This window comes from Microtus oregoni, unplaced genomic scaffold (genome assembly GCF_018167655.1).
Source record: "Microtus oregoni isolate MIOR12 unplaced genomic scaffold, Mior012 000042F_ref0000377, whole genome shotgun sequence".
Taxonomy (NCBI): Eukaryota; Metazoa; Chordata; class Mammalia; order Rodentia; family Cricetidae; genus Microtus; species Microtus oregoni.
Genome location: NW_024543209.1, coordinates 1570051 through 1829065, shown reverse-complemented (window position 1 = coordinate 1829065; position 259015 = coordinate 1570051). Strand labels below are relative to the sequence as shown.

Genomic DNA, 259015 nt, shown 5'->3' with positions numbered 1-259015 from the left:
TCCCCAGGTTTGTGCTCTCCCCAGGGCTCTATATGTAAGACAGAACTGTTGGCCACAGCTTTCTTTGCATCCCATCAGAATCAAAGTTCCCAGCACAGGATGTCACCTGTTTCTTGGAAGGGAGAAACTGTGAAAAAAAGTCACATCAGACAAATCCTTGCACTCGGGAGATGAGAAGATTGTAGGCTGCGCACCAAGACCCTATCTCTCCCACTCTCAAAAAATATCTGGAAGGAATAAATAAATAAAGGAAAGGTTAGGCCAAAGAACTTGACCAAACTCAGACAAAATTTTAAAATAGGAGATTGGTAGAATTTGAGGAGACATGAAAAAGGCCACATCCCTAATAGGCTTGATCTCAGTGATTTAATTAACTTCCCAAGTATTTAATTAGGAAAAATTTAAAAGAACAACACCACAATACACTCAAATTTGTGTGATTGGTTCATTGCAGGCTGAACCAGGAAAACAATGTCTCCAAAGAAATCCACATTATACCTCCACTGGTTTTTAAAGCCAGAACAAACCATAGGTCCGGGGGCCATCTCAATTCATGAAAACTGAGTTACTGCCAGGGTCTCTCTCTGCCAACAGATAGGAAATTAACATTTGTTCTGTTTTCCCATTTAGCATGGTAACTGTTTGCCGATCACAAATCAGCAAATATGCTACTGACCTTTTTCTGAGAGATGAAGACGAGCAATTACAAGTGAAATACAGCTTTGTCTAAGCCCAACTTGGATTGAAGATTAGTCATTTATTTTTCAAAAGGCAAAAAACTCCATCCAATAGAATATTCAGAGATGGCAAATACAGGAAATTATGAAGTTTTTCAAAATTTATTTGCCCTCTAAACAATAAAATAAAATAAAATAAGGTCTGCCCTATCTCAACCCTCCCCCAAAAAAGGTCTGGACTATAATGTCTATTTATGCAAATAATTTTCATCAGATTATTGTTAGCTAGATCAGCATGATGGCCTGCATACAGCTTCATCTGATAATTATTACCAAGAATTTCATTAAATAGAAAGATAAAAAGAATCCCAATCTGGTGGTGCACAACTATAATTCCAGCATATAGGAGGTACAAGCAAAAGAAATAAGAATTTTAGGTCCAGCCTGGGCCACATAGTGAGGCCTTGTCTCAAAAAATAAACAAGCAAAAAGTCTAAAAAGCAGGAAAGAAAAGAAAGAAAAAAATGTGTGACTGGTTTAATCCTTTATGCACGAAGACTCAGAATGGTACAGTGGAACCCAGATTCTAGGAAGTTAATTGTGTATTTTGAGATGTGTGTGTATGTGTGTTTCCTGTGTTGGCTATTAGAAAGGCAATGGTGATGGGAAGGTAGTTAAAGTTATACATCATTATACTCTCATTAACTTACTAAGTTCTCTGCCTTTAGGGAATAAAATAATACTTAAGACTGAGTGAATTAACTAGACTATAGTCAAGTTTTAATTAATTATATCCACATCATGATTGCAAAATATCATGAAATTGTTCCTCTTGCCAACTCCATATATGATGTCTTCTAGGCTACAATAGATCACGAATTGAATAAACGTGCAAAGTGATGCATATTTTTATGGCAATGAATTGAACTAAAAAAAAATACCTTTTATAGTCTAAGAGGCTGGAACTCTTGTTGGACCTCACAGACGGAGTTAATAATGCACCTTGGGATCACTAAAGGCTTAAAACGGCTGCTCTTCTGTGTACTCAAACTGCTTAGTCCTCCTCTAGAATAACAATATTGCAACCAATCTAACTTGTCTTGAATTTCCCACGTAAACATCTTTACAACCTAAGCTAATACATAGCTGTAATCTTAAACCACGCCCCCTTACCCACAACAATGCACATGTATCATTTGCTGAGGGCTGCAAATTCAGGGGTTGAAAGCCATCTTCTAATAATGCATGTCCATTTATGGGTTTTGGCTGCTAAACAGTGATCTTTGTAATACCGTTTTTTATCTGGCTCAGGTGGGGTCTGTTGGAGTCAGTGACTTAATCCTTGTAAAAACTCTGTTAGAGATTTCTGTCAAGCATGCCATTCCTTCCCCATCCAGTGCTTCCTGTGCAGTTAGTTCAATGAGTACAGAGCAGAAGGCCTTCGTTAGGAGGGACGACCCAAGGAACAGGTAGTAGAGAATTCAAATCCGAATTTGCTCTTAGTTAAATGACTCCAAAATGAAGTATTTTTGTTTTTCCTTAATGTGACTCTGATCAATTATTGGTGACTTGGACTTAATGGCTAAGGTGTTTAATCCATGCCTATTTTAAATTTTTAATTAAGATTCAGTTTTAGTAGCTGAAACAATGACTAAATTTACAATACCAATTTTATTCTAATGTTTAAGGCAGGTTTTGAGTCACCATCTGAGAGGAAGACTATTTTTTTATTTATATTTATTGAGCTCTACATTTTTCTCTGCTCCCCTCCCTGCCTCTCCCCTCCCCTCTACAACCCTCCCCCATTTCCCCATGCTCCCATTTTACTCAGGAGATCTTGTCTTTTTCTACTTTCTACTTCCCATGTAGATTAGATCATGTAAGTCTCTCTTAGTGTCCTCATTGTTGTCTAAGTTCTCTGGGACTGTGGTTTGTAGGCTGGCTTTCTTTGCTTTATGTTTAAAAACCACCTGTGAGTGGGTGCATGTGATAATTGTCTTTCTGTGTCTGGGTTACCTCACTCAAAATAATGTTTTCTAGCTCCATCTGAGGAAGACTACTTTAAGTCATTAAATAGTCAATAAATAGTCTTTGCTTTTTTTGTTTGTTTGTTTTTGTTTTTGTTTTCCCCGAGACAGGGTTTCTCTGTAGCTTTAGAGCCTGTCCTGGAACTAGCTCTTATAGACCAGGCTGGCCTTGAACTCACAGAGATCCACCAACCTCTGCCTCCCAAGTGCTGGAATTAAAGGCATGTGCCACCACCGCCTGGCTAATAGTCTTCAATGATTATTTTAAGACTATTTTTTTGAGGCTGGAGTGACAGCTCAGGGCTTAAGAGTAGTTCTTACTCCTGCAGAGGACCCAGGTTTGATTCCCAGAACCCACACAGCTGTTTACAGCTACTAATTTCAGCTCCAGAGGACCCAATGCCCTCTTCTGACCCTTGTGGTTCCTTTGTGACACTTGAGATGCACATACATACATGTAGGCAAAGCACTCATAAAATAAAACAAATGAATTGGAAAAAAAAGAGTAGTTGAAAAAAGAAAACTATCTATTGAGAACCTATGGGGTTTTAGGCTTAGCATTTGGTATGCCTGTTCGTAAAGCTGTAAAACAACCTCTGTCCACAGAGTGCCTTGAAGTTTACCACTTGACAATTCTCTACAAGTTTAGTGTGAGATGCTCTGCCAACCACTAGCACTTAACACTAATCACCTATAAATGCTAACCCATGTGATGGATTCCATCCCAACAGACAAGCAGTCTACTGGTCAGCTCAATTTTACTGTTTATAAAATATTAATCATCAGCTATATTAGAACATCATTAGCAATAGGAGTGTAACTATGTATCATTTCCAATTTTGCTCTGTCAACATTAAGGTGCCAAGCTTCTTTATTTGGATGGGAGGGCACCTAGGCTAATTCCAGCATGTTAGGCAAGCAATCTACCATTAGCCGTCCTTGGAGACCTTGTTTAGAATGTTGACGTGTGTGTGTGTGTGTGTGTGTGTGTGTGTGTGTGTGTATAACAAAGGGAGGGTGTAGAAGGTACGGGCCCACTATAGTGTACATGCGGAGGTCAGAGAACAACTTTCTAAAGTCATCTCTCTCCTTCTACCTCTCTGTGGTTCTGGGATGAAACTCAAGTCATCAGGCTTGCTCATTTAGCTCCCCGGTCTAATCACTGCCTTTTGTGGTTGTTTCGTCTTACCTGTTTATTATTCATTTGTGGGGGCTGAGGGGCTGTGACTGTGACCAGAAGAAGGCATCAGATTGGAGTTAGAGTTACAGGACATTGTGAGTTGCCCAACGTAAGCACTGAGAACTGAATTTGGGTCCTTTGCAAAAGCAGCAAGTGCTCTTAACCACAGAGCCAACCACAACCTTCATTTTACTTTTTGAGACATTCGAATTCCCCACATATGCCGTGGCATGCATGTGCCCATGTACATACACACACTGCCACACACACGTAAACAAATATAATTTAAAAATTAAATATTCTTTCTACAACATGTCTACAGTTCTTGGGCTCTTCAATAGGGGAAACCTAAGAATGTATGAAATGCAAACAAAGAGAAAAAAATTTTACTAAAGGCCTCATATACATCTCTCCTTATTTAGATCAAGTATAAACATGTTTGTAACCAAACTTTCTTTAGACCATCAGCTCCTGAAAAATGACACAGAGACTATTAAGTATGAAATTTGGCCTTAGCTTAGTCATGTTCCCAACTAGCTCTTAAAACTTACATTAACCCATTTATATTAATCTACATTCTGACTCATTACCTCTCCTCCATACTGTATGTCCAATTTCCTTCCTGTCCTGGTGAATCCCCCCCCCACACACACACACCAGATTCTTTTTCCAAGTTCCTGTCTCTGCCTGCCTGGAAGTCCCGCCTATCCTCTCCTGCCTAGCTATTGGCCTTTCGTCTCTTTATTAAGCCAATCAGAAGGTGCCTTAGGCAGACAAAGTAAAACAGAGACATCTTCACACAGTGTGACCAAATTGCCCACGACATTTTTCTCTCTTTAAATAAAAGGGAAATGTTTTAACTCTAACACAGTAAAACTATATACAATAAGAACAATTATCAGGTAAGAGTTAGACTCACAATGTCCATTTGTATTTGACAACGTTGGAGAAAGTCCTTCTTATCTATCCTATCTTGGTGAGTCCAAAGTTTTATACCTAAATCACTTTCTATCATAATGTGCATTACCAACCTAAAAATGTCTTTTTACACATAAAACATTTTCTTAGATAAAGAGCTTAAGCTTTTATGTCTCTCAACCTTATAAATGTTACATTTCCTTTTCTGAATTTGATAACAAGGAAAACTGTGACTATAACTATCTAGTCTGCAACCCCATCAAAGACCTGAGAAGGATGAACTATTACCTGAGTAAACAAGAAGTGCAGAGCAAGCAACTTCAAAAACTATAGAGATGGCAGAAACAGCTGCCTGGAGAATCACACAGCCTACAGTACGTCCAACTACTTACAAGTCTGGCAAGCAAATCCTCCGTGACAGATTCTTTTTTCGAGTTCCCATCAAGAACTCCTGTCTAACTTCTCCTGCCTACCTATTGGTCATTCCACTGTTTATTAAACCAATCAGAAGGCGCCTTAGACAGGTGATGTAAAACAGAGACATCTTCACAGAGTGGAATCAAATATCCTGCAACAAGTTTGCTTATAAGAACACTTGGGAAAACTCTAACGTAAATGAGGTAACAAAAGTTTCCCAAAACAGTAGACTTAGGACTTTTGGCTTCTCATTAGCCTCTACTAACTAAGGAATATCAGGCAAACTGGAGGCCAGTAGTACATATATGTTATTTTTCCTCTTTACTTTTTATTTGTAAGTTTCTCCTTTGCATGGAGTGAGCAGAAATTGAACATTTATCAGTTATATTTTCATTGGCTTCTTTCTACAAAAGAAAATACATAATGGGCTAAGATGAAATTAGGGCCATTCTCTCTTATCATGGGTGGTACATTGTTTGACTACAGCAATCGTCCACAAATAATGGTCAATAGAGAGCATTTTAGGTCAACACTAATAATTCATGTATGTCCTTCGAACTTTACCACGGCTCAACTTCTTTGGGTCTATCCTAAAGTCAGAAGAGGATCACGAGCTACCAAAACTATGGTTCTTCAAAACCAAAGAGCAGACTACAGAAAGAACTTTCCAATAGTCTCCAAGGCAAAGTGGGGTGAAGTCCTATCATTCCGCACTCCGTGTTCAGCAGGCAAGATCAGCATTTCCAGGCAGACTAAAGGCAACAACAACCCCTGAGAAAAATCTATGTAAACACTCTGCCCCAGTTAGGGGGAGAGATTTCTAGACACCAAAGCAAAGGTCCCACCACAAACAAAAGGTAAAAAACATTGACACAGATGAGAGGCTCTGCCACACAAAAATACTTCCTACCAAAGGGAACTAGACCAAGCCCATACCTTAAATGCTTTAACATAAACAACTAGGTCTTGTTTTCACCTGCTTGGCTATGAAATGTTGCCTTCTCAGTGGCTTGCAAGGGTTCTTCAGGAGAAGGAAGCATGCAAGCACCTGTTGGAGGTTAACCCCTTTCAGCCCAAGCGCTGAAGGCAGTCGTTGATTTTAGCTTTGTGCTTGCTAATACCCGAGTGAATTGCGGTTCTCTCGCCGACTCCAGAGTCTAGGCTGAGCAGCACTGTTTCTCCCAGGTAGTGGTGGCCTGTCCCCAAGGAAGCAGGAGGTCACCAAGGCAGGGCCCCATCTTCTCTTCCTGCCTGCTGCGCTTCCTCAGACACCAGTCCTGCTCCTTCTCTTAAGGTTTGGTTTGGGCTTCCCCACCTCATTTTCTCCATCACTAGTTTTAGTAGGTCTTTTGAAGAAGTATTTAAAAATGAAACAGAGAGAAGAAAACTTTCCGTGCTGGCTTCAAACTAAAATAATACCAACAACACAGTGCTCAGAGCCACGCCAAAGAGGTTTGCTCATTTGATTAAGTGTCTGGCACCTTTGGCTAAAGTCATCTTCTATGTGCAAGCAATAAAGAAACACGGATGGAGCGGTGGAAGAGAACAGAGAGGAAGCCCAAGGTGAGAAAACTGAACTCTGACTGAGTCCCCATTAGCCATTTTGAAAACACAACTCCAAACAGTGCCCGGTCCACAGCCACCCTGACTCACCCTGTTGGTTGTTATTCCTCCATAAGTCAGTCCTGGCAGTTCAGGTTGGCAGCTTGGTGACCCAGATTCAAAAGCTGCAGAGCAAGCAAATGGAAGAGGAGTGAACTTTTGCAGAAATGGAGTTTCCAGAAGGCTGGGTGTCACTTACTAGCTTCATAAATAATAAAGGATTGATAAATAATCCATCGCAAAGAAAGGACTCTCCCTATTGTCGTCACTTCGTGTTTCCCAGCATTTTACATCCGTGGTGCCAGACAGAAACTGGATATGCTGAGGAATTAATTTTGTTTACATTTACTTATTTGGTGTGTGTGTGTGTGTGTGTGTGTGTGTACACAAATGGCAAAATACACATGTAGAAGCCAAAGAACAACTTGTCAAACTTGGGTCTTCCTTCTACTATAGTAGGTCCTGGGGATTGAACTCAGATGGTCAGGTTTGGCCACAAGCTCCTTCACCCACTGAGCCATCTCATAAAGTCCTGGCCATTACATGTTTATTGAATAGATGAGTCTATATTTTAAAAACGTGTTGTATTTGCTTATTTCCCTCATAAGTTTTATTTGTTCATTTCTTTTCTTTCTTTCTTTCTTTTTTTTTTTTTTGAGACAAAGTCTCACAGGGCTGGCCTGGAACTCATTGTGTAGCCCAGGCTAGTTTTCAAACATAACAAAACTCCTGCCTCAGCTCACAGCGTGCTGAGATTACTAACGTGAGCCACTATGCTCGGTGTCATAAGCTTTAGATGAAGCACTTTCCTGTGCTTTTTTTTTTATTTATTTAAATTTATTTATTTATTAAGGATTTCTGCCTCGTCCCCACAACCGCTTCCCATTTCCCTCCCCCTCCCCCGATCAAGTCCCCCTCCCTCATCTGCTCGAAGAGCAATCAGGGTTCCCTGACCTGTGGGAAGCCCAAGGACTGCCCACCTCTATCCAGGTCTCATAAGGTGAGCATCCAAACTGCCTAGGCTCCCACAAAGCCAGTACGTGCAGTAGGATCAAAAACCCACTGCAATTGTTCTTGAATTCTCAGTATTCCTCATTGTCCGCTATGTTCAGCTAGTCCGGATTTATCCCATTTCCTGTGCTTTTGGAAAGGTAATTCAAACTAAAAAGTGTTAATATGATCTTTTATTGTTAAGATATTTTAATGTTTTAATCCCTCTTACATACATGCCTATGCACAGGTGCACACACACATACACACACACACACACACTCACACACATGATGCTAGGGTTAACTTGCAGGTGGTGTACACACGAGGCAAATGTTATAGTACTGAGTTACATCCTCCTTGCCACCCTTTCCTCTTAAACACAATAGTCCCAGACTGTGTACTAATTGCTATGTTAGCGGCAAACACCCTTTTCTCTGGTAATCAAATCAACAATGCTTCCCTAGTGATTATACCACAGTGAGAACTCAACACCATAGTCACAATTATATGGACCGCCCTTTGGAAACTTAGTTTAGGGGAAATAACCTATTAGTAGTGCGCTTGCCTAGAACACTCCGGCCCCCAAGTTTAATTCTTCAGTGATGCATACACATAAGTTTAGTGCGAAATAGACTTTCAGAATAGCAGTTCACGGATAGTTACTATGGCCCAGCCCTGTGCTCCACATGCAAAAACACAGTGGTAACTTAGGTGTTCCTATTGATGTACTTTACTTTTTATTTTGATTAAATACTTATACACATAAATTCCTTGTGGAAATACATGTACATTCTCTATATTTATATTTTTAAAAGGACATTTAGTACTTATTTTTCCAGGATATCCCAGGGCTACATAGAGAGGCCCTGTCTCTCAAACGACAACAGTTTATTTTATTTTATATGTGTGAGTATTTTGTCTGTATTTATATTGTGTACCATGTATGTGCCTTATGCCAACAGAGGCTAGAAAAGGCCATCAGATACCTTGTAAATGAAGTCACAGAAAATTGTAAGACACCAGGTGGGTGCTAAGGGAGATGTCCATCTTTTTTTGTTGTTGCTGCTTTGGTTTTTTTTTAAATTTATATTTATATTTTATTTTATGTGTATGAATGTTTTGCTGGCACGTATGTATACCACATGCATGTACCACATGTGTGCCACGTGTGTGCCCACAGAAGTCAGAAAAGGGCATTAGATCTCCTAACACTAGAGTTACAGATGTTTGCAAGCTACCGTGTGGGTACTGGAAATTGAAACAGGATGCCTTGAAAGAGCAACCAGTGCTCTTAACCATTGAGCCTTCTCTTCAGTCCCTCTGCCTTGTGATTTGAGACAAAATATCTCACTGGATTGTGGCTCACAATTTGACTAAACTGACTGACCAGTAAGTCCCAAGAGTCTTGTTTCCACCTCCCCAGTGCCGATTACAAGTACTCGCCAACACGCTAGCTGTTTCCTTTCTTTCTTTCTTCCTCTCTCTCTCTCTCTCTCTCTCTCTCTCTCCCTCTCTCGGCTATTTGCTTACTCCCTTCCATCTTTCCTTCCTTCCTTCTTTTTTTTCTCCTTCTAATAAAGAGTTCACTGGCCTATAGCTGGGAAGGAGGGGGTTACGTGGGAAAACCAAACTAAGAGGATGCTGGGAGAAAGAAGGGCAGAGTCAGAAGAGTCTGGAGTTGCTAGCCAGATGCAGAGGGAACAGGAGATGAATGTGCCATGTTAATAAAGGTATCACACATGGCAGCGTGTAAATAAGGAATATAGGTTAACTTAAAATGTAAGAGCTAGTTAGTAATAAGCCTGATCTATTGGCCAAGCATTTAGAATTAATATAAAAGCCTCAGTATGTTTATTTGAGAGTGGCTGTGGGAAATGAAAACTCCACTTACATGTGTGTTTGTATGCAGCATATATGTGTGTGTATATTTGTATGTGTGGTTGCACAGGTGTGTACAGTTATCTTTCCCTATTGCTCCCTACCTTATTTTTTGAGACAGGGATTTTCACAGAATATGGATTCACTGATTCAGCAAGACTAGCTGGCCAGTGAGCCCCAGGCTCCATCCTGTCTATTTTTTCCCAGAGCTAAGATTATGGGCATATACACCTACTCCTGGCTTCTTACATAGTTGTTGGGGATCCAAACTCAGAGTTGTCTCCTCAACCCCCAACTCCTGTACTTTTTTGTTTTGTTTTGAGACAGACTCTCAGTGACTTGCTCAGGCTGCCCTTAGACTTGCTGCATAGCCCAGGGATAACCTGAACTTAACAATCAGCCTCCTACACCAATGGGAGTATAGTTAGGTGCCACCATGTCTGGCTTCCTGAGTCAAATATATTATCAATAACTAGCACACAAATAATATCTATGTCACATCTGAAAATATTCCCTAGAGACAGAAACATTGTTTCATTCTTAGGGAAAATTATCTGCACATATATATCCAATTTACTCCAGTTTTGGAAACACCTAAGGAGAAATTAGTCTAGCAAATAAAATCTGTCCCTAAAATAAGGGTGTTTTTAGATTACTTGTGTTCACTTGCTTGAATTTGTATTAGGCCTCCTCTTGGTTTGAGCCCACCCATCTCCTGAAACTCTAGCTAGGTCCGGTACACCAGGCTGGTCATGTCTCTCCTCCAGCCCCTGTTAGATTGGGAGATTGGGAATTCTGTGTTTCTTCGAAATCCACAGGAGTTCATCTAGACTGATGTGTGGGGATCAGGGTGGGGGGGGGGATGAGGGGGATACACTAACCAAAAACCATTCACAAGCCACGGCTGGGAAGACTCACCCCTGGGGAATGTTGTTGATATTGACAGAGACCAGTTATGTTTATTAACTTGACCCAGCAGCTCAGGTAGTGCTATTGTGACATCAGAATACTTTGCATTATTAAACAAAGTCAAGGGCCAAAGGGGGGTGGGCGTAGGCTGAGTGGGAGGTAGAGATGGAGAGGTAGGTTAATGTCTTCTTATTTTTGAAGGACTATTTGGCTTAAGCTTTTGGGAATGTATCTTTTCATTTAACACAGATAAACACCAGGGTCTCTTGCAGGTGGGTTGACTGGGAAGAGTCATAACTGAGCTGGCTGTCTACAGAGCTCTCCTCTGTCATGAATAAGGAAGAGCCTTCTTCTAAGCAGGATGGTATTTCTCTGAAAGGTTACTATAGAGATGAAGGTATCAAAGAAATCACAGACTTAACAAGTTGAAAGAACCGAGGAAGTTCTCTTAGGCCAGCCCCGTGCCTACATTGGAACCTCTTTGCTTCCCCTCCAAGCTTGTATGCTGTTTGGGCTTTATTCCCTCTGGAGACAGATCCATCCTAAAGGTCACACCAGACAGTTTGCTTTGGGCTACTACTCCCTGGTGAGCCTGGGGGCCACTCTAGGACTCAGCCACCAGGAATTTCCACTTCAGGGAGATTTTATCAGCAGATCTCACCACATGAGCCCTTGATTAAAAATTGAGCTGTTTTATAGACCTTTCTCTGTCTCTTTGTCTCTCTTCTGTGTCTGTCGTTCTTTGTGCCTGTCTGAATGTCTCTGTCTCTCTCTGTATACAGCCGAGTACAGCCTTGGGTGTTGTTCCTCTGCAGTCACCTGTCTTGTTCTTTGAGACAAGCTCTCTCACTGGCCTGAGAAACGGCCCACACTTTTTTTTTTTTTTTTTTTTAGGTGTGGATTTTGGGAACCAAACTCTGACTCTCATCCGACTACAGAAAACACTTTAGTCCTTGTTCTGGGCCTGGAGAGATGGCTCAGAGGTTAGAGCACAGGTTGTTATTTCCAGAGGACCCAGGTTTGGGTCCCTGCTTCCACATGTAGCTCACAGTTGTCTGTGACTCCAGTCCCAGGAGAGCTGACCCTTCACACAGACATACATGCAGGCAAAACACCCATTCACATAAAAATAAAATCCTTGTCCTTTGTGAGTGAGTTATCCAATTGGAAATCACTGTTTCCTGTTTCTTACTTACTAATTCATTTATTGAATCTATATTTAGTCAATATTTTGTCTTTTCATAGGAAATTAAGACCCAGAGATCTCAGGCTTTGTTCTCAAAGTCAAAATTTGGTGACTTGATCAATGGACTAAATTATCTGACTAAAATTCTAGCATTTTTAATTTTTTAAAAAAATAAAAAAAGCACACGTGCACATAGGATTTGTATGCAAAGGTCAAAAGAGGGCTTTGGATCCCCTGGAACTGCTTGACAGATGGTTTTGAGTTGTCATGAGGATGTTGGGAACCAAACAGGGGTCCCCTGGAAGAGTAGCAAGTACGCTCAACCTTTGAGCCCCCTCTCCAGCCCACAGGCTGTGTTTTTATTATGTTTGCTTTGAGCGGTTTCTAGAACTCTTATTATTTGGACTAGAAAGAGGGCTCAGCGTAATAGTGCCTCTCTGACAGAGGACCTGAGTTCAGATCCTGGCACACACGTTGGGCAGCTCACAGCTACCTTAAGTCCAGCTACCTTTAAGTCTAATATTTCTGGTTTATGAGGACACTGCGGTCAACTTCACAAATGTACACACAGACACAGAGAATTAAAAAAACAAGATGCCTAACTGATCGTGGAGTCTAGTGGCCCTTGCCTTTAATCCCAGCATGAGAAGGGAGCAAAGGCAGGCAGATCTCTGGGAGTTCTAGGCCATCCTGGTCTACATAAAGAGTTCCAGGACAGTCAGAGAGAGATACATACTGAAAGCCAGTCTTTAAAAAAAAAATCCTTTGTTTACCTTTAAAGAATATTTTATTTCCTGTGCACTGGTGTTTTGCCTGCACGTATGTCTGTGTGAAGATGTCAGATCCCCTGGGACTGGAGTTACAGGCGTGAGCTGCCATGTGAGTGCTAGGTCTTCTGGAAGAGCAGTCAGTGATCCTAATGGCTGAGCTATGTGCTATCTCTCCAGTGCCCCCTTTGTTTACTTTTTTTTTTTTTTTTTTTTTTTGTCTGAGACACGGTTTCTCTGTGTAGCTTTGGAGCCTGCCCTAGAGCCAGCTCTTGTAGACCAGGCTGGCCTTGAACTCACAGAGATTCTCCTGCCTCTGCTTCCCGAGTGCTAGGATTAAAGGCGTGCGCTACCACCGCCCAGCTTTGTTTAATTTTTAATGAAAAGATTTCCCTTTTTAAAGTACTAGCTCAAAGAGTTGTTTGAGTAGTCGGAGATCAAGAAAGAGTTCATTCTTCGTCTGAAAGTGTTCTTTTCACTTACCCTTGAAATTTCAGCTGACTAGGACCTGAAACGTAGGTGGATGCTCCACACTGACCTTTTCCTTCGGTATTTATTTGGTTATTAATATATCCATTCAGCTTGGGTATGAATTTTCATTTTCGGTTCTGTTTCGGGGTATGGCTTGGTGGCAGCTAAAAGCTAAGCCGTCCATGAAGAAAGGTTTGACATTTACAACCGAAAGTGGGAGATCACAGGACGCCATGCTTTGTAAGCAGGGCAGGTGTATCTGATTGACATCAGCAAGCACCGGCATTTGCACAGTATCTATTGACTCCGCCCAGGGAATTTCAGCTACATAGTCTTCAGATGTGGATACTGTCGTTAGTCCCACTTTGCAAGCAGGGAAACTGACTCTCAGGCTAAATGTTTGTCAACATCAGAGAAGAACATAGTGGGGAGAGTGGGGGTTTCAAAGAAGTCTGTCTTCATTAGAATGTTAGCTGCCCCCCTGCCATGAGATGGCTCTGCAGGGAGGGGTGCCAAGACTTAGGACCTGAGTTCAGTTTCTGAAACTCACATGGTAGTAGAGGGTCGACTCCTGCAAAGTCTAGAATTCTCTATGTAGACCAGGCTAGCCTTGAACTCATAGAGATCTCCGTGCCTCTGCCTTCCAAGTGCTGAGATTAAAGGTGCGCACCACCGCACCTGAGATTTTCTTACTGATATATCTGTTTTTGTCTTTCACGGGTGTGAGGCTTTCTTTTCCACCCTGGACTTCAAGAATGAAAGTCTGAAGAGTTGGACTCACCCACTCTATGGATTTGGTAGGCTTTGCTTTGCTCAGGTTTTCAGCTCCGTAACTTGGTTGATGGTAGCTTGCAAATGTCTACATGTTCTCCATCGTCTTCAGAAGGAAGAGTCCACTTACCTTACTCTTCGGAAGAGCCCGACATAAAGCACCTCACTTCTATTCCGGAGTGTCTTGGAAGTGCACCTTCTAGCATGAGGTTATGGAAAGTATCTTAGCTTTTTCCTGCTCTTGCAAGCCCCTCACTCTCTTCAGGGAAACCATCTCTGGCACGAGGACATCTAAGCATTATACAGAGGTCTGCCTGATGAGGAAGCACAGCTTGCCAGCTGTGTGGGTGGACCATCCTAAAAGTGGATCCTCCTCCTCCTCCACAACCCTTCAGAAAACTGAGGCTGATGGTAACTCCATGAGACTTGAGCCAGAACTCAGACTTATAAACCTTTGCCTTCTAGATCCACAGAAATTGTGTGAGATGGGGCTGGGCAGAGAGGTGTGCTCTCTTAGCATGCGTGACTCCTTGGGTTTGGTCCCCAGCACCACAAACCAGGAGGTAGTGGCACATATCCATAATTCTAACACTGGGGAGGTTGAGGCAGGAGGATCAGAGAGGTTCAAGACTGTCCTTGGCTACACAGTGAGTTTGGAGTCAGCCTAGGATACGTGACACATTGTTTCAAACACGAAATAAATTGTATAAGATTATGTTAATTGTTGCATTGAGCCAATAGCCCAAGTACAATCCACCACATGACTAATATACTGCCCTGGTTACAAACGTGTGACACAGCACACACAAGGAGCAGCATAAAATGCAGGTAAACTGCCATCTTTGTACTGAGGTAGCCGAGGGCAAGCGGTAGGGAAGTTAGCTTTCACATCCTCATTGTTGGGCAGTTTCTCTCACGCGACAGTTGTTGCGGCTTAATAGTCTAACTCTGGTGCTAACTCAGTAGGCCTGCCATATCTGTGGTTAACCACATGCTGCGTAGATTATGCTGAGTCGGTGAGGTAACCCTTTTTTAACCAGCCACACAGATATGTAACTTTATTTGCTCACTTTAAAAAAAAAGGTATTAAAAATTCAGAAAATTGGCCGGGCAGTGGTGGCGCACACCTTTAATCCTAGCACCAGGGAGGCAGGGACAGGGGGAATGTCTTGAGTTTGAGGCCAACCTGGTCTATGGAGTAAGCTCCAGGACAAGCAGGGCTACACAGAAACCCTATCTTAAAAAAAAGAATCCAGGAAATTGGATTTGTTGATCTTCAAACTTCCTGGACTAGTTAGATAGTGACATACAACCTCCCTTCCTGCCTTCTTCCCTCCTTCCCTCCCTCCCTCCCTCTCTCCTCCTGCACCACTCTGTGTTTTGTGACAGGGTTTCTCTATGTAGCCCTTCCTGATGGCCCTGGAATTTGCTCAGTGGATCAGACTGGCCTCAAACTCAGAGATCCTTCTGTCTCTGCCTCCCAAGTGCTGGGATAAAAGTCGTGGGCCACCACACCCAACTCATCAAGGTCTTACTCTGTAGCCCTAGCTTAACTGAACCTCCCATGTACCCCAAGCTGACTTACACATCATAACACTCTTCTACCCTAGTCTCTCAAATGGGAGCATCATAAACTTGAGTATCATGCCTGAAATAGAGAGAAATTTCAGAAAATCTCAGTGATGGAGGAAGGTCATTGGTTAATTATAATAAAGAAACTGCTTGGTTCTCATAGGTTAAAACATAGGTGGGTGGAGTAAACAGAAGAGAATGCTGGGAGGAAGAGGAAGTGAGCTCAAACTCGACAGCTCTCCTCTCGGGGGCAGACGCCTCAGAGAGACACCATGCTCCCTTCTCTCTGAGGCACACGCAATGAAACTCCGACCCAGGATGGACGTAGGCTAGAATCTCCCTGGTAAGCCACCTCGTGGGCTACATAGATTATAAGAAATGGGCTAGTCCAGGTGCGAGAGTTAGCTGAGAAGAGGCTAGATAGAAATGGGCCAAGCAGTGTTGAAAAGAATACAGTTTGTGTGTTGTTATTTCGGAGCATAAGCTAGCCAGGTGGCCGGGGTGCTGGGGATGCAGCCCCGTGCTCCTTTTACAACATCTCAGAAAAGTAAGCTGGCTCAATGGTTAAAGGTATTTGTTACCAAATTGAGGATATAAGTCTGAGCCCAGAATCCACGATAGGGAGAGAAATAACTTCCACAGATGTCCTCAGATTTCCACATACATGCTCTAACATACATGTACATATACATACACACAGATAAATAAATAAATACATAAATATAAAAATAAAAACAGCATCTTCATGATTTTGGCTTGGGCAGGAGTTTAGGACACAAAGCCCCAAATAACTGCTTCAGTTGTCATAGCTACCATTTCCAGGTGTTAAAATCTAAATAGCTTTGCCAGACACGCAGTACACACCTTTAATTCCGGGGAGACAGATGTAGGAGGATCTGTGAGTGCCAGGACTACATAGAGAGACCCTGTCTCAAAAAAAACCAAGTAAACAAAAATCTTAACAGCTCAAGGCATTAGGGGGTGCAGTGAGGTCGGTTAATATTATGACAAACCCAAAACAACTTTTTAATTGCCAAGTTAATCTAATATAGTTTCTAAGGAGCTCTTTCGAGACTCGCCTTTTTAAATATTACTTTTTCCAACTACGAATGAGAATTCCTAAAATGAAGCCGTCACTACAGAGACTGAGTGACTGATTAGAATTTCAGTATTGCGGAGAGATTGGAATGTTGAAGGTCCAAAGGCTGGTTACCTTATCTTGGGCTAGTTCCAGCCTTCTGGATCAGCCATTCCTTGCCCACCTCTGAGTCTGAGCTAACATCCTTTGACTAACAGATAAAAACGTTTTAGACATTTATTAACAGCCCACTAACTTCCACCAACCCCAAGTCTAAGAATGACACCAGACAGCATCTTGGGCCTACAGAAAAGCTTCCCCCATCCTGCTGTACCTGCCTCTCTGATGTACCCACCAATGTATTTTAAACTTGCCTTGATTTATGACCTTCTTTGTTCCATAAAACTTCACAAAACGACTTTCATGCTGGAACATGAAATTTGGGGTGACCTCAAAATGGCTCCAGAATAAACTATCTCTTATTCCCTTTAAGATGATAGCTGTCTTTTTGTTTTTTATTCTTTTTGCATCAACACAAGATCCATAGTCTTATCAATTAGTATCCCAACATCTTCAAGAACAAAGCCCACGAAGGAGTCCAGAATTCCTTTCTCTGCATGCAGAAAACTCCAAGAAAGCAGCAATTGCCTACAGACTCAGGTTCACGACTGAGACACAGCCTGTGTCTTCTCTAAGAGGGCAGTTTACAAGGATACAGGAACCCAAACAGCCTCCAGGCAGGAAAAAACTGTTTTATCAAGAATACACAGTGGTGAGAGAGCTGAGTGTCTCAGAACACATGGTGTTCATGCGTGCATTCATGCGTGCATGCCAGTATGGGTGCGTTTAAGAAGTTAGATTACACTGTACACATCTCATCCTGGAAGCAATGACAAACGGTTCTCAAACTTGTATCCTTTTCCCTCCCCTCAGAAGATTAGACAAATGACAAGCAGGTTAAGTTTAGACTTTGGGCTTTCATTTTCACTCATATCCAGACTCTGCAAAAGGGCAGATCTTGCCTCTTGCTCTCCGCGGCATCTTCTGGTTTCACCTCCCCATGGGAAATGGGGCAGAGAGCTTCAGGACTTCTGCTGAAGAGGCTGTTGCTGTTGGAACTGGCAGTCTCTCTTTAGGCTAGAGAAAACCTGACATGAATTGCAGCATATTACAAATTTAGTGGTTTTTTTTGTTGTTGCTATTATTATTATTTTATTTGAGATGTGGTCTTACTATGCAACCCAGACTCTGAACTTGCTGTGGTCCTCCTGCCTCTGCTTCTCAAGTGCTGGGATTATATGCATGTGTCACCATGCCTGTTTTTGCTTTTTTTATTTTTGGGTTTTGTTAAAAATATTTATTTATTATGTATACAATATTCTGTATGTGTGTATGCCCGCACACCAGAAGAGGGCACCAGATCTCATTATAGGTGGTTGTGAGCCACCATGTGGTTGCCGGGAATTGAACTCAGGACCTTTGGAAGAGCAGGCAATGCTCTTAACCACTGAGCCATCTCTCCAGCCCCTTATTTTTGGTTTTTAATCTAGGACACGAGCAGCACATTACAGAAAGACAAGTGTCGCTGATACTGTAGGAAGTTTGGGGTGAATGAATAAGAAAGCTTTCTATCCAACTGGGTCCCAACTCCTGCTGGTGTTTGCTCCAAACGACAGTAAGGACTCTTGTTCCACCACATCTTTCGAGATCCTTCCAGTACACAACTGAAAAGCTTGACTTTTCATTAATTTACTTAATGATTTTTTTTAATGTGCACTGGTATTTTACTTGTATGTATGTCTGTGTGAGGGTGTCAGATCACCCAGAACTGGAGTCACAGACAGTTGTGAGCTGCCTTGTGGGTGCTTAGAATTGAACCTAGATCCTCTGGAAGAGCAGTCAGTACTCTTAACCACTAAACTATCTCTCCAGCCCCTCAGCTTGACTTTTAAAATAAAGTTTAATCACATAAATAGGTAACTAGTTGTCTCCTCAGTGTTCTAAGGCTCAAATAGCATCTTTTAAAGTAAGTATTGCTTGGGAAGTATAATTTAGAGGATAATACCTGTCTGTCATTAATGAATCTTTTCCTAAATTTTATTTATTTATTATACATACAATGTGCTGCTACATGTATGCCTACAGGCCAGAAGAGGGCACCAGACCTCATTACAGATGGTTGTGAGCCACCATGTGGTTGCTGGGAATTGAACTCAGGACCTCTAGAAGAACAGTCAGAGTTCTTAACCATTGAACCATGTCTCTAGCCCCCTCTTAAAGGTATTTTTTATAAAACGGTTATTTTTCCCATAAGTCAATGCTGCTGTGCCTAACTTTTTTACAGGAACACTGGGGATCTGAACTCAGGCCTTCATACTTCAACACCACTCACGCACTTGCCCACGTGAGCCATCTCTCCAAGCCCCTAAACTGACTGAGTTATCACCGGTTACTAACAAATCACATGACTGCTTTCTCCCCTCAGCCTACTGTATTTCAATGAGTTTTCCGTTCCCTTGGACTGTTTTCTCCTGGAAGTCCACACAAGGCACTTGTTGGTGTAGAGAATGTTGTCTTCATTTCCTGGAAACGTCAAAAAACCTGCTTTCCTATAAAGACTCGGCAAGGGCATCGTTAGCGCTGGTCCACAGGTGGCCGGGCCTGCCATTTTTTTTTTTTTTTAAATTTTCTAGACAGGGTTTCTCTGAAGCTTTTTTTGGTTCCTGTCCTGGAACTAGCTCTTATAGACCAGGCTGGGCCTGCCATTTGTTGTCAGGATTTGTTCGGAGACAATTCATGCCCTACCTGCTCCAGAAGGCCCTGGAGTTGCTGGTCAGCCGGCAGCTGTCATATCATAGCACACACTGCTGTCTCCTGTAACTGCCCTCTTCAAGTTGAGCCCTTCCAGGTCATGCTATCATGCAGACCACAAAGGGAAGGGGGCAGCAGAAATGTGGCCTGAACCCCGGCTTTGCCACAACCCCATTGTCAACCACTCTGCCTTGGCTCGCCATTTACCCAACACTTTACAACTCTGGCGCCCATAGGTTCGGTGTTGTCAGGTGATCAAAATAAACATCAAATGTGCCTAGGACAGTATCTTGGTGACACTAAGCCCTCAATACATTAATAAATGTTAGCAGGCCCCTGACACCTTAGCGGTGTGGTGTGTATGCATGCAAATACAATAAATAAATAAATAAATAATGGCATGTGTGGGTAGATAGCCTAGGGGACAACCTTGGGGTCATCCTCAGACATTGTCCAACTTGCTTTGTGAGGCAGAATCTCTCACTGGTCTGGGATTCGCTGATTAGACCAAGCTGGGTGGTAGGTGAGCCCCAGGGACCCACCTATCTCTGCCTCCCCAGGACTGAGATTACAAGCATGCACTACCATGCTCAGCTTTTTTTCTTTAAAAATGTAGATTCTGGGTATTGAACTCAGGTCCCCACCCTTGCACAGGCAACACTTTATCCACAAACTCTGACCCCACCCCATGGCAATCTTATTAAGAACAGACACTCAGTGCTTTAAAATCTGAATTAGACAGTTTGTATTCTAAAACACACACAAATCTGTACCAATTAAATACAATAAACTTGAAAGGGAATATAAATTACAGCTTCTCTTTTTGTTTTTAACAGAAGATAGTGAAACACTACAGTCAGCTCACTATACACACAAAACAGCAGCTTTTCAATAAAATCTCCCGTATGGCCCTCACCAACGCTAAGGATTTAACAAAAGTACAGCAGGCCGCACACATGCCTCCCTTTCTCTCACAACACACATGTAGCTGTACATGGAGGTCCACTGCACAGGCATCTGCAGAATAAGTACATAAAATATTTTTGTAAAAATTTCCACACGCAATCCTACAATGTCTCTGCTTGCAGGAGAGTTTGAAAATGAAAAATATGACGACGGAGTGGTCCATATCCAATCCCCCTTCAATCGAGGTGACGTGCAAACCTATGAATTTGATAGCTCGGTCCGTCTCGTCATCATTTTCTGGAAGCAAGCAACATGGCAAAACCACACCACGATGGAATTTTCCAATCTGAAACAAAGTGATAATGAGAAGCCCTAAACCAAGACTCCTCCCTCAGCGCCCCTCCTCCACTCTTGGTACAGCTTTGGGTTTGCTTGTTGTAATACTGCCCTGTGCATTCCGCCTGCTTAGATGGGCTGAACAGGGTATAGGAAAGCTAGGCTAGAGCAGGAGCCCCAGCCATTGTCAATGGTCAATATCAAGTCAGCAGGTATCAGGCTAGGTGGAAGACCAAAGGTTATAGCTGTGAGATTTCTCAGTGTGCTTAGGAAATGGGACAGGGGACAGGGCAGCACATGGCTGGGTAGCCAAGGGTAGTATGGCACCAGACTGGAAGTGAGATTATATACTCACACAAAACAGAGTGACAGCAAAGACGTTCAGTCTCATAGGAGTTCTTTGGTTATAAAGAACAGCGCCGGCAACCGTCTCTATAAAGAGGGATTAAGAACCTCATTCTTAGATAATAAAATAGGTTTTTTTTTTTCATCTGCTCGTGTCAAAGCAGTCATCAGGTCGCTTTGTAACAAAGTCCAGTACCTTGTGATTTTTGACAAATCACTTATCTGCATTTCAATGTGCAGATATGTCTCTGAACAGACATACCATAGATACACAATTCACATACATAATATATATTATTTATAAAAAGACAAATCAGAGCATTGACTCCAAAGTCTGCAGTAAGAACTGATTAAAAATGTACAAGAATAAAGTTTGAGTCTGTGGAGGTCTTTACACAGTGGGGGCATGTAGGAAGTGCAAACGACAATACTGCCACACAGGTAAGCCGAGATTTCAGTTCTCTTCCTTTCTGGAAAGAGCAGAGGCTGTGATTCGCCATGGGACAAAGTGCTGCTTCTCCCACTGGGGAGGGGAGGTGCCAGGCTCCCCCAGTGCTGGTCTGAGGTTGTGCTGAGTCACAGCTGTCCCGTGCTGGGTCACACAGGGGGCGTGTACTGTCCCAGGGCAGGAGTGGGGAAGCTGCCGAGCTGTGGCCTGCAGATGCATGGCTGTCTCCTACCATGTGGCCGTGGTATCCTGGAATACAGAGGATGATGAGTCCAAGCTCCTTGTCCCCATTTCCCTACCCCAACACAGGGCCATCCTCTCAGGGGCTTTCTGACTGAATTTATTTATGGAATCTCAAAATCAGGTGAAGCATCTGTAGGAAGTGATCCATGTTCTTAGTAATTTCATCACTTAAACAACAACAAAAAATTTAGAAAAAAAAAAGGTTCCCAAATAGACTTTTGGTTTTCTTTTATATCACTTAAGTACTTGAGAGTTGATTTTTTTTTTCCTCCCAAGACAGGGTTTCTCTCTGTAACAGCCCTAGCTGTCCTGGAACTAGCTCTGTAGACCAGGCTGGCATCAAGCTCACAGAGATCCACCTGCCTCTGCCTCCCAATTACTAGGATTAAATACGTGTGCCGCCACCACGTAAGTACTTGGAGTTGAACCTAGGACCTCACGCATGCTCAGCAAACACTATGCCATCAAGCTACACTCTCGGCCTTTTAAACAGCTGTTGTTATATATGTGTATTTATGATATAACAGCTGTTGTTATATATGTGTATTTATGATACATGTGTACACACATGTGTACTTCATGTGCCTATGCATGATGAAGCCAGAAAATACCGAGTGTCTTATTCTATCACTCTGATTTATTCCTCCCCCGCCCCCGACAAGTCTTAACAGGTGAATCTGAAATCAATTCAGACAGGCCAACTAGCCAGCAACTCTAGGACCTGCGTGTCTCTGCCCCTCAATATTAGGATTATAGACATATACAGCCATGCCTAGCTTTTATATGGGTTCTGGGGACTCAAGCTCCAACACTTACGTTAGCATATCTAGTATTTTTTTTTTTTTGTACTCTCTTGAGCCATGTCTCCAGCTCTTCAATAGACTCATGTTGTCAAAACAACTTAGTAAGATTAGTATACAAACAGGGGTTGTAGCTCATGGGTAGAGCAGCTGCCAAGCATTCAAGAGGTTCTAGACCCAGGTCACACTGAAATCATAACCAACTCCAACATAGCAGAAACCCTAGTGTCAAATACTTTTTGTCTTTTGTGTGGTATTTGCACATGCACTTGTACACGGGTGTGTGTGGAGGCAAGAGTTCAGTGTCCGGTGTTCCTCAGTAGAATTTCACCCTATTTATTGAGACCTGGAACTCATTATGTAGACCCGGCTGGCCTCCAGTTCACAGGAGCGATGCTGCCTCTGTCTCCAGAGTGCTGGAATTACAGGTATGCTCCTCAGGTCCGACCTGGTAAGTAGGCACTGGGTTTCCAAAGTCAATTCCTTATGTGTATGCAGTAGGCATTTTTACCAGCTGAGCCATCTCCTCAGACACACAGAATTCTTTCTGAAGAAAAAGAATGGCCAGTCAAGTGTGGTAGAATGTACTTTTAATTCCAGAGCTTGGGAGCAGGAGAGGGTGGATCTCTTTGTGAGCTGGAGGCCAACCAGATCAATGTAGTGAGTTCCAAGACAGCTGGGAGAGAGACCCTATCGAGAGAGAGAGGAGGGGAGGGGAAGAGAGGGAGAGAGAGGAAGAGAGAGAGGTCTTCAGCAAGGATTCAATTTCTCAATTTTCAATTTTCTGGGATGTTTCACAATGAAATTCTTCCTTCTTGTTGTGTTCTGATCCATTGGGGCAATGAAACAGCAAAGACTACATCTCCTCTTTCCTTTTCAACAGCCCAGGCTTCTCACAATGGGACCTTGGACATCCAATCTCTTTGGATGTTACCCCTGGGGTCTGAGCAAACTTTATTCCCCTGCCCCATCCCTTACGAAGCAGAGCCTTGTGGGTGGAGCAGTTCCTGAGGGTTTCATCTGGCTTCTCCATAGTCCTCTAGTGAGTATTTAGGATTGAGAAGAAAACCCAATTCAGATCTAACAAACTGAGCAAAACAAACCAGGCTGGTGATGCAGCACAGCTGGTAGAGGGATCACCTAGCTCGCATAAAGCCCTGGGTTCCATCTCTAGCATAGCGTAAACGGTAGGTGGTCGTGCATGCCCGTAATCCCAGCATGGGACAGGTGGAGGCAGGATAATGAGAAGTGTGAGGTCATCTTTGCATCCAAGGAATTAAAGACCAGCCTGGGCTAGAGACCCTGTCTCAAAAACAGTACAAAACAAAACAAAGAAACACAACAACAACAAATGAAACCTAGAAGAAGAAAAAAAATCAGACGGGCTTTAAGATCAGTGTGAAGGACAGGAGGACTTGGTGCAGTCACACCGGCTAGCAGTAACAAAGATGAACAATGAACTTCTCCATCTATGTTCCCTGCTACTAGCATTCTTACACATGGGAAGACCTTTTTGGACTTTAACAGACTTCCCTTACCCAGGATAGGGTTTCTAGATTATACTCTAGCATTCTGGAGGCAGAGTCAGTCTCTGAACTTCAGGCCAGTAGGAGCAACAGAATTGCTGAGTGCACTGTTTGGAGCATTGCTCCAGAAGGCACAGAGAAAAGCACTGACAGGGACAGGGTCTCAGCAAAGCCAGGAGTGGCACCATGGGTGTGGCTGTCCTATCTTCCCTCACCAGGCATCGGTGCCTCTCTCCTGTCTGGCAATCTGTTTTGCTGAGCCTGTAGTTTTACACAGGCGTGGGATGAAAAAGGAAATGTGAGTGGGAAGAGTGTCCTTAGGAACAGAACGCTTAGCAGCTGAAAATCTATCGCTGTAATCTACTTTTCCTTAAGGAAAGCCAGTTAGCTCTAGTATGAAAATTAAACAATGCTGAAATCATCCAAAGCCCAAAGTTCAACTAACTGCTCTGGAAGCACTGCCTTTCCACCTAAGGGCATCAAGGTTTAAAAGGCCAGTTCCACTCTGAAAACTGGTGGGTTTTCATTCATATTGTAACATCTCTGAAAGTGTGTGTTTCTCGCAGTTACTGATAATGTTTTCTGGGACACAACTCAAAGTCTTGAACATCCCTGAACTATACTAATCCAGCCCACTGTTCTCTTGTGAGTGTGTGTGTGTGTGTGTGTGTGTGTGTGTGTTTGTTTGTGTATGTACATGCACACCAATGAATGCCACATGGAAGATGACGTCATGTGTCTTACTCTATCCCTACCCTTGACTCATTTTGTTTGCTGATGTGGGAGTGATTTCTTATTAATAAAGAAACTGCCTAGACCCATTTGATAGGCCAACCCTTAGGTAGGCGGAGTAAACAGAACGGAATGCTGGGAGAAAGAAGCTGAGTCAGGGAGTCGCCATGATTCTCCCACTCCAGACAGAAGCAGGTTAAGATCATTCCTGGTAAGCCAGCTCTTGGGCTACACAGATTAATAGAAATGGGTTAGATCAATATGTAAAAGCTGAAATAAGATCAGTTTCAATAAGAAACTGAAACTAATGGGTCAGGCAGTGTTTAAAAGAATACAGTTTCCGTGTAATTATTTCGGGTAAAGCTAGCCATGCGGGCGGCCGCGTGCCAGGGACGCAGCCCTGCCGCTTGTAACACAACAGAATGGCGCCCGACGTGATGGACTAAATCCACTTAAAAACCTGAGAAGGCTTAAAAATAAGGGAGAGAGACTTTAACACAGATTTTTGCTGTTTGTTGGTGGCGTGCTGTAGAGAGATTTCCTGATTCGGCAACAGCAACAGAAAAAAAAGCTGCGTCATTTTAAAGTGCGGCTTCTTGGGACTGTGCCGCCAGTGCAAACTCTGGCTTTAAAGCATTTCAATGGATTTTATGGGACTGGATGTTTGTGTTCCCGCTTGGGATCGGAAGGAGAGTGCTCTCAGTGCTCCCCGCCTGCACCTGGGCAGATGGCAGAATCAGGCTTAGGCAGGCGGAATAGCATGGTGAAAGAGACGTGTTTTCAGACTGCGCAGTGCTCTGCGTGTCAGATTTGGTTGTAACTTGGATAAAAAGAGTTTCTGTGCTGCATGCTCAGTCTCAAAATTAAACTACTGAGTGCGGCTCCAATGAGGACTTGCTGTGTGCCTGGAACTGTGCACAGCTCAGGGGCACCAAATGGATCTGAGGCAGGAGAGGCTGCTCCTTGCTGAACTGTGCTGGTCTCAGGCAGTAACTACCGTAATTACCATAAAAACAGTGCAGTTAAGGTTTCAACTGGGCAGGACACAGGGGGTACCGTATTACCTGTACATGGCACAACTTAAGTTTTTAACAACTGCTTAACATTTTAAGAAATGCTCCTGGATAGTAAAAAAAATGTTACAGATTCACAATAAAACAGATTCAGACATAAAAGACCACACTGTTGGATGAATGTACATAGGCTTCAGAGAGAAAAAAAAAAAAATAGAAAATAAACTTAATGGTTTAAAAAAAAAGAGGTAAAGTCTTTAAAGAGACAAAATACAGATAGTTAAGAGATTAAAACAAATAAAGAAAAATAAGCCACGTAAAAATGGAAAATTCACAGAAAGTCTGGATTATGTACATTGTGTTTTCTTTAAGATTTTTGACTATGAAGGAGCTAAGTACAGAGAGACATTTCATTCTATGGGCTGCCAAATGGAACCAAAACGGATATCATGAGGGTATGACTTCAGAATTTGGGTCTAAGGATATGATGCTTTGGAAAGGGTCTTCTTTTGTTTTCACAGAGGACCAGACCCTATGGATTGCATCTATCCTGATATGGTATGATAGACCACGACCTCCCGAAAAGTTGCTGTGAACATCTTCACAAAATTACTTCACTCAACTGCCAACTGAGATGAACCTGACACACAGGTTACACCCTAAACGATCTGATTAACAGCGCCCCCATTCAGCAGGAAGCAGTTTGGAGACAAAAAAACTGCGCCCATGTTCCCAAAATATTGTTTATAAATGTTCTTTTACATTTAAAGGGGGAAATGATATAGCTATGAGTAATTTGCATTGGTGTGGATTTTACAGTCAATTTTGTTATATGTATATGTATTTCTGATCTTGATTAAGGTATTATGATTGTGTAGTTCATTTAAAAATGTAATGTATAATTAAGAAATATAGGTTAATGGTTAATCATCGATAATAGTAAAGCTTGTAGTCATGTTAGTTAGATTTTCTAGATATATAGAGATACATTTCAGTTAGATAGACATTCTTCATATCTTTCAAAGACTGCAGAATATGGCATTTAATGTTTTAATAACTTAGGACTTTTCATGACAATGAGACATATCTGCTCCTGGTGGCACCAATCTACTTCGAGAGGAAGATGGGCATCGAAGAGGATCCTTATGGAGTTGGATATCCATTTGGGCAAGAAACTGCTCTTGCCTGGACTGTTGCATAAAATGGACACAGAGAACCCGCAGAGAGAGGACTGCTGAACTTGCCTAAAGGTGAGACGGTCTTTTGGGGTTCATGACTCATGAAAGAGTCTGCGAGACATTCTGCAGGACACAGCAGATAGTGACTAAACTGTCTTTGAAATTTCCTCCTTCATGGAAATGTCTGCTGGATACTATGGGCCTGAAGGCTGAAGATGGATGCCCCAACCATACAAAAGAACTTTGGGTGACTGTCCAGGCAGCAAGATGTCTCTGTCATTTCTAGAGTTTTCTTATTTCTTGTTTACTTAGGTAGTATTATATCCTTCTGGAGTCTTTGATGGAGTTGAAGAATGAATAGATAGTTATAGTTTTCCTTAGTTATGATAAAAGATAAAATAGATATAAATATTGTAACTGTAATTCTTGCTTGATAACTGTTTTGCTATATGTAATTTTACTATGTTAAAGTTAAAGCCTTTCTTTTTTGTTTAAACAGAAAAAGGGGAAATGATGTGGGAGTGATTTCTTATTAATAAAGAAACTGCCTAGACCCATTTGATAGGCCAACCCTTAGGTAGGCGGAGTAAACAGAACGGAATGCTGGGAGAAAGAAGCTGAGTCAGGGAGTCGCCATGATTCTCCCACTCCAGACAGAAGCAGGTTAAGATCATTCCTGGTAAGCCAGCTCTTGGGCTACACAGATTAATAGAAATGGGTTAGATCAATATGTAAAAGCTGAAATAAGATCAGTTTCAATAAGAAACTGAAACTAATGGGTCAGGCAGTGTTTAAAAGAATACAGTTTCCGTGTAATTATTTCGGGTAAAGCTAGCCATGCGGGCGGCCGCGTGCCAGGGACGCAGCCCTGCCGCTTGTAACACAACAGTTTGCTTGTTTTGTGACAGGATCTTATTGTGTAGCCTGGCTGTCCTGGAACTTCATATGTAAATCAGGCTGCCCTTGAATTTATGGAGTTCCACTTGTCTCTGCCTCCAGAGTGCTGAGATTATGACATGTAGCTAACCACCTTAATTTTTGAGACAGGACCTCAGTGAACTAGGAACTTGATGTTTTGACCAGCCAGCAAGACCCCATGGTCCATCTCTCTGTTCAACATCGCTGTGAAGAACTGGAGCTACAGAGGAAAACCACTCTGCTTGGCTTTCCCATGGGTGCTGCACACCTGAACTCAGGTCCTCAGGATCCAATACTAATGGAGACTGTGACAGCCAAAGGAATCACAGAAGTGATGAACTATTGTAGATGCTACCAGATTGTCTTGAGTTAACCAATAAGCACCCGAGGGACCAAACATGAAGATTACCTCTCGAGTCTGACACAGCCCATCCGCCAACCAACCATTTTCCAATTAAAAAACAACAGTAACAACAAAACCCAACAGCTATGGTTCTGCTTTGGTTCCCAAATCAGAGCTGTGGTCACACAGCAGGCGAGCAGGACAAGTTGGGAGCTTGCTCTGCAGTGGACCCATCTTCCGAATCACCGAGGTCAGATGAAGCTCTCCTGTGAATCTCACTGTGGTGGCCAGCTTTGGTGAGTTGGTGGCCAGTAAGCTGAGTTCACTGGGAACCCAAAGGGCCACCTCTGGGAATGGTTACCTGCTCTTTAACTATCTTGGAATGCAGCTGGTCAGCATCCGGGGGTCCATCTGGGACACTTTTATGGTCTGTTTCATCTGGTAGATCCGTTCTACCAGAGGGCTCTCCAACAGAGCAACCTGTCAAACCATCGAAGTCTCTGCCATCAGACACACCCATGAACTCTGTGAAGGAATGATCCTCTAGTATGTTTGTAGTGTGTTCTACAGTCACCTCTCCTGGGCAGAATTCTCTGGCTAGTTGGCCATTTTTGCTGGGGCCAGCATCCAGTTCTGAACATGAGGCAGTCCTGCATGGCATTCTGGAATTTATCTCAGGGATGCTCTGGGGTGATGCATTCCCCTTGGGTAAGGCACTGTTTTCCTCGCGTGGCACGGTGATTGTCTGATCCTTCCCCAAGCCTCTTTCTACTTCGGTAGGCTCTTTATTTGAAGCTGGTCTGAAGTCAGGCATAAGTGCTGGTCCAGAGTGCTCACTACACTCAGAATCCTTTGCAGAGATGGCTAGCTGGTCCGAGCTGTCGCTGGAAGGGACTGCCATGTCAGACAGAGTGGCATTGGAGGCACTATGGGAGAAGTAGCCACTGGTGAGGCTGCTGGTGGTTGGGCTCCGAGACACCGCTTTCTCCAAGACACTTGAGTCTGTCAGGCCCGCTTTAGAAGACCACTCCCTGTTCTCTAAGCTGGCGTTGTAAACACTGAAGTCAGCAAACTCCACGGGCACATAAGGCTGTGGGTGCATCAGCTTCCTGTTAATAGCTTCCAGCTCATTTTCCTCCTCTTCGGAGTCCTACAGAAAGGAAGCCAAAGCCAGTTGTTAGCTCCTTATAGCAACTGTCTGATTGAGACACACATTCCCATCCCCATGATCCTTCCCTCCCTCCCTTTATTCCATGTTTTTCATATCATTGAGACTGGCCTTGACTGCTCAATCCTCCTCCCTCAACCTCAGGGAGCAGAGAACTATGGGTATGGATCCCCCACCAGACCCAGCCTCTCATTCTTAAGTATAGTCAAATCTTGTCATCTATGGCCATAAGTATCTTATTCTCAGAGACTTGAGAATATAAACCCACTGTTGCCTAGCAGGAATATGCATTTATTTCTTCTGCGTCTACTCAATGCTCATCTGCCTCTGGTTTAAGGAAAGGAACTGGATGGAGGGCAAATGTTAGCTGTGTCATTTCCCCCTCTTAGTCAGTGAGCAGAGGCATAGTCTGCCTGGGCAGAGGAGTGAGCTCCTTTGTTTGGTCTGACAATCTTCAATCCAGGGATGCAGAGTGCAGGAGATTCAGGCCCTCTGGGGAAGTTTCTGAACTCAATTATGAGGTCTGTGCAAAGCTCAGAACCCTGCACTCAGTATTTCACTAAATGCTGTGACACAGAAACATGCTAACAGTTCAATTACTGATTTCCTGGGTCTGTGAGAAGCAGAGAGAGGCTTGGCTAGAAAGCAAGGGAGGCAGGGAGTGAATGCAAGAGAATTCTCCAGCATTGAGTAGTTTGGGAACTGGCAAAGATAGTCAGAACACAAAAGGGAGTACAACTCAGTCTCTGTCCAACAAATGATACATTTATTTTGTTTTAAAAATTCTGTAAGTATTTAGATTTGTTTGTCTATTTATTTTATATATGTGAGTGTTATGTATGTCTGCAAGTACATCCGTGTACCATGTGAGTGCCTGACGCCTGAGCAGGTCAGAAGAGGGCACTGAAGAACTATCCGGCAAGCTTCCCTTGCATGCCTTCTGCTGTCCTGAGGGTTGGGAACACAGATGCTGAGAAGGGACATGGTCCCTCCTTCAGTAAGGTATACCTGTGAGTCCTTATTCCAAGACTAGTCCTGAGCTCCACTAACTTAGAAATCACAGAAGCAGCTTTATTTTCCCCGTTACCCAAAACAACTGTAGAAACCCAGATGCAAACATCTGCCTTCCTCACTAAGGATGCATAGGGGGTGGGTATATTATTTAGATGAGAAAAAGGGGAGGTCACCAAAATGTGGTAGGTGGCTATTCAAATACAGATATAAATTTCATCTGTTGAATTTTATAGTAATATTTTCTTTTGTATCTCATAAACATATGAGATTTAAATACCCCCAAATATAGTTGATTAGGGCTGGGGGCATAGTTCAGCTGGTATCGTCCCTGCCTAGCATGTGTCTGATCTTCAGCACTGCATAAACCAGGTGTGGTGGCACAGGCTTAGACTCAAGCACTCAGAAGTTCGGAGCTGGAAGATCGGAAGTTAAAGGTCATCTTCAGCTACATAGTGACTCTGAGACCAGCCTGGGCTACACAGTGACTCTGAAAACAGTCTGGGCTATATAGTGACTTTGAGACCAGTCTGGGCTACTTAGTAACTTTGAGATCACCCTGGGCTACATAGTGACTCTGAAAACAGCCTGGGCTACTTGTGACTTTGGGACCAGTCTGGGCTATATAGTGACTTTGAGATCAGCCTGGGCTACATAGTGACTTTGAGACCAGCCCCGTCTAAATAGTGACATTGAGGCCAGCCTGGGCTACATAAGACTCTGGCTTAATTTTAAAAAAAAAAGTGTTTTTTTTTTTTGTCACTTCAACTTAAAAGTTAATTTTCAAAGTTTTAAACTGTTTAACTGAGAACTGAAGGCACATTTGTTGGCACATGATTAGGGCATGCAAGGTTCAATCCTTAGAACTCTTCCAAAGTGTGTGTGGGGGAGAGTATAAATTAGTTGAAGAAATCAGTAACCTTAATTCCTTGGCTACCAAAAGGTAAGTATCAAATACCAATGGGTGGTAAAGTTTTTGAAATTAACAAAACAAAATCCTTTGTATCTTTTGAGCCAGGTTTCCCTGTGCAGCCCTGGGTGGCTTGCAAGTTGCTACATAAACCAGGCTGGCCTTGACTCACAGACATCAGCCTGCCTCTACTTCCCCAGGGATGAGAGTAAAGGTATGTGCCATCAGGTTCAGTTAGGCTACAAGTGCTCTTGTATCCTAATCTCAAGATGCTTTTAAATTAACTAACTCTTGGGCTAGAGAGATGACTCAGAGGTTAAGAGAACTGACTGCTGTTCTGGAGGTCCTGAGTTCAATTCCCAGCAACCACATGATGGCTTACACCCATCTATAATGAGATCCGGTGCCCAGAATACAATAAAAAAAAGAAAGTTAAAAAAAATTAACTAAGGGGCTGGAGAGATGGCTCAGTGGTTAAGAGCACTGGCTGCTCTTCCAGAGGTTCTGAGTTCAATTCCCAGCAACCACAAGGCTCACAGTCAGCTGTAGTAAGATCTGGTGCCCTCTTCTGGCCTGCAGGCATACACACAGACAGAACATGGTATACATAATGAATAAATAAATATTTTTTTAAAAATTAACTAACTCTTTTCTTTTCAAGTAGGGTAGTGAGATAGCCCAGTGGGTAAAGGTGCTCACCACCAAGCTGGTGGACCCGAGTTCAATCCCCAGGACTCACAAGGTGAAAATAGATAACCAATTCCTACATGTTGTCCTCTAACCTCCACACAAGTGCTGTGGCGTGTGCACATCCACACATATGCATGCATGTACAACTAAATAAATGTAATAAAATTGTATTTTAAAAGCTGGGAGGGGGCAGTGCTGTAGTTTGAATGAGAATGGCTCCCAAAGGCTCCTATGATTGACTACTTGGTCCTCAGTTGGTGGAACTGCTTGGGAAGAGCTGTGGGTGTGGTTTTGTGGAGGAGGTGGGTCGCCAGGGGCCATCTTAGGGTCCGAGACTTAAGCTCTGAGCTCTTCCTGCCATTTCTCTTCACGCTGCCATCTCTCTAAAACTGCCAGCCCAGTTACATGCTTTCTTTCCTAGGTTGCTTTGGTCATGGCAAGAGAAAAGTAACTAAAAGTAACTAATGCAGCCTGGGAGGAATATAGCTCTCTTGGTAAAGGACTCGCCTGCACATGCAAGGCACTAACATTAGGAAAAGAAAGGGAAGGATCCCCACCCCCTGGCCAAATGGATGGGTTGGGATGGGATGGGATGTTCTTTCCTTGTGTGGTGGTCAAAGAACAGAGCCCGAACAGACTAATGGTCTTGTTTATTAGCCCTTTCCTGTATTTTTAGATTCTGGATTCATCATATTTAGACTGAAAATTGAATTTCAAGTTTTACTCTTCTTTGTTTAATTTAAGCTAGCAAAAATAATGCAATTCTCTAGGCCCAAGAGTAGCCAGTACAATTAGCCACTAACAAATGATTTATTGTGCAAGGAGAGGCAACCCTCAGCCAAGGATTAGCGGCTTGAGGACTTTCATCTTTCTGAAATACCGTTTGCTGGATGGCATAAGCAGCCATTATTTTAATGAGTAGAAATGTATCAAACTCATTAAGATAAGGATTATTCCTAAAGGATGAGAGTGACCCAGAGAAACCTGAGAATCCATGGACTCTAGGGGAAGAAGTTCAACTAGGAAACAGGCTAAAGACAGAAGAATTACATATGCCAGAAAACAAACCCAAAAACCTCAGTAGGGATTAAATGGTTTACAACATTTAAGAAAGATAGAAAGTTTGCTGAAGAATTGCTTTCAAGAAGGAAAAAGAAAAGAGTTTTCTGGCTTATAATGCATGTTGGGGTACTTTAGTTAGACGGGATATACCAAAGTGTCAGAATCATGAGGGACACTGAACTGGACCTGCCTACAAATAAATTAAAAGCAAAAGAGGTTACAACCCAACCTAAATGTGGAGCACGGAGTCCAAACTCTCAGACTTCTCTGTAGTTACTGCACTTGAGATTTGATATATTTCCCATTTAACTTGTAAAGGTGATTATTTCTCTATAGATAAAATGCTCTAATTAAAAATAAAGGAGGGAGGGGGACTAAGCCCATTATTGAAGCAGTGACTCTCAGTAGGGGGTGTCACTCACACAGTGGATGCAATTTCTGTTACCACTACAATCAGGTTATGGAGGTTTGTCAGAAATGGCTCAAGTTCAGGGCTGCCTGCCAGGGCTCCCAGCATGCCTATGAAGGTCCCAGGGCCTGAAGGCAGAGCACTGAACTTCACTCAGTTATGAAGACTGTAGGTCTGTGTCTTTAGTCTCGGTAACTGTGTGACTTGGGGCAAATTGCTCTCTCATTCCCGAACTCTGTTTCTTCAGTGAGATGAGAGGAAACCATATGTTGCCTGTGTAAAACCAGAGAGGGGTTTTGAGGATACAGGGGGAAGGGACTGACTTTCTTACTGTTATTCTCTGTGTGTTATGACATTAAAAAAAAGACAAGTTCGGGATGGAGAGATGGCTCAGTGGTTAAGATCACTGGCCGCTCTTTCAGAGGTCCTGAGTTCAATCTCCAGCAACCACATAGTGGCTCACAACCACCCATAATGAGATCTGGTGCCCTCTTCTGACCTGCAGGCATACATGGAGGCAGAACACTGCATACATAATAATAATAGTAATAGTAATAGTAATAATAATAATAATAATAGCTGGGCGGTGGTGGTGCACGCCTTTAATCCCAGCACTCGGGAGGCAGAGGCAGGCGGATCTCTGTGAGTTTGAGGCCAGCCTCGTCTACAAGAGCTAGTTCCAGGACAGGAACCAAAAGCTACGGAGAAACCCTGTCTCAAAAAATCCAAATAATAACAACAACAACAACAACAACAACAATAATAATAATAATAGACGACAAGTTCAAAGCTGGTCATACTGATGCACATGTCTTAACACAGCTACTTGGGAGGCTGAGGCAAGAGGATTGCAAATTAGAGGCCTTCCTGGGCTACACAGTGAGACCAAAGCCAGCCTGGAAAACTCAGCAAGACCTTATTTCAAAATAATAAAAAATAAAGGGCAGGGCCGGGCGATGGTGGCACATGCCTTTAATCCCAGCACTCGGGAGGCAGAGGCAGGCGGATCTCTGTGAGTTCGAGACCAGCCTGATCTACAGAGCTAGTTCCAGGACAAGCTCCAAAGCCACAGAGAAACCCTGTCTCGAAAAACCAAAAAATAAATAAATAAATAAATAAATAAAAAATAAAGGGCAGGGATATGATTCAGTAACAGACAGCTTGCCTGACACAAGCCCTGGGTCTGATACCCTGTACCACAATAAGGGATAAAAATAATGTGATGTTGTTTTCTTTAAATCTTATTTATACAGGTTGAGGCACACACCTGCATATCTTTCTATGTGATCAGACATCCAAGTTACAAGAGTCAGACATAGCCAGCTATGGTGGCACAAGCCTACAATCCTACACTCAAGGGGCCAAAGTAGGAGGATTGTGAGTTCAAGGTCATGGGCTCCATAGTGAGACCCTGTTTCAAAAAAACCAAAGAAACCAAACAAAACAACAGAGGAAGGAAATAGCTCGTGTCCATTCTAAGATGGGAAATAAAATGAAAATTTCCCAAAGAAAACAAAAACCTCAGCTCAAACAAGCAAGGCACTCAGACTTTACCAAAACACCCCAGAAAATTGGCAAACAGAACAAAGTAGTGGAACAGCCCAGAGACAGTGCATGCACAGCAGCTTCTCCACGGACAGCAGAGGCAGCTTTCTCAAGTCAGATCCCAGCAACAGAAAACCCTGCGCAGCATCCACACGTGATGCATTTGGTCACATGGAGATGAGGGCTGCTTGAGGTGTCTTGGGTCAAGAGAATCTGGGGCCACCCTCCACTCTGCCTGCTGGGATGGGCTTTCTTTTAAGTTGGTTAAAGGAAAGTCAGGGAAGTAACCATGGCAAGCTGTGTGAACCGCACATCTGCATGAACCACACATCTGTGGGAACCGCACATCTGCGGGAACCACACATCTGCATGAACCGCACATTTGTGGGAACTGCACCTCTATGTCCCAGGCAGTACCAGAAGGAGCACCTGGCAGTCTCTGGTGGGTGCTGGACCAAAATAAACACTTTTAATTTTATGTCTTTACAACCCAGGGGTGAGAGTCCTGTCAGCCCACAGACAGACCCAGGCAGACACACAGCCAGACAGCCTGAGGGTAAAGGCAGAGCCATCAGCTCTTTGAGTGCACCCAGCAGTTCTTAGTAAGACAGTGGACAGTGAGGTAAGTGGGGACGGCTCTTTGAGACCCATGGTGGTGAAGGAGCAGTCTCTGGCATGGACCCTCTGTGCCATCAGAAGCTGGGACAGATGAACAGAACTCAGAAGCGGGTGTGTAAGGAAGGGTATGCCTTTTCTTCCTCTCCTGTGTTAGCAGAGGAGGCACTGCTTTATGACCCAGGCAGCAGCTGAGCATGCAGATGAGAGGGCCGCCGTAGGACCTGCTGAAGATGCAGTTAGTGTTTGCACAGTGTGGCCACGGCTAATGGATCTTACACTGATGCACCCATGAAAGGGTCTGACCCTGCTTAGCTGGGAGACTCCTCGCACGGCTCAACATAGCAGCTTACAGGCAGCAGTGGACATCAAACAGCCTCCTGTTGCCCCAGGCTGGTGTCCCATCCAGTCCCCACCCCAGGCTAGGAAGCCACAGCTGAGCTAAAGCAGAGTTTCCAGGTTTACAAACCTTCAGGTTTTAAAAAAAAATATTGGTTTTAAATTGAGGTATAACTTATAATCAAAAGTACCAGGGATAATGGTACTTGAAAAATGACATTTCAAATGTTTTGTTTTTATTAATTTACTCGGAGACAGGAGCTGGCTCTACAGTCTAGGCTGGCCTTGAACTTTCCACCTCAGGTGTGAGCTGTCCCTTCCAGTCCTTTGAAAATCACTCTAAAAGTCAGGCTGAGAACAAGCAAGTTGGACTGTATTTTGCCAGGTAGGTAACAAAAGCTACGGGACCTGGAGCGATGAGGATGTGGCTGATGACGATGGCAACAGAGCGGCTACGAGCTACACAGTTATCTTGGAAGCAGCAACACAAGAAGCTTTCAAACACACCCACAGCTAAGTGCAGGATTACTTACGCCAAGTAAATGCAATTCCTCTAGGTAGATTAACTTCAGAATCTGGGCAGTACGCACAGACACATCGGAGAGATTTTTGGTATTAGTTCAACTGATTGTGTTACGCTTTCCTTTAAAATGACCAGAGCCCTCAAAGGTGCCTTCCCCCGTTAGCTAAGGAAACTTAACTGATGTAAAAACAAGCTAAAAAAACATTTAGAGGAAAATCACAGGTCAAGGTTACATTCATGCAAAACGTCATTTTCAAGAGTCACATTTCCTTGTAGAGGCAAGGCTCCACACATGTCTTAATTTCTTTGACAGCATTTGGAAGGCAGATTGCAAAAGGGTTTCCAACCCACCACCAGGCAATATGACGGAAACATTCCAGAACTTACAATCTTCTCCTCAGGTTTGCTATTGTGTTCTACTGGCATGCTGCTGCCATTGCTTCCTGGGGGTACAATGCAGCCAGGGTTATGTGCCTGAGATGGAGACATGCTCTGCAAAGGTTAAGACACACAGATGCATCACACACAAGAGATGATCACAGCCAAAATATCTACTAAGTACGTGCATGTTAGAAAGAGCAACGACACCACTGTCATTACGTGTGAGTAACGCGGCAGCCAATGTTACGGATCAGAGTTAAACTACTGGTGAAATAGGACCAGAACGCACATCTTCTGTGGCAAGACACGTCATTAGTTTTATCAACAAGTAAATACATAAAGGCCCGTTGAGTTGTCAAATATCTACCGGGCATCACTTTTCTCTCTTGAAAGATATAAAGGACTGAAACACCGTTGATGCAGAGAAGTAAAACTGTGGCAGTAATCACCAAAACCTCCTGCCACCACCCGGCATGCTTGAGAGAAAGGCTTCTGAGAATGGGCTCCACAGAGTGACGTAACCCATGCATGTCTGCATGCAGCGTCCAACACGTGACTGCAAACCACTTCTCTGAAGGCAGCACCGTTCTGTTCGGTTTGGCACAGGACAGAGAAGTCAAGCATTTACCTCTTGGCTTAGGAGAGGTCTCGCTTCAAGGGCTATCCTTTTCTTATGCTCCTCTTTTACAGGCATTAGGGGTTTGAAAAACTTTGGTGGCTGAGGAGAGAACGCTTTAAAAGGGCTGACTGTTAAGGCATGTGGATTCTCGGATGGATAACCTGAGGAATACAAAAAGGACAAGAATTTATAGATAGCTGAGCATGGTCAGAGGCGCACAGGAAGTCCCCAGCTCAAGGATGTATGGAGAAGTGATGGGATCACAATGGTGTCAGCCTCATCAAGGGAGATGCACACTGATGAGAACAGATGAATGGACCAAGCTCGAGGAAGTAGGGTTACAGGGTGGGGAGTGGGGTATGCCTCAGAAGGGCATGGTTTCTGGCTCCTAGTTTTTCTTCTCTCCCTTGTTTCTTAGAGTGAGAAGTAGCACCATCACAGACTACTGCTGCTCTGATGCTCTGCTCTTCCCTGCTTTAAAGCATGAAGCAAGGTGGTCCTGGAGCAAAACCTTCGAAACCATGAGCCCAAAGAAACCTTCTTTCCTTAAGTTAGTTTTTCTCAGGTAGCTTGTCACAGCAATGGAAAGTTAATACCCCCATCAGATATATATTCATATATATCTGATATAAAAGCAAAAATAATATGCCAGTACTTAGTCCAGCATTCCAATGGATGGAGGCAAGAACAGGGATAAATTAGGCTAGCGAGACAGCTCAGTAGTCAAAAGTGCTTGCCATTAAACCGCTCACCCAAATTCAATCCCTGGGACCCCCATGGTGGAAAGAGAGAGTTGATTCCCCCAAGCTTTCCTGTGATGCGTGTGCTACACTCCCACTCCCAACTCGTGCAATACAAGGATATAAATGTAATAACAGTAAAATAGAATAAAATTAAGTCTATGAAGTTACAAAAATTATTAAAGGGCTGATCAGTGAGAAAATGAGAAATAAAAAATTCAAACCTTTTCTTTTAAAAATCATCATTATTATTAATTATTATCGTTATTAGTTATTTTATACATACGGGTATTTTGTTTGCATGTATGTTTGTGAACCACAAGCATGCCTGGTGCCCAGGGAGGTCAGAAAAGGGCCTCAGATCCCCTAGGATTAGAGTTTCAAATGGCTTTAAGCAGCCATGTGGGTGCTGGGAATCAAACCCAGGTCTTCTGCAATAGAGCCAGTACTCTTTACCATGGAGCCATCTCTCCAGCCCCTTCACTCTTTTCAAGATCTGGCTTGAGTTCCACTTATTAGGCCAATTCTGGCTCCCCAAGGTCTCTGGTGTGTATTCTACTATCATTTATGAACCTGTGTTAGGTATTAGAGTTGGGTTTCCATAACATTTGAGGGCTACATAAAAGAATGAGAGGTAAATACTCTTTTGGTTAAGAAAACTGAATGAGAATTATGTGTGTCTCAAAACAAGGTCAGAATATGATGGATTGAAAAATGATTTAGAGAATTTGAAATTACAAAAAGGTATTCTCTTAGGCTGGAGAGTGCCTGCCGAGCATGCACGAGGTTCTTGGTTTGATCCCCAACACTGTGCATGCACAACTATTAGTTTGCTATATAGAACACACAGCAAAAAGAAACCCAGTAAGGGAATGTGGGACATTCTGGCTAAGAAGACGGGCTTTGAACATCTGCTTGAGGGGATAGTCACCGGAGGCAATGCTACCACTACCTTCTTTGCTCCTGCGAGGTGAGTCCCTGGGTAAAGTCCCATAGCATGCGACATCCTGGTAACTGGAGCTGTAGTCAGACACGTCTAACTGGTTCTCGGGCCAGCCCTGCAAAGTAAAGATATAGGTCACCTGCGATGAAGTCACTCTGGAAAAACGGAAAGGCAGCTGGTATTTCAGTTTCTGTTTCTTTTCTTTCTTTCTTCCCCTCTCCTGCTTACCCTCCTCATTTTTTGTTTTTTGAGACAGGGTCTGACTATGTAGACCTTGGTTGGTCTCAAACTCACAGAGATCCATATGCCTTTGCTTCCCAAGTGCCAGGATGAAAGGCGTGCACCACTATATCTAACGCTTGCCAGTTTTTATTTTTTTGTTTGGTTTTTTAAGACTGAGTTTCTCTGTGTATAGCCCTGGATATTCTGGAACTTGTTTTGTAGACCAGAGAGGCCTCAAATTCACAGAGATCTGTTTGTCTCTGCTTCCCAAGTGCTGGAATTAAAGGCTTGCACACACACACACACACACACACACACACACACACACACAAAATTAGTCTGGCTGTAATTTTTTAAAAAATAGTTTCAGTATGTGTTTTCACTTTTATTACAAAATATTTTAATCATATATGCTAATGATGGTTACAACATGATTAAAACAAATACCATCGAGTAAGCAAATGTCAGTATTCTTTTATATTTTAAGATTTAATAAAATTTTATATAATACAATGAAAAAAATTTAGGACATAGGCTCTCACTATGCAGCCCTGGCTGACCTCAAACTCACAGAGATCTGCCTGTATCTGCCTCTGGAGTGCTGGGATTAAAGCAGTGACCACCATGCCCTCCGTGAAACCACCTTTGAAATCCTCTGTAACCCCATCCACCTCCCTCCCTCCCCAGAGGCAATCACTTGTATTTATCTGAGCCCTTCTATTCATAATTCTGCCTGGATAGCAGCCCGAGCTGAGGCTGTCTGAGGTAACTAAAAGGTATGGTTATTTAACCTAAGCCTGAGATGATAAACTACGAACAGACACAGCTGCAGGCGGGCTAACGGGAAACTCACACATGGTAAGAGCTCATTTCACCTTAGGACTTGCTGCCTTTAAGGACTAAAGTTTATGCTTCTCAAATACGTAAACCAAACCTATACACACAGGCGCTGGAGAGATGGTTCAGTGGTTAAAAGCATTTCCTGTTCATCAGAGGACTTGGGTTCTGATCTCTGCACCCACAAGTGACTCACAACTATTTGTCTACCCAGGGCTAGGGAGCTCTAGTGCCCTCTTCTGGTCTCTGTGGGCACTGCATGCAAATAGTGCACTGACATAAGCGTAGGCAAACACATACATGAAAAAACCTTTAACACACACACACACACACACACACACACACACACGTCCACACATAGTATGTTCCCAAGAACTTAGGAGGTGTTGATAGTCTATCTCACTGTAATATACATACCTTATCATCTTCATCAAAGCCAGAGAGATCTGGCCGACTAGAGGAGACCTGTAAGAGATGGACATTTTCACCAATATGATTCATATATTTAATAGTCATCTTTTTTTGAGACAGGGTTTTATAATGGATCTTGCCAGCCTGGTACTTGCAGAGTTTTCTTGTCTCTGCTTCCTGAGTGCTGGGGTTACAGGCACGTACTCTTAATTTTCTTTTTATTTATAAATATATCTCCCACCAGGAATCATGACTTATTTTCACACATATTTCTATAATTACATGTACACATATGCTCATAAATAATAAATAGTATTGGCATATTTTACACTGTGCTAAGTGCTATATTACTAGGCATGGTGTTTTATAGTGATTTTTGGCCCCATTCTTCTACAGATGGTTACTTAGGCTGCTTCTAATAAATTTCTAATACTTAACATGGAAATTTATTATTTGTGTGTGACTCTGTGTGCCATGGCATGCACACACAAGCCAGAGGTCATATTTCAGGAGTGAGTTCTCTCCTTCCAGCCCCTGGGTCTTGGGATTGATCTTGGGTCACCAGGCTTGGTGGCAGGTGCCCTCATCTGATGTCCTGCTTTTTACTTAGCTTTTCATTTACAGAGTATGAAGTAGGTGAGGTGGTATGTACCTATAATCCTAGTGCTTAGGAGGGTTGAGGCAGGAGGATTATGAATCTGAGGCTAGCCTGGGTTACTCAGTGAGACTGATTCGAACCCCAAGCAAAGCATGCTGGCACAGACCTTCCACCGACTCTGTCCACTACAGCTGTGTTTTTATGACCTGGCTTCCGTACTCCTCACTTTCTCTTTGTTCTGTTGCTGTTTTATGGGACAGCGTCTCACTACGGGAGTCCAGGCTAGCCTCAAGATGCCAGCCTCCTGCCCTAACCATGTACCGTCACCATGGTTGGCTCAGTATCAGTTCTGCATACAGCGTGTCTGTGAGCATCTCCTCAACAGACTTCTGGAGCACAGACTCTGGGCTGCACCAATGAGGCATGCGAGATGCCAACTCCACTTTTCCAAAGGACAGTCTTATAAAATCATGTTGTTTGTTTGTTTGAAGTTCATTTGCTAGACTCTATGCCAGCTGCTTTTTCTGGTGACATTGTTCCTAATAAAGTTTCCCATATTTTGGACTTTTTAAACTGAATCTCTACATTCTCATTTATTATTATTATTGGTATTCTCTTTAAATATTATTATCTAAAGCTAGAGCCTTGATCAGATACAGAACCAACACTTTAATAAATAGCTTTACAAGTGTTTTTTTATTTTTTTACTTTAAGCTTTGAATAAATGTCATACCATTGATCAGGATGGCCCCTTCTCTTTTTTTCCCCCTTTAAGATTCTCCATAGCACTGGCTGGTTATGTGTGTGGTACAGGTGTGTGGTACAGGTGTTGGTACAGGTATGTGCCACTATATCCAGCTTGATTTTTAAACTCTTCTTAATATAAATTTCTTTTTCTTTTCTTTCCTTATTTTTTTATGTGTTTTTTTGTGATAGGGTTTCTATGTGTAACAGTTTTATGGCTGTCCTAGAACTCACTTTATAGACCAGGTTGGCCTCAAAGTCACAAAGATCTGTCCATCTCTGCCTCTGAGTGCTGGTATTAAAGGGGTACACCACCACTGCCTGACGAAAGTCATATAAATTTCTTAAAATTTTTACTACATTTACGTGTGTGTGTGTGTGTGTGTGTGTGCGTGTGTGTGTGTGTGTATATATCGGAACAGAAGACAATTAGCAGGAGTTGGTATTCTATTTTCACCATGTAGGTCCCAGGAATTGAACTCAGGTGGCTATTAGGTAGCAAGTGTTTTTTTCCTGCGGAGCCATCTCACAAGTCCTCGATACCTTCCATCCTTTCTTCCTTCCTTCCTTTTTTTTTTATGATTTACTTTTCTGTGTACTGGTACATGTGTGTCCATGTATGTTTCCAGATCCCCTGGAACTGGAGTTACAGACAGTTGTGAGCTGCCATGTGGATGCTGGGAATTGAACCTGGGTTCTCTGGAAGAGCAGCTAGTGCTCTTAACAATTGAGCCTTCTCTCTGATTCCTTCCTTCCTTCCTTCCTTCCTTCCTCCCTTCCTTCCTTCTTTTCTTTTTTGAGACAAGTTTTCTCTGTGTAACAGCTCTAGTTGTCCTGGAACTCACTTTGTAGACCAGGTTGGTCTCAAATTCACAGAGATCTGCCCATCTCTGCCTCCTGAGTGCTGGAATTATAGGCATGGGCTACCACTGCCCACCTCGCCCCTACATTTCTTAATAATAGTTCTTGTTCTTTCATTTTTCTGTCCTGTCTAGAATTCTTACTGGCAAGGGGTGAAGTAGGCATTTTAGGGCTCATGATTTCATTTAAGTACCACTTTACATTCCACAAGTACTAGTTTGTGAATGTTTTTATTATCAGTTAGTTCTATATGTTTTAGTTTGTATTATGACCTCTTTCTTGATAAATAAATTAACTAAGAGAGTGTCTTTTAAAATATTTAATTAGCTAGACACGGTGGTACACACCCTTAGTCCTAGTGCTTAGGTGGTAAAGGCAGGTGACCGCTGTGAGTTTGAGACCACCCAGGACTGATAATGGGACCCTATTTCAACACAAAACATCCAAAAGATAAAACTGTGTACACACACACACACACACACACACACACACACACACACACTTCCTCTTTTCTTCTTTTGTAGTAATGAGGATTGAATCTGGGACATTGGATCTGCTAGGCAAGTACTCTACCACTGACCTATATCCCCAGTCTAGGAGAGTGCTTTCAATCTGTAACTTGTGAGTCTCTCATTCTCTATTGGGTGTGCGCCTTTAAGTGTGGTGTGAATGTGTATGCACACGTGCGCCTGTCTATGCTCACACATGAAGCGGGCAGAGTCTGACTTCGGGTGTCTTTTTCTGTTGCTATCTACCTTATATTTTTGAGACAGGGTCTTGAATTCACAACTTGCCACTTTTGGCTAGCCTGGGGTCCGCACACTCCAGGGAATCAGGGTTCCGAGAGCACACCCCCATGCCTGGCTTTTATATGAATCCTAGAGATCCAAACTCAAGTCCTCATGCTCGTGTGGCAAGCACTCTCCTACAAAGGCAGCTCCCACCCTATTATCTATTTCTAATGATTGCACTGTGCTTGCAGTAACCTACACAGCAGTGAGTATGGATATTCGCTCTGTGGCCTATTCTAAGACAGTTGCTGAGATCAGGAAGGAGGAATCAGGTTTTCCGTGGAAATACTACAGCGCCTTCTGTTGCTGGGAAGCGACCACTTTGAAGCAGTCCTTACACTAACCTGCCCTTGCTTCCCTGCTGCTAGAAGCCGTCTGTCAAGGGGATTTTCTACACGAAATTGGTTGAGAGAGATGATCACTACAGGCAAATATCTATGGGATCCTGGCTGTCTGGTGTGCACCCTGGTATGGAAAGTCAGGCTCAGCACTGTTCCCACCATTTAAGCTCCAACCTTGTGTTGTCCCAGATCCTCCGTCCCCAAATCCCAGATTAAGTCTCATGAACATGAGTTCCCTGTAGGCACGTACTCACATTGTGAACGTTTGGTGTACTGAGGCTTCTCCGAATGTGCCGGGCTTTGGTGGAGAGCGCTTCCTTGACCGTGACGGCCTGTAGATACAGCACCACAAAGATAACAGTGAGGATTGCCTCGTCAGATTATAAACGGAGCACGTGTTTATTTTAGAAGACTCAGAAAACACAAGCGTAAAAACCACAGGTGTACACAAAAACAAATCAATACTTAGAAGGCTGGTACCCCAACTACACGTGTTTAAAGCAACAACAATAAAACCTGACCTATCAAAAATGTAAAAAACTTAAACCACAAACCACGAAAGCTGCTAAGTAGCGGACACGCTATGAACTGATGTAAGTGTGCAGAAAAACGAAACGAAGAAACCCAAGAGGAGATGCTGCGGGGTTCTGCTCGCGTCACAGAAAAGGGAGACTGCTTTGACAAACATGAATCCATCTCGTTGACGCATTTTGAGAGGTGCATGTGTCATCTCTGCCCACTGCTGGGGAAGGCTGGCGATGGCATCCTCAGGACTAGGTAGGCAGTCAGGTACCACCCACCTGCCGGAGCCGCTCCAGACTCAGAATGTTCTCAACTTGCAGCACCCCACGTGTGTACTTCTCGATATATGTCTCCCCATCTAAGGTGCCCTCGTTCTCACTCCGTGCTGCCAGGAGAGCCAGTGTTTCCCGGTCCTCAATCTCCTCCGTCGCCTAAAGGCACAGAAAGGAGGCGACTGTTTTTCTGTGAATGGCGTTTCCGTAAGTGTTGTAATGTGCTTTCAAAGCACAGTGAACCAACACTCCCCCTCCGCTCTTACGCGCCGACATCTGCAGAAGCAGCACGTGTTACCTTTGGTATGTTGGACACTATCTCATAGGTCACTCCACAAGAGTAAAATATATTTATCAGCGATATCCTTCTCTTGAGACTCTGGGTGAAACTCTGGTAGGGAAGGAAAGGAAGGCAGGATCAAACTGTGCAATGAATCTAAGACAAACCAATTTCTCATTTTCCAAACTGGAAAATTATTATAAACGATTCTAGTAGTACAGATATATTCAACAAAATAGAAAGGAAACAAAACAAAGGAGGTGGGTATGGTGTCTCACATCTAAAATCCCCATACTTGGGAGTCTGAGGCAGGAGGATTCCTTATTAGTTTCAAAGCCAGTCTGGGTAACACAGTGAATATAACAGGTTTGAGGCCAGTCTGAGCTACTGAATGAGACCTTGTCTCAAGCAACTAACCTAAATAAATAAATAAATAAACAAATCAAGAAAAGAGCAGAAAACAAAGCCTAAAAATCTTGTCTCTGATGGGCAAGATGGCTCTGTGAGTAAAGGCATTTGTCTCCACGCCTGAGGGCCCGAGCCTGATCCCCAGGACCCACATGAGGGAAAGCATATACTGACTCCTACAAGTTGTCCTCCAACCTCCACGCATACTTTGTTTTTTAGCATGCAAGCACACATACAATACACTAAGTAAATATACACATGCAATAAAACCTTCTTTTTTTGTTTTTACTTCTTTTTTATTTTATTCTATTTCCTTTTTTATTTATATATTTATTAAAGATTTCTGTCTCTTCCCCGCCACCGCCTCCCATTTCCCTCCCCTCCCCCAATCAAGTCCCCCTCCCTCTTCAGCCCAAAGAGCAATCAGGGTTCCCTGCCCTGTGGGAAGTCCAAGGACCACCCACCTCCATCCAGGTCTAGTAAGGTGAGCATCCAAATTGCCTAGGCTCCCACAAAGCCAGTACGTGCAGTAGGATAAAAAACCCATTGCCATTGTTCTTGAGTTCTCAGTAGTCCTCATTGTCCGCTATGTTCAGTGAGTCTGGTTTTATCCCAGGCTTTTTCAGACCCAGGCCAGCTGGCCTTGGTGAGTTCCCAATAGAACATCCCCATTGTCTCAGTGTGTGGGTGTACCCCTCGCGGTCCTGAGTTCCTTGCTCGTGCCAGCAATACCACTCTTGGGAATATACCCAAGAGAGGCCCTATCATACAACAAAAGTATATGCTCAACTATGTTCATAGCAGCATTGTTTGTAATAGCCAGAACCTGGAAACAACCTAGATGCCCTTCAATGGAAGAATGGATGAAGAAAGTGTGGAATATATACATATTAGAGTACTACTCAGCAGTAAAAAACAAGGACTTCTTGAATTTTGCATGCAAATGGATGGAAATAGAAAACACTATCCTGAGTGAGGTAAGCCAGACCCAAAAAGAGGAACATGGGATGTACTCACTCATATTTGGTTTCTAGCCATAAATAAAGGACATTGAGCCTATAATTAGTGATCCTAGAGAAGCTAAATAAGAAGGAGAACCCAAAGAAAAACATATAGGCATCCTCCTGAATATTAACCTTCATCGGGCGATGAAAGGAGACAGAGACAGAGACCCACATTGGAGCACTGGACAGAAATCTCAAGGTCCAAATCAGGAGCAGAAGGAGAGAATAAAACCCTCTTTCTGAAACTTCCTGTCTCAGTCTGGGATCTTTAATCCCAGCACTTAGGAGGCAGAGACAGATCGTTGTGAGCTCAAGGCTCTACATCTCTACGAGTCTGGTCTACACAGGTAGTTTCAACTGAAGCTACGAGCCTGGTCCACACAGGCAGTTCCAACCCAAGCTGCACAGCAAGACCATTAAGAGCTAAATGCAGCTGTGATTGGGGTCAGACTGGCAGAGGTGGGACATCCCTGGGGTTCTCATTTTCATTGTTCCCTTATGCTAACTTCCCTTCATCTCTCCAGGGGCTAGCCAGCCTTCCTAAAACAATCTGAAGAACCCTGGGGGTCAGTTTTGTTGACAGTACCTCTGACATGGGTTTTGGCAAAGCAGCAGAAGTCTGCTCTGTCCCAGTGTTGTCACTAATGTCAGGGCCTGCTGTGGAATAATCCTCTTGCACACTGCAAAGATTTGTCACTCGAATTGGTTTAATAAGAGGCCAATTGGCTGGTAGCCAGGCAGGGAGTATAAGTGGGGCCACCAAACTAAGAATGATGGGAAGGAGTCACCAGCTAGATGCAGGGGAAGGAGATGAATGTATCATGCTAATAAAGGACCCACCATGTGATAGAGCGTAAATAAGGAATATGGGTCAACTTAAAATATAAGAGCTAGTTAGTAAGCCTGAGCTATTGGCTGAGCATTTATAATTAATATAAGCCTCTATGTGGTAATTTGGGAAGTGGCTACTGGCTATTTGGGAACAGGTGGTGAGGACAGGAAACATCCTCCGGTCTCTGCTGCTGCAGAGACAGTGGCAGCTGCTGCCTGCAAACATTACAGGCTCTTCTTTTAAAGAAAAAGTTTATTTGTGTATGTGTGTATCTCTGTGTGTGGACACATGCACATGTGTGGGGGTGCCCAAGGAGAACAGAAGAGAGTGTCAGATCCCTTGGAGCGGGAGTTACAGTCAGATATCAGACACCTGACAAACTCAAATTCTCTAGATCGGCAAAAAGTGCTCCTAACTGCTGAGCCATAGCTTCAGTTCCAAAGATTACGGCTATCCTAACCAGTGAACATGGCAAAGTTAATGAGTCTGGCATTGACATTCCTTCTGAGGTCTTCACCTGGCCACCATGACTATGGGCTCCATAATGCCCACGCTGTTTACCGAGTGTTACAAAACAGGGTGTGACACAGAGGAGATCATTTTGCCCTTGTACATGCTACGGTAAGCCAGTTCTGTCACTACCTGTTTGTTATAAATATTGGCTGCAATCCGCTTCCGTAACACTAGCTCCATAGCTGCCGGGTGGCTGAGTTGAACTGTGGTCTTCACAATCAGGTAGATCCTTTCATTCTGCGGCGTGACCCGATTCAGGTGAACAGAATCGTGGACCGAGGAGTCCCAGGAAGCTGTGGCTGAAACCTGGGAGGAGCAGAATGTTGGGGGACAGACAAGACATCCCAGAGAAAGAAAATCAATTCTACTTGCTGTGACCAAGTAGACTTCTTCCTTCAACTACTCAGAATGGTGACCCGGATGGCATTTTGTTCAAAGCCCCCAGGGTCTCTACCAGGGTTTATCAGGCTGATAGGGCTTGTGTGCCTGTGAAGACCCCGAGAGAGCCCTGGGGTAAATTACCTCATCACCACTGTGCTTTATGATGGGCAGGTAGAAGAACTGACTGCCATGCTCCTTGGGTAGGATGGAGTTCACACCCGATGCGTGGGGACCCACCAGCTGCTCATTGGCACTAAGGTCATCCGCTGAGCAAGTTCGAGGGGCAAGATGAAAATAGAGCAAAGAAAGTCAGCTTTTAAACAAACACCAGCATTTTAAAATATGCCTTTAAAATTAATTTTTCCATTTTATACTTTTTTTTTTAAAGACAGGGTTTCTCTGCGTAGCTTTGGAACCTGTCCTGGAACTTGATTTATAGACCATGCTGGTCTTGAATTCACAGAGATCCACCTGCCTCTGCCTCCCAAGTGCTGGGATTAAGGCATGATCCATCATCTGACTTATTTTATACTTGTATTAATTAAAAAAAAAAAAACCAGCCTAAAAAGTCATGGGTTTCATGAGAGCATTTTCTCCTGCTGCCATGTTACATGAAATCTGTTACCTTCTCTTCCTTTCCCCACCTTAAGGGCTGAGGGCGGAGGGTACCAGTCAGAAATGCGGTTCCTCAGCCCTCGCCAAGCCTAACACAGAATCTCCAGGGGCCACGCCTTCTGCAGGTGATGTCAATCATTCATATCTCAGAGCACATGCTTTGGGTTCTTGTTTGCAGTTTGCAATGCCCTGAGTGCTTTGTGTGCGATTAGACCCCCGCAGCTCTTCTCCAGTGACCGGATGCCATGCTGATGCATGTGACCCGAGACCCGAGTCACACTGTCACCTCGTGTACCATATCAGTAATTACGGGAGTGATTTACGCACCCAAAAGAACACAAGGCTGAGGAGATGATGATCTTAGCTGCCATTTATAATCCCGAGATGGGTTAAGTACTTACTTACCATTCAGATCCAGGAAGAGAACCGGTATGTGTGTTTCCATTCCAGGAGGCGGGACCCTAAATTCAACAACAAAATTTAACTGTAAGAACAGGTGTGGTTTGTATTTTTAATTACGAAACACCGTAGAACCATGGAAACAGAAGGACCCACTGTGGGGTTGTGGCGTCTCGCCTACTCATGTCAAGCCATTGTATCTCTTTGTTATGTTTATCTTATTGTGTATGTGTCTCTCTGTGTGCGGGGGCACATGTGCCATGGCAGAGGACAACTTGCAGGAGTCCAGGGATTAAATCCAGGTTGTCAGGCTTGACAGCAAGCACACTAAGCCGTATCTCCAGACTCCACCATTTTTAATTTCTTAAAGTAAATTGCTATAAAGACACACCATTTTTTTGACTCCCATGTTGACACACGACAAGGCAATCACTGTGACATACAAATAAACTACCAGACACAGGCATGAGATGTGAGTAACTAAAACAAAGTTGATTTGAAGCCTTTCAAAAAACAGTTCCGGGGGCCAAAGAGATGGCTCAACGTTTCAGAGAACTTTCTCCTCTCTCAGAGGACTTGGGTTCAGTCCCCAGCACCCCACTGTGACTCACAGCCCTCTATAACTCTAGTTCTAGGGGACATGACACCCTCTCCTGGCCTCTTCAGGCACCAGGCACACATATGGTGTGTATAAAATACATACACAGGTAAAACATTCATACACCTAAGAATAAGAAATGAATGATATATTTTTGAAGAAAAGAAACAATTCCAGGCACAGGGACAAGGGACCAGGGTGCTATCAGATGGAAGGGGGTGGATCAGAACCTAGAGGAAGTAAACAAAAAGGACAGGAGCCCAGAAAACTCCAAAGGAGTGCGCGCAGCCTGTGCAAGGAGGTGGTGTGTACAGCACAGGCCAGGCAAGCACATTGCTCAAACTGGCCCACATTAGAATCACCTCAGAGGGCTCTTGGAGAGCTCTGGTCATACGTTTCCTCATCTGAAGCAGACCTAGGATGGGACCCAGGGTGACATTTTAGGAACACTCAAGATGATGTGGGGCTGGAAAACATCACATAAAAGAGGCGGAGGCGAGGACGTCTTACGAGGGAGGCTTTGAGGACCAGCAAAGTCGGCATGAGCTGACTCCTCGCAGGGAGCACCCTGCAGAGTCACTGCACACTACAGACAGGATCGCAACACACAGGCAGAGGCTGCGAGGGGAAGCAGCAGGCATAGCACTTCCTCAGGAAGACCATGAAGCTGATGCCACTTCCATGATCCAGAGAGATGGGAACATCACTAGCATGTCTATCTGTCCAGGGCAGATCTGGACATGTGTATGGTGTTCAAAGGGGATGCTGGGTTTTCTCCTAGCCACTTAGAACAGAGGCTGAGGATGTAGCTCAGGGGTAGAATAGAGGCCCTGAGTTTGATCCTAGCACTACAAAAACAAAACACTGATGGAGGAGGGTCATCTTTCTTTCTGTTGTTTTATTGGTTAAGCAATAAAGAAACTGCTTGGCCCTCTGATAGGGTAAAATTTTGATAGGCGGAGTAAACAAAACAGAATGCTGGGAGAAAGAAGCAGAGTCTAGGAGTCACCATGATTCTCCCACTCCAGACAGACGCAGGTTAAGATCTTCCCTGATAAGCCACCTCGTGGGCTACACAGATTATTAGAAATGGGTTAGATCAATATGTAGGAGCTAGCCAATAAGAAGTTGGAACTAATGGGCCAGGCAGTGTTTAAAAAAATACAGTTTCCATGTAATTATTTCTGGTAAAGCTAGCCGGGTGGCGGGAAGCAGCCCCGCTGCTCATTATTACAACAGAGTGGCACCCAACGTGGCCAATTAAATCCACTTAAAAACCTGAGAGGGCTTAAAAAGGAGAGAGAGAGAGTTTACCACAGCTTTTTGCTGTTTGCTAGGGCGTGCTGCAAAAAAAATTTCCCTGACTCAGCAGCCTAAGCAGGAAAAGAAAAGGCAGAACCCCCAAACAAGAAAACAACAACAACAAAAATCCAAACAAGAACAATGTATAAGTAAATTTCTAAGACATGGCTTTGTAGTGAGAATGAGAATTAGAATCAACAGTGCAGTTGGGCAGTGGTGGCGCATGCCTTTAATCCTGGCACTTGGGGAGGCAGAGGCAGGTGGATCTCTGTGAGTTTGAGGCCAGCCTGGTCTGCAGAGGGAGTTTCAGGACAGCCAGGGCCACACAGAGAAACCCAGTCTCTAAAAATATAAAAAAATTAAAAAAGCCAAAACAAAATGAAAAACAAAAAAGTCAAAGAGCTACCTTTAACTCAATATACACAAAAGGCATTTTATATACATAATACGCATTATAATAAATAAGCTACATTCAAATGAACAAGCCTCTTTTTATGTCTATAAGTCTTACAACAGAACTAAAAACACCATTCCACTCGCATATCAGGAATAAACGCAAGAAGTAGTTCAAGAAATACAACTGAGACTGTGGCTAAGTTGGCAGGAGTACTGGCCTAGCACACAGAAAGGCCTGGGTTCAGTGCCCAGCTCTGTATTAAAATGGGTGCGGTGGCACAGACCTATAACCCCAGCACTGGGAGGTGGAGGCAGGAGGATCAGACGTTTACAATTCATGAAAGCAGCAGAACCACAGTTATGAAGTGGCAGGAAAGACTTTTATGGTTGGGGTCACCACAACATAAGGAAATGTATTTAGGGTCACAACATTAGGAAGGTTGAGGACCACTGCTCTCTCCATTAATACCGGCCAAATTAAGCACGTGCCAGCGTCTTAATAGATCTATTTTCTGTGCTCTTTTAGTATATTCTGAAGCCACCTTCTAGCCCAGTACACTTTGAACCGGCCTTCTCAGTCTAGAGAGAGGAAACAGGATCCAAGTTGCTCATTTAGAGGAAGAGGGGAATGCAGCACTTACGCCCAGCCAGGTCCCCTCTGGAAGAAGCTGGCTCTGGTGGGGAAGTTACAGAGAAGATGGCATGCTGGAGTTGGGTGGCCCTTCCCTCCGCTGCAGCTAGCTAATACTGAAAGCTATCTGCACGGCGCTTGTCACAGGTCATGCCTGGCCTGCATAAAGGGTGGCCTTACCAATCAGCCGGTGCCCCGGGGATCCCACTGCCGGGGGCAGGCACCAGCACTGCGTTCCTCTCTTCCGTCAGCCCCACCCACTGCTCCACCAGCCTGGCTTCCCGCTCCATGTCGTCTTCTGTTTTCTCTGTGGAACATCAGGAGGACATGAGTGACAGTGAAAGAGAAGGGACAGCAGCTAAGGGTAACGCAACCAGTGTTTTCACTCCAGGACATCCAACATGGTTTATGTGGCTACCATACTCCAGAGAAGGAACTGTGGCCCTGAAGATCAAGCATGAACACCAGACAGAGGCAGGATATGGCGTCAGCTTCAGGTAGAAGCCAGACGAAGTAAACAGAGCCGGGAGAGTGGCCAAGAAGGGGTTTGTATTACTGGTGCAGCATCTGGGGGCAGGGGTTAGGAATATATGCCGTGTCTACTTTACACACTTGCTGGAATGAGCCAGTTTATTAATTGGTATGATGTGGTTTATAAACTGACAAGCCATGTTACAAAGGCAGGGTATTTAAAAGCATTGTATACCTCGCTCCACAAAACATTTTTCTTCAGGCTCATTGTGAAAAGGATTTTACTGGACAAATTTTTCTGTCTTCATGCTCCAAACTCAATTCTGGGCTTCCCTGACTATACTCACTGGGTAGACAAACCTACACCATCCACTTGGCTGAGATGGTTTACCAAGGTGAATTTTGTTGACACAAAATGGAGCAAAATCCACATGGACTAACAAAGCATTAAGTACCATGAGTCACTATGAAGTCAAGTTGAGAGCATAAGGTTATCCATCCATCCATCCATCCATCCATCCATCCATCCATCCATCATGTGAGACAGGGGTTCACTATGTAGCCCCGGCTGGTCTGGAATTCACTATGTAGATCACATTTGCCTTGAGCTCATAGAGATCCACCTGCCTCTGTCTCTCAAGAGCTGGGATTAAAGGTGTGGTTCACACAGATTAGTTGTTGTTGTTGTTGTTGTTATTACCACTGTACAATACTGAAAAGGCTACTCCTGGGAGAGTTTAATCCCATGTACTTTTTTTCACATTTATTTATTTTGTGTGTGGGATGGGGCAAGCGTGTCACAGTACATGTGGACACAGGAGGACAGCTTGTGAATGCCGGTTCTCTCCTATCATGAGGGCTCTGGGGACTGAACCTGCGTCGTCAGCCTTGGTGGCAAGTGCCTTTATCGGCTGAGCCATCTCCCGGACCCCACCACATACCTTTCTTATTGCTGACTTTTTTAATCTGTTCGTCTAAGTATTCCCGCCGTTTAATGAGCGCGTCTGACCATCTCTCTCTTACGCAGTTCAAGTCTTCTTCCTGACAACAAGAGAGGGAAGCTTTTTATTTCTCTATAGAATGTGCAGACAATGATTCCTTTTGTATGAAAAAGATATTTAAGTAGATTGGGGGAGCTCTTCATTAGGAAAGGCCATTGAAGGTCACGGTGATTAATTAATAGGTGAGAAAGCAGAGGTCACAGACTACTCCATGCTGACCAAGGATGCTGGTGCCCAGAAATCAGAGCCCTGGATCAGGACAGTCACACTAAAAGGCAACACAAGCTCGAATGATGCCAGAGCAGGATGATCTTTATGCTGCAAGGTGATTTTATGTTGCAGGTGTGCACCACATCTGTGCACATTTGCATTACAGCAGTTCACTAAAAGACGTGTGATCTCAAGCAGGAGGTACCAAAAGCCAAGCTCGAAGCACAGGACATCAAACGGTAGGGAGAATGACGATATTTATGTAGTTCAGAGTTCAATGGCCTTGCTATTAATTAATTAACACCAGACTTTTCTGAACTGCGAAGAATAGGTCAGCAGAAAGCTTCCTAAACTTGCTGCGAAGATTCAAACAGCCAACCGTCACCACAAGGATAACCAAACACCTCCCATGCAAAAACTCCACATGCAGTCAGCCATGCTAGAAGAACTCCCAGAAGCAGATGCTGGACTCCACTGTGCGCATGGCAGGAAGCACACCCAAAGCCACAAGACGTTAGTTGATGGCACAGCTGAGACCTGAGGGATTCCTGACCTCCTCCCGAGGTCTGTTCTGGTTCAGTTTCATCCTTTCTTAGTAGGGAAGGAAAAACCATCACTTCTACCCCAGACACTGCTGGGTCTAACTCTCCTAGCGATGATGACCTGATACTAAGAGTGGGAACCTGGAAGCTTCTCCTACAATGTCCCCACAACTGACATCCAGGAAAGCAGTACAAAGACTGGGAACTCATGCCTGAAACTTTCATCTTGGCTGACTACTCTGACCACGACCCCACCATCATCCGTGATTGTAAGGCTAGCCGAGGCTGACTGGGTATCTATGGCACATCCGCTCATCCCCTCTCCTCCATTTCCAACAAAAAGTGCTGCTATTTAAATTCTCAACACGATGAACTAAGCTTGACTCTAATGAGAGGGCCACTGGTTAAATAAAACAAAAGAAAGGTCTATGTTCAGTCTCTAAGCTTGTTGTCCAATAAAAATGGCACTTAGGGTGACAGAAATCTTCCGGAAGTGAGAGGCAAAGTGCAGTTTAGTAGGGGAAAGACAAGACTGGACCAATGAACTGAACGGAGAGCAGTGTGTTTTTTTGAGATCGTTCATCTTTTTACGGCCATCGTGGTCTCGCTCAGCAAGGCTTTGCTAGCTGGTCGCTGGAGCCGGCAGAGCAAACAGTGCAGTGTCTGGTTACAGATTTGGAATCAACAGGAAAATCGCGAGAACTAGTACTGTGACCTTTCTCACATACAAAGCAAACCAAAAGCAAGTGAGAAACTGCACATTCTCACTCCGTGGCCCTGTTTCCACCTCCCTGGGCCCTGCTTTGCGAAGGCTGGCGATTAGCGAGAGCTGTGCCCCATGCACAGGGTTGACAGTGGCAGCAATACCTGATAACTATCCATATCATCGCCATCCTCCTCATCTCTCTGGTGGGGAGAAAATAAACATAAAGGACATGCATTTCGTTTTCTCAAACAGCACACAGGGAAAGATAATTTAACACATGTTACAATGGACGCCTCGTACAACATTAGCACCGTAAAGCATTTCACCGAATCCCAAAAGGACAGGAAGGAAGGATTAAATTCATCTGTCTGCCTGTCTGTCTGTCTGTCTGTCTGTCTGTCTGTGTGTGTGTGGGGGGGCAACTTCTAAGAATCATTTTTCTTCTTCCTCATGTGGGTTCTGGGGTTGTCAGACTTGGAGGCAAGTGCCTTTCCCACTGAGTCATTTAATACCCCAAGAATTATTTTTTTAAGTAAGAAAATCAAATATTTTTCAAGAGAATTCTCTTAGATAAGGATTGAAAACAACATCCCTGGGCCAGGCCTTGTGCCACTGTCACGGATGGGTGATTGCATTCTGGTGGGCTGTCTGAAGTTTGGGATGATCTTAGCCGGACAGAAGGCTGACCTATGAAGGAGTTAGATTCTCTTCTCACAGAGACCCTAGAGGATGGAGAGTTAATCCAAGGTTCACCATCCAAGATGGCGGTTGCTCAGGACAGAAGCCGGACCTCCTGTCTCTATCCCCAGCAATCGTTCCTTGGAGAGCATCACTCAGAGGGGTGAAGTTGCCACAGGAATGCCTGGGGACCCAGGCTAAGGGCATGTAGGGGTCTATGCTGGCTACTGCAGGGGAAGCTGAGCCACTGGACTGCACCGGCTACCTGTGTTCTCTATGCATGGATCACAAGTACCCCAAAGGCATGGCTGCATTTTGCAATAGTTACACAAGGTAACAATGTTGGTTAAAAAAAACTTTAGGCAAGAGAAAGAATCAAGCTGAAAACAAGAGTTTAGGTAGAGACAATTTTCCTTAGAAATGAGACTACAGCCCCCTCCAGTCATCATTATCACAGCCATTATTGTCACTTTAGAGACAGGGTCTCACTCTGCAGTCCTGGTTGGTCTGGAACTCACTACGTAGACCAGGCTGTCCTTGAACCTACAGTGGTCCTCTTGCCTCTGTCTCCCGAATTCTAGGATTACAGGAATGTTCCACTATCCCCGGTGAATTCTTTTATTTAAACTTATAACAATCTTTTTTAATGACATGAGAGAATATTATAATCATTTTAATTTTGGACGTCACAACTTAAGCTACATGAACTCCATGTCTTATGCTGAAGATTGATTTTATCATATATCATAACATAGTTATATCATATATCATAACATAGTTTTATTCCAGAAAGAAACTGAGAATTGTTGCATCTATTTCATCATTTTAGAAAAGAAAGAATCCAGTATTTAAGTGAACCAGGAAATGAATGGGGAACCGGGGTCTCCTGTCTGTAAGTCTTGTGCTACCAAGTAACTCCTGTGGCCGCCCTGGAGGTTACTGGCTCACAAGGGCCTGGCCTGGAGTGAGGATATGCATTTTATTCTTCATTCACAGGCTAGAGAAGCACCCAGAACACGTGCCCAATCTCCTTGTCCTTTGCTCTTGTTCTCAAGGAAGCAAGCACACCCTGAGACACAGGGAAGTTTGGTCAGACCAGAGGAGGGTAGTGCCGGGCAAAGCCCAGAGCTCTGCATTCATCTCCAACTTTCAGAAAAGTCTGCGCCAACACCATGAAACCAAAGAGAAACTGTGGTAGAAGATGAACCGTTTCTCAGGATTGGCTGGGCTGATACCCAGACTCCTCAGAGAAATGGAGGGAAATATTTTCTCTCTGGCAAGGCAGAGAAATCCTCTCTACCACATCTGACAATAGGGGACCCTGGTTCAACTGTGTCCAGTCCCTTGAAACACATACGTTATTCCAAGCCACAGTAGGAGGACAGTTATTGAAGTTTATTCTCCTAGGGCACAGACTAGCTTTCTGTTCTGTCTGCCCTCCACAGTGTCTCATGTAGCCCAGGCTAGCCTCAAACTCACTATGTAGCTAAAGCTGAGGACGATCCTGAACTCCAATTCTCCTGCCTCCACATTCTAAGTGCTGGGCCGACAGACTTGTATTATCACAGCCAGCATCCTTTTATTTCTTAATGAGAACAATGGGCTTGGAGGATGGAGATTTAATGGATGAAATGATCAAGGGTATAGTTTTTATAATAACAAAAAAGAGCAGTACAGATTGGTTTAAAGTGATGGTATAGAAGAGCAATATTCTGATAACATTGCAAGTGGACTGGGGCAGCAGTCGCTGGCTATAAAATAAAAGCAGCCCAGAGCAGGCGACCACTAGCGCTTTAAGAAGTAAGCATTACTAAGTAACACTAAGCAAACACAGCATTTTATATTTAGAAGAAAGGCAACAGACGGGGATGTGACTTGGAAGAGATGCAGTTGGCAACTGTTGCTGAATTTCCAAGTAAGATTTCCACTGTACATCAATTTCCTTACTTACACAGTAACTGATTTTTAAATTTCTTCTTTTTAATGAAAATATCTCCTTTTAATCATGTGTGTGTGTATCTGAGTGTGGGTATGTGCACATGAGCACAGGTGCCCTCAGAGGCCAGAAGAGGTCACTGGATCCCCTGGAGATGGAGTTACAGGTGTTTTGAGCTCTCTCGCATGGGTGCTAGGAATTGCATTTGAGTTCTCTGTAAGAGCAGTATGCATTCTTAACTGATGAGCCAATTCTGCAATCCCTTGATCTTTTTAAAATTAAAATTAAAAAAAAAATTCTGAAGTTCTGGGTATTTCTGAGGAAGCTTGGTAAGTGTCCTCCAACCAAGCTACATCCCCAGTCCTTGGTACCTATGACCCCAGACCCATGTCTTACCTGGTAACTGTCCAGCCCTCTTTGCAGCTTGGTGGACCTTGCAGTCACGCAGCCAATGGATACCGACAGGATGGCTTCCACCATGAGTGGCAGCGTCCCTGAATGCTGCACAGGTTTTACTGTGACCTGCACTCTACGCGAGTGCCCCTGCGGAGGTGAAGGCAGTGAAGATGCCAGAAATGGGGATGGGGATGGGGGAGGAAACAGGAGAGATAATTTGAGAACAGAAACACAAAATAATTAGGGCATGCCTAGAAACTCTAAGAGTGGAGTAGGGAGGAGATGATAAGCAAACAAACGAAACCTTTCTACCTGTCTGAGTTGAAAGACGCCCCCAGTGTTGACGTCTTTCGCCTGGTGAAGTTCCACGGCGGCATATTCCCCCAGCTCATTCAGTTCCAATATGGAGACCCACATTTCTATTCTTCGAGTGACTTCATTCCACCTGTGAAAATCCCAACAAGCCAAGCATCAGCCAGGGCCACTGGTAGCAAACGGTAATAAACATCCATCTCTGAACACGTTCGGGCACTGTGCCAGCGGCGTCTCACAGGTTACCTCTTCAATGACCGCTCATACAACCCTGCGATATGGACTCGCAGGCTGTTTAACTGACCCACACCTTCCACTTAGAGGTGTACACAGAATTCCAGGGGGGTTGACAAACCCAAGTTAGCTCCGCCTGTTTTAAAATGTCATAAAAATGGAACCACGAGGCATGGACTCTTGAGTCATTTGGCACAATGGATGGATGATCCTTTCTTTCTCTGACAGGGTCTCTCTCTATAGCCCTAGATGACTTTGAACTCACAGAAACCCGTCTGCCTGTCTCCCAAGTGCTGGGATTTAAGGCATGTGTCACCACGCCTGGCCCCAGTGCTTTTAGATTTTAATGCTGACTAAGCTGCTCTTGGATGACTGACCCAGTAATCTGTTTATTCGCCTGCTGAAAATACCTGGGTTCATCGTGACACTGGTGTATTGGTAAAGCCGCCACGAACACTACTTGTGGACCTAATTTTTCATTTCTCTCAAGTAAGCCCCCGGGTATGGGGTTGCCAGGCCACAGAAGAGGCAAATGATCAACTTTATAAAAAATTGCCAATTTTAGGGCTGAAGCTGAATGGCAGAGTGCTTGCCTGGCAAGCGGAAAGATCTACGTTCTGTCTCTGGAAATGCTATAAAAAGAAAAAAAAAAAAGACATTAGGAACTTTCTCTTAGATCGCGGTTGCTTGGTTATTTTCATCGTTCTCTGCCTCCCCAGTGCCGGGATTAAAGGTGTGCGCCACCACCACCCGGCTGTTTGTTTATTTTCATCGTTATGCCTTTGATGCAGAATTAACTCCAACCTGGAAGTTTTCCCTCCTATGGTTATTGTGGCCTGAGGACCTGTGACCATGTCAAAGTTGTAAAGATGCTATCCCCCTCCAGGCAGCATGGAACAGACCAGTAAAACTAGCACTTGCTGAGGCAGGAGGATTGCGAATCTGAGGGCAGGTGAGCACTTGCTTACAACGATACCATCAACAACGACAATGACAAAAACTCAGGGCATGGTGGCTCACATCTGCAATTTCAACACTCGGGAGGTCAAGACAGGAGACTGCCACAAATATGAGGCCAGCCTAGTCAAAACCAAACCATATCTCAAAAACAAAACAAAAAAAACCCCTACAAAGCAATAAAAATTGGTAAAAAGATATCCTACCATTTTCTTCTACCAGATTTGTAGATTTTTCTTTGCATTTAAATTTATGATTTGGGCCAACAAGGTAGCCTAGTACGTAAAAGAGCTTGCCTTCAAACCAGATGACCTGAGTTCGATCCCTGGGAACCACGAAGTGGAAGTTGGTAACTGACTCCTGCAAGCTGTCCTCTGACCTCCCTCAGCATGCGCGCACACACATGTGCGCACACATACACACACACACTAATGTAATAAAGACTTTAAGAATAAACATAACTTTTGTGCTTGATGTTAAGTAAAACCAAGGATTTTTTTTTTCCCACATCAATACAGCAATTACTCCAGTCCCGCTGGTTTCAGTGACTCACTATCCACAGTGTGTTTCGATGTTGGTGGCTTCTTCTAGTACTACAAAGGAGGAAATGGACTCAAAGGCTGAGCAACTTCTTTGAAGCCCCAGGGTTTGAAGCCTCAATGCTGACTTAAGGTCATGAGCTGCTCCTGACCACTGCGTCTAATGCTTGCAGCAAGAACCAACCTGTCATGCAATGTTCTTGTCTTCGCATGGAGGGAGTCGACCTCCCAGATGGAGCTTCCGTTCCCAGCGCACCGGTGGCCCCACACTTCAATCGCCAGCGCGCCATCGGAAATGAACTCTAGGAACTCTTCTGTGACCGTCACCACAAAGTCCTGGGACAAGCAGAAGGCAGGAGAGCACACTGAAAGTCGGGCATAATGGCACCCAATTATCTGCTCTCAACCTTAAACCCCATCTCTTCTGTTCTGCAGGAAAGCATCCAGGTTCACAGGATGCCGTATCTGGAAGCGATCTAGGAGGTAACTCCATTCTAATGAACAAAGCCGAACTCAAAACTCTGACTTTAGGTGCAGAGCTGGCATCTGCATTCCCTTACTTTGGCTCATGGCCATCTCCAGTGAACCACTCTAACCTCCAGATGACCCTAGCTGCACTTGCAGACTTACCCCGTAAGGGACTTGAACTATCTGATTCCTTCCTGGCCTGGGCTCTTGCTCATGAGTGTGTCTCTCTTCAGTTCCTCACTCTAAAAGACAAGGCCACGACTGTGGAAATGTATAGAGTTCCCTGAGAACTGTGGCTGGTCACCTAGAACACTGAACAGGCTTAAAGCCAAGCCACTTTCCTTCCCATCAGCCTCCTCGGGAGCCTGAGCAGAGACTCAGAGGCAGTTATTCATTGACTCATTTCCAGAAACAGCTACTAAGTAGATTGAACCTTATTCTATCTACTTCCTATTTCATCTGGAGACAGACCCAGAAAGTTAGGAGGAAAAGAAACACAGTGGTCAGTGAGTCCAATCTATGTTCTTTAGAAGTGAAAAACGAAACAACAACAACAACAACCTCTAAAATCACACTGTGACCCCAGGGATTTTGGGATCCGTATGTATTTAAACATTTGTTAAACAGTACACACTGAAAATCCAGCCTTTGTCTTCCTGATATAAACCGTCCTGTGGATCCAAAGAAGGATGGAGAATATTTAGAAGACAATTAGAAAAACAGTAACAACAAGAACAACAAAATGGGGGAGGGAGGGATGCTACTTAGGAGGAGGAGAAGCCAGTGTGTGGGGAGGGGATGGGAGAGGACAGCAGCAGCAGCAGAAGATGAGTTAGAACAAGGCATAGAATTCATACGGATGAAAATGCCATAATAAGGCCATTGCTTTGCATGCTAACTTAAGTAATAAAAACTTAATATTGCAGGTAAAATAATGGTAACTAAGGATTTTAAGAATGTGGTTTAGTAAATGCGGGTCAAGAAACGTAGGCTCAGGGCTGTAGAGACAGCTTGGTATCTTAGAGCATTTGTTCTTCTTCTTGAGGACCCTGCTTTGATTCCCAGCACCCACCTGGCAGCTCACCAACCACCTGTAACACTAACACCAGAGGCTCTGACGCCCTCTTCTGGCCTCTGGGAGCACCAGCCATGTACATGGAACACATATAGAACACAGGCAAAACACTCATATACACTGAATAAATAAATAAGCAAATTCTTTTTTTGTTGTTGTTTTGGTTTTTGGAGACAGGGTTTCTCTGTATAGTCCATGCTGTCCTGGAACTCACTCTGTATACCCAAGATGGCCTTGAACTACAGAGATCTGCCTGCCTCTGCTCCCAAGTGTTGGGATTAAAGGTATGTGCCACCACTGTCTGGCTCTAAATAAACAAATCTTCTGGTCTACATTTTTTTTTTTGATTTTTTCGAGACAGGGTTTCTCCAGCTTTTGGTTCCTGTCCTGGAACTAGCTCTTGTAGACCAGGCTGGCCTCGAACTCACAGAGATCCGCCTGCCTCTGCCTCCCGAGTGCTGGGATTAAAGGCGTGCGCCACCACCGCCCGGCAATCTTCTGGTCTACAGAGCTAGTTCCAGGACAGGCTTCAAAGCCACAGAGAAACCCTGTCTCGAAAACAAAACAAAACAAAAAAAATCTTAAAGAAAAGAAAAAAAAAGAAAGAAGGAAGGAAAGAAAGAAGGTAGGTAAGTAGGGAGGGAGGACGGGAGGGAGGGAGGGAAGAAAGAAAAAAGAAATGTGGGCTATTGATTTTTTTCTTCAGCAGCAGCAGCAGCAGCAGCAGCAGCAGCAGCAGCAGGAGGAGGAGGAGGACCCAGCAGCCTTGCATATATGAAGTTTGACAGGTGGTAATAGGAATTCATTTTCTAAGCTAGAGTCAGACAGAAAAGACACAATCTACAGAGAAGCGGTCTCTAGGAGAAGCCTCCCCACAAAGGGCAGAGTCCATCTTAGAGAAAACATTAGGTGACGGTACCGAGAGAAAGCCAGAGAGGCAAGAAAGATAAGAACATAGACAATAGCTTACCAACATATGTGACAGCGCACAGGGACTACCCCTGATGGCCCAGCTGCTCAGGACAGGGAAAGTCTGGGAGTTCAAGGCCAGAATCAATCTTTCTTTCTTTCTTTCTTTCCTTATTTTTTAAAAACAGAAAACAAACTATCCTTTTTTTCATTTTACATACCAGCATATTTCTTTTGTTTTTAATTTTATTTATTTTTAATTTTATGTGCATTGGTATTTTGCCTGTATGTATGTCTGTGTGAGGTTGTCGGATCCCCTGAAACAGGATTTACAGACAGTTGTGAGCTGCTTTGTGGGTTCTAGGAATTGAACCCATGTCCTCTGGAAGAGCAGCCAGTGCTCTTAGCTACTGAGCCATCTCTCCAGCCCTACCAGCATATTCCTTAAAAAGAAACATGGCTATACTTTTGTAAACTAAGGCTCCAAGCGGAGACTGTTCAGATTTCACTTTATATATTTCCTAATTATTTGAATTTATAATGAGTACATTGGAGCTTTACAAAGTCCAATAAGATATTTTGTTCAATTAAAAAAAAAAAAAGAAAGAAAGAAACTTACAGGGAAAACTCTTCTGAGAGAGAATCTCCTGTCCTGGAACATGGGATCTTGCTGCTTCAGCCTCCTGTGTTCCAGGATTACAGGCATGTGCCACCACATATGGGGAGAACTTCTGAGTCATAAGCAGATTTTAGCCAGGCCTAGGAACTCCTGCCTGTAATCCCAGCACTTGGAAGGCGGATGCAGGAGGATGACCATGAACTGGAGGGCAGAATAGGACATATGAGTCCTAGACCTGCTTGAGCTACACAGCAGGACTCTTTTGTGATTTAATAGATTTGGGGAAGAGGGGTATCATTTTCTTTAGGGGTGTGGCCAACAGCAAGTTGCTGATATCCAGCCTATAACCTCGCTCCTATGCTTAGGCAAGAAACTCTTAACTCCACCAGTGACACAGGAAGAGGTAAAAGAAAGGAGGAGGTGACTCGTGGGAAGAAGAGGGTTTCAGTGTAGTAAGGAGATGAGAAAAGGGAACTGAGCATGAAAATGACTAAAATTCTAAAACTGCCAGCCAACAATAAAAACATTTAAAAAAAATTAATAAGGCGGGGCTGGAGAGATGGCTCAGCAGTTAAAAGCACTGAGTGCTCTTGCAGGGAACCCAAGTTCAATTCCCAGCACCCACATGGCGGCTCACAACTCTCTGTAACTCCAAGATCTGACATCCTCACACAGACATGCATGCAGGCAAACACCAATGCACATAAAATAAAAAGAAATAAATTATTTTAAAAAATTAATAAGGGAACCTTTGTCCTTAAAACAAGGAAGGAAGGAAGGAAGGAAGGAAGGAAGGAAGGAAGGAAGGAAAACAGAAGCTCCACACAGTTGGAAAGTATCCCGTTCCAAACACCAGAATTGTATGTAATGTTGCAGAATAAGTACTTGGCAATTTTAAAAGTGTGTGCCCAATTCCATTCCCCACCGTGCAGCTGATGCTCATTCTGTTGTGGCTGTTCTGCTGGCGGGAACTGACCCAGATCAAGCTCACACTTCACCACAGAGTGTCACCCTGGGCCTGGTACCACTTTGTAACTGCATCCGTACCTTGCGGTGAGAGAAGGTCACCGTGTACTGGGCATCCCTGGACTGCGGGGAAGGCACGTCTGGGTCCACCACCGGGGCTGCCACCGTGGACTCACACTGGTCCCAGAACGTATACTGACAGAAGACGAAATTTGAGAGGCTTAAGGGGAGCCCAGTTGCCTCTTTAATTATCACCTGAAGAGATTAAAAAAAAATAAATTATAGTTCTCAAAAAAGAAACACTAAAGAATATGTCCTTCCATAGTTCAGTTATCTCTAAGAGAGGATGAAATCATCTATTTGAGAATATTTAAGACCATTCATTGCGATCTATCTATCTATCTATCTATCTATCTATCTACTGATCGATCGATCTATCTATCACCCATCTATCCACCTATCTATCTCCTATCTTTAGCAGTGAATTTAGGGCCTCACACAGACCGAGCTATATTCCCAGTCCATCCTTTTATAAAGCTAGAAAGCATGGAAGTCTCAAACTCAGAGATCGGCCTGCTTCTGCTCCTAAGTGTTGGGATTAAAGACATGCACCATCATATCTAACACAGGGACTCATCTTCAAATTTTAAGAAAAATTATATTTACTTATTTGTGAGGAAAAAAAGGCACATTCCTGTATAATCTTACTCACGACTGAGTTTCTGATAAAGAAGTAACTCTTATTAGGAGAACACAATTCAATAATATATTCTCCATACTGCGACAGACATGGCCCTCTCTTTCTGCAGATTTGCCATCTGTGGTTTAGTCAATAGATCAGATATACTCCAGACACTAAATCATACAGACATGTGTAGACTTCATCTTGTCATTATTCTCTAAGCAACGGTCACACGTGGTGAAAACCATGACTATAACAGCAACTTAGGGGAGGAACAGGTTAATTTCAGTTTATAGGGCAAAGACCATCACTGAGGGCAGCCCAGGCAGGGATTTGAAGCAGAAACCATAGAAGAATGCTGCTTACTGGCTGGCTTGTGCTTACCTAGCTTTCTTATACAGCTCAGGACAACCTGCCAAGGGAATGGTGCCTCCCACGGTGGGCTGGACTGTCATATCAATTAACAACCAAGACAACCCCTCACAGACAGGCCAGGCCCATCAACAATTTCACCAATGCAATTCCTCTCTCAGGTGACTCTAGGCCGCGTCAAATAGAAAATTAAAGCCAACTAGTGCCAAGTGTGGCGGTGAGCAGTTTTAATTCTAGCACTCAGTGAGTTGGAGGCCAGCCTGGTCTACGAAGTGAATCCTAGAACATCCAGGGCTACATAATTGAGAGACCTTGCCTCAGAAAAGCAAATAAATAAAATAAATCTTTAAAAACGAGGCTAACTAGAACTGATATAACTACTACACATCATTTGCACTGCACTTCATGCTGTTTTATTGGCAGTTATTAAAAGTGTATAGAATGATGTGCATAGATTATATGCAAACACAGTGCACTGTTGGTGTGGGAAGTCCTTCAGTCTGTGTTTTGCTTTTATTGGTTAATGAATAAAGCTGTTTTCCCAGTGGCTTAGCAGAATAGGGCAAGGTGGGAGTTCCAAGCAGATAGAGGAGGAGGGGGTAGTGAAGTCAGGTAGAAGCCATGTAGTTGCTGCCAGAGACAGACTTCTCCGCTGGAGTCCACTGAAACTTTGCTAGTAGGCCACAACCTTGTGGTGATGCACAGATTAATGGAGATGGGTTAGTTTAGGATATAAGAGCTAGCTAGAAATATGCTTAAGCTATTGGCCAAATAGTGTTGCAAATAATATGGTTTCTGTGTGATTATTTCTGAACTAGCAGCCTCCGCCAACACACTGTGTGTAAGGGACTTGCATACATGTGGATTTGAGTCTGTGGAGGGCTTCACAAAACCAGTTTTGTGTAGACACTGAAGGTAGAGGGTACATGTTTGGGGAATTCCACACACTTGATCCGAGAGAATTGTTCTAGAAGTGCTGCCTACAGCTGTATCTCTCGTCAGACAGTTTAGCTTCTATCGTGCTGGATGGAAAACTCACAGCACTTTGTGCACACGGTTTGGCATTGCCACGGTCTACGTGAGCCCCCACCATGGTCCTCTCACCCGGCACGTCAGCTTCTTGACTCGGTGAATGACTTCGCCGCTGCTGTCCACGACTTCAAGACTTCCACTTTCACTAGAGTTCTCGGAAGAGTCATCCTCTGACACACGCTCCGGAACAGTCCCAGTGACACGCATGACCTCCACGTGGAGACGCCCGGCAACCTGGATCATGGGACAAGAGCATCTCAGAGCTCAAGGGCATACCCGGGCAACACTAGCCTGAGAAACAAGTTTACTCTCGGCCCCTGCTGACCATCTCTGGCAGTGCGAGACCCTCCCTCCCAAGCCATTCCCATGAGGGAGACCCAAAACCACCCTCCGAGAGCCAGCCGTGCCCTGCACCGTTCCTTTCTTACTCTGAGTCAAATTTGTCCCTTCACGACTTGTTTTCTAGAACTATCCTTAGGTATACCCATTTTCCTCAGCTCAGGCAAGGAACAGCTTCAAGGGAGCGATCATCGTCTACTGGAACCTTTGGTCTTGCAATTGTTTACATAGTTACATACGCATTTATTTGATCATGTACTTGGTTAACCTAGTCATTCCACAAAGACCTACTGGGAAGCCAAGAAAAGAAGTGGGCTCTGCTGCCAGTGAGCTCATGGCCAGAAAGCAGAGAAGGCAGAACCCAGGAACAACAGGATAAAGCGTCTGACACAGAGGTATTGGGTGTGTGTAGGGTAAATGTAAGCACGTGCATGTGGCAAGTGTTTACTGGGGGCAGGACTGTGCCGAGCACTGTGCTTCCAACACGACACCAGGCAGACCCGGCCCCTAGCTCAGGGAGGATGGGTGGTACAGGATATGGAGATGCATGAAAAAGTGGGGTGGTAGTGGGCTTTTACTCCAGGAATCACATGAACAAAGCCAGATGGGTATGGGAAGGCAGTTCTTCTGTTTGCTTGCTTTTGTAAGTAAGATTTTGATTTGTTGAGACAGGGCTCGCTACATAATCCAGGCTGACCTCACTCACTGCACAATCCTCCTGCTTCAGCCTCCTGAGTGCTTCAATGATAGGTGTGCAACCCCACTCTTAGCTCTAGGTAACAATTCTTTTGTTCCACCTACTTTACCTTTTAATTATGTATATGTGTGTGGGTCCATGCCCTTGAGTGCTGGTGTCCAAAGAGGTCAAGGGTATCGGATCTCCCTGGAGCTGGAGTCACAGGTAGGTTAGGAGCTATCTGATAGGAGAGCTGGGGCTTGAACTTGGGCTCTCTCCAAGAGCAGCAAGCCACTCTTAGCTGCTGAGTCATTCCTCCAACCTCTAAATAACTGTTCTTTTCAGGCCATTTTTTTATTAGAACATTTCTATTTCCGAGTGCGGAAGTGTTTTGCTGGAGTGGGTCCAGGTTGGCAGTATTCCATTCTCCTTTCTGAGATGGCTCAGGCTGCTCAAATCCTGCCTTGGCTTCTGAATGCTGGGACTACAGGGACGAGCCGCCACACCAGGCTAAGTAAGGAGGACGCCTAATGCTCAGATTCAATCTCCACATAGCATTGGCGCTGGAGACAAGGATCTGAGAGAAGTATCCGAAAAGTGAGACACACGGGAGGAGGGACCGAGGGAAAGAAGGGTGGAGACACAGCAGTGCAATGTGTCATATGATGTTTGTTTGGGAACTGAATGCACCTGCATTAATCTGTGCGTGCATGTGTGTGTGTGTGTGTGTGTGTGTGTGTGTGTGTGCATGCGCGCATGCAATAGCACACATGTCTCAGTCAGAGGAAAGCATTTGGAAGCCTTTTCTCTTCTTCCACTCTGAACTTGAACTCAGAGCATTTGGTTCGCATGGCAAGTGCTTGAGGGTTGAGCCTTGAGTGTGTTTTTAATATATGAGATACCCAGAGCCTGCCAGGGACTCGAGACTAAGAGACCCTGAGCAAGGGCCTCAGCCACTGGATCCACTGGCCACTTAAGTTGTATTTTTAGCATGGGGAGAAGCATTGGTGGTCACCAGAGCAGAATTATCCCAGGAAGGTACCAGATCCTACACACACACACACACACACACACACACACATGCACACAGAGCATCTTGATCTTCCTCAAGGCAGAGATTAACAAAATTTCACACCTGTCATTTTCTAGGGGCTGGTGTGTCCTTACCTCCCCCTGCTGGCTGATGATGGGTACTGCATATTGAAGTTTAACGTCACAGAAGAGACATTCCAAGAACACATTAGCCACTCCGATGAGGTTGTGATTCTCCTGAGCTTCGTAAAAAGGGTCGCCTCGCTTCCCATAGAGCCTCTTGGCCTGAGAAGCAGAACAGATCATTGGGGGGGGGGTCAGGAAACAAAGCATCAACTTAAATCATGTTATTTCGAACCAGCACTAAACATACTTTTAGAGGAAGCATTCACTGAAATAAACAAGAAGTAAAATCAGAATCATGCAGACAGATCAACCCAGCACATGAGTGGGGCATGTCTGCTGGGGGCTATCATGCAGAGGAGCCTCGCCTTCACTCATCCCACAACTACAGCCTGTTTCATGTCGTGCCCTGGAACTGGCACCAAATCTTTCTTTCTATTGCTAATATAAAATGTTAGAAACAAAACATTACATGCACTACAATTATGTTTAGAAATCTACCCAGCCGTGAGCACAGCTGGGGCACACGCAGCTAGGGGCACACACAGATAGGGGCACATGCAGATGGGGTACACACAACTAGGGGCACACACAACTAGGGGCACACACAGATGGGGCACACACGGATAGGGGCACACACAGATAGGGCACACACAGATAGGGGCACACACAGATAGGGCACACACAGATAGGGGCACACACAGATAGGGCACACACAGATAGGGGCACACACAGATGGGGCACACACAGCTAGGGACATACACAGATGGGGCGCACACAACTAGGGGCACACACAGATGGGGCACACACAGATAGGGCACACACGGATAGGGGCACACACAGATAGGGCACACACAGATAGGGGCACACACAGATGGGGATGAAGATGAAGTCCACACTGGCTCCAGCCGGCCTGGTTTACCAGGACACAGACCAGCAGCACAGAGAGACTTCTTTCCTCCTCCTTTCACATGAGAGGCAGTGAAGACAAAACAAGAGCCGCAGGGTGTCCCCTTCCACCTGTCTGAATTAAGTGCTCCTGGAGGATCACATTTATCTCCCTAGTGTAAACACCAGAGCATTTTATCTGCGGTTTTAATGCAGCCACATCTCCTTGTTCCTCTTACCTCAGGGATATTTTCTTTCCATTCTTGGTAAAGGTCTCTCATATCAATTAATTTATTCTCCAGCTTCTCGATGGTCCAAATCTGGGTGCTCTTTCCTTTTCTCCTCGTTTGAATGGCAGGCTCACTCACTATCGCCCCTCTCTGTATAATGAAGAGAAACCAGGCGGACATGGTTTTGACTTCCCTTCTGACAGTTAAAGATTGTCTACATTGGGGGCTGGAGAGATGGCTCAGAGGTTAAGAGCATTGTCTGCTCTTCCAAAGGTCCTGAGTTCAATTCCCAGCAACCACATGGTGGCTCACAACCATCTGTAATGGGGTCTGGCCTTCAGGCATACACACAGACAGAATATTATATACATAATAAATAAATATAAAAAAATAAGATTAAATAATTAAAAAAAAGATTGTCTACATTACAGTGAGTTTACACAAAATGGTCAAACATTACCACCTAGGAAATATTCTGGTCACTTTCTTCTAGATATTCCTGTGCACACACTTATATATTTTTTTTTTTTTTGGTTTTTCGAGACAGGGTTTCTCTGTGGCTTTGGAGCCTGTCCTGGAACTAGCTCTGTAGACCAGGCTGGTCTCGAACTCACAGAGATCCGCCTACCTCTGCCTCCCGAGTGTTGGGATTAAAGGCGTGCGCCACCATCGCCCGGCCACACACTTATATTTTAAATCACAAGCCCATGTAAACACATCATCACACATCCCAGTCTCTCTCCAGTTTTTACATCACGATCAATTCCTTTCATTGACTACTCTTTGCAAACTTGTTTCATAGTAGCATAGAAATTCATCATACAGATTTATCTCATTCCTAATTATTATTCAGTTGCAAGGGTACATGTTTTTGTTTTATAAAGGCCACTGTGAGGGCTGGGAGGTAGCTCAGTTGCTAGAATGCTTGTCTAGCCCTTAGTTATAGGTGGTAGTGCACGCCTATAATCCTAGCACTTGGGAGGCAGAGGCACACAGGTCTCTGTGAGTTCAAGGCCAACCTATCTACAAAAACAAGTCCCAGGAGAGTCAGGGGTCTTACACAGAGAAACCCTGTCTCAAAAAACAAACAACAAACAAACAAGCAAAAAGCCCCAGTGCCACCTAAAACAGCTGTGGTCAGTACACGCCTGTAATGACAGCATTCAGGAGGCAAAGACAGGTGCACGGTCATCCTTAGCTACAAATTGAATGTGAGGCCAGCATGGGATTATGAGACCCTGCCTTAATCAATCAATCAATCAATCAATCAATATTAGAGAATAAAAGTACTATCAGAGAACCCTTGTGCACAACCTGAAGGTATGTCCATGCCTATATCTGTGGACTTAGAACTCCAATAACCAATCAAATCCTCCCTAATTTGCTTTCTTAAATTTATGAAAAAAATTATTTTATGTATATGTGTGTTTTGCCCCCGTGCATGCATGTGTACCACGCATGTGCCTGGTGCCCCCAGAGGCAGAAGAGGATACTGCACGCAATGGAAGTAGAGTTACAGATAATTGCGAGCCACTGTGTGTGCTAGGAAGCAAACCCCGGTCCTCTGGCAGAGCAGCCAGTGGTTAACTGAGCGAACCCTCTCTCTATTCACCACACTCAATTTCCTTTCTAGCTGTTGGCCGAGTAGAGAAAAAAAAAAAAGATGAAAATTTGTTGTCTTCCAGGTTTCTCTCTTAGAGCAAAACTTTGTTAAGTTTAAGTGATAGGCGTCTTTCAGAAGGCTGCGAAGAGTTCCATACATGTAATAGTATAGGTTTCAAAGATATTTTCTCCTCAGAGAATTCACTCACAGAAAGGTTGTACAACTAGGCATACATATATACTCATTGCATCGGGGCATTTGTGTGAGGAGAAGCAGGCATAATTACCACCTGACCTTCTTCCATTCTCTCTAAGGACGCTGCTTACAGCGTATGCTCACCCAGGGGGTACAGACCAACTTGAAGGTGTCCAGAGTCAACACCTGGTTCCCCACAGGACCTGCTCACAGAGATGAGCTCTGGACTCCAGTCTGCAGGATCTACTAGCCTACATCCTGCTCTCCCAACCCCTAGGGCCGTGCCTACCTTCCTGTTGGCACTGAGGTTGGCCGCGGGGATCTGAAGAGTCACTTGGTAGTCGGTGAGCTTGTTCATTTCCTCAGCTAGGAAGTTGGCTTCCCTCACCAGAGTGTTCGCTTTCACCAGCTGCTCTCGAAGCTTGGCCAGGCTCTGCCTGAACAGTTCATCCCTGGGGTGTTGAAGAAGAGAGAGCACACACAGGTAAAGTAAACCAGAGTTCCGTTCCTGTCACAAAGTGGTGACAAACTCCACCCACAGCAGCAGCACCCCTTTTAGGAAGTTTTCCCTCCTGTCCACAGAGAGGAGGGCACTGAGAACCACTGCTGGGAACAAAACTGAGGGGTTGAGGATTGATATTAGACAAAGCAACAAACCAACAAACACCCAGGCACCGCTCAAGCAGAAGCAGGCAGAACTCTGTGAGTTCAAGGCCAGCCTGGCCTACAACAATCCGTTCCACGACAGTCAGGGTGGCCACAATCTTTCATTCCTCTTCACTTCCACTCCTTCATTTTTTTCATTCATACATCCACTCACCCACCCACCTACCCATCCACCCATCCACCCTCCATCTAGCCACCATCTATCTATCTATTATTAAGAACCAGTTGCTATACGATAGTCCTTATAAACACCTGCCTTCCTTAGGCCATTCCTGGGTTCAAGTCTAGCAGGGGAACTGCTTCTTTCAGAGGACAAACCCCAAGCATCCCAGGTTGCCGTCTCTCACGTGTGCTGGGTTGTTGTCTTGCTCATGCCCAGTCTAACGCTTACAGATTGAATTCTTTTGCCTCCTCTATAAGTCACTTCCAGACTCAACCAGACAGCTTGTTCACATGCTTCCAAACACTCCCTGCTCTTCTCTGCTTTATTCCTGCCAAGCCACCCAGATACAGCCTGGGGTTGGGGGTGTTCTCAGGGGCAGTGGACATGATTAGCATGGGGAAAGCATGGCTCCGAGCACCAAAACCTTCTAAAAGGAAAAAAAAAAATCTCCCTACATTCTGTCTGCACATTCAACTGCTGTTGTTAAATAATCATCCAAACTTCTGCTATCTCAAGACCCACCAGTCTTCTACTTTGGCACTATCTGTACTGAAGGATTAGAGATCTGGGGAGGGGGTGGTCTATGGTGGCTGACATTACTGTGACATTATTGGGACATAACTCTTAGATGAAACACCAATGGCCAAACTAGAATTGGGCCTTCAGTCTCCTTTTTCCAGACATGTCCTCCCTCCACAGGCCTCTCCAGTTCCACAGCCCCTATTCCTCACTTAGGGTCTGGCCCCATCCTTACCTCTCCTCAGCCCACTGGGTCACCTTCTGCTGGGCTGTCTGGCTGTTGTAAGCCAGGCGGTCGGAGGCACTGCTCGGCGGCTGCCTCTCGGGGGAGAGCTGCTGGCGTAGCTGCTCCAGCTCGCGTTCATACATGAGCCGCTGCTCCTCCAGGGCAGTCCTCTTCTCTTCCAGGTACTGCTTCTCCAGGACCTGAACCACATTCTGAACTGGATCTGGTGAGAAGAGAGAAGAGGCAAAGGGTTGGAAGGAGCTGTTAAAGACAGGAGTCCACACCAGCTCCAGTCAGGGCTACTCTCAGCAAGAAATCTCCTGCCTCAGACCTGATCTAGCCTGGTCCTGTGCTCTCTGTGGAGCCTGAGAGCTCACAGTGGAAATCCTCCTGGCTTGCTTTCGGATAACACTCAGCTAACTGCTAATTACAAACCTTCACTGTTACCTTCTTTCATGGGATGAGCGCATCCTCATGTCTAGCTGTGTGTATCACAAACTTCCTGGTATTTAATGGGGAGGAACTGGATGTGAAACCATTGTGTTATCCAAGACAGCACACGGCTAGGAGCTTGCACAAGTTGATTTTTAGAGCACATGCCTTCCACACTCATGTAACATGGTTTTTGTGTGTGACAAAACCTCACCACAAACCTCCCTTCTCTTGATGGAGAGGAAATAATCATAACATACATTTGAAAATATTGATTAGGTATATGACATGGCAATTTCTCAGGTGTTAATTCCTAAAAGGGCAATTAACTTTCATAAAAAAAAAGAAAAGTAAAAGGAAAGCATGTGTTTGGCAATTTAGTGCTCCAGGAATCTAAAACTTGCAATTGGGCAAGCAGGTACAGACATATCAACAATGGAGCCTTAGGCCGGGCGATGGTGGCGCACGCCTTTAATCCCAGCAATCAGGAGGCAGAGGCAGGCGGATCTCTGTGAGTTCGAGGCCAGCCTGGTCTACAGAGCTAGTTCCAGGACAGGCTCCAAAGCCACAGAGAAACCCTGTCTCGAAAAACCAAAAAAAAAAAAAAAACAAAACAAAACAAAACAAAAAAAAAAAAACAGAACAATGGAACCTTGGCACCTCCATGGATGGCTGTGGTGTGGGTGGTGTGCGGGACCTGACTCTGAGGAACCAATTGACTGGACAGGGCACCAATGTGGTGATGACCAATGAGCTGCATGCCAGGTCCAGACAATGACTCATGAGTAAAGTCACAACACAAATGAGTAGCCTGCAAAGAGTCAGTATGCTGACAGCCACACGGTGCAGGGGAGGACTACCCATCACAGTGAGCATCTTCCAGAAGTTCACGGGACTGTGGGGAGACGCATCTTTAGACCAGTGTAAGATGTAGATTCCTTCTTTTATGTTGACACGTTTGCCTGTGATTCCCTGATAACCTGGGCTGTATTCCCATCCAGTTGTCTCAGTTTCCAGAAAGAATCTGGTCGGTGATTCAGGAGTTTTGTAATCACCTGATCATGGCTATTCAGAGACTCTTCCAAAATACCCCACCAGTTTATGCAATAAACACAGACAATATGCTTTCTACATTAGCATGTAAGAGGAGAGAACACGCGAACCTTAAGAATAAAGTTAACACAGCAAAAACAAGCAGCTTCGTATAATTGCAAGATGCTGTAAGTTGTTTTAATGAAAACGACAGCTACCATGCCAATGTGACTTTACTGGCTGCATCTCAAGAGCAGGGACCAAACTGACTGCAAGCATGACCTCCAAAGAAACCTGCAGCCCCCCCCTTCCCTGTGGTGGGTGTCATCTCCATTTTAATGTAGAGGAAACTGGGGTTCCGAAATATCACACAGATGACCAAGGTCCAATGACAACCAAGGACAGCACCATGTACTGAGCTTAGATTAGAAGCTCAATGTCAACGAGGATCAGAAATCAACTTGATAAATATGTCTTGATGCGATGCTCTTAGCCTGAGAGTCACTCCGTATCAGCACTCATCAAAGAACAAAGTCTTCAAAACATACAACTGTATTTCATTAAGTCCATTGCTTCTTCAAAGCAACAGCAGATTTGTCACTGAGAAATTGTTTTTTACTGCGTTTTGTGAAGAGATACTGAAAGACATACTAGGGATCGAATGTAGGGTCTTATTCATGCTAAGCAGGAACTGTGCCATTGACTTCTACTGCCTGGGTCCTAAAGAACATATCTATCTATCCACATCTCAGCTTTTTATGCTGCAGAAACACACGTGACCCTGCTGGCTGATGCTGCAGGATCTCAAGCCAGGTTCCTTGTCAACATGGAGGCCGAGCGACTGAGGCTGCTTAAAACAGCACCAGGAGCCACAGTGACACAGGCTCTATGGAGGCCACAGAACAAGATGCAAATACAGAAGGAGAGCAACTCAGCCCTGCACCTGGGCCCCTTAAGCAGGACTCCCAGGTCACCTCCTCGTCACACACAGTCCTGTTCAGGGGCTAGGCTGTTTTACTTCTGATCACCACTATGGGAACATAGTTCTCTCTTGTTTTTCTTTTGTTTATTTTGCTTTATTTTTCAAGTTTATTTTGGTTTTATATACATATATATGTATCTATGTGTGTGTATGTAAACATATTTGTATGTGGGAATGCCTGTACGATATGTACATGTGAAGGCCAGAGGTAAATCACCTTTAAAAACATGGATTTATTTAGTGTGTGCACATGCATTCATAGTGACATGTGTGTGGAGGAGGTGGCTTTTTCCTTATGTCATGTATGTTCTGGGGGACCAAATTCAGACTGTCAGGCTTGTTACTAAGCACCCTGACCTGCTGAGACACCTTATCAGCCCCCTGCCCCATACCCTGTGTTTTGAAACAGGGTTTCTCACTAGCCTGGGGCTCACCAGTTACTCTAGACTGGAAGTTCATCCAGTCCCAGGATCCCCCCCCCCCCCCCGCCTCTCCAGGGCTGGGAATACAGGTCCATGTCACTACCCCTAGCTTTTGGAATGTTGTTTTTGCTTATTTGTTTAATGTGGGTGCTAGAGACTGAACTTAGGTCTTTATCAGGAAACTACTGACTGAGCTATCTCCCAAGCCTGCGGGAATGTCTGACAATATTCCTCTCACCTATCAATCAGTCTGATGCCTTTGCTACACTACCCAGCCTCTTTTAAAAGAGGTTCTAATATAGCTAATAGCTTTTTAATGATCCAGAAATTTCTTAATGACTTTTTCTCTCTCCTGAAGACTGCTATCCTGCCCACTACTAGTCTCATTTATATCAGATCCTCAGAATGAGATTTCTAACTACAAGGGACATTATAATTAATACATAAATGTACTCCCGCATGCACGCAATGTGGAACTTGACCAGCAGGGGGTGCTATGAAAGAAAATGCTTGGAAAGCAACTGTGTCTACAGAGGCTGATCCGAATTTCAGGACTGTGGAGAGATTGGAATGCTGCAGTTGGGTGAGTTCTAGTCCTCTGAATCAGCCATTCCTTGCCAACCTCTGTGTCTGAACGAACACCCTGCGACTAATAGATAAACCTTTACCCAATCATTAACTTAATAGATCACTAGCTCCCACCAACCCCAAATCTAAGAATGCCATCAGATAGTATCTTGGGTCTACAGAGATGCTCCCCTATCCTGCTGGACCTGCCTCTGATGCACCCCCAACGTGTTTTAAAATAAAATGGATCCAGTTAGCAAGGTAACCTGTTTATGATCTGGCCCAGGACACCCCCTACCCCCACCCCGCGCTTCTTGTCTTCTCTCCCTGCTTCTGAGAATGGAAGCCAGGGCCTCAGGCAATGCTAGGCGATCACTCTACCACTGAGCTACACTGCCACTTCATTTTCCTCTTCTCAAGAGAACCATTTCAAAATTCAGTGCATCTGGTGTCTAAGGCCAGGGTACCAAAGAGTCGGTTTTTTTGTTTTTTTTGGGGGGGTGATGGGGGAATGAACAGGAAGGGGTGCTGAGGGAGAGACAGGACAGGGGCCCTGGGGGAGAGAAAGGGCAGGGGTGTTGTTGGGGGAGAGACAGGACAGGGTGTTAGGAGCGGGCATTAGAAACAGCATTGGAAATGACTCACACTGGGCTAGAAGGGACGTCTGCCTTTGGGGATGGGGGAGAAGTCTCTAATCTTAGATGTTAGAAACTACCTCATGACCTTCTAACCAGTCCCTAAATACTCCTAATTTTAGAGCTAGCTACATTCTTGTGCTGCTGGGTGTGTAGGGAAAAGGACAGCTGGGCGGTAACAGAGTTGGAATATGGTTGGGAGATCCTCAGTCATGATCAAGAAGCACTTTGGTCAGGCAGAAAAACCTTCGCTTCATCCCAATACTGCCTGTTAGAGTTTGCCAAAGCTCACAGCAAGCAACGTCCCTCAGCGGTCCCGCTGAAAGCCAGCCAGGATCCCACATGCTAAGGCAGCAATTAAGAACCTCTGTCCCAGCGTTGGTGAGCCAGCTTCGTCTGAAACCACAGGAGGGGGAAGAGGATCTTCAAGTAGGACCACCACGGGGAGGACCACCAGGCAGACAGGCTTACGGTCGGAAAGCCACCTAGCAGGAGACGGAATTCTGAGGACGCCAAGGCCATCAGCTCATCTGCACCATGACAGAGGATGCATGGGTGCCTCAGAGGGAAGCGCCACTTCGGGGACCTGGTGGAGGAGGGAGGCATCGCTCTTCACAGGTGATACTAACACTGGCAAGAGTGAGCCTGGCACAGGAAGTGGGGGTGAGGGAGGCGGAGAGGGTGTAAGGCAAAGAGCCTGGGAACATTTCACTTCAAGCGTCATCTTTATCAAAGGTGCTTGAGTGTACCTGTCAAGTAAGCCTCTTCAGAAGTATAATTCCCACCTGAGTTGATAGTAAATATTACCTTTCACATCCATGAGAATTCTGGATCTGTATTTTCCTGGGGGACCTTTATCACTCTTCCAGAAAATGACAAGATCAATGATGGAAAATTTGATTAAAAAAAAAAATCTGTCAAACTGATTTCATAAATACTGAGACCATGGAAATGCTATTGCGATTGGCTTGAGAACAAGAGATTCCCCAAAGAGGGGGCCATCTGCAGACTCTCTGGTTCTACCCGAGTTCCCTGAGCTGTCTTGATGCTGCTGCTCCTTGCTGCTGGCCACTGGAAGGAATTATTGGCTTTATGTGTCTAAACTTTGGGGAGACTTTGCTTATCCCCTGTGGGCCCCTGTAAGATCTGCTGCTGCCGGAGAGAGCATCTTACCATTGCTGTTGAGGGTTTTCATGATGACCTCCATCTGTGCGAACTCGTAGTTGTAGTCTGGTTCCGAGGAGGCCTCGCTTGCAGCATCCAGGTCATGCTCTGCCGGACCTGCATCTTTCTCAAAGTCTCTCAACCAGTCCCGCCGTTTCCTCTTAGGTAAATTAATTCTGTGCGGGTTTTTATCATTAGATAAAATCAGTTTGGTTTATACTTAAATAGACAACAGAAAAGAAGGCAAATGGAAATATCAGAGAACATGAAGCTGATACCTAAAAAAGTGGTTATTTCCCCATAAGATTCTGTCACCGTGCCATAGCTGGGTGGTACTGCAGACGAGGGTGCCATTTACACATGACCTGAAGGGACACAAAGGAAGATGTTAGGTGGATGGAAGACAGTAGTCCCAAAATTCAAAGAAGTAACAGGGACTGTTCTCCTAATGAATGTATTCTGGGAAACCATTGAAGAAGGAGTAACAGAAACCCAGTCTCGGTCATGAGTCAGGAAGGGTCTGCCTATGCCCCTAAGAATGAGGCCCAACTCTGTGTTTCTGATGGAGATATAAAACAGCACTACAGGATGGTTAACAGACATTTACAAAATGCAGCTGGGGAGACAGCTCATTGAGTAAAGCTTGCGTGAGGACCTGAAATCAGATTCTCAGAATCATATAAAGCTGGGGATAGCAACACATCTGTCATCTTATCATTCCTATGGAGACAAAGAAGGTAGAGACAGAATCCCTGGATGGTCCCAGGTGGGCTAGCCTGGTGTACACAGTACTGAACAATAGACTGTCTCAAACAAACAACCAACCAAAACAAAACAAAAGCCATATGATGGTTTGAAAGAATATGGTCCCCAAAGGGAGTGGCACTATTAGGAGGTGTGGCTTGGTTGGAGTGGGTGTGGCCTTGTTGGAGGAAGTGTGTCACTGTGGAGGCGGGTTTTGAGGTCGCCTATGCACAAGACACCACCCAGTGTCTCTGATCACATCCTATTCCTACCCAAGATGTAGAACTCTCAGCCACTCTCAAGTTCCATGTCTGCCTGAACGCCACCATGGTTCACCATAATGATAATGGTCTGAACCTCTGAACTGTAGGTCAGCCAATAAAATGTTTTTCTTTATAAGAGTTGCTATGGTTATGGTATCTCTTCACAGCAACAGAAACCCTAAGACATGCTGGTGGTGGTTTGAAAGAAAATGGCCCCCAAAAGGGGTGGCACTATACGGAGGTGTATGGCCTTGTTGGAGGAAGACTGTCACTGTGGGAGAGGGCTTTGAGGTTTTTTTTTGCTCAAGTTTCCCTCAGCGTGACTGTCAGTTGACTTCCTGTTGCCTGCAAGATGTAGGACTCGCAGCTCCAGGGACATCTGCCTGCACGCCGTCATACTGATAACTGACTGAACCTCTGAAACTGTAAGCGGCCACCTCAATTAAATGTTTTCTTTGTAAAAGTTGATGTGGTTATGGTGTCTCTTCACAGCAGTAGAAAACCCTAACTAAGACAACACTATTACTCCTCAAAGTTCTATACTGCTATCACTAGAATATGAACAGACCCCACAGGCTCCTGTTCTAGAACAGCAGATCTCCAGTGGGTGGCGCTGTATCCTAAAGTTGAGGAATGTGGGAGGTGACGCCTCACTGGAGGAAGTGGGTCCCTGGGGGCAGATCTTAGGAGATAAAGCTACCCTGTGTCTGGACAGGTCTGGTTCTCTCTACTTCCTGATGTCAGATGGTGCCAGCTGCTTCATGCTCTTACTGTCACTCTCAAGAGCCCTGCCTGAAGCCGGGCGATGGTGGTGCACGCCTTTAATCCCAGCACTCGGGAGGCAGAGGCAGGCGGATCTCTGTGAGTTCGAGACCTGCCTGGTCTACAGAGCTAGTTCCAGGACAGGCTCCAAAGCCACAGAGAAACCCTGTCTTGAAAAACAAAAACAAGCAAACAAACAAACCAAAAACAAACAAACAAACAAACAAACAAAAAGCCCTGCCTGCCACCATGACTTCCTAGCTACATGAACTGTACCCTTTCAAACTGTGAACTGAAATAAATGCTTCCTTCCAGGTATATTTGGTTAAGCAATGAAAACAGTAACTAACACACGCCCGTAAACAGAAAGCAAACCCTCTAGGATCCCCAGCGTATCCTTAACTGATGTAACTGAAGCAAGAAAAGGAGAGGCTGGCGTCTCCACGGGCGCCTCCTACCTTGCATTTTCTTTAGGCGTGAGAGTGATGTCTCCATCTTCGGCGATGTCGATCTCACAGTGCTCGGGCTGAATCCCGATCCCAAAGAGCTGGATGTCCTGAGAGGTATCTGCACCCACGCGGGTGTGATCCTGGAACGCAGAATTGAAGAGAGGAAACCAAGTTCACAAGGCACTCAACCAGAAATGGTCACAAGCAACTGGAATAAATCAAGGACTGTATGAAATGAACGGCACAGGAGGACATCTTGAGCATCAGAAGGCAAAACATTGGTCAGTGTGATGGCTCAGAGGATAAAGGCATTCATCACCAAGTCTGATAATCTGAGTTCAGTCTCCAAGACCTGTATGGTGGAAGAAAAATAGTCCTCTGACTCCATTCATATGCTGTGGCAAGTGCATGCCCTCCACAGATAGATAAATAGATTGGTAGGATGGCAGGTAGGTGGATGGATGGATGGATGGATGGATGCAGTAATAATTTTCTTAAGCTAAAATCTTACCTAGAAACAACTTTTTTTTTTGTTTTGTTTTGTTTTTGGTTTTTCAAGGCAGGGTTTCTCTGTGGTTTTGGAGCCTGTCCTGGAACTAGCTCTTGTAGACCAGGCTGGTCTCGAACTCACAGAGATCCGCCTGCCTCTGCCTCCCGAGTGCTGGGATTAAAGGCGTGCGCCACCACCGCCCGGCTTTTTAAAAATGTTTAAATTCAGCTGGGCAGTGGTAGTGCACACCTTTAATCCCAGCACTCAGGAGGCAGAGGTAGGCGGGATCTCTGAGCTCAAGGCCAGCTTGGTCTACAGAGTTCTAGGACAGCCAGGGCTACACAGAGAAACCCTGTCTCAAAAAAACTCAAAAAAACCCCAAAACCAAAACCAATCAAACAAGAGCACCAAAGAAAAAAAAATGTTTAAAACCCTATCAAAACTAGCTCCTGTATCAACAATGATTATCATTTTAAAACATAAGAAAATTAGACATAGCTATAGCAGACATTGAATTCTAATTCTAGATTGAATTTTTACTATTTGAGTGGGTACCAGCATGACATTTCATCCTAAGCCTCTATTTCTCTTTCTCTCCTCCTTTCTTTCTTTTTCTCTTTCTTTCCTTCCTTCCTTTCTTTTCTCTTGCCCTCTTTTTTTTTTTTTTAACAAAACTAAGACAATATTATTTATTCAACCTATTTGACTGGATTCTTTTTAAAAGGACTCCATTTCAGAACCACTAAAAGGCAGTCTTGTAGTAAATTTTACCTCAGCATCCTTCCTTCCCACCTTAGGGCTGGGGACATGGCTCAGTTGGTAAAGATGACCCCAGTATCTATCTATACAAAAAGTCAGACATGGTGGTTTTGCCTTCCATCCTGATGTTGAGGAGGCAGAGAAGGGATTCCCTGGGGCTTTGCAGCCAGTTTGTATAGCTGATCAGTAGGCTTTGGACTCAGTGTTTTCACCCCATTCCAAAAACTAAGGCAGAAAGTAATTGATGAAGACATGACATTAATCTTGACGTGTGTGTGCATGTGTGTTTGCGCACGTGCATGTGCCTGCACAGACAGACAGACACACACTTGTCAACATTTCTAATGTCAGCATTCCATACAGTGGTGAAGTCTGTGGTTATATGATGTACAAATCCATGTAGTTTTAAAGATCTGAGTCTTAGAATCTCTTTGGGGACTTAGTTGCTGTGTACCCCTGCTCATTCACAGAGCACCTTCCTATATTGCTCTACAAATTATTTAATCACTGTGGCATTACTTCTGTATGCAATGGAGAAAACGCAACGCTAGGTCTTTCAAATGAAGATGTCTGTGGTTGGGGATACAGTTCTGTAGCACAGCGCTTGCCTTCCACACACAAGATCCTGGGTTTACAAGCCAGGATCAGAAACAATTCGCTCTCCCTAAATAACGGATCCCAAGCTGACTCATGGAGCCTCGGTAGGTCAAGGGCTAGCTGTACCACGTTTTTACCTCTGAAAAAAGTGGAAGGAAAAAGATCATAGGAGACTGAGGTTCCCTGCTTCAATTCTAGTTCATTCTCCACTGCATATTATATACTCCCAGGGGATCAAAATCCTTACCAAGGTGTTCTTGAAGAAGATGTGGCTTTGGTTCCCAGAACCCATATGGTGGCTTACAACTACCTGTGACTCCAGTTCTGGGGACCTGATATCCTCTTCTGGCCTCATGCATGTTGTACACACAGAGACAAGCAGGCATACATATATACCCATAAATAAAACAAGTCAAATAAATTTAAGAAGACTCCAGGTACCCAATCCTTGACCATCATTTTAATATTCAACTACCGTAACAGGGGGCTGGAGAGATGGCTCAGCTGCTAAGAGCACTAGCTGCTCTTCCAAAGGTTTTGAGTTCAATTCCCAGAAACCACATGGTAGCTCACAAATATCTATAATGGGACCCAATGCCCTCTTCTGGCATATAAATAAACTACCATAACATGCATACTCTCTGTGTGTATGTTATAGTTAAAAGTGTTTTGATGGGCAACTAAATTCCCTTTGTCAGTTAGGCCACCTCGCACGAATGCAATCAAGTGTCCTATTTCAACTATCTCTCTGTCCCTTCCCTTCCCTTTAGGATAGGGTCCCATATAGCCCAGTGTGGCCTTGAACTTGTTATGTACTGGAGATTGAGTTTAAACTCCCAATCCTTCTGGCCTACGCCTCGCACATACTGAGATTATAGGCATGTGCTACCACACCTGGCTTGGATGTCCCATTTCTTGCTTAATAAAATTGGCCAGTAGTTCTATAAATGTAGCCAAAGAACCCTTGGCCTCTCTCTGACATTTCTGGAGACTCATGAGGTCCAAATACTTTAGGGGACCGGAGGGGTAGCTCAGAGGTTAAGAACGCTGACTGCTCTTCCAGATGACCTGGGTTCAATTCCCAGCACCCACATTGCAGCTCACAACTGTCTGTAACTCCAGTTCCAGGGGTTCTGGAACTCTCACACAAATGTACATGTAGGCAAAACACCAATGCACATAAAATAAAGTAATAAATAATTTTTAAAAACTACTTTAGGAAAAACATTAAGTGTCGTTTGTTCCAGCTTTCGCATTTTATCATGCATGAATGGCAGGGCTTTGGCAGGCACCTGGTCAGTGGTGAGGCAGCTCTGAAAGCTAATAGCTGTGTGTCTGTGCTCCAACACCCCCAATCTAAACACGTCCAGACCGATGGCTATAACCTAGGCACACAAACATGCACTGGAGTCCTTGATACTTTCAAAGAATGTGCATGGGATCTAACCCCAGGGCATTTGGAAACCTACTGCAGAGATGTCCCTAGTATGGTCAGTGCACACCGAAGCCACGGGACCAATGCTAAAAGGCCTTAAATGAAGGATCATAGGACGAAAGTCCTTTCCTGATCATGGGGTCAGAGCTAAGGCAGACTTGGAAGAGCTCCGCTCTTGAATCTAGCCTAGGGTCTCTCTAGGCTTGTGTGGGTCTTGAGAGCTCCTTAGTGTTATAATGAAGACTCTCTATGACCTCTTAGACCGCCAAACACCTCGGAACTCTGTCACCTTACAGGTGGGACCTCCTCCAACAGGTGTACCCTGAGTTGTCCATTTGTGTCCCTCTGCAGCCTGTACTCAAGGCGAAACAAAAGTTATTTTTGGTGATCAGTGATGTGGGATTGCACTGTCCATGGTCTTTCTACTCAGGGTGAAGCTGGGTACAAAAAGCAAAAGCATGAGACCAGGCATCCGGGTTCTGCTGGGATGATGCGGGGTGGCAGGGATCTGCCGATCAGACATACTCACCTTTAAATAGTAAACCAGAAGCTCATTGAGGGCGGGGTCCGCGTTCAGGTTGACAAGGTAGCACTTGTCATCCCCTACCTTGATCCCGGAGGTCTCCAGGGAGATGCCCATGCTCTCCAGCTGCCGCTGTCTCTCCTGGGCATGGAAACAGACAAAAGCAGAGACACTCTGTTGTTCGATTCACAAGATGCATCCACGGAAAGAATAAGTCACCGTTTCTGGGGACAGTGCCAAAGAGGTGACACATTCTACTCGGCTCGACTAAGTTTGCTAAGCGCCTAGGACATGACACTGCCATAGGGCACCCAGCGTGAATCACACACAGTGTCTGGGGAAAAGGACAAGCCCGCGTAACTAGAATGCGAAAGAATAGTGGTGTGCCATGGAGGGCTGCATGCTTCCCAAGGAGGGGCAGCACGACGGGCGTAGAATATGTGTGGGACAATTCTTGGAGCATTGGATGAGTTTTCATAGCAAGAAGCAAGAGCAGTTGCTTGAGGAGTGGTCACAGGAAAGCAGATCCAGATTCTGGGCAGAGAGGATAATTTCAGGAGCCAAGAACTCCTAGCAAATGAGGGAAGCTGTAGGAGATGGAAGAACAGGTAGAGACCCTGTCGTCACAGGCTTTGAGTCCACTTGTAAGACTTAACGATAGTTTAGAGCGTGGTGGGTACTGATCTATGACTTGGAACACAAGAGCTAATACAACAAAGTCCTTTTTTCATGAAAACACATGGTAGTGAGATCTGGGGACAGTGTTAGTGGAACTAAAATGCCCATGCAATGCAGTGTGGAGTGACCCCAAACACACACTCCTGCTGTATTACCCCTTGTTACAAGGTCTATGCTACTAAATGTTCATATAGAATCTTCTAAGAAGCACACAGAGTCAAATGGTGAAAACTTATTGTGTTGTATGTCTTACGACTTTCTGCTAATCAGTGTTTCCAATGCCCTACTCTGCCAAGCGATCTAAAGAAAAACACGGAATCACAATGTGGACCTTTGATCATATGAGGGACAGAAACGACAGGCCCCTCCCCCTGCCCCAGTCTTGCTTATTCAACAGAGTATTCCAGCAGCACAGGACCATATGCAGACTGGTGGGAGATGTGAAGTTGGGGCTTTAAAATGAGCTCGGCAGAGAGAATGGGGCCCTGGATGGTTTTGGAGGAGGCAGGCATCTGTCCAGCGGGCACCAGGGGAAGGAGGCCTTAGTGTTTCAGGCTACCTCATCAGCCCACCTGTGCGATCTCTTCCGTTTTCCTCAGCTTCTCTTCCCATGTCACTGTTAGCTCCTTTATCAGTTTCTCAGATTCTTCAAGCTTCTCCTTCAGCTCCGGGGCCTTCATGGCCTTTAAAAACAAGACCAGAGACACCAGCTTTCAAAATCTTTCCAACATTATATACAGTACATATAGAATGGTACCCTTGCCTGTGGTATTGGAATTTGAACACAGGGCCCTGCACATTCTGTGTGCAGCTCTATGCATGTTCTATGCAGCTATGGGCTACATCTCAGCAGCCATATGCTCTCCCTCAACAAGTATAGACTTTCAGAAAGGATTAAGTCACGCACTGTCAGTGTGGGCCTTGGAATTCTGCTAATCAAAGTAAACGGAAGAGGACATCGTGTTTCTCTTTAAACAAAAAGACTGAAAAAAAAAAGCTAAAGTTTATCTCTGAAATATCTAAGTAGGAAAAAGGTTATTTAAGCAGATTTATCTGTCAGTAAGGCAGAAATCAATAATGTCATCCATACATATCCCGTAGCTACAGTAGCCAGTTAGGACCATATGCAGACTGGTGCCCATCCACAAGACCCAGGCTCCAAGACTAAGGAAAGGAGACCCAACATCTATGAAAGTCTCACGGAAACAATCTACAGTGTCAATTAAACACACACACTGTTCTTAGGATTTCCCACTGGAAGTTCAAGGGCCAAGTGAAGGGCTGAAGCCAACAATTAGGTAGTGACAGGAATGACCTCACTTCCTTTCTTGCCGGAAGACGGCTAGGGCAAGAACTGGTGTGAGTTATGTGGTTCTTCACAATGCTTCTCAGCCCAGAGCAGACACCTGCACACACTGAAAGGGTGAACCACACAGCCCTCAGCCACCAGACACCCCAGTTAGGGGACTTCAGGAACTGGGCACGGCAGACTGACGTTACCTCAGCCTGTGAGAGCTGCTCTCTCAGTTTCTCCACTTCCTCTCGCAGTTCCCGGATGACTTTAGCATTGGGGTCCTCATTCACTACAGCGTGGTTCACGATCCTCTTAGCTCGGTCTGCGTATCTCAGTGTGGACAGCGTCTCCTCGTAATTGTCCGCTGCCGGGCTGATGGTGGCTATCATGGAGGTCTGGCTGTTCCCTCCTAAGTTGTCCTATAAAGGATTTCAGATAGACGTGACCAAAGAGGTCTACACGTGACTTTGTTCTTGGTGAAAAACAGAATGCAATGTGAAAATGTGTTAGTATTTTTCACATAATTTTATAAGAAGATGAAATATGGCCTGTTATATTTATAACAATAAACAATACCTGACAAATGTCACTATAATAGAATAAAAACAGTAAGTAGTGTTAGTTTGTGTATGTATGCTGTTGTGTAGCACGTGTGTACATGTGTGTGTGCATGGGCATGAACATGAAGATAAAAGAAAAAGATGTCGGATGTCTTTCTCTGTCACTTCTCTGTGCTGGGGATTTGAACTCGGGTTCTCATGCGTACTCAAGCAAACGATCTTACCTGGCGAGCCCTCCCTACAAAATCATGTTCTTGGCGTGTCACTAAGAACTAGGGTGACGGTTCTGTGTGTGCTTCGGTAGCTCTGCACAGTCCTTTCACAGTTTCACGTCGGAAACAGCGAGGTTTAGACAAAAAACGACCCCAAGTCAACAACGTACCTTAAGAAGCCAAGTGAGAACGGAATCTCGATAAGGCACGAATTTGTTTTTGCCTTTGCCAGCGGCCTGGTCGGCAAGCGATGATATAACCAATCCCAAGGTTGTAAGCGATCTGCCACAAAAAGAAGGAAACTAAGCTTTGTGGCGAGCTTGTTTTCATACAATAACAATCTTTCTAGAAAACGAGAATAAAATACGCAGAGCGAGCAAGTCGACAGTCAGCGATGTCTGCAATAATTTTCCCGGAAGCCCAAAACAAAGAAAAAGGTAACCTATTAACATAAAATAATTAATTTAGAATTTCTATAAGAAAATAGTATGCTTCACTGCAGACTTTATAAAACGTACATTTTAAACATGCAATTATAAAATCATACTAGAAAGTACTAATTCACTCCAAATATTAAGGTCTGGATTACTTAAGCTTCAGGTCAACTTTGGACCATTCGGGCCTCTCTGCTCTTGCAGACACCCCCTGTAACTTAGTGTTTAAAGCTGGGGACAGGATTCAGCACAGGGTCACCACAGCTTCTCAAAAGCTGACCTGTGCAAGCAGAGGACAGCATCAGGCCTCGCTTTCAGACTCAGAGGAGCATGGGTAAAACTTGAGGGCTTTTAAGGAAACTGCAGAAGCCTTCACACAGAACTACTGCATCAAAGGTCTCTCAGGGTCTCTCTCTCTCTCTCACACACACACACACACACACACCCCTCTCTCACACACACACAATTTCGAGACAATACCCAAGGATATCCACATTCTTGGACACCATGCTGAGCTGTCTAGATTCATCATTAACAAAGCACAGTCCTAGGACCTTGACCATCTCCATCTTTGGGAACTTGTCAGAAACACGACTCTCAGGCCCTATCCCACCCCGTGGAAGGATGACTCCAGCAGGACTCAGCCACCTGTACTTGACAAGCTTTCCTGGCCATTCGATACAAGCTACTTTCTTAGAAACACTTCTGTGCTTTGATGCTTAACTTGTGCAGTGGTTGAGAGAGCGCTGTCTTAAGCTGGCAGTGAAAGGCAGTCGTGGGAACGGGGACAGGGGCAGCAGGTGTTGCTCAATGTCAGAAGTTGAACACTTATTTCAGAATTCTTTTTAATCCCTCCTGTCCCCTAGTCTGCTGTTAGGAAACTCCTAATCTTTAGATCTCTTACAGTTCTTTAGCAGGATGGGAAGTGGGAGGGGCTGACTGCAGAGGAGGGAAGAACCTTAGGTTGGGGGACCATTTATAAACAGCCCTGGCCTTTGTGTTCATTGGGTTCTTTGGTGACCTCCTGAGCTGTTCTACTGGAGTTCTACCCACAGTCTCCCCTCAAACCTTGTAAAAGTACTTAGAATTAAAAACCTACCAGAATAATAATAGAGAAGTTGGGATACAAAAGAAGACAAATAGGGGCTAGAGAGATCACTCAGTAGCTAAGCGCTTGCTCTCCTGCAAAGAATCTGCCACTAGAATTCTAGCACCCATGGTAGGAGACTCATAACTACGCCCTCTTTTGGCCTCTGGGGCAACTGCACTCACAGGGCCATGCACAGACACAGACACATAAATAAATTAAAAAAAATTTTAAAAGACAAAACAAACTAGGGAGGATCAAAAGCAGAATAAAAGTTGCCATAGTAAAATATAATGGATGAAGAAAAGAATTTGAGTTTTATGCTTTGGAAATGATGTTAGACAAAAAGCAAATTGGAGAGATTTTCTTTTTTTCATTTATATTATTTTATTTGGAAGTGTTTATAACAGTACAGCAAAACTAAACTGCAGAGACGATGGATGTCATGGGTGTAGGCAGCATCAGTTTATTATAAAAGGGAGGCTCGGACATTATTTACACGAGGAATAGTTCAGAATGTCAGCGAAATGGGCAACTTCATGTGACACCATTTCAACAGTGATCTCAGTCCACAGACTTTCCGAGAATGTCATCCTCTCTACATAAGAAACAATCTTGCCGTCTAGAATTGGTGCCTCCATATTCTTGGAGGAGAACTGTGTCTCCAGCTTTCACCCCTACAGGATGAGCCTCTCCACCCTTTCCTTTCATGCCTGATCCCACAGCTACTACTGTTGCTTGCAATGCTTTTCCTTGAGACTCTTCTGGAAGCCTCATGCCACCTTTGGTCACAGTTTTGGCGGCACTCCTTTCAATCAATCCTCTGTCAAAGAATGGGAGGAACTCTGAAAGCTTGCCCAGCCATGACTAGCTCCACCGCAGCTTGCCGCAGCAAGGAGAGTCCTCGGGATTTTCTTATACAAGCTCAATATGAGTGGAAAGGCAGTTGAGATAGCTCGTAGCATCAGCAAAGCACCTGGCCCAGGAGCTGCTAAGAAGTTCAGGGGAAGGGTGGGTCAAAAAGTTTTGCAAAGGTGACTTACCGTGTCACACTACAGCTTCCATAACGGGATTTCCCTTTTATTTTCTTAAATTTTCTTTTACTGTGTGTGTGTGTGTGTGTGTGTGTGTGTGTGTGTGTGTGCCAGAGCAGAGAGTAGATAGGAAACCAGGAAATGAATGGGAAGGAGATGCATGATGTGAAAGACACAAAGAATAAATAAAAAGAAAGTTAAAAAGCTTTGCAAACTGGAAACAAGGGCCTGAAGGTGAAGAGCCCTGTAGAACTTGAACAGTCATTCCAGGAATCTGCCCGGGAGAGGGAAGCCCAGAGCAGTGAGAGAAAGTGGCCACTCCCACCTTCCCCGATGCCAGGTTCCACTCACACTGTCCACTTTGACATTGACAGTGACCAACTGCGAGCCATCACAGAAGCCAGTCCTCTTAAATCTACATGGGAAGCAACGTAGGACTGCAACATAGATTATGCAACCATCATTCTGAGGAGTCAGTAAGAGGACAGGCAGTCAGGAGAAGGCTCGAACTCCTGGGCAGCTGGCCTGTGGCTCGGCCCTCCCATAAGAAAATGAACATGAACCAGGTAAAGTATCCAAGAGGAAAAAGTGAACAGTTATCATCATCATTATATAGTTTTGCAGAATTGGGGACCAATCCAGGCATCTTGCACGTGATGTATGCCGAGAGTGGCCACTACTGCCACCTAGGGAGTAGTCAAGGTTGAGAATGTAAGGAAACCATGGTAGGAGTCTGTGGGGAAGCCTTAGGAAGGGTGCTCCATGAACTCAAACAGTCTGTGGAGAAACTGAGGCAGCCCGAGCCCAGTGGCGGGGAAATGGCTCCACCGTCCCACCTTCGCTGGACAGGTGGAGTTGCAGCCTGGCATTCTGGTGGACAACTTCTCACCCTGGCACCCCGGGAAGAATGTATACAGATGAACTACATCCCTCTCATCCCTGAGCAGCGCCGCCACCTGGTGCCTTGGTGCCTTCATTCCTCAAACAAAAGGAGCGCCACGCACTGCACTTTAAAGCACTCAGGAGCTTTGGGAGGGGTGAAGCCCATTAGCGGACACTGATGTCCGGGTGAGGCTGCTGACAGGCCTGCTTAAGAGGATCATTAATGCTGCATATGAAGAGCCGAGTGAGAGGCTGAGAGCGCATTCAGGAAGCACATCAGCGATTTCTTTAGCGTTAGCATCCGGCTAGTCACTGATCATGAAGCTTAGAAAGCCATTTGTGGGACTATGAACAGTTTCATCGTATTAAACATTGTTAGCACATGCTCGGCTTCCTGTGTGCCAGCCACTGTTGTAAGCACCTTAGGAAAAACCGCTGGCTGAATGTTCACAGTACGTACACCTGACTGACAGCTTCCATAGCCACGTTTTACAGAGGAGGAAACTGAGGGAAGGTCACATAGCCAGTCTGAATAACCAGGGAATTGCGGGGTCTTTTTGGGGAGGCCCATTTTGGCCCCACCCCCAGCTGTCACTGGCCTCTGCTGGCTTCTCACTGTTCTTCACGTTTCCGTGACAATCTACGTCCCAACACAACAGCTCCAAAGCTATTCCTGCACTACCTCACAAGGCCAGGTACCCAGCCTGTGTTCTAGACAGCGTCTCATCACCACGCATGTGCTAAAATGTGTCCTCACGTTTGTATCTGAGATCCTAGAGTGCACGTGTGTCTTGGAATGGAGTCTTTGAGAATTGTGTATTTGTTATATACACACTACAGGACCCCTGGGGGGGATCTTTGACAGTCTCCATAATAAATATGAAAATATCCAGGATATGAGTAAGTAAAGATGATCGATGTAGAAAAAGTCTAGAGTAATAGTCTGGAGGCTAAATCATAAGAGCGGGGTGGTCTTGTTTTGGCTTAGTCAAATCAAGACTTCCTTCTGCTTCTGGAGTGGTGATGCCCTTTCTCTCCTAACCCAGAGGCTCCCTCAAGGGTCACCATCCTGCTATCACATATTACCATAGATGTCACGGCTTAAACGCACACGGCATTACAGCTTTGGAGGTCAGAAACCCAGACTGTGGACCACTGAACTAAAGCCAAGGGGAAGGTGGGTCTACATTCCGAGGGAGCCTCCATTTTCTCCTTCCTTTCACAGGCCACCCTCATTCCTGACTCACAGTCCCTTCTCCTACCCCTTGCTGGTCTCGGGCTCACTTGCTCGCATCCGTCTTTCATGTGGAAAGAGCCCTGGACTCATAGGACCCGCCTGGATAATCTCTACTTCTCAAAGTCATTACACCTGCAAAACCCCTTTGCCTTGTAACACACACATAGGTTTTAGAATTCACAGTGTGCAGCAATTTGGTATTATTCTGACTATCATGGTGTTTCAAGTCCTTCTGCACTCCCAGCATCCACTGCGGGGATGGCCACAGAGTCCATGCATGACTCACGTCTGATGGGCTTTCATTTAGATGACAACATTTCATTTAGGTAAACAACATCAGGTTACAAGTCTTTAAGCTCCCTGCTGTATCAACAGACACAAAAGGACCAGTTTTGAGCCCTGCACTCTGAAAGCCACAGAGAACAGTGAAAACGGAGGCCTCACCCCACAAAGGGGCAGGTCAGGGACCTTGGTGTGTAAGTCAGGGAAAGAGTAGGCTGCTAAGAAAACTCCTAGGTTGTAATACAAACGTTGTTAGGGAATCTAGACTATGTTACCACGTGGCCCCAGAGTTATCCAGTTCAATACAGTCAGGACTTCTAAACAGCGTAGTATCTAAATAGGAGGGGGCATCATTTGAATCCATGCTAGAAGCCAAGAATCAGCCTCTTCTAGGCTGACAACAGCCTCTGGAGCGTTCCCACAGCCACCTCCAGGAACCACATCTAAGGGTCAGTGACCTCAGGTTAACTACTTGACTACTGTCTGCCTGGGTTTGCTCATCAGCCCAATGAAGACACAAAACCCATCTTATAATGCTGGCGGTGGGTTAGGGCTAAAGAGATGGCTCAGGTCAAGACACTGGCTGCAGGGCTGAATTCCTAGCACCCACATGGTGGCTCACAACTGCGCGTAATATCAACTCCAGGGGACCCTCTGCTGGGAGGGCCCGTCCAGGTCACCTACACACACACACACACACACCACCCTACTCCTTTCTGTTTTCCCACCCTTTTCTGGGCTCTTGGGAAGAAAAGATGCAGGGCCGTCCCGGCCTCTTGCAATCCCTTGTCATGAAACACATCAAAGCCCCTCCTTCTCAGAGGCACAGACAGGACGACGGGGCGGTGAATCCCCTAAGATGGGAAGGCTCTCCCAGTGTGTGCAGCCGTGTTGATCTCGCTTTTCTCACTGTCAGTGCCAGTGTGATGCTGAAGTGTGAAGCTGCAGGAACACGCTCCTGAACACGTTTCTGCCTGTCACATTCTGTTCAGGACAAGACCTCAAATTATAGTTCATCAGCAGGAAGAGAGACCAGCTACATACTATTTTCTGTAGAACTTAGAATAATAATAGCAATTATGCTAATTAGAAAACAGCACTGATGTAATGAGTATTTATTCAGTACAAACCACACACCAGGCATTGTTCTAAATACATGATGGCATTTACTCTTTGACAGTCCGAGGAAGCAGCTACAATTACTTTATTATTCAGCCTCCCCTTTTAAGACGAGGAAAATGAGGCAGAGTAGCTAAGGCATTTGGTCATGATACATATATCTACTAAATAGTGAATGCAGGATGAACCCTGGGCAGCCTGGCCCTTGAACATACTTCTGGATATAAAACCTCTTCCCCGTCAATTTGGAGAGGACTTCCTCCTGCGTGCCTTCTCATGGCATGAGCCAGTGGGATCCTGTAGACTGAGTTCTTCCTTCCCAAGTTCCTTCTTTTTTCTCTGGAAAACTCCAACCTGTCTCCTGTCTCTCAGACTTTGCAAAGCAACACACACACACACACACACACACACACACACACACCCCACACACATATGGAGACTCCAGGGTAGTATTTACTCAATAACCATCAGACTCATCTACACCCTCATACATAAACAGCATCAGCTTTACAAAGGAATCTCAGGTAGGGTTTTCTGTGATATGGTCTGTCCGATACCACTGTGGCTTGAAGTTTACCCAAGACTGTATTGCAGGTGCTCCCTGAATTAAATGGGGTTAGCTCCAGATAAAGCTATCCTCAGTCAGACACACCGAGTCAAGAATTCAGTTAACACACCTGCCCTAACCAGCATCCCAGCTTAGCAACCCAGCACACTGTCAAGGGTTGGATATGTCTGTCCAGCGAGTTGCGGCTTGCCATCAATCTACCTCAGCCTGGAGGTACAGAATCAGACTGTGTTGTCCCAGAAAACCTGGAAAATCCTAAGTTCAACCACTATTTGGGTTTGAAGGCGGTTGAATGTTTGATCCCTAGCTGGTGGTGCTGGGTGACCCTTTAGGAGGTGAACCTCTGGGGATTTACAGCAGCATTCTGCCTCTCGTCCACTCATCCTGATCCACCCATCCCATAGAGAGCCAGGTCCCATAGCCACAGCCAGGGGACAACTCCTGTCCCCATGCTTTCCGCCACGAAGGACTCTTCACTGTGAGCCCACATATGCTGTTCCCTCCCTTCAGTCACCTTAGTCAGTTACAATCAAAGTGACAATAAAAGTAACTGTTACTACAGTCACCCTGAGCTGGGGACCAGCTGTCCACGTGATGATACACATAGGCATTGTACCACTTGGCAGGGGTGTGGCTGGGCTATACCACGTGACTTGACTTGAACACACGTCACGCGCTGGAACAACGGCAGTCTCCCTCAGGCTAAGCCACTCTGCCTAAAAACCACTGGGTCCTCAATGCAGCGAATCCTCCAAACTCAAAGCAAACAGACGGAAGTCACCCACGCTGTTCCGGTCACCTTACTTGTTAATGTTGCTGCCTTCTTTCAGACGCTCACCCGCAGCTCCCGTCTTCGACACTCTCTCGCTCCCCGCCAGGTCGACCAGGCTCACCTTACTGACTTTCTCCCCCGAGTTCTAATGGCAGGGGAATAAGAGAATCAGCAGACATGAAGGAGAGCCACGTGAGTACTGACGTATTTATCAACACTGTGATCCACAACACCATGAAGTACTCAGGCTATGAATCGTAGGTGTGTCACTCAGGAAATCACTTCCTAGAAAAGCCAATTTTAAGTCTTTTTACTTTGCATGTATGTGTGGTACACCTGTATTCCGCCTCGCTGAGGCAGGATCTCCTTTGTTAGCTGCAGTGGTCCAGGCTAGCTGGTCCACAGGCTTCTGGGATTCTCCCATCTCTGCTCTCTCTGATTTCAACATAGGAGTGCTGGGATCACAGATGTGCACCACCATGTGGAACTTGATGTGGGTTACAGGGATCCAAACTCTGTCCCCCGTGCTTGTGTGGCTTGGGGTTTACCCTCTAAGTCATCTCTTGAGCCCCTAAAGTCAAAAGTTAAAATGGTGCAGAAATCTAAGATTCTGCTCTGCAGCTGGGGAGAAAGGGTTTGAATATGCAGGGCAGTTAGCAGAACCTCCAGGGCAGCCAGAAGTCCAGACTTCGTCCAGGACAGTGGCAAGTTAGAGGTTTATGCACCTTGAAGGAAACACCAGCAGATGAAGCTCCTTTGTATTTTGGGTCAAATTCTACCTTTCTGAGATGTGGGTTTTAGATAGAATGTTGTAGTTTCTTTCGTAATATTCCACAGTAGCCATGAAGTAAACTGATTGCTTTTAGGGAAATTTTAGTAAGAAAGAACACATAATTAAAAATTGTACAGTAGGGGGCTGGAAAGATAGCTCAATGGTTAAGAGCACTGACTGCTCTTCCAGAGGATCCAGGTTCGATTCCCAGCACCTGCATGGCAGTTAACAACTGTCTGTAACGCAAAGATCTGACACCCTCACGCAAATATATATGCAGGCAAAACACCAATTCACATAATATAAAAATTTAAAAAAAGTTGTACAGCGAAATCATCAGGGTAGTTAGGATGTTTACACACAAAATCCATTTTTTTTTTCCAGACAGAGTCTCAAGAAGTAGAGGATGGCTTTGAACTTCTGATCTTTCTGCTTCTAGGCTTTGTGCAGCGCTGGAGAATTGAACCCAGGGCTTCATGCATACTCTACCAACCGTACTATATCCCCAGCCCTGAAAAATTCAATTAAAAAATGCCAGTGTAAAAGGAAGGCCTAACAACCTGGCGATGTAAGCGGCACAAACGGCAGGATGACAGTACACAGCTCTCCGTCTTTGGATCCAACCACGAACACTTCCCGTTTCCACCCTGAGCTCCCCAACCTCCAGACGTTCCACCTCGCCTCTCACCCCAGACTGCAGGTCATACAGCGTCTGTGTGATGATGATGTTGAACACAGCATGGGAGCGGCTGCTCTCCTCATTCATGTTGGTTGCAGCTACCGTTCGAGACTTATTTCCCTCAGACATCAGTGACTCGATGTCCTAAAGGCAAAGACGAGGAAAGCACTGTGAGATAAGAAAGAGCACCCAGCACCCAGGGGTGTGTTCAGGGTGGTCCCATGCCTTGGCCATACTCTTCCACAGAAACAGGCCCAGCCTCTTTCCCACACAGCATGGCTTGAACCTCCTCCCCACACAGAGCCTTCCTCTTTCTCTGCCCGAGGTCTCTTCTTGCCCTGTCAATATCCCATTGGCTCCTTCATACATTCCCAGAAGAGGGCACACTTACTGAGCACTTCACATGCTTAAGAACAGTAGCCAACTCATTTAATTCCAACTCTCCTGTGCCTGTCACCCTGGTATGGCTGTCTGTCCCATTTTCTGCCTCACTCTGCCGACAACTGTGGCTCTACAAAGAGCAGGGAACTGATTTGGGAGGCCCCTTTGTATGCTGTGAATGTTTTATTACCATTGGTTAATAAAGAAGCTGATTTGGCCAATAGCCTGACAGTATAGAGCCAGGTGGGAAATCCAAGCAAAGAAAGGAAAAAGAAGGCAGAGTCAGGGAGACGCCAGCAGCCACGGGAGAAGCAAGATGTAGGTAACAAGCCACAAGCCTCATGGTAAAATATAGAATAACAGAAACAGGTTAATTAAAGTTGTAAGAGCTAGTGAATAATAAACCTGAGCTAATAGGACAGAGTGTAATTAATATTAATGCCTCAGAGGAGTTATTCAGAAACTGGCAGTGGGGAGAAAAATTTCCAGTTGCAGGCAACTTTCTCTGGTATCTTTGTAACCTTATTCCTAGTACACCCATGGAGGCTGTGGGCTTTGCTGAATGAGTGCTATGAAAAACACTCCCCACACACTAAGATGCTGAAGCTCATGGAGGTCATCTGAGATTTCCTGTAACCAGATTCCTGGTTGTCAGGAATAAGTGACAAGATAACAGGGACTGAGCTCCATTGCCGTGAGCTGGGAAACGACTTAGTCAAAGTGCTGTCTGGACCCCTTGGAGCCAGGCTGTTAAATCTCAGTGTATTTAAAGTAATGAATAAGTACAAATATAACATAAAAAGTATAATGCTTTTGTTTAAATAGCCGGATGCTGAACCTTATCCTCATTTTAGCTTCACTAAGTCTCAGATGATAATGGGTCTCCTACATCACTTATATATCAGAAGCAAATATAGAGGTTTGCTCATTTATTCCTTTTCTCATTCATGAACATTCTTCAGCCAAAGAGCTGGAAATCTGCGCCACAAGACTTCCAGGGTAATGACTACAGAAATAACAGCAGCACATTACGTCTGGGTATAAAAGTCAAGGAGGAACATAGATCAATCCTTGGACAATGGAATGATCCAGAAACACAGGCACCAGGAGAGTAAAGTGTGTTAGAAATCAAAGCAAGGCCTGTGCCTAGAAGGGGATGAGTCACTACCACATGCTGCACAGACTACCAGATTTGTTCAGAAGGATGCCATTGAGCACCTCGGGGAGGAAACACTCAGCAACTTGAGATCACTGGATGTTTTGGCCTCACTGTGTGCCCTTCACAAGGAGGCAGCCAGAAGTGTGCCTGAAGGACATTTCCTCCTGGGTGTGCTGTCTGTACGCCTGAGGCTGCGAAGGGCATCAGTATGCCATCACATATCCCTATGGAAACAGCCTCAGCATCACCTATTCTGAGTTACTGCCTTTCTTCTTTAATGATTTTTTTCCTTTTGGTTTTTCGAAACAGGGTTTCTCTGTGTAACAGCCCTGGCTGTCCTGGAACTCACTCTGTAGACCAGGCTGGCCTGGAACTCACAGAGATCCGCCTGCCTCTGCCTCCCAAGTGCTGAGATTAAAGGTGTGTACCACCCCACCCGGCTTTAAGGACATTTTAAAAAAGGACTCTTACCTCAAAGCTGGTGACAGCCAGCTGTGACAGACCATCTACATACGGCCCCAGAACCTTATGCTCTCTGACTTTAAGAGACTGCCTACTCCTGTAGGAGGGAGAAAAATCAGAGTGAGTGAATCTTATACACGTGCAAGCTTTTCCTTCTTAGCATTTGGAAATTCAGATTACAATTTCAAAGGTTTTTTTTTTAGCGATTAGAAAGTATAGGTATTCTAATAGGCACTTTACACGGACAAACAAAGCAGCATTCCACATGAGAATGTGTTCAACTCTGATTTCAAATACTGATACTATTTTAAAACGTCCCTTTCTCACCCCAAGAAAAGTCAGAGCAGCTAAACCTAGCTGGGCTCCCCTGTGAGAGTAGACAGAGAAGCCTGGACATTCTTCATCAAGAACATCTCAAATTCTTTTTGATAACGTTTTTATTTATTCTCTTGAGAAGTTCAAACAATATATTTTGATCATATTCTTTCCCTCCCCAAGTCCTGCCATATCCTCCCTCCCTACCTAGTTTCATGGCTTCTTTCTCTCTTAAGGTTAAAATTTTTGAGAAAACACTGAACAATTATAAAATATTTTTAACTAATTTACTTTTTCAAGTTCCACTGATTTATGTTGGCTGCATGCTGGCAACTTTATAGAGAAAGTCAGGTAATAACACAACTGTAGCTATTGTGTCCAATATTTGAACTGGCTCTGCTGAAGACAATTTTGGGGTTGTAATTAATGTGTGCACGCATGTGTGTGTGTATGTGTGCCTCTGTATCTCTCTGTGTGTGCATGTGTATGTATGTGTGTCCTCCCTCTGTATGTGCCCCCCCGACCCCGTATCTGAGACGGTACACGTATGAATGCCAGAGGGAAATGGGTTCTCCCCTTTTACTGTATGGGTCCTTGGGAACAAATTATGAAGGTGGGGCCAGCAGCAAGTGCCATGAGCCATCTCACTGCCCCTTTAGAATTTTAGATGGTTACCTCTGATTTGGGGCCCATTTGAGACGTTTATCTGACCAATGAGATTTAAAACTTAAAGCTATTAGATTCTTCCTGTACTGAATGTAGGTGCCATCCTTTTCACGACACAGGGAATTTAATTGCTTTTCAGAGAGTTAATGCTTGGCGTCTCTCAGATGTGGGGAATCCTCGGTGCTTCTGAAAGTCTTGGCAAAGTTTCTGAAGCATTTTCCAGCTGTCCCTTTTAATCTCACTCTCAAGGATGAGACTTCAAGGTACCTATGGCAATTGTGCTGGACTCAGGGACCAACCAATTTGATCCTCAGGAGGGCTACTGTCACATACATACCCCAGCAGTGGGCTCCTCCTTACCAACCAGATTCTGTAGTGTTACTCAACAGCAAGATGAAACCCAGCGTGCTATCAAGGGCCCTTGTGCTGGGATCTGGAATTCCCGCATACTCTAGCTGCTCTATTTAATGAAGCAGGCGCCTCCTTATCTTGTACCTCAGTCCTATCTGCAGACGAATCCTCTAGAAACCCCTGCATCTATGTGCCAAGAAGCCTGTGTGTGGACGCTCAGAGCAGCACCATACTGAGGACACATGACGCCACGCCAGTGATGAGAAAAGGGGCCAATCCATTTGATCATGCAACAGATATTAAACAATAGTCAAAACTATCACATTATTGTCCCATATACAAAAAAAAATGAATGAAATCACTACATGTTGGTGCTGTTTACACAAAGTTAAAACTCCACCAAAATCACGGATAGATGCTGCAGAAGAGAGAGAGAGATGGAAAATATAAACTTCCTAACAGCATTGCCTTGGGGACCAGTAGGGAAAGGAGTAAGAGTTGAGGGGGACATGTAGGAAGATTAAGAATTACTGGTCAGGGTCCATTTTCTAAGACAATGACGCATAGGCAGAGGATGATTTTGTTATTCTTTATGCCTCGCAAACGTTCCTTTATATAAGCAGCCAATAACTCTTTCAGGTAAACACAAGCAAATCGATGACTGGAGACATTTTTGATGTCTATAATATTGCCAATACTCTTGCTTTGATTTGAGGCTATAGGAGTACATAGGAGTATAAATGTTACATATGACACATTTGCTAAAACAACTAAAATGTATTTAATGACAGGGAAAGTGGTCATGGAGTTACACAGGCTACTGGGCTGTTATCTATAATATACTTGAGGATGTGAGCATATCCACTCATGACACAGATCTGAAACAGCAGGGAGACACACTCAGGTGTTAACTAAGGTTATTTTTGAGTGGTATTATTAAATGTCAACTTCATTTCTTATAGTTCATAAGATACATGTGCGCTTTCCATATTTTCCCAACTATCTGTTACTTTTAAACCAATGCAAACTTTCGCCTGGCAAAAATGAATTTATGAATCAAGCTTACTTGATTTTTTAACTCTTAAAGTTTTTTTTTGTTTGTTTGTTTAGATTTTTGAAAACAAGGTCTCTCTGTGTATCTCTGGCTGTCCTGAAACTTGCTCTGTAGATGGGGCTGGCTCCAAACTCAGAGATCTGCCTGCCTCTGCCTCCCCAGTGCTGGGATTAGAGGTGTGTGTCACTAAGCCCAGCATCACTTAGCTTTTGAAAAATGTAGATGCCTGCGTTCCCCAGTGTCACCCAAATCATTTAGGATGGGGGTGGGAGTTCAAGTCAGTCAAGATCCTCTGAAGAGCATCCTGCATGCTCCCCACACATAACCAGGGAAGGCGGGTGACTGTAATCCTTCCCCCATTTAGCAGGGCGATGGTGGCGCACGCCTTTATGGAGGCAGAGGCAGGCGGATCTCTGTGAGTTCGAGACCAGCCTGGTCTACAGAGCTAGTTCCAGGACAGGCTCCAAAGCCACAGAGAAACCCTGTCTCGAAAAAAACAAACAAACAAAAAAAACCCAGCAACAAATAAACAAAATCCTTCCCCCATTTTATTTCCACTTCAGAGCTGCTGTTTTCCATTATGACACAATTTTTCTGTTGTTTCTTGAAGACAGTGTCTCACTACATAACTCTACTCCGAAATGCAGCCCAGGATAGCCTAAAACTGGCAGCCATCCTCCTGCTTCAGTCTCTCAGTGCTGGGTTATAAGCATGCATCACATCACTCAACTCGAATGCATGTCTATGCACCATGTGTGTGTAGTACCCACAGATGACAGAAAAGGGCGACAGATCCCATGGGATCAGAATTGTAGATGATTGCCAGCCGCTTTGCAGGTGCTGGGAATGGAACCTGGGTCCTCTGGAAGACCAGCCAGCGTTCTTAAGCACTGAACCATCCCCCAGTTCCTATAACTTTGTTTTAATGAGTTACCCCTGATGAGAAGAAATAATACCTGTGGTGAAAACATTTCTCACACGGAGATGTGAGTAACTTTCCACGGCCGTCTAGGAGAAGCTGCATATGACTGACAGTGAGAGATCTGGGAAGTCCCTCATTTCCAGTCCATGAGCTGACATCAGAGCAGTGACCAACGACGCAAATATGTACACACCCTTGCAAGCTTAATTTTAAGATCATTTAACATTATTTCTTCCTAATGTCAAGCTTTACTTCAAACACTCACCCCTTGGGGTCCAAGAGGTCCCGAACTTTCTCATTATAAATTTCCATATATGATACTTCGACTTTAAAGGTCTGTGACTCATTTTGTTCCAGAGAGATCCTTTTAAACAGAGCACAGCAGAGCCTTGGGATAAGGCCTAGCTGCTCAGCATGGCCCATCATGGAGAAAGACTTTCCGGAGCCTGGAAAAGAAGCAAGCAGAGAGATGGAAGGGCAGGAGAAAAAGCAAACAGAACACTTCAGTAATACAAGGTGCGCTTGCCTGATAGCAAAAGCCATACAGAAAAAATGGGGTGAGCTTGACCTCCAACCTGGACCCCTGAACAACTGTCACACTTCTCTGCTTCACACTAGAGCCTCTGGTCTATTTCCAGCAGGTTGGTGCGGTCCATTATGTACTAGTGAGTGTCTAGGTATGCAGTCACTACAATGCACCCTTGGAGAGCAAGCCTGGTAAAGTTCCACCTGTCTACTGGGTTGTATGGAAAGGGCCATGTGTGTATGCATGTGTGCACAAGTGCCCGAGCATGTGGAGAGCACAGGGCAGCTTCGGGTGTCATTCCCTTTCTGCCATCCTTGTTATTTGAGGCAAGGTCTCTCTCTGGCCCTAGAGCTTGCCAGGTGCATGAGACTGACTGGCTATGAAACTTCAGGAGTCTGCCTGCCTCTGCCTCTGAAGCACGAGATTATACAAGCATGCCGCCATGCCTAGCTTCTCTATATGGGTTCTGGTGATCAAAGTAAAGTCCACGTGCCCACACGGCAAGCCTTCTACAAGATGAGCAATTTTCTTAGTTCCAGATAAAGTTTTATTGTGCTACAACATTGCATACACAGTAAAATCTCAGCTGTCCACTAAGCAACACAAACAAACAATATGTCACAGTTGGACCTGGCACATACTACATTATCTGCATTCTCTGTCTGGATTCTTGTAGCTAGAGTGTGATGATGCAGCAGGAAGAAGCGTTATTAAGAATTATAATTTATTTCCAGCTCAGAGTGACAACAGCTGGGTCACAGCTGTATTTTCTATCTGCCCGTTTTGACCAATTGCGAGACCCGCCTCAGTTTGGGATCCATCATCATTTCTGTGCCCATGTGGAAGTCCCAGGCATGGGGGATTCTAAAATTTTTATATTGATTCTATTAAAACTTTTATACCGAGAAACTGGGATTAGCTTTCCAGTTCAAATCCAGGTTAAAACTCTAATTTAGGAAAAAGACACTTAATGGTTTGGAACTAGCTACACTCATTAACACTGAAATCAGGCAATTACCAGAACTGATGCATTTTCAAGAAGCAGAATACTTTTGATCACATGACTCAGTTCAGTCCAAAACAGCAGGAGAAGTTTTCTGGGTTCCTCAAGCTCCCCCTGCCCTTTAAATGTTAAGAAATTATATTTAAGTATGGCTGTAGCTCAGTGGAACACAATTCATGCTTGGGACACAGGAGGTCCTGGTTTCAATCCCTCATACCATAGAGAGAAAGTGGGAGGGGGGAGGGAGAGAGAGAGTGTGTGACTTATTTATTTATTGTTTATAATTTAAGGGCTAGGGATTAAAGCCTGGATTTTGCACATTAGGCAAGCACTCATCCACTAACCTACATCCTATCAAAGACTTGTTTCATATCATCAACTGCAATAAAAGCAACATCTTACCAGTCTGGCCATATGCAAAAATACAAGCATTGTATCCCTGAAAGGCTTTCTCAAGAATTCCTTCCCCGAGGCACTTGAAAACGACTTCTTGACCTAGAAAACAAGACAAACATTGGAGACTTATTAGTCTTGTGTGTATGTGTGGGTACCTACACAAGCCAGAAGAGGGTATCTGACTCCCTGAAGCTGATGTATCATTCAAAGAGCAGCAAGAACTCTTAACTGCTGAGGCATTTATCTAGCTCCCAAACAGATACTTAAAATCAAAAAGGATTATTTGTGTTGAGATGTGTGGTTTCTTTAAAAAGATATTTATTTTTCTGTGTATGAGCATTTAGTTTGCATACATGTACGTATACCATATGTGCAGTGCCCTCAGAGGCCAGAAGAGGGCGTTGGATCCCTGGAGCTGAAGTTACAAACAGTTGTGAGTCACTATGTGGGTTCTGGGAACTGGAACCCGGGTCTTCTGCAAGAGCAGCCAGTGGTCTTAAGAGCTGAGTCTTCTCTCCAGCCCTCTAACAGATGCATTAGTAACAACCTTCTCCCATCCCCTCCTCTCACAATTTAAAGGTATACACAATGCTTACTACACAGTTATATGTAAGAGCTTAACAAATGCAGTGTCATGCAGATGGGGTCTTGCTATGTTGCCCAGGTTGATCTCAAACTCACAAGAAACAGTGACCCTTCTACCCAGTAGGCTCAGGAGCTGAGACTACACACACACATGAATAACCACACCTGACTTGCAACATCAGTTTTGCTCCTAAACTACAGCTGACTATCTGGATAAAGTCATGGTTCCGTACTGTCTCCTCTTCGACGTTTCTCTGGGGATTAAATCCCACTCCTTGTTAGCAGGCTGCATAAAAGCACTGTTAAATTCGATTTCCTCTTCTCCTTAGAGATTCTATCTAAATGTTACTAAATATGAACTGTCTGTCTTGTCTCCCAAATCTGGATCCAGTTTCTAACTAGTAAGAACCATGGCACACACTTCCTTATGTCCACTTCATCACTGTGGGTGTGTCTTGGTGCAGGGTGGCCTTGAACTTCTGCTCTTACCCTCTACCAGCTCAAGAGCAAATCCAGGCACACTGGTACCTGTCTGGAACCCAAGTGCTTAAGTGGTGGATGCAGACAGACGAGGAGCTCGGGGTTATCCTTGGCTACAAAACAAGTTTTAAGGCCGAGGTGGGATGCAGGACACCCTGCCTCAAAAGCAACGACAGCAGTAGCAGCAACAATAAAGACAACAAATGCCAGACAGTGGAGTTTAGTTTCGACTATGTCCAAACTCTAGGAAATACTAGACAATACAGTATCTATCCTTCTGAGAAGATGGACGTGCGGTCACGCTTTACAGATTTCTATCAGGGGACCCTCACAGTACACACACAGAGCAGATGTAAACATGATGACAGGTGACCGGGATCTGAAACCCTGTCGTCTATGACTTCACTGCTGGCAACTGTAGCTGGATGGTCACCCATAGGCAGGGACCCGTGCTGTGGGTCACTGATAAGTGGCTGGTGAGTGGCCCTCACCCTTGGTCTCCTAGGTTATCCTGCAGAACTGATTGTTTCTGTCTGTCAGTCACTCTGGCTTCAACCTTCAGACTATGACGACAGGGCTATTGTACCCAGCTAAATAAAGGCACATAGCAGGCGTTTGTATTTGCTGAATTGTTCCTGGGTTGATACAGCTGCCCTCAGATTGTGTACTTCTAACTGAGGCTCCTTTCCTAATCACTGATAACTGAGTCATTGAAAGACTGTGCTTTAAGCTTAAAAAGAATAATTGATTGTTTCCATCTACACTGTGGTCAAATACGACTATTTCAGTCAGTCCCAAAGGATGAGAGTTGGGAATTGGCCTCTGGCAAACAAGAGATAGGTCAATGGAATATGTTTGGACTGCATGAGTAATTTTTATCTAAAAACTTACAAATCAGGCTGGGGAGATGGCTCAGTGGGTAAAGGTGTTTGACTGAAGCACAAGCCTGGTGACCTGAGTTTAATCCCCGCAACCCATGCAAAGGTGGAGGCAGAAAAGCAACTTCAGGAAATTGTCCTCTGGCTTCCAAATGTGCTCTGCAGCACATGTAAAGGCATGCATCATACACATGATCATAAATAAAAAAATACACATTACTTTACTGATGTAGTCATTTCCTAGGCATCATAACAATAACATGCATAGAAAATATTACCTCGTCTCAGTTCCACTAAGTATACTCATATTGTTTTAAAAGACAACTGAGTATTTTTTCAAATGTTACTACTATGCTTGATGACAGAATATAACCCAAGCTTGTCATATTTCCATTTACTTATTTGTGTATACTTGGATGCATGTGTCGAGGTCAACGGACAACTTGCAGGAGACAGTTATCTTCCCTGCTATGTTAGTTCCGGGAATTGAACTCAGGTTCATTAGGCTTGGCAGCAAGCACCTTTACCTCCTAAGCCATCCCACCAACCCCACTGTTTGTCATATTTAGTAAAGTTTTATTCATAACTGGCAAATGAGAAATATTTGGAAAACAATATATTTATGTGTATATACATATATAAACACATAACACAGATATTTTGGTGTGTTTCTGGAAAGAAATGCCTTTCCTCCTTTCTATCCTTAAATAACTATGTAAGACCAACTAAGGAAAGAGTCGACTAGAAAGAGCTATGTGAGGCTTATGTGCTTTCCCAAACAACTAGGTTCCTAGAGAGACTGGAATACATTTTATTACGACTTCATATCCCAAAGGAAACTTACTCTTTTTTAAGATAAGAACATAATGACTATTTCCCTCATCCACAGCAGCCTTAGAAAGTCATTTTCTCTACTCTTTCTTCATGGTCCCCCTGGTTAAGTGCCACTGATAAGGTAAGGGGGATTGTTTCTCACATTTAAGAGGGAGTGATGGGAGGCAGGCAGAGGGCATGGTGTGTGTGTGTGTGTGTGTGTGTGTGTGTGTGTGTGTATGTGTGTATGTTTGTGTACACACACATACACATACCTGGGGAAGACAAGAAGAAACCGAACATCATTATTTAGGTCAGAGCACGCTACGGTACAGTATCCAGTAAACTAGTCCCCTTCTTTGTGACATTAGAAGGTTGCAGGGGAACGAACACAATATAATGAATAGCATCAATAAAACGGTGAATGGGACCAATTCCACGGACTTCTCATTATTTTTCCACCCTGGGGCTGTGTGAACACATGAACCTTGGGCTGCAGCTATGCTCAACCAATTCTTTTGTTCAGTAACCTTCAGGGAACCGCTATTACAGGAAGAATAGCTGTGGAAGTGGCCAAGATCCAAACTGTTAACCACAAAGTCCTTCCTGTAGCTGTGGTCCAGCCCCTGTCCTCATCAAAAGCAGACTCCACAGGCTGCACAGCAATGGCTTCACTTCACTCTGCCTTAGAACGCAGGGCACCCCAAAGACCACACAAGACCTATGGTGACCCAGATGAATGAGGGCCTTTTTGGCCTTTGCAGTACTGGGGACTGAACACAGGGCCTTGAACACGCTTGGTTATATGCTCTACCCCTCAGCTACATCCCCAGTGAGGGGTCTTTTTAACTTTTTAGAAAATATTTTGTTTTGTTTACTTCCATTTTCTTTTAAACCTAAGAGTCTCTGTCAGCACAGGAAAAAATGAGTTACCCACTGCTTTCTGAACCTTGACTCATTAAAAAAAAAAAAAAAAAAAGAGCAGCTGTTTACGCTGCATGGTGGGAACCAGGGAATTCAAACCCTGCCCGGGCAGCTCTCATAAAAGATGCAGTATCCCCACCCTGAATGTTTCCCAATTACAGTTTACAGTTTACACTCAAGCAGAATGGAGGGCTGTTTTTCTACGGGAAAGTCTACAGGGAAGTTCAGAAGTCCTGTGGGAAACAGGAGGTTCTGTGAGTATTTGTTCCCAATCCAGACGGGCAGAGCAAAGCCACAACACTGTCAAACCCAAGAGGCCTGTGACTTCTTAGCAGAACCAGTGCCAGGGAGGAGGTGTCTCTGGAGACGTCAGCTTCACATGCCTGGCGTGGTGAGTCCACAGGGCATGCCACGTCTGACCTCACTGTTAATAAGCATGACAGCGATGCCAAGTTCCTTCAGGGTTTATAATCGGACCTCCTATAACCCATGTGGACAAGTTATAAAACACAGGCATGCCCAGTGAAACCTGTAACACAATGTGAGAGCAGTAACAGGAGCCACTGTGTGGGATTTCTGCAAGCAGAGTCACGGTCTGAGTCACCCAACACTGAGTCATGTATATGATACAGATCTCTGAAAAGCCAACACCACCAGGTCTCCACATGTGGGCACCCCCTGACCCCTTGGGAACAGCAGCAATGGCCTCCCAGTCACCGTGCAAGGATCCTAAGCAGCTGTCTTTACATAGCAGGGTCCTGACGGCAAAGCTCTAAAGGAGAGAACTGGCAACAAAGGGAAGGCAGCTAGGTCCTGGGTCTGCATCTGCCCACTGAATAGGACAGGACAGAACACGATGGGCGGGGGCCTAGAAAAGAGGAGAATGGAAAGAGAGGGTCTGACCCATGGTGTTTATAACCCACATTTAAAAAGGCAGACACATAGATACATCATAGTCAACAAAACTCTCAAGCGGGGCACAGCACACTTAACACATAAACAGAATCTCCTTCGACATGGAAGACCACCTAAGACTGGAACAACCATGCTAAAGCTGAGATCTTCAATGTCCCCAAAGGCCCACAAGTTAAAGATTGTGGTCCATGGTAGTACTAGTGGGAAATGGTCTTTAGGGTGTAAGAATCTAAAGGGGGGTCCTTGAGTTATCAGGGAATGTGTGAAGAGGATTTGGAATCCCAGTGTGTCCCTCTTTACTTCTTGGCCTTGAAGTAAGAGGTTTCTTCCACCTTATAGTTCTGTCATTATACATGGTCTTCCTCAGTTCCAAAGCATGAGGCCTCTAAAGCCTGGGCCTCAGGTTCCCTATGGCTACAGAAGCTAACCAATACAAACACAACCCAAAATCGAATTCCTTTCACAAGCCCCTTCGTTTCTCCGTCTTTTTTCTCTTCGGAGCAAGAGTTGGGGGAGCTTGGCTATGTATTTTAAGTGGCAATTCCTGGGCCTCGTTCTTTACGAAGGTAATTTCCCTTCTGCACAGGGCTGACAGCCACCGTCATTGTGATGAGTCTGGACTTGGCAGGGGCCCAGTTCCAAATCAAGGCACCTGGATGGTGCAGGAACAGACAGGTCTTGCTTACACACCTCAAAGGGAGAAAAGGGCCTTATTTGGATAAGGTTGAAGCAAATTTCTTCCTCAGAGGCCTTTGGCATGTGGACTTCAGCTTACAAAATTTCTCACATTCAGAGACTTCAGGCCATACTTAAGTTAAATGAACCCAAACTACAGTACAGATAAAGGAACAAAGACCTTAAGGCTCGACTTGGAGGTGCAACATTTAATTCTTAATCAACTTCAGGATTGGTAAAGGTAACTCGAGAAACTGGGCCACGAGCTAAAAGTAAACCACAGGCCACTTTCCACGGTGGCTTCCAAGTGCTATCAGCATTGCCGTCTGGGGAAGTGTCACTAGTACTGAGCAGGGAGTGACTTACTCCGACAATGTTTCCACTCCGGGGACACTGCTAGGGGTGAGCATGAGCTGGGCAACTTTTTTGCTGCTGGATAAAGTGGCTGACTCACAGGGGAGGGGGCAAGAAAACTCCTCCCCGGGCACCAGTGCCGAGGATGAGAAAAGAAAACAGAGTTGGCTCAGCTGGGAAGCCTGACTCCGCACAAGCCGCTGCTGACAGAGAAGCGTAGGTCGGCTTTGAAAGCATTTTACGACAGCTCTCTCTAACAAGGTAGCAGACTCGGGCCTACCCTCACTTCTAGAACTCAGGGCTCCGGTATTCATAGCTCTTGGAGGGGGGCATATTCAAACAAAGCTCGACCAAGCACATGGGCTCAGTCAGGACTTTGGACAACACTTGCCTGGAGGGAGGATGCAATTACTACTAGCTCTCCCGGCTAGGCTCCACACCAGGACTTAACAAATCCCCTCTAGGGCAGATAAGAAGTAACCAGGACAGGAGTTGAATCCTCAAGTCATCACTAGCATGCATCACTGGTTCTGACTCAGTCTACACTGGCCATTGCTTTCGCCTCTGAAAGGCAGTAAGAACCTTCCCCAACCTCGATCTCCTCATCTGCGAAAATGCTGACAGCAGTATTTCCTATCTAATGGTACGTTCTTGTTATTGCATCTCCTCCCGCACATAAAAGGCTCAGCACCAGGCCAGGAATGCAGCATGTGGATTGTAATCACAGTTACTGCTATCTGCCCCTCCAAATACAGCTAAGTTAAACAGTGCTCTCGGGTGCCAGCAAATGCTCTAAGGAATAGATGTGGTCAGAAAGGGGAGAGCATGAAATGGGGTGGGGTAGGATTAAAAAGGACATCTGGAGACAGGGCTGCAGCTCAGTCAACACAGGGCATGTCTGGTGTGCACAAAGTCCTGGGTCCCAGCACCAGTACAGGCTACCCCTATCGTGTCCTGGGTCCCAGCACTGGTACAGGCTACCCTTGTCATGTCCTGATCCCAGCACCAGTACAGGCTACCCCTGTCGTGGCGGTGTGTGATTATCATTCCACTTGATAGCACTTGGAGGAAAGAACGAGATGATTATAAGTTCAAGGTCATCCTCAGCTTCAAACACAGTTAGCCCAAGATACACAAGACCCTGTCCCAAAATGAAAAAGGGAGCTGGGGAGTGGGGTAGGCATTAGATGTAAGAAAAAAAAACACAGGCATAATAAATATATATGCTCTATGTGTAAATATGCATATGTATCTACTTTTTAAAAGTTCATAAAGTTAACTCGTTTGTTTACATTTGGGGCATCTTTACCAACTAAATATTCCTGACTTGAACTGCATGTATCTGTTCTTGGGATCCACAAACATCAATTACCTGATCCTCCCGAGCCTCCACCAGGTGAGGTATGTTTTGTAAAGGTCAGTGGTATTGGCTTCCAAGCTGGTTTATATCTTTGTGATTATATACTTTAATTAAAACAAACGCAAGAGTTTCTGGGCCACTGAGATAGCTCAGTGGATAAAAGGTGCCTGCTGCCAAGCCTGCAACCTAAGACCCACGTGGTGGAAGGAGTAGGTTGATCTAGCAAGCTGTCCTCTGAACTATTCTCCCTCTCTCCCTCTGTGTGTGTACACATGTGCACACAAACATGTGTGTCTATCTCTCTCTGTCTCTCTCAATGACAAATATAATGAAAAATCAGAAAGAGTTGCTGATCTGAAGAAAACTTTAGAGGCTCAGGCCCGACGTGACGAAGGCAAGCCACTAAGAGAATGGCCATGTGCGTAAGACAATTTATAAAGCACTGTAAGAAAGAAATAAAACCTGGATAGAGTTTGTGCTCAGGGTTTTTATTTGGTTAGGGGCTTTCGGGACAGTAGATATCACATCCAATACATGTCTACTCTAAGGATGCTTAAACCGCCAATCATTAGTACTTCTGATGAGCACACAAAGAACTTTTGCAGCTTTACATAATGGCTAACAATTATCAGTTATTTTCTGGATGCACAGAATTTGCTGGGACTCTAAATTCATCCTCTGATTCATGATAGTGAAAGACTGTTATGACTGCCTGCCATTTGAGGCCATGAAGCCTGACTCCAGGAGCCTGTGCCTTCTCCAAGTAGTTACTAGGAGAATACTTCAATGGTCAAATACTTAGGCCTAAATATGTTAAGACAAATTCATGTTGTGCCATTCTGCTGACAATTTGGTTCTAATTGGGCAAACACTGGTTTCTAGAATATTAATTTTGGTCGACACCGTCGCTGTCATCTTACTATTCTTGCTTTCCTTAAGCAATGTGAAATTAATCATTCCGACCTCTGAGCACATAAACCCCCATGACAGGCACAGAATCAAACGTGGCCAACCAGCCTGCAGCTCAGCCCTCGCCCTGAAGGTGCTCTTCTATCCTCTCACAGCAAGAACAGAGTGAGTAGGCTGGGAGTCAGCTGGACATCTTTCCTTCCAGGTTGTGGAGTATCAACAAATGCCCAAGAACACATAGCTTCAGCAAATTTGAGCAACATGCCATATGGCAAGAGAGATTACATAATTTCTAGGCCAACGTTCAGAATCTCGCAGGCAAAGGAATGTTATCCACACTGACTCCCACCTATACCACCACCAGACTGCTATTCTTTCTTTCCTTTAAAAAATATGGTTTTTTTAATTTATGTGTTATGTGTCTGTGTGTGCCACATGTGTGCTGGTGCCTGTAGAAGCCAGAAGAGACATCAGATCCCTTGGGGTCACAAGAGACTATGAGCCACCTGCATGGGTGCTGGGAACCTAACTCATGTCTCCTGGAGGAGCAGAAAATATTCTTAACCCCTGAGCCACATCTCCAGCCCCCAGACTGCTTCTCATATCTGCAGTAAGATTTAAAGGTAAGCAGGCAGGATATAAACAACAGAGCTGTTGGAAGTCACTTATCTACTGACAGGGTTCACTTTAGGAAATTATATTTTTAATGTATTGATTCCTCATCAAGAAGGTCTTAATTACCATTAGCAGGATGTAATCATTTACTAAGATGGTTCGAATTTATCTCTATTGATGCTAACACAGTCACTTTACACTCTTCATGAGATTTATGTGTGGTTGCATGCTGGGGTTGGGTTAGAGACGGATTTACGCAGAGAGGCCGTGCTAGAGGTCTCTAACTCTGCAGCCCGTTTGCTTGTCTGCCTTTCTTTTTCCCACTTAGTCCCACCACAGAGACTTGTGCTTCTGACTCAAAAATACCCGCCAAACATTATTATACCAATCCAATCAAGAGGGTAAAAGGAGGAACAGCTCCTTCAAGGGCACAATGCCTCAAAGCACACTTCCACGCAATGCAAAAAGCTGAACAAACCAGTCTTTGATTTGCCTCTGAGCCGCCAGCACAGCTGTGCCTCCCGCACAAAATAGCTGATTCAGCTTGATGGGAGGCATAGCCGCAGCTCCTCCTTTACCTCATCCTGTCCACAGATGAGGAATAAGGTTATCTTTATCTCACCAAAGCCTAGCAGCTTCTAGCAAAGCCAGGTGCCTTAAATCCCAGCCCAGAGCATTTCCTTGCCCACATACTGATGCTAGCCACTGCGACCCACCCAAGCCCTGAAGTGCCATTATCAATTCCAGGGAACTTAAAGAGTTTTAGGTTGGAAAGCCAGAGGGTAGAGCATCCTGTATTAGCTTTCAATAAACAGCAAAACTTCATTGAGGATTTAATGTTCGGACATAGCACATGACGCTTGAGGGCCCTGGCATCTCTGGCTTGCTCAGCCCATGAATCTACCAACCCCCACTCAGCCTGCCAGACCCCAGTTTTGAGAGCCGCTTTGAGAGCCCCGACTCAGTCTCAATGAGGCCATTATTCATGGAGCCTGACAAATAGGTTGGTTTCAGGAAATCTGGGCTTCCCTCTCTCCATGTCCCTTATTTCTCACCAGAGAAAGAATGCTTCCCTCTTAATGTCTCTATTCGCAGTTAAGAGTTGCTGTTTCTTTTAAGTGAAGAAAACAGAAATCAAGTTAGTACAGAAACCAAAAACCTCATCTACACAACCTACTTATTTTTTACGCAGATTCTGTGTAACAGTCAAACACCAGAGACAACAGCAACCACGAATTTTACTTTTTGCTAAGAGTGTCATAGTGGTTGTGTAATAATGATGGTATCTACAGAATAAGAAAAATCTACTCCTTACCCCAGTGTCGTAAAGAAGCAGTGTTCTGTGAATCAAGAGGCCTTATTTCAAGGTGAACCGGAACATAGCATTTGAAATGATCATGTAACCGAAAAGCGCATCAATGTTAGGCGATCAGCACACTAAAAATCATTTTTATCTTTTTATAATTCTGACCACAGGGTTTATCAGATCCTAAATTCCACAGATATTTTCTCATCTGGATCCAATGAAGTTGTACGTGGCTGAAAAGGGAGTTTGTGGGCCCTGAGCACTATATCGCAAGAGGCTACACAGAGTGGTATCTGCAGGCAGCAATGAAGACGCGCACTGAGATGCTGAGGGATGCAGATGGGAGGACCACAGACTCCTCTTCACATCGTCTTAAGCAGCCTGTGCCAACAGCTTCATGTTTCATCCCGTTGATCTCTACTTCCTAGCTTGGCTTTGCGAATTTCCTGTCATCACTGCTCTGTTACACGTGTTGCTCAGGCCCCATGTCCAGCACCATCCCTGTAAAAACCCCCAGTAGAGCATCCTTTACGGGGACCTTCCGTCAGTCAGCACTTAAGGTCCCCAGTTAACCTGTACCACCTGGCATAGGTTCACAGGAGCTGCCACTTCCACTTTATAGGAAGCAGGATGAAGTATAGAGAAATTAAACACTTATCCCAAGGAGCCAAAGCAGATCCCATATCTGACCTCAAGGTCCGTGAACTTGCCTTGGTACCATGACACTTCATGACTGGGTACCTTCTACATTCCTCTTTGAACTGATGCTTAACTTATCTTTTTCTTTTTTTCAAATTAACAAGTAAAACTGATATTTATGGCGTTACATACACATTTTAATATAGGCATACATTTTGGACTAGTTAAATCAGGTGACCTAACATACGCCTAACCTCAATACTTACAAAAGGAAAAATGATATTTTTATTTTTCGTTTTTATCTATATACAATTATATGCTAATTTTTAATACCATCTCTGTATCTCCCTTAGAAACTATAGCCATTCCATGTTGTCTTGCCTCAGGTTTTCTAAACCAGTTAAAACTGGTAAAGTTTAGGCTTGACCTGGGAGTTTCTCTGAGGATAACGACATCCTTAGAAGGGGAACAACTAGAAACCTAAAGAGGTTTTGAAATTTTGGTGGTGGGGGGGAGGCAGTCAGAGTCTTGCTACACAACACTGCCTGGCCTAATACTAGCTATACAGCTCAGCCTTGACCTGGCCTTGAACTTGGGGCAGTCCTCCTGCCTCAGCCTTCTCTGTGCTGAGGTCACAGGGGCACACCATCACACACACTCCTCTATTGGGGTTTCCACACATGGTCTAAGGCTGCTTATCCAGAACGTGGCAGAGTCAGATCACCAACTTTCCAAACACACCCACCAGAATGAGAGAGCGGGTGTGGGACACATGGAGAAACAAACCTCCTGCATAATAAGAGAAAACAGACAGAATGCAGGAGGCCAGGGACCCAAACGGAACAGCCGACTTACCAGCGTATTTTGTTGTGTTTGATTCATCCATGGACCAAAAGCAATAATCAAAGGCAAACACCTAAACAAAAGAACAAAATATTAAGCTTAATAGTTAGCTCCAGAGAGGTAAAGAGACTCAGTGGAGATGAGAGGCAGCTAGTGAAACAGCAGGGTCTGGGGGCAACTTCCCTATAGTAACGAACTCACACGGAAGCCACTATTTATCCACAATTCTAACAGACAAACATATTAACCAGGTGGTTTATTTTTTTTAAGTATATTTAATAAGAATTCCCTTCCTTCCTCCAAGCCTAGTAGTGTACATGGAATCTTTTAAATTGGCTCTCCCCTACCTTCTCAAGTCATGGTATACAGGTAGATTTTTACCTACACCAGTTCCTTCCCCTAGCTGTGTACGCTTCATCTCTAGCACAGGGAAGGTCGCTCCTCTTCACAATCTGGGATTCCCCTTTTCCTCACTGTGTCTCAACACGCAATCCCTGGCTGAGCATGGCTGGTAACTCAACCATCTGCTCCTGTAGGCACTAACCCTCCATACAGCTACCGAGTGCTGACTCCTACCTAGCTGCTGTCTTTCCACACAGACACCACTACCTGCCCTCAGCCATTACTGCCAAATGCACAGAAAATAATTCCCAGACTGTGTTCCAAGGAACACGAGTTCCAAGGGATGGTCCACGTAAGACGATGAAATCATACTGAAAACTGCACACACGGACAGCACTGTGTCCGATTCCCAGGGTAAAAGCTTTTGAAAGTCCTCCAGTAAAGGGCCATTTACACGGCCAGCCTTCTCGACTTTTGGAATTTATTTCTGGGGAACACTCAAACAGCTTTAGCTTCAAAGTCATAGCTCTTGGAGATGGCTCCATGGCCTCTTTCTGGAGCTGCACATGTGGCTTTTCACCTGCACAGGGATCCCCAACATTCCAAGGGAGAAGCACTGAGCAACTCAGCCTGGCAGTCCAGACCAGACACCACTAGCTCTTTGCCAGTTACTTGCCCTGTCCCCTCCCGCCCCAGTGCAGTGTGCCCTCTTGGAATGACTATTCTCATTTTCTTCATTTCTGCCCTTCAAAATGCTTCATACTGAAGGTCCAGCTTAATGCATTTTCCTCCAGAAAAGACTGCTTGGTTACACCCAAAGGACATATACATACAAACATATATATATATATATATATATATATATATATATATATACACACATCTACCCATCCACCCATACATACATACATACATATATACATACATACAATCTCACAACACTGCTTGATCCTTTTCTCTGCTCCTATTCCAATTTTTTTCTATTATCTACTAATCATGATACAGGTTTGCCCAACCTTTTGATATAGTGGCATGCCTCTGTCCTCAACAAATGTGTCAGGTTGAATTCACAGCCACCCTGGCAGGCATAAGCCTGAAGGCTGCAGGCTGAACATTTAGGTGGATGATCTGTGGATGTCTTAGCTCCATCCACTGGTACCCTAAGTTCCTTGAAGGCAGGAGCTAAAGCTAATTCATCTTTGAAGCCTGCAGTATTTATATTCTTTGCCTTGGAATTATTTATCGGATGATTGATGGCATTGAAACTCTGCAAGGAAGCAGGTAGTTTTTATATAGTAAAAGACTTAGATGGGCTGGAGAGATGACTCAGTAGATTGATTGCTCATTTTGCAAGCATGAGGACCCGAGTTCAAATTTCCAAAACCCATGTAAAAAGTTGGATGTGGTCACGTGAACCTGAAACCCCAGCAATTCAGAGGGAATTTCTGTGCTACAGTCTAGCTCCAGGTTCAGCGAAAGACCACCTCAAAGGAGTAAGGGAGAGTGATGAGCCACAACTCTCGTGGTTATATTGACCCCCTCCTCCCTCTCTCCCTATTGCTCTTTCCCGCCTCCTTCTCTCAAACATACTCATAAAACAAAAGTAAAAGGTTAACTTATGCTTACAACAGTTTCACCACTACACACAGATTCATGCATATACAATACACATAACTTAAACCACTGACTCCAGATTCAAATTTGATACTGACAGACCCACAAAAACCAGCTTTCAAATGAACAGCTATGAGGCAATGGTTTCAGCCAGCAAAATAAAGAATGTTTACTGCCTGCCTGTGAGGGTTCCTTCAATGACTTAAAAGATCACACGGGCATAATCCAGCTAACTTTCAGCCTCTGGGCAGGACTGAACTTCAGCACTGCTCTCAAGAGATCTGTGTTCTTTTAAAACATTTCCACAAATGGAGATTCTATGATCTGCCCCCCACTTTCTTTCTATGAAATCAGATAACACTTGCCTCTCCCCCTCGGGCATCTGCCTTGTTTTCCACCTAAGCCAAGGCTCCATCCTGACTGTAAATGGTCAGGAGGGGCTATTTTCCAATTTGTAAATGTCTTTACTGGTATCCTCTGGACAACAATGAGTCTCTTTAGTAGTTCCTAGATAGTGTGGCAGTCACAGGCATCTCTGTCAGACGTTTAATAATTTGCCATCTTGCATACTGAGGCCATCAATCTACCGGTCTCCATATGCACAGCCACTGTTTGAGATAAAATGAGATTCTAGCCCAAGCTGGAAGTGCACCTGCTGGTTACAATCACTGCCCACTCCAACAGCTAATTATTTGAAACTATTTCTTCAAATTTTCGGTATTTCCCATTTAAAGTCTAGACAAATATGAAAATGCTACCATGAGAGAGAGCACGAGCAAGGAACTCAGGACCGCGAGGGGTGCACCCACACACTGAGACAATGGGGATGTTCTATCGGGAACTCACCAAGGCCAGCTGGCCTGGGTCTGAAAAAGCCTGGGGTAAAACCAGACTCGCTAAACATAACGGACAATGAGGACTACTGAGTACTCAAGAATAATGGCAATGGGTTTTTGATCCTACTACATGTACTTGCTTTGTGGGAGCCTAGGCAGTTTGGATGCTCACCTTACTAGACCTGGATGGAGGTGGGGGTTCCTTGGACTTCCCACAGGGCAGGGAACCCTGATTGCTCTTTGGGCTGACGAGGGAGGGGGACTTGATTAGGAGAGGGGGAGGGAAATGGGAGGCGGTGGCAGGGAAGAGACAGAAATCTTTAATAAATAAATAAATTTAAAAAAAAGAAGAAGAAAATGCTACCATGGACAAAGGGGCTCTGGAAGCATTGCAAGATACAGGGGTCCTTTGCCTGCCAAACCTTTAGCTGTGCAAGCTCCTGAATTTCACAGCTGTTGGTCCTAGGCACTTTAGGATAGTGATCCCTCAAGCCAATTATGGAGTGTAGGCTTTTATTTTAGTAAACATTTATCAGGAAGAAGTCTGAAGTCTGATTCATTTCACTGAAACGCAAAGACGTGATATAACAGACTAGAGAAGTGTTTCATTTTAGGACTTACTCGCGTCGTTAGAGCACCTCAGTGTCTTGTAATTACTCATTAAGAAGTCGCGTGGCTCCTAACTGCAAAGTCGGGGATGGAAAACACGGAGAGCCTGGATGCAGCTGAGCGCTTACATAAAGATGGAAGCTGGGTGTGGCAGCTTACACCTGCAGTCCCAGCACCTGGAGGCTGAGGCAAGAGGGCTGCCATTAAGTCTGAGGCCAGCCTGGGCTACACAGTAAGTTCTGGGTCAGCCTGGGATACCAAGTGATAGCCTCAACAACAAACAAACAGCCTTCTAGTTCATCACTGCCAAGAGACACCAATCACTTCACATCTTCCCAATTAGAAAAAGAGCCAAATGCACAGATATTCTCGTCACTGGTAAAATTAGAAAGCCATTGTTTTCCAGCAAAATCCCACTTTCCCCTAGTTCCCCATGTGCAAAACTCACGCCAGCACTGAATTCCTCGCAGCCTGCTGTGCATCTGCTCCAGCTCCATTGGGCCCTTAAAAAAAGTCAGCTCTGCATTTTTGTGAACCACCGAGCATCTAGCAAAGCTGCTACGGCTGTTTTTAATAAGACCAACTCATTGAGTGACAGATATCCTGAAGGAAGGAGGGTCCAGAATTTATGAGCAGCATGCTGTACAAACTCCCTGCTTGTTGAGAGCTGTGATCTCTGATGGCATTTCAGCAAAATTCAATTGTGGTTTAAAAAAAAAAACTGAAAGAAGCATCCTGCATATTCTGAGGAGGAGCAGAAGGCATCAGCATTCTAAGAAATGTGGTCTGCAACCAGTTTTCTAACCCTAAAACACGTGAGCCAGATATGGTGGAGGCCTGTCATTCCAGCACTTGGGAGGCTGAGGAAGGGACATCAAGAATGAGGCTGGCCAGCCTGGGCTACTCAGAGAGACCCCAGTTCATCAAAGTAATAAAAGCCAAATGTGAAGGCACTTCAACCGTATAGGGTCTATGGACAGTCTTACTTTTTTCATTCCTTCCACCTACTTTTTTTATTTTCTGTGTATGACTACTTTGCCTACAAGGTGCACCATGTGCCTGCAGTACCCATCAAGACTTGAAGAGGGCCTCAGATTCCCGTGGAATCGGAATTACAGGCAGGAGAGAGTTGTGTGATGTAGGTGCTGGGAACTGATCTCAGAACCTGGATCTTCTGCTTTTAGCGCTGAGCCATGACTCCGGTCGCTCTGTGACCTTCTCTGGTCCTGTCTAGTTTTGTCCCTTCACTGAAGCCTCCGGCCATAATATGTTTACTTCAGGAAGCAATCAGGAAGACCAGCAGCCACTCTCAGGTTGAGTCTCAAATACCTGTCAGTTATATTTTCTGTCCTGTAGTTGCTTAAATCTAGTTAAACATATCAGACAACCTGGCATAGGAGTGCACTCCTGAAACCCCAGGACTTGAGGATGAGGCAAGTGGGCCAAGCCCAGCGTCACCTTTGGAACACAGGGCCCCATCCATTCATTTCCAAAAACAACAAAATGGAAAATAATTATTCCGGACATTTTCACATATTGTTTAAAAAATAATTTTAGTTTGCTTTTCATCCCTTTCCCAGGTGGAAAATGATTAATCTAAGGTGTATTATGACACAAGATTATATTTTACATGGAGAAAAACTTGGAAAGCAAGTATCCATCTTTGCAACCTGAGTCAAAGCCTGCTTCCATTTACCTTTAACTCTGTCAATGCTATCTTAAATGCCACTCCTTTTATGAAAGCTTTATTGAGGATGCTTCATTTAAAATTTTCTTAATATATCATCATCATCAATATGAAGTGTGTGTGTGTGTGTGTGTGTGTGTGTGTGTGTGTGTATGTGTGTGCAGGCCCATGTACTATCTAGCATGCATGTGGAGGCCAGAGAACACCCAGTGGGGACCAGTGATCTCATTCTCCCTTTGCCTGGGTCCAGAATTACACTCACATTACCAGGCCTGGCAGCAAGCACGTTTGCCCCTGGAGTCTTCGGGAGCCTAGAAACACCTCTAACTACTTTGAACTCCACGCCTGCCTAATCACACGCTGTGCATGTGTAGACACTTACCTCCATTCATCTATGGTTCCCTTTGTTCTGCTATATTATTCACCATTAAGAGGTCAAGGGCTTTGTTCCTGTGCTTTATGATTCATCAAATAAAAAGACTCTGAAAATGCGCATTTTAGTCTAGAGCAGCTGCTTGATGAATGTGCCTGGCTAGTTCTATGTCAACTTGACACAAACAGGAGTCATGGAGAGGAGGGAACTTGTAGGCAAGCCTGTAGGGCATTTGCTTAAGTAGTGACTGAGGGCCCACTGTGGGTGCCACCATCCCTGGGCTAGTGGTCCTGGGTTCTATAAGAAAGCAGGCTGAGCAAGCCACAAAGAGCAAATCAGTAAGCAGCATCCGTCCATGGCCTCTGCATCACTCCAGACGCCAGGTTCCTGCCCCATTTGGGTTCCTGTACTGACTTTCTTCATTGACGGACTGACTATGTTGATATGCAGTGTAAGCCAAATAAACCCTTTCCTCCCCAACTTACTTTTGGTCATGGTGTTTCATCACAGCAACAGAAACCCTGATGAAGACAGTGAGTTATCTCTTATCTTAACAAGCTTATGAATCTGTATTTTTACATGTATTTTCACATGTCATTATATCACGAATTCTAGTTGGTCTTAATAATAACAATCCAGAGTCAGATATAAGAGGTTAATTCTGAAGATCAGAGAAGCAGAGTGGCCAGTCACTAGAGAGATCTTTTACCTCTACCAATGTTCAGACTAAAGGGGTGATCCTGTCCTCAGACTGCATCTCCAGCCTGCATCTGTCTCCATCAACCCTCAGACTACCCTGAGCGCCTGTCTCCTCCCACCTTATATTCCTCCCTCTACCCAGCCACATCACTCCTGTCTCCACCTCCCTAATGCTGAGATTAAAGGTATGTGATCCTTAGTGCTGGGATCACCTTTGTGTGAGCTCTGTTTCTTTCTCCTTTAGACAGGTCAATCTCAGGTAGCCAGTGTGGCCTTGAACTAACAGAGATCCCTCTGCCTCCGACTCCTGGGCTTAAAGGTGTGTGCCACACTCCCTGGCCACTAGTGGCTTAGCTTTGTACTCTGACTTTCAGGCGAGCTTTATTTTTTAAAACATAAACAAAATATCACACCATATAATAGCACGGATCAGCGAGGGCAAACCCTTCAGTAACACAGAGAGTGAAGATCTATATTCACTTCAATTACAGGAGGACAATACGCAGCATTTCTAAAAGGTTCATGCAAAAAGGGTTGCTGCAGCTCTATACAGAAAACACTAGTGCAGGACACATGACTTCCTAGTTCCCGAATCTGAAGTTCTGAGTGCTTAAGAAGCCTGCGCCATGTGGAGCTGCTCTGCTCTGTATGAGCGCATGGGTCTCTCTCCTCCACCCTGACTTCATCATCTCTCAGCTCCCATCTGTACACCCAGCTTCCACGGTCCATCCTGCCCAATCTCCTATCTACACCCACAATCGCTCTGCAAACCTCTAATTCTCCAGGTGTAGGATTATGGGCTTGCCAGGGTCCTATTTGGTTTTCTTTAAAAGAAAAAAAAAACTTTAAAGCTTTGCAAGATGACAGTATAAAGACGTTTCTGGAATGCCCTCATTCACTGCCTGGTGTTATGAGAACTGAGTCACACTAGATTAGGAAGGCTCGACATTTCATCTCATGTGGATGCCATTCAATGCCTCCTTCACTTCCCTCAGAATTATAATAAAACAGCTAGCTAGCACTATGTGTAACAAACATATGCCAGTTATTATTGTTATTATTATCATCATTATTATTTTAAGCTAAACCTCACTTAGAAGTCTCAGACTGGAACTGCATGGGAAGCCTGTTTGACCCCAGCACTGTCCTCACGGCTGCTGTTTGTAGAAGTCACTGGACCAACCACAAACTTCAGCCTGTGTCTGAACACAGCTGCCACCGCCCAGGGAGATGAGCACCAGAGACACCAGCCTTACTAGCCAGGTCTGTTGACAGACCTCCCTTCCTGTTTAAAAGTCTGTCAAGTCTTTGTTGCCTTTTCATGGTGTAATTAATCATTTCCTTCATACGTGCTCCTAAGTACACACCAAATAATATCTTGGGTTGCACAGTCAACGGTGTCTGACTGAAGATTCCAAGCAGCTAACAGCAGCTGGGTAACACCCACAAGAAGTAAGGCCTGGTCCCCAAGCTCAGGGACCTCATCATCCAACACAGGAGGAAACAATGCTCTGCAAAGCCCCAAAGACAGGGACTCAACGCTCTAGGAGGGGTGACGGCAAGGGTCTTTTCAGGAACACATCCATATTGTCACTCAACTCAGAAGAAAGTTTGAAAATAGCAACTAACTAGTTCTCCCAAATCCTGTGCGAATGCTTCAACAGCAGCCTAGGGCTTCCACTGGACAACTGGTGTGTGTAAACCAGTGGTGCACACTCAATGAAGCATGTGACCAATGCCAGCTCTTTCGAATACTTAGTTCAGGCCACGTTGACACCTTTATCATCACTCCCAACACAAGTCCACTGGCTGCAGAGGGACGGAGAAGATGTGTTACATCCTCGGTCAGTGGATGCTTTTTTATTAGTCTTCTCATGCCCTGATTAAACTTCTTCAAGGGTACACTCAGAACTGCACTGTGGGTATTTCTAAAAACAGGGTATTTCTTTAAGAAACACCAGTGAAAGTCCCAAGATCTGAGCTTGCAGATACAGCCCACCCACCATCTCGACAAATGGCCACTGCCTGTCACGAAAGAAAGAATAAAATTCGCCCTGACAGGGAAGGTTAGGCTGCCAATGAACTTGCATGACAGCAGGACGTCAAGATCCAGACACCAGGACAGAAGTTTAACTAGGAAAGAAACCAGGCCAAGCTAAGACCAGGTGCTTGTGACCACCATGTCACTATGAAGCTATGTGTTTGTGCAGAGCAGAGCAGTCCAACAAGAAGGCAATGGGAACCACATATGTGATTCAAACTGTTTTCATGACATACTTATAAGCAAAAGGAAGACAAAATTGGTTTAATGACATGTTTTAATTAACCTAGTATATCCTACATATTTGTGTGCTTCATTTTTTCATTTACCCTTGTATTAAGCCTTAGAAAACTGCTATGTGTTTTACACTTACTACTCAGCTCAAGTCAGAACACCCACATAGTACATGCCTAATAGCCTGACCCAAAACTTTGTTCTCAGCAAAAGGGAAGACGTACCACAGACCCCAAGACCAGACTGAACAAAACCAAGTCTCAGATGGCAGAGTTGTGCGTGGTTCCCTTCCTTCCCGAGAAACGTGAATAAAGCCAGTTTCGGGTGTTTATAGCGTACCGCTGTTTTTGGAGACAGGGTCTTACTGTAGCCCAGGCTAGCTTCAAACTCTGGATCCCCTGCTGTGGCCCTCAGTACTGGCATTACACACATATACCACCAAACCTGAATGTCTTTAAACAATGGACAGGAGCATAGCTCATTGCTTAAGTGTCTGCCTACCATGAATGAAAGCCCTGAGGTTGAGCATCTACAGTTTTTTTAAAAAATGAAAATAAACTTAATTCACAAGGTTGAGATAGTAAAATAAATCATGCAGTAAACTATAAGATATTGTGCTCATAAATTTACAGTGAGCAAATTGACTAAAAAGAGATATCTAAATAAGATGATTGGCAGATATTTTTATTTCTTCCCAATGCCTCCTTCTTATTAACTTGCTCAATAAAACACAACAGATAAAACAACCTTTCTTTTCCATGTGTACCAGTGCCCGCCAAAATCCAGTTTACCAGAAGACGGCTCAACCAATAAGCAACTGCAATAGTACCTCTGCACTACGACAGACACACTTCTCAGGCTCTGGTGCTCATACAACAAAGGCTCTTTCTTCTTCTGAATCTACAGACATATAAACCAGTGTCTCCATGTTGGTCTAAAGGGCCATTGTTCTGGAGGGACACAGACCTCGTTCCCATAAGCACTGCAGAGTGTTCATCAGGTCAAAGGATTAACAGGCAGGTAGGCGGGCAGTATCTAAGATGAATGCTTCTTCATTCAGAACTTAAAAAATCTGACACTTACCAGACAGAGAAATCCAAAATATTAGGGACATAGCAATCTATGTTTGGTGTGTGTATGTGTGTCACTCTCTGTCATGGTTCTGTCCATCAGCAAGGGAGGCATAACTTTCTCCAACTGACTTGCCTGTCGAACATCCCTTGCTTCACTGAGTAGTTTGTCTGAGCTGTGGTTACTGTCTTGACGAACCATTGTCTTTTTTTTTTAACTGGCATATAGTTTCGCCTACTCCAGAACATCATGGATTAATAGCAGACTCTTAGAGCATCGAGCCTTTTCAGGTTGGTTTCTTACACTTATTAATATGCATTGGAGGTTCCACAGTGACTTTTTGTGCGTGGATAGTTCATTTCTCTTTTATCTTTGAACAATACTGCATCAAGAGCCTGTACCGGGATTCATTACCCATTCTCCTGCAGGAGGTCGTCGTTGCTTTCGCATTTGGCCATCATGAATCAAGCTGCCATAAACACCTGTGCGCAGTAGACCCAAAATTTTGGTTGTCTGGGTAAACAGCTAGAAGCTTGATCACTGGGGTCATGTGGTAAGAATATAATTAGGTTTATCAGGAGTTGTGGGCTGTTTTTCAGAACATCTGGACCATCTGCCTCGTTTTGCCAGCAATAGCAAAGGTCCTGCTGCTCCACGGACTTCATTTTGGTTTTATCAGACTTGGAGATTTTAGGCATCCTATAGGTGTGCCTTGGCATGTCACTGCTGTTTTCATGTTAATTCTCTAAGGACATGACAGTGATTTACTGACTTACTTACCATTCATCCATCCATCCATCCATCCATCCATTCGATATCCCTACATCTTCTTTAGGGAAATGTCTACTCAGATGTTTTTATCCATTTTTAAATTGACTTTTCAGATTTTTTTAATCCTTTTTTAAACTATTTTTTATTTTTCTTTCTTTTTTATGTTGAGTTTTAAGCAAAAGTGATTTGGATACAAATCATTTATTGGGTATTTTCTAAACATTTGTCCCAGTATACAGCTTTTCTTTTTACGTAACATTGTCACCGGCAATGCCACATTTGTTTGTAGTAAAAGACCCGTCTTTTTCTCTTGTGCGTTCATCGCCGAGCCGCGGCCCCTCCTCCCTGTCATCGTCTGAAAGCATTCCCGTTGTGCATTTTACAGCGCGGCCTGCGTCCATTTGGAATGAGTTTCCCTGAAGAATGGAAGACCGGAGTTTACTTTTTAAAAAATGTGGATCTTCCATTGTTTCCACATCCTTTGTCTCGTTAGCATCTTGCTGTATTCTTATCTACTAACTTATCTTCCAGTTCTTTAAGCCTCTATTTTCAGTTTGATGTAAGCTGCTATAGAATCCTAACACTAAATTTCCAGTTTAGGTTTTGGATATTTCAGACTGAGAATTTTTAGTGGGTTATTGGTTTCTTGAGTTATATAACATCCATTTCCCATTTCTTGCTATCATTTTTCTTTTTTTTTTTTTTTTTTTTTTTTTTTTTTGGTTTTTCGAGACAGGGTTTCTCTGTGGTTTTGGAGCCTGTCCTGGAACTAGCTCTTGTAGACCAGGCTGGTCTCGAACTCACAGAGATCCACCTGCCTCTGCCTCCCGAGTGCTGGGATTAAAGGCGTGCGCCACCACCGCCCGGCTTTGCTATCATTTTTCAATCTGATTTTTTTTTTTAAATCTCCTTAGACATAAGTGCATTTAAAGTTTGGGCCTGACAATTTGATATCAGAAGCACTCATAGGTCTTTTATTTCTGCTGGTTCTTATTATCTTGTGTGTAGTTTATCTCTGAATGTGCGCTTCACTTTGTGCAGCTATGGATGGAACCCGGGACCTGTGCGCACTTGGTGAGCGCCCTGCCACAGAGATGCGTTGGACTCTATGTTCTTTGTGGTGGCTGTGGGATCCTTAAAGACAGGAACTTCATCTGCTTCCTCCTGTAGTTTCTAGGCACTGAATTCTGGGATTGCTTCCACATGACTTCAGTCCGTGAGATTTCCGGGATCACGCAGTGACCTGGAGTGCGACGTGTTTAATTATTGATTTCTGTTAGTCCATTTGTTTCTGAGACAGGTCAGAGTCTCACCATGAAGTTCTGGCTGGTCTGGATTGGCTATGTGGACAAGGGTAGCCCTGAATTGGGGCGATCCTCCTGCCTCTGTCTCCTGAGCGCTGGCATCATAGGCTTTTGTTTTATCTAACTCCAAGTCTCACTTGGTTGCCTACGTTGACCTGCCTCAGCCTCCTGAGTGTTGGCATTACAGGAAAGTGCCACCACACTGTAACACAATGACTTAGATCGGACAGTAATCCATCTGGGGGCTGATTTGTTTTTGGTACTGTCGTGTGTCCCCCAAGGTCTGCTCTCAACCCTCTGTGCTGACTACAGTACATGGAGTTTAGCAAGGACTTCAGTTCTGGCTTTATGTGAATGAGCTGTAGACAGAAGTTTCTATCCTGCCTGGTCCCATAGCCATTCAGTCCCAAAGAAACACACAGAAGCTTATATTAAGTACAAACTGTTTGGCCTCTTAGCTCAGGCTTACTTTCAACTAGCTCTTGTAACTTAAATTAACCCATAATTCTTTATGTGTTTAGCCGTGTGGCTTGGCACCTTTTCTTAGTGAGACATTCTCATCATGCTTCTGCAAATGGAGACCGCGTATTGGTTTCCTGGCTGCCTAGACCCAAATAATCATACAGAAACTATATTAATTATGACACTGTTTGGCCAATGACTCAAGCATATTCCTGGTTAGCTCTTATATTCTAAATTAACCCATTTCTATTAATCTATGTATCACCATGAGGTTGTGGCCTACTGGTAAGATTCCAGCATCTTTCTCCTTTGGCAGCTGCATGGCATCTCCTTGACTCTACCTACTCTCTCTCTTTATCTCTATTCAGACTTCCTGCCTGGCTTTACTCTGCTAAGCCATTGGTCAAAACAACTTTATTTATTAACCAATAAAAGCAACACATACACAGAAGGACTTCCCACATCAGCTTCCTCTGCCTTTTCTCTTTCCAGAATTCTCCTATACTTCCTACCTGGCTACTGGCCAATTAGCATTTTATTAAACCAATACAAGTAACAGATCTTAACAGCACACAAGAGCATTCTTGCATAGCAATGAGCCCCTATACCTTGTCCTGCCCCATAAGGCTGCCAGTACCTTGCTCTCTTCAAAGCTGTTTCCACTTGAGTGCTGCACGTGAAACATTGGGATTTGTCTCTCTAAATTTCCAGGGTCCTTTCAGAACTTCATCTAGTAATCCCTCACTAACCCTAATGTACATCCAGTTTCTTTAAGCACAGGCTTAAAGAACTATAATCACATTTATGTATCTGTGTTTGTATGTATGTGGGAGGGTACATGGATGCCTGGGCATATGGAGGAGTCCACTCTCTCCTCCCACCACATTGGTGGGTCCTGGGTCTTGAACTTAGGTCAGCATCCTAAGCATAGGCTTAAAGTGTTTTCAGTTGAACTTAATGGAGAAGGTGATACTGATTCCCTGGTGTGTCATTTCTGACTTAAAGGTCAGAATGGGAATGTGTATCCTATGATCTTCAGACATTTGGCTCCCATGACCCCAGAACAACAGATTTCATAGTGCACACATACACAGCCCACCACCATCACAATGCTAAGACTAAGCATGCTTCATGGACGACTTGCTCTTACTTAAAATATTAGCTAAAATCACCCCATCTGTCCTGAGCTCTCCAATCACTGAGGCCTAAATCTCAGTCTAAGAAAGCATTATAAAAGCAACTTTGGTTTTCCTGCTTGTTTTTAATATACACATGCCCTAAATCAACTTCTGTGTCTTTAATATATTTTACTCTATTTTATCAGTTATTTGGTTTCAAGACAATGTTTAGGCTTCCCAAATGTACCTCATAGAGTAGATGTCAGCTATTAAGTATTTTAAAAAACATATATTAAACATACTTTGAAATACTTTTAAATATTTAAAAGTATATCTATGTTTGTTTCCAGTTTTTCGAGACAGGGTTTCTCTGTGTAGTCCTGACTGTCCTAGAACTCACTCTGTAGACCAGGCTGGCCTCAAACTCACAGAGATCCACCTGCTTCTGCCTCCCAGTGCTGGGATTAAAGGCGTGCGCCACCACTGCCCAACTCACACTGGCTTCTTTGTGGAAAACAAAGTTAGTTTATTACCAGAATGAGACTATATGCCTTGAAACCTCTGGGAGCAAAGAAAACAGACAAGCTAAGGGAGCATATATCCTCCAGGGGCAGCAAACTTTCAAGGCTATGAATTTTAGGGATCACAATCACACCAGGGAGGACTGCCATGATTCTCCAGATCTGACCATGATGGCTGGCCCAGCTCACTCCAGAAACATCAGCTACTTCCTCTTTCTTAAGACATTGCCTATTATTTATTCAATGCATGCCTTCCTTGCTGGAGTTCAAACTCTCAGTGCCAAAGACAACATGCATGATGCCTTCAATAAATGTAAAGCATGAAATAACATTTTATCAGTTTTCCATAATCCAGAGCTATATTAAGTGTCTTCTCCATAGCCCCAGGGCTATGAAGTAAGCCTTTCTCGTCTCTCTTCCACGCGCGCACGTGTCCTAGATTCTGACCGTATGAGAAAGTGTCTGCCCTAAACCTACCTTAGGTAGCATGGCTGTAATCAGTGACATCAGCCAGGGCTGCTCAAAATTTCTGGTGGCTCGTAGAACTGAATGCCTCTCTAACACTCAGCAACATGTTCCCTGGTGCTGACACCGGCCTTCACTTATTCATGGGCTGTCACTCAAATGCCCACTCCATTTACTCTTGAACTTTTGGGGATTCCACCAGTAAACATGCTATCAAAAGTTGGCCAAGGTGGCAGAACAGCCCCAACTAGCAGTCACTGTGACCAGCTAAGAATCTGACAGAGCACAGAGCATTAGCACGGGGATGGCTCATCTCTATCTGAATGTGTGGAAAACCTTTCGATTCTTCTTGGCAAAACAGAAGACAGTCTGTCTGTCTGAGCAAGTTACCAAGTTTCAACCTGGAGGACCCATTTTTATTTTTCTGCTTTCTCGAATGGCCATTGTCTTAGTTATTGCTGTGGTAAAACACCATGACCAAAAACAACAAGGGAGGAAAAGATTTATTTCATCTTATACCTTGAGTCTATCATCTAGGGAGGTCAGGGCATGAGAACCTGGAAGCAGGAGCTGATACAGAGGCCATGGAGGGGTGCTGCTTACTGACTTGCTCCTCATGGCTTGCTCCGCCTGCTTTCCTATAGAACCCAGGACCACCAGCCCAGGGATGGCACCACCTGCAAAGGCTGGGCCCTTCCACATCAATTACTAATTAAGAAAATGTCCCACTGATTTGTCTACAGGTTAGTCTTATGGGGGGCATTTTATCAATTGGGAGTCCCTCTTCCCAAATGACTCTCGCTTGTATCAGGTTGACATAAAAGTAGCCAGCACAGCCATGCCAACCACCTCAGATCGCCCACTCTCAGCCTATGAACCAGCACCTGCTGCTGCTTCTTGGTAAGCTCCCTTTTGATGCCAACAGGACAGAACCAATCCCTGACAGGCAGGTCGAGAGATTCAAGCATCTTCCAAGGATGCAGCAATGGGTGAGTGCACTCTGCAGAGGAAGTAATTGGCTGCTCTTACATCAGCACCAACACAAACTCTTGACCCAGGCTTACAGCTTAAGTTAGAAGGTTAGTCTTATTTCCTAGGTGGCCAGGGATTAGCCATGGGCTCCTGTGATGAGTTAGGATCCTAAGTGCACACCAAGTCAGTTCTGATGCCCACTTCCACGCCAGTACTTACCTTGGGAGGCTTTCTTCGTGATGCAAAGAAAAAAATTCAATAGCGGAGATACAGAAGGTTGTCAACACAATGGCCACATCAGAGGGAAACAATGAAAGAGAAAAAGAAAAGAAAAAAACAAAAACAAATTCAGCAACTTTGTAATGGGATCTGAAAAATCACATGTCACTAACTGCCTACAGCAATAACCTCTGGTGGCTCAGAATCTTCGCACATAAAACAATCATTTCCTATGCTCTATTGGGATGGACCTAGACATTCACTGAGAGATGTCTTTAATGATTCTAAGGAAGGGTAGCGAAAGAACGAAATCCTGTAACCATTACCGCTAAATTCTTTTAAACCAGTTTTACACGTAAATTTTCTTCCTAGCTCCCACCTTAGTTCTCCGAGACAGGGTTTTATGTAACCCAAGCTGGCCTTAAATTGGGAATGACAAGGGATGACCTTGAACTTCTGATCCTCTTGTCTCTACCACCTGAGTGCTAGAAGTATAGGCAGGTATCACTACAGCTGATTTCCGTTGTGCTGGGGATCAAACTTGGGGCTTCAAGCTTGACAGGCAAGCACTCTACCCCCTGAGCTCCATCTACAGCCAAACCACCGTGAACACACCCAGTCTCATCCAGTAACTGAGAAAGATGTCCAACCTTATATTTAAATTTTTCTAGGTCAGTGTGGAAATGCCTATCTATTTTCCATTGTTAGGCACATAAAGTATAATATATATATGAAGTTTCAGATTTCAAAAACACGATTCTAGATGACAAGTTTTCTTCTGCTGAGAACTTTTCCCTAAGTGGAGACTGTGTGGACTCATCTGCTCTGTGCATGGAGAACAAGAATGAGAGCTTCTGCCCCATTTGATGAGGCCGCTTGTTTCACCCACTTTATTATTATTTTTTAAAGTTCTTTAAAACACCCATTTATTTGACAAAGGAAAGTCACTTGGGTTATGTTAGGCAGTCACATGAAACAGCATATGCCAAGTTAATAAAATACAGTTGTCCCTGAGTGTCCACGGGGATAGATCCTCAACTCCATGGCTGCTCAATTACCTTACATAAAAGGGTACAGTGCTTGCATATGACCTATACACATCTTCCTATTGACTTAAAACATCTCTAGATGTGCTACGTAAATAGGTGTCGCACGAGATTGCTAAGGGAATAATCTAAGTGTCTACACAGTTGGTACAGGCACATTTTTCCCCTGAATTTTTTATGATCTGTAGACAGTGAATCTGAAGGTGTAGAACCTATTGAGGGCCAACCACACATTTCTCATTTTGGCTATGGTGAACCAATTAACCTAGTGAGGTGAGCCAGGAACCTCACGGGGCCCTCCAGAGTCATCACAGTGTGATTGGACTCTACAGTCCCACAATGCTCATGGCTAGCCACGAAACAGTGTGTTGGTTTGTAGCCAGTGGTACCTAGCTAGCCAAAAATACTCTTCTCCTTTCTTCACTGACATTCCAACAGTGGTTTTGTTTTTTAATGTCTTTTGGAAAAACCAACCCCGTATCGGCCTTTTAGGTGCTTTGAAAAGGGCATTCCTGCCATTGAACCCAATCTGTATAAGAGCAGTAAGTGTTCCAACTGCTGAGCCAGCACTCCAGGCCCTGCTGGCTTTTCGTTTGCCTGGTTTTATTTTTTTTGAACTGGTCTTGCTGTGTACTACAGGCTAGCCTTGAATTCTGCCACCTCTGCCTTTCCAGTTCCTGGATTACAGACATGTACCACCGTACTTGGCTTCATAAGTGTCCCTTTAATTGTTTGTTCTTCCTGTAAACAAGCCAAGATCTTGTTTACAGGCTTGCCTCCTTGACTGATATCTGTCAGCTCTTTCCCTGGTGCTGAAGCTACAATGACCACCCGCCAAGGCATCATTGTCAACCCGCAACCTGGCTGCTCTGAACACTCCATGCACACCTGGAGGAAGTTCCGTTGTAGTCATAGCTGCCTCAAAATGCTCACAAAGCCTTTTCTTCTCTTTTCCGTTCTCAATCACAAGTTTAGGTTTCCAGCCCTTGACTTTTCTGGGTCATATCTATATATCTATAATGTTCACACTGGAGAATCACGCAATCCAGCACAAAACAAATCTTATAATGGTTTGGGTAAGTTTCCAACATTGTGGTGGGCTGCTTTTATAGCTATCCTGGGCCCCATCTAGCCTCTGTGCAGTGGGTTGGACATCCTTGCCCAGTAGGTCCAGCAGCTATTTTCACCCTTGCCAAAAGAGGGGCACTTTCCCTGGTGCCCACAATAAGGCCTATGATGAAACAAACATGACCCTTTATTTGCATGTAAGATTATGCCTGTGATTGGTGCAAACAAAATCCTTCATTTGCATTGAGGCTCACCTTGGCCCCCTTTCCACCTATATAAGCAGATTGACTCACCTTTCCAGTCAGCCAGGAGAGACCCTCCTGTGCAGACCCCTGACCCCTGAACTGAAGAGTTCAGAGAGTGATCAGGTAAAACGGGGGGGCAGGGCACAGCACCGTGGAGACAGTGAAGGCTGTCAGAAGAGAGGCAAAGTGAGAGAGGGTGAAGGGAACTCTGGGTCCCAGGCACCCTAACCCTGAGAGTTGTAACCGTATGGCCTCCTTCAATGGCTGATGATACCAAGGTTGTAGAAATAAGCAGTGTTAACACTAGTTGCCTAGCGCGCTAACACCACAGTAAGACTGAACCTGAGGGCCATTCAAAAGCTTTTACACTGCTGCCGCCAATTATTGCTGTGGGAAGCCAGGGATTGCAATAGCCGTCAAGTGCTGAGGCCACTAGCAACTAAAGTCCGGAGGAGTAAGTCTTCAACCTAAACATTGAAAACCCAAAAGCATTCTTCGCTTGAAGCTATAAGCTTCTGGGTTTGTCAGGCTAGACTCTAGGCCTTGGCCATTCAAGACTTGGATTGCCAAGAGCAGAATAGCTTTGTGCCGTCTACTCACGATTTCTATCCAGGTAGATACAGCTGAAAGACCCACCCAGCTGACTAGTGATGGCTGTCTGCCACTCATCTGTGGTGATGAATAAAATTTTTCCTTTTTTTGTGTTTTTATATTCCTTAGACAAGATCTCACTATGTGGACCTCGATGGCCTTGTACTCAGAGTTCAGCCTGCCTCTGCCTCCCAAGCGCCAGGATTAAAAGTATGCACCACCACACTGGATTCTTTTATTCTGCTTCTTAATTATGGGATACATGTGTGGGTATGTGTGAGTGCACAGGCCAGAAGAGAGTATCAGATCTTCTGGAGTTGAGTTTAGGCAGTCGTGAGTTGTCTAATGTGGGTTCTAGGAACCACACTTGGGTCCTCTGTAGGGGCAGTGTGTGCCCTTAACACTGATACCATAATAAAATACAGTACACATGCCATCTTTGGGACTGGACATTTTGTGATATTACAACCTGGAGATAAACTGTAGACAAACTATAAAAAATGATTCTAAAGGAGGCCTTGAGGCTGAAAAGGTGCCAATGCCCCAAGTTTCTACATAAGAAAAATGAAGAAAGCTGAGACCATTCCACAAGGATGACTGAGGATTGGCCGTGTTATCAGGGACTTTCTGTCAGGACATAACCAAAGAGCAACTGTTCAGACTTTGTTTCTCTGCTCTGCTTGCATGTTTTTTTTTTTTTAAATATTTATTTATTTATTATGTATACAATATTCTGTCTGTATGCCTAAAGGCCAGAAGAGGGCAGCAGACCTCTTTACAGATGGTTGTGAGCCACCATGTGGTTGCTGGGAATTGAACTCAGGACCTTTGGAAACGCAGGCAATGCTCTTAACCACTGAGCCATCTCTCCAGCCCATCTGCTTGCATGTTTATGCGAAACGTTTGCCTTCCTGTGGCTTTGACGGAGCATCCCCAACCACTGTCCATCTGGAATAGCTCAACTGATAAATCCCTGTATGCACTAAGGGTTAATTATCCCATTTTCTCTTTCAACAACATGGAAAAGGGGAAAATAAGGCGAAGAAGACAAACATCCAGCACCTTCAGTTCTAAATACAGCCGTGCACCACATACTAACACTTACGTCCAGGATAACCAACAGAGGACACTGGTCCCAGAAGGCAGTATCACCAGGGACACTGTATTATCTTAGTTTGTGTGAGTACACTCTATGACATGGGATCATTCTCACAGAACCACTCATGCTGATAAGTGCCGAACGCCCACCCTCAGGCTTAAAGTTATGACCCCAACAAGATACAAGCTAGCTAGCAACTTCTTATCAAATGGAGCATTCAATGAATACTGGCTTAAAGGTGTGTTCACTACTGGCCATTCTCCAGTGCCCGATTCATCCTTAAAAAACAAAACAAGTCTCACCAACCAAGAGTGGGAAGCAGGTTTGATTAACAAGGACAACTAGACAACCCTATTTCATATCTCCTTCTCTAGGACTATTCCGTCCCTCCTCACTATTGTCCTTAACCACGCCCTAAGACCCTGCAGGCCCTGGGTGAATTCTATTCAGAGTGTGTGTGTGTGTGTGTGTGTGTGTGTGTGTGAGAGAGAGAGAGAGAGAGAGAGAGAGAGAGAGAGAGAGAGAGAGAGAGGAGTGTGATTTGCTTATTTGTGAGTGGAACAGGAGGTCAAGAGAGTGAGAGTCGGTGCTGTTCTTCCACCTTGTGGGTCCCAGGAATTGAACTCAGGTCATCAGGCTTGGCAGAAAGCTCCTTTACCTACTGAGTCATCTCGCCAACCCAGACAATAACTTCTTGAGTTTTATCTCTTATATTTGAGTGTTCCTTTTCCACCTCCAAATCTATGTTACGTGTCTTATAGCTACAGACATCTGGAATAAAAAAGCTCAGAGGGAAATAACATGATTTAGAATTACCCAGACATATCCTTATTTCCCTGGCCATCCTGTCCACCCAGTCAGAGCCCTGAAAACATACTGATGGTAAAGGTGATACAAAGGAAAATCCTTACGATTCCTCCTTCTGGGAACTACTACACAATTTTAGACCTTCTTACATTTCTTTCCTCCACCTTGAAGCTTTGGAGTAAACTGAGGCTGGAACTCTGACCTCAGAATAACACGGGCCAGTAGGAGCAGAGAGCGAGAGGAAGCTAGCTGATGCCAGGACAGATTCCTGGAAAATTCCATTCCATACGTTTTCTAAACCAGAAATCTAGAGTTATAATAAACTAAAACTTTACTCACAGTGGGCTCTTCGTCCCTAAGCATTCCCCTCCCAGTGGACTGACTTCCATATTTTTAATACAACCCTGCAGCCACGGGCACTTTACACAGCTCTTGCTCTTACAGCAGGGCTGTATAACACAAAACTGGAGCCTGTTCTGGGAAGTGCACCGCAGGAAGACAGCACTTGCTCTGCCGGAAGTTCCATCCAGTAGAGGGGCTGGGTGACTGTTCCCAGGCAAGTGAGAACAAACAGCTGTCTGTGTCTCCAAACTCATTCATCGCAAAGAACCAGAGGGAGAGCTCAGCTGAGCCCAGGAGGGTGAAGAGTATGGGAGAACTATTGGGTGTGGATGGGAACAGTGATGTGTTGGACAAAAAAGGGCTCAGCCCCTCTCCTGGACTGACTGAGCCAGCTGCTGGCAATCTGTTTGAGCTGAAGGAACAGCCACAGGGGCTCAGGTTGATAAAGACCCAAAACTAGACAGAAAGGAGGCTGAGACCAGCCGAGGTGAAATCTTGAAGCTCCAGGGTGCAGGGTGAGTGGCAGTTCCAGAGAACGGATCCATCTCTCCCTCTGCACTAGCAACTATCGGCTTTCTGTTGTGGGGGAGCTGACACGGCGACACCCTCCCCCCAAACCTTCCAAATTATCCAGTCATGACCGACTGGGATGAAAGGCAAGAAAGAAAACAGCCTGTCACAGACTTCTCCTGAAGCGCTAAGTGGAAGGCTGTTTCCCAGGTCTGGAAGTTCAAGGCTCACCTGTGCCACACATAGAGTTAATTCAAGACGAATGCAGGCAACTCAAAGTTAGAAGGGGTAGGGAAGGCTTAGGTCAGTGGTAGAGCATTTGTCTAGCACATGTGGGGGTCCTGTGTTTGACCTCTAGCACCAAAAAACAAAAGAAAGAAAGAAAGAAAGAAAGAAAGAAAGAAAGAAGTAAACGAGTCTCTCTGGGACTGAGTGGTATGATGCTTGCTTTATATTAAAGAAAAAGCAGCATTTTCTTCTCTGAAACTTTTTGTTGCTGTTGTGTTTCTAATTGCTAATGAATTCATCAGTTCATTGATCTGTGTTCAGGTGATTAATAAAGTTTACAGTAAAATTCCAAACATGGGTGACTTTGTACGAATATATCCACACGATATTAGTTTAAAACAACGGTGACCATGGTGTCTTCTATGTACTTTTCTAAAATTGAAACGGGTCCACACATGGAACCTTTTACAATTATATGATGCTATAGTGTGTAACAGCTATACATCAAGACTGGCTTCTCTGGCTTGTTCCCAAACATTATCAAGGGGATCAACACTCAACTCGGTCCTCCGGCAGCACAGCCAGAGTCACAGGCGCCAGGTAAGCCCACATGCAAGGCCAGGATCTCTGCGGAGCATGCCTTTGGTGTGTTCACAGGCAACTTCCACGTTCCTGCTCCTGATCGCTATGGCGACGATTCCCCAAGGATAGAGAAACCTAGCAAGAACTCACATCAGGCTTAACCAAAACAAAATTAAGTGGAGGAAACATGGGTCTTGGGCAGTTTTCTTGCCCTCTTTTCAGAGCAATACACGGTGGAGTTTGCAAACCACAACAGCACAGAGCACACACGCTAGACTCAAGCCAGAAGTGAACGGGGCTTGTCGGCACATGTGACTGTAGTTCCGGTTATCCAGGAGGCCAAGGCAGGAAGCTTACTTGAGTTCAAGTAGAACACCAGCTCAAAACCATGACTATGATTACCACAGATCAAGAGCGAAGCACTCTCTGAGGTCGTTCTTGATTCCAATTAATTTTCTGTTATGACTTTTATTTCCAAATGAACTTTGCATTCACATGAAATCTTGCGCCACTTGTCCATGATACCATAACAATAATATCCTTTTCTGCTTGCAGTACTGAGGAGCAAAACCAGGGCCCCTCACCCATTGGAGGCAAAGCACTCTGCCACCGAATGACATGTGATTTTCGTCCATTAAGGAGTCAGAAACTAACACCCAGCTCCATGAAACAGCTCCTGTAGGCCCAAGTTAAGACCCACAGTGGCCTTTTGTGAGAGCCTGCCCCAGCATGGTGCTTACGGGCATGGATGCTGATGCAGATCTCACCCGGTCCCACCCCAGCAAGGTGACACTGGATGTGGTCCTTAAGTGAATGCCCCCTCAGCTGCCACATACAAGGTGCAGCGGGGGTTAGCTGCATCAATATTCAGGAAGAATTTGGAGGCATCAGCTTAACACACAGTCTCCAAGCGCCTCCGCTATCAGCAGCTTCTTTCCCTCACAAAAGCCTTCTCTCCACCCGCCACCTGCCCTTGCTGGTGCCAGATGATGCTTTGCTTTGACAGCCTGCAGGACAGGCCACTTGAGGGGCTCCACACCAGGAGGCCCCTGCCTCAGCAGTGCACTTACTCACAAAGCATCTGTGCAGAACAGTCTACTTTCAAGGTCACACTGAGCTGAATCACCAGGGCCGGAAATGATATCTATTAGAGAATGAGATTTTAGGAGGCGTGCTGACCGGGCAGGATGTCATTTTTCATCCCATTTCCAATACAGACCTGGGAGCTGCAAATGAAGGCGCCAATGATATGTCTGGGACAAAAGCCACACCGGTAGCTAGCATTTTACAGCAATGTCATCCTCCAGGTTAGAATGTGCATGATTTAAAAAACGTCACGATGGGGATAGAAATCCTTGATTTTAAACTTAAATATGCTTAAAAAAAAAGTTAAGGAGAGACCCCCAGGTCTATTTTAAACTCCGCCCACCACAGAAAAAAAATGAATGGGGAAAATGAATGGGGAGCAATATGGGGCTCAGCAGAAGCCACAGGCAGGAGAGTGTGAGGTCAATTTGCAAAAGGCAGCTGCAGACTTCTCTTCCCACTCTGCCACACACTCTAGCACACCAGCTGTGACACTCACATTATTTTTGTTACTTCCATATGAATTACAAACGTCTCATTTGCATGTGCTATTTATGTGGTCAAACGCAAACAAACAAATCATTTGCCCATTAGGCAAGCTGCCAGCATGAACCCAAAGAAAGCCTTCACGATGGAATTCTTCAGTATCTCACAGGCCCCTGAAAGTCCTGCTGGGATTCCATAATTTGTGCAAGCAAAAAAAAAAAAAAATTGTGTGTGGGGGATTCAAAACAAAAAAAAAGTCCACATACGAGGAGAATTCTGTCATCTAACTCCCAGCTGAGGAGAATTCTGGCGTCTAACTGAGCCTGGGTATGAGCACAAGAGCCCCCAAGGCCCAGCAGCTTCTCCTCTGCTATGACCTGAGCTAGTTATCTGCAAACAGGCAACTAAAGCCCACGTGGAAACTTCCATCCCACTTCAAAAGCATCAAGAGAAAGGGAAGACTGGGAAATGCTCTGAATTGAAGAAAAAAATGGTTGTTTGTAAGTTCTCTGGCTGGATGCTGCACCCATAATTTCACAGAGCTGTCAGAGGGGCCTGTGAGGTCACCAGAGACGCTGCTGTGTATCCATGACAACAGAAAATTTTCCGCATCTACCTCAACCTCTCTGAGAGCTTGATGCTGGCATCATGGAGCATAGTCTGTGTGTTGCAGATGGGTCCTGCTACTTCAGCTAAGAGTCCTCACCTGCGCAGGGGGTAGGAATCACTGCCTAGCTTCTCAGAGGAGTCAACTCCCATAAGGGTAAGCGCATGGGTACCAGAAGGATGCCTCAGGTGGTAAAAAGCACTTGTTGCAAGCCCAGAGATCTGAGTTCAAATCACCAGGGCCCACATGGAGGAGGTAGAAACCAGCTCCCACAAATGATGGCACGCACACACCATCTTAGAATGCTTGGCATGAATTTCAGTTTTTCTTTCTTTCTTCTTTTTTTAATCATTAAATAAGTTCTGGCATGGGATGATAAGAGAATTTCCAACATTTACTGAAATGGCTCCAAACATTCATTTGCTATCCTGTACTGTGTGTTTATGTGAAGCAGTGTTCTCACCGCCGACAATTATAAAATCGAAATATTGATCAACTCTGAAAATCAACGAAGATGCTTGATTTCCCAAGTCAAATATTCAGGAAGGTTTAATCCTTTATGAAAAAGCAGAGCAGCGTATCAATCACATTAGAGCACAAATTGGCTTTCAACTTTATCATGCATGTAGAAAAACAACAATATATAGTCCAACAGGACATAAAATAAAAAGATGTGTTCTAATATACCTGAATCACCAGGCTTGGAACACATTGTCAGCATGTTTTCAAAACCAACAACAAAAAGATAACTCAGGGCTGAAGAGATGGCTCAGGGAGAAAAGTGTTTGCTGCACCAACATGAAGCTTGAGTAAGGATTGCCAATACCCACACACAATGCTTCCAACCATCACACACACACACACACACACACACACACACACACACTTATAAGAAGGAGTCACCTTCATCGCTTTTTATGCACAAAATCCCTCTCTAGATATTCATAAAAAGAGAAAAAAAAGTCCAAGTCAAAATGTTTTATGATTCTTCTACAGTTGTGGGAACAGCAGTCCAAAGACAATGACTATTCTTTAAAGATTTATTTTTATTTTATGAGCATGAATGTTTTGCTTATGTATATGTATGTGCATACATATATGCGTGCCTGGTACCCACAAAGGCCAGAAGAGGGTTTCCAATTCCCTAGAGTTACAGGTGTTTGTTAGCCGCCACGTGGACGCTGGCAACAAAATCTATGGAACAACAATAAGTGTTTGGAATCTCCAGCTCGGGGGTATGGGGGTCAGAGGGTGGGGTGGTGGTGGTGGTGGCATTCTAGACCCTGCCCTCAGCACACTAAGCAGCAGCTCACTGGAGCTGCCTCATTCCAGACTCTGCCCCTGAGAAAGCCCGCCATGGACTGGGGAGGGGGGTGACTCCTCTCCCGGGAAAATATGTATTCTGTCTCCTGCCTTCAGGAGAGTCATCCGGGGATGGACTGCTTCATACTGCCCTGTTTATTAAGTCTGGATTTATTAGTCCAGTTAGATTTGGCTTACTGCATAGGAGGCGGAGGAACCCAGCAACTGGGCATCTAATGCTTATCAATAAGTATTGATAAGTACATTTTTAAAATTTATTTATTATGTATACAGTATTCGGCCTTCATATATGACTGCAGGCCAGAAGAGGGCATCAAATCCCATTACGGAGTGTTGTGAGCTGCCATGTGGCTGCTGGAAATTGAACTCAAGACCTCTTAACCGCTGAACCATCTCTCCAGTCCCTGAATACTTTTTAAAAGCTGAAACTTCAATCTTTTTACCAATATGCAAAAGTAAGTCTTCACTCTGCTCTCATTCAAAGGTAAAAGGCTGTTTGGAATAAATCAAAAGTGAACTGAAAACAGTCTGCTCTGAAAGATTCCCATTTTCCTTAGAAAAAAATTCCAGGTAATCCCAAGACCTGGCCAGAGGAAACCAATATGAATAACCAAAGACATATAAACAATGTCTGTTGCAAGGCAACAGCACAGGAGGGGCCAGCATAGGATGCCCAGCGGCAGGAAGGCTGAGGGTGAGGGTTGGGAGGCTTCAGCAAACAGACTTTTAACACACAGAAAGTTGGATGGGATATCAAAGGCTCTGGGAAACTCTGCAGTAAATAAACTGATTTAATTTTATTTTACCCTAAAACCATTTTCGCCTCTAAAACAGCACATGGAAAGCTGGATAAGCCCTAGGTAACACTAGCCAGATGATATGGGAAAATATACTCCTCGTCTTTGCTTTATGAAGAAGAAAAAAACTTACGTACCAAACTACTTTTTAAACAACGACCCAAGTAACCCCTCCATGTAATCATTTTGGAATTTTCTAAATTTGAAAATAAACGCAAACAGCTGAATGTTTTATTGGTGCTGTGGTCATTTCCATAGGGGTGTTTCAAAACGAGACGATGGGTGTGCCCTTTTGCTGGCTCCCTCGGAGAGGACACAATGGAAGGGAACATCTGCCAACAGCAAGGAGAAACAAGGTGGAGAGGAAGGGAGGAGAAGCCAGCAAGGCCAAGCAGGAAGAAAAATCTCACCGTCTTCCTGTGCAGCCAGCCTGCGTCTCTGGGGTTCTGAGCCGGCCCCTAACTACCTTAAACTTGGAACTAAGTAATAACCGTAGAAGGAGTGACGCAGAAAGAAAGGTCTTAGGCTGGGGAGATGGCTCAGTTAATGAAGTGCTGCCTTCCATGCCAGCCAGCGTGAAGACCTGCGCTCCACCCGAGAACCCACACTTAAAAACAGCTGGGGGAGGGCCAGTGAAATGGCTCGGCAGATGAAGAACTTGCCACAGACACCAGTGATCCAAGACGGATGCCAGATCCCACACAGTCGCAGGAGAGAACTGACTCCCACAACCAGCTCTCTGACCTCCACCCACAACCACACGCAGGCACTAAATAAGTATTTTTTATCTGGGTGTGGTAGCACCCAGTTGTAATTCCCATGCTAGGGAGGGAGGCCAAAGCAATAGATCCCTTGGGCTCGCTAGCCATTCTGCCTAGCAGACCTGGTAAACTATAAGACAGTGAGAGAACTTGTCTCAAAGAGCAAAGAGGGTGGGTAAAGCTAACCTCTGGCCTTGACATGCATACACACCTGTACACACGCACACATATACATCTGTATACACACACCTATACACACATACACGTAAACACCTGTACACACACACCTGTACATACGCACACACATGTGCACGTGAACCTGTATACACACATGCACAAACCACCTGTACACATGTGTGTACATACACCTGTATACATGCACCTGTACACACACCTGTACGCATGCACCTGTACACGCACCTGTACACACACCTGTACACATATGTGCACATACACCTTACACATGTGTATATATACCTGTGCAATGCATCTGTATACCCATATGTACACATATACCTGTAAGCATACACCTGTTTGCACACACATGCATGCACACACCTGTACACACATACCTGCACATACACCTGTACACACATATGTGCACCTATACCTGCACATACCACATGTACATACATACTAAAAAGAGAGGAGGGGGAGATATTTTACAGAAATGGGGCTTTATTTTCAGACTGAGAACACTCAAGTCAAGATCTGGAGAAGACCCAAACAGCCCTTTCTCTAAAGATTAAGAAAAGAAAAAGGAATGCCCACAGTTAGAGTAATGAAATTCCCATCCTGGGCTACAGATCTGGCCCGCCATCACGTGACATGAAAAATTCAGAGTTCATATTGTTTTCCACAAAACAGGTGAAAAGCCAAACTCAAGAGAACAGAAAAATGATCTGATCCTGTGTACAAGACAATCCTTTATGCCATGGTTCCCATCTAAAGTGACAAGAGCCCCAAACCTAATGTCGAATGAAAGACGACTTTGAATAGCATATTCAGTATGATTCCATTTACATAAGACTTCAAAGAATAAAGGTCAAAACTAAAAATAAACCGCTTGAGGGATCCTGGTTCAATGTAAAACCATTTTACTAAGAACAACAAAGGGAAGATGACCGACAAAGTCAGGAAAACAAGGTTAGTGGGGAGGGATGTGCAACTTAGTGCCCACCCCTCTTTTCTTAAGACTGGCTCTGCTTCTTCCATCAGACACAGGAGGACACAGGGGTATGCTTGTCTGGGCTACACGGGTACATGCTTGTGCTGTTACTCTTCAGCTGTGCACAGCTCACACACTTTCAGAGATAATGCCATTGGTTTGTTTTGGTGACTCTCCTTAAGTCTTCAGAAGAAAACAAATTTAAAATATACAGTGGATGGGTCAGGAGAATTCAATTACTAGAGATTTGTCAACCCCGGTGAGGTCGAGAATGGCCCAGGAATTTAGTTAAGTCTTCACAATTAAGACAGGAAATTCTATTAAGTCTCCCCTGGTCCAAACACCAGGAGGGTGCCAGGCACTACTCCCCAGTATTGTAGTGGTGGTAGGTAGTCTTATATGGCTTTATTTTCTTTTTTTTCAGATTGTAGTGGCATTTCATTTGTATAAATAAAGCTTGCCTGAAGATCAGAAAAGAAACCAGTCACACTGGCCAGTCTCACAGACCAGGCAGCAATGACACACACCTTTAATCCCAGTAGCCACACTGGCTTGCCATAGAAACGAGGCAGTAGTGGTGCACACCCCTAATCCCAGCACTAGAGAGGATTATAAAACGGGAGGAGACAGCTCTCAGTCTCATTCTGAGGTTTCCTGAAGGTAGGATCACATTTTCAAACTGACGGAGAGCTAAGAGCCAATGGCTGGCTGCTTTGCTTTTCTGATCTTCAGGTTGAACACCAGTATCTGCCTCTGAGTTTTTATTTATTGTGCTTCATCAGATGTGTGGAGAGGCAACACATAATTAAAGGGGAACCGCTTCACAGTGACTCCGGCAAACAACAAGGACTCTCCAACAAACAGCTTCAACTACCTGGGCCAGCACGAGGCAGCGGGTGCAGGCTCTGCCCAAGCTCCGAGGATTTCACACAAGCCCCTTAACATTTTCCCAAAGCCCTAAATCTCAAATCAGCTTTTTCCTACATTTGAGCAGAAAACCTGATGGAAATCTTCATTTCTTATCTCGGGTATCAGTGAAGACGAAACTCCCCAAGTCACTAAGATGGGGTAGCTTAGCAACACCTCCAATATCCACAAGGCAAACTGTCTCAGGCCGTGGTGCAAGCCTTCATTCAACACCCATACACCAAGGTGCATAAAATGCTTTAATGTCCAATCCTGGAATTTTAAAATCATTTTTATATGTTGAAACTATAAGGTACTATGGGCAGAGATGCTACTTACACATTTGAGCTATGATTTATTAGGATGCCGAGAAATGTCACACAGTCAGGTAGACAAGGACCCAGTCTTGATTTGAAATGTTTTCCTGACAATCAATTACAGGACTAGTCACAGCTCCTTATAAATGGATGATTTTTCTGTACAACATGGAACTGATGTGCCCACAGGATATTCTAAACACTGTCAACTCGAAATTCAATGTATGGCTGTGACCTTCTTTGTCTGGTATAAAAATTTGACATTTCTCCTTAGAATAATCAATAGGAGTTCTTTTCGAAGTAAACTCTGTAATAACAGGACTTGATTGGTCAAATGAAATATCTATAACAACGAATAAAATTTCTACCAAGGGCAGTTCCCTCTTAAATAAAGTTTGCTCTGATGGTGGACTTAATAAACTCTTTTGTCCAATGGTTATTGACTACTGAGCAAGGACAAAGACTTCTGGGAATGACAGAAGCTTGGAAGAAGTGGATCAGAGAGGCAAAAGACAGTAGAGTGTGATGACAGTGTAATCCAAGCACTCAGGAGGCTAAGGCAGGAGGATTGCTGTGAGTTCAAAACTAGCCTGGGCTATACATTGAGGTCCAAATTTTTCTGATTGCTGATAGTAGCTGGGTATGAAGAAGGATTAGATGTTTCAGAAGCGACAGTAACAAATCTTTACCAAAACCTAGGGAACCGGCTCTCCCTGTATCTTCTTATGTCACATAGCATCTAAGACGCATGGGTCTATTCCTAAGAGAACACCTACATACGAACCACATCTGATTCAAATCCTTCTCCTCTCTTCCTTTAAACGTGCTCTCCAGAAGAAAAAAAGCATCAAGGAAAGTGTCACATCCATCCATATGACATTATTTTGTGACACGAGACCCAAGTTAGGGGACCCAACAAGTGCAGAGGCTAAAACATGGCTGGAGGAGATGAAAGGTCACGGCGACGGCACAGGTGTGCAAGGTCAGAGCAAGCACGTGTGCTGGTGAAGTTAACGGCAAGTGGACAAGGGCGAGAAGACCCAATGAAGTTGGGCATAGTGGCTCACGTCTATAACCCCAGCACCTATGAGACTGAGGCAGAAGGATGGCCATAAATTTCAGGCTAGCTTAGCCACATGGTGAGTTCCAAGCCAGTCTGAGTTACAGAGCAATATCTTGTCTCGAAAAATACAAATAAAAGTAAGAAACCATTTTTTTTCCCTGAATGAAATGAAAAATGGAGCTAGCTTAGACTAAACTGTGAAGCCGTGGGAAGAGCTGGTGTACCGGTGTGAATGAGGCATTTGGTTATAAAAGTGCTCACCCTGAGAGGCACTTAAATAGCTCCATGACGAAGGAAGCAGCCACCGTAGGTACGTGAGAAGTCAAAGTAAAGACACGTAGAGGCCTGAACCTGATAAGAGTGCTCCGGTCCATCAGATGGCCCAAGGTGAATGCATACAGGAGCTTCTCATTCTGAAGAGACCGTCTCTAGGATGCTGCCATGAGAAAGCAACCTATTCTGGATGCTTGATGAGGCGGTAACACCAACAACCACGGGAAGGAGCAGGCTATCCATGGTGCATGCACGTGTGTGTGTGTGTGTGTGTGTGTGTGTGTGTGTGTGCGCGCGCGCACACACACACTTGTGCACGCTTGTGCACATGCGTAGTCTATACTGCTTTTAAATGAAGCTTTCCACCACAATAATTAGGGAACATGTTTGATTAGCAGCAGTTATTCACTCAGAACAGGCAGCTATTACCGTAACGGTAAACACTGGCAGTGCAATTTGTCCTGGGGGTCTGTTCATGAATTAGGAGACACGAGAATGTCAGACCTGGAAATTAGTTATTAATGAAGAAGATACTTTGGACGAAGAGAAGCAAATGGGTGAAAACCCTGTGCCGCTGCACAAATGGCTGTGCTTATTAAACACATCAATCATTCTTATCCTAACCCCAGCTAACTGACACTGCACCACGAGAGGCTGCCATCCTTACAGCCTGCACAAACCAATTATCGTGTGACAAAGGTGCAGGACGGGGAGCAGAAGAATCAGTCTTCATGCCAAGCTGCTATTAATTCTGAGAAGAAAACATTTATCTTTTGTTAACAGATATTGGAAGCTGAAAGATTTGGTTCCTGTAGAGTATCCATGATGTCCTCATAAGTTTGTGTGTTTCCATCACTCAGGTAGTTGTGTGAACACATTCTTAGAGTTTGTTATCCAAAATGTACAAAACATTTCAAATCTGTCTCAGATGAAGTTTAAAGAAATCTTCCTTCCACACTAGTCAGAAGAGACCACAGGAAGCCGGGCAGTGGTGGCACATGCCTTTAATCCCAGCACTCAGGAGACAGAGGAAGGTGGATTTCTGAGCTCAAGGCCAGTCTAGTCTTCAGTGGAAGTTCGAGGACAGCAGGGTTATACAAAAGAAACCCTGTCTGAGGGGAGGAGGGAGACCAGGGAAAAGAAGGAGCATTTCCAAAGACAGGCAGCTCAGGACATGGGGACATTACTCAGCCAGCCATGGCACTACCAAAGGCTACAGCAGCCATGATGTATTACATTTCGCTGACCAAGTAGCTTTTAGGACCGAGAAGGGAAGAGGAAAATCAGAATCTATTATCTTCTGCTACATCGTGTACACTGGACGCAGACTGCTGCGTAGCAACACTGGGCCTCCCTGTGAACCTACTCTCTGCGGTCTGTGTCACAATGCCCATGTCACTGGAACAGCAGAACACTGGGCAAGAAAGGTATCTACCAAACAGCATCTCAAGATAACCTTTCGAAAATGTTATTATGTTTAAAAGGACATTTGCAGCAAAAATACATAGCCAGGGTCATAGCAAATCTTCAACTTCAACTTCAGAATGACCTGGGTCACACTAACCATTCAGCATGATTTTGGAAAGACTGGCAGATAATAGAAATGTGAAGGAATGTTAATAAAGATCAGGGATGCTAAAGATGACATAAAAACTAACCACAAGATTCTAAGTCAGGGCTGGAGAAATGGCTCAGCAGTAAAGGTGCTCACCCCCGCACCAACCACCAATCGCCAGAGTTTAATCCTTGGGAACTGCATGGGAGGAAGAGAAAGGCAACTCCCTAGACCACTGCAGGTGCATCAATCATGTGTACACGCAACACAGACATGTTAAATAAACATGATAAAAAAGATTGTGAACAATTGGGACTTTGTGAACATACTTGAAAGATCTCCTTTCACAAGTGACTCAAAAGTTTCTTTTGGGGAAGGGGGAGTTGGGGGAGTGGGAGGGAAATGGGAGGAGGGGAGGAAGTAGAAATTTTTAATAAATAAATAAATTTTTTAAAAAAAGAAAAAAATTTCTTTAAAAAACAAAAGAGCTCTTTAAGAAAAAAATAGTAATATCACTATCAACACCATCACCACCATCATCATTACCACCACCATCACCATCATCACCACCACCATCACCATCATCACCACCATCATCACCACCATCACCACCATCATCATCACCATCACCATCAACACCATCATCACCACCATCACCATCAGCACCATCATCACCACCATCACCACCACCACCACCACCACCACCACCACCACCACCACCACGACCATCACCATCATCATTGGTTTTTTAGAGACAAGATCTTCTGATGTTCCACCAGACTGGCCTCAAATTCATGATCCTTTTACTTTGACCTTTTAACAACTGGGAGCATAGGCATGCCCCAGCACATCTGGCTCATAATTAATTGTCTACTGTTAACTGTTTTGTAATGACTAGACTCAAGAACACTGTATTTGTTTTCTAGTTCCTGTGTTGGCATACCCAGTAAGGAACAGCTTAAGGGAAGAAGGCTTCAATTTGGCTTGAGTTTAAGAAAAGGTACAGGGCATCATACTGGGGAAGGCACGGCATCAGGGACAGAGCCTGCTGGTCACATGCTGTTAGAATTAGAAAGCAGAGAATGAATAAGAAGTGAGGTCAGACCTATCAACCCCAAAATCCTACCTCTAACAACCTACTTCTTCCAAAGAGGCTCTACCTCCTTCCAAAACAACACTCCCACCTAGGGACCAAGTGTTCTAACATATGAGCCTGTCTTAGTCAAGTGTTCTATTGCTATGAAGAGACACCATAGGCAAGAAAACTCTTATGAAAGAAACCATTAAGGGGTGGGGCCTGCTTACAGTTTTGGAGGCTTCGTCTGTTCTCCTGGTAGGGAGCACGGCAGCATGCACGGTAGCATGGGGCTAGAGCAGCAGCCGAGAGCTACATCCTGATCTCTAGGTAACAGACAGAGAGACATCTCCAATCCCAGCCCTCAGTGACATGCTTCCTCTAACAAGGCCACACCTCCTAATCCTTCTCAAATAGTTCCACTCCCTGGTGACTAAAGCCTATGGGGCCACTCTTCTTCAAACCACCACAGAGCCCCTGGGGAAGAGTTCATATTTAAAGTACAACATCCATTTGGGGATAAAGCTGAATCCAGGACTTGGTCTTACCCTGCCCTGTTTGTCAGTGAAGAGGCTTCACATCGAGGCTTGCCTGCACAAGAATCCACCACCGTGATGACCAACAGCCCTCAAGGACACACAGGTGAAAGAGACTATAAGGTAACCGCCTCATGAGACTCTAACGAGGCCTAAGTTAAAGAAAAGGAAGAAAAGGAGGACGGCCCCAACTTGGAATGAGTGAAGATAGCATGCGTGACATGTATTGGCCTTTTGTCCTATGAGGGTGGGAATGAATGACCTGCTGCACCATTTATGGTCATAAGCAATGGAAGCCAGGAACCAGGGCCAGAGTCGCAATTTATTTTGAAACTTTCATCCACGGTCACCAAGCCACTTTGGAGCATTTACTTGGGAAGTCGACGAGTTGTCTGTGATCTACCTTACAGACCGCTCACAATGTGCCTAAACTAAAGTTTCCTGATGGGCCAGTGGACAAGGAAATGACAAACACATTCCCCAGGTGAGGGATCAGCTTTATGTAATAGACTCAGGGATTTCCATGGAGACAGTAAATACTTGAACTTCCTGGAGACCCGGTTAGGAAAAGAACTTAGCACTATCAGGGAAAACACGGCTCAGAGACTGTCTTGCTTTTCCTCAAACTGTCTGACCTCACTGGTCACTCAACAGCCAATGTCACTGCCAAACTGGCTGGGTGGCGAGCAAAACAGAATAGAACTTAAGACCTGCCAAGCTTCCAGAACCTTCCTCAAGACAGGAGACTGGGGAAGTAAATAAGTTTCTATAAGCAGGGTGGTTGTGGGTGTTGATCCTGCTGCTAGGGCTGGGGACCCTCCCTGACTTAGGGCTCAGTGGGGTTAACATGCTCCTAACCAGCCCCTCTTTGGCCTGGGATCACCTGGTCTTTAGTGACAATCCACGGCATTCACAAAGCTGACATCTCCATTTATAGACGAGGGCCCAAATGAAGACAGCACTTGACTGGTGTGAAATCTGTTAGACTCAAACCTAAACATTACTCCTCTGGATTATAAGTCCTGTGTTTTCCCAACTAGTTGACATACAAATTTATTTTCAATTGAGATGGGGCTTTCCTAAAAATACCAACGAGACATATACATAGACACAGGTGTGGGAGACACGGCGCTCTTGAGGTGTCCTCGAGAGCAGTGATAGGCACATGCCAATCCTGAGACCACAGGACCAGACACTCCCGTGACACAGTGCTATTTCTGGTGCTGGGGCTTTGCTATTGGCTCATTGGTTACTGACTTATTCTGAGACCAAAAGCAGACGTATCATCTGGGTCCTGACTTCTTCTACTACCTTAGACAGATTCTTCACTTTCTTTCAGGTTCTGAGGAAGGCTTCTCTCTTCCAAAGGGGCTATTGAAGACAACTTATATGCATGATACAGCCTTAATGGAGAAACGCAGGGCATGGCCAAGAATTGATTCTAAGTAGAGTTACAAAGCATCTACTGAACACATGTTCTCACCAACAAGAACTGACCTAGGAGATCTCTGGGAGAAGAAAGGTCCCTTTTAAAAAAAGATTCATTTTGATTTTTATATGTGTAAATATGTATACCACACGCATTCAGGAGTCCACAGCGGTAAGAAGAGGGCACTAGATTCCCTGGAACTGGAGTTACAGGTAGTTGTAAGCCACTATTTACACCAATAGTAAGTATCCTTAACCCAGAGGCCATGGCTGCAGTCTCAAATAAGGTCCTCCTATATGGCTACATTGTGGCAAGACTGGGACAATACACTGCACCATGGAGTCTTTGTTTTGATAAAGCCAATATGATAAAGCTGGACAGCAGAGGACAAGAAACAATGTATGTGCTCGTGAGATGTCAAGACACAACCTCAAAATAACTACATTACTCCTTCTGATGATAACAGCCACACCCTGTCGCTGGAAACAACAAACGCAGGAAAGCGCAAAGGCAAAATAAGAAGCCTTCATAATCCTACTGCCTGCAGATGGACGCTGTGGATGATACAATGGTGAGTACTCCTTCTAGATTTCTCTCTCCCTCACAGGGCTTCCCCAGCTGGTCTCCATACCAGCATCAACTACAACCTTTCTTCAATAATACACCTGCCCATTGCAGACCTTCTAGACACAATGCTATAGGGGTGAGACACCGTCGTGGTTTTTGTTTTGTTTTTGATTTTTAATGTGCACTTTTTTCTTTTTTTTTTTCCTGAATGTATGTCTGTGGGAGGGTGTCAGATCTCGGAGTTACAGACAGTTGTGAGCGGCCATGTGGGTGCTGGGAATTGAACCAGTGTTCTCTGGAAGAGCAGTCAGTGCTCTTATCCGATGAGCCATCTTTCCAGCCCCACGGCCACGTGTTTGTAACAAGTCCTCAAGATTATTATATGCGGCATGTTATATGCTGTGCACACGTGTACACATGCAGATACACGTGCATACAACTCCTGTCTCTCCAAAACGGGAATGTGGAGCACAAAGTGCTTAAAATTTAACCACTTGGCACCAAGTTCCTATTTTGAAAGCCACCTAAATATTGCATAAACACTTTACTGTACGCCTGAATGCCTTGCACACGGGTCAGCAGCACTGCAAATGGTTCATATAGCAAATGCAATTAAACACCAAGAGCCAGCCAGACCAAAACACTGGTGGCTGAATATACATGTCATTTAGAGTTCTAGGGGCAGATGAAACCCATTTTAGCCACATCTGAGCAGTCCCATAAGGTGTTGGGATTATTTTTAAAAATAAGGAACATTTGCATTGGCTTCTCTGCATCTCTGCCCATGATCTATTTTTGGTTCTTTAGAAACCTGACTTGCTGTCCAACATTCCCGCACTGAACAAACACTTCTTGGCTCATCAATGTGACACACGGGAACTGTCACCTAAACACTATGGCTGTGTCCCACTCCCCAAGCACAACAGAGCATCACTGCACAGTCCTCAGATGGAACTTCCACACGGCCAGGTAGGACTCACAGAAGGAGACCCAGACTTAGGAAGGAGGGTGCCTGAGAACAGAAAGGAAGAAAATGGGGTAGGAGGAACAGTGGCAAGAGCTCAGGGAGATTTAGTGGTTGGCTTGGCCAAATTATTTTTCTAGTTCTAAAATACCATGCCGTCTAAACATTTTACAAACTCCAGCAAAACCACAATTCGGTAAAGCTGAAGAAAGGGTCAAGCTTTTGTTTTCTTTTCCTCAAGGTCACTAAACAGCTGTCTTTTTTTGTTTGTTTGTTTGTTTTTGTTTTTTTTTCGAGACAGGGTTTCTCTGTGGTTTTGGAGCCTGTCCTGGAACTAACTCTTGTAGACCAGGCTGGTCTTGAACTCACAGAGATCCGCCTGCCTCTGCCTCCCAAGTGCTGGGATTAAAGGCGTGCGCCACCACCGCCCGGCTAAACAGCTGTCTTAACTGGCAGAAAGAATCAAGGCAGAAGAAACCTCAAGGGTGCCCCTGCTGGTATACAAGAAAACCAAAACAAACAAGCCAAGCTTTGTGACCTTGGCCTTGTCATTTACACATTTCTGTGCCTCAGTTTCCTCTTCCACCACAGAGTGTGCACACCTGTATTTAGAGCCAGACAGATTTCAAGTTCAAGGCTAACAGGACCACAGCATAAGAGCCCAGTGTTAGTCAGTATCACACAGTAATGCAACATAAAGTGAGAGAATGAGGAGGAAATGCCAGGCATGGTGGCGAAGACAATAAATCTTATCACTTGGCAAGTCTGGCTTGGGCTGCATATCAAGACTTTGTCTTTCTGTGTTTTTTTTTGTTTGTTTGGGTTTTAAAACATGACATGATTAGCTGCCGGGACTTTAAGAGTCACCTAGATGGGACCTGTGCGGCATGTGCCACTGAGCAATTTTTCCTCTTAACAATAACAACAACAACAAAAGACATTCCAACTGTACCCATCTGCATGAGCAACTCTAAAGAAGCACAAGACAGCACGGCAGACACAGAAGCGAAGGCCTTCCAGGTTAACCCTCAGATAGAGCCAAGTACCAGTGCTCAGGAGCTGATTACACCACTTTCCAGCTGAAGACGGGCAAATCCCAAACCCCACTGGGCCTAGTTTCCCCATCTAGTGGGGTTCCTAGAGTTTTATGGGGGTTAACTGCCTGCATGAAGTGCTTGGAGCAGGAGCACATCTATGCAGGCATGAGTCCGAGGAAGCGTCTGCTATGAGCATTAATCATAGTATTAGAAATACCAGAGATCCCCACCTAAGACACAGAGGACAAAGGGCGGCCAAAGTCTAGGGCAGAAGTCTTGCTTAGCGTGTATTAGGTCCTGGCTTTCATCCCTAGCACCACACAAATGCCTGCAAACATCATTAGTATCCCAGAAACCACAAAATGCACCTACAGGACCAAGACCTGACATCATCAGAAAAGTGGTTTAGGCTAAACGAGCATTGGGCCAGCAAGACGGTTCAGAGGGTTTAAAACTGCTGACTGTGCAAACCTGATGACCTGATTCGGGGAAGGAAAGAACTGAATCTTTCCAATTGTCTCCTGACTTCCACATGCACAATGTAACGTGTGCACACGCAACACACACACTTAAAGTTGTGGGGAGCAGTCACTGGGGCTCACATCTGTGCTCCTATGGCAAGATGGAGGCAGAGGTAGGAGAATGGCCAGGAAACCCTTGGGCCAGCTAGCCTGGAGTACACAACGAAGTGGAAACAAAAGACCGTGTTCAAGGAGGTGAGAGAGAATTGACTCCTTAAGGTTTTCCTCTGACCTTCACACTAGTAATGCATGCTTGCACACATGTGTGCGCACGGGCACGTGCTCACACACACCTTGAGTATTAAGAAAATTAAACCATGCTAGAATTAAGCATGCAATCCAGAAGTGAGTGATGACCACAACAGTCTTCCTAGGGGCAGGAAGCAGGGACCAAGGACTCAATGTAGCTCAAACAAAAGTCACAACATTATGGGTCATAACTGAGCCTGGGTTCAAACCAATGCCTCCACCTGAGCTATGCTGCTCCTAGGAAATTATTTAAGCACACCTGCCACTCCAGCACTCAGGAGACAGAAGCAGAGGAATCAGAATTTCAAGCTCATCCTCCACCACACAGTGAGATAGATAGAGGCTAACCTGGGATGTGCAGACACTGTCTCCAAAACGAAAAAGAAATATTTTGGACAAAATGCACAGTAACTGATGAAAACAAAACAAAAACAAACAAACAAAAACTCAACCAATACAAACAGAAGAAATAAAAAGCTAAGGCCACTCAACCTAAAGTCTTCAGTACTCTATTTGAATAAAGGAAATAATTGGATGAATGACAACTAAAGCAGGAACAGAAATTAAAACAGTTCAACAACTGGAACGTTTGCAGGTTTACAGTTTATTGGGAAGCTCCTGATCACAGTCTGAACAGGAAAGTCCTCTGCAGGTGTGGGTCTCAGGCACTGGTGACCTGGAATCCCCTGCGCAAGGGGCGTCCCTCCCTTCTCCCATTTTTACCCGCAATATAAAGCACCAGAAAAGCTTGTCTTCTGCTGGAAAATTCTGACTGGCTCGCCCTGAGCTGCCTCAGCAGTAACCCTTGCAGGTGGTTTCAGAGCCAAGGCACCTCCCAGGGTCCATCAAGTGCCTTTAGGACACAGCCCTCCGCCCTGTTCTATGGAAGGACAATGCAGTGTAACCATGGCAACACAGCATTGGAGTTTTATTTTCTCTCGAAAGCCAAGAGCTGACTTTTGTAATTCAATTTCATCTATACTGTACCATTCAGGGTTGAGATTTATTTATTTATTTACTCATTCAGAGTAGGGAAAAAACAAGCATTTAAGTGAAAAGAATAAAAGGAAGGTTTTTTTTTTTTTTTTTAAATCCAGAGAAGATTTTCTGCATCATGACAAAGAAACCTATGTTTGTTCTCTTTGGCTACTGGGAATTGGCCTGAAGTGACCTTGTGAGATGGGAGCAAAGGGTGGAGCAGGCATGCAATACTTACTTGCCCTTGGGCAAGAGCGCTGCCTCAGAGCTGGCGCGGGAGAAGAGGTTGAATGCCATCTATTTCTTTATTTTTTTCCTCTCCCCCTCCTCATGCCCCCGAGACAGGGTTTCTCTGTGTACCAGCCTAGGCTGTATTGGAATTCACTTTGTAGACCGAACTGGCCTTGAACTCACAAAGATCTACCTGCTTCTTCCTCCTGAGCACTGGGATTAAAGGCGTGCATCCAGGAGATCACTTCCTAAATATAACCCCAGTAGCACAGACACTGAAAGAAACAATAAATGGGACCTCCTGAAACTGAGAAGCTTATGTAAAGCAAAGGACACAGTCAACAAGGCAAAACGTCAGTCTACAGAATGGGAAAACATCTTCACCAACCCCACATCAGACAGAGGTCTGATCTCCAAAATATACAAAGAACTCAAGAAATTGGTCATCAAAAGAACAAATAACCCAATTAAAAAAAATGGAGTACAGGCCTAAACAGAGAACCCTCAACAGAGGAATCTAAAATGGCTGAAAGACACTTAATGAAATACTCAATATCCTTAGGCATCAGAGAAATGCAAATCAAAACAACTCTGAGATTCCATCTTACACCTGTAAGAATGGCCAAGATCAAAATTACTGATGATAACTTATGCTGGAGAGGTTGTAGGGTAAAGGGAACACTCCTGCATTGCTGGTGGGAGTGCAAGCTGGTACAGCCCCTTTGGATATCAGTGTGGCGATTTCTCAAAAAATTAGGAAACAACCTTCCTCAAGACCCAGCAATACCACTTTTGGGTATATATCCAAAGGATGCTCAATCATGCCATAAGGACATGCGTTTAACTATATGCGTTTAACAATAGCAGCATTGTTTGTCATAGCCAGAACCTGGAAACAACCTAAATGCCCCTCGACCAAAGAATAGATAAAGGAAATGTGGTAATTTACATAATTGAGTACTATACACAGCAGAGAAAAATAATGACATCTTGAAATTTGCAGGCAAATGGATGGAGCTAGAAAACATCATATTGAGTGAGGTAACCCAGAAACAGAAAGACAAATATCATATGTACTCACTCATAAGTGGTTTTTAGACACAAAGCAGAGAAAACCAGCCTACAAATCACAATCCCAGAGAACCTCGACAACAATGAGGACCCTAAGAGAGATTTACATGGATCTAATCTACATGGGAAGTAGTAAAAGACAAGATCTCCTGAGTAAATTGAGAGCATGGGGGTCATGGGAGAGGGCTGAAGGGGAGGGGAGAGGCAGGGAGGGGAGCAGAGAAATATGTAGAGCTCAATAAAATCAACAACAACAACAAAGAGCTAGTTCTAGGATAACTAGGGAAAAAAAAGCGTGCATCATCACAGCCCGGTGCCATCCCATTTCTAAACAGGAACCTGCCTTTGGTAGAATTTGCACTTGAACTTACACGCTTCGTGCATGCTAGGCAAGCTCTATCACCGAGCTAGGTGGGTCCCTGCTCTTTATTCAGAAATTCTGACCTCTCCGTGTTCTCCACGCTTCTGAAACTAGAAAGACAACAGAAACAAACGCTCCGGCAGACAGCATTCTTTCTCACAAGCAGACTCTCATTATCACGCCAAAGAGACAATAATACTTTAGGGGCTGACTGCACGTCAATACGACCACCATCCTATCCAATGTACAACTCCACTTTTATCAGCCATTTTCCATGGACTGGACTGTGACGGTCCTGGAAGGAGTGACGTTGTTCTAAAGCAAGACAACATCTGTATTCATCTCATCGGTGATCCCACAACCGACACAACTGGAATTTCCCCCAGAACTCTGGGAAAGGCTCAGACCTGGTGTCAACCACAGGAGGAACATGTGTCCCAGAAAAAAAGAGTTCACATTTTAACAATTGACCGGGCCACCCTGCAAACAGGACAAACAGGCCAAGACAATGATGGCCCAGTGGTGGGCGGGGCCACATCTGGGCCAGCACTATTTCACTATACATACCTCTTGCCCTCTACTTAAACCTAACCCTGACATGATGACACCCCCAAACCGTACTTGGGAGTCATTAGCTTCCCAATGTGGACACACTGAATCAACCTCCTTGATCTGCTGACTGGGGACAAGTGGCTCTGTCTGCCTTGTGAGGGCTGCCAGGGCCCAGGCTCGGACCCTCAAGTTCAGTAAAGACAGGAGACGCACCAGGCTTCCTTGCTTCCTTGCCATCAGCACCCCTTAGGGTATGGACTTAAACCTGGGAGCAAACTCCTTGATAGTTGGGCCACAGCAGGCCACCTCACTAAGGCCTGCAGCAATTATACGTGTGGATCCAAGATAATCAGTCAGCAAATCAAGTTGATTTGGGGCTGTTTTGATGTCTTAATCGCTGACCTGAATAAGAGGTTAAATTGTTCGTGGTGATTCTCTTTGAATGGGGTGATATTGAAGCTATTTTTTTTTTTTTTTTTTTTTTTGTTATTCCACAGGCATCAAATTCTCCATCATAAATCTTTTGGTGATTTTGAAAACTTTTTCTTTTCTTTTTTTCTTTTTCTGCACATCAGCTGCTGTCCTAAGGAAATGTCACAGCCAGTTTGAAGCTCAAGCCCTGCGTCAGCTCAGTGGTATCACCCTCCACCCCTACCCCCCAGGCAGTCAGGTCACTGAGGGAAACTTAATGCCAGGGTTCCCTGGAGGGGCTCTGACTCTGCTGGGTTTGGGCACCACAGCCCTGAAAGCAGATTCTGAAAGCAGCCTCCTTTGGCCCCTCCTGCTGGCCACCCCAATTCAGGGAAAGCTGCCTCCTCCTGGGCTCAGAAATGCAGGGGCTTGAGATGTGCCGCACTGAACACCCTGAACTGGTCAGCCGTCTCTCTCTAACTTTGGCCAACCTGCATCTTCAGTGTCTCTGATTCCTTTTCCCCTGAAGCTTCCTGGGGATTTCCCTTGTTTACTTTAGATTTAGCCCAGATATTGTCCTCAAATCCCCTTACAGATGCAGGAGGGTTATACTCCTGCCACAGCAATACTCCGGCATCACTCCTGGAACTCAGAGGGACCCTCTCCAAACCACTGTCTGTTCTGTTCTCTAGCTCATCTAAGTCCCCCCAAAATTCACACACACACACACACACACACACACGCACTGTCTCTTTCCCCTTTATTATTATTTATTATGCATTATGCCTCATCCATCTGGCTTTCGAGTTTCACACTTCCTATGGCTCCTGTGCACATTAGTAAGTGAAAGTGCCCTTTCTCCTGTCAATCAGTTTAAAAAAAATAATCAACTGGCTGGGCAACTGATCTCAGAACCCAGGGGGCAGAGGCAAGTGGATCTCTGAGTTCTAAACCAGCCTGCTCTACAGAGTGAGTTCTAGGATGGCCAGGACTACACAGAGAAACTCTGTCTCAAAAAACAGAAACAAACAAAAAACCAATAAAATGGATTATCAGACCTTCAGGAGAAAAGTGTGACCTTCCCTGAAGCTTCCAATACACAACCCTAGCAGGTGTGCAAATCAATATACACCGCAGAAATCAAAGGGTGGGGGCTGGCAAGATGGCTCAGCAGACACTTGCTACCAAGCCTGATGACCTGAGTTCAAGCCCTGGGAGCTACATGGTAGAAGGAAAGAGGCAATTCCTACAAAGTTGTCTCTTAACCTCACATACGCCTCATGGCACATAACACCCACCCCCATAAATAAAGTTTAAAAAAAATCAAAGCAAAAGAACGGTGGTATATATCTCAAGAGGTTAAGAAGCAGAAGGAATACCACAAGTTCAAGGCCAGCCTGCCTACATAGAGAGACCCTGCCCCCCAAACAAAAAACAACAAAAACAAACAAAGAAATTTCAATTCTCTCAAATCCAGCTTCCTTCTGCACGTGAAAGAAGAAATGGGGGTGGGTGGGGGTGCTCTCATCCACAGTCATATAAGACTGCTGTCTAATCAACAGAAATATACTTACATTATTCGGGTATATAACCAAAAGCCAATTTATTCTACATTAACTACTACAAAATGAAGCTTTTAGGAAGACAAATTAATCGTTTTCAGCCAAATTAGAATGTAAGATAAAATATGAACGTTTTACCAACATGAAAGAGACCCTTAAGAGGTAAGCACAAAGGCCCGCGCTTACAATCAAAACACTTGAGAGGCCAAGGCAGAAAAAATGCTGGCCACCCTGGGCTACATCGTGGGTCCCCCATCTCAAAAAAAAAAAACTAAGGAAAAGGGGGAGGGAAGGAGAGAGAGACCTTTCCTGCTGCTTTTATCTTACATTGAGTGCACAGGGGATGTTTGGGTTTTCGGGAGGGGGTTCTGAGAGAAAACACATGTGTGCACGCATGTATGATGTGGAATTCCCCTCTGTATGCTATGAATATGTTTTATTGCCACTGGTTAATAATATAGAAACTGCTTTCAGCCCATGGCTTAACAGAATATAGCCAGGCTGGAAAAGACATATAGAGAGAATAGGTGGAGTCAAGGAGAGACTGGTTGCTGCAGGAGACAGATATTGGATGCTGGATAGAAACTCACCGATAGGCTACAACTATGTGGCGATACACAGATTAATAGAAATGGGTTAATTTAAGATGTAAGAGCTAGCTAGAAATATGCTTAAGCTATTGGCCAAGCAGCATTGTAATTAATACAGTTTCTGTGTGAGTATTTCAGGTCTGGGTGGCCAGGAACTGAACAAGCAGTCTCCACCAACACATGTACACATGCATGCAAGCAGGCACTCAGAAATGCACTCATGAACCCCTCGGATCTCACACACATCTGGATGCATGATAGGTCCAAGCAAGTCTGCAAGAAGGAAAAGGGAAGAGGGTAAAGGGAGTTGCAGGCTTGGGGCCGGGCTGGTGCCAAGTACCCACACACACTGTCTCACTAAACCACTGCTGTAGTAATAGGAGCGGCGGGGCTGTGTCCCCAGCACCCCGGCCGCCTGCTAGCTTATGCCCGAAATAACAACACACAAACTGTATTCATTTAAACACTGCTTGGCCCTTTAGCTCTAGCCCTTACTGGCTAATTCTGATATCCCGATCAACCCATCTCTAATAATCTGTGAGCACCGAATCTGAACTCACTTCCTCTTCCTCCCAGCATTCTGTTCTGTTTTCTCCACCCACCTGTGTTCTAACCTATGAGGGCCAGCCAAGCAGTTTCTTTATTTTTTTAACCAATGACCTTCCTCCATCACACTGCCAGCCTGTAATACAGCTGTTATTACCCCAATTTACAGATGAGATTCAGAGGGCTAGAGCGTAGCTCAGGGGCAGAACACTTGTCTAGCATGTATGAAGCTCTTGGTTAGATCCCCAGTATCACACAAACACAAGAAATAAAAGGAGGAGTCTTGTGAGGCTCAGACATAAGCACCATGAGATGGACCAAAGTGACAAACCCAAACGCTGAATCCCTGTAACATCAGTAAGCCATAAAAATACTTTACTTAAGAAGCATGGCATTCATTTGACATTCTTGGGAGTGGGGTTTCCATGGAGATGGATGTGTCATATGTAAGGGTGAGAGTAGCCCCTCAGAATGAAAAGGGTAGTGGTACCCAGAAAGTTGTTAGGTAAAATGGGGGACTGGCTGCCAACCATCTGGTGTGGACAACAGCCACCGAAAAGTCCGGTAGTTACAAGAGTACTCATCACCAGAACTCCAGGGGACAGCACATTGTGACCACAGAACAGACTGGTGAATGGGGACAACCTTGGAAGTGACTTCAAATGTGGCCCTCTACTTCCTGTAACTTCTGAGCCAAGCTCACTGACCCTGTCATCCTGAGGACACAGGGACTCTGAAGATGCTGCCAGGAGGATGTGACAGGTGATCTTTCCATGCAGATACAGGAGGCAAAGGTGTCTCAGAAACAGCCCTGGGCGACTCGGCTTGAGAAGCGGGACTCGAGAACCGCGGATGGGCCTCGGCGCTTCAGACACTGCTGCCCATTAGAGTTCCCTCTAACTACGGAGATGAGATACCATCCCGGAGGGCAGGTACTGACACACAGTTACATGCTCAACAAAGACACCCAAGTATGGGATGAATGAATAAAGGGAGGAAGGGACGGGTAAAGAAACAAGCATCCAAAATGCTCTGACTAGACTGAGAAAGGAAGGCCTTCTTCCTGGAGCTTGGAGGGTGGAGACAGAGAACGGGAGGACAGACATCTCTCTCTCTCTCTCTCTCTCTCTCTCTCTCTCACACACACACACACACACACACACACACTCACAAATAAAAATAAAGAAAAATCATGAAAAATGTCACAAATAAAGGAGCGCCCCCATCGGCTGTTATATTGTATATAGCGGTGAATTGAGCTTATAGTGTATAATATGGCAGGCTTGCGGGGTGTGCTTCTGACTTGACCTAAAACTAACTTCACACAAAGAATGAAGGTGCACTGCTGTTTGAAGATCCTTTCCTTTCAAGAATGTGGCAGCCACGTGCACTGAAATGCCAGCAATTAATATCTCAGCCTTCTGAGCAACTATGGATTCAACACGGTGCTTTACAGAAAAAAAAAAACCTCTCTCACCTCCACTCTCTCAGCAGATGCAGCTTCCCTTCAGTCGGCTTAGGACGGAAAGCCCTAGGAATTGAGGTCCCTTCAGTACTTGCACCTGCACCCACCCAGTCAAACAGGGGAGAGGGCGGTGATGACTATTCTTTACAAGCAGAGTGTACGCAATTAATTTTTATTTACGCATTCCATAAAACCAGTTAAATGCAGCCAACCCATCTCATCAAATGTTATAGCCCACCATGACAAAACTCCCATGACGACAAGGACATGGGTCATTTAGCTCTAATATAAATGCAACCGTAAAGCAATCAAATTGGCACAAACTTCTTCAAGGCTCCCATTAATTCGTTCTAATTAAGAAAAGAGACACAATTTAAATCTTAGAAAAACTCTTAAGATACACCAGGATGCCAGGCCGCCGTCTCTGCTGCCTGGTTCCCAGGCATCTGCTACAAATATTAGCAACATTGTAACAACAGAAGATGTCTGCAGACAGCACTTCCTGCGAGGAAGACATAAAGCATTCTGGGCGTATCTTCTGAACAGATGTTTCAATCTCTGAAATCCAGGATTCAGAAAAGCGGCCAGGATGAAACACAACAGAGAAATATGTTGCCTTTGATATGTTTGTATTTGTGACAGCCCCTCAAGGCCATTCTATTCGAACTGATTACTCCTTCAACAAGGGCTGTCACTACACAGATCTTTAAGAGTCTGAGAGTACAGTCGTTTGAAATGGAAATGAGTCCCACAGAGGCTGTGTGGGAGTACTCCACGCACACACTTACAGGTAGAACACTAACAATTTCTCGGCTGAATTTTCTGCCTGTGTGCACGATGTCCTAAGTCATCACCGCTAGTCAGCTAGTCACTGGCCAGCTGGGCGGGGACTGGAAGCACTCACTGTCGCCCAAGCCTGACCAGGGCTCTCTTGATAAGGAGACAATGACTTCCTGACTAGGACCTGGATCCTGAGCACTGCAGGGAGGGTGCTTCACTGCAGGGAAGACATAAACTTCTATATGCTCCTTACAAGGCCCAACAACAAATCAATGTGTGATTGGACCAACCCAATTTGGGGAACCAATGAGTCTAGGGCTTACTTACAGAGTACAGGGAACCCTCAGGTAGCCACACCACTCAGCATGGATGCTGACTTCCTCATCCATAGCTGCAGAGAGGGAGTTCCCTTTTAGTTCTGTCTTAGGTTAACCCTCCACAGTCCATGCGTCTTAACATCTTCAGAGACCATATGACCACATGCAGTTATGGCAGAATTACATACAAAGGGCCAAGAGGTGCAGGAGGGAGTGGCCAAAGTCTCAGGTGAGGTGGTCCAGTGATGCTTCTCCGCCTCCTTCTGCGAGAATGCCAGGGCATTAACAAGCCTATTGCAGGGGTCTCTTGATAAAGACAAAGGCTGTTCTACGGAGAAGATATGGTTCCACATCTCTCCACTTCCCTCTTTCTCCCATCCTTATGTTCTTTCCTCCCTATTATGTGTGTGTTTCCTAAGCCTCGGAGGAGGACAAAGATGCCTGACTATTCTCTTTCAGGCCTTGCCACATCAACAACGGTCATTTGATCTCAGGAGTTTGGCTTGTTATGAGTCTCTGGAGAGACTCCCTGTGAAAAGCAGCTTTCCAAGCCAAGGCTAATAGCAATAAACAAACATTTAGAAGATAATTTGACAGACACATCACATTCATTTAACAAAACAATAGCAATTGCTTCCCCATTGGGATCTATGACCTTCTTGAACCATGAGTTTTATACTGAGCTCATAGTAACAGATGTGACTTTTCCCCTTCGGAGTGGGCCCTAAATTTAACCAGGAAATGACTTACATCCCTAACACTCTATGCCACTATTGTAGCAGCTGGCAGGCCCAGACTGGTTTCCCCAGGCTCTACAACCAAAGCATGAGAAGCTGTCAACTCTCATCCGTGCTCATTTACAGATCAGAGCTGGGGGCTGACTTATGGGAGCACAGGGAACTCAGCCTCACCTGAGAGTCTCACCCCCAGCATGGATGATGACTTTCTCATAAAAGGAGACTTCTTCAGTCTATATACCCCCAAATCTCATGAGCCAAAAGCTATTAGGGCATGATTATATACAAATGGTATAAGTGGGAGGAACTAGAATCTCGGGTCAGTCCAGGGACTCTCCCTAGCCTTCCAGACATGAAGGAACACCAACAGTCAACAAGCCCAATTTTAGGGGTCACTTGTATTATACATAGTCACTGCTGCTCTGGTGGTGGCATTCTCAGAGGGTAGCATTCTACCAATCTCTTTATGGCAAAGAAGTGAAAAAGATTCACACATAATTTTTCTCTGGTAAGCTGTCACCTGAAAGGTTTACACGAGGCTTTGATTTCAGAGAGTTTAAAAATGGGGGGTGAGTTGAAGCTGGGGGGATGGAGCAGTGGTTGTGAATAGATGAGAACTAATATGACCCACAAATGGAGAATGTGCAGAGACTGAGGACACTTGGAACCCTCAGTCCTAAATGGGACATCTCCATCCAATCCCTCCCCTCAGGGAACTACATGGAAAGACTGAGAGCCAGAGGGGATGGAGAATACTAAGGACAGACACAACAGGGCCTACACACGCAGGAACTCACAGAGACTGTGGCAGCATGCACAGGGCCCACACAGGTCCAAACAGGATGGGATCTCAGCACCGAGAAGGGGAAGTGGGCACAAGCTCCCATTCCCAACCAAGAAGCTATTTCAAATTCACAACCTCTCACAAAGGAAAAATTGATTTCTCATTAAAAAGTTAAAGTCTCACTGGACATTCAAACCACACCTAAGGGCAAACCCCATGCCCAGCAGCAGATGGCCAACACAAAATGAACTCAAAGGTATTTCTGGACATTTTTTTGTCTTGTATTCTTTGTTTGGTTCCCCACCCACGTGTCTTTTTCTTGTATATTATAGTTTCCAATTTTGAGTTTTTATGTGTTTTGTTTGTTTGTTTGTTTTTTGGTGTGTGTCTATCTGTCTTACTAGTTTTGCATTTTTTCCTTTGGTTTGCTTATTAGTTTCTTTTGTTTTATCCCTGCTTGTCTTTTTTATTTGCTTGTTTGTTTTGCTGAGAAAGAGGCCAGGTGGTGGTGGTGGTGGTGGTGGCGGCGGCACACACCTTTAATCCCAGCACTTGGGAGACAAAGGTAAGCAAATCTCTGTGAATTTGAGGCCAGCCTGGGCTACAGAGTTAGTTCCAGGACAACCAAGGCTACACAACGAAGTCCTGTCTTGAAAAATCGAGGAACTGAAAGAGTGAGAAGGTAGGGAAGGGAAACTGTCATCAAAATATAGTTTATGAAAATAACCTTATTTTCAATTAAAAACATAAGGGTGCTTGCTGCGCTCCTAGAGGAATGAGGTTTAATTCTCCCAGCACCCACATTGGGTAGCTCCCAGCTACCTGTAACTCCAGCTCCAGGGGATCCAACACCCTCTTCTGGCCTCTACGGCCACCTGCAGTCAGGTGCACATATTCACTGATACATATAACTATATCTTCAGCTATAGCTATCTACTCATATATCTAGATGTAATAAAGATAAAAATAAAATCTTAAAGAAGTTGGGGTGAATTATCTGGGGAATCATATCTGCGTTCAGGGTGAGGCTTGACTTTTGAAAAGAAATCATCACAGTCGCAGAGGTACAGTACACACACACACACACACACACACACACTTTAAAAAATAAAATTAAAGTATTAAAAAAAAACCAAATGCATTACAACCAAAAGGAAGGAAGGCAAAATCCAGCATGGGTACGTTTTCTGAAAGAGCCATTAACAGCTAGGCATAGTTTACACCTGCCATCACTCCAGAGGAGGAAGCTAGAGGAGGAGCCAGAGGCGAGGCTCTGCTGATAGCAAGTTCAAGGCTAGCAAGGACTACTTGAGACCCTGTCTCCAAAGAGCAAGAACAGAACAACAAAGGAAAGCATTGCTTAAAGTGCTGCCATCACGGAGCCAGCGCCCAGCCTCTCAGGATGGCGTGTGCAGGCTGCTCGGGAATGTGGTAACACACCGCATTTCAGTGCAACGCACTTGGTGTGGGGCCTCAGCGCCTGCGTGGTCTAAGAGCTTCCAAAGTGGGCCAGTTCTGCAGGTCTGTGAGACCCCTGAGTGAAGAGGGATTAGAGGATGGAAAGCATTTGTTGTGGAGCAAATGTGACTGTCCAGCTGACTACACTGGGGAGGAAACACTGCTGCCAGTGAACCCGCGGACCAACCTCGGAGGGGTCAAAGCTCACTCACCCAGTCTTTCTCCTCCTAATTCCCGTTTCCCACTTTCAAGATGCAACTGCAGAATTGAGACGAGCTCCTTGCTCCCATTCCCAGACTCAGTGGATGGTTTTTCCAGAACAGACTCACAGCGGGCTGTGTGAACAGGCTTTGCATGTGGGCACATAATTAACTTGACGGCAAGTAACAATTATTTACATTTAAGTCTCTCTCTCCAACAAGAATTTCTGCAGTTTTTAATGACAAACTTTTTAAGTAGCTATGGCTTAGTATATGTAATTGTGCAGTAAGCTTTAAACTAGCGTCTCGAGGGTGGAATCCATTAGGCAGCTCAAGTACGTGATTCTCATAAATCTATTAAAAAGCTGGTTCACTCCTGCTGCATTTCGGGGAGCCTGATCTGCCAACTCCTGTCTGATCACAGTGAAGAAAGTGAGAATGATATTCAAGCCACGTATATAAGGGAGTCTAACCAAGATCAAGTAGACTGCAAGCTAATTTAAATAAACATTTGCTCAATACGAAGGCTGAGCAAACAGGTGGTAGAAAGTGCTAAAAGTACAATTTCCTTCATTTAAAAAAAAAAAAAAGATAACAATCAGAGGCTCAAGAAATGACCCAGTGGCTAAGTACAAAAACCTGAGTTCTGTTCCCCAGCACCCACACTAAAATGTCAAGTGTGACAGGGTCTCCTGCACTCCTAATGCTGTGGTTGGGGTCTGAGACAAGAGCGGCTTCAGCTTGGCTGGTTACCAGCCCTTCAGGGACAGACTGGCTCACGGGATTAAGGCAGAGTCCAATAGAGAAGGCCACCCCACAGCTTCTGCACCTCTACACATGTGTCCACATACACATACACACACAGCACACAGAAACCCAAACCAAGCAAGGGACTGGCACAGTATAGGGGGCAAAGCACCGACGACCTGAGATAGATTCCAGAACCCACACAGAGCTAGGAAAGGAGTCGGTTCCACACAGTTGTCCGTTGACCTCCACATATGCACCAGGGCATGGAAGCGCTTGTGTGTGCCCTCAGAAGACACCACAAGTCCATCGCAGGGCAAAGGCACCCTGAGGTTCACAAATTCCTGATGTAAAAAAAGGAATCGTTTTCCCCCTCTCAGAATGGAAAAGACAAACAGCAAGCGACTCAACTGCGCATCAGGGGCAGGCGACAAGGATCAATACACCCCTCCACAATGAAGGCTTTTCCTCCAGTAAAATCGGGTACCATGTGGATGGATGCTGAGAGACAGTCCCAAAGCTGCCACAGAACTGGCCACAATTCATCTTTGATTCTTGTGTAACATATCAGGGCATAGCAAGAGCAGGTGCGAGGTGGGCTCTTTGAAAGTAAAACCCACAGTGAGTATTTTCCAACTAACAGTAACTCTGGGTTTCCTTTTCCGTTTCCTTGAGACAGGGTTTCACACTATACCCTAGGCTGTCCTGGACCATGAACTCAATATTAAGCCCCTGCTGGCCTCAAACTCTTAGCAATCCTCCTGCCTCCGTCTCCTAAGTGTGGGGTTTACAGACATGAGCCACCAAGCCTAGTTTTTTGCTCTGACATTATAATCAATGTGAGCACACAAGTCACATACACAACACATGAGGGATGAGAGGAGAATACACACACCCAGCAGATGCTCAAGTTTGCTGCCTCCATATATATATATATATGGATATACCACAGCTCATTAGAAACCTGCATTAATCTCCTCTGGGTCAAAAGAGTGCTCTGCATAGAAAAACTGATCATGCCCAGGATAGCTGTAAGTATAAATCTTTATGGAAAAAGTCACCAGAGTGCACCACTACTCATTGGTAAGCTAATTATTAGGAGATAGATCATATACTAACAGCTTTGGGAAGCCTCTGCTTTGTATTTTTTGTGGTAAACATGAGGCCTTTCTGCATGAGTTAAAGCCACTGATAACATTTTAATTCCATCCACGGAGAGACTACGGACATAATACATCACTACTCACACACTCCGGCACTTTAATAGAAAGAACTCTGACGTCTAGAGACCTCAGCTGGAGGCAGGGGACTCTAAATATACCTTGAATTCTAGTGCATGCCTCCTAAGGAAGGTAGAGTGATGGGGAGTGTTATTTTAAGGTGTGTTAACTTTGTTTATGCTGTGGAACATTTGTTTAAGGATGTAAAAATGGGTTGCTTTTGTTTACACTGCATTTGTTTAACTCTGTGAAGCTGTGCTACTTTGCCTGTTGAAAGCAACCGATGGTCTAATAAAGAGCTGAATGGCCAATAGTGAGGCAGGAGCAAGGACAGGTGGGGCTGGCAGGCAGAGAGAATAAATAGAAGGAGAAGCAAGGGAGAAAAGGAGCAAGAGAACAAGGGGAGGAGAACCTCAGGGGCTAGCCACCCAGCCAGCCATGGAATAAGAGTGAAAGTAAGATATTCAGAAGAAAAGGAAAAAGCCCAGAGGCAAAAGGTTGTTGGGATAATTTAAGAAAAGCTGGCAAGAAACAACCCCAAGCTAAGGCCGGGCGTTCATAACTAAGAATAAGCCTCTGTATGTGATTTATCTGGGAGTTGGGTGATGGGTCCCCCCAAAAGCTAAAAGAGTAAAAGAGTAACAAGCAACCAACTACAGTAGGGTAAGAAAAGAAAACACGCTTGGAGGCACAACCACGGACTGACCACCTAGACGCCAGTGCTCCAATCTCCCAGATTTGTGAGAACCTTGACAAAAGCATATGAACTTCCCTCCTTGGAAAGTTCACACACACAAACATGTCACTTTGCAACTGTGAAAAGCGAGCCTTTCATGCCAAAAGAAGGACAAGTTTGAGCGCCGAAATGAGACTGAGCTGAAAGGCTGAAGTTCACAGCCGTTGGACTTTGATACTGATAATTACAACGGCTTTTATAGTCCACTGTCATGATATATTTCCTGCAAAATGCCTTCACAAATTTACTCTGGCCAGCTCTCCTCCAAGCCTTGCACTAAAACAAATCATTAATTACAATCCGTTTACTGGCCATTCATAACTCAAGAGTCTAGGAAGAATGAAAAAGGAGTGACCCCAATAGTTCCTGGGGATAGAGTCTGGAGGGGGGACAGTCTGCAGCTACAATACTAATTGTTTCCCTTCATCTTCCTTTGAAATCCTTTTTCAAATGTAAATTACATCTGGCAGAGGCCCCCACAGTGGTGTATAGGCTCGTCTCTCTTGAGCTCAGTAAACATAAAATTGAAAATCTTTGCTTCCTCACTTCAAATACAAGAAAAGCCAAGAGCAAGCTGACTCAGTTCCTACAAGTGAGAGGGGATTTGAATGAATCGGAAGGCAAACGTTTGTGTTTGGTTAAAGAGACAGGAGATTAAAAATAACAACCACTGAAATACATGTGCTGTGATAAAGTGATCCGTTAGGGACTCAGCAAATAAAGCATCGTGATTATGGCTCTCACTGGCCAAATTTACTTTCTGATACTAACGGGCAGACAGCAGACCCTGCATACAGTCTTTTCCTATGTGCCACCTGCTGGGGGAGTGCCACGGAATTTTATACCTTTATTTATTAATATATACAAACACACACGTGCGTTTGTGTGTGCATGCACATGGGTGTGCGGTTGCCTGCAGAGGCCAGAGAGGGTGTTGGATTTCCTGGAGCTGGAGTTATAGGTGGTTAACCATAAGCCACCTCACGTGTGTGTTCTGGGAACTGAACTTAGGTCCTCTGGAAGAGCAGCTAGTGCTCTTAACTGCTGAGCATATCTCTAGCCCCAAGCTCCTGCAGAAATTTAACAATGCTTTGTTTATTTCATCACTGGGAACCTGAAAAAGTACAATGCAAAAACTACCTCAATCTTGGGAATCTGCTGATATTTACCAGGCAGTTCTCAAATATGCTTTTTCCTTTTTGTGTTTTTGAGACAAGGGCTCACTTGACAGCCCAGGCTGGCCTTGAACTCACAGCAATCCTGCCTCTATCTCCTGCTCAAATCAAGAAAAAGAAGAAGAAGAAAAGAGAAACAAAAAAAAACAATAACAAAAAAACAAATGTAATATCAAAACACATAAAAATACTTTAAAATAACGCTAGCAACCCACAGAGAGAACACTGAATTTCTAAAACTTTTAAATTGCTCATCACTGGGGCTGAAGAGGTGGCTCAGTTAATGGTTTGAACTGTCCTTACAGAGGACCCAAGTTCTGTTCCCATGTTGGGCAGAACTCCAACTCCAGGGGATCCAAGTTTGGCCTCTGTGAACACTCACACTCAAATGGACATAAAAAGAAGAACTTTTGGAAGAAATGCTTGCCTGTAAATGACTAAACCCCAAGGAGTTTATCCTCTGTCACATCTGGCCAAACATCCACTTCTTTATATGAGAGCGGGGAAGAAGACTCCAATAGTAAAGCTGCTCACCCCAGATCCTCAATCAGCAGACAAGCCAGGACTAGAACCAGGACTTGGTTGTTACCTGTTTTTATTCAAACTTAACAATGAATCCACAGTATAAGTCATTCACTGGGCAATCTGCTTGCTTTTGCTTTTGAAACATTTAGCCCAATCACCGAAAAGGCAAAGTTTCCCGCGGACCCTTCTGCCCTTAGCCCAGGGCACGCATGTCTGGCCAAATTATACACGCAAGTAAAACCTTCCCTTTAATTTTCACAAATATACTTGAACAAATGGTTTTCTTGAACACATGCAGCATGCATTCACTAAGTTATATGCAATGCATAAAGAATCCATCCTGGTCAAATGTTTGATGGGGGAGAGTCTTCTGGCTTGTGTTAATTTCGTTGGTTAAATAAAGAGACTGCCTTGGCCCTTTAATAGGACATAAAATTAGGTAGGCAGAGTAAACAGAACAGAATGCTGGAAGAAAGAAGCTGAGTCAAGGAGTCGCCATGATTCTCCTACCGGATACAGACGCAGGTTAAGATCTTCCCTGGTAAGACACCTCGTGGTATTACAGGGATATTAGAAATGGGTTAGATTGATATGTAAGAGCTAGCCAATAAGAGGCTGGAACTAATGGGCCAGGCAGTGTTTAAAAGAATACAGTTTCTGTGTAATTATTTTGGGGCATAAGCTAGCCATGTGGGCGGCCGGGTGCCGGGGACGCAGCCCCGCTGCTCCTATTACAACAAATGTTGTCTCATTTCAGTACACTGAGTGGTGTAATCATTATGGTTTGGCTGTTTGGCTAACAGAACATGGGCAACCATGAATTTGTTTGCTTATTGTGTATGGGGATGGTGGTGTTAGAGTTGGTTGGTTTGCAGTAGTCTCATCCAGTAGCTAGACTGGCCTTGAACTCACAAAATCCTCCTGTATCAGCCTCCCGAATGCTGGGATCCCTTGGCTCAGCCGCTGTTGATTAAACCAAAGGTGCTGGCTGCATCATAAGTACCTGTCATTCCCCCTCTTGAGACTCTGACTCTTTGCAAAGTCCTCAGGTCAGCCTGGAGAACTCAGTGCCATTTGCTTCCCCACATTAACCTAAAAGGTTAATTTACACCACTTTGCTGCTCATCATCCTCATTGCTGCCGACATCCTAGCAAACTTAATCATCTCATCAGCCACTCTTCTTTTATATTTAATGATAATGCTACTGATAGAGACTGCTGTCCTCATGAGCAGACTTACCTAATCTCCATATTTTCCAGATCCTAATTAACCGCAGTGTGCTAAGTTTCTTCACACTGCCTTAAGGGCAGGGGTCAGCAGAGCAAGCTAATTCAGGTTGCCAGCGCTGGGCTCTGCTCCAAACACTTGAGCACTGAAACCCATCTAACCTTTGCACCATGTGCACATCTTCACTGACAAATGAGAAAACTGAGGCTTGGCGAGGCCAGGCAACCTGCCCAGCGCCACACAGTGAAATGTCGATCTTGAGCACACACAATTTGGTGCCAGTCTCTGCTTTCCCCGCTGTTTGGGTGAAAGCTGCCACCTTTAAGACAGATCCACAGTGAAGACAAATAATTAATAATTAATAATTAATAATAATAATAAGTGTGTACATACTGCTTCAGAGCCTCACCCCTGTGCGGGAGGGTGACAGAGAGGCCACCTCTTTACAAATTAAGTAGGGAAAAAGTGTTACCTGTTTTCTACTTTGCCCCTAGCCTTGAAAGAACAGCCAAGATGGAAATAAGAAATCTATAGCGTGGTTCCAATATGCAAAAACCGTAGCATCCTAATGAGGTATAATAGAAAGAAAGCAGTATCTGTCATAGCAGTGTAGCCAGCACGTGTCTAGAATAGTCAATACGACCACAGGGAAGGGATAGTGCCCTAGGGCCCCACCCCCACACACCCCACCCTCTTCAACGTCATCGTGGAAGTTCAATACCACAGCAGCTTCAAGCACACATTAAAAAAGCCCCAAGAGCACAGTCCTAGGTTGAGGGCCCACCTCCCTCTAGAAAACATTCTCAGGAGGCTTTTCCAATGGCGAAATGTCTCTCAAAGCTGTTACCAAACCCTGCTACTGAGCCCTCTGTCCAGGAACCCAATAAACACAGAGAGGACACAGAACGCTATTCATGTAACAGACACCGCCCTGGGCAGAACCTGTGGCTTCTGTAGTTACACTTCACCCTCTCCCATGGCAAAAGTCAACCAGAACATCGTCACCAGACACACTCAATCCACTGATACTTGTCTGTCTCTGGTAACAGTCACTTCATCTGCTATGGCTTCAGGACCATCAAGCCAACCCAAGTCCTCTAGCTCCTGACGGGGCCTATTTCCAAAACCTCTGAATTTTTTTTTCTCTGCTCTTGCATTCCTTTCTGCAGAAGTGCTTGTTCCAAAGCCTTTTAAGAACGTCCATATTTGGAGAGAGATGGCTCATCAGCTGAGCATACATTACAGCTCTTTCAGAGGACTGGGGTTCAGTCCCTAGCACCCACAATGAGCAGCTCACAATTGCCTATAACTCTGGTTCCAGGAGGATTTGACACCTCTTCTGGCCACTGCAGGTATGTGCACATAACCTATACGCACAAACTCCTATACACACAAACCCCATAGGCACAAACCCCTATACACATATACCCCATAGGCACAAACCCCTATACACATATACCCCATAGGCACAAACCCCTATACATACAAACACTATTTTTAAAAATTTAAAGAATATCTATACTGGGAGGCAGCAAGATGGCTCAGTGGGCCAAAGGGCCTGCTACTCAGTCCAACAGCCTGTGTTGGTTCCTCCAGGTCTCACATGGAGAAAGTAGAGAACTAACTACGGCGAGCCACCCTCTGACCTCCTCACGCTATATCCCCCTCCAAGAAAAGAGAAACTTAATGTCAAAAAGAAGAATGTCTATACTTGTACAGTGTCCCAGGAAGCATACATTCAACTATATATATATCTACTTTTTAAAAACCTAGATATTATGAGAGCTTTGAGTATCTGAATTTGTTAAATAAAACACCTATAAATATCCAAATACATAGTTGTTGCTTATAACATCAGCTCACAAGCTATAAATAGTAATGTATTTTCTATAAATACAGAACAGCTGTTATTTGAATTTTGAAAGGCAAGGACTACATTTGGGTACTCTAATAATACTTGTTTTTTAAAAATCAACTATTCCATTTCTTTAGCTTTTTTTCAAATATATAATGCAATGATCCCAATGAATTTCTCTTGTGCAATTTATTCTATTTTAATTTCAATTATTCTATCTCATCATTACATTATCAAGGTTCTTTTTTAATCCCCCCAAACACTAAACTGGTTTTAACCTATTATTGATGCTCTTCAATATATTCAAAATATAATTTTAAAAATCCAGTTATATTATAACATTATGTAAACAATGCTAACATTTCTGTGTCAGTTATATGTAAATTTTAAAAACTATACCCAGGCACAGTAGTATATGCCTGTAACACCTAAATTTTGGATTCAGGAATTAAAAGTCATCATCGGCCTCATAGAAAATTGAAAGCCAGCTTAGCCTTCATGTCACACTGTTTAAGACAAATACATAAAAAATAAAAATTTACTGTCTGTGAGCAGGCTTTCCCAGATCTTTTACAGATCACTATACAAACAAAATAAGGACCCAGAGCGACGGCTCTGAGGTTAACGACTTGCCACTCTTTCAGAGGACCTGAGTTCAGTTTCCAGCACTCCCATCTGATGGCTCCCTATGCCCTGTAACTCCAGCTCTGCCCCTCCTGGTCTCCATGGGCACTGCACTCATATGCACATAAACACACATATACTCATGCACAGAAATAAGAAAATGAAACTAAAAAATTACTATAACTGCACATTTTACCAGGTCTTCGTGTCACCTCCCAAGGTCACTGTATAAGGAGCAACAAGTGTCACCATTCATTCAGTGCTGACTGGACACCTTGGTAGCAGGCATACACGGACAAGCCACATTGGCAGGCTGCCAGAGCCTCTGAAGAGGTTCCCATACTATCATTTATAGCCACACCCTTAACAAAGTCGAGCATCTTCTGCCAATCGGGAGAACTCCATCAATTGTCCTGCATTATATCTGGAGATACCACACAAAAGGTTTCATGAAATATTCAACAGCCACCAAAAAAAAAATTCTCGAGATACCAGATGTTTCTCTGTATGAGCACAAGAGAGTCAAGGGTTGGAAGGCAGGAGAGGAAAGAATGTATTCTTAGAAAAATAAACTGGCTAGAAACAGGCAGGCCGTGTAAACAACCCCAAACAAACCCGTCTCGACAAGGTCTATTTAAGCAAAGAGAACAACTCTTCCCAAGCTCATCACCAAGTGGGGAAGGTCACTTTTAACTGAATTTGCTAAAACCTCGTCTTAACCTAAAAACTCGTGTGAAAGTCAGAGACATCTGCAATCTGTGTCCCTATTGGGTAAAAACTCTCTGCTGCCACCAACCAAGGTGCTTGCCAAAAGGGTAGGACAGCAGTTAGACATCTATGTTATGCCTTCATTTTAAGTGGCATTTGTGGCTTTTCGACCTTCAAGGGGTGAGAGACGCCAACCGGGTAGAATCTTGCAGAAAAGGTGTACTCAACGACAGGGTAATGCCTTTCGAAGTTAAAACACAACCAACGAAACCAATACAGCAGTCTTGAAGAGGGAGCCATGGAAAAGCATTTCAGGTTTTGCTTTGCTAGAAAACACTGATGAACCTGCCTCTGGCTCCACGTGTGTGCGGAGAGTGTGTAAGTAGAAACAACAGTCTTGAAGTCAGTATCAATATGCCTGGCTAACTCTTCTTCTTCCAATAGTCTAAGTGACTTTATAAATGAGACCAGGCTAGCCAGCAAATAAATGGCCTTTTTAGAGAAACAGTCTTCAACGGTATTAGCTGAAGGACCATCAGTTACAGCTGGGCTGGGTATGGGGACGTCGCCTCCCTTTCCCAAGTGGATATATTAGATTGTTATCTCTCATCAGGACACAGGGTGGTTTTAGAGGGGCTGGAGAGATGGCTCAGCAAATAAGAGCACCAGCACCCACATGTCGACTCACAACCATCTACAACTCCAGTTCCAGGGGACCCAGACCCTCCTCTGGCTTCCATCAGCACCAAGCACACTGGTGCAGAGCACTGACGGACATGGAGCCAAAACACTCATACCTATAAAAGAAGACTTTAAAACACTGTTTAGAGTAGTGGGGATTAAACCAAGGGCGCGTGCATTATGGGCAGGTGCTCTACCATTGAGCTGCACCTTGCTTTGAGAGACATTCCCAGCTACCACTCTGAGGGACAGGCCTAGGAGAGTAAGTGAAACGCTGAGCTGTACATCCATCCTAGAATAGTGGGGTAGAAAAAGCAACGGGAAAGTGATGGAAGCTGAGCGGCACTGACGTCACTGTCAAGGGATCCATAATCCAAAATCTGAAATACGCCAAAAACCCAAACCCCTTTCCCTTTGTTCTTTTCACACTAGGGATCAAAACCCTAGGAAACCCTGTGAACACAAAGCACCTGGTTCACAATTGACTGCACCTCCAGCTTCAAGCACCTGACCTCATGGGGTATAAACCACGTTCCGAAAGCACACACATGGCTGGAGCTGGACCTCAGGTATGTATAGTGCTTGCCTCATACAGATGAAGCCCTGGGTTCAACCCCTCCTGCTGCCAAATGCAGACACATAAAAACACTGTAGGCCCAGGCATGGTGGCACACGCCTTCAATCCCAGCACTCACAGGGCAGAAGCAAGAGGATCCTTGAGATTGCTCTGGTCTATACAGTTTCAACTCTGTACAGTTGCTACACAGTGAAACTCTGTCTTTAAAAAAAAGTATAAAATTGCCTTGTGGGTATGTGTATAAGATATATGTGAACATATATGAGCTTTGTATTTAGATATGGCTCTCACTCCTATTTTATTTTGGGTTATTTTTGTTGGTTTTTTTTTTGTTTGTTTGTTTTTTGTTTTTTGAGACAGGGTTTCTCTGTGGCTTTGGAGCCTGTCCTGGAACTAGCTCTGTAGACCAGGCTGGTCTTGAACTCACAGAGATCCGCCTGCCTCTGCCTCCCGAGTGCTGGGATTAAAGGCGTGCGCCACCATCGCCCGGCTTATTTTATTTTGTCTACAAGCAAACATCCACAGATGTGAAAAAAATCCAAAATCTGAAACACATCTAGTGTGGAAACAGTGTGCACCTGGCAATTAAGAAAGTTCAATGGGTCCACTGGCAAGTTCCTCCTTCTTTTGTGGGACCTAGATACTCATCTGTCTTAGATGGTGAACAGACGGCACTAAATTGGAGAACAGGTTTCAAACAGCCACCAAAAGCCATGTTTTTTCCTAGAAATGCTGAGACTTTAGGAGAAGCAGCAAGTCTAGAGAGAAAGGCAGCAGGTTGAGGGGGCAGCCAATGACTCTACCTGATGAGATGAGCGAGGCCAGGACGAGGCGTCAAGGGCTGTGTCTGGGGATGGGTGGAGTAGGGCACTCCACAGCATGTGGACACACACCCAGCCCTGAGAACAACCATGCTTGGGAAGGGGTGGACTGCGGGCCTGCTTCAGTCTATGTGTGTGCTCCAGGGATTCTGCCTGGTAAATTCCCATGATCCTCTCCTCCTCCTTTTCTTCCTCTGGGCTTCCATACATTAGAAGAAAAACACAGTCAACCCTACAGCTGTCCACTCAACTGGAGTCATATACCCCTGCTCGACTCATGCTGGATTTCGTCTACTAGTTTTGGCTTCTTAATGACAATGTGATTAATGGGACGGGGCTTATTTTATCTGCCAGCCCCAAAGCTTCTTGTGTGGGTGCTGTTGATTTGATTATTTAAATTCCAGATCTCTCTGTTCCTTTACCTGCTACCCTGCTAACAGGCAGAAAGACTATCTTTATCCCACAGAGTTTAATTACATAACCAGGAAATCTAGATAACAGAGAACTTGCTTCTTGTGACAAGCTGAGACCAAAGAGAAATGGGAAGGAGCTGGGCATGATGGTGGAATCTCAGCATTTGGGAGGTAAAGGCAGGAGAGTCAGGAGTTCAAGGCCAGCTTGATATACAAAGTGAGTTCCAGGACAGTTTAGGATACGTGAGACCCTGTCCAAAAAAGGGGTGCGGGGAGGGAAAATGAAATAAAGAAAAAGTTGTTTGAGGCTGGAATGAAGCTCAATGGAAAAGCACATCCCAGATGTTGATGTTCAGTCCCTAGCACAAGAGAGAAGATGGCAAGAGAAAGCGTGAACGAGCGTAAGAGAAAGTGAGCATGCTCAAGAGAGAACGAGAGAGGAAAATGCTGTATTGAGGGCCATGAGTGGAGAAAGTTTTACACGACAGAAGGTTTACCAATGACTCACATGGGTCCCAGAAACCATCTGGGTACAAGAGTGTCCAACACCTTGATGCTGGTGGTGGCTACTGGGTACAAACTCAACAAGGCCACCCTTGGATGGGTGTGTTTTATCTCAAGGGTAAATTATACCTTAATAAAGTTGGGTTTAAAGCCTGTTATCCAGGACCTCATTACTCAGGGCAAGTCAGTTCCATTAACCCTTTCATTTCATTTAAGCTGCCTACATTGTAGCTGCTCCATTCATTCTCATATACAACAGGAAACTTGAAAAAAACAGGCAAAACCACCAATGTTATTGAGCTAAGCCCAGTTTTCTAGCTTTCACAAGCTGTGATCCTTTGCTGGCCTGAAAAGGTGGCCTAATAAATGTTATCTGTGGTTCTTAAAGATAGACATCATCAACTGAGGGTGTGGCTTGCTGTCCATTAGTCTATACTTCAGAAGAGCGATCAAATAATGATAATAAAAAATAATAAATTAATGAGTGAGTCACTGGGGTAAAGTACAAGGAAGACAAGCATATAAAAACAATGGAGCATGTACATCATTATAAGAAATAGACTGTGGGGAAATGCTGTTGCACGGGGATACAGTGATGCTGCTATGTCAAAGGGGAAAGGCAGGAAACAAACAGAAGCAAGCAGAAATGGTACTCTAAGCAAACTCAGGGGACACTACCATGTAGCCAGCTGCATGTCTGCCTTGATCCTACCCCATCTAATTGTGTTTTAGAATCCTAAAAATCAGAAGGACATCCACCAAAGCGCTTGTGTCCTACGTGGAAGACCACAGGCTTCCTAGACTACTGGATCATGAATGAAATATTTAATTTGTAATTAAATTCTTAATTCATTATTCCTCTAATACTTCTTAATGTTGTTTTGGATATATCTATAACGTTGTTTTGGACATATATATCATGCTGAATCTTTAGATACCTAGATAACAATAGCTTGGTGATAAAGAATTGTCATTTGCATCATGTCTGGTGGTATACTCTGAGGACCCCAGTCCTTGGGAGGCCGACAGAGGGGATTATAAAATCAAGGATACTGTGGGCAATTTAGTGAGACTCTGTCCAAAGTTAAAAATAAATAACTAAAAAGAACACACAGGCAGAATGCTTGTGTAGCACCCGCCAGCTCTAGATACAATTCCTAGTACTGAAAAGTGGGGAGGGAGGGAGGGAGGGAGGGAGGAATGTTTTGACCAAGGACCATCTGAAACCTGACTCCCCAAGAACAGAGATTTCAATATGAAAATGAAATGTGGGGAGAAAGAGCTCTTGTCTCTTGCAGAGTCTCCAGCAGGCCATTTCAACAGCCAGCACTTCAGCAACTTACTGAGAGAACCCAGACTCCAAATGCAGAAACTGGTTTCTGGTCTTTACAAAATTTCACATAGCTTTCACTGAGTCAAAAGTTCCATTCTCTTTTTAGCAGCAGGAGAGGGGGAAAATATTACAAGTGACTCAAAACAAAGCAATCTGACCGTGCTCCATTAGCGGGCGTTTCCAGGGCGACTCGGGATGCCTGTGATGCCCCCCCATGCCTGACCCAGCATCAGGCCAGGCCTTAGATTCGTCTTTATAGTAACAGATACACTCATTTTAGTACTAACTTTGAATTAACATAATAACCACAAACTCAACAAATTAAAAGGTACTGATTTGGGCCCACAGAGATGTCTCTGCAGTCACGGCACCTGTTGCAAAGTCTGTCGTTTAATCCCTGGGAGCCACATGCTGCAAGCTGTCCTCTGACCTCCACAGGTGCACTATGCATGCAAGCACCTTCCCCGAGGCGCGCGCGCGCGCACACACACACACACACACACACACAAATAAATATAATTTTTTAAAAGTGCTAGTTTGGTACAGGGTTAAAATTTTGTATCTACATACGTAGAAAAACAGAATTAAAGCTAAAATGTGAACCATCAATGTTAACTCATAAAAATTCTGTGTGGTGTTTTTTTTTTTTTCATTTTTTCTAAGGTGGTTCCACAGAGCAACTTGAGAATACATAGGAAACAGCCTGGTGTGCTCACTCAGAGATAGTTTCTACTACTTTTTATTTCACTAAAAGGATATATATTTTGAAAAAGTAAGTTTTAGAAAAAAACATGGAGCATGGTTTGACAGTGAGAAAATCCAAAAGTTCTGAGAACAGATAAAGGAACAGAATTAAGACAACTCTCAAGCTGGGCATGGAAGGGTACACCTGTATCCCAGCATTTGGGAGGATCGGGAGTTCAAAGCTGGTCTTGGCTATAGGGAGTTTGAACAGCCTGAGCTATATGAGACCCTGTTTCAAAAAAGGGTGGCAGGAGGAGGGAGAAGAGAATGAGAGGGAAAGGGTGGAATGAGAGAGGAGGAAGAGGAAGGAAAAGAGGAGGGGTGAAGGGAAGGAGAGGGGAAGAAGGGGAAGGGAAAAGGATGCAGATACACACACATACACACACAAGAATCTTGTGAGTCAAGCATGACAACTTATGAAGGAACAAAAAAGAGAGGGTGATTAATCAACTGAGCATCTATGACATCTGCTCTAAACACATGACATGGCTGGCGGTTTCTACACGAACCAGGCAGAGTCACCAGGGTGAATCCTCCCACCTGACAACTGGGAGCAGTGACTTCGAAGAATTTTTGTTCGCATTGTTCTACTGTGTCATCCCTCTGCCTCAGGGCTCCGGTTCTCATGCAGAGTAAGTCACTAAAACAGCTAACACAAGCTGTCAGCACTTTAGCTGACTCTGACTGGAGCAGAGGCAGCTCGCCCAAGGTCACCCAGCTTTAGCATGGTCAAGTACCAAGAGCCACACCTAGGTGGGTAACAAGTTCCTGGCTAGTGTTTTAACCCTGCCTCTTCACTAGGAGCAACAGAAAACCCCACAAGTCCATCAGAACCCAGCCCAGCTCGATGGGGGGCTGGCTCCCTGTGGTCTGAGTACTTTCTCAGAAGCAAAGTAGTCTGAGGAGAAAAGTTTGCAGAAAGGAGATGCTAACGAATGAGTGAGAGAAAACTCCAACAAGACAGACCTGTGGCTCAGGCTAAACGGCTAGCACAGCCTGACACCGCTACTACCTGCAGGCTGAGCAGAGCAACCATTTCCAGGGCTTTAAGAAAGGAGTGATGCTTCCCCGTGGTATAAATCATCAATGCGCCATGGAAAGCATTAAACTGACGACAGTCGGATGAGCAAACGGTATTTTATCTCCAACCTATATTTCCTAAGGTGCCAAGATTATAATGAGAACAAATGACATTAAAAACAAAGTTATGCTTCCTTTCTGATATTCTGAGGAAGCTGCTTTCTGCCTCTCTGTCTCTCTCTCCCTCTCTCCCTCTCATTCTCTCTTCCCTTCTCATTCCCTTTATTTCAATAAACTACACATTCAGAAAAAAACAAATAAAAGAAAAAAGCACAAAGTTACTTGAGCTTAAAAAAAAAAAGATAGGTGCCATTTACAGGCAAATGTTAGCTGTGATTTCCTGAAAAAGCCATCCAGGAATAATAGTAATGATGATGATAATAACAATAATGCTAAAGAACCAGAGTCATAGTTTAGAAAGAGAGAATGAACTTAGCGTGAGTGAAGCCACAACTTGATCCCCAACCTCCTGAACAACAAGAATGACAACAGAACCATTTCATCCACGGCTTTGCCATTTGAAAAGTGCTGGGAATAAGGGAAGACAGAACCAACTCACGCTCAACCACCCAGAAAAGACAGGAAACCACATTTGTCTCAGGCAGAGAGAAACAATCAAAGTCTTTGTAATGAAGACTGTAGGTGCCAGGAGGCAAGACACCTGCTTCCTCATCTCCACGGTCACAAAGCACCTCAGCATCCAAGCTGCCGAGGCCACCACTTCCCAGCAAGTTTGACTTCCCAGAGCTCTTACTGTGGTTCCTGCTCTGGCTGGCCAGCTGCAGTCTTCTCCCCTCCTGCTGTGACTCCCATCCATGGGCCTCTGCTCCTGCTCGGTAACCACTGAATGCTGCATCACCAGCAGCTTACTGGCAAGGGCTTGTTTAATAAAATGTTAAAACTGTGCTTGCTCAACTCTGGACCGCACTAATAAAGACCTGACGAAGTCTACCAGTGGCTTTCTTCAAAACACAAACACGAACAGATTCTAAGTTCTCCGTGCAGCAAGCCGTTCTCATGTGACTTCCATGCCAATGTCTACACTCTTGGGCCACATGTTGAGAATTTCCCATAATGCTGAGAATACCCCGGGGAGTGACAGATTCAGGAGCATCACTGGCCTGCAGGCTCCAGACAGGAACATAAGGCTCTGACAAGCCTGCTTTGCAAGGATGACGCACAGCACAGATCCAGCTGCAGCCTAGGAACTGGAGGGTGAGAAGTGCCTAGAGATGCCCTCGTTCCCCAGGAGAAGATGGTAGCAGGGAGGGCATTCACACAACTGGACAGTCTCTGCTTCCTCTCAACTCTCTCCCCTCTTTCCCTCTCTTCCCACAACAAGGGAGGCTCACAGGAACACCCAAGCCAAAGAGACGTAGCCCCCTGCTTCACCAAGTCTGAGACCACATTCTATGCCAAGGTCAGAAGACATCCTCTGCTTGAGCATTCCTGGAAACGAATTTCTAGTTTCAGGACTTTGCCTAGAGCACAATTCTCTCCCACTAGCTCCTGTATAAACCTCAAGTCGGGGCTGCCATGTAGGCTGTGAAATCAGTAAACCTGTACAATGTGAACGTCTGCCAAACACTGGGTGACCTGTTAGCTGGAAGGACTGTCACTGATGTCATGGAGTGCTAAGTGGTGTCAGCTTCTGCCTGCCAGCCCAAAGCAGTGACTGTCGGTGGCATAGTGCTCCAGAGCAGCACTGGCACCGTCACGTTCCAGCTAGCTCAGTGGTGGAGCGCGTGCCAAGCATGCACACAGCCCTGGAGCCCATCCTCAGCACCACAGAAAGCTCAAGGAAGCTACCAGCCCTCTATACTGCTATGAAGCCAAAAGCCACACGACAGCACAGAGCCCGTTATTATGTAGTAATCTGATGTAGGGATTAGAGGCCTCCCGAGGCCCACAAGTGACATGACAGACAGTCTGAGGATCACTCCACTGCAGACCCGTGGTCCTGGGCACCGAATTTGTATAGTTTGCTGTACTCCATCTCACAGCATCTAGAAAATGTGCCTGCTATGCACACACATGTACCAACTGTTAGGAGAAGGGAAAGCAGAAGAGACTCCGCCCACCAGAGGGTCCAGAAGGGGATTCTTCTCTCATAGACCGGACTATTGTCTTTTATTCCAAAGCAACAGGGCTTGGCCATGTGGCTGGAGAAGGGGCACAGTGATGCTCAAATGAACGGATGCATGGATTTTTAGTGGCTCTACCTATCTGCTCACTATTTCCACGTAGCTTACTGTTGACCTGACTAGAAGGAATTCAACAATTAAGAGGCTTGGGGGAGGGGTTCCCTGTCACTAACCTTCATGTTCACAGCTATCAAAGAACCAAATGTGTAAGTCAGAGATTATAGTTTGATTCATTTTTTTAAACCAGTCACTGAAGCAGACAAACTGCAGGAGGCATACAGGCTATCAGCTCATTTCTTTCCACGCCACCACTGATCTCCTCTCTGAATCTGGCCACGCAAACACACGCGTGCACTCTGCGTCATGCTTCAGATGGTTTCTGTCAGGCTCTGCTTAGCTGCTAATTAGTAAGGATAATTGGTGATCTGAAACCCAAGGTGACCTAAGGCACACTGCAGATGCCTTACCCTGTTCAGCTGCAGGACCAGGTACAACCCAACCTCCCCTCCTGGAACCCAGCCTGCTGCTGTCTCTGGAGGACAGCTGTGAGGGCAGGCTGGACCGCCGGCGTCATCAGGACTTACGCCTCTTTAATCCCTTAGTTCTTCTTCATTCCACATCTGTCTTCTCCTTTTGGCCCCCATCCCCCATCGTGTTATTTCTTTGCTTCTAAGGTGAGACTGAGGAGGGATAGCTCGGTGAGAGAAAGGAGGGGCATAAGAGTCAGGCATCTGTCCCATCAGTTAGGGTTCTATTGCTGTGATAAAACCATGACCAAAAGCAATGCAGGAAGGAAAGGGTTTATTTCTGTTTACCGCTTATAGCTCATCATAAAGAAAGTCACGGCAGGAAACCGCAGGCAGGAACTGAGGCAGCGGCCAGAGAGGGGTGCTGCTTGCTGGCTTGCTCCTCATGGCTAGCTCAGCCTGCTTTCTTATACCATCCAGGACCACTTGTCCAAGGGTGGCACCTCCCACAGTGGGCTGGACCCTCCACATCAATCATTAATCAAGAAAGTGCACCATAGAGTTGTGTTCAGGCCAATCTGATGGCAGCATCTTCTCAGCTAAGGCTCCCTCTTCCCAGATGACCCTAGCTTGTGTCAAGTTGACAAAACAAACAGTACACCTGTGTGTGCTCTTCACTTAGCAAACCACGAAACCTGAATAGAAGCCAAGACGATGCACACGGCAGGGAGGGGAGGGAGGCTGTAACATGCATGTAAAGAGAGTACTTTGCACACTAGACAGACTGTGGTGCACCGACATTTCCCCTCCATCTTCTTCCGCAGCTTTGGTGCAGTGCCCCCCGTACCCCAGCTTCATTCATTAGGTACACACTTTCCCTCAAGAATGCTTGCTTCTGGCAGGCGTTCACGGGCAGACTCTAGCTACAAATTCATCACCTAAACTAATGACTGCCAACTGCCCGAGAGACAGGAGTACCCATCAAAAAGGAGGTTCTCCCTCTCCACAAACACATCGTGCCCTGTCCGGAGGAAGCAGCGCGCCTATCAGCTGAGAAGTGGGATGGACATGACCACAGACCTGCCAGAAGTCCTTACAATGAATGCTGTAGCCAGTAGGATTTACTGAAGGAAGCAGAGGCAAGAGGATCACAAGTTCGAGGCCAGCCTGGGCTACACACATTTAAAGAGAAGGCTCAGTGGCTAAGCCACACTGGTGGAGAACAACCACCTGTAACTCTAGTTTCAGGAGGACCCAGTGCCCCTGCCTCTACAGTCACCAGCACTCAGTATATTTCCATAAACATACACACAGGTAAAAATAATAAAGCAATTCTTTAATGCATGCTTTATTTAAATAAAAGGTCAATAGAAAATCACAAGACTTGTGGATAAAACTGTGAGACTCTTTTATTTATCCTAACCCTTATTTTGAGGCTGGTTCTCACCGTATGGCCTAAGTGGCCCTGAGCTGGCAGCAACTCCTCTGCCTTAAGTTTCCCCAGCGCTAGGATGGCAGGAGCCGGCCACATGCCACTTCCCTGAAGCTCTCTATTTCTCTCTCTCTCCTTTTTTTTTTTTTTTTTTTGTTGCTATTTTTAGGTATTAGAGAATTTCCTTTCTTAAACCTGAAATGAGTAAGATACAGGAGAAGCGAACCCAGGCTGGCGACCCTCACATGTCCCAGGGTGGTAAAAACAAAACTGTGGACACCTGACATGCCTCACAAGCCTGCCTCACGGCCCTCTAATGTCTGTCCTTCCATTGCTACGCTCAGCCGGAGAAACTGAAGCCCTGGGGACCAAGTCAAGGTTCCGTCCTGGATTTCCCAGCTGGAAAGTGGTAGAATCAGACTCATGGAAGCAGCCTGCCTCCAAGTCCACACTCCTGGGCCCTGACATGGTCGACCTGCCTCCAGTTGCGTGTGGCAAGGGTGACCGAATGTGAACTGTAAAGGTGCTTTTCCCATATGAATATTGTTTATAACTATCGTGTGGTTCTCCCGGGTTACAATTGTAGATGACAACCTTGCCACACAATGACAAAAGCTTGGATATATCTCCAGGGTCTAGGCTAACAGGCAACAGCGTCACACACACCTGAGGGATTGCATAAGGCTGCTCTTATATCACACTGATCTCCACAGAAACACGGCGAAAGACCAATAAGGAGTTTCTTTTTGTCCAGGGTAAGAGCTATGGCTTGGGTGCAGATTAAGTGTCTCTGATTTGAGCATCTGAAATCCAAATTTTCCAAAACACAAAACTTGAAAGCAGCCATGTGCCAAGTGGAAAATCTACACCTGACCTCATGAGACAGGTCACAGGCAAGTCATATGTACACTGAAAGTATTGCATGAAGTTAGCCGCAGGCTATGTGTACAAAGTGTAGAAGAAACCAATGAATCTAGTGCTTGAGACCTGGGCCCCATTCCCATGATACCTCATTATGTGTACATAAATACTCTGCAGTTTGACAAAGTTAGAAGGCTGAAATACTTCTAGTCCCAGGGATGTGTGACCTGTCCATGGGTATCTTACAATAATTTCATGTCTTAAAAAATTCTGCTTAGTCTGACTTTGCAAATGATGGATTAGCTCAATACATCAAATTACAAATAGAAAGACATAGCTCACCACTTAGAAAATCCAAAGTCGGGCTGTAGAGACAGCTAGGTGGGTAGAGGCACTCACCACCAGGCCTAATGACTATGGGTTCAACCCCTCAGATGCAAAGAGAAAACTGACTCCCCCCGTCCCCTGACCTCAATATGCATGCAGCAATACGACCACACACACACACACACACACACAAATATACAGGTAAATGTAAAATTTTTTTTTAAAAAATTCAATAAAGGCAACTCCATGCTCAATTTTTTTTTTAAACCTAGGCTGGCCTCCAACATCTGGGCTCCAGCAATCCTCCTGTCTCAGCCTTCTGAGTAGCTACCTGGTCAGTGTTTTAAGGAAGAGAAATCCTGTAACAGTGTGTTCTGCAATGGCCTGAAGGACTCATAGAATCCAAGAAACTCAAAATTCTGCTGATCAATAAGGTAGACATCAGGGAAATCCAAGTAGGCTGCTGTCCAGGGCCACCTATACTAATGTTCCCTTCAGTATCCAGAAAAGGAAAAATGAGTGTGTTAATTTCCAATAAAAAGAGCCAGACATAGTGGCACACAACTTTGATGCTAGCACTTGGGAGGCAGATGATCTCTGAGTTCAAGGTCAGTGAGGCATCAGGACAAGTGGATATACTTTGCTCTTAATGGTGCTTACTGAGAACAATTTACGGGAAGCTGGAAACTACACCTTATTTCTAGTGGTTTGGAATTTTTTGTTTTGTTTTAATTTTCCAGTCTGAAAACCTAGGATAGCTGGCTGTCAGTCCTGGGAGAGAAAACAACTGGCTAAATAATAACATGACTAGAGAGTATTAAAAATAAAAACACTGTTTAGGATAACAGTAGACCAGCAAGTCTGGAAGTTTCCTCTCCCCTGTGTAACTAATCTGGCCATGGAAGCCAGACAACTTTACAAGCAAGGGCTGCCATGCTAAAGTCTCCTATTTGTCCTCATTTTGTAACTCTATATCAAAACTTCAGACATTTAAGCTGGGTCCTTCCATGCTGCTTAACTGCACACCACTGTCTTGATAAGCCCACCCTTCCACCACCCTTCCCCATCCCTTTTGAAAGCAATGGCCTCAACAGAAAGCATTCCTCAGGACCTTCCTCAATGTCAACAGCACAACCACGCAAATATTCTACCTTCCCATTCCAATTTGTTCCGTGAGTCCTGCGCTCCACTTAACTACATGAACAGAAGTGGTTAAAGCTAGAGAATGAGACGGAACCACGGCATCAAAACCCAGGTCCACCTAAACCCTCTCATCACAACTCCAGCTATAAATCTTTTACTTTAAGACTTAGTGCTTTTAAATGGATGTAAATATGCTGTCGTGTATCTGTGTGTATATGTGCATGTGTGTGCAGGCGTCCATAAGGCCCAGAAGGGAGTGTCGCCACTTAGAGCTCAAGGCACAAGTTGTTGCGATCCATTCAATGCAGATGCAGGGAATGGTACTCTAGTCTTCTGCAAGAACCGCAAATAGTTTCTTCTTAATTTTTGACTTTTTGTTTACTTTTAAAAGATTTACTTTTGTCCTCCTTAATTATGCATATGTGCACACATGTGTGAGAGTATGCCCATGTGTGTAGGTACTCAAGGAAGTCAGAGGCATTGGACTCCATGGGCCTGGAGTTACAGGGGGTTGTGAGCTGCCTGACGTGGGTTTTGCAAAACCAAACTTGGATCACCTGGAAGAACAGTACGTGTTCTTTACCGCTCATGCCACTTCGACTCCTCCTATTTTTAGTTTTTTATTTATGTACACGTGTATATGTCTGTGTGAGCATATGCCAAGTGTACGCAGTTTCCCAAGAGACCCAGAAGACGGCCTCAATCCCATGGAACTGGAGCGATAAGCAATTGTGAGCCACCCAACATGGATGCTCTGGACAGATAGCAAATGCTCATCACTTCTGAGCTGTCTCTGCAGCCCTCAGCCACAAATTTTAAATATTCCCCTTCGAGCTGAGCTGGTAAGGTAGGTGGGTAGGAAGAGCGTCAATTGTGAACTGTTTCATTAAACTCCAGATTAGAATATAAAGTGTTTTCAAAGGCTTGTTTACTTTTTTCAACAAACTACATGAAACCTCTGTGGATGCACCCAGAGCTCAGGATAAATTTATTCATAAAAGTATTCAAGACAGCCGGGCGATGGTGGTGCACGCCTTTAATCCCAGCACTCAGGAGGCAGAGGCAGGCAGATCTCTGTGAGTTCGAGGCCAGCCTGGTCTACAAGAGCTAGTTCCAGGACAGGAACCAAAAGCTACGGAGAAACCCTGTCTCGAAAAATCAAAAAAAAAAAAAAAAAAAGTATTCAAGACAGAAAGCCTGCATAGTTCGCCATCATTTACCCACCCTGCTTCTCCTCTGAGTCTCCCAGCATAAGGGATGGGAGTGTCTGTGGTCCCTGGTTACGGGTGTACCTCTAGGGAGTGTCTCTCAGAGACAGCACAACAAGCCGGCTGCAAAAGGCTTTCCTTTCCCCGGAAGCTTCCTTCCGTTTCCAAAATAGAAAAAAAAATCAGAAAGGCCTAAACCTTGCTTCCTCCCTCACAGAATGGTAAACAGATGCCTTCCTTGAACCTGACTGCAGAAAAGCTCCTCATACCTACAGACCAGACTCTAAGGTCACAGGGAACCAAAGCCTCCATCCTGCTTCCTGGAGAAAGAGGACAAAAGCCTCTATTCCAGCTCTCAGGAAGTAGAGGCAATAGGCTCTGAAGTTCAAGCCAGCTTTGACCACATAGAGAGCTCAAGGATAGCTCCTGCTACGTGAGACCCTGTCCAAAACAAACAAACCAACAAAGGAGTGCGTATATAAACCAGAGAGGCCACGTGCGTGCGCAAACACACACACACACACACACACACACACACACACACACACACACTTCATCCCATAACAGAAAACAGTAAGTACTAGTGGAATTAGTAGGATTGCTCCTCTGGTTTTGTTTTGTTTATTTTGTTTTTCAAGACAGGGTTTCTCTGTAGCTTTGGAGCCTGTCCTGGAACTAGCTCTTGTAGACTATGCTGGCCTCGAACTCACAGAGATCCGCCTGCCTCTACTTCCCAAGTGCTGGGATTAAAGGCGTGTGCCACTATCGCCAGGCACTCCTCTGTTTTTTTTGACTAAGTTCAAGTGTAGAAATATTAGGGATAAGCTAGAGTTTAATGAAGTTGTAACAAAACCCTCGGAAACAAAACAAGCCAGGGCTTGTGGAAAGTACTGACTGTTCCCGTAGAGGATCCACATTTCATTACCAGCACCCACGTCCATTGCCTCACAACCACCACCGACAACTCCAGATCCGGGGACCTGATGCCCTCTTCTGGCCTTCTCAGGTACCTACAGTCCATGTGCATAGCCTACCACACATACACATATTATTAAAAACTAACAACAAACAGAAAACAACTTTTTTTTTCTTTTTACAAAACAAGAGCTGGGCATGATAGTCTGAATCCTAGCACTTAGGAGACAGAGGTAGACAGATCTCTGTGAGTTCAAGACCAACTTGGTGTATACAGTAAATTTCAGGCCAGCCAGAGATACACAGTAAGACCTTGTCTTACAGGGGGAAAGAAGTGGTGGTGGGAGACGACAAGAAAGCTTTATGTTAGCAGTTCTGAGAATGTCATCTAGTACAGCCTATATAATATTCCACGATGCCATATTGCACCAAAACAGCTATACACACACACACACACACACACACACACACACACACAACCTATACAAGATGGCATATCATTAGAAGGTTCAAATCAAATGGTTTTTATAATGTCCTATAGGCACATGGGAAAGCCACCTTTCTTGCCAAGAAAGAAGGCAGACAGAGTATCTGCAAGCACCCCAGGCCCCCAGCCAGTCAGCTGATAAGAACCTCAGTGTCTGGAGCTGGCGGCTGTTTTATTTCACTTGACACCTTCAAGCCTCAGCTACTGCAGACCAGCAGAGCCTCCCACCAATGGCCTCCCTGTCCTTCTCAGGACTCCTGACACTCTAACAAGATGTAAATGAAAAGGCAGCCCATCTCAGCTGCTATGTCTGCTGCCTACTTTGTCTGACTTGGTTCTGTATTTAAGCACTGTACACGGATAAATCTGGATGTTAGAACTTGGAAAACAACAACAAAAGTGACCTTACAGATGATCTAGTCCAGAGTCATCTGTATCAACGAAGGAACTTGGAAGCAAAAGTGGTCCATCAGTGGCTAGCTCAGAGATACAGATCCCACAGAAGCAGTGCTAGGCAGCCCCCAGAATTCTCACTTCACCTCAGTGCAGATCTGACCATTGGTCTCCCACTGGGAAACCAGAGAAGACCTTAAGCAGGGAACTGGGGCCCACGAGTCTGAACCTAGAAAAAAAAAACCTGTCCCTCCACAAGTCAGAATCCAGCAGGTTCACAACACCCAGGAGACTTCACTGAGTCTTTCCCCTTTCTCCCCAACCCAAGTAAAACAGAAGCTGAGGGTTTCGGTCAGACACACCTGGTTGGAGAACCCCTGGCTTGTTAAACTAGGCTAATTGCTTACAACAGTGGTGGCTCACGAGACGCAAGCATCAAGCTTGTGAGGTAAGGGAAGTGCACTTTAATTCGGCATTTTGGATTAAAGATAGGTGTTGAAGCTATTCGGATGGCTACTCCCCAGACAGTAACACAGAGCAGGATGATGTCTGCTTTGCCCTTTCCAAGTCCCGACCTACAGAATCCACAGAAGCAACAGCGTGGCTGGTTCAACCTGCTGCACAGAGGTCTGTTAAACAACAGTCACTGGACCACCTGGGAAGGCTTCTTAAAAGAGGCCAAGTAAACCATTGCTCATTGTGCTGGCTAGTTTTCTGACAACTTGACTCAAGCTACAGTCATCTGAAAGGAAGGAAGTCAACTGAGAAAAAGCTTCCATTCAGAGTGGCTGTAGGTAAGCGTGTAGGGCACTTTCTTTACTGACTGATGGGGGAGGGCTCAGCTCCTTGTGGGTGGACTACCCCTGGGCTGGTGGTCCTGGGTTCTATGGGCAATCAAGCTGAGTAAGCAAGGAGGAGCAAGCCAGCAAGCAGCACCCCTCCACGGCCTCTGCATCCGCTCCTGCCTCCAGGTCACTGCCCTGACTGCCTCCAATGATGAAGAATAAACAAAACAAACCCTTTCCTCCCCAAGCTGCTTTTGGTCACAGTGTTTCAACACAGTCACAGAAACTCTAACTAAGACATTCGGTACAGCCAGAATCTCCTAAGATAGAGGCAGGTATCATTTCTAAGCATCCCAGGATATAATGTGCAGTCACTGTTAAGAACCACTGTCTTGGAGCCAGGGAAACGGTTCGGCTGTTAAAAGCACTGGCTGCTCTTCTAGATAACCTGGGTTTGATTCCCAGCATCCACATGGTGGCTCACAAATGTCTCCAGGGAATCTGAAGACCTCTTCTGACATTCCTGCATACTGTATGCACATGGTGCATACCACATATATGTGCAGGCAAAACCCCCATACACATAAAGTAAAAATAATAATAAAAAATTCTCTTAACCGACACTGCCCAGTACAGTACCCAAGTGCCACACATAACTGTCTAAATTCATAAAAATTAAACCAAGTTTAAAGTTCAGCTCCTCAGTTACACTAACCACATCTCAAGGGCTTAACAATCCTTTAAGTCTAGTGGACAGTGGGGAATAGAAACTTTCTGTTATCCAGGAAATTAGAGTAAGCAGTTCTTTAATAGGTTTTGTGGGTTTTTTGGTTATTTTTTTCCCCTTAACTGAAGTTCCTTAAAGCAAGGTTCAGAGCATTGCAAGCATCCTGGTCACTTGGGAACTGGTCAGAAACGCAGATCTTTAAGTGGACTGATGCAGAGCACTGTTGTGACTTGATGGGCATTCAAGCTTTGGGGTGGACAGAAAGGAGAAATGGCAGAAGCTGGCTTTCCAGTTGCCTTTTTCCATGTTCTCTCTCATCTGTGGCTCTAAAGATCATCAACTTTTAGCTCCATTATAGCAAAAGAGAATAATAATATGTTTTATCATTCTAAGCTGGGAGAAATCCCCTTCAATGTCTTTAGTGTGTGTGTGTGTGTGTGTGTGTGTGTGTGTGTGTGTGTGTGTATGCTTCTCATGAGTGCAGGGAAACCAAGAAGGCTGAAAGAAGGCATCAGATCCTCTGGAACTGGTGCTTCAGGCAGTTATGAAGTTATGAGCTGCCATGTTGCAGCTCGAAACCAAACCCAGGTCCTCTGCAAAAGCAGTAAATGCTCTTACGTCCCGAGCCCTCTCTCCAGCCCCTGTGCCAGCTCTTTCAGTTGAATAGAGAAATAACTGTTATTTATACAATCACTAAGAGAAACAACTATAAGTTTGAAAAATATGGAAATGACTAAAGAGACTGAAATGCAACAAACCATTTAATTATTAAATTGAAAACGGTGAAAGCCATGTAGCATGGCAAAACACGAGCGAAAGAAAAGCTTTTGTAACTGAGATAGTCACATGACAGAAGCAAGGGCAAAGGCAGGATGGTTGATCTGTTAGGACTGCGACTGTTTGTTGCTTCTTGAGGACTGAAGCAACCCTATAGAAACACACGAGTGTGCTTTAATATGAAAAGCCAAGGTAAGGATAGTTTGGAAAAAACTCCACTTTACCAATGACTTTGAGCAACCATGGTAACATGGTAACATCACTGGATACTATCAAGAAGGGGATGACTGCTACTCTCAGATTCTCCTACACTGGTGTGATCGGAATACAATGGTCCCTGAAAGGCCAACACTTGAGACATGGGAGTTGGCAAGAAGGAATCAGGTTTATTGAACAGCTGGAATCTTGAGAAGAAAGGAGCTCAGCATGAGAGCTCCATCTTGGGGGATCGATGGGGCAAAAAGGGCTCATGGGGTCAGAGAAAGGAGAAGCAGGGCAGGAAGGCTGTATGTTGTAATATACTGGTGGAGATTTAGGAAGTGGTGCCTGGCCAGTGGAAGTAGGGGGCTAGGAAGTCAGAGCCCAGGCCCTGAAGCCCGCTGCTCTCTGGCATGCATTCCTGCTGTCGGGATCTCTGCCATGCCTTCCTTGCCACAAGGACTGAAACCTTCCGAAAGTGTTACACAATGTAAACATTTTCTCTCTTCCGATGTTCCTGCCAGGTATTTGGTTCATAGCAACCACACAAAAGCGATTAACACGCGTGCTTGGACCCGTGAACTCTCAGTATCTTTAGCCTGAATCAGTGATGCTGACCACCACTCATAAGCTAGTATTTGAGAGGCTTACGTTGATTTGAAGGAATGAGGTGTATTTCGGGGCCAGCAGTCTTGCCCTGAGTTCTGTGACTCTGAAGAAAGAGTTAGCTGTTAACATTTTGACTCTTCAGGTGGGGCTTCTATTTAGAACATAGAATTGAAGGTGCTGGGCCAAAGAGGACAGAATTAGGGAGAGATGACAACTTCTAAGAAGGACAAAAGGAATAAAGACCAAGTGTCTATAAGGACCACCCCACTTTCCCTGAGGGTCTACGCGGACCACCCCACTTTCCCTGAGGGCCTACGCGGACCACCCCACTTTCCCTGAGGGCCTACGCGGACCACCCCACTTTCCCTGAGGGCCTACGCGGACCACCCCACTTTCCCTGAGGGCCTACGCGGACCACCCCACTTTCCCTGAGGGCCTACGCAGACCACCCCACTTTCCCTGAGGGTCTACGCGGACCACCCCACTTTCCCTGAGGGTCTACGCGGACCACCCCACTTTCCCTGAGGGTCTACGCGGACCACCCCACTTTCCCTTCTGCACCTTAAATCGACAAATCCAAGACTTACTCCTTTTTCCAAATGAAATTTTAGATAAAGATACAAACACCTGACTCCGTGTATGTTACTATCGTGGGTGGCAATGCCATCTAAAATAACTTCCAAAGAGGAATTTCTTTTCCTACCTTTCCAGTGTAAATTTCCTGAAAGATTTAAATCATGATCTTCTTTGAAAAGACCAGTGATGAATCTCACAGGTCAACCCTGTTTATTTATTTAAAATTATTTTTTAGGAAGGTTCTTGTGTAACCCAGGCTGTGTAGGGGAGGATGGCTTTAAAGCCCTAATCCTTCTGTCTCCGCCTCCAGAGCCCTGATTACAGGCATATACCACCACTCCTAGCTAAGTCAACTCTTGATTATTGGAAAATGTTTGCACACAAACGTTAGCACCATTTCCCTAGTGACTGCTCTGCTCTTGGTTCTACATAATTCCCCACACTGTCGAGATACAAAGTGATCAGAGCGTTTCTGTGTGTCCTGGCGACTTCTCAGCTGGTCTGTTTCCTTTGCGGAGAATGTTCTGGAAACAGCTTTGAATTCTAAACACATAAACACCATCTCTGCCCTGCCTCCCAGGAAGATCTGGGGAAAGGCAGCTTTGGTTGGCTAATTCTAGGAAATGCTGATATCTCTGGGATGCCTACTATTAGAGTTAACTTGTTGTTGTGAAGTTTCTTTAATATGTGAGTACACGGCACGTGAATTTTTTTTACTGACAGTTGAAAACAACCCAGCTTTCCGATTTATCTTTGGATTTTGCCAGACTGGTAGATCAGTACACGAGCCAGCTTGGTGTCACAGTCTGACTATCTTAGGGCCTCCCCCCCCCCCCCCGCACCTTACAGCCCAATAAGCATACACCTCTTAAATTAACAAGAATAAAACAATTTCTTAATAAAATTTTTGCAGTAGTAGTAGTAGTAATAATAATAAACCCTGACTAAAGGGGGTTTTCTTCCCTAGCATTTTGTCCTAAGTACAGCTAATGATCCTTAGGAATGAAGTCACTGAGAATAATGCACAAAGCTGCTGGCTCACCTGTAGCCTTTCCCTATGCTCTTACTTAAGTAGACAGGGGAGCTAAGGAAAGCTCTCAATAGTAAATAATCACGCCAGCAGACAGAATTTACAAAATGCTTTCTGTGCGCTGGGAAGGAAGAGGCTGAGCACTGAAAACAGAGACAAAGGCTGCGCCCTTGTCCCACAGACACCAGAGTCTAGATGAGGTAAGGCTGCACATCGAAGATGTCTTTGACATAAGGGGCAGAGCAGGACAGACTGCATAGAGAAAATGGTCATTAGCATCCTCAGACAGAGAACGACCACAAGCAAACAAGATACTATTTTTAAAAAGAGATTGTCAGGCAGTGGTGGCGCACACCTTTAATCCCAACACTAGGGAGGCAGAGGCAGACGGATCTCTGTGAGTTCGAGGCCAGCCTGGTCTACAAGAGCTAGTTCCAGGGCAGGTTCCAAAGCTACAGAGAAAAGAGAAACCCTGTCTCAGAAAAATAAAAACAAACAAACAAAACAAAAAACCCCTGCTACATCCAGTTCCCCCAAGTAATTTTAAAATCTCTTTATGCCAGATGATAATAGCTTTTATTTTCTTTTTAAAGTGTGATTTCGGGGGCTGGAGAGATGGCTCAGTGGTTAAGAACATTGCCTGCTCTTCCAAAGGTCCTGGGTTCAATTCCCAGCAACCACATGGTGGCTCACAACCATCTGTAATGAGGTCTGGTGCCTCTTCTGGCCTGCAGGCATACACACAGACAGAACATTGTATACATAATAAATAAATATTTAAAAAAAATAAAGTGAGATTTCAATGAAACTTTATTTTAAAACAAATTAAACAAGCTGACAGCTAATGAACATATCCCACTGTCATTCTCCTTCAAACATCAATATCATGCAAGAAGAACGTGTCCTCCTGGACCAGCAAAACCTAAATTTACCTTGCACCCATATACCCAACCCTGCAATAAAGCCAGAGAGACGGGTAACAACACAAAATGGACCAGAACTCAGGTCCTCAAAATGACTTCATAATGTGGAACCCTATTGACTCTTAGGGGTCTGCCCTGCTAATTTTATAAGACTGACAGTAATACTTGAACAGAGGAACCATTCTGGAAACATCCATCATATGATGTGTGAACTGGACTACACACTGTAGCCGGCTAAGCAGCATGCATACATTCCCATGGTCCACTGGGCTCCTTGCAACCTGGAAAGAATGGGTAGGAAATGAACGACTTTGCAGCTCTTTTACTAAGGGTCTATATTCTACCCAGTTTGCTTTTTTTTTTTTTTTTGACAGAATCTCACCGTCAGCCCTTGCTAGTCTAGAACTCACTATATAAAACAGGCTAGCCTCAAGCTCACAAAGATCCCCCTGCCTCTGCTTTCTAAAAGCTGGGCTTGAAGTCCCAGTCAGAATGGCTCTTTTCCTTCTTGGCTAGGAAGAGATATAAACTTCACTATGATGCTTTATGCCCAATTTACTAACATAAAATTATAACAACATATCCTAAGTAATGTGTTTATTAGACTATTTTGCTGATAACTTTAAGAATCAGATCTATACCCCAATGACCTGTATCTTTAAAAACTACTCCTATCATCCAGGATAGATGCCAAAACAAATGAGTTTCCTATATGGATACTAAAAGATATCAAAATGCTTATTTAAATACACATAAGCAAGATACATGCTTCTGTATGTATGTATAGATATACTCTTATACTTTCAAAAAAAATGAATCATAAATAAATGAGCCAGACATGATGGCACAGGTCTGTAATCCACCACTTGGAAGACAAAGAAAGAGAACTGAGAGTTCAAGGACAGCCTCCACTACTTAGCATGCTCAAGGCTAGCGTGAGCTACGCATGAGCTACATGAGACCTTATCCCATACAAACTGAAATGAATAAAATAAAACAAACAGGGTAAGAGGATGGGAAAGTCGGGATGACGGCAGCAGAGCTGAGGAAAAGATTCTGCATGGCTGATTTCACCCATAAGGACACACTGGAGAGTCTCACTCAATCCCCACCCAAGGTAAACCGCCTGGCCGGCACATTCCACTCCTCACCCCCACGTTCCTACAGAGAGAACTGCCCAGAAGCAATCTGCAGCAGGAAAGCTTTCACCTTCCTTAATAAGGTACTTCGGCCTCCTCTTGCCAAGTGAACTTACCTAAGAGCGGCCTAATGCCAGCTGCCTCAGCAGGCTGCCTACCCTGGGTGGCAACTATAGCCTTTGTCGTATGGCAGCTGTTCTACCTCAGGTGCTGTGTGGGGACCTGGGCACAAGGAAAACCAGTGCAAGGTACCTGCCTTCAGGGAGTGCACAGCCTCCAGCAAGACAGAAGTGGGGAATCACTGAACAGGATAAACACAAAGGCAAAGCACACACCTCTGCCATCATTACAGTGCATTTAAAATATCTACCTCTTTCTTCCCACAATTCTCAATGGGGAGGGCCCTGGCATAAGCACCAATCCGCAGTTACCTTTGGTTCCCCTGGGCCAAGCCTGGTGCTGGCAGGAACTTTCTAAGTGTGTCCCTATTAGCAATGTCACGGCCTTACAAGCAACAAGCCGTACAAGTCTTGGCACTGCAGAAGGAGGAATGGTCCAAAAGGCCAGCTATGAACCTGGACCTATACAGGGTTGCAATGCTGGAATTTCAGCATCAAAACAAACATCTTTAGCCTGAGAAATCCTTTGATCTTTTGGCCTCCCCAAATGCAGTCCCATAAAAGACAGGTATGAAAGTGAAGCCTGTTTATTTTCCTAGAAGTCAATCTATTCATTCTCTCTCATTCTTACTGGTAAAACTAAAAACTTTGACTCGGTAACTAGGAGCTTCTATGAATGTGTGGGTAATCTTTTGCAACTTCAGAAAAACAATGCTTCTCAGCCTGATACCAGATTGCTGATATTTATTGAAGGACTTCTTACATTTCAAACCTGGGAATTGCCAGAGGATTTAATTACATTCTCTATATTCTACCCACTCGCCCTTGTCCCAACCTGAGCTCTATCCAAAAACTGATCTACAGAAATGAATTGCAAATATACCATAAAGCACAGATGTGATTTACAAGCCACAGCCCAAGGGAGGAATTGTTTCTATTTTTAAATGCACTGTCGCTTTAAGGGGAAGTTCCTGGAAGAAATATGAAACCAGCTGCAGAGTGGACATCAAAATGCACTTGGTGTCTTCATTCTGGCAAAGACAGTCATCCTGACCTGAAGGGAGCACTGCTGTTTTATCTCAGAAAGTACCCGGGCAGACCCAGAGACCACCCATGGGCCACACAAAAAGTCGGATCTGTCAGCCCAGAACAATGAAGCATCCTACAGTTCAACACAATTTTTATAGCACCAAGTCAGCATGCCGATGGCTAATGCCCAGGACACACTCCACAAATCTTCACTTAAAGGATCTAATACAGTGGCCCTAAGAATGTCCAAGTGCTACTTTAACACTTATCACCATCTACCCAGAGTTATCAATGCTCTGCCCCAAAACAACCTTTTTCTATACACAAATGACGAGGCTTCATTTCATTCAACAGTAGAGAACAGTAGCATTCTTTAGGGTTTAAGACAGGCAAGGAGAGCTGACCACAGTGGCTGGGAGTCTATGTCCTACCTATATCTGTGCTCCATTCCCAGCACCTTGGAATGAATGAATGAGTGGACGAACAAACGAATGAACACACTCACTCACACACACATACATACACACAAACATACATGGTTACAAATATTTAAAGAATGGGAGTGAGTGGTAAGTGGGTACCAAGCCATGAAGTGAAACAGGAGCCGTCCACCGGCTGCCTTGAAGAACTAGAGCCAAAGAAACGGTCTTCTGCAATCATACAAGATCCAGTTTTGAAAAAAAAAAATAAAGGATATAAGAGGCATCTATAAAATATACCAGCTACACTGCTATCCATATGTCTAAATATACTGTAAAATATTTAATGTGCCTAAAAATACTGTCCAAGGATATAGCCATGACAATAAAAGTACTTGATGCATCTTTAAAATAACTTAGCCATTAAATGCCACTATAAGAATCTGCTGGGGAAGGCAGAGTGTTTGCAAAGTGAATGAAACACTCCAGGCTCAACACTAAAGTCAAAGAATCCCGGATCCTCTCCCTTCTAACAATCTTACCCCAAATTTAGCAAGGCTGGACTGCATCGCAGCTCCATCATAGAAGGAAGCAGCTGCCTCGGTTAGCAATAAAGTAACAACCCCTACTTCACAGTCTGACTCAAGGAAACTCTAAAGAGTAAAATCCACTCCTTATGTAGCACTTCGATCAACAGGTGATTTTTCAGAGGCAAACTCATACTCATTTCCAAGCTGAATTGGAATAATCTCGGTTTTCTTTTCTATTTTTTTTTTTACAAGCTCCTACAATGCCATACTGAATGAATTCCAACCTATTTCTTCTCAGGAGCTTACCAGAAAAATGTCAAATATTCACATTATTTTAGGGCATTTTCCCATACCATTGCATGGGACGCAGCAGAATTAATAAGGATCCCACAGTTACGACTTTTCAAATGCAAATGTCTTGCCATCTAGAAAATGCAGCCCTCTTTTAGACATTCCCCCATCCCTGTGTCTAAACAGCTACCCTTCAGGGCTCTATTTGTTTCCATGAAAATAAAAGTCCCCGCACTACTTTCAGACACCATCTCAGCTCACCACCTCCAACAACCTAAAGATTTTTAAAGACCTTGTACCAGGGTGTTTGCTTTATCGGCTCTTAGCCCCCATTTCACACACAACATCCCTAAGCCGTTCTGCTAAAGTGGACAAATAACCCAGTGTAAGAACCGCGGGCGCTGGACCCCATCAATAAGGCCTTGGGTTGGTCATTTGCACGCTTCAGACATCGATTTTCCTATCTGTAAAATGTAGTCTGAGCTACACATCTCTAGTACTCCATCCATCCGGTCCCTTCACGTTCTGGGAGCCTCTGAAGGCAGCCAGGAGAGGGGGAGTCTGGCCAGGGTTCCCTGCTGGGGGGACACCGCTCTGGTTGAGAGGGGACAAGAAGAGAAGGACACAGAAAGAGGAGGAACCCTGCACTTGCAACCGCTTCCCATATAAGCGTGGGACAAACTTGAAGCCACCCTTGCTAACAATGGGAACGCGCACTCGGGTTTTCCTGGCTCAAACTTGGCAGGAGCCGGCGGGGTGGGATTTACCTTTCTCCCTGCTTGGTGTTGGAAGGAGGAGGGTGCAGGACCGTCTGGTTCCCTTCCATCTCCACCACGCACTTGGTGTTCAGTTCCAGCTCTGAAAGCACAGGGGCAAGGAGACGTTGCAAAGTGGAGCATCCGCGGCCACAGCCGGCGCGCGTGGCTCGGTCCCGGGCAGGCAAGGAGACGGCGCCCCGGGCACACAGTGGTGGCTGCCGGAGCCTGGGAGCTGCCTCCTCCCGGGGCCACGCTGGGCCATCACAGTGTCTCCGACCCCGCCGCCCAGCAGTTTGCAAAGTTGCCTCCCCACACCCCCCGCCCTCGACCCGAGCAGAAATGCAAAAGGAGCTGAGGAAAGCGGCTCACCTCTTCGGTTCATGGGCCGGACCCGGACGGCAACTTTTACCTTCGTATCCGACATGTTGGCGGCGCCCTGTTCCGCCCGACGCGGCCCCTTCAAGCGCCGCGCCGCCGCCGCAGCCGCAGCCGCGCGCCCCCAGAGCGCGGCCGCCGCCGCTCCGCCGAGAGCTCCGAGACGCAGCGCCGAGGCGCGCGGGCCATCCCGGGGGAGCGCGACGCGGGGCACGGCCGGGCCCGGGGAGGGGCGGGCGCGGGGCGGGGCGCGGCGGCGGGAGGAGGCCGCGGGCCCAGGCGCCGCTCTAGCCGCTCGGGCCGGGCCGTGCGCGCAGCACCGCGGCCCCTCGCGGCCGCCGGGAGCCGGGCAGCGTCGCCATCTTTCGCTCCGGGGGCCGCGCCCGGGATTACAGGCCGCTGCAAACGGGAACTGGGAGCCAAAAAGGGGCGTTTTACAAAGGCGATCAGCCCTGGACTCTGGGACCCGGCAAGAGGCGCCTGCAAAGGCAATCGGCCCCGGGCTCCTGGCTCCCGGTAGCTGGGACCCGAAAAGGGACGCCCTGCAAAGGCGATCGACTCCGGGCTCCCGGCAGCTGGGAACCGGGAAGGGGCGTTTTACAAAGACGATCGGCCCCGGACTCGGGGCAGCTGGGACCCGGGAAGGGGCACCCTGCAAAGGCGATCGGTCCCTAGCTCCGGGCAGCTGGGCCTGGAGAAGGGAACCGTTGCTTTCCCTGCTCCAGTGCCTACGGAGACCTCACGGACACCGCTTGGAGCTCGAGTCACCTTCAGAGGCCGCTGTCACCCTCATAGCCAGGGCCCAGGGGCGGTCTGAGGGGCTTAGAGCGGGTGCCGGGTGCGCAGGCCTAATTCACGCCTCCCCCGAAATCCACAGCGCGCCGCCCCTCGGAGCCCCACACCGAGCCTTGCACCGGTATTTTAAAATCTTTGTGGTGAACCGAGATTAGGAATGAATTTGAAGTGGACCACCAAAACCGTGTATTTGTAAATACTGAGCGCATTTTCTTTCCCTTGTAATGGGAGGGGTCTGGAGGACCGGGAGGGTTCACCGGCTCTTACGTAAGAATGTAACCGCAACGCGGTCGGTGGATGCTTTGGCCAAAGCCAGACCTCCCTGTCTGGGCGGAACTGAGGGAAGTAGATTTACTCTGTTTGGTTCAACAAGTGCGCGAGGGCGGCGCTTACTTTGTGCCAAGCCTTTTGAAACGTGCTCCAGTCTAAGAGCCAGAGAGCTTGGCTCTGGAGATAATCAATTTTGCGTGAATGTCCAAATTCACGAACTGTTTCATGGGGACTTTTTATTGAACGCGTCCTGTGAGCGGTGCAGTGCTGTAGAGACCACACAGACTTCAGCAGCTTTGTTCGCCCTGTTCTCCACCGGCCACGCCGAGGGCAGAGAGATACTTATTATGGTAAACCACGTGTGGCAGGTGATCTAAATAGGAGGGATTCAGTCTGTCACCAACTGGTACCTTGTGATACGACAGACTTGCATATGCGGTCTACCGCTGTCCCACTGAATCACACTCCCGGCTCCGAGGAAGCCTGACTTAACCACTGCTTCGCTGTTCCTAAGTCACCCCCATCTTGTTTCAGGTCCAACTAACTCAGGCCATCAGGAGGGTCCTGCTGCAGTTTGCCCCTCCATTCCTAGAGAGCTGCAAGCCTACTCTGTCCCCCTATTCAGCTCTTCAACGAATGTGTGTTGAGCACACACATGCACGCAGGCACACGCATAGAACAATTTTGTAGGCTGTTGGCTAGAGGCCCTGGGCTATTTCTGCTACAGGATTCACAAGCCTCTGGGGCTCACAGTCTAGCTCCGCATCTCAAATCTCACCTTTAGATTGCTGAGACAGTCTCTTCCCTAAACTAGTTTCCTATACGCTCCTGAACCCAGCTGCCAGGAAATTAAAATTCTATTCTTTGATTATGTAAGTTGGGAATTTTTAAAATCCCCATTGTCCCTATTGAATATTACCTCCTGTTATTCTCAAAATTACTCACTCCATCCAGAACTATTTAATAAGGAAGATGCTGTCCTGTGCTAAATTTCTCTGGCACTTTTCAATGGTGACAGTTATTGAGTACTGACTATCAAAAAAAGACACATCCAGGGCTGGAAAGATGGCTCCGCAGTTAAGAGCACTGGCCACTCTTCCAGAGAACCTGGGTTCAATTTCCAGGACCTATATGACTTGGCATCTCACAACCGGTTCATAATCACCTGTGACTCCTGTTCCCAAGGACTCTGCTCCCTCTTCTGGCCTCTGAAGGCATTTGTACAAACATGGCACACAGACACACATGCAGATGTAACACCCCTACGCATAAAATACAAATAAAATCTTTAAAGAACAATAATAATGACAACAATAAACCATACATCCAAGGGGCTGAGAGGTGCTGCAGGGGTTAAGACGCTTGCTGCCCTTTTGGAAGACCAACACCCAGCTGCCCTCAGCCAATTGTTACTCCAGTTATGTCCTCTTCTGGCCTCTTCAGGTATACACATATACATACATGCAAGTAAACACTTGCATAAATGAAAATGAAGACTGCTTGTACGTTTCCTGTCTGCCTAGACCCGAATAATCACACAGAAACTATGTTAATTACAACACTCTTCGATTAATAGCTTAGGCATATTCCCAGCTAGCTCTTACATCTTAAATTAACCCATTTCTATTAATCTATGCATCCCCACGATGTGGCCTACCAGTAAGGTTCCTGCATCTTCTCCTTCAGCAACTACGTGGTGTCTCTGTGACTCTGCCTTCTTTCTCTCTGCATTCAGTTTAGAGTTCCTGCCTAGCTCTATTCTGCCCTGCCATAGGCCAAAGCAACTTATTATTATTATTTATTAACCAATGGAAATAAAATATTCATGGCATACAGAGGGGAATCCTACATCAAAAAAATAAATAAATCCTCAATTTAAAAAAATACACTGAAGTCCTATCCCCCAGAGCCTGTGAATGGGATCTCATTTGAAATAAGGTCTTTGCAGAAATAAGGAAAGATGCAGTCACACTGACTTAGAATTAATTCTAAACCCAATGGCACCAGAGAGGAGAGGGAGGTCCAGGCACACACATATGCAGGAAGGAATCCAGGGACAGATGAAGACAGCCTAAACAGATGCAGCCAGAAGCCAAAACATGCAGAGGACTGCTCGGAGCTAGCAGAAGCTAGGAAAGACAAGGAGGAATTCTTCCCTACAGCCTCCAGAAGAAATATAGCTTTGCTAAAACCTTAAATTTGGGGGTCTAGCCCTAGGCCTGTATTATGCCATAATGTTCATAGAATACTATGGAAATCTGTGTGTGTGTGTGTGTGTGTGTGTGTGTGTGTGTGTGTGTTTGAGACACAGTTTCTCTGTGTAACCTTGGCTGTCCTGGAGCTTGCTCTGTAGACCAGGATGGACTCAAACTCAGAGATCCACCTGTCTCTGCCTTCTAAGTCCTGGGATCAAAGGGGTGGGCTACCACCACATGGCCATATTATGACAATTTTAAGAAGCAAGTGCAAGAAGTGAGGCATGGTAATGCACGCCTAGAATCCCAGAATCCCAGACACCAAAGCATGAGGATCAACAAGAGTTTCAGGACAACCTGGGTTACAGTGAGACCGTGTCTCAGAAAGGAGAGAGAGAGAGAGAGAGAGAGAGAGAGAGAGAGAATCCTCCTTGCCCATTTCCATTTCCTCTTCTTCCCTTTCATTTCCTACTAGTTCATCTAGTTCATGAAAGGTTTTTTTTTTTTGTTTTTTTTAACAATGCTTGGCACTGCACCCAGCGCCTTGAGCACATTAGCCACGTTATCAACAGGCGCTGGCACACTGGGAGGCAATCTCTTTAGGTGGTTCATTTGCAGCCTTTTCTCCATTGAGAGGGCTGCTGTAGACTTCCAGATGAGAGGCCACGATGGCATGAAGAAAGTCAATGGTGCTGCAAATGGAGCAGAAGAAACAGAGGCGGGGTGCCGACTGTAGAGATGAAGTGGGGTGACTTAGCAAGCCACGGGATGTGAGGCGTGAAGGAAGCAAAGGCGTTCGCAATTAGGAGAGGCCCCTGAGTGGGTAAGAAGAGGTCTTCAGGTGAGAGGGGTGTGATTTAAGTGTTGCTGGTTAAACAGTTCCACAGTAAGTAGTCTGTCCTACTTCTGCAGCCTTCTCGGATGTGAAAGGCCCCATCTACTCTTTACCTCTTCCAAAAAGAGTTTGCGAAAATATGTGCTCTTCAGAGCCCCTTTAGCTTTGCTTATTAAGAATTCCGCCTTGGTGGCTGGAGAGGTGGCTCAGTGGTTAAGAGCACTTGTTGCTGTGGCAGAGGACCTGGGTTTGATTCCCAACACCCACCTGATGGCTCACAAATGTCAGTAACTCCAGTTCCAGGGGATTCAATGCTCTCTTCTGGGCTCTGCAGGCACCAGGCATGCATGTGGTGCACCTACATATGTGCAGGCAACATATTCATGCACATAAAAAAAATTAAAAATCTAGGAAAAAATATATCTTGGGCCAGTGAAAAGGGCTCAACAGGAAAAGATGCCTGTTGCTAAGCCAGCCTGAAAACCTGGGTTCAATCCCCAGGAACTACCTAGTGGAAAGAGAGAATCAATTCCCTGGCCGTCACAAGAACCTCTGCACACACACACACACACACACACACACACACACACACACACACACACAAATAAACATAATAAAAATAACTACAGACATTTCTTCAGTCTCCCCCAAGGTTGCCATCCAAAAACTTCAGTTTCAAGCATACGGTCAGGTGACCCATTTGAAATATCTGTCTTCAGACAGGTCTCCGTGACGTGCCAAACTTGCCCCTCCACCAAACAAACCCACAGAGGCTCTGATTACTGTCTGTCACAGCTTCACACTTCAAGTCTGCCTCCTGTACACACCCTATCTTTCAGATAGTTGCAGGCAGCACTCTCAACCCTCTGGAGACTTCTGGAACTCAATGGATGCTGTTGCGTGCGAGATCGGCCCCACCCAAGCTTTAGCAACTCTCAGTGACAGCCACAACAACCCTGGCAGCTCCAGTGAGTCATGAACTCTAGGACATCTGGCCCTAGTCTCACCATCGGTGTGTGCAGATGGCACACTGGAGCCGTGGGCGACGGGAGCCGTAGAGCTGAATGAACATTTCCCATCTCAAGCCTTCGCTGATGGACTCTGCAGGCATGGGTATAAAGTTTAGATCTTGAATGACTTCCAAACTCCATGGGTTGAAGGCATGGTCCCCCACTGCTGGCAAGACTGGGATCTGATGGACCCTTTAAATGTTAGGGCATAGTGGAAAGAAATCAGGGCATGTGGGTGTGGTTACGTTAAGAGTCTTAGCCCCCTTCTGCCTTCTGTATGGTTCCCTGGCCACCGCCTGATGAGCAACTTCGCTCTGCTACACACTCTCTGTCATGGTGGCTGCCTTACCAAAACTTAGAAGCCACAAAGCCGGCAGACCCCTTACTATTAAGTCCTTCTTAGACGTTGCTCAACTCAGATACTTTGTCAACAGGGATGGAAGGTTAGCCGCACAGTAGGCTGTGAATAAGGTAAGCATTTCAAGCACCCCTGGAATGTCTCTCATCTTTTCTGGCCTAACCACAGAAATTCTATGGTAGTATGTCTGCCATCACCACAGGGCCTCTTAGATTTAAGCCCCTTATCTCCATGTGGCAATGTCAAAAGTTATACTTGAAGAGGAACATCTAGAAAAGGAGATATTTATTATCTCCTTTTTTGGGGGGGGGGGGGGATGTCATGTCACATAGTGCGTTCTGTTACTCTCCCGCCATTCTCCCCGGACAGTGCGCTGTAAAAAGGCTTCAGGAACCTTATCTTGCCTCATTCGCTAACATGGAGCCTGAAGCAGCTTAATCTTCAGCTGGCTCATGAGTAACAAGCAGGGAATCTGGACTCCCACCACCCATGAAGAAGATTCCATTCTGAGAACCGCTGCTCCTTCCTCCTCCACACCCCACCCATCGGTTCCTTGTACGGCTGTGTTTGTGCTGTATGGTACTCTCCCCTGCCCCGGATGCTCAGTACCATAATTCTTGCCTCACACAGTCTGTCAGACTTTTCCCTTTGGGCATCTGGGCCTGAAGTTCAGAGGGTGGTGAGGGTGGAGCTCTTGCATGCAGAATGTCAGGTATGAAACTGGAAACCTCCCTTTCTGGACAATCATAGTGACATATATTTACACAGTGTACAGAGGAGCGTTCCATGCAGCATATCACACTTCTGAAGTTCCCAAGGTATGCCATCTTGTGACCTTAAAACCACCCCTGAGGATAATGTTGCCCCACCATACCTAAAGGCCCTCAGACTAGCCTAGTAGCCACTGGAGGCCACAGACAAACCTCTTGTCCAGTGAACTGTTTAAACTCCTTTGACTGTAGGATCTAAGGTATGTGTCCCTACCCCACCCTCAAAATATTCAAGTAGTTATCTGTCTAAGAAGGCCATAGAGTCTAACCGGGGGGACTTCCAACAGAGAACCTGTAACTCTCCGAGTTGGTTTGTTGTTGTTTTTCTTTCCTTAACCTTGCTTAGCTAGCTGAAATAATCAGCACAAAAGCAAGAAGGGTTCTAGAGCAGCAGTTGAAATCCTTCCACAGGGTCACCTAAGACCATCAGAGAACACAGATGTTTACGCTAGGATTCATAATAGTAGCAAAATTATAGTCATGAAGTAGCAATGAAACAATTTTATGGTTGGGGGTTACCGCAACATGAGGATCTGCCTTAAAGGGTCACAGCATCAGGAAGGTTGAGAACCACTGACCTAGGGGCTGGACAGATAAGTAGCTTATTATAGATTCAGTCTGAGGAAATCACAGTCTGTTGGGTAGAGGAGAGGTAGGTCCCCCCCCCCAAAGTCCTAGATTTGGGGGTAGGCTTGAGACAGATGGTGACAGCTCCCCCACAACACAGCCTGGCCTGGACGTTCTTCAAAACCACCTCTGCATTTCTTAGAGTCCACCATGACCAACCACTGCAGCAGCTGTGAGCCAGCTGGTGGGAGGGCCTTTGCCTACAAGCTCTTGTATTAGCCAGAAAGTTCCAGCTGGTACAGCTTTACCTTAGAAACAGGGAGGCTGTGGTTTCGGAGCACAACTGTCGGCAAGCATTCAGGGACTCTTGGACCACCTGATTTCTGTGAGACTAAGTCCAAAAGCTATTTCGGTCAGTAGTAAGCTGTCTGGATGACCTAAAAAAAAAAAAAATGCTAATGGCTTAAGTTAGTAGAGAATCAAAAGGTAATCCCAGGGCAAGCAAATACTTCCTAAGAGGCTTTCTATAAATCTAGTTAAGCACTGTACCCATCCATCTAGGCTGAATTCTCTGTGGTGACCAGAAACCTTCTAATCTTGGTGGCTTCAAAAGCAAAATTCAGGGCCTCCTTCCCATGATTCCCCATCACCGCAGGGTGTGGCTCTGCTCTCATAGCTGAGACAGCAATGGCTTTGGGGCAGAAGGAAAAGGAAAAGATCGCTGAACGGTTCTTCACACTGTGCTGACAATGGACACCGAAGACCTTAGTTTTTTTTTAATTTTTTTGACAATTAACTTTTCTTTGAACTTTATTCAACAAATGTTGCCATTTCCAACAATATAAAGTTATTTCAAGAGAATTATTGAAACTCGTCCTCCTGATATTGTTTTCCCCACTCATGCTGATGTCTACATGAGAGCCACAGAGGTAATAAGCCTGGTAGATAGAGCCCTGTGTTGGCGGCAAGGCCTCAGGGAAGTCTCTTCACCTATTCCTGAACACTGAACTCTTTACTCAATTGTTTCTACAGCAAGATTTGAAAATCTGTTTACAAAGCATACAATTTTTTTTATTGAAAATACATTTTTGTACACTATATTCTGATCGTGGTTTTCCTTCCTCCACTCCTCCAAGTTCCTCCCCACCTCCCCATCCATCCAAATCCACACCTTGATTCTCTCTCTCTTTAGAAAAAAAAAAACACATAAAAAAATTAGAATTAAAAAAATCAGAGTTAAAAAGAAAAGCACAAGAAACACACACACAGAAAAAAAACTCATAAAAACTCAAAATCAGAAACCATAATATACAAACAAAAGACAAGTAAGATAAAAAAAAAAAGTGCCCAGTCAAACCAATAATGAAATAAAAAAATCTAAATAAATACCATTTAGTTTATTTTGTGTTGGCCATCTACTGCTGAGCATGGGGCCTGCCCTTAAGCGTGGTCTGTGAACACAGTGAGACTCCATGGGAGAAAACTAAGTTCTGTACCGGAAGTTGTCGTTTGGAGATAACATCTTGGTTAGAGCTGGGACCTTGTGTATATGCATGCTGCCACAGTCTCTGTGATGTCAGAAGAGTGTCAGTCCTGTTGTGTCTGGAAGACACTGCTTCCCTGTTGTCACCACCCCGTGACTCTTAGACTTTCCACCTCCTCTCGGGCATAGTTGCCTGAGCTCTAGCATGAGACGCTGGATGAAGGCATCCCATTTAGGACTGGATGTTCTGACGTCTCTCACTCCCTGCACATTGTCCAACTGTGGGTCTCTGTATTCCCATATCCTGCAGAGGGAATTGTCTTCAACAACGCTGAGCGAGACACTGATCTATGGGTATAACAGAATGTCACTAGAAGTCCTTACATTGCTATGGTCCTTTCGCAGAACAATGGTCTCAGGTTCTTGACCACCTGAGCAGTGTCAAGCATGGGTTTCATCTTGTGGAATGGAGCTTAAATCCACTCAGCCAGTGGTTGGTTACTCCTACATTGTTTTTGCCACTATTACACCAGCATTTCACGCAGCTAGGTCACCATGGTCAACTGTAGTTTTTGTAGCTGTTTTGGTGGTCACCTTTTTCCTCTGGTACTCTACAGAATACTTTCCAGTACCATGAACTAGTCAGTAGGCGTGAAAGCTCTAGATAGGCACCAACTCAACTTCTCCATGTTAAAAGAGTTGCATGGGTGTTGTCTTCAGCAACAGGGCTTTAGCGTCAATCTGTGGAGAGCAGCCAATAACCTTGGTGGTAGCTAGTGTTGTTTGAAGGTTTTCCAGGGGGCCCCATCGGCTAACAGCTCAATCAGCTGTAACCCATTCCTGGCAATGGAGGTCTCATTTTGTGGTGAAACATGTTTAAGTTAGTTGTCCCTCCCCACATTCCCTCCCTTAGCCCCCTCTTCCCTCACCATCTTCATTTAATTGTCTCATTGCAATCTCCCCAATGTCTCCCCATAATTATATGCTCTGTTTCTTTTTCCTAGGTCTACCTCTCCCACCTAGTCCTTTACTCTATACCTAACTTCTACTGTTTTATGGATTATAGCATGCCTATTGATGGTTTGGAAGCTAACATCTGTTTATAAGAGAATACATATAGAATTTTTTTAGGGTCTATGTTGCCTCACTCAGGAGGATTTTCCTAGCTCCACCAATTTACCTGTTAATTTCATGATCTCATTTTTAATGGCTGAATAATATTCCATTGTATTAACATATATATTTTCATTATCCATTCATCTGTTGACGAACATCTTGGTTGTTTCCAATTTCTGGCTGTGAACATAGTTGAGCAAGGGTCTCTGTAGTAGGTAGGATGTAGAGTCCTTTGGGTATATGCTCAAGTGGCATAACTGGATCTTCAGGTAGATGTGCTGTGTAAAAATCCTTCCTGGGGAGATGAAACACATTTATCTACTTACCCCAGTTAAGAAACCCACAGCAGACCAGAGTGGATAATACCAAAGTCCAACTTGGTGAACCAATGAATCTCATTGGAGTTGCTTACAAGAGCAGAAGTGGCTCAAAGACAACTGCACCACCAAGGCCCGCCCCAACATGAGTGACAGCTCACAGAACCTGGGGAGCCTGGAGTGCACACATGTCACAACCTGCAAGCCACCTCAGCAGGCTGGGAAAAGTCCTTCCCAGGTGCCAATGTTTTAATATCCTCCAGGCAGCTTGGCCGGTTTCTGCTTCTACCAGGCAGTTGATCTGGACTCAGAATCTTCTTTGCAGTTCAGGACTCTCCCCTTCTATTGTTTATTCTGACAGGAAGGGGCCTAGTGAATCTCAGTTTCAGGGACTTCCTGAAGCTACTTTAGATTGTTTACCTACCTGCTTAAGGAGGTCCTCTGCTGGATGGAATGTTTGCATCTCAGAGGAAACTGTTACACAGCAAGATCAAGTCCCAGCTTCCCAAGGAACTGACACATTGATTTCCATAGTGTCTGCAGGCTTTATAGTTTTCAATGGATAAAGTAAGTCACATGATCTATCCAAGTATGACTAAAACAAAGAATAATTCTTGCTTAGAAAATAACTTACCGCAAAAAATTTATATTTTACAATAGTTAACAATAGAGAACATCCCTCAAACCTTGACTGTCCACCAAACACAGCCCTGTTATTTAATCCTCACAATAACCCTGCAAAGTGCATATGATTATTAATGTCCTTTAACATACTGATGAATCAAAATAAAGAGAAAGTGGGGGCATGATGGCACATGCTGGCAATCCCAGCACTTGGGAGGAGACAGGAGTATAGGGGCCAGGGATACGGGAAAACCACCCTACAACCTGGCTTGACCCTGAGCTCCTGAGGCTTGGAAAGCCCCACCCCCATATTTGAGGATACTATAGGCTGTCATAAAGAGGCCGCTTGTTCATTTCCTGGCTGCCCAGACTCCCAGAATAATCACACTCCGGGCAGAAGCAATTTAGGTGGGGGGAAGCTTAGTTCTGCCCACACGCTGTATCAATCTACTGCCGACTTCATCCCAAAAGGGTAATTTATTCGATGGAAAACAAACGCAGCATCCTCACACAGCAGTCAAGCAATGAGGTCATCCAGGGACTCCTGCTCCTGGGGTCCTGCCTGCTGTGGTCTTTCTAGGTGGGAACCCTGTCTACGCAACACAGGAAGTGGCTCGCAGAGAGAGCAGAAGAACCCCCGGAAATCACACGGGAGAAAGCGAATCTGCGGTTGTCTCATAACTTCTCCATATTTTGAAAAGTGTCCAGAGAGTGAGATGAGGAAAGAGCAGCTGATAACAGAGAAATGGCCTAGACTGCACTTAGGAGGCTGAGGCAGTAGGATAGCCATGAGGCCAAGACCAGACTGGGCCACATAATGAGTTCCAGACCACCCCAGGCTACAGGATAAGGCCATTTTTAAATTATTTAATTATTTATTTGTTTGTTTGTTTTTGTTTTTTGTTTTTTGTTTGTTTGAGACAGGGTTTCTCTGTGTAACAGTCCTAACTGTCCTGGAACTAGCACTTGTAGATCAGGCTGGCCTCGAACTCAGAGATTCGCCTGCCACTGCCTCTCAAATGCTGGAATTAAAGACGTGTGCCACCACGGCCTGGCTAGACCATACCTTAACACATCATCCAAAAAAGGAAGAGAAGAGGGAAAGGGGAGACATTAGGGAAGGGAGTCTAGAAAATATGAGACAAAAAATGGAAATTCTCTCACTGTCTTGTCACTTACTGGTCACAAGCAAAATGTTGTGCCCTCAAAAGTTCCAGACCTTTGAGTTCTGGAAATGGAAGAAAGGACGAATAGTCCTGGCTGGGAAGATGACTCTGAGGCTGCGCTCATTTCTGCAGGCCACGGGCCACTCAGGACACCCAGCCACCCTTGCTCCCTTCTCCAGGAATTCTTACCGACTTCTCCACTAGTCAGTGCATGTCCTATCACTCTCCAGCAAGGTCCAAATCTCTGATGGGGTAGAAAGATCTAGCAATACATCCCTTGTCTGTCATTGCTCAAGAACAACCACCCTTTGTTTGTTTGTTGTATGCCTATGGCAAGGTTTCATGTACCCCAGGCTATATTGTCAAACTTGTTATATAGTCAAGGATGACTTTGAATTTCTAGTATATGTGTGTGTGTGTGTGTGTGTGCGTGTGTGTGTGTGTGTGTGCGTGTGTGTGTGTGTGTGTGTGTGTGTGTGTGTGTACGTGCACACGTTAAGCCCGGAGGTCAATGTCAGGAATCTTTATCTTTTTCTCCACTTTAATATTTGGGACAACGCTTCTCGCTGAAACTAGAGCACACTGATTTGGATAAACTGACTGGCCAGCAAGTGCCAGGGATCCTCTTGTCCCTGCCTTCTGGGTGCTGCAATTACAGTCACACAATAATGTACTTTTATATTGGTATTACGAATCAAATCAGATCTTTGTGGTTTGCCCAAATGAGTTATTTTCCTCGGTTCCTGAACCCCTCTTTAAATGACAAAAAATTCCAAAATATCCCAGACTGTTTGTGAGGTATTTTTTGCTTTGTTTTATATTGGATTACTTAGTGTGGGTGGGTACACACATGCCATGGCGTTTGTGTGAAGGTCAGAGAACAACCGGTGGGAAGACTTCAGTTTTCTTCTTCTACCATGTGTCTTCTGGGGACCATGCTCATCAGACTTTGTTGTAACCGTTTTGTACTGACCCATCTCACCAGCCTCTCTTTGTTTGTTTTGAGACACGATGTCATGTATGCCAGACTGGCCTTAAGCTTACTATGCCAGAGATGATTTTGAAGTTGTGACCCTCTTACTCCCACTTTCCAGTTGTTGGGATTACTTGCATGTACCACCATGCTTTGTCCATATGGTGCTGGGGATAGAATGCAGCCCCTTATACATGCTAGGCAAGCATTCTGCCAGCTGAACTACATCTGCAGGCCCACGGAGCAGTTGATTTTAGCATTATATATAAATTTGCTGTGTCAGCATTAAATGGGAACCTGCTGTGTCAGCATTAGCTATGAATGTGCCATGTCAGCATTAGATATGAATCTGCTGTGTGACCTTGGGGGAGTTTCACGGCTTTGCTGTCTCAATTTCTCACCTACAAAATGCCACTGATAGTAAGAATACTTTACAGAAATATTGTTAAGATGAAGTGAGATAAAGCCAAGGCTCTCCAGAGAACAAGACCAATGGAACTGAAGAAGTCTGTTCTGGAAATAAGATGTTGATAATGTGACCTATGCAACCTGGAAACCCAGGAATGCATCTCCCAAGCACGAGGCTCCGAGAACAGGGAGCTAATATCATGATAGGACGGAAGACTTAGCACCCAACCTTTCAGCAGAGAGAGCCAATTCAACCTCCTGGCCTTTTACTCTATCTAGATTCTCAGTGGATCGGAAGGTGCCTACACACAGTAGGGAATGAGGCCCTCTTTACTACATCCACCAGTTCAGATATCAATCCCCTTTAGAAACACCTGCAGATACATCCAGAAACGTTTGTTTAAATACTGAGACTCTATGGGACCCAGTCAAGTTGACACACAAAAAATTAAACATCACACAATTTAACGTGTCTAGCATCATACCTTCCTATAGTGAATGTTTGGTAATTGTTAGCTGTACTGATCAGGGTCCGTTGTAATATGCTGATTTAATTGTCTGTTTGTCAGGTAGGACTCTGAGCTCTTTAAGGAATTAGAGTTCAATACAGCTTAACAGAAAAAAGGAATCCAAATGACCTGATTCAAACCCAAATGACCTGATTAATGAATGCACAAAGGGTTCTTAACAGCAAAATCGGCAGCGAAAATGCAATATTGAATCAACTGCGGAAAGGGTACTTTGAATTTCACTAGGAATGTGTTTAAGGTGGGTCAAAGCTCTGATTGTGAATGAGTTCAAAAGCAAGCACTGAAAAGATTGGCTTGGGGGACAAGTCTTAGCAAGTAGGCAAGTTTGTAAAAATGAAAGCTGCAAAAAAATTAAGATCGTCTGTATGCCCCCTCCAAAAAAAGAAAGAAAAGAAAAGAAAGGACTATGTAAAGGATTTGAATGGATACTTCCCAAAGACCGATGGTCAACAAATATTTGGGAAGGTGATGGGCATCACTAAGACGCCTATTGTCAGGTAGATCAGAGTTGACAGGTTTTAGTGAGAACATAAAGGAAGGATTGCACTTTGTTGATGGGAAGGCAAAGTGATGTCCCCATTATGAGAAACAGCACAGAGTTTCCTTCAAAAATTAAAAACAGAGCTGAGCAGCGGTGGTGCACGCCTTTAATCCCAGCACTAGGGAGGCAGAGGCAGGCAGATTTCAGTGAGTTCAAGGCCAGCCTGGTCTATAAAGCAAGTTCCAGGACAGGCAGGACTGTTAGAGAGAAACCCTGTGTCAAGGGAAAAAAAACAAATAAATTAAAAACAGAAGTATGTCATACGCTATACACACATACATAGAATATGCTATTCATATTTGTCTCTCTTCTGTGTGTGTGTGTGTGTGTGTGTGTGTGTGTGTGAGATAATCAGTTGGAGGCCTGCCCCACAGGAGGGAATTATCCATGTACTGTAAGCCTCAACAAAAGCTCGTGACTCAGGAGGTCATAGACCCTAGGGGAAACCTACCGGTACTGGTTTGTTAAATGGACATATTAAGCTGATTTCTAAATACTTAAGTTATTTGACCAGTAGTGTAGCATGAATTCTAATTGTTCTTAATAATAAAAACCCAGAGTCAGATGTTAGGGGGTAAAAGCTGAGAGATCAGAGAAGTAGTGCAGCAGCCACTAGAGAGACCTTTTACCTCTACTGAATCCTCAGACTAAAGGGGCAAAGCAGTCTCTATGAATCCTCAGACTGCATCCTTAGACTGCATCTGAGCTCCTGTCTCCTCCTGCCTTACATTCTTCTCTCTGCCCAACCATATCTCTTTCTGTCTCCACCTCCCAAGTACTGGGATTAAAGGTGTGTGCCACCACTACCTGGTCTCTATGACTAAGTAGTGGCTCATCTCTGCACTCTGATCTTCAGGAAAGCTTTACTCGTTAGATTACAAACAAAATAGCCCTGGCCAGAGAATCATCTTCCGGAGCTGCCAACATTAGTTCAGAGAATCATAACTGGTCAAAGGCTGAAAATGTGTGACTATTGAGTGGTCATCCCTAAATGGGACATCTGTATCAATGCACCAACAGGGAGGCCCAGGGAACATTGTGGAATGGGGGATGGGAAGAACGTAAGAGCTGGAGGATGAAGCAGTGCTGTGTAAGGCCGTCTTTTGGACATGACATGGCTGCTGCAGTCATAATTGCACAGCCAGCTGTGGTCACCTGCACACCATCCTTGGTCAGCAAGGTCAGCCAGCATTCTGACAGGCAGCACTAACTGAACTTAGAAAGGCCATGTCTGTCTCTGTTCAGCCACCACAGTGATCTTAGCAGTGAGGTACTGAGATCTCTGTATCTTGTTTGGGTTCAAAGCAGCCGTAACTTAACCAGCATTTCCATTTTCTCAGGAGGGAAAAGACCCCTTTGTTTCCCTTGGATGTGTCTACCCCTCTAACCTAGAAACCCTGAGCCCCCAGGGCCTTGTTAAACCCTCCTGAGCATCTTCACTCACACAACTGTTGTGGTTCCTAGTCTTTCAGGTTAAAGGGACTCAATAATCCCACAAACACTCCGGCTTTCCCTCCCAGAGAAGGGGAGGTATTCAAATTTCTGGGCCAGGCCCCTGTGGCTGCTTTCTTTCCTGGCTCTCTGTCTCTGTGTTCCAAGGACTGCCACAGGTATGGTTTGTAATTTTAGAATGTGTTACTGTGGGGCCTTGCCACAATTCTGAGATGAGCGGAAGGAATATAACTCTAAAATATGACTTTTCTCTTCAGAAGACGGAAATCCCCCACAGCTGTGGAGGGAGACGCGCGTGGTAGCGGCAGCCTGCAGACGTGTTTCTAAAAATAAATGGGAAGGAGGCATGCGTGAGGCTATGGAGTCTCTCCTTGGCTGTGTGAAGGGTTTCTCACAGTGAGCACAATGAAGGACAAACTTCTATTGATCTTCAAAAGGCTGTAGCTACGTAGGTTAATTGCTTCCACACTTTGTAAGACCGTTGCCATAAGAGGTCCAAACGCGATCGCGTTTTTGAGGCAAAGGGAGATGAGCGACAGGTCCCCTGTGAGAACTGGTAGGGCAAAGCACAATGGTGCAACACTGGGCCCGGGTCAAACACACCTACCAAGGGGAGGGATGTGGGGACCAGCAAGAAAAATTTCAGTTCACACTGAATATGTGATCATGGTTCAGGAATTGCTGTTGATTTTGTGATATATAATAATAGCATTTTGCTTGTGAAATTACATGCCCCACGTTAGAAAGATGTCCACTCGAGCAGTTAAAAGTTTCTTACCAAAGGTTTGCCTGCCTTTCCTTGGCAGATGGGCACAAGAATGGGACGAAAAGGGTGACATGCCAATTATAAATGTAGCAAATTGCTCTTGTGGAGTTTTAGATGAAGAGAAATTTGTAAATACTTTTAAATATTGTAAGATTAAGTGTTCCAAAGATAAATGCAAACCTCCATCTTCAAAGAGGAATTCCAGTACTGAAGAGCCACAGGAAATAGATGTCTTTGTGAATTAAACACCAGCCCAACCAGCCTGAAGTAGGGCATACGGAAGCCCAGTGCAGAGCAAATTAAGTTTTAAAGAGCCTGTTGTCAATAATTCATGATCAGACAGAAGTGGGTAGTTAACACATGACCACGGCAAAGCAATCCGAAGGTTCAACTAAAAATGTTTCACTTCCATGAATCCCCAAATGTTCTTTGGGAAGTACAAAGAAAGCGGGTCAGAATGGTAACTTAGTATGTCTTTGGTGATATGTAATAAAAATTGTTCTTCTGTGTAAATATAGGCTATAATCCTACTCGCCTGGAATTTTAGAAAGAGGTGATTAAAGCACAGTTTCTTTATATTAGTGACACTCCCCCTCCGCCGCCCCCTACCCCCAGGCTGTAGGTCTGAGTCCCCACCAATCAGGAGTGAGATTGTTTCATCAGTGTCCCACACAGTGAAGCAGCCCCCTACAGAGCTGTGTGTGTGACAAGGACCACCTTGTCTCTCAGGATGCTGTTAACAGGAACGAGGTCGCAGCCCCAGTGGACTCTGCATAGATGGAGCGGTCCTGCCGGTCTAGCTCTATCGCAGTGCTATCAGGGCAGCTACTAGAATGGGAACACAAAGCACATTTGCTGCAAGATGAACTGGTGGGGCAGGGCGTGCACATGAAGGAAAGATGAAGAGCCTCCTGGACCAAACCATCACTCCAGAGTCCACTGTAGATCCGGGTGCTGGGATACATACCCTGAATCCCCGCAGAATCCCACCAGAAGGAGGATCGTGGGTTTGATGCCAGCCTCGGCTACCACCATGTGCATTTCTTTTCCCGTTGCTGAGATAAAGTACCTGACAAAGCAACTCAAGGAAGGAGGGTTCGTTTTGACTCACAGTTTGAGTATGTGGTCCATCACAGCGGGTGAGGCATGGCAGAAGGAGTCGGAGGCAGCCTGCCACAGTGCAGCTGAAGTCCGGAAACAGGTGAATGACCATGCTCAGCTCGCTTTCTTCTTATTATTCAGTCTCCAACCCCGGCCATGGGATGGTTCTGCCACGTTCAAGCAGAGTCCCCCCCCCCCCCCAGTGTAACCTTTCTGGAAACGCCCTTACAAACACTACCACAGGTGTGTGTCCACCGTGACTCTAGATGGGGTCAAGATGAGCCGCAGCTGCATCTCCAGGGGCGTGGACTCAAGAACCGAAAGGAGCCAGGCAGTGGCGGTGCACTCCTTTAATCTCAGCACTCGGAAGGCAGAGGCAGAGGCAAAAGGATCTCTGTGAGTTCGAGGTCAGCCTGGTCTACCAGAGCTAACTCCAGGACAGGCTCTAAAGCAACAGGGAAACCCTGTCTTGAAAAACAAAACCAACCAAACAAACAAACAAACAAAAAACCCATACCCACAAACAAACAAAAAACAGAAAGGAATTACTTAAGGAATGGTGGTGATCAATTTTGATATAATTCTTGATCAATCTGGCAATCAGAAAGGCAAAGCAAAGGGCTCCAAGAAATTAAAATCACTTCAGAAGAACTTGAGTTTTCTATTGACACTGTGCGTGAGGGAAACCAGGGAGACCTTGGCACATTGTATATTGTGGTACTCAGAAGGTAGACCTGAAATTCAAGGTCATCCTTGGCTACAGAGGAACTTTAGGGCTAGCCTGGGCCACTTGAGACAACCCAAGGATTTGGGGTCTAATTCGGTCTACTGATGCTCCCCACACAAGCATGAGGACCTGAGTTCAGATCCCCAGCTCCGTAACATACACTTTTAAAATTATGCACAAGGTTGGGCATTTTCATCTGTAGGAGCATTTTGTATTTTTCCCCTGTAGCTGTCTGTATCCTTTACCCTTTTCTTCATTAATCAATACTCTTTTTTAAAAACTAATTTGTAGGTTTTCATTCTACTTCAGAGAAGTCAGATTTTTAGCAACAGGATTTGCAAACTGCCTTTTACAGTTTATTTTTATGATTTTGATTAAGGTATTTTCCCATGCATAAGTGGCCTTTTAAAATCAAATTAAGTTTTCTATCTTTTTCTGGTATCTGGAATTTGCTTTACATTTTAGAAATCCTTTACCTCATGCTTAAAATGTCCTATTAGTTCTTTTATCTATGTTTTTAAAGATGTATTTCTTTATTTTATGTACAGGATTGTGTGGGCTGCATGTGTGAGCATCATGTTTGTGTTCCATACTCTCAGAGGTTAGAAGAGGGCCTCAGGTCTCTTGGAACTGGAGTTACAGGTGGTTTTGAGTTACCATGTGGGTGCTGAAAACTAATGTCAGGTCCTCTGCAAGAGAGAAGCATGTTCTCTTAACCACTGAGCAAACTCTCCAGCCACCATGTTCTCTCTCCTCCCCCATCTCTTAAAATATTTTGCAATCTACTTTATTTGTGTGTGTATGAGTGTTTGCTTGAATGTATGTATGTATGTATAGCATGTCTATGCTGAGTACCCACAGAGGTCAAAAGAGGGCATTGGATGCCCTGGAACTAGAGCTCTGGATGGTTGTGAACTACAGAACTACAACGTGGGTACTGAGAATGGAACCCCAGTCCCATGCAAGAACAAGAAGTGCTCTCTCAACCACTGATCCATCTCCTAACCCCCAAGTTCTTTCATTTTTAACGTTCAAAGCTTTAATCCATCCTAAATGGATTCTGATGTAACTTCTGAGGTAAAAATAGATTTTCCCCCCAGATGGCTACCAGTTGATTCAACACAGTTTATGAAGCGACCTTTTCTCTACTTATTTGAAAAATGCCGCAGTTATCAAGTAGTGAATTTCCATCAGCGTTTGATCGTCTACAGCTCCATCTCAGCCAGAGAGTTTGGCCTGCATTTTGTTATAAAAATTAATAGGCAGCTATCCAAGACTTTCACACAGATTTACCCACACTTTGCCCAGAGCAATACAGCCAACAGATGAATTGTTCTTTGGGGGGAAATATCCCAAAATCCCCATCTGCTCAAATCTGATCCTCTTACTATGTTGAGGCTGAAGTCCAAACCAGCACCACCCCCAGTTTTTGGAATCAAATTTGACTACTAGGGAGAAATGGCCAATGAGGGGGCTCAACTCTGCTGAATTAGCACAAGGGTGGGCTATACTCACAGTTAGAGTGTGAACCATCAGTCATTGTCCCCCTACACACACACACACACACACACACACACACTCACAAAGTCAGGGTATGAGCATCCCCTTCCAGTGCTGGACTCAAATCCAGGGCTTCACATGTGTTAGGCAAGAGCCCAATCCCAATCCCTGAGCTGCATTCCCGGCTTTTTGTTGTTGCTGTTTGGGGAACTAGCCTATAATTCATGATCCTCCTGCCTCAGTCTCTCAAGTGCTAGGATTTCATGTATTTGTCATCACGCCCTGCTCAGCTCACTCACCTTCTTCTCGGGGAAATCCCAGACACATCTCTGGATGCAGCCTTTGTTTTTCCCCAGCTGCCAGCATATGCTTAGTTTCTAGTGTAAGCACACACTGCCTTCTTAGTATTGGTGCCATTTTGATTTGTGGGCTGCTCTGAGGCAGCCTCAAGACTATGTATATGCCTCCAGTCTAGGGAACTGTGGCTGACCAGCTAGACTCTGAAACCCATTGGTTATCTGTGCTGAGAGAACACATCTCCAGGCTACAACTCCTAGGCAGTGCCAGACAGGCAGCAAGCCAGTTCTGAATGTCAAGGATGTCTCTCTAGCTGCCTGGTCTTGCTGAACCCCTTCCCTTCCCTTCCCTTCCCTTCCCTTCCCTTCCCTTCCCTTCCCTTCCCTTCCTGTAGTAATAAGAGCGGCGGGACTGTGTCCCCAGCACCCCAGCCGCCTGCTAGTTTATGCCCGAAATAACAACACACAAACTGTATTCATTTAAACACTGCTTGGCCCTTTAGCTCTAGCCCTTACTGGCTAATTCTGATATCCCGATCAACCCATCTCTAATAATCTGTGAGCACCAGTCTTACCGGGAAGATTCTAGCCTACGTCCATCCTGGGTTGGAGCTTCATCGCGTGTGTCTGCCCGGGAGCAGGGCATGGTGTCTCTGCTGAGGTGTCTGCTCCCGAGAGGAGAGCTGTCGAGTCTGAGCTCACTTCCTCTTCCTCCCAGCATTCTGTTCTGTTTACTCCACCCACCTATGTTTTAAGCTATGAGCCCAAGCAGTTTGTTTATTACTTAACCAATGAAATCAACAGATTGATATATGACACTCCCACATCACCTTCCCTTCCCTTCCCTTCCCTTCCTTTCCCTTCCTTTACCCCCCTCCACTCCCTTCCATTCCTTTTCCCTCCCCTCCCCTCTCTTTTCTTCCATTACCCTCTTCCCTTCCTTTCCCTCTCTTCCTCTTCCCTTCCCCTTCCTTCTCTTTCCTTCTCTCTCTCTCTATGAAGCCCAGGCTGACTTGGAATTCAATATGTAGCCCAGCCTAGCCTCAAACACACCTCAATGCTTCTGCCTCAGCCTCCCAAGTGCTGGATCACAGACTGTGACCTCATGAGGCATGGACCTTTAATGACACCAGAACACCTGCCCACCCCTTTTTCCTCAGGGTCATATCCACATGGTGGTGCAAAGGGTCCCCCAGCCTCTCTCAGCATGTGCACGGCCCCAATACAACCCATGCACGGTTCATCTCAATTTGACATCTGTTTCTTGGCTCTGAGTTAGCATAAGCTACCTGTCCCTACAGGCAAGCAATGCATTCACGGTAATCCCTCCCTCCCCTGCCATCTGTAACAGCACCGGTGCTGTGTTGGATCCTGGGCTCTTCACTCTGTTATTAACAGCGTTTTCTGGGCTGAATAAAGCATCTCACCTCCTCACTGTCGAAAGGCAATCAAAGACAAAGGTGTACATGACCGTGAGTTAGGTCTTCTAGTCTTTAGTGGCCACATGGCCCAGATGAATGGGGTATTCATCTTAAGAACAATGGTGTCTGACCAGTAATTCAAAGAGGTCATTTCAACCTGAACATCACAAGGGCGTACCCAGACATAAGGGCTGCTCCCCTAGGCAAGACCGTCTGCTTTGGCTGCAGGTGCAGCAGGATTCTGTGGTGACTGATGAGTAGACACACCCTGGAGCTTAGGGTCACACTCATTCTCTTGTCTTGGAGCCTCGTTGTTTTCAGGGCTGAAATTTAGCCGTCCATGTCCCTCTCCCCAGCTCTGGGAGTTCAGATAGCCTGGAGAAAGCAGGTGTTATCTAAGAGTTGAAATTCCGTTTATGAGTTCATTCTCACAGTTCAGGGTAATACCATCCATTCGAGCCCACAGTGCTTCAGAGAGCTGTTGCTGTCTGGTCCGACCAACTTTGTTTTCACGTTGTGGCGTGTAGGATGCACAACCCTCTTGGAATGCTTCTTGGATGACAGATGACTTAGGCTTTCCCTCCGTGTCTTTGGACTAGACCTGTCATGTCCATTTCACTGCTGATGAGCTGTCTGTGTGCAGAAGAATTCTTGAACCGCTTACGTAACAGCTCTGATTAGCACTGAGTATTCTGGTCCTAACGTGTTACAGACATTTAATCTCTGATCATTCGAAGCGCTTGCTTCATTCACTGCAGGGAGAGAGAGATTTATGAGCCACATGGGTGGAGTTGATCCCACAAAGAATTTAGGGAGGGGAAAATTACATAATCTGTAATCATTTTTAGGGAGAGCCTGGATCAACCTCTGTGAGTCTGCCTGATTATTGACGATTCCATTGTTGGATGAGAGCTCAAACCACGTGCAGTGTGTGGTCCTATTTTCTTCTGGTCTTACCCTTTAGTGGCAGTGAGATGGCCCTATTTCAGGCCAATTTCGGTAGCACGCCACCCTTTAGATGGGGCTTCTTGAGCAAGCCAGTGCTGTCCTTCTCCATGTTGGGTCCTCACACTGGAGTGGACCCTCGAGGACGTAGCTACCACTTTGCTCCTGCAGTAAACAGTGCTGCCAAGGCCCACAGCAATGGCCAAATGCTGATGGACGGTGAGCCAGCGTGTATGTCTTTCCTTCCCACAGGCTGTTTATAGCAGGCGCTTTGCTGGGATAACACAGAGCTGACTAATTAATGACCAGATCAAGGTAATTTGCTTTCCCCCTTTGGGGGGTGTGATTCAAATTCCTCTTTTCTTGTTTCTCTATAATATATATAAATATATAATACATAATGAATTGCTGTGAATGATCTTCATCTTACTATGATATGGCACATCACAACCTACTCCTTCCACTTAACTGTATTTTGGTACCAATCATCCAGCTCACCCCATTTTTTTCCTTATCCTCTCCTTCCTTGGATCTAGTGACCACCTTCACTTCCTCCCTCCCACTTGTGGTTCAGAGGATGAAACCCAAGGTCTTGAGCTTGCTGGGTAACCACTTTACCTACCTCTAAGTCACACCCCCAACCCCATTCTACTATTAAGTACACAGCATATTCGAAATGTATTTCACCGTCAATGAATAGGAGTGGTCTCAGAAGATGGAGATAGATGGTGGTTTTTGAGACAGGGTTCTCTGTGTAGCCCTCCTTGTCCTGGAACTCACTCTTTAGACCAGGCTGGCCTTGAACTCAGAGATCCACCTGTCTCTGCCTCCCAAGTGCTGGGATTAAAGATGTGTATCATCATCACCTGGCAAGAAGATGGATATTTTAATAGGTGGTCAAGTAGTCCTCAAAAAACAAACAAATAAAACAATACAGATGTACAAGGCTATTAGAAATAAGTAACATGTAAGAATACACACACACACACAATTGGGAGTCACTCTCAAATACAAGGAAGAGTCCAAAAATGTATCAATATCAAGGACCTAGCAGAGTTCTAATTAACAAGACTTAAGAAGGAGAAACAAGCTAAGTGTGATGGTGCAAGGCTAGCCTGAGCTACATGAAAAGAAGCATGGGGGAGGAGGAAGGGAAAGGAACAGAAAGAGGATGTTGTAAGCTTTCTGGGTCTTGCTCGTCTCTTGCTAATTTCGTGAGAGCCCCTTTCTTGGCCATCCTCCCTCCCTCGGGGCCACAGACCTTTTGTGCACAGCATCACTGCACAGCCTCCACTGCAGGGAAGTTTGGGAAATGCTCACCCAGGTCCACCCACTCTCCTCACTCCAGACAAGGGATTCTAAAGCACCTCCAACTACACTAACATTTGGAAGTGTCCACATTACAAAGCCCTAAATCCCTTGACAAACAAGGCCTATGCTTATATTAGGTGTCTCGAGGGCTCACTAGCCTTGGTTTAGGTTGTAGCAAATGTGTTTGGGCTGCCTGTTTGTCCTTCCTCTGACACCTGAGAGCCGCACCCTGGAGGAGGGAAAGCACCTTCCAGTCAGGTGCCCTGACTTACTCTTTATACCTCACTGACTTGACAAGCTAAAGAATGCTTGCCTTGAAGTCATACTGATCCCCAGTCAGCTAGGGGAAATCTGGGTTTCTTACTGGAAGCAGGGCCTTACTTCTCCCTGCCTTGGGCCCTTCACTTAAATGAAGCCCTTTTGCCATTTTTTTTTGTAATTTTGATACTCTTTCTAAATCAATATTTGATATAATGGCATGATCAATCTAGAACCCAGGGCTTCACACAGGCTAAACAATTTCTTTACCAGTGAACTGGGAGCTCCATCCCTGGCCCCTATATGCTCTTTGCTTGTCCTGGAAGCCCCCACTGGATTCCATACTCTTTGGCATGGGAAACCACCAACCTGAAAGATTGATGAGAGCTAGAACCCACCTGCTACACCCACCAAGCATCCAGAGCCTTGCTGCCTAGCGACTGGACTGCAGTCAACAATTGTTGGGTTGGGTGCTTAAACGTCTATGCAGCAAGCACTTGGCTAGCAGCCCTTGCTAAGCAGAATTTGTTTTAATGAGGAGGCAGACTGGGGCAGAAAGGGAAAGCACCGCCCACAGATGTTTGGATATAGGCATGCACAGCGGGGCTTGGGTTCAAACTCATTCTCAATCCCTCTGGTGAATACTCAGCATCCCTGGAACAACGTGAGCTGTTTCTTGTGGTTTATTTGCTGGTTTACAATTAGCTGTTTCTGCAAGAGCGTGGCAAAGGGAGCTCAAGTGCAAGTTCATCCTAGCATCCCTGAATTCTCAACAGTGCAGGGGAAATTATCAACACAACAAAGACATTCAGAGAAAGAATTTCTCAGTCAGTGATGGCTGCCAGTCTTTCTGGTGATGTTGGGGAAGGTGAGGACTTCCAAAGATAGGACCCAGGAGGCAAATGAGGTAGAGATGGGGTGTGTGTATATGTGTGTGTGTGTGTGTGTGTGTGTGGACATGCACTTTTTATTTACAGTTGCATTAGCGCAGGAAATATCAGCCTGGTCCTGTGGGAATCAGGATGGATGAGTGATCCATCGTTGTCTGAGCTGTTAATGCAGAAGCCACCAGGAAGGAGGAGCTGTATCCCTCTTTCCCCTAGTCTCTCCAGAACCCTTCCTTGAGCGCTCGCTCACCTAGCTCTTTACTGCTATAAGGAGTGACTAGAGGGCAGGACAACCGGAAGTAACCCCCGCCGGTTCATTATCTGAATCTTAAACACTGCTCTAGTCTAGTCCGAGGTGGGAGGACAGAACAGCTTACGAACACTGGGGACAGGATGTCAGTATCATCACTGGCTCCTTGGAACACTGCACTGTTTATCGCGGGGAGTCCATCTGTTCGGGTCAGGGAACTGTGGTTTGCTTGAAGAGGAGAGGAAGATTGGAGAGCAATCTCCCATAGTGTTTTCATTAGAGTATGAAGAATAATGGCCTTTCAAATGAAAGACACCTTTATATTCCAATTGAGTTACGAGCCTCAGAGCGTGACGAAGCCGTGATTTATTCACCGCATTACTCAAGCCTCCAGACCTATCCTTTGAGAATTCTGTTCTCTTAATGAATTTCCTGAATCTAGTAATTTTTTATGCCAAAAATGAGGAAAGAAAGGGAGGGGGGAAGGTTTGACTTATTTTATGGAGAGGAGGATTTAAAGGGGAAAGGACATAAAAATATCATGGCTTTAGATAAGAGAAGATAACAGTTGCAGGAAATTGGTCCATGTTCATCTGTCTGTGAAAGAATGGTCTTTGAGAACTCCTTTCTAAAATTAATTTCAAAGCCACTCTTTTGTTTATGAAAATCCAGGAGGATGTTCTGTGGTGTGACATATTATCACCACCAGCATCACCATCTTCTTTGTTACTATACTGAGGGCAGTATGTGTGTTTGAGTGCTTATGCGCGTGCGTATAGAGGTCAGAGGTAAACGGTGTCCTTTCTTAGGTGTTGTCAACCTTGTTTATTTGAAACACTGTGTCTCACGAAACCCGAAACTCACCCATCACTTAAGGCCAGCTGACCAGCCCCGGGGAGTTACCATCTTCACCCTCCCAGCCCCGGCTGACAAGTGTGCACCACCACACCCAGCTTTCTATGCAGGTTCTGGAGCTGGAACTCAGGTCCTCACGCTTGTGCAGCAAGCTGATTATTACCCAAGCCAGCTCTCCAGCCCCTTCGCTATCGCTCTGGGCGTCTGTGCTCCCTGTAGGAAGCGCATGCGCTGTAGTTCTGGGCAGCACTGCGTAATTATTTCAGAGACACTTCTTTCTTCTGTATGTGGTATCTGCTGGCTGAATTTTGAGATGCCCAGAATGATTCTCCAATTTTCTTATTCTCTACCACCATTCTCCATCCTGGGATATTTGGAGCACCATTAGTATCTGACATTTCTATTGAATAACTCAGTGTTGTTAATCTGTTCCATTTTGTAAGCTTTATTTGTGTGTGTGTGTGTGTGTGTGTGTGCGCGCGCGCGCGCGCGCGCGCGCACGTATGTCATGGCACCAGTGTAGAGATCAGCAAACAACCTGTGGAATCAGCAAACAGCCACGTGAGTCTTGAGGGCTGAATCCAGGTGGCCAGGCTTGGCAGGAAAGCATCCTTACCCACTGAGTCAAATCACTAACCTCTTATTGCTATTAATTTCCGGGAACCTTTTCCTAAATTTTATCCTTCTTTTTTATTATTACCTTGTTCTTGTTTTCTCTTATGGGCCTGAAGTCATCAAGTCTAGTTTTGTTTTTACAATGCTCTTTCTATTCTTTCATTGTTTTAGTTTATTCTATTTCACTTTGGTTTTTGAGACTCTTCTATGACTAATGATGACAAATCATTAGTCACTACCTACCCTGGATATAGATGCTTTTCTCTGCAAACCTCACTTTGACACAAAAGGAACAACTGGGCACCTTGTTTGAGGACCTGCCTACCCACAGGCATCTTCTTCACTCACCTGTGGGCCCACGCTGAGCAGGCCTGAGGCACTGAAGCCACTGGAGCTGGCATGCTGTATCAAGCCACCAAAGTACCACCCATGCATCATTCCTCTTCTTCCTCTTCCTCCTCTTCTTCAGTCCTCTGCTTAAGAATGTCACTAGGGCCTTAGGTAGAGGTCAAGGAAATGGAATGTTGCAAGAGAACTGAGGGATTTAAAAGCTATACCAACTACAGCACGTTAATGATATGCTCAATCTTGCCTGTACTAGTCCCCTCTGATGATGCTAGTGTTGTGTGACAAAAATTTCCCTGGGGAAATGCCCACATATCTCCTCACCCCTGACAGGGACCCCGTGACAAACCAAATATGGCTACCACCCAATTCCTACTTGGTGAACCAATGAGTTTTATTAGGATTATTTACAGGAGTATGGTGAAGGATGACTTACAAAAGTAGAAATGACTCCAAGACAGCTGCATTACCAAGGCCCACATGGGTGGCAGCTGACAAAGCTGGAACCTGCAGCACACCACACAGCCTGCAGGCAGCTCAACAGGTTAGAGAGGGTCTCTTCCAAGTAACTCAGTTGGTCTTCTAGGCAGCTGGACTTGTTTCTGCTCCCAAGCAGCTGCTCTAGTCTCATAGTTTCTTTGAGCTCAACTTCCTTGTCTGAGAGGGATTCTCAGCTTTTATTGTTTATTCTGGCAGGGAGGGGCCTAGTGATTCTGGTCAGTTTCAGGGACTTCCTGAAGCTCTTTTGTGCTTATCTTCCTGCTTAAGGAGCTTCACTGCAGGATGGAACATCCTAATCTAGGAAAGTGTTACACAACAGGCAGAAATGTCAACCCGTCCCCTCTCCCACCTTATTTTCTATAATGTCAGTCAGTTTTCTCGTGAAAGAATTTCTCTACCAGGAATGGGAACACACACCTGAAGGCTTAGCACATGGCAGGAAGTGGCAAGAGCATCAGGAGTTCAAGATCATCCTCGGGGAATTTGAGACTGTCCTAGGCTACACAAGACTCATGTCAAAAGGAAAAGAGAAAGGAAGGAAGAAAGGAAGGAATGAATAAATTTCTTCTTGGGATGAAATAATTTATTCTCTGTTGTATTTCTGGTATGACTAAAACATACATAAATACATTACCTCAGAAACAATAGTAAGAGATAATGAAGGACTTGACTAAGCTCTTATATTAAGATATAAATTATGACATATACTATAACTTGTTGTAATTTGCTCCTGGCTTATAGCCCCTTCCCCAAGGCAAATGATAGAACTCTCAATTTTCCCTACCCATAGATGGTGAATTGGTTGTTTTTCTCATTTCTGTGACAAAATTCTTGACAAAAGCAATTTATGGAACAAAGGGTTTATTTTGGCTCAAAGACTAGGTGCACAGCCATCACTGTGGACCGGGCTGGTGACTCTAACTCTAGTGGCAGTCTTGTGAGTCAACTGAGCATGTCATGCTGGAATTAGGAAGCAGGGAGAGATGAATGCTGGGACTGGGCTTGCTTTTTTCCTGTTAGCTCAGTCTGGATGCTAACTGATGGGGTGGTGTCATTCACATTTAGGGTGAGTTTTCCTTCCTCTGTTAAAACTGAGCATCTCCACGGGCACACCTATGCATGTGTTTCTAGATGAGTCTAAATCTAAGCATCCCCATGGGCACACCTATGCATGTGTTTCTAGATGAGTCTAAGTCTAATAAGCATCCCCACGGGCACACCTATGCATGTGTTTCTAGATGAGTCTAAATCTAAGCATCCCCACGGGCACACCTATGCATGTGTTTCTAGATGAGTCTAAGTCTAAGCATCCCCACGGGCACACCTATGCATGTGTTTCTAGATGAGTCTAAGTCTAAGCATCCTCACGGGCACACCTGTGCATGTGTTTCTAGATGAGTCTAAATCTAGTCACATTGACAATGTTGATGAATCATTACAAATCTACCCCTTGCCAACTTGACACCCCAGAATATCACTTTTGAATCACAATGTTCCACCCTTGGTTGTCAAAGGCTGGTGGACATAACATAATGTAAAATGCATTGAGCTCATCTTTCAGAGCCCTCAAATCTTAACACACTGACATTACTCAAAAGCCCCAAAGTCTCTTCCAAGATTCAAGACACTCTCTTAAACTAAGAGTCCCAGGAAGAGGAAAAATAGAGTTTCATACTTTCAATATATAATGGAATCATAGTCATTCCAAAAGGGAAGACTGGGGGGATAACAAGGAAAGATTGTACTGGAGAAAGAACAAAACCTAGCAGATCATAATAAATCATATCCAGGCGGTGGTGGTGCATGCCTTTAACCCCAGCACTCGGGAGGTAGAGGCAGGCGGATCTCTGTGAGTTGGAGGCCAGCCTGGTCTACAAGAGCTAGTTCCAGGACAGGCTATAAAGCTACAGAGAAACCTTGTCTCGAAAATCCAAAATCAATCAATCAATCATGCAGCTTTGCATCTGGCATCCGGGGCTGGTGTTAGCATCATCTGGGCTCCACCCTTCCAGCTCCGCTGCCTGTAACACACATAGCCTCCCTTTTGGGCCACCTCTATTCTGTGTCTGTGCCTACAGTTTTTGTCAGCAGATGTCCCCTGGGCCTGTCATATCCAAAATCCTCATTTTCCATTGCAATTTAGGCTTGATTTTCATAGCTTCATGCACATGGCCTCTTGGGAACTCTGAACCTACCATATATTTCCTGGTCTCAGTGAGTTTCTATAATCTTGGTGCAAGCTCTGTGACCCAATAACTGTTGCGTTTTGCACACTTGCAAAGCCAGTAAGTACCATATAAATGACATTGTGGTTCTATGTCAGCCCAACATGCAATATGGCCCCCTTCTGCCAAATCTGTAGAGGCGTCTGTGTTCCTTGGCAGCTGAACTTGGGAACACTTCTCTAGGTGGTTGTTTTTGACCAGGTAGATTCTTCAGTGGCATTCCCAACACAGGCTGCCTCCTTTCCCGTGAGCAGCCATTTCTCTGAGTCGGAGTCTTCAGTGGGTGTGGTCTTGGCCTCTGTGCAGCTTCCCTATTTCCTTTACATGACAGCCGCTTTTTCTGCACCCACCTTGTCTACGTCTTTAAACTCTCTCACTCTCTTTCCCTTGCCAAACTCTGTATCTTTCATATCCTTCAGCTCTCACTCGCCCCTGGGGACCTCCACAGGTTTGTCTCTCTGGAAACTCTGCTAATAGAAAGTTGGCAAGGCCTACCTGTCCAGATGCCTTCTGGACTCTCTGTGTAGCTGCAGAGTTGATTGCTTACTTGCTGGTGAAGAAAAATCTTCCTTGTCTTGGACAGGCTCCCCTTATATTGGTTTTCTCGTCTTAAACAGTATCTCAGAGTTTCTTCCTACCTAAGAGGCCTCTTGGGATAATTAAAGATAAACCATTTAAATTGGCTTTGCTCAAGTCCTTGGGTTAAATAGATTTTTAAAACTGTCCTAGGTGTGTTTTTCTTCGGGCATGTCTCTCCTTGTCTGCTCCTGCTGCCTGACACTAAGATTTCGTGGGTTGATAGGAAATTAACAGCTCTGGGGGGGGGGGGGTGCTGGAGAGATGACTCAGCGGTTAAGAGTACTGACTGCTCTTCCAGAGGGCTTGGGTTCAATACTCAGCACCCACATGGCAGCTCACAATTGTCTCTAATGCCAGTATCTTCTGACACTCTCACACAGGCATACATGGAGGCAAAACACTAATGCAGGTGAAATAAAAGTAAATAAATTATTAGAAAAAAAGAAAAGCTAACAGCTTAGAAACAGGGGCGTGACAAACAAATTTTAACTTGTCTGTCATTCTCATTGTTTTTTTTATTTTTTTTTTTTGTAGTTACTTAAAGAGCTGGTCTACTTTTTTTCCAATTACATTTATTTGGATGTGGATGTGTGCATGCCACAGCTTGTATGTGATGTTCAGAGGACAACCTGTTGAAGCTGGTTCTCTCCTTCCACCATGTGGAGCCCTGAGGAACTGAACTCAGGCTGTTAGACTTGGCAGCAGGTCCCATCACCCTCTGTGCCATCTCCCTAGTCCTCAAGAGCTGTTTTGAGAAAAAAACTCTTAAGATTTATCCAGGCTCTTAGGTAGGTAACACGCCCAGTTAGTAGCACGTTCTAAGTTGGTCGCTATTCAGAGCCTAAGATTCAACATTGTTCACAGAGGTGTTCTTTATTAGACCTTGCCTTGAGAAGAAAATATGTAAAGGAATGAAGAAAGAAGAATAAGATGCTCCAGTAGCCACCAAAGTCTCCCGAGGGTCTGTTGAGCTTGGGTCTCCCAAAAGAGGCAAAGGTGCCAGTGCACAACATTGGTCATGAAGAGCTGTATCCTTGGGAAAGAGAGCTGCAGTTATGCTAATTCCCTCTCCTTCCTCCATTTTTCCTTAATAACTTAAGAACTCCTAGGCCTGGTCAATGGGTGGTTTTCCCCTGCTTAGACCCCTTTTGACCAGCAGAAGTTTCTGTTTTATTTTTCTCTCTAGTTAACCACTAGTTGAAGCCCTTTGTCTGGAGTCTGGGAGCTCTGCATATAAAATGAAAAGTCTACATTTTTTGCTTGGGATTTATGTTTACTTTATGTGTATGTGTGTATGTCTGCATGTATGTACATATACCATGTGTGTGCCTGGTGCCTGCAGAGGCCAAAAGTAAGAGTTAGATCCCATAGGGCTGGAGCTACAGATGGTTGTGAGTTACCATGTGGGTGCTGGGAACTGAACCCTGGTCTTCTGCAAGTGCTTCTAATGGCTGAGCTGTCTCTTCGGCCCCAAGTTTAGAGGTCTAGTGTGTCACCCCATCCCCTGATTGCACAGACAGCCATTGAGCTTTTGTCCTGTCATCTCCTGTGAGCTGAGCATTAACCTTTCCTCCTTAGGAATGTTACATTAAAAAAAAAAAAGGCCAATTTGCCGTTGAATGCACAGTCCTCGCTCTGTCAGTGCCAACTGGTGTTGCGCTTGCAGAGCCTTGTAAGCCACGGGGTCTCTCATTTCTAACATGCACAGCAAGGTTGGGCTAAATCAGGCCCATGTGGAAGACAGATGGCGCTGACCGATGAAATCTCTTCCCTGCTGAGTCAGGACAAGGCTCCAGGCAGCACCAGCAATGACAGACTTGGCCAAGCAGGAATCTTGCTCTCATCTCCTAATCTCCCAGGTTATTTCCAGCTTTGCAGACACAATTACAAATTACATTTTTTGTAGTTGACTTTTTTTTAAACTCTTTGGGGGCCTGCCACCCAATTCCCAAATAAGTATACAGAGACTTATTCTTACTTATGAATGCCCGGCCTTTGCTTGGCTTGTTTCTAGCCAGCTTTTCTAACTTAAATGATCCCATTTCTCTTCTTCTACATTTTGATGCTGGGCTTTTTACCTTTCTTTATTCTCTATGTCTTTCTTCCCTTCTTACTCTGTGGCTGGTTGTAAAGCTAAGTGGCTGGCATCCTCCTCTCTTTTTCCTTTTCTTGCTCCTCTCTCTCTCTCTCTCTCTCTCTCTCTCTCTCTCTCTCTCTCTCTCCTAGTTCCCTCTTAATTATTCTCTCTGCCTGGAAGCCCCACCTATTTTTCTCTCCTGCTTAGGTATTGGCCGTTCAGCTCTATATTACATCAATCAATCAAGTGTTTAGACAGGCAAAGTAACACAGTTTTACAAAGTTAAACAAATGTAACATAAAAGAATGCAACACATCTCTGCATCATTAAACAAATATTCCACAGCAGTAAATGAATGTAACGCATCTTAAACTAATATTCCACAACATTCTTCAGATGGAAGTGGCATTAGAAGCTCTGTAATTAAAGAAGGAGCTATGTGTGGTATGATATCCTGAATAATGTAGGCTAATGCCCCCTAAGTGGAGCTTTGATTGCATAGCAAGAGAATCCACAAAGTCAAAGTCTAAATAACAACCAACCCTAAGGGAAGACAATGACAGTGGATTTCTGTGACTAAGATTGTTCTGCTGTGGACGGTGGCTCACACCTGAAATCTGAGCACATGGGGGTAGGTGCAAGAGGGTCGTGGGTTTGAGACCAGCCTTGGCTATACTTGGTGAGCTGAGGGCTCACCTGAGGGATATGTGGAAACCATCTCAGAAATCAGTCCCCAAATATCTGACAGGGGGCAACTTTTAAGAGCAAGGCTCTGCTTTGTCTTAAGAGTTAAAAAGAGCTACAATTAAGCCAGAGCAATGGTGGCACACCCCTTTAATTCTAGCATTTGGGAGGCAGAGGCAGGTGGATCTCTGTGAGTTTGAAGCCAGCCTAGTAATCTACATTGTGAGTTCCAGGACAGCCAGAGCTATATAGTGAGACTCAGCCGTGTTCCCCCGCCTCAAACTCTCTCTCTCTCTCTCTCTCTCTCTCTCTCTCTCTCTCTCTCTCTCTCTCACACACACACACACACACACACACACACACGAAGAAGGAAGATGAGGAGGAGGGAGGAGTGGGAGAGGAAGGAGAGGAGGAAGGAGTGGGAGTTACAGCCCATCATGGTCAGGAGGGAATGGTGGCAGGAGTCTGGGGTAGCTGGTCATGCTGTGCCCGCCCCCACCCCATTCACTTCCTTTAACAAGGTTCTACTCCTGAAGCTTCCACAGCCCTCCAAACCAATGCCACCAGCTGGAGCCCAATTGTTCAAACAGGTAGCCAATAGGAGACATTTCACGTTCAAACTATAACAAAATGGAACCAGTAAGAGGGGGAGAAAAGAGAGCAGGTAGAGGAGAAAAGTGGAATGATACGTATGTATGAAGAGGTCATAACAAAACCCATTATTTTATATACTAATTAGCCCCAGGCATGGTAGTGCATGCCAGTAATCCCAGTTCTCAGAGTAGGAACACACAGAGGCAAGAGGATTGCTACAACTTCGAGGCCATCCTAGTCTATATGTGAGTTCCGGACCAGGTAGGTTTACATAGTGAAAACCTGTCAATAATGATAATAATAATGTAACAATAATGATAATAGTAATAGTTTGTGTTATGATGTTTGATATGTTTTAGAACAGTTTCTCTTTTTGTATTTTATGTATGTATGTATGTATGTATTTATTTATTTGTGTGTGTGTGTGTGTGTGTGTGTGTGTGTGTACCTGTGGAATCGGCTGTCGCCTTCCATCACTGGGTCCCGGTGTTTGAACTCAGGTCGTCAGGCTTGGTGGTGGATGTGCCTCCCACTGAGTCATCCGCTGGCCCATCTCTATCCATGTAATAAAGAGCAGGTGCCTTCTTCTTCCTCTTTCTTCCTTCCAGAAACTCCTGTTTGAAAACTGTTGCTAAAGATACCCGCACTAGCATCAGTATAGACGAAGTGTCTGCAAGAGCCTTCAATTCTATTGGGACTTGTACAGCCCCCATGAAGCGGTGCTGTCAGAGAGGAGGGGAGATGGGAAATGGCGCAGGAGCCCCAGGTTCTGAACTGAAACCAGAGAAAACATGGCAGAGCAAAGCATCAGGAGGTGGCGCTGGAGCTGGGCAAGATCTTCCTTCTCCGTCACCCCCATCACATCCTAGCTTCACAGGCTTTGTACCGCCACTCTGGACTTCCAGGGCTAGGTTTTCAACATAGGTGTCCTGCCAGCTTGATAAATAAGCCCAGTAGTTTTCCAGAAGGGTGGGGATTTAGGACACTTCCTGTTCTGGTTATAATTTAACATCTCAAGTGTTTTCTGGCCAGAAATATAAGCTGAACAAAGAAGGCATAATTCAACATGTCATGAAGTGGAGGAAAGATTATTGGAGCTTGGATACTTTCGATGCTGAAAGGCCCAGTAAAACTGTCTTGAGAAAGGTAGGGTTCAAGCCAAGGTGGGTGGTGCATGCCTGTAATCTCAGCACTTAGGAGGAGGAAGCAGTCAGAAAAGGAGTTCAAGAACAGCCACAGCCATATAGTGAATTCAGGGACACTCTGGGCCGCGTGCGGCCCTGTCTCAGCAGCAACAACAACAACACACACAGTTATTAAAATACTAAGTGCTAGCCTAGAGTTGGCTCAGAGGCCTGCTACTCTTTGCATCTCTTAGGGACAGGGGCTCTTTCTCTCCTTGTAGCTGTCTTCTCTCTACTAGGGGCTTCTTCTCATTACTCAGTTTCCCCTCTTCTTCATCTGTCATTTTAATCACGTTGGCACAATCCCACCTTGGCATCTGTCTCTGCTATGACTCTCCCTTCTCCTCCTCTCCCTTCTCCTCCTCTCCCTTTTCCTCCTCTCCCTTTTCCTCCTCTCCCTTCTCCTCCTCTCCCTTCTCCTCCTCTCCCTTCTCCTCCTCTTCCTTTTCCTCCTCTCCCTTTTCCTCCTCTCCCTTCTCCTCCTCTCCCTTTTCTGCCTTCCTACTACTAACTGACTTCTTTTCTCCTAACTCTGCAGCCTGAATGACTTACTGACTGAGAAAACGCCTGGCCTTGTTCTAGTTCTCTAAGTAAGTCATGTCCTCACCCCTTCGGAGACCACATCTGCTCTGGTAGACGGGGCCTGGCCTGCTCTGCAGTAGTTACTTTTCTCAGTGTTACAATCAAATACTTAACATAGAGCAATTTAAAGAAGGAAGAGTGTTTATTTTGGCTCACAGTCTGAGGCAGAGGGCTGAGGGTTCTTGGCTGCAGGAGTGAGTAACTAAGGCAGAACGTGGGAGCAGCAGAGGCAGTTTCTGTGAAGCTCACCATACTGTGTCTTTAAGGGCTGAGGAAGACTTTAGAACTGTGGAGTAGATGGGCCACGAAATGCTGCAAGCAGGGTTTAATGAGTGATTCTAGGGGGGATCCTGGAAGATTAGGGTTGAGAGTAATGTGTACAGTGGAGGCCCAGCGCGTGAGGTTTCAAAGGGGAAGGAGAAGGATTCTTTAGCAGCCAGGCTAAGAGGCCACTCATGTGATATTTCTTAAAGACTCTAGTAGCCTTCTTTCCATGTTTGGAGAACTTGCCTGAGGCTGAATTTGAAACTACTGGAGTCATATATTTGGTGAGGGAAATTTCAAGAGAGAATAATGTTGAGTCTCTGGCATGGTTATTACTGATAGTTTGTATTGATGGCTATGGCGAGAAAGAGCAACAAGTAAGGAAGAAAGCAAAGAAAAATGCGCAGCTTAGAGAGAAAAAGGGAACTAGGATACTTAAGTCAGTTCAGGAGAGGTGACCTTGCTAGCAGCCGGATTTCACACCTCTGGCCTCCAATCTGTGAGAGATTAAATTAATGTTGCTTAAGCTCCCAAATGTGGAGTAATTTGTTGTGACAGCTTCAGGAAATGAATGATTTATATTTGTGGGTGTCAATCACAATGTTTTCATATCATATTCATCACCTATTTTTTCCTGTGTCTTCTTTCTTTACTTCTCTTCATCTTTTCTGAAGTATGTGTGTGTATGCATGTATTTATTTTTGAAACATGGTTTCACCTAGCCCAGGCTGCCCCGAATACTCACTATATAGCTATGGATAACCTTGAACTCCCAACCCTCCTCCCATTACCTCCCAAGAGCTGGAACCACAGGGGCATGCTAACACACCCAGCTCCTTCAAAAGTGTTCAAAGGAACTTCCTAATATCATGTCATTTTGTCCCTTACATTTAATTAGTTACAATGCTATTACGACAAATAATTAAAATGAGTTTTTGCTATAAAATTCCTTTTAATGTTTTTGTTTACATCTGTCTCTGAATTCTCTCCCCTTTGAGTGACCCTCTACTGTCTGTCTAGGGAAGCTCTGCGTGGCCTTAAACCCTGGTTTCAGGCACGGGTCTCTGGACGTGCAGACAGCAAGTGTCTTGGTGCTCTCCTCTCCCCAGTGGTGAACAGTTCCTGGAATTCTTTCTTTAGTTAAGAAGAAAGATGTCTTTGTCCTGACAACATTAGCCATTGTCCAGGATTGACATTCAGAAGCCCCACTTTAAAGGCATTTCAGAGGTGCCTGACAATAAGGCTGCCGAAGAGAAAAATAAACTGGTCTTAAACAAGATTCTTAGTTTTGGAAATAAAAGATTTTTAAGACTTTCTTTTTTTCAGAGATTTATTTTTGTAAGTGTTTTGGGGGAGCACACACAGAAATCAGAGAACACCTTGTGGGAGTTGGTTCCCTCTTTGCACCCTGTGAGGCCTGGGGATTGAATTCAGGTTGTTGGGCTTGGCCTCAAGCAAGCACCTTTACCCCTGAGCCATCTTGTCATCTTGGGAGAAACATTTTCTTTAGTGGTGTAGCCACTGGAAAGGTGTCCATGTTCCTGTAAATGCACCCTAATTAAATTAAAGTCATAGGCTCACACATACCAAAGGAGGAAGGAGGGTGGGAGGGAGGGAGGAGGAAAGGAAACAGGACTGGCTGTAAAGATGGAACAATCAGCAGAAGTGCAAGACGGTCAGAAGAGGGTCATGGGTATTGAATGTAGTCAAAATGCTGTATTTACAAGTGTGGAAATGTCATAAGTCCATTGTTATACATAATTAATATCTGCGAATGGAACAAGTAAGAACTCAGAGTTTGGTTAAGTTGATTTTTATGTCATTCCCTCAGAAATTTTTCTTTTCTGTGAAAAATTTCTCAGTCTCCTTAACAGTGAAGCTTAGTGTTCTGGAAAATTGCCTTTGTGAAACACAATTAATAAAAACCCAGAGAGAGAAATTGGGGTTCTACCTGAAGATCCAAAAAGCAAGGCAGCAAGCCACTGGCTCTTACCTCGACCTCAGTCCGAAATGGCGATCCTGCCTCCAGGAATCTCAGAATGAGAATGTGTCTGAGAGCTGTCTCCTCCTGTTTTATAATCCTCTCTGGTTCTTGGATTAAAGGCATGCACCACTGGAATTAAAGGCATGCACCCCCGGTTTCTATGGCAACTAGTGTGTCTACTGGGATTAAAGGTGTGTGTTATTGCTGCCTGCTCTATAAGGCTGGCCAGGCTGTTTTACTTTTCTGATTCTCAGGCAAGTTTTGTTTATTAAAATACAAGTGAAATGCCACTATACTTTTGGGAGCCCTTCGGATGAGCGCTGGTACCCATAGACCATGCACCTTTGCCTACAGTTACAGAGGCTGTGTTAGTCTGTTTGTTTGTCTCTGTGATAAATGCTGGAGAGAAACAGGTACAGATTTAAAAATCAAAAGGTCTGGGCTTGAGTTTCGCATATGCCTGGGTCCAACTGTTTACTCCCTCTGAGGCTCAACTCCTCTGTAAAACAGGTCTAATTTCTGCTCTATTTACCCCAGTGTTTGTATGTATGTGGGTCCCACAAACAGTTATGCGTGCAAACATCTCCGCTCTAAAGAGAAATGCAGATGGAAGCTGCTATTAAAAGGTCGCAATGAACTCCCTCCCACTCAGTGTTTGCTTATGTGTATAATCCAAATGCCAGAGAAATAGTAGCTAGGGGCAGGATCTGGCCCGGACCCTTCACTACAGCAATTTTTAAAAAGAAGGTCACAAGGGGGAAAAAAATCAAAGGCCTCCTATTCAACCCAGAAAACTTTCAAACAAGAGTCAGGGCTTGCCATGGGCATGCTTGGTGAGGGGAGCTCAGTGAGGCTGGTTCCGAGGGTGGAGGGCTTCACAGAGCAGGGCTGGGAGGGCTGTGGCGTCACACCTTCCTCCTCCACCCTTCAACTGCCTCGCTAGGAATCCCTTATCTAATCAACTGGAGACTTGGATCCTAACAGCCAAACTATAAAAACGGGGTGCTCAGTAAGTATGGAGGCCTACAGAGGCCAAAACCAATATGCTGGCCAAGCTGCAGTCACTCCTGTGAGGAACTGGATGCCACTTTCCTGTCCAAGGGGACAAGGAGAAGGCCTTCTCCTGAGTTCACATTCTACGGGTAAGGCTGATCACAAAGATTAGCAAAGACGCTAAGTTCATGTTCATCCTCCCTGACACATACGGGCAAATGAAAGAGTTTAGGCATGGAGTGGGGGTAGGGGTGCATTAGGAAGGGGTGCTCAGTGGGTAAAGGCGCTTGCAGCCAAGCCTGAGGACTCGGGTTGATCCCCAGACCAACATGGCAGACGGAGAGTGTAGTAATAAGAGCGGCGGGGCTGCATTCCCAGCACCCCGGCCGCCTGCATGGCTAGTTTATGCCCGAAATAACAACACGCAAACTGTATTCATTTAATCACTGCTTGGCCCATTTCTATCTAGTCTCTTCTAGGCTAATTCTCACATATTAATTTAGCCCATTTCTAATCATCTGTGTAGTGCCCCTAGGTGTGCTTACCGGGAAGATTCTAGCCTATGTCCATCCTGGGTCGGAGCTTCATGGCGTGCGTCTGCCTGGGAGCTGGTTGCATGGCGTCTCCCTGAGGCGTCTGCTCCCGAGAGGAGAGCTATCGAGTCTGAGCTCACTTCCACTTCCTCCCAGCGTTCTGTTCTGTCTACTCCTCCCAACTATCCTCTAACCAATAAAATGGGCCAAGGCAGTTCCTTTATTAGCCAATGACCTTCCTCCATCAGGAGAGAACTGACACCTTCAAGTTCTCTGACCTCCATACATTTATGTGTGCACATATGTGCACAAACCCATGTAAATAAGAAAGTACATACAAATATAAAATAATTTTTAAAAAAGAGTGCTTTGGGAGGAAGGAAGGGTTTTAGTTATTTCTTATTTTTACTGGCTTGGACTCCCATGTGTCATGGCGTGTTCTAAAAGAATGATTTGGAGAATTCAGTGGAAGTAGGCAGGGTGTGCAGACTGCGGTGGTTGGAAGGAGAAGCAGTGACAGGAATTGGCAGGGACTTAACTGCTCGACTTAAAAACAACAAAGATCGAGGGCTATCCTGATAGGGTTTCTTCAGTGGCCACACATCATTAGAAATGCCTCACAACAGGCAAATAATCAGATCAACAGAATATAAGAACATAAGAATTGAGAACTGGGCCTCAAATATAGGCTCGTGTTAGGTCCTGGAAAAAGGAAAGCGAGCTAGTGAAGAATTGAGAGAGGAGATTTGAGCCCACAGGAAAGGAACAAAGTTCAAATATAAAATGCCATTTCTTGATTCTTGGAGCATCTTCCACTGGTCCACACAGAGAAATTTGAGGTGCCAGCACCCTCCCTGGCCTGAGGGCATGCTACACTGAAGGCCAGACACTACTGCTATCTTGCTTAGCTCCTTCGTGTTCCTCTGACACCCAGAAACACACAAAGAGATTAACCAGAAACAGAGAACATCATCGTCTCTGGTTTTATCTTATTAAAAAAAGGGTTTATCCCCCCAAAGGAAAAAAAAGAAAGGAAGGAAGAAAAGAAAAGCCTCACATAGTAACTTGTGGTTTAGACACTCACAGGACTGTTTCTTGGGCCTGTGAGAGACTATGAGACAGTGAACTATGAAAGACTCACGAATATTCCCCCTCCTCTTCCCCTCCTTCTGACCCTGGCATATCCTACATACAGATCCATAGCATTCCAGGTGTGCTAGGAATGCGTATGATTTGAACTCATATGGGGTGTTGGCATGAGAGATAGATCTGCCCTAAAATGGTTCTGAAAGTAAATTGAAGAAATTGATACTGACGATCTTTGTGCTGTTAGCACAACTGCATAAGCATCAGCTCTTTGAGAAAGGGCTACCCTGAGAAGCACTGAACCCAGTGACCCTGATGGACACTGAAGACATCACACATGAAATCCCTTCAATAAAAGTTTATTGACGCCTTTAATCCCAGCACTCGGGAGGCAGAGGCAGGCGGATCTCTGTGAGTTCGAGGCCAGCCTGGTCTACAAGAGCTAGTTCCAGGACAGGAACCAAAAGCTACGGAGAAACCCTGTCTCGAAAAAAAAAAAAAAGTTTATTGACTTAAAAACAAATAGGAAGCAGGACAAAAAAACTCTCACTTCTACTAACATTGCTACTATAAAAACAGAACAAATAACTCCCCAAAATAACAAGTCCTGGGAGGGGTTGAAGGTAACTGTCTAACACTTGTAATGATCTGCTCTGTCCTTTTAAGAAACAACTCCCTCCCCGTCTGCTGAGACAAGCTGATCTTCAGCTTCTAGCCTGAGTCCCTTCCTTTTTCTGTTTCCCTCTCAAAGAGGCAGCTTTGGTCTCTCCCTTCTCCCCACTTCTCCTCTTCCCCCTTTTGTTTCTCTCTCTCTTCCTCTCCCCTCTCTTCTCCCCTTCTCCCCTTTCCCCTAATAAATATCCCACTAAATAAATACCCAGCCTCATTCTGCATGGCGTACCTATCCGTCTGTCTCTCTCTTGCTGTGTGATGCCTTGCTCGGGGACCAGCCTCCTCAGGTTCCTGTGGTGTGGTCTTGTAGCATGCCCATCTGTCTGCCTCTCCTCATGGGACTCACTGCCCCTAATGGCCCACTGCAGCCATTTGGGAAACTGCCGTCCCTGCCTGGGACTGGCTGCTCCCAGGACCTGTTGCCTGCTGCCTGCTGCCTGTCCCCACTTGGGGACCTGCAGCATGGTCTCATGGCCTGCTGCCTGCTGCAGTCCCTCGGGAACCTGCAGCATTTTACTTAATCCATTACAACACTTGTGTACTGTTAACAAGAATGTAAAATGTACAACCACTACAAAAACAATATTCTGTTCCCAGGAAATTTTAAAATGTACCTATCATTTGATTCAGAAAGTCCAGTTCAGAGTACATAGATCCTCTGAGTCATAATGAGGTGAAATTCTGACTAGTCTTGGGTTTGTTTGTTTTGAGATAAGATCTCCCATAGCCCAGGCTGGTCTCCAATTCACTGATAGCTAAAATGCCTGATCTTCCTGCCTCAACCTCCCAAGGACTGGGATTATAAGCATGCAGCATTGTGCCCAGCTAAACCCATGGTAAGTCAACACTATATATAACTCAAAACTCCTAACCTACCCAGCACCTAGGCTTAGCTACACAGCACACTGCAGAGTGTTGGTTGTCCTCTTCTTGATCACAGGGCTCTCTGAGAACTGCTGGTTCCTGTCGCTGCCCAGGGTTGTGGAACAGTGTTGTATTATATACATCAATAGCTTGGGGAAAGGTCAAAATTCAAAGGACAGTGTCTACTGAATGTGTTCCATTCACATCATTGCCAAGTCTAAAAGCTAAGTCAAGCTATCACAGACTGAAGGACTGTGGGTGGATAAAAGCATGGGGGCTGGGTATGCCTTAGGAATAGAGAGTGTAAAAGCCCATGTATGTCCTTGGGTCTAATCTCTGGCATCCAGAACCAATAAACAGACAAAAGAGGGGAAGCTGGCTACCAAAGTAGCAAGGAAAGGTGGTGGAGAGGGAGGAAAGAAAGGAGTAAGGAAGTAAGAAAGGAAAGAAGGATGGAAAAAGGAAGAAGATGGAGAAGGATGGATTACAGGGAATAAGTCAAGCTCTCAGATGTTTGGATATTCATGTTCATTACAGTTTTATAGCTGCTCAGCTGTCTATGAATAGATGAATGAATATAAGCAAAGGGCCATGCTAATTATCATATTATACAGCTTAACCAGAAAACCACCTTCACAGGCTAGAACAGACAAACCTTGATGACCGTATGCTGAGTAAAACAAGCCAGTCTGTTGTGGAATATTCTTTTACACTGTGTGAAGATGTGTCACTGTGATTGGTTTAATAAAAAGTGAAATAGCCAATAGCTAGGCAGGAGGAAGAGGCAGGACTTTTGGAAAAAGAGAACTCTGGGAAGAAGAAAGGCAGCATTGCCAGTCAGACTCGGAATAACCGGGAGGAGCATGATAGAGAAGAGGTAATGAGCAAATGGCAGAATGCAGATTAAAAAATATGGACGAATTTAAGTTATAAGAGTTAGTTGGGAACAAGTCTAATGGAGCTTTCATAATTAATAATAAGTCTGTGCCATTTTTTGTGAGCTGGCATCCCAAAAGAAAAGTCCTTCTACACTAGCCACAAAAACCCAAATGCTTCCTGACTCCAGTTATATGAAGTATCGTGAAAATGCAGATTCCTAGAGACTGGAATCAGCGTGGTGACGGGCAGGTTATCAGTTGTAGGTATCTAGTGGGATAGAGTTTGAGTTTCCCAGGTGAGGCTCTGGAGGTCTGTGGCACAGCAGTAGCGGTAAATAACGTCCCTGAGATGACTGAAACTACTAGGAAATGATCAAAATGGCAAATTTTACGTTTTGCATTTTTGCTTCTGTTTGTTTGGGGTTCTTTCTGCTGTGGTTTTTTTTAAATTATTTTTTTAAAAAAGGAAAAAATTCTAAGTGGAAGTTCATTGCCAGGTAATTTCACAAAGAATGGCTAAATTCTGGACTCAGAAAGCCTCAAGGTTTCCATGCCTTCTGTACGGCTCAGACTCCTTAGGGGAGCATTGTGCAGCTTCCTGGAGGGAGCACAAAGGACACACCAGCTCAGGCTCACCTCTGCCACCCATCACCAACTTTGGGGTTGATTCTGGCCTTTCTCTGGGCCCGTCTTACATGCCTGCTCGCATAGGGCTCTCTCTGTATAAGGGTTCCCTTCATCTCGTGCTATCCCCTACGTTCATTCCTATGTCCCAGGAAGTCTTGCCCAGCCACCTCTGGTGGTGCCTCTCCCTTGTGCTGGGTGGGAGGTTACTAATTCATCATGTCCTAAGTGCGGACACCCTGTCTCATAGGAAGCTGGTTCCTGAGGAAGAGGAGTAGGTGATCCAGCAGACATCTTATGGGCACCTACAGTCTAGCTTTTCCATATGAGGCAAAAGGAGGTCATCCATCTGTTGAGAACCCTGTAGCATCTTCCCCATGACAAATACAAGGGCTTCAGGGGACTCACCCAGCCATCCCTATGTCTCCATCCTCATGTCCTGTTGCTTCAGCCATCCCAACAACCCTCCCTCCTTGTTTCCTGGTTGTTTCCTCCTGGTAGAGCCTTTACATCTGGCTTTTCTGCCCAGAATGTCTCTCTCAGCTTCTCCAGATCTTGCTAAAAAGTCTCCTCATTCTAGTTAGGATAGCAGGTCAGTTCCATAACCGTCCTCACCCCTTCCTCCCATACTCTTTCTCTCTCTTTTCCTTTCTTCCTTCCTTCCTTCCTTCCTCCCTCCCTCCCTTCCTTCCTTTTTTGTCTTCTCTTCTTCTTTTCTCCTCCCCCCCCCTCCTCCTCCATCATCACTGTTTTATTGTACCAGGGACTGAAACCATGGCCTTGGACATGCTAAGCAAGCACTCTACTATTGAGCTATACCTTTGGTCCTCGTTTATTTATTTAACATCACCTTAGCCAGTGTTCTACTGCTGTGAAGAGATGCCATGAACATGGGAACTTTTATAAAAGAAAACATTTAACCAGGGCTTGCTTACGGCTTCAGAGATGTAGTCCATTATCATCATGGCAGCACACAGGCAGACACAGTACTGGAGCAGCAGCTAAGAGTGCTACATTTGGACCCACAGACAGCAGGAAAGGAAAGACACTGGGACTGGCTTGGGATTTTGAAACCCCAAAGTCAACCCCAGTGACACACTTCCTCCAGCGAGGCCACACCTCCTAATCACTGTCAAGTAGTGCCACTCCCTGATAACCACTCAAGTAGATGAACCTGTGAAGTCATCACAGTGTGTTGTACACACACGCATGGGGTCAGGGGCTGTAGAACATGGGTATTAGTCATCATTCTCCATCCCTCTCCACCTTATTTTTTGAGACAGGGTCTAACACTGAACCTGGAACTCATCAAATCAGCAAGGCTAGCTGGCCCTCGAACCCAGTGATCCTCCTGCCTCCACCTCCCCTAGGCTGGAATTACAGACACATGCCACCTCACCTCTTTATGTGGGTGTTAAGGGTCAAACTTAGGTCATTATGCAAATACAGTTTATTGACTGAGTCATGTTCCCAGTCTTCTATTTATTTTTAAACCTTCGCTTTATGTGCTAATAGCATATAATGAACCTTCAATAAATAGTTGTTCAGTTAATTGTATAAATGAGAGATCACAGATGACTTGCAGATAACTGAGTAACCGCCAATTGTCGATAACCTAAATTTGACTTCTGTGAATCTTATCTGTGTCTTGGAGAAGCAAAAGCTTTGCCACCCTTTGTCTTCATTCCGTAGGATTAACTGAGCTGAGTGACAACTCATGGATGTCTTTCTGTTGGCACATTCTGTAATCATTTCCTGTAACACACTCAAGCAAAGGTTGCATGAGATGAGCCTTCCCCGGAGTCTCTAATGAGGATGGTGTGTAAACAGATATTCTGGTCTGTGCTTGCGCCTCGTTCCCACAAGGCCCTGTGACTTGTCCCTGTGCTGGAGATGCAAAACCTTTGCCCACTTGTTATCAGATTAAACCCAAGGCCTTCATCAGCTCAGCTCCTGATCTCCCAACAAATTAGTCTGAAAAAGCCCAATATGTGGGCAAAAGGAAATATCCAAATGTCTGTTCTCTAGATGCTCAGGCAGTAATTCAGGGCACTTGCCTCAGCCCTCAACCATCTACCCACAATGATGAAGTACATCTTGTAAGCATTCCTTTAGCTATTTTTAGTCACGTCTTTTTTTTTTCTTCCTCAAAGTGTGATTATGTCTGAGTGAGGACAATGATCAAAAACTGCTTTAAAAAATACACTTGTGTGTATGTGTGTGTGTGTGTGTGTGTGTGTGTGTGTGAGAGAGAGAGAGAGAGAGAGAGAGAGAGAGAGAGAGAGAGAGGAAAACTTGTGGGAGTCACAAATTGCATCTGTCCATCCTGTGGGTTACAGGGATTGCATCCTGATCATCAGGCTTGTGGGCAAGCACCTTTACCAGTTGAGCCATGTCCTTGGCTTCACAAGCGCTCCCTCTCCTCTCCTCTCCTCTCCTCTCCTCTCCTCTCCTCTCCTCTCCTCTCCCCTACTCTCCTCTCCCCTACTCTCCTCTCCCCTACTCTTCTCTTGTCTCCATTTCCCCCTCTTTTCTCATCTCTTCTCTCTTCTCTTTCCTTCTTTTCCTCCTTTCTCCCTTTCTCCTCCTTTCCCCTTCCTTCCTCTCACCTCCAGTTCTCTTTCCTTTCCTCTTCTTACCATAGAATTATATGTAAGCAAGCCTCAACAACCATGGGACCCATAACCCTCAACTTGCCAGCCTCCATGACGGTGAGAAAGGAATCCCTGCCCTTTATTAATTGCTCAGCTTCAGCTTTGTTACAGTAGCACAAAGCAGAAATGCTAATCTCAGCGTCTGCTGTTACAAAATGGGCCCTAGCGAGAAACTCTGGGTAACAAAGCGCAGTCCAGCTGAGTATTTACACATACCGTTTTCTCAGTTCTGTCTCCTAATTGGTTGTGTGGTAGTTCATCTATTCATGAATTACAAACCATAAATTAAAAAAAATACATGACCTCTGTTAGGAAATAATTCAACATACATTTCTCTGAATGAGATGTATACACAGGCTAGCAGAAACGGCAGCACATGGTAGCTGTTTACATTCAGAGCAAGCTCACGGTGAAAATGTTTCGGGGTCTTTTACACACAGCGTCCACGAAGCTGTCTCATTCATCCATCAAATTCAGCCGAGTGTCCAGCGAGCCCTAAGACGGTGTTGCCATGATAGTTGCTAGGGTGACAATCACAAACAAAACAAAAATTCCTTCCCTGGAGTAGAGATGTAGCTTTGCGAAGAGAAAGTACAACGGCCCCAGGGAGATGAGCCTGTAAGAGCTGATGGGACTGTCAACCTTAGTCCGCTGGATCCCTGCACAGGACTTGAGCTGTCGCCACTGGCCTGGCAGCAAGTGGGGACCTGGAAGAGAATGGTAGGAAGGGGATGGTAGGTACAAAGACGTGAAAGATGATGACATGTTGGGAGAAGGGGAAGTGAAATCTAAAGGTAGATGTGGGAGAATGAACTAGAGCCACGGAAGGTGCTAGAACCTGGATGCTTGGTTGTTTTCCAGCCTTTCTCAAAGAGGCCAGTATTCTCCAACGTAGAGCAAAGGTTAGGAAATCCCCTCCATATTGATTTATGTTGAGTTTGTTTGTTTGTAGATTTATGCCTGTTTCTTCTCTAACTTTATGCTGCTTGCAGTTTGCTGGTGTTTTGGGTTTTTTTTTGTTTTATTTTTTTGACAGTGTCTCACTATGTAGTCCTAGCTGGCCTGGGACTTGCTATGTAGCCCAGACTGGCCTTGAGCTCACAGAGATCTGCCTGCCTCTCTCGTTTGAGCGCTGGGATTAAAGATGTGCATCACCCTACCTGCCTTTGTTGGTATTTTGCAATGTGGTTCAGGTTGGACATAAACCTTATAATTCAGCTGCCTTGGCTTTCTGAGTGCTGTAATTACAAGTGTGTGCCACCTCATCTAAGTCAGATTTTATGTTTTAAATGTACATGTGCTTAATTTGTACAGTGACTATGAGTGAGTGTGTGTGAGAGAGAGAGACAGAGAGAGACAGAGAGGGAGCTCTGAGACAGAGAGAGACAGAGAGAGATAGACACAGAGAGACGGAGAGAAAGAGAGAGCTCTGAGAGAGAGAGAGACAGAGAGAGATAGACACACAAACACACACACACACACACACGGGGAGAGAGAGAGAGAGAGAGAGAGAGAGAGAGAGAGAGAGAGAGTGAGCGAGCTCTGGAAGGGTCAAAATCCACTACAGCTGTCACTTGACAGTCAAGACAAGGGCGGTGAGAGCAGGATTGATACCGATGGTGTGTTTCCAGTATTTCATGGTCTGGGAGTGTCTATAGCTCTGTTTTATTGTTTTGCATTGCTGGTATTTGAGACAGGGTTTGCTAAGTATCCCAGGCTGACTTTTAACTTTGTATTCCAGGTTGACCTTGTGCCTCAGTCTCTCAAATGCTAGATTACAGATTACAGGCAGTTTCATCAAGGCCAATCAAGTAAGGTTTCCCTGCCTCACTTTCCAATGCCCTGTGACACCCCAACCCACACTGGGTTCCTGAGGATTCTCAATGAGCATTAATTCTATGGAAGGCATGGAAGAGGAGCCCTGGGAAGGGAAAGCCCTGAGGCAGGTCCTCTGTCCTTCATTCCACCCAACAGTGGTAGAGATGAGCTTCCTGGGTCCCTGTTAGCAGAACACACGGTGGGGAGTGTGATGGGCTGTCAGCACAGCCTGTAGGTATGTCTGTTGCTGTTTCAGGTCCATCTACATGGCCTCGAGCCTCTTCAGCTGAGTTCTGAGTATGATCAGGGTGTTTGAACCAGGAGGAAGGACTTCTCTAACAGACAGCATTCTGGTTGCCAGGCACACACTACAGCCTGAAGCCGTCCTACTGGTCCTTCAGTTTCTTTGACTCCTCAGAGGTCCTGCTTGTACTGGGGTCAGATGGCTCTCTCCCCACTGCTTCCTCTACCTTTCTTGGGAAAAGTGAAGGTTTAAAATCTTGTATAAAATGAGAAGGTGTGTGACTGCAAGGTTTGCTTTTGGTTGCTAGAGCAAAACACCTGAGGCTAGAGGTCTGATAAAGAACAAATGTTTATTTGGTGTGAAGCTTTGGCGGCTGCAAGCTCAGCCTAACTCCCGTCTGAGGGGTTCTGATACTTTCCCCTGGCTTCTGTGGGCAGCATGCATGGGATTATAAACACATGCACTACTGTTCCAGGTTTTCTCACAAGTTCCGGGATTTTTATAGGTTTGGAGATAGGAACTGAGGTCTTCATGTGTGAACAGCAAGCACTTTATCCTCTGAGCCATCTCCCCCAGATCTTACAAATTATTAGTTATTAGGTGTTTATCATGTGTCAAGCACTAGTTTTAATACTGGGGACACAAGCCGGGCAGTGGTGGCGCACGCCTTTAATCCCAGCACTCGGGAGGCAGAGGCAGGCGGATCTCTGTGAGTTCGAGACCAGCCTGGTCCACAAGAGCTACTTCTAGGACAGGCTCCAAAACCACAGAGAAACCCTGTCTCGAAAAACCAAAAAAAAAAAAATACTGGGGACACAAGAGAAGTGAATAAGCTAGAAAAAGTCCATGCCTCAAAGATGGGTCCATTGAATTGTGGGAAGTCTGGTAGTGAACAAAGACATATTTAATAGTATATATCATATATATACATATATGCTATAATAATTGCAGATCCAAAATGTCATAAATTCTCAGGCACCATGACACCAGAGATGATTCTTGACCACAAAATGTTGTCTCAAGCACAAAATTATCTTAAAATAGTACAGTTAAAATAGTACTTTTCAGTTCTTTTTTTAAAAAAATATTTATTTATTTATTACGTATACAATATTCTGTCTGTGTGTATGTCTGCAGGCCAGAAGAGGGCACCAGACCTCATTACAGATGGTTGTGAGCCACCATGTGGTTGCTGGGAATTGAACTCAGGACCTTTGGAAGAGCAGGCAATGCTCTTTTTTTTAATTAATTTATTTATTTATTAAAGATTTCTGTCTCTTCCCCGCCGCCTCCCATTTCCCTCCCCCTCCCCCAATCAAGTCCCTCTCCCTCGTCAGCTCAAAGATCAATCAGGGTTCCCTGCCCTGTGGGAAGTCCAAGGACCACCCACCTCCATCCAGGTCTAGTAAGGTGAGCATCCAAACTGCCTAGACTCCCACAAAGGCAGGCAATGCTCTTAACCACTGAGCTATCTCTCCAGCCCAGTACTTTTCAGTTCTGTGTATAAAACATATGTCATACGTGGATTCCATACTTAGTCTTGGGTCATAGCCTAGATACCCAATTCTGCACATATGAATATTACAGACTTGCACCTGTAGCACTTCTGAGTCTGTTCACCCAAGTAAGGGACAATCCATCCATATGTGTAGCATGTCAGGTTGTGGTAAGTGCTGAGAATAAAGAAAGTGAGGTTTGGCAGAGATGTGTTTTCTAGATCAATTGTCTTAGCTGAGCTACATCAATGGCAAGGCATTGTGCTAGAGTCTAGGACATTCTCTATCCACTTCCAGCCCTCGAGGGATTTGGTCTCTGTGGGCTAGCTAACTAACACTTTGTTGCCTAAGATTCCTGACCCTTGGCATATGCACACAGCATAATCCTCTGCTTTGAATACAGTCCTCTGCGCGCTCCAGTGACCATGTGATGTATGTGCCTTTAAGAAAGGAGATTATCTGAATGAATCTGAATGCAATCATGGGGACCATATCAAAGCTCTAGGCTTATAGAAAGAGATTGGACGCATGAGAAAGATTTAACGCCAGGAAGTTTCTTCACTACTGGCTTTGAAGTTGGAAGTGGCCACAAGCCAAGGATTTGTAAGCAACCTCTCCAAGCCATCCTCAGCCAACAACAAACAACACAGACACCTTGGTCCTATGGCAACTAGAAACCCAGTTCCTTTGTCTTCCCACCAACAACTTAAATGAGGTTGGAAGTGATTCTTCCTTAGGTAAGCTCAGTCTTGAGTTGAGAATTCAGTGCAGCCACCTTTTAATTTCAGCTTCATGGGGATCTAAGGAGAGAGTGTAGGCATACAATACCTGGACTTTGAACTGAAAGACAATAACCGTGTGATTTTAAGCCATCAAACTTATGGTAATCTATGATGGGGCAATAGACTACTATTAGTGACTCTAGGGACTGGGGAGATAGCCAGTAAAATGTTTGCCCTGCTTGCATGAAGACCTGAGTTTGATGCCAAGAACCCTTGAAGAAAAGCCAGGAACAGTAGTAACGTTTGTAATCCCGGGCTACAGAAGCAGAGACAGGCAGATCCCCATGACTCACTGGCCAGCCAGCAGAGCCATCTCTGGAACTCCAGGTAAAAGGAAGAGAACCTGTCAGAAAGGATCGATGGAAGGAAGGAAGGACAGAAGGAAAGAAGGAAGGAAGGAAGGACAGAAGGAAAGAAGGAAGGAAGGAAGGACAGAAGGAAAGAAGGAAGGAAGGAAGGACAGAAGGAAAGAAGGAAGGAAGGACAGAAGGAAGGAAGGAAGGGCGGAAGGAAGGAAGGAAGGACACCGGAGGTTGACTTCTGATTCCCACATGCACACTCATACATGTGAACAAGAACCTCCATACATAAACATGAAAATAGGAATGCACACACACACACACACACACACACACACAGAGAGAGAGAGAGAGAGAGAGAGAGAGAGAGATTTTAATGATGCAAATGAAAAAAATGTATCCTATCTAGACCACAAAGAGCTCACACAAGTCATCGGGAAAAGTGTTGTCTTTGAATGGCAAAATGGTTGCCTAGGTGGCTCCTGCCTAGGCATTTAGATTTAAGTCGTTTAAGTGACTACGCCTTATGTCTCCACTCACAGCTTTGTCACCTGATCTTTGCCTTACTGGGGACTCCTCAGAGGGTGTTCATGCCTTCAGGCCTTTACAGCCTTGACCCTGATGCTCCTGTTCACTCTCTACTGCCAGCAGCGTCACCTCCGCGGCAAGTGTTCCTTTTGATCCATCATTTCACGTCGGCCTTGAGCCAGTCAGCAGAATCATTGCAGCTGAGATGAACTGCGGGAAGGCAAACTTTTCCATGCTCGTGTTCATCCACTGATGTTAAGATGATAAAACAAAGGGAGATTTCAGACGACTGTGACCCCAGTATGTGACTTCTTTGATAAATTGTTCAGTGGCTCCTGCTTCATGTTTTAAGTCATCTTTAGACGGATCTGACATGGAGGGAGGCAGAGGATAGGGACCGAGGCATCCCAGTGTAAACCAAGAGGTTTACAAATGTATAATGGCATAGACTGGAGCCAAAGCTGAGCAGGTAAGACATATACTGTTCTTGCAGGGAGCCTGAGGTGGATCTCCAGCACCCACATCAGGTGGCATAAACAATTTGCCAAAAGGAAAAGAAGGCCTGTGACAAAAACAAAAACTGTAAAAATATTATTTTCATGCAGCTGTTTCGGCACTGTTGTCAGTTCCAGCGTCTATTGTTTGGAAGCATCAGTGTGATGCCTGCAGCTAGGACTCTAGGCCTTGCAGAGTTTACATTTTATTTTCTTAAGGTTTTTATTTTTATTTCGTGTGTATAAGTGTTTGCCTGTAAGCATGCTTGTACCATCTGCATGCAGTATCTGCAGAGACCAGAAGAAGGATTCCTGGGACAGGTTGGGAGTCTTCATGGGGCTGCTGGGAACTGAAACCAGATCCTCTGCTGTTGGGGACTAGCCTAGAGAAAAAATACCTCTTGCCAGGATAGAGGTGTGGGGATTTAGAAATATAGTAAAGAATATGAAGACATGAATGAAAATAATAAAATGGAGAAACATATAGGATAGTATGGGGAGGGAGTTCCAGAAATTCGCCTGCGTTTAATTTCCAATTGCTTAAAATACCCCTGATCCCAAAAGGTAGGAGCAAGACAAAAGACTGCAAGGAAATGAACAGACCAACTGAAGGTCGCAGGCTACCTTCACAGTTAAGCCTTCTGTTGCTAGAACCAAACAAGTACTCTCAGTCACACCCTAGACCAAAATATTCTGTAGACAAACCACTCCCTGGATGGAACCCAACCGACCTTCTTAAGGGAACTGGAATTTAGCTGGAACCTTAGACTTTTGTTTGAGGCAGAAACAGAGAGATCTACTTCTCTGTTCCTGGAGTACAAGGTCTGGCTATTAGCCACACCTCTTGACAATAACCTTGAGCGAGCACTTCGAAGAACTCTTTGACCTTCCTCTAGGTGGGACCTTTGAGGGAGAAGCAAGATGACCTTGAAGGAACTAGAGGCAAGTTCCCACTCTCTGAAATAGGATCGTGTTTTCAGACCTCTACTCTCTTCAAGAACAGCAAGCACTCTCAACCTCCGAGCCATCTCTGCAGATGAACACACTCTATCCAGAATGCAGAGCATAGTCATAGTGATAGAATCCGGAGGGCCCAAGAAGGCAAACTTAGACAATGCAGAATACTTGAGAAAGATCTAGTATGGGGGTGTAAACTTGTAATCCCAGAGCTCCAGAGGTGAAGGAAGAAAAAAAGGCTAGCTTTGACTACATAGATGAATTTGAGGGCATCCTGGGCTTCATAAGACTTTATCTCAAAACAAAACACAAGCAAAACTGAATACTTGTGAAAGAAAAGACAGCACCGTACATGGTAATAATTGCCACAGACCTTCTAGTCAGAACACAAATGCCACCATGCCCGTAGGGCCAGCTTACCTGAAGAGGAGAGGCTGAGCCGCGTCTGACTTGTCTGTGACGTGCTGGCAGTCAGGAGCATGGCTTCTGAAGCTTAGGTGTTCTCAGGGAGGCCTCACTGCCAGGCTCGTGCCTGGAAGAATGAGTATGACTGAGTGGGGGATAGTGGAGTTCATGACTTTTGTAGCCTCCCAAAGGCAGGTGTTGTAGAATATTATAACTGTGTAAAGGCATGTAACGTTTGCTCCTGCTGCTTTTGTTAATGACACAAAGACATGTTACATTTGTTTGATTAAATAAAATTAACCTGGGGTCAGGAGGCTGAGTCAGCAACTGGCTGACAGGAAGTGGTAGAGAGGAACCGCCTGTGTAGCTAGCATTCTTAAATGGGGGTTGAACTGAAGGATGGCCCTTTTGGGGAGACGCAAGCAAGGAGAGAAGGTTAGCTACTTGCTATTCAGCCTCTCTGAGCTAGCATGGTTTCACCTCAAACTTTTGAATCTTGAGTTCTATAGAAGGATAGAGATTTAGATACAGTTTCCTTCAGCAGCTGTGAGAGAGCATGTGCTTGAGGGAACAAAATTCCCAGCTGACTGTGGTCCGTGCTGCCTGCTGCTGAACCTCTGCTGGTAGCTGCGGAGTTGGAATTGCCTGTTGGGACAGCAGTTGCTTAAGGTGCAGCCACTACATTGAATGCAAAACAACAAGCATGGGTATCTACCCTTTCCCACAAGATCACAGGAGGCAGGGGCCTATTGATATATAATTAAGTTGGGGTTGCTTCTGACCGTTAGAGCGAGTTGACTTTGAGGTTATTCTTTCTTAAATAAAACCTGCCAGAGACATTGGCTCAGTGTACCACCTTATCCAGAGAGTAAAACCTTTACATACAAGAATCAGAACAAGAAAACTATTTAGTGTGGTGGTTGGACTAGGTATGGCCCTCATAACTCATGCGTTTGAATGATTGGTTACAGGGAGTGACACTATTAGGAGGTATGGTCTTGTGGGAGTAGGTGTGGCCTTGTTGGAATTAATGTGTTACTGCAGGTTGACTTTGAGGTCTAAAATGATGAAGCCAGGCCTAGTGTGACTGTCTATTCCTGCAGCCTGCCTATCCAGATGTAGAACTCTCAGCTCCTTCTCCAGCACCATGTCTGCCTGCATGCCATATTTCCCCGTCACGACGATTGAAGACTAAACCTCTGAACCTGTAAGCCGGCCCCAACTAAACGCTTTCCTTAAAAGAGTTGCCGTGGTCATGGTGCCCCTTCTTCACAGCAATAGAGGCAATAAGTAAGACAACTGAGTATCTGAATTTGCAAGAATACAGATGTCAGCAGGAGATTGAGAAATGAATCTGGAAAGAATGCCAAAGGAAAATTTTGGTGGCTCACTCCTATAATCCCAGCATTTGGGAAGGTGGCATAGGAGGATTGCCATGAGTTTAAGGCTAGCCTGGGAAAGAAGGAAGGAAGGAAGGAAGGAAGGAAAGAAGGAAGGAAGAAGAAAAATAAAAGAATCAGAGAAAGACAGGTTGAATCATCGAGAGAAGGTGACTGACTGTTGAGCTTTGGGAAGAAAGGTGCAAATTCTTGCTTCCATTAAGACATTTCCCAGTGCTAGACCGGTGACATCATGGTTTGTCAGGCACTGTAGCCCGCGTGTAACCCTACCCATCCTGTTTACGAAGCAGAATAACTTATTAATGGCACAGAGTACTAAAGTACTACAGTAAAAAGAAAATCTATTTAACTTGTAAATATATGTAAACACATGACTTCATTCTATTATTTTCCATATGCCTAGGGGTCTACTCTATGCACTGATTATATTTACCGTGGTGATTGATTTTAAGTAAACACGGTAGCTACAGGGAAGATGTTTGCCTGTAGAAGGAGTAAGACACCCTGGGGAAATGTAGGTCAGGAGTCAAGTGAGCTGACGTCATCCATTTATCCTTCACTCGTTGTATCCATGCTGAAAAGGCGTCCCAAGCACACTCCACTGCTGAATGAAAAGTGTAGCAAGTTTAGCATCCCAGTTTTTCTGCTATCTGGTTTATTTTTCCCGAGATCCACCCAGGCTCAGGTTACTCATTTATAGGCATCAGGGTTTGTAGACATCAGCACCTCTGGGATTGTGGTAAACTTTAAAGTTTTATGTATCTAAGAAGCATGAAGAGAAATCATTTCAGTTAATGCTCAGCAGCTCGGCTCCAACTTTTAAAAAAAATGGAATATTTTCTTAGGCTTCCTACTCCAAACTTCATAACTTCAGTGTTCTTTACAGGAATCTGGTATCTCATCCATGTTTGGGATGGGAGGTTTCTTGGCCATGACAAGGTCTGGAATATTAGCATATCACATAATGAGACATCTGGGCGTGGGACCCAAGTTTAAACAAGTTTGTTATGTTTGTTTAACACAGTGCCTTAAAGCCCACTTTCCACAATATTTGAAAAAAATATGCTTTTTGTTTATGGTCTGTGACAGAAGTTATGATTAGAAACTTTCTACTTATTAGAACTCAAACATTTTAGATTTTTGAGCATTGTAAGTTTCAGATTTGGGACTCGTGAGTGCTGTCTCAATTAGGGCTTCTAAGGCTGTGATAAAACACCATGCCCAAAAGCAACCCAGAGCGGAATGATTCATTTGGCTTACACAGGCCTTCAGCAAAGGAAACCAGGGCAGGTACTCAAGGCAGGAGCCTGGAAGCAGGAATTGAAGCAGAAGCCATAGAGGATGGAATTTCCTGGGTTGGTCCCCAACTGGTTGGTCACTCAGCCTGCTTTTTTATACACCAAGACTATCTGCCCAGAAACAGCACTGCCCACAGTTGGATGATCGCACCCACCTCAATCATTAATCAAGAAAATGCCTCCCAGGCCAATCTGGTGGGGGCATTTTTTTTTTCAATTGAGGTTCTCTCTTCCCTATGACTCTAGCCTGTGTCCAGGTGACATAAAACTAGCCTGCATGGATGTTCACCCTGTCGTAGCATTAGGTAACAAAGAACATATCACAGTGGATGGCTGATTTGGATTAGATCGTTCCCTGGTAAGAATGCAAGAGCTTGGCCACCAGAGCTACTGACGTTGGGCAAGGGAGAACAGAAGTGATGCCCTCAAGGTCACAGTGTCTAGCCTTAGCCTGGCTGAGCCTGTTGGAGGATGCAGAGCATCACAACAGCAAGAGCACAGGCGACAGCAGGAGGACACCTCCAGTGAGGACCATAGGAAAGTATTTGCCTTGTCAATTTGGGTCTGGAGTAAGTCAGGGACAGGACTGCCATCCAGCCTGCTTGGGGCCAGTGACAAGCCTGTGTACTGGACGGTGCATCCCAGATTTAAAAACCTTTTAACCAAAGCCCCTTACTAAACGGGGGACCTGAAACCTGAAGGCCCCAAAGGAGCCAGCTTCAGAATATGCCAGCAGGAGAGTGCTGGGGGTTAGCCCAGTCTCCCCAGGAGGGAGATGGTAATGAGTTTAACTTGGCGGGAAGAGACAGTATGGAACCCAAGTGAAGGTCATATCCTCGCGGGAAGTCTTTCATTGATGGCGACTTCATAAGGGGATGGTGCTCAACACCATTCATAAATTATTGGCAAGCTTCACCACAAAGATAGCACCTCACAGAAAATTTAATATATGAACTGGCAACAAATACCTCTAAACCAGGCTGTGAAATAGCTTATGGAGTCAATGCATTGTCAGGATTTATTCTGGATTTCCTGACCATGTGATGTGTGCCTGGAATCAAAGCTATTCTCAGGTCTCCCTAACATCCTATTACTCCTTTAAGAAGATTTATGTTTATCATTTTCAGCTTGTGTGTGTGTTTGTGTGTGTGTGTGTTTATGTTCTGTGAGTGCAGGTGCCATGGAGTTGCGGAATAGGGTGGGCTTAAGATCTCTGGAGCTGTAGGCAGATGCGAAACACCTGCTGTGTGTGCTGGGAACTGAATCTGTGTCCTGTGCAAGAGCAGTATACTCTCCTGGTTTTCCTCATTTTCTACTACTTCTTTGAACATTTCATATGATTCATTTCATGATCTTTATGCAACCTTCCCAGACCCATATCCCTTCCCCAGCTACCCAACTTTGCATATTTAAGATACAAGGAATCTCAGAGAATCAACTAACCTGGGTTTACAGGGGCTCACAGAGATCACACCAACAACCAGGAAGCCTGCATGGGACTGACCTGGGCTTTCTGCATATATGTCATAGGTGTAGCTTGGCCCTCTTGTGGGACTCCTAACAGCTAGAACAGGGGCTCGATGGTAGAAGGTAGAAAACAATCCCACACTTGTTCAGGATTACGTATAATAAAGGATTATTTATTTAGGGGAGACTTACAGATCACTGTTCTAAATCACAGTTCTCTGCATGAATGGGGAACAGGAACAGAGTCTAGCAGCTGGACTTGAGAGCCAGAAGCAAGAGAGCTAGCGCAGGCTTTACAGCTGCTTTTATAGTATAAGAGACCACGCCCAAGTAGGCTGGTATCTTAAAGGCTATTGGCTGAAGGAGTGGAAGGAGCTCCCACAGCAGGGGCTGTCTCTGACTCTTTTGTAGACTTCTGGCACCCTACTCCTCATACTGTCTAGCCTTAATACATGGGAGGTGCTTATCTTATTGCATATTTGATATGTCATGTTTTGTTGATGCTCATGGGAGATCCGCCGTTTCCTAAACAGAAATAGAGGAGTGGATTGGAGGATTGGAACAGAGGGAGGATGGGAATGAGGGACTGGGAAGAGAGGAGGGAAGGGAAACTGTGGCCAAGATGTAAAATAAATAAATAAATTTATTAAATATAAAAAAGAAGAAACTGTGAAGCTAGCACAGAAAATGCTAAGTAAAAGAAACTTAAGACACAGAACAAGGAGCAGAGAATGAACTCAGTGTACCCACCTGGTGTACCCGAAGCGTTGTCCATCCATGCAGATACAGCGCTGGCATTATAAAACAGGAGAGCTCAGCTTAACCTCAACATTTATCTGCCTCTGCATCCCTTTTGCTTTCTCTCTTCCTGTCCTCTCAGGGCACAGGAAGAGCTGGTCACATGATCCTGTTGTACTGCAGAGGGCTGAGACATGAGGAGGGCAGATGTCTGCTGTCCTTGTGCTCGCTCCCGACCCCATGGAGCTTTCCTTCCCATGTCTGGTTGTGTGCCCCTAAAATTTCCTTTTTGGCAGGGGGATTTGTGGCTTATGTAATGCCTTCACTGTTTTTTTTTTTAATGAAATTTGGGTATATGATGTAATTTCTAAGACTACTAGTCCTGGGTTGGCAACAGTCAACTCTGCAGAAATAGTAACTGTAGGTTTTTTTTAATTGAAAGTGCTTCAGTATCTATATTTAGCTGCATTTTCCAACACTACAGTAAACATGTGTTGCTTCTATTGTTGGGGGGAGGGGCAGATAGCCATCAAGGGAATGGCAGGGCAATGGCTAATCTTGATTGTGAGTGGAATCACCTAGAAGATACACATCTGGTGTGCCTGTAAAGATTAACTGAGGGGGAAGACCAACTCTCAGAGTGGGCAGCACTTTCCAGCAAGTGGCCCAGATAGAAAAGGTCCAAGGAAAGGCAGAGATGTCTGTCTTCTCTCCCTCCTTCCTGAGGGCATTTACCCTTCTGCCGCTGCTGGGGCTGCCATCCTCTGCTGCCTTCAGACTGAGGCAGACTGGATGCCAGGAGCTCTCCAGGAATCCTCTAGGTTTTCAGTAACTGGGACTGTCAAGGCTTCGTGGACTGAGGAAACAGCTATCATTTCTTTGCTTCTAGGGCATGCAGACAGCCTACTCAAATCCTACGGGGGAAGCCATTCTACAAATCTCCTCTTATGATGCATACACTTCCTGTTATTTCCACTTCTCTTAGGTGACAAGAGAATGAACTAGGAGAGGACCTTGAAGACTCCAAATTTGGAAAGAGCAGCGTCTTCTTGGCCCACCATTTGGCACTTCCCTGTTGAAGTTGCTCCCAGCATTGAGTCGGTCCTACGCAACAGTTTGGTCAGAAAGCTACAGAACGTTGGCAATTCTAAATGACAGTAGTTGATTTAAAGAAATTCACTGAACTTGATTCCCATCATGAAACCTTCTCCCCGAAACCCTGTTGGAGACCTTCCAGCTCAGAAACAAGTCCCTTCATATTTGGTGACTGCTCTCTAGCTGGTCAAAGAAGGACCATTGCATAGATCATACAACACTCAGACGTGAACAGTCCATCTTTGTTGTGGGCCTAGGCTCTGAGTCCTGCCAAGAGTGGCACTCCTTCTCCCCCCAAACATCACTGGGAGCACCACAGGGGCAAATAGTGGGCACAGTGGAAACGATACCATGAAGGGATATTTAGGTTCTGTGTTAGTAGGGTAGAGAAGGGATATCCAACTTTGGCTGAACAAGGAAATCACCTTGGTGGACAAGGTGTGTTTAGAAAAAAAATCATTCTCTGGGTTAGAGAGAAGGATCAGTGGCTATGAGTACTGGCTCTCTTCCAGAAGACCTGGGTCCAATTTCCAGTACCCATAAAGCAGCTCACAACCATCTGTACCTCCAGTCCCAGTGCCCTCTTGTGGCCTCCATGGGCACTGCACACATGAGATACACAGATATACATATAGACACAGAAATACATGCAGATAAAACATTCACACACATAAAATAAATTTAAATAAAAAACACTTATTCTCCCAAATAAAAAAATAACAGGGTTCAACTATGTCATCTTGAGCAGGCCACTCAATTTCTGTGAACCACAGTTTCTCCATCTAAAAGACTAGAAAAATCTGGCTGCTTCAAGAGATATTGTAAAGAGCAAATAAATGGATTGTTTTCTAAAGTCAGGCAAACATCGAGACAAGCTAGTCACATTGGGTTCTCTCATGGGCTTCTTGCAGGCACAGGCTCTTTTCTGTCACAAGATGAGCACAGACTACATCTGAT

General features: G+C 44.9%; 1 protein-coding gene and 1 pseudogene across 6 annotated transcripts; both read right to left on the bottom strand.

Moving 5' to 3' along the window:
* Positions 1 to 19985: 19985 nt before the first annotated feature.
* Kif13a (kinesin family member 13A) lies at positions 19986 to 199571 on the bottom strand. 6 transcript variants are annotated; one of them, XM_041632689.1, is made up of 41 exons: positions 199367 to 199571; positions 199007 to 199097; positions 129459 to 129471; positions 114133 to 114193; positions 102831 to 102923; positions 101165 to 101345; positions 97601 to 97688; positions 95599 to 95733; positions 94171 to 94283; positions 86894 to 87005; positions 86158 to 86370; positions 85230 to 85340; positions 83986 to 84120; positions 80185 to 80315; positions 78236 to 78322; positions 77967 to 78133; positions 72733 to 72946; positions 71439 to 71601; positions 69361 to 69501; positions 68246 to 68395; positions 66136 to 66297; positions 64059 to 64232; positions 60125 to 60276; positions 58211 to 58343; positions 57899 to 58045; positions 55050 to 55088; positions 53371 to 53470; positions 52139 to 52265; positions 49038 to 49093; positions 48159 to 48283; positions 47766 to 47942; positions 44898 to 44990; positions 44606 to 44758; positions 44060 to 44137; positions 40477 to 40524; positions 39010 to 39115; positions 37327 to 37478; positions 36705 to 36809; positions 36328 to 36369; positions 28407 to 29195; positions 19986 to 21541 (listed from the first exon to the last, which is right to left on the bottom strand). In XM_041632689.1, the coding sequence occupies exons 1-41, from the start codon at positions 199419 to 199421 to the stop codon at positions 21521 to 21523; spliced, it is 5433 nt and encodes a 1810-aa protein (XP_041488623.1). In that variant the 5' UTR covers positions 199422 to 199571; the 3' UTR covers positions 19986 to 21520. The 6 variants fall into 6 exon arrangements, with proteins under 6 accessions (XP_041488623.1, XP_041488625.1, XP_041488624.1 ...); XM_041632691.1 differs by lacking the exon at positions 36328 to 36369; XM_041632690.1 differs by lacking the exon at positions 55050 to 55088.
* Positions 88809 to 89109, bottom strand: LOC121433991 (annotated as a pseudogene).
* Positions 199572 to 259015: the final 59444 nt, after the last annotated feature.

Coding starts and splice junctions, on each gene's coding strand:
- Kif13a (XM_041632689.1), bottom strand. CDS start 199,421: ATGTCGGATACGAAGGTAAAAGTTGCCGTCCGGGTCCGGCCCATGAAC. Junction 87,006..94,170: donor GAAGGCAGCAACATTAACAA/GTAAGGTGACCG, acceptor TTTTTGTGGCAG/ATCGCTTACAACCTTGGGAT. Junction 68,396..69,360: donor GGAAAGAAAATATCCCTGAG/GTAAGAGGAACA, acceptor TCTGCTTCTCAG/GCCAAGAGGCTCTATGGGAA.